Here is a 226,638-nt window from a genome sequence, read left to right as displayed (position 1 = left end):
AAATTACGAAAAAGAATATTTTTCGTTTTTGTTAAATAGTACTGCAGATTTTAAAAGTAGTGTACTATCGTATACTATGGCGTACTATAGTATACTAATATTGAAAATTATGAATGTTTTTTAAACAAAATCGGCCGTAGTCATCGATAGACACCTGTAGTAACCATAGTAATCCGTAGTCACGTACTCTTAAAACCCTAGCTCCCATTTTGAACCCTAACCGCTACCCATTCGTAGACACTCATAGTAATCCATAGACATTAGTAGTCATACGCACTCATCCAATATGAAACCCTAGATCCGCCACAACCTCCACCTATGAAAATGGATCTCCGAAATCTGCCCATAATCATCGAACATTTTTTCTCTTCTTCTATGTCTCACTTTTCATTATAATTAGCCTCCCTCTCCTCCAAACACAATATCAAATTACGACTACGTTGGAGTATTAAAGAATACACTAAAAAATCTAATTCTGACCTACACAAACTGACTAATGTGGAGAAAAACAATCTTGAAATCAAGAAATGATTAAGCTACATTTAAAAGTCCCAAAACAAAAAAAAAATAAAAAAAAATTCGTCGGCGTTGAAGAAAATCACCACCGACGTAAGCGTCCAAAACCGCCTCCGCCTCTAACGACCACAATCACCGCCGCTACCCGCGACTAAAAACTGCCGCCGTCCGCCGCCCCACATCGAGATCCGATCTGAATAACTTCTCCTATAACGAGTACCTCCAAGTCAGGCCACTACTCCAGAGAGAGAGAGAGAGAGAGGGGGTGTGGGGCCGATGAAACAGAGAAGAGGCCATGGTGGGATGAAAAAAAATTGAAAGAAAGAGAGAGAAGTTGATGGTGGGCGGCAGTTTAGAGAGAGAGAGAAATAGAAAATGACGGAAAAAATAAGGGTTTGTTTTTTATTAGGTATAAGGGTATTTTTGGGTTAAATAAAAATAAAAGGATGAGAGTCAAATTTTATTTTCACGTAAGGATTTAATTAAAATGTTTTATTTGAGGTTTTGCCCCACATCTAATTAGGTTTGGTTTGAGGGGTGTCTCCAATATTAACCATTGTTTTAACTATAAACTATCTATAATCACTAATGAATTAGTAATAAAGAAATAGATAAAACTTGCACTCGGGCGGGATGCGCTCCATTTAGTTCTTGAAATTCGAATCTTGTACCAAGTTTTCGAAAATTCGAAAATCAAAATTTCGTAAATTTGAAAAGAAAAATTGCTTCGAAATAATAAAATTTGTTTAATCTTGTCCGGATTTGAAATTTTATTTCTTATTCACATATAATATAAAAAATTAACATTATAAATATAGTTTTCACAAGAAAAAAAAAATTCAAAATTTTCAAAAGTTAAATTTCGAAATTTCCACAAGGCTAATAAAATAAATAAATAAAAGGTGTAAATTACGGCCACCCCTATTGTAAGATTAAATTATGAAAAAACCCTACATGCTTGAATAATTACAACCACCCCTCAGCTATGATTTTTCTTTCACATCCACCCTTGAGGTGTTAAATTTAGCCGAGTCTTCTAGATTATGCAGAATATTCTCAAGTTTGTACCTGTTTTACCTCATTTGAGCTCCACATTCTGAAACAAGACGATCATAAGACGTGTCTCTCTTGGTCTGTAAATATCAGATTATGGTGCATCAGAAACTGTATTTTTGCACAAAACGAATACAAACTAGAGAACGCTCCATAGAATTTAAAGATTCTATTGAATTTGACACCATAATCGTCGACATTTAAGAAGATTCATAGTTGATGGATAATTATAATTACCCAAATACGAGGTGGATTTTTGTAATTTGACCTTACCTCAGGGGGTCGGTCGTAATTTACCCTAAATAAAAAAGGCCCTCTCCACTAAAAAAAAAAGAAAAAAAGAAAGAAAAGAAATGTACAATCCTAGCGCGAAGAACATTTGTTCACTGGTACGTTTTACTTCACCGAAAATCAAACCCTCGTCTTCTTCCATCAAAATGCGAATAACCAGACTTTCATCGGCGGCCAAAAGGGAGGTAAAACCCTCCGTTCGATCGAAAAACCCAGGTCAGAAATTTACTGTAAATGCTTCTATTTTGTTTTGTTTATTGCAAAAGAGGGCCCCAATTTTTTTTATTTTTTTTCTACGATCAAATTTCAGGTTGCGAAGCTGCAAGTGATGAATCTGTACAAAAATCTGTTCGTGTATTTATTAGGAAAAAGAGATCCAATAAAACTGTTCAAGCCATAGTTGAAGAGATTAAGCCTGAAATTATTGATGAAAAGGTTTGTTTAATTTTTTTAGGGTAAAAATTATGGCCACCCAAGTAAGTTTAAATTGCAAATAACCCCCTCATGTTTTGGTAATTACAACCGGCCTCAACTATGAATCTTTTTACGCATCTACCATTGGTCCCTTAATGGGTTAAATTTAATGGAATCTTCTAAATTATGTGGAATATTCTCTAATTTGTACCCGTTTTACCCATTTGAGCTCCACATTTTGAAACAATATGATCATATATAAAAGATATGTCTCTTGGCTTGTAAATATCAGATTGTGTGGTGCATCAGAACCTGCATTTTTGCATAAAACGAGTACTAACTAGTGAACATTCCACGGAATCAAAAAGATTATAGTTGAGGGGTTGGTTGTAATTACCCAAATAAGAGGGCTTTTTTCGTAATTTAACCTTACCTCAGGGCTGGCCGTAATTTTCCCTTTTTTTTTAATATAAATGAAGAACAAGACAGCCTTTTATGGTATTTTTGTTTTCATAGAGGTGAAACCTATTTGTTTGGTGAATTCATTTTAGTTTCTTGATTAGTGTGCTGTTAATGGAGTGTTTGTTTTGTTGGTATTATTACGTAGGGCTCGCTTTCGGATTTTTATTGCTAAAATTTAGATTTTACGTGGGGGAATTTCGGTCAGTCATGCCCTATTGAAGTTGGGTAATTTTGTTCATTTGTGAAAAATGCTAAACGTTCGTCTTAAAATGTGGCGAAACGTACCAACTTGAAAATTTACCGACCGATATCGGTGGCTCGTTTAAGTTGATCCTAATGCGTATGTAATTTCTTTCTTAACGGGTTTGAATCATTTGTATGAGTTTATCATTTTTTATCTTGTGCTCGATGAAATAATTTATACAGCAGCTTTTGTCTAAATTGATGCAGCCATGCAGTTTACCCGAGATTGAAGATTTTGCATATGGAAATGGCAACAGTGTTTCCCGTTTGAGTACGTTATTTCTTGTGTATATTTAAATCAGAATTTACTGATCTTCTAATGTCGTAGATCCCTCTTCGTATTTTTGTTAAGAAATGGCCTCGTTGCATTTTGAGGATGCTTTTCTTCACTTTAGACACTCGTTTTTCGCAACCAAACCAAGTTCAAAGGTTTACGTATTCGAAGTTCGTTTTAAGGTTGTCTTAGATTAGTATATGAATGAAACTTTAAACCGTCACTATATTGTTGTCATTGAGTATTTGACGACAAAATTTGGCACACTCGTTGCAAATTGAGCTCTACCGCAGTCTATCATTTAGTTTAGGGCAAATTACTGTCACCCCCTGAGTTATGGTCAAATTACGAAAAACCCCCTCATGTTTGGGTAATTACAGCCATCCCCTCAACTATGTATTATCTTACGGAGGGGTAAATTTAGGAATGTTAATTCGTTAAAACACCGAATCGAAATTTCGGTACGGCAACATTTCATACTGTTTACCGAACTGAATATTCCGGTGAATAACCGAGTTACATAAATTTTATGTAAAAATATTTAAAAGGAGGGGGTGGCTGTTATTACCCAAACAAGAGGGGTTTTTCCGTAATTTGGACATACCTCAGAGGGTGGCCGTAATTTGCCCTTTAGTTTAAAATCGGCCAAATATTTAATTTTTTTTTTATTTTTTTTTTGTGATACAGCAAAGCTACCTGAGAACTGGGAAAAGGTTCTAGAAGGAATACGCACAATGCGGTCTTCGGAAGATGCTCCTGTAGACTCGATGGGTTGTGAAAAAGCCGGCAGCTCCCTTCCTCCTAAGGTAGTTTTCTTTAATTTAAATTTATTGTTTAAATTCTTAAATCGTGACGCATATATATACTTTGATATGCTTTCATGCTACAGTTAAACATCTATAAATTAATACAGTCGGGACTAGGGAAATTCTATTCATTTAGCGAATTATTAAATTGTTGAGTTAATAATTTAACACGTTTTCACCGAGTCGGGAGTCGGGACCGAGAGAAACTATTATTTAGTCGAGGTTATTAATTTATCGAGTATTAATTTATCGAGGTTCTACTGTACTATATTTCTCGTTACTATTGGATTTTCAGGAACGAAGGTTTGCGGTTTTGGTATCATCACTATTGTCAAGCCAAACAAAGGATCAAGTTACTCACGGCAAGTTCCGATTTATTCTAAATTTTACGGGAATTTAATTTGTGCTATTTTTCCATAATGAATTTGCTATGGTTGAGATTTTCTTACTTTGCGCCTCGTATTTTATTTTTCTTTCTATTTTACCGAGCTCTTTTTGTCTTGTAGGAGCTATTCAACGGCTTCTTGAAAAGGATTTGCTTACGGCGGAAGCCATTGACGGAGCGAATGAAGCTGCAATTAAGGAACTAATTTACCCTGTAAGCCTCTCTCTATCTATATTTTCCGATTTTGGAATAATATTTTCATTCCAATTTCTGATTATTTTTTCGGAATTTTTTTGGATCAGAATTTGATTATATACGAGACTCTGATGTCCGATCCAATTTTCATTTTACGAAATTAGTTCCAAAAAATTCAAATTTTTTTATTTTCATTTGTAATATTTCTGATTTTTAAGAAGATTTTTTAATTAGTTTTTCACTTCCGATTTTTTTTTTTTTTTTTGCGAATTTTCCGGAAATGCTAATTCCAGTCCGTCCGATTTCCACCTGTTTATTATATTTTTACAGGTGGGATTTTATTCAAGAAAAGCAAGTAACATGAAAAAGATTGCGAAAATTTGTCTAACAAAGTACGACGAAGATATTCCTAGTACACTGTCTGAATTGCTCGAGCTTCCTGGGATTGGTCCCAAAATGGCTCATTTGGTGAGATACGAAAGATACCGACTACGTAATTTTATCACCTCTCGATGCCATTTATAAAATAAATTGAAGATTATTTGCTCTTACATATAGGTAATGAATGTAGCGTGGAATAATGTTCAAGGAATATGTGTAGATACTCACGTGCACCGGATTTGTAATCGGCTTGGATGGGTTTCGCGGCCCGGCACTAAGCAGGTAACTAACTACGACGAATACGGACAAAAATAGAATATTTTCAATTTTATATTTTTTTTAATAATTTTCGGTTACTAAAAATAATTGTTTCTTTTGTTAGAGAACTTCGACTCCGGAGGAGACGAGAGAGTCCTTGCAACTATGGCTTCCTAAGGAAGAGTGGGTCCCCATCAATCCTCTCTTGGTATGCTTTTTTTCATTTTCGGCACATTTTTTGCATCATCGTAATTTTTCTCCATTACAAACTAAGCACAATCGTACACATATCCTTATGGATGTGTGTAAAATGTGTATGGTAGGATGTAGAGATGGAAATTGGACGGGTCGGATCGTGATTAGCCCATTTTTTTTCGGAAGTGAAAAACTAATCCCAATTCGGAATGAAAAAAAAAATCAGAATTTTCGAGAATTAAAATTGGATTAAAAATTATAATCTCATAGTACTCCAATTCGATACCAAAAACAAATCGGAAAAATCGAAAATTCAAATTTTTTGCAATTGGGAATGAAAAATGTTGTTCCAAAATTGGAGAATTTCGGATCGAATCGAAGGAAATCTAAAATTATGTTCCAATTTCCACCCCTAGTAGGATGTAACATCGTGAAGTTCATCTGGTGTAGCATAGAATAAACTCTATATATAAATAGATGTTGTTGAGTTTCAATTTATTATCTTAACATATCTTTTTTCTTCGTAACATAGGTCGGTTTCGGGCAAACTATATGCACTCCCCTTCGTCCTCGTTGTAGCATGTGTGCAATAAGTGGTTTTTGCCCATCGGCATTTAAAGAGAGCGCTAGCCCATCTCCCAAAAAACCGAAGAAGCGTTCATAGATTAGCTTCTCCAAGAATATATATAAATGTATATATGCTTCTTAGTTTTATGTTTGGAAGGTAGTGTAAAAAGTTTTTATTAATGGTGGCATGAAAATGGTAATTAAGTATTTTTTTGCATTAACTAGAGCTTATAAACTTAGCTAAACAGGCTCTTCAACATCAGTCGCAATCAAGTTTCAGGGCCCTATGTGAAATACAATTTTGGGGCCCCAATCATATTTATCAATTTTATAAAATGGTCAATTCAGTTAATTATTCGTGTGTTGTATTCCGCTGCGTAAACATATTTTTATCTGAAATGATTTACGCGACAGTAAAATTACGAATGTCGTTCACACTAGTCTTCTCTTTTTCTCTCTAAAAATCCTCAATTCCACCCAAACCCCAAAATCCCCAAAAGCCCCAAAATTCACAAAAACCCTCAACCTCTCTCACAAATCCTCCCAAATCCGAAAATTTCGTCAATTTGAAAGGTAATTAATCATCTAAAGTAGTTATATATATTGAATTTGTGGTTAATCATGTGAAAATCCCCTGAAAATCGCGATTTATGGCTATTTTTAGTGTTGGGTTTTCGAATTTTCCACGCCTGGTTTAGACGTGGAAACAGCTTTCCCACGCCCCATTTTGGGCGTGGAAAATTAATTCGGGCGTTCGGTCTTGACGTTGGTTCTGGACCGGTCGTCCGGTTCAATTTTTTTTTTTTGCCCAGTGTAACTGAAATGATTAATTATATTTAAATAAGTATTAGTTAACAAATATGCTGTAGCCTAATTGCCCGTGTTCGAGTCTTTGTAGCAACGCGTACTTATTAATTTTTTGCCCAGTATAATGAAATAAATAATTATATTTAAATAAGAACATGTTATCAAAATGGTAGTAGCCTACTTGGTTAGCCAAGCAGGCGTTTCCACTGAAACAACTCGTGTTCGATTCCTTGTTACAGCACATATATATTTGTTTTTTTTTTATTAAAACACAGTCAGCACGCGCGCCCAAATCGGGCGCGGGAAGTACTTTTCCGCGCCCAAACCGGGCGTGAATCGAGCTTTTTTGCGCCCAGTTTGAGCGTGAAACGTATTTTTTGGCGTCCAAATTGGTCGTGGGACGCGTTTTCGCGATTTAAAGAACAACAACGAACAAATTTAACCTCATTGGATTCCGTATCTCGATCCTCATTCGATGCACTCATTTTTTTTTTGCAAATGGCTACAATAACATGAGTTTTGGAATGATTTATAATATAAAAGCTAAAATTGTAGAGAGAGAAAGAAAGATAGAGAGTGGATTTTTTAAAACGACATTCGTAATTTTGCTACCGCGAATAGCACCTCCCTATTTTTATTAATTTTAGGGTAAATTACAACCACCCCCAGAGGTATGGTTAAATTACGAAAAACCCCTCATGTTTGGGAAATTACAACCCACCCACTTCAACTATAAATCTTTTGACACATCCGCCCTTGCGGTTTTCAATTTAGTGGAATTTTCGAGATTATATGCAATATTATCACTTTTGTACCCGTTTTATCTCATTCGAATTCTACATTTTGAAGCAAGATGATCAGAATATGTGTTTTTTGACTTTTATATATCAGATTGTGGTGCATCAGAAACTGTATTTTTACACAAAACAGAGTACCCACTAGAGCACATTTCACGAAATCTAGATGATTATATTGAATTTGACACCATAAGGGTGGAGATGTAAGAAAAAAAACACAGTTGAGGGGTAGATGTAATTATCCAAACAAGATGGATTTTTTCGTAAATTGATCATAGTTGCAATTTACCCTTAATTTTATATTAAAAATATATATATATGTATATTTTAATGAAGCAATTACATTTATAACAAGTGAGTATTATTTTGTAACAAATAAATGGACTTTGAAGAAATTGAATAAGCCACTTGTTTGATAAGATTAAGGATATCAATATTCTCGTCGATTAATTTCTCACTTCAAGGTAAATTACATTTGCATCCTTTGAGCAAAGACAAATAAAAAATAGTAAAATATTATATATATATAATATTGCTCCCTTTTAATATGAAATCTTACTGTTGTGGTCCATTAAGTTCGAATATTTATAATTTTAGTTATTCCCACGTGCATAAGTATGTAGATTTCAGAAGTATATGTAGTTTATTTAAAGTAAAAAATGGTTATAACTAGGGAGTATTTAGATTTTTATAGCTTTAGTGCCCACACAATTTGATTAGATTAGGGTAAATTGCGGAAAAACTCTTGAACTTAGACTAAATTATAAAAAAACACCCCTATCTAATCTTAATTACCAATCCCACGACGTTTGTTTCGTCTTACATTGACATCCTTATAGTGTGATTTTTCATATAATATCTTTGATTTGAGGGATTATTTTCGAAAAAAATGCTGATTCTACTCTTGCAGACGTGAGTTTCTTTATGCTACTTTTAAAGAAAAAAAATTAACCTTAGGAGTCCTTAACACAAAATATTTATTTTCTTTAAATAATATTTTCACGTCTGCGGGGGTAAAATTAACATTTTTTGCAAAATATCTAGTGGAATAAAAAACATTCCGCGAAAAGTCACCCACGCCGTAAGGAGGTCGAAGCAAGACAGAAACAAACCAACCCTCGTGAGGAGAGTTGGTACCTAGACTTACCAATAGGGTAAAGGTCTAGGGTTCGAGTCCGCCCTCCCCTACTACTTCCCCTTGTAATGGACTTAAATTTACTCAAAAAAAACAAGACATAAACAAACGTCAGGAAAACTTTGGTAATTACGGATAGATGGGGATGTTTTTCGTAATTTAGTCCTAGTGAGGGTTTTCATAATTTACCCATTAAATAAACATAAATTGCTAAAAAATGAAAAAAACATAAATATGGGCTTGAATAAAAATACGTAGGATCATCGATTATTCTGGAATTAGTTGTTTTCCGTTTCTGGCCGATTCTTTACACTCTAAAATATTTCCCCCAATTCATTCTTCCTTCCGCAATCGCAATCGCAATCGCCGATCGATTACTTTTCTCATTCTCATCTTTTTTTCCGATCACATATTCGCATTTTCACCACCGGTTCATCAAATCACCGCCGGTTCATCAAATCACCGCCGGTTCATCAAACACCAGGTACCGATTCATTTCGTATGTTCTTACGCATTGCATTACGGTTTAATTTTTTCCGATTTTTTCCATACTAATTACAATGTGTGTGTGTGTGTACGCGCGCGTGTGTGTGTGTGTGTGTGTTTGTGTGTGTGCAGGATGAGTGCAAAATCTGTTTTGTTCTTGTTCAAGTTCGAAGGATTGTTCTCGGTAAAACAATTCTGCAGCGGGACGAATTACCGCAGCCTGGTCGATTTCGTGTGCTCGAGGTATGACTCGCTAAATTCGGGTAATTTCTCGCTCACGTACAAATTACCTAATTACGGAGAGTGTTTTTTGGACGACGACGACGATCTCGGTGCAATGTTGGAATTAGTTAGGCAGTTATCGATGCAACGGCTCGAGATTACCGTTAGTCGAAAAGAATGCGATGCCCCGGAAACGAGCGATGTCGTGTCCTCCGTCGGAACGCATATCCCTAATTCGGTCGGTGAGAAGACGAAGAGGAAAATTAAATGCGGTAAATGTAACGAGATCGGCAATCACAATAGGAAAACCTGCACGAAATAATGTAAGCTCGCTCTCTTGTTTTGAAATTAGTTTTCGTAGGATTATCGAGACGTGCAATTTTTTTTTTTTTTAAGTTACGATTAGCAATAAAATTACGATATTAGTATTTTTGCTTCGTATCTTGGCGTTACGCGTTTAAATCCCCTTGGATTTGACGAAGACATCGAAAAGTGAATAGAGAAAAAGTACATTTGAGTAATTGTTTCTAGAAGATATATTTTAGCAAATCGATACACGAAGTTCGACATATTATAAGTTCAATTATGCAGATTCTGTTTTGCTTTTTTTTTTTTCTCCATATATTTGGAACTATAGTCATCTCGGAGTAATTCGAAGCTCGTGCTCGACAATTGCTTATTTTGTTTGTAATGTTCGTAGTTTGTCGCGGTGGATAGTTTCTATGTAATAATAGCGTAAATCGAATTTCTCGCAGTGAAAAATAAAAGTACTGAATGGAATTTTATCTGAGTGATTTATCAATTAGTTTAATGACTGTATTAGAAGTTGTTGTTGTGTTATTGTCTTACTAATCAATATACAGTTTGATACATACATACATACATACATACATCACTGCAGCAAGCTCAAATATGATTTTTTTTTTGTGTGTGTGTGTGTGTTTTCAGCTGCAGTTTTAGTTGTATGTGTTAAGGTAGGTGTAAAGTTTCTATGTAATTAATGGTGGCATGAGCTAATTTTGTTTTAACTGAATTATATTTGAAATATGAGAAAAAGGTTAATTGAAATATATATATATATATATATATATATATATATATATATATATATATATATATATATATATATATATATATATATATATATATATATATGTTTTTTGTAACTTGGTGAATTTTACATTGGATTCAATGTATAATGCCACCTACCTATAACTCAGTTGATACAATTGTTGTCAATATCAGATCAATAATCTATCTCATGATGGGGTAGGGATGGCTGTGGGCCCGGTTTTGCGATCCCCGTCTCTGTCCCGCTCTAGAATTCCCCATCCCATTCTCGAACGTTATGAACTGGGATTCCAAAACCCGTCACGTAAAATCTTCACGGGTACCTGGTCGAACTTTTTTGTCAATCCCGATCCCCCGCCCCATATTTTTTCGGGGCGGGTAATACCGGGGAATTTCGGATTGGAGCGGGGCGGAGCAAATTGTCATCCCTACGATGGGAGGGGCATTCTAGTCAATTCAAACTAGCCTATTGTTTTTGTTTTTATTTGTCTATATTTTTTCGTCCTTTTAATTTTTTTGATTAATTGATACGGTGAAAAACGAAAATAATATCTTACTTAATTAGGTCTGTTTAAATTCAATTTTTCTTATATAGTTAAATTGCTAAAAGTAATAGATACTAAACGAGTAAAAATATATGTTTATTGAAATTTATTGACAATATGGAGCAAAACAATATTGACCTTTTTGCTTTATTTTAACTACCATTTAAAAAAATAAAAATCGTCAGTTAATAAAATTTAGTACTTTTGGAAAAAAAAAATGACTATGTTCAGTTCAACTTAAATACTAACGCAGATTGAAATAATAAAATATATTTTCTCAGTTTTAATTTGAAATATTACCGTTGTGGTCGATTAAGTTCAAATATTTTATAATTTTAATTATTTACACACGTATAAGCATGTAAATTTAAAATAAAAATAATATGTATTTTTTTTTAGAAAAAAAGTATGTAATTAATTTAAATGAATCACAAAGAAAAGATGCTGGAATTGATTTACTAATTAAAATAAGGAACGGGAATAATATAGTTATCCGCTATTATATTACTAATATAACATTCAATATATTTTCCATATTTCCCCTCCTTTTTTTTAATAAATAAATGGTGAGATACAATAATACACTATTTTTTTATCATTCATATGCACACAAACACGCACATATCTATATTGATGTGTGTAGATCAACGTTAAAAATTTACCGAGTGTAATTTTTACGAGACAGTACCGAAATAACCTAGTCGTAGAAACAACACTGAAAATTTTGAACTTCACCGATTATGGTGCTGATATTTTTAATGTTTTAGACAATATTTTTCATTATGAATTAGGAACAAAATTGAAGTATATACATTATATTCTAATTTATATCCGGTTTTAATTTCCAAAGCTGAATTTTTTTCTTCTCAAAACATACAATTATAATAAAAATATTATAAAGTGTTTAATATTAAAGGTGACTGAAAAATAAACAATTCTACCTCTTCTAATCGCGATGTACGTATGACGAGTTCAACTTAAAAAGTGGAGAAAATTACGGTCACCCACTGAGTTTTGGTCAAATTACGAACCCCCCCTCATATTTGGGTAATTACGGTCACCTCGATCAACTATGTATTATCTTACGAAAATATCCTTCCAAAGGTAAATTTAGGGATGTTAATTCAGTAAAACCGAACAGAAATATCGGCACGCCAATATTTTATTATGTTTACCGAACTGAAAATACGATTTGGTTCGGTAAATAACCGAATTACATAAATTTTATGTAAAAATATTTAAAATGACGGGTGACTGTAATTATCCAAATAAATGGAGTTTTTTCGTAATTTGGCAGGCTACAAAGGGAGATGGAATTCCATTTTAAACATATAATCAAGTATGCAATAATTGATATACTTTCCCAAATTACCTCACATTTAATATCTCCCACATAACATAAAGAAATAAAAAAAAAGGAAAAAGAAAAGAAAAAAAAAAAAAAAAAGCTTATTAAAGATCTGAAGTTCATTTGAGCTATCTAGAGAGAGAAAGAGAGGAGAGAGAGAGAGAGAGAGAGAGAGAGATCTCAATAGTTGAGAAAAGCTACTCATCATATTTTTTCTTGCTGCTTTGCTTTGCTTTGCTTTTCTCCACTTACTAAAAAACTTTACTTCATTTATTCCTCGGACCAGTCTTCATCCCTTTTCCTTCTTTAGGGTTTTTCCAATCTTACTGTAAAATCTCGAAGATCTACTTCACTTTTTTTTACATTTTTCTTTTAATTTGCTTAAATACCCTTGTGGAGTTTTCTGTTTCGCAGTTTTGCTCCCATTTTGTTTGTTTTTACAAATTTCAACTTCAAAATAAGGAAAGAGTGCTTGCAGATTGATGGGTGTTTGTGAGTTAGGATGAACAAAGGTGGCACTTTTGGTGGTGGTTCTGGGTGGGGGGTGGGTGGGTGGGTGGGGTGGGGGGTGGGTGGGTTTAAATGGGTTTGTGTATTAGTCCTTTTTTGTTGAAACCCTTTTAATTTTAATTACAGTGTTGATTAATATCATAGTTTAAATTGAGAATTTAAGGGAAAAAAGAAAGAAATTGGGATTGTGTGGGAATATGATGTTGTCGTCTTCTTCCACTAGTAGTGGAGCTAATGCTCAGCAGGAAGAAGGTAATTTCTCCTTTTTTTTAATTTTTTTTTTACTTAATTTTTTGGGGTTTATTTTGTTAATGTGTTAGAAAATAAATTATTTGGGGTTTTTTTTTGCAGGGGAGAAGAAATGCTTGAATTCGGAGCTATGGCATGCTTGCGCGGGCCCGTTGGTCTCGCTTCCGTTGCTCGGGAGCCGGGTTGTGTACTTTCCTCAAGGACATAGTGAACAGGTTTGCAGATATTTTATATCTAATTTATTTTCTGGATTTTAAATTTGATGGAGTATTGGGAATTTCGGTTGGTGAAAATCGTGTTTTGTTAAGTGTTGTGAGATGAATATCTAGAGTATGTTAGTAGACGATTGCCCGTTCGGTTATTTTTCGGCGTTTTCGATTCCCTGAAACTAATTAGTACTGCATTTTTTTGTTAATATATGGGTTTGCAGATAATTTATTTCTAATTTAATTTTTGGATTCCAAATTCGATGGAGTATTGGAATTTCAGTTGGTGAAAATTGTGTTTTGTTTAATTCTCGTGAGATGAATATCAAGTAGTGTATGTTAGTAGACGATTGCCGGTTCGGTTATTTTTCGACGTTTTTCGATTATTTTTTGTTAATATATAGGTTGCTGCCTCGACCAACAAGGAAATAGATGCTGCTATACCTAACTACCCTGGCTTACAACCGCAGTTAATATGCCAACTTCACAATGTGACGATGCACGTAAGTTTTTGCAGTTCGTTTTATGATTTTATTTTTTCGTAATCGCTATGTTAATGGCCTAAATGTTTACAACGTTACAGGCAGATATCGAAACGGATGAAGTATATGCTCAGATGACTCTGCAGCCACTTACCCCGGTAATTCACTCGAAACATATTCCTATTTTGCGAATTTCGTGTTTTAATTCATTTTATTCATCATTAATTAATTAATTAATTAATTTCGTTTCTGTTTTGATTAGCAAGAGCAAAAGGATATATGCCTATTGCCAGCAGAACTCGGCTCCCCGAGCAAACAGCCGACGAATTATTTCTGTAAAACATTAACTGCTAGTGACACGAGTACACATGGCGGATTTTCTGTGCCTCGCCGAGCAGCTGAGAAAGTCTTTCCTCCTCTTGTAGGTCCCACATTATTATTTATTTTGTCCGACGTATGTATTTTTTCCCCCGTCTGTTTGGCAATATTTATATTTAATTTATATATATGTTGCCTGTTCAGGATTATTCTCAAACCCCTCCTTGCCAAGAACTAATTGCAAAGGATCTTCATGGCAACGAATGGAAGTTCAGGCACATCTTTCGAGGTGAGTTCACAAAAAAAAAACACAGTATGTTAGAGATTTCCTCGGGTAATTTTGAAATTAGTGGTCTTATGGTAGTGTGCTTTAAATGATTATTGATTACATGTGGATAGTTGGATGAGGAAATACGTTTCTTTGTCGATTCTTGAATGATCGAGTAGATATTGTCATCTCTTTTAATTATTTTATCGTTTTTATTTAATGATGAAATGCCGAAAGTTTCTGTCAAGTAATTTGTGATTCTGTTATACGATGTATGGGCTCCTCGTACATTATTGAAACCGTGCCTGCTTATCAAGTGATTGTAAACCGTCATATAAAACTGCACTATCGTTCGTAAGTTGCTAATGAAAGAACTATTTGTATTTGCATTTGTATCCAGGTCAGCCAAAGAGGCATCTCCTCACGACGGGATGGAGTGTGTTTGTGAGCGCAAAGAGATTAGTCGCTGGCGATTCCGTTATTTTCATCTGGTAACCAAATACGACACTCGATTTTTATTTCTCATTATCAACACCCATTAGTATTATTTATTACGATCCCGACGATGTTTATTTTGCGATATATTAGGAACGAAAACAATCAGTTGTTCTTAGGAATTCGACGTGCGAATCGACCACAAGCTGTTATGCCTTCGTCGGTGCTTTCGAGTGACAGCATGCACATTGGTCTTCTTGCTGCAGCTGCGCATGCAGCAGCCACAAACAGTCGTTTCACTATCTTCTTCAATCCTAGGTATTATAAGCTTCCGTTTATATTTTTACCGTTATTAATTATTAACTAACTCGCACCGTTTTTGCATTTTGCGTTGTTTTTTAATAACTAATTTCAGGGCGAGCCCGTCGGAGTTTGTGATACCTCTAGCAAAATACGCCAAATCAGCTTATCATACGAGGGTTTCTGTTGGTATGAGGTTCCGAATGCTCTTTGAAACTGAAGAATCGAGCGTTCGTAGGTAGGTTAATTATTATTATTTGTTTTCATAGGAATATTTCTTCCATTTGATATGTTTGTTTTACTTTTATTTGTTTGGTCTTAGGTATATGGGTACAATTACTGGCATCAGTGACTTGGATCCTGTTCGTTGGCCGAACTCGCATTGGCGTTCGGTGAAGGTAATATGTGTATTTATTATTTATATTTTATATTTCATGCATCTAATATAGTAAAGTACTTGTTTATATTATCTTTTATAGTTAAATATTAAAGACTGAAGTATAAAGCTAGCTATATTTCTATGAATGAATTCTAAAAAATATGTATATTTATTATTTTTATTTCATGCATATGATACATTTGAGTATTATCTATAATATCCTCTATTACATTTTATTATTTTTTAATTATTTAATTATAAATATAATATCTCACATACAAGAAATAGAAAAAGTAAATATGAATAGTGTTTTTTTGGCGAAAACGACTAACAAACTATAATCTCCATTGCTCAAGATCCTCTTAGTAGATAGCCTTAGAATCATAATCTAATGATGCATTAATTGTTAATGATGCATTAATTACCATTTTTTATAACAATTTTGCCCTAATTACTCTAATTAGTTGAAAAATAATTAATGAATATAATTAACGAAAAGGGTATTTTAGTCACACTGTATTCCCCCCCCCCCCCCCCCCCCCCCCCCCTAAAATCCACCAAACCAAAACAGAGTATAATCATAAATTCTGTCAATGTTTGCGTGAATTAGTATGTATACTTGGCATTGTCATGTGTAGTTTTCTCGAATTCCTCGTGCATTCGTTGATTAGGTTGCGTTTAATTTTTTTTTTCAGGTGGGGTGGGACGAATCGACTGCAGGTGAGAGGCAGCCAAGAGTTTCCTTATGGGAAATCGAACCTCTCACAACTTTCCCAATGTACCCTTCTCCATTCTCCCTCCGAATGAAACGACCCTGGCCATCTGGACTGCCCTCATTCCCTGGTCCGATTATCAACATTTATCCGAATAAACTTAATAAATTTTTTTTAGATTAATTCGTAATTAATTTTCCGATTATTATTTATTATTTAATTCAGGTCTTAAAGATGGTGGTGACATGAGCATGAATTCTCCAATCACGTGGCTTCGTGGGGGTATGGGAGATCAAGGAATGATGCAACAGCTAAATTTCCAAGGAATCGGCGGTGGGTCCCACTGGATGCAACCGAGGCTCGATCCTTCTATGTTCTGCATGCAACCCGATATTTACCAAGTCATGGCCCTACAGGAGGCAGGTTCGTTACTAGACCCCTCCAAAATTACCAATTCGCCCCTCATGCAGTTCCAGCAAAACCTCCCCAACGTCTCCGCCCCTTCGCTCATGCAAAATTACCAATCAGTCCCTCAACAGAGCTTCCTCCAGAACATTCCGGAAAACCAATACAACCAGTACAACCACCAACAGCAATTTCAAGATCAACAACAGAACAGAAAACCGATGGGGCCCACTTCTGATTCTCCTCAGTTCACAACACCTATACAGAACTTGACCGATTTCATGGGGAGCAATATTAATAATATTGCTTCTTCGAATAATAATTCGCTCCTAAATTCCCACATTATGAACTTGCACGGACCTAATTCCTCGTCTTCGAAACGAGTGGCTTTATTAGACCCTCAAATTCCGTCGAAGGTTTCTTCTACTTCTCACTTTGGAGTGCCGCATCTGGAAGAACTGGTGACACCTCATTCGAAAGGCTCGGAACTTTCCGCTGTGCTGCCGCCGTTTCTTGGTAGAGATTTTTCGGATTTCCAAAGTGTGACGAATCATTCCCATAATAATAATAATAATAATAATAGTAACAATAATAATAATAATAATAATAATAATAATAATAACGATAATAGTGGTTTGTACTCATCGGGTAATGTGATGAATAATATTAATAATAATAACAATAATAACAATAATAATAATAATAATAATAATAATGGGAATGGGAGCGAACAGTTGTCGATGGCGTACGCAACGTCTGCATTTGTGAATGGTGCGGGGGGCGATTTCCCTATAAATTCGGACATGACTAGTTCGAGTTGTGTGGATGAATCGGGTTACTTGCAATCATCGGAAAATGTGGACCCTACCTCGAGGGCCTTTGTGAAGGTGAAGTAAGCATGTTCTTTTTTATTTATTTATAAATTATCTGGTAGCACATATTTGTTTCGAGTTTATTGCATTTAGTACCCCGTGTTATATTAAATCGCTAAAACAATTTTTTTATGGTGTTTTCTGACCTAGTTGTAAAATAAATTACGGGGAAAAAAGAAGAAGTAAAGAACCCTCTTTTCCGACATGATTTGACTTATATGGTATAAGTAAGAATTTGTCTTCACTAAAGTAAATATATTAATTTTGATACAGGTTCATAAGTCGGGGTCGTTTGGTAGATCGCTCGATATCTCCAAATTTAGCAGTTACGACGAACTTCGAGGAGAGCTTTCTCGTATGTTTGGACTTGAAGGCTTTTTGGAGGACTCTCAGAGATCAGGCTGGCAGCTTGTATTTGTTGACCGGGAGAATGACATTCTTCTCCTCGGCGACGATCCGTGGCAGTTAAGTACCCCCTTTTTCCACTTTCACTATTTTCATTTTTTTTCTTCATATTTTTAAATCTAGTATACATATTTTATAAAAAAAAAGTTACAAATATACCCCTGAAGTATGTTTTTGTGATCACAGGGAATTCGTAAACAGTGTGTGGTATATCAAGATTCTATCTCCTCTTGAAGTGCAGCAGATGGGCAAAGAGGAGGGCCGTGATTTTTCGTAATCTCGGAAAGATTCTAGAAGCTACGTGAACGGTATTATGGAATCAGTTGAATACTGATAACTGGGCACTAATATATCTGAAGTGAAAAAAAAATGGTAGACGACACCTTTGTATGAGTGAGTACTAATTCCCGTTTTTTAGGACACAATGGTATGTAATATTTATTTCTTCTATGTCTTGTCTTCGCTAGGGACTTTGTATGCTAGACATGTATACGATGTATATTTATGGTGTATCCGTATCTTTATTAGAACTACTACTACTACTGTTGTAGCTATGAAACGACTATGGCGATTTGTAATCAAGAACCTTTATTTTTATGCCTATTTCTCCCTATTGTTACATTAGCAATTGAATTTTTTTTGTTAGCTAATGAAAGTTACTCCCTATAGCTTAAGAGGGGTATAAATGAGACGAGTTCGATTTATTTGGAGGGCTTGAGTTACTCCCTATATTCTGGTCGATCACACGAACGTCTTACGGCAAATTTTCAACCTTCTTGCGTGTGGCGTCGAAACAATCACAACCTCTCTGTGGATACCAATTGATACGATTTCTTGGAAAATCCCGATATTTCCTAAAAGAGCGTATAGGTTGTATAGAATGATAAACTTTCCGCTTCCCAAAGTTGTAACAGAAGATTGTTATTTCACTACACAAAAATATATTTCAGGTGACAAAATTTAGCTAGGAGGCTCCACTCTGAAGTGCACACTATATGCCTTGTATATTAGTAGTTGCAATACAAATTCAAAATTTTCTAAAATTTCAAAAATCACAAAACTTCTACTAAATGTTCCTGATTATGATCGCCGCTGCTAATACTTACCGACCAACTGTTTGTATCTTCCGACACACTGCTCTCATCCTCATCATCATCCTCGTCATCATCCTCGTCATCATCCACGTCATCATCCTCGTCGTCATCATCATCGACATCATCAACATTATCAGCTTCAACATTATTCAAAAGCCGATCCACATATTGACTTTCTACGACTTTTTTAGCCAAAGACGAAGGAATATTCTTTGCCTTCTGATCGGCAGAAACCCCGCTGACATCATCATCATCATCGTCGTCATCATCATCAATGACATCATCATCTTCAACATTGTTCAAAATCCGATCCAAAGATAGACTTTCCACAATTTGTTTGGCTTCCATTTGTTCTTCCGCCGTTTTTGCCAAAGACAAGAGAATATTCTTGGCTTTCTGATCGGGAGATACCCCACTAGATACCATCTCGTTGAACCAAATCACAGCACTGCCAAAATCTTTGTTCTTCCCAAAAGCATCCATAATCGTCGTGAATATAGTCGGATTAGGTTTGATACCATCCACACGCATGCTCTCGTATTTCTCCAACATTTTCTCGAGATCGTTTGCTTTGGCGTAGCCTTTGATAAGAGTGCCGTGAGTAACAACATTTGGTTCGAATCCATCTGTTTTTATCCTCTTGAAGAACTTCTCTGCCCCATCCATGTCAGATGCATTCACATAGGCTGATAACATAGTAGTGTACGAGAAAAGATCGGGGGTACATCTGCAAATAGAAGAAATGATAATTGTTACATACTTAATGAATTTGTATTGTAGGCTAATCGGTGTTATCTTCCCTAATTAGCTTAGATGAATTTTTAACTCTTCACAATAATCATAATCGATCTTTTTGAAAAGTGACGTCAAATATCTTTGTTAAATGCAGGTTCAACGAGCTCGATATCTTAATATGATTGGAAAATACATGACCGATGATTCCTAAACTTCAAAGCGATCAACCGAAAAATTCACCATGAAATTTTTTGCAGTATGTAAGAGTTGATTCCCATAATAATATTATATAATATCTGACATATTAAGCAAAAAATTATTCCGTAAATTTGAAATTCTATAGTTTAAAAATGAACTTTTTTTAACCTGTCTCTTCTCATGCTCTTGAAGACAATTCGTGCTTGCTCCACCATTCCAGAAATTGCAAATGCGTCAAGCAATATATTATATGCTTTTTGCGTCGGCCTGAAATAAAAAATGCATTTGAGGGCCATTTAAGCCGAGAAATAGACCTAAAATACGCAAAATTAAAATAAAATAAAATAAATTCCCTATTTTTATTTTTGCTTTTGGAAATCACACCTTACACCAGCATCAAGCATTTCCTCAAACACAGCTAAAGCTTCTTCTTCTCTTCTAGCTTTTCCATACGCATTAATTAGCAGAGCGTAGCTCACGACATCAGGTCGAATATCCGCTCGTTGCATCTAAAATTTACAAATTTAATTATAAAATTTAATAACTTCATTGTATGCATTATAAGGGCTAAATTTGTTTTTTTCTAAAGGTTTTTATAATTTTTAAATATACCTGGTCGTAGATATTTGCGACCTCCTTATAGCTAGTTTCGAACGACATCAAGCTATTATAAGTAACTGTAGTTTGCGGAGCACCTCTCTCAGGCATCATTGAAAATATTTTACGAGCTTTTTCGTAATTACCTGCCTTCTTGTACATATAAATCATCATGTGAAACATTTTCTGGTCCGGTTTTAGAGGTGATTTCTCTTTATCCAGCAAGGTATCGAATATTTCTTCAGCTTCTTTAAATTTGTCTCCCTGAAATAGCCCCAAGCGCAGAAAAAACTTCAATAATGGCACTAATAAATAACAGATAATTACATAAGCTAATGTTTTATAGGTTGCAATGATCTCAAACTAATTTATAATTTTGAAGGAAAATCAAAGTACCACCTGCGCGAGTTAACTTAACTCGTACAAATTTCAATGAACAGAAATATTTAATCGGTATTTTTACTGAAACTTTTGATGTAATGCTCTGAAAACGTTGTGATGCAACAGCTCTTCCGAAGCATTAATGACTTCAAAAAAGATATATACATTTATATATATAACTTAATAAAAAAATTGTTGGCTAACAAGGCTCACAAGTCACAACTATGAAAGTCAACTATTATATGATACTTGAGCTGATCGAAAGAAAAACACATTCTTTTAAGAACCATCTGCCTCTTTGAGCAAAACCAGCAAATAGGTAAAATCCTATAAATCGAAAGAATATGTCGATACCTAAAGAATTTTATACTGTTCTTACCAAACACAATTGAATATTATGAAAAATTAGATGAAATAATCAGAAAATAACCTCGACAAACGATTTAAGAATGATCTGATACGTCACAGCAGATGGTTCAGGGCCTGAAGATTGCATTCTACGAAATATGGCTTCGGCTTTATTGAATTGGCCACCTCTTCCATAAGCTTCCATAAGACCAGTATATGATACAACGTGTGGTGGATAGCCTTTTCTGTGCATGTAACCTAAAACCCTTTCTGCTTTGTTGAACTGCCCTAGTTTTCCGTACGCTGTAATAAGCATCAGCAAATCCATTTCCTTAAAATCCCACCAATGCTGTGTCCTTAGCCATTCAAGAACCTATAAAACAAATTGAAATCAAAAAAATGGCATAAGGTAATGTTATTCATAGTATAGTTTCAATAATCCAAGATTAGGCAGTCATTGGTGTACACGAGCTTCGAAATTAAACACAATTTAAAATGAACAACATGCTTCAGCTCTATATCATAAGGCCTCGTTTGGTTGGTAAGATAAACCATGTTTAACTAGGCTGCGTTTGGATTGATGGATTTGAAATGAATGGTTTTAAGGATTTGAAATGACTCCAAATTGGAAGGAATTTGAAATCCCCCACAATTTCTCAAGAAACAACTGAAAATGGGAGCTATGGATTTGAAATTCCTAGACAAATTACTCCATCCAAAGAACACAAATGGACTTGTTATGGATTTGAAACCGTCCCTCAAATCCTTCCATCCAAACCAAATCCTTAAATAATTAGGCCTTATTTGATATTTGGTTAGTGCATTACGGAAAAACGAACTCTTATCTTGGCTTTTTGAGGGATTGTGTAGAGTGCATAATCTTATCTTGGAAACCAAACGGGGCCCGAGTACCATGATATGTTAATGATCGAGTTATTATTAGTCTCTGCAAACAGTAACTCACAACACTAACATTCTTGTTTCTTGAAGACATCGAAAAAAACCCGCAAAAAAAAATGATAAAAAAAGACATCAATTGCAAAGTCAAGAAAGAAAAAAAATGAAGGGGTGAGGCTTCGATAAATATATATGTACCTCACTAACGAGATTCCATTTTTTGAGCTGCTTAAATCTAATTAGAGTCCCGACGATCATGTCTTTGGGCAGAGGCTGGTTTTTCACCCTCCTGGTTTTGAGAACTTCAGTGGCGGAATCGGATTCCTCGATTTCGAGCATCAATTTCCTCCAATTTTTCTGATCAGCTTCGTCGGCTGCATCCTTAAAAACCTCGATTTTTTTCCTTCTTTGCATGAACTTTCTAGGTGCTAGCATTCCAAGACATACTACCTCTGCTCTTTTACATATTCTAACATTCGCATCAGCCGAATTTTCGCAACTGTATGATTTTCTGGAATCAGCAAAACATGTTTATGAACAAAATCAAATTACAAAAAAAAAACCTCTTCACACACACACACACTCACTCAGAGAGAAAAACACACACATATCACACAATTTGATGCATATATCTACCTATTATCAAATTCAATTCAACAAACATTTACGCCTCTTCACACACACACACACACACACACACACACTAGGAGAGAAAAACACATACGTAGCAGACAGTATGATGTAGATAACAACCAATTTCGTAATTGTTCAAAACGAAACTACTATCACATTCAATTCAGCAAACATTTACGATTAACAAAGTGGTGAATCCCGCACATGACGACGAAACGAAATTTGTAAAAGAGTGAGTTATCACACAACTTCCCTTGAGCACAAAGTTTGCCCAATAAGCTTCTCTTTCACACTCACACAGACAATTTTATGTCGATTATCTACCTACCTATTTCATATTGTGAACAACCAAACTATTATCAAAATTCAATTCAATAAACATTTACAATTAGCAAGTGTGACCTAGATATTTATCCTCTTCAGTCTTCACACACACACACACACACACACACACACACACACACACACACACACACACACACACACACACACACACACACACACACACACACACTGAGAGTGAAAATTAAACACACACACATCAGACAATTTGATGCAGAGTGAGTTCACACACACACACACACACTGAGTGAAAAATTAAACAAACACACACACAGTGAGTGGAAAATTAAACACACACACATATCAGACAATTTGATGCAGAGTGAGTTCACACACACACACACACACACACACACACACAGTGAGTGAAAATTAAACACACACACACACACATATCAGACAATTTGATGCAGAGTGAGTTCACACACAACTGCACAATAAGCTTCCTTCTCCAAACATGGTGATTTTAGGGCAAAATTAAAAATTAAAAAAGAAAAAAACGAAACTAAATGCGGAAAAGGAGAGTATGAAGAAACCTCCAAAGAGCAGTGGATGGAGCAGAAATGAAGGGTTTGAGAAACATTGTCGAAGTTTGAGGCATTTTAATTTAATCTTCTTCAAATTCCCATAGCACCTTCACCTCAATTTCTTTCCTCAGCCGGAAAACGCACACACACACACACACAGAGAAAGAGCACTGCAGTCGGCTTCGCAAGCGGGACTCTGCTCTGAGAAGAAGATTTGATTTTCTTTTTTTTAGATATTTGTTTTTTGTGGATAATTACTTTTGTTAGAAAGGTTTATGCAGTTTGCCTTTTTTTTCTATATTGCTTTTTGGACCCTGAACTTGTTAAAAATTGTAAAGTAGTATGTGAAGTTGAGCAACGTATTAATTCATTTAAGTGTAATACTTATATGGGGAAATTTGCTAGACACCCCTTATTTTGGACTTATATAGCTAGAGATCCTAGTTGTTAGATGAATATAGGCATAGGTCCTTTGACCCAATAAATTAATATAAATAAATTAAAATAATTAGTATATAGACCATAAGACCCTCAATTAATAAGAAAACAAATCTTATATATCATCTCTCTCCAATCTCACGATACTCTCCCCCTATATTTAATTCCTCGTCTCTCTCATTCTGCATCTCAATTCTCACGCCTATCTCTCTCTCTCGTGCTTCTCTCTTTTTTTTCTTTTTCTTTTTCTTTTTTTTAATGAAGAAATATTATAGAGAAGGAAAAAAAAACAAGGATCTTTTTAGATTATGAGAGGATTTCTTTGTGAAAGAATTAAAGAAGACGACAAACATCCCCTCCCAAAAAAACTCAGAAATCCAAAATCCTAGCCAAATTCGTATTGTGTTTTCCGTATGTAGAACCTCCCATCGTTTGCTGTTAGCAATTTCCGTTTGCAGTTGGTTTAATTTCGTTTGTTGTTTGAAGAATTGCGTTTGATGTTGAGATTCGATTCCTCTGGTTTACAATTTGCAAGGTATGTCTTAGTTACATTTTACAAACATTTTGTTTAATATTTTTGTTGTTTGCATATTGTTCTATACACAATTTTTTGGTTGATGTTTTTAATGATGCTGATTTTTTTTAAATTTTTTCAGTTTTCTGTTTGCATTTGGCCAAGTCATAGGTAGTTTATTGCTTGCAATTCAATAATGCAAGTTTTGCTGAATGTTTTTCTTCAGGTTGCTGTTTGCATTTGGCGAAGTCATAGGTAATTTTTTGTTTGTAATTTAGTAATACAAATTATGGATTTTGTTTTTTCAGTTTGCTGTTTGCATTTGGCGAAATCATAGGTATTTTGTTGTTTGCAATTCAATAATATAAAATCTAATTTTCAGTTTGCTATTTGCAGTTCGCTGAGTCATAGACGTCGCAGTTTCCGGATCATAGGCGGTGGTGGGCTGCGGTGACGTTTTTAGAGTATGAGTTTGTAAAATAAATTGTATATTTTTGTTATGAATTAATTTATTTGTTTTAGTTAATATTTGGAAGAGAGATGTTTGGGAATTTGTTTTGATAGAGATCTTTTGGGATTTGACTTGATTTAATTAAGGGTATTTTTGCCATAATAAATATTATTAATTTATTAAAACATTAAATTTTGACTTGGATTTACACACATAAATTATAATATAGAGGGACCTATAGCAAATTGCCCCTACTTATGAGTTAATACAAAAATATGTGAGTTACTAAAAACTAATATCAACATTTTTTAGCGGTTTGTAACCAAACAATCGAGGATTTACGATTTTGTAGATGTTACACCCGATGAAGTACACAGGTAATCCTGCATCATTGATTTTCATGTTACATGACACACACTTGTGTGTATGCTTAGTGAGTGGTTATTTTTGTTTACTATTGTTTTTTTTTTTTCTAAAAATAATATATTTATGTCGTATAATAATTTGCAAAACATACGAGAAATGTAAATCACACTAGGCTGGCAATGTGTGACAAACTCAACCTAACGACCATTGGTAAGAGAATTTAAACTTGACTCAATTAACACAAATTCTCTTGCTCCAACTGCTAAGTCGTCTTTTATGGGACTCTAATAGTAATATTTCAATTCTTCAATTAAAAAAAGGGGTAAATTCCACTTCCCCTTTGTACTTTGACTCGACATCACTTTACATTCTTTTACTCTTGATTGCATCGATTTGCCCCCATGTACTTGAAAAATTGTCTCAATGGCCCTCATTGTTAGTTTTCAAACATTTGACCTTAACAACGTTTGATCTAAGTTTGAAAATTACAAAAAAAACCACTCCTCACAGTTTAAATAATTATTAAAAAAATTAAAAATAAATTGTAGCTGCCGTCGTGGACTATGTTTTCTCGTTTTCTTGAATTCTTTTAAATTGTTTTATTGTTTTTTTAATAATTATTTAAATTGGGAGAGGTGGCGTTTTTGTAATTTTAGATCTTAGATAACGGTGTTAATGTCAAATGTCTGACAACTAGCAGCGATGGCCACATTGAGACAAATTTTCAAGTACATATGGGGCAAATCGATGCAATCGAGAGTATAAGGGAATTAAGTAATACCGAACAAAAGTACATGGTGGAAAGTGCAATTTACCCTAAAAATAAATATAGTTTTCCCACTAGGTTTTTATGGGCTTTGAAATGTCATAAAATACACATTGGGCATAGCCCATAGTTTCCTCGCCTATTGTTTTGGCCCAATCAAGCGGAGAGATCTAAATAACTAATAAGTAACAATAAAGCCCATCTAATTATTTTGTGGTACGTTAATTTTTTTACGCTTATTATGTGAGATCTTTGAAATTCGCCTATGCACACTAATTGACTTGAGCGTTAAAGGGGCTTCTGCTGGATCAATCTCCCGGCTTAATGTACGAGTATTCATCACATAGCCTTAGGATTCTAGGAAGAACCTTTTGGTACGTCGTCTCTCGAACGAATAATCTTTGTGGTACTTTGTATGCCTAGTCGAGTTACATTTATGACTTCAGATAGAAGGCATCGATCACTTCTCAGCAACTCTCCACTTGACAACCGTTCAAGGTCACCTGCGCGTGTATCTTGATCGACGATACACATTCCGTGTGAAATACTGCTACAAATTTGTCGTAATTGATTTGTTTAATAGTGTTTAAGTTTAATTATGACACTAAGTAGAAGATTATTATTAATTTTAATTAGTAGAAAAGTATTGTTGAATAAGCCTTACGTTTTCGTAAGAATGACTGGGATTGACAAGAGATCGTAACAAATATCGAATTTGACTATACATAAATGTATCGAACTATCTATATATCCATATCAAGGCTTTTTTCGTGTGGAATTGGAGTTGCTCATACGTCGATTTGTGGACCTAAATATAATTTCTATTTTGTCAACACTACTAGAAAGATCGGCTTTCATGACGCCCTAAAGCGTCACTACATCGAGATATTGTGACGCTTTGACTTTTGTGACGCTACACAAAAGCGTCACATAGGTGGCCGTCATAATAGATTTTTGTGACGCTAATCGTCGTCTCCAAAGCTACACTATTATGACGCCTTATACGTCCCAAATACATAGCTTTTACGATGCTAAGCGCGTCACATTATGAATTATTTTGTGACACTGATAGGCGTCACATTATATGAATATAATGACGCTTTTGAGTGTCTCTAGAAGTTTAACACGTGTCTTAATAACTATTTGTTGCGACGTTTTATGTGCCATTAAGAACTATTTGTTGCGATGATTTATGTGCCATTAGAAGAGTAGTGGTGAAGCCTTAATTCGTCTCATAATATTGTTAGAAGATTTTATTCTCGTTTTGTTAGAAGCCTTAGTACAGTAACACTTCAATCATTCAACATAATCCATACATAAACAATCATAAACCATTTACACATCACTTGCATAGTAAAACTTGTTCTTAAAATGAATTCATTCATTTCAATGGTTCAAAATTACAAAAAAAAAATATTAACAAGCATCCCAATATCTAGAGAATAAAACATCTCCACTTAATATTCTCATGTAAAACTAACACACCTGTACTTTTTCAATTCTTGTAAAAAGAAACTTCTAAGATTTAATTCATGATAATCTACACTGGAAAACAATCTTCAAATATGCATACCAATGTAGGACTTGCCCATAAAACTGCTTGCAAAATTTTCTTCGGTATTGTTTATGGATCCATAGTAACCTATTAAAATAATCAGATATCAGTGGAATTCAAATAAATAAAAAATCAAAATGTTGGAGCGTTTAATAAGAGATCAATACCAAGTAATACGGCCAAGTAACTTCAATCGTATAACCGACTATCTTTTGCGCTTCCCATTACTGCAAAATAATTATCACATTATAAATGAATAAAGTAACCACTATTTCACATCTGTAATCGAGAACATACTAAAACTTAAGATTAAAAGCACATAAATTAAATAACTTACAAAATAAACCCGAAGAGGTTGTGTAATAGGACCTCTCAGATATTTTTATAAAATCTCATTTTTATAAGGTTAATATGAGTAACATCCAATAAACAGGTACCCAACCTTTAGGTCAAGACGCACGATGGATACATTTATTTGATTAGAAAGATCGAACATATTCAACTGGTCAGTAGATAGCAAATGAATAAGTTCATGGATAACTCTAATCTTTACAGAGAGATTGGTTAACTCATCTTCTTCGGGTCAAAAGAATAAAAATTAAAAGCAATTAAGGTCCTGCAAATTTCATATGTGTTTAATTTTCCCATTTATATAGCTTGTAATGATAACTTACAAAATTATATAACAAAAAATGGTAGATTATATAAAACATAAAGTCTACATCATACCTCGAAAGTTGTCAATCATGAAATTCATAATCTCTTGACCTCGAAAACTTTCTTCTATGATTACCTATTAGGAGAATCAAATAAATTAAGGAAAAATGAATAGTCATATTAAAAATAGATCTCTTTTAATAATCGAACTTCAATTATAATAAAATGAGAAGATGAACTTCAATTCATACCATCAATTAGACATCAAGGTACATTTCCGCATTCTCTTGCTGAACAAAGTTTGCTTTCTTGAATAGATATATATCATCACAAATTAAATGACCCAAGCAAATCTCAGGTCACATAATTTTTTTTATTTAAAATCAACTATTATAAACCAAAAATATCACCGTCTCAGTGTCTTTACTGTAAATAACCTGCATAAAGCACATAAAACTAATACACGATTTTTCTTAACCACCATTGCACCAAATCAGTTCATTTTATACCAAAACCTATAAAAGAAACCAATATTGTTCATGCATACAAACACATACATACACAAACACAAAATCATATCTTCAGATTTTCAACATGAACAAATTTTACCTCATCAATCTTAACAACATTAGCCAGCTCTAGCCGCAGTCCTGCCCCCCTATTAACAAAGAAACAAACAAACAGCAGGGGCATGGATTATTCCACAATATTACAAATTATAGCTAGTATTAAAAGACAAAATATTCTTATTCTATCAAATATAGAAGTTAATTATTTGAAGAAATAAAAAAGTGCTGAAGCCACATACACATCGCACCTTACACAAATTGAGAGATTCCACACTAGGGCATCGTGAGAAAAATAAGATCACAGTTAAAATCATTTTTGTAATTCGTAAACACCAAAGACATGTATAAATACCTAATTTTGAGTCCCACGAATCATATGAGCACTACTCAATTTCAATTATAGAAAAATAGGGTTTTCTTTTTCTTTTCTTCCATCTCAAAAGATTGAAATCAACCTCTGGTATCTCAGCTTTCACCGGGCCAAAATTAAAACCCTAGCAAAAAAACAAAATCATAACAATAACAATTTAGTTGTACCTCGATGGGGTTACTAAGTAAAAACTCGCGTACGTGTCATCTTCGTCGGATTAGAGAGCGCAATTGTGCAAAAGATTGAGAATAGGGCATCCATTTGCAGCGGCGTTATGAGAAAACTAAATTGGCAGAAGAGGAGAGAAATGGGATAGAAGGGTTTAGGAGAAAATTGAGGGAATTGAAGGGTTACGATAATTTTTGGTGAATATAATGTTCGGTGAAAATGAATCTGAATTATTTTGGTGAACACTGAGCGCTAATTCTACGTTTTTCCTTTTTTTTCTGTTTTTTTTTATTGAAAAAGAATTATATAATTAATATAACCATGTTATGACGCCCTACAATAAGTGTCGCTATAGTGCCGTTATTTTATGGCACCTTTAGTTGAAAGCGTCACAAAATATAAATTTTGATAAATAAAGAAAAGGAATAATAAATTCACGGGACCAAAGTACCGCTTATCTAGTTTAAGGCGTCATAATTGTATAGCTATTGATACGCCTTTCTAATACCGTCATATTAAGCCGTTATTAGAGCGTCACAAAAGACTATTTTTCTAGTAGTGCAAAATATGACCGACATGATTAATGGTTTGAAATGATAATTCATAAATTATTTTTTAAATAAAATATATATTAAACAATAGTAATCTTTCGATCCACATAATATGGACGTGACATAGAGAAGGTGATTGATTGATAAAGAATAATAATAATAATAATAATAATAATAATAATAATAATAATAATAATAATAATAATAATAATAATAATAATAATAATAATAATAATAATTAATAAATTATCATATTAAACTTAATTCGATTTCTATATATTAAGATTTCTATATATCATTTAATATTTATTGAAAATACCACAATCACATATTTAAAATATTACGTACTTTCACTCTTGAGATTATGATTATTTAGACACGTAAATAAGACAATATGGACTTAGACCCTTAATTCAATTAATTAGTTCAAAATTGATCCAAGTGGACTAAAATTATTTAAATTTTGGGCTTTATGAATATTTATTTTCAAAGTATAATTCAAGATTATTTATTATTAATGTTAGGCCAAGGCCCATTACTACCACAAAATTCTCCTCCTTAATTATCCCTAAAATTCCCCGAATCGGAAACCCAATTGCAGATTCCGATGGTGGAGATCGACGACAATTGGCGATCACGATGACAACTGCCGGTGAGCAGTTGATGGCTCAACGAATTTTAGATATTAAGACACTATTATTAATTAATATTTGGATGTATAATTTTCTAAAAAAAATTAAATCCAACACGCCTCCATGAATTATAATTTTATAAAAAATATAAATTTTATTGAATGATAAAGAAGGTGAGATGGATTTATCAATCTCAATCTAATTCTAATTCTAATAGGGAAGTTATAGAAGAAAACAAGAAAGAAAAAGTTAAAAAACAAGAATCGTGTACGTATATGTTGGAACTTTAGTTGCACTTTGACAGTTGATTATAAAATTAGGAAGTTGAGGCTCGGGCTTCATTTACTCTCAGATTTTATCGTTGACAATCAACTGCTGTAAAAACTCGATATTATGAAGATAGGCAATGTGAGGTGGGAACCAGGTCGTTCTTTTAAGACGAATTTCACGATCCCTTTCACAAACGATGTGAAGAAAAGTTCCAACCGTGTCGCCTATAGAATACAACAACCCAACCTATCTCTCTGTTGTATAAGTTTCACTGAAACTGCACGTTCAAGTGAAGCAGAAACTTACGCACAATACACAACAACAAGAGAGCTCAAAGTATACGTATATAAAAATATATTATTTTTCTCTTCTTACATACATCTTACAAAATCACAAAGTCCCATTTTATAGTATAAAACATGAACACCATAAAAACTCTATTTCAATATAGTAGTCTGAATGACCTTATAAAAATGGTCAAAGACTTTTATATATATGATATTTCATAATAAAAAAAAATTGTTTTTTTCAATTAAAATACTCCAACAATATATAATAACGATGGTTTATTTGATGTTACATTTGATGTATTTCACCCTTCACGTGATTCACATAACTATGAATTTTACAAATACATATTTTTGGTAAATTATATATATATATATAAATTGACACAATTCCATATTCATTTAATTTGGAATTTAATGGGATTAATAATAAATAATAGATGAAAGAAGCTTATGGAACGTGTAACATGAAACAAAATGCATCACATGCATATGGTTGGTTGATTAAAACCCATACGTGACGTGACGACAACTTAATTTCGTCTTCTTTCACAAACATTGAAAATGACACCTTTTGCTAAGTGGTCCCAACTTCACATAGTCGGTCTCCAATTTTGACTTTTTCTGTTTTGGTAATTACGGCCACTCATTCAACTATGTATAATCTTACATAAATACTCCTCAAGAGATAAATCTAGGATATTAAATTGGTAAAAACGAACCGAAATTTCGGTACGCCAACATTTTATACCGTTTACCGAACTAAATATACGATTTGGTTCGGTAAATAACCGAATTACATAAATTTTATGTAAAAATATTTAAAAGGAGGAGTGGCGATAATTACCCGAATAAGATGAGTTTTTTTAGTTTTTTTTTTTTTCTTTTTTGTAATTTGCCGTTTACATATATATAATTTTGAATTTCTAAAGTTTAATTGTAATTTTCAAAATCTCGACTTCCATTTTTTCCATTTGTTTTACGTAGTTGGGATTAGTTTTTCACCTCCCAGAAAAAATAAATTATTTTTCAAAAGTGTGTCAAATTTGATTAAAGTCTCGAGAGAATTGGAGTAGTGAAAATCACGTACACCTTGTAAAAAACGAGGTAGATGAATTATTTATAATTAAATTAGCAGCCTTCTTATTTGACGGTGCGAGATTTGCACTTTCAAGACCTCCTTCCAAATTTAACTCCTTCGTTCATTGGAGAGTACGTCCGGTGCTGGTATTTGACCGCCGAAGACGAACTAGTCGATCGAAAAAAGGTAAAAATAAGAGAGAGAATTCAGTAAATGAGTGGTTAATGTTAAATCGTTGGGATTTTGTCTCTAATAGTGTTTGCTACATTCGCTTATATAAAGAATTTTGTATGGCTATTTTCTATCTCATAATTTCTATATTAGTCGAGATTTACATTGATTTCTTAATTACTAATTTCAATTTATATACTCCTTATCTATTTGGGTAAAATATCTTCAAATCTTCTTCTTCCACCTACTCTACCTATCCCCTCCATCGTCTCTTGCATGTTCATATGAGATCGGCGAGTTCGCTACCCTCATATTCCAGGGTATCGTTTAACGAGCTTAGCTCTAACAAACTTTCTTCGGACAAACTTCTAAAGAGACTTCAATTTTTCCGTATATTAGATCGGTGGGTCGAATAAATCTCTTTCAGGATTTTGTCCTTATACTATATAATAAGTCCACTATAATTGGTTTGGCCCAACTTTACCAACACGGACCCCATAACTATTATTACACAATAATGTTAATTTCGATTAACCACTCATCACATATTCACATGTGTAATATAATTTTATTATATAAAATTCAAACGAGTGTATGACCTCATCACAGTCAATGCCGATTTACCAACTTAACCAAGTTCCAGCCCAATAGACCCATATTTACTGGGCTACATGCCCAATTTAATATCTATTTCTACGGAAGTCCAATCACATCAGAATAAGGTTGAGCCCGATAAATTGATCTCGGCCCAATCAATAGAGTATAAATACAACTTAAGTTCGTTTAATGAGGGTACGCTATTATTGTTCAATCAATTCTTCTATTCGAATTCTCTCTACAATTACCGACTATCCGCACGTCTGACTTGAACGTCGGAGGGGTTTCCGCCGGATCAACCCGGGCTTAGTTCACGTGTTCTTTGTTCGCAGGTATCTCAGGGCCATCTAGCACCACTGCTCTCCCAGCGCTCCCTTGATCTCAACTACTTAAAGTGATCTATTTTTAGCATCATCATATATCAATCATAAATATTGCAATAAAATACTTTCCCATTTAATTTTTAATCAAAGTCCATATATAGTTAAAAAAAAAATATATCAAATCCATGTTATAGTTAGTAAAAAATATACACAAAATATGGCAACTATTTATCTACACAACATCAATACAAGAATTATACAAACACGGTTATTGAGACGCTACACCTAGTGAAAATACACCAGATGATTATTAACTCTTAACATGGTAAAATAACTTTCCACTAGTATATCTAATTATATGCAAATCAACGATCAATAATCACTCGATGTATACCGAGATTATAATGCAAGTGACTGCACTGCGGGATAAATAAAATAAATAAAAATAGAATAAATAAAATTAAATAAAAATTAAAGTATGTGACCTAATAAAACTTTATTTCATGTGACATATGAGTTGGCTCCCACAGTCTATAAATAAAAGCGGAACTCCTCCGCCATTGCCTCAAACTCCCCTCCGAAACAGGATTCCATCTTTTTTATTCTTCTTCCACTTTCTCTCTCTAGAAACCAGTTATCCCTCTTTAATTTCTACCCTGTTTTTTGGGGAAAACAATTCCCAATAAAAATTCCTTCTTCATCAGTAGAAATTAACGGGGGATTTATTTATTGCTGAATTATTCAGGGATTTTTAGCAAATTCCTCAAAAAATTGGAATCGTGATTTCGCTCGGTTTGGTATTTATCTCTCTTCTGTTTCGATTTAGGGTTTCATTTGATCGATCTGAAGGTGGGTAGGTTTTGGGTAGAGACGCATGAGCCGTTTGGTAAATCTGGGTATTTCGTCTTCGAATTCTAACTATTTCACCTATTCCATTCTCCAATTTACGGAAACCAATACCTTTTTGTTGTTCCTCTTGTTGTTGAGATTATCTAAGCTGTTATCGAGGTTAAGATCGGTTGATTCGTCGAGTAATTTTAGTTTTAGTAGTAATTGTTTCTGTATTGCCCATTGCCGCCGCCGATCTTCACTGAGATATGGATTCCAGGGACAGCAAGAGTAATACCCAGCTGCAAACTGGTGTGTGCCCTAATAAATCTTTTGTTTTTTTTTCGTGCTTTTTCAGCTGCCTTGTTTGTTTGATCTTTTCCTTTGATTGATCACTGTTGTATTTTTTTTTGTTTGTTCATCTTTTATATATGCTGATGGGGTTGAATTATTACGAATGCAGTTAAATCGATTGGCTTCGGGTTCTTATGTTTAGCAAATATGTTTATGATAAAGTTAGCTAAACTTGTATCGTAAACAAGCGAACTACTTGTTTGTAGTAGACAAGTCATGGGTATATTTTGAGAAAGTTTTTTTTTTTTTTTTTTTTTTTTTTTTTTTTTTTTTTAGCTGTTCGTTATTCGACCTTGGAGAGGAGATCGCCTGCCTCACCATCGGTTATCGTCATAGGTGCTGGTTTTGCTGGCATTGCAGCTGCGAGAGCTCTACATGATGCCTCGTTTCAGGTCAATATTTAGATGTAAAATTATCTTCTATGACATGTATGATTAAGAAAAATAGTCCTGAAGAAACTATATTATTTTTGGCAGGTTATCTTATTGGAATCACGGGATAGAATTGGTGGACGAGTACATACTAATTATTCATTTGGTTTCCCTGTTGATTTGGGTGCATCGTGGTAAGTTATATTTGCTCTGCGTAGAAATATACACTGTTGGAGTCGTAATATGCTATTTTGGTAGTCCAGCTACTCGTTATCTGCAGTATCTTGATAATATTCATGCTAATTATTCTCGGATATTGCTTGTCAGGTTACATGGTGTTTCCAAGGAGAACCCATTGGCTTCAATTATTGGAAGACTGGGACTACCACTTTATCGAACTAGTGGAGACAACTCAGTTCTGTATGACCACGATTTAGAAAGGTTCTTCTTTTTGCCCTTTTAACTTCTCGGGTGCTCACTCTCAAGAGGATATGTTCGTTCTTGTATTGGATCTATATTGTTAAACACTTAATAGCATTGAATTCACGAGATGAATTCTTGAATCTGGGAATAAACAATACTATCCTCACGATTTAAGTGCTTAGTTCATTCACTTCTCAAAATTTGTCACTCGATTCAGTAAAATCCTAGCTAGATTCCACTGGTATTACATATATTTTGTGCTTTTATATATTTTGCTTTACTATGAAGACATTCAAATTTCTTGGCTCTGAAAGAATTGATTTTTATGTTTTCATCAACTGTATTGCAGCTATTAATGGTGACTAATATATATTTTTTCCTTTCAGTTATGCCCTTTTTGATATGGAGGGAAATCAAGTTCCTCAAGATTTAGTCTCAAAGGTTGGCGTAACATTTGAGAGCATCTTGAAAGAGGTATTCCAATTATGTTAGAAAAAGATTGTAGTGTTAATTGATTTGTCTTGTGATTGATCTTTTCTGCATTTCCCTAGTACTTGGTTATATTTACTATCTCTCCTTTGGCTTACAATATTGTCTGCAGACTGATCTTGTTAGACAAGAATCGAGCGAGGACATGTCCATACAACGTGCCATTTCAACTGTTTTTGAGAGAAGACCAGATTTAAGGTTTTACCTGCACATTTTTTTTCCTAACATTATCAGATCTATCAAACCTATCTAAATTCTAACATTAAATGAGAGGACTTTAACCCATTTTGTAGGTTGGATGGGCTTGAGCATAAAGTGTTGCAGTGGTACCTATGCAGAATGGAAGGTTGGTTTGCTGCAGATGCTGATACGATATCACTCAAAGGCTGGGACCAGGTTACTCCCTCTTGTTAAAATTTTACGAAAATCTTTTCATCCTTCAAATTCTTTTTCCTTCCCTGCATCTGTGAGACTGTGACTCGATTGATTAACCTTTTACAAATAGTGAAATTGTGTTCTATATTGTTTGACATTTCTTATGTTTTCTTTATAGGAAGAGTTGCTTCCTGGTGGGCATGGGCTCATGGTCCGAGGATACCTTCCTGTCATTAATACTCTTGCAAAAGGCCTCGACATTCGCTTGGGCCAAAGGTTAGTGAGAATTTAGTTAGTTATTTCCTCCGGATTAATTCTCTCTAGGTTTTGTTTCGGAATAAGGGTAGGACTTGATAGATAGTATAATCAAATTTTTTTTGGGTCGAATGTTTGGGATTTAGGTTTCAAGCCCATGATAAAAGAACGTCACAGTGTATAATCGCAAATGATAAAACGAGACAATTAATCACAACCAATTCAATCTGTCTTATCAATCCCATCAACACTCCCAAAAGAGGCCCTAATATACAATTCCACTCTGACCTTGCTTTCTTGCTTTTGTATTTACTTTCAGAGTGACAAAAGTAGTTAGGCGATATAATGGCGTAAAGGTAATTGTAGAAGACGGAAGAACATTTATAGCAGATGCTGCTGTTATTGCTGTCCCACTTGGTGTACTGAAATCAAACACCATTGAATTTGAGCCAAGATTACCCGAGTGGAAAGAAGAAGCAATCAACGACCTTGGAGTTGGGATTGAGAACAAGATAATTTTGCACTTCGACAACGTTTTCTGGCCTAATGTAGAGTTCTTGGGAGTTGTAGCAGAAACTTCGTACGGGTGCAGCTATTTTCTCAATTTGCACAAGGCCACAAGCCATCAAGTACTTGTTTACATGCCTTCGGGCCAACTTGCCCGTGATATTGAGAAAATGTCCGACGAGGCTGCTGCTAATTTTGCTTTTATACAACTTAAAAGAATCCTTCCAAATGCTTCTGAGCCGGTAATTTTACTTATCTTTTTAAATATTACAAAGATTTTATGAGTTAATTGCATCTAGTACACAAATGTTATATTAAATTGCTAAAAACCCGTGCCATTAATATTATCAAAAACCCCCCAATGTTGCATTCTATTGCACACAACCCCACCCCCTAAATGGTTATTTTTTAGGGGTAGTTTGCCAAAAATAAAATGAATCATAGGGTTTTTTAATCAAATTGCTATAAAACTCTCAAATTTATTGAATTTAGCAAATACCCCTGATTTCGCATTAGCACACAACCCATGGTGAGTTTTTGGGGTAGTCGGCTAAAAAAATGAACTATAGGGGGTTTTAATCGAATTGCTAAAAGACTGATGCAGTTATTGATATTAGCAAAAATCTCCCAACGGTGCACTTTCTTTTAGCACACAACCCCCTAAATGGTGAGTTTTAAGGGTAGTTTGCTAAAAAGAAAATGAACCCTGTGGACCGTTTATGCTAATATTACTAACTGAGAGTGTTTTTAGCAATTCAGTATAACATAGATACTAAATCCAATAAGCCCTAATTGGTTCATAATCTTCTAAAATAAATAAATCATAATTACTCTTTGTGAATGATATATGCAGATCCAATACCTCGTTTCGCATTGGGGCTCGGATAAAAACTCGTTGGGTTCTTACAGCTACGACAGAGTTGGAAAATCCCATGATTTGTACGAGAGATTAAGGATTCCAGTGGATAATTTATTTTTTGCCGGGGAAGCTACGAGTATTGATTATCCAGGATCGGTGCATGGTGCATACTCCACTGGATTAATGGCTGCCGAGGATTGTAGAATGCGAGTTTTGGAGCGGTATGGAGAATTGGATCTTTTCCAGCCAGTAATGGGTGAGGATGTTCCGATCTTTGTTCCACCGTTGATTTCTCGTATGTAATTTTCTTATCCGTCGACTATATATTATTACAAACAGGATTGTAGTGATTTGATGATAAAATGGTGTTGTACTTAACTGATTGCTCTGTGAGAAATTGTGGAAATCAAAAGATTTCTCGATTGGATGATCTCAGAGCATCGGTCTTTATGTAATCATCTTCGGTTTGCTGTGTCGCGAAGAAAATAAACGCTCTTTTTTTGGCTTTTGTTGCTTAAAGGAGAGTGATGTATTCTTGGGAGGAACTGCCTATTCGTGTGCTGTTAAATGTATTGTTGGACTCTTTTGGTTGATTATTTTCTCCTGCAAATTGGTGTTTTATTTATTTATTTTATTGAAATTTTAACATTCAATATTAGAATCATCTGCGGCGGCATTGCGGAACACAAACCTATCCTTGTTACCACGACTTGAAAACTGGCTCCGAGTCATTCGAAACAGAACTTTTGAGCCGAAGAAGTTGTTTGCCAATCATGCGATAAAACGAGTAAAAAATATTCAATTTCGTTTGTTCAGTGTGTTATGGCAATCCCCATAAGGTAAGGTTAAATTACGAAAAAATTCTTCTTGTTTGCGTATTTACAAATACCCCCTCAACTATGAATTTTCTTACATGTTCACCCTTGTGGTGTCAAATTTAGTGGAATCTTCTAGATGATACGGAATATTCTCCAATTTATATCCGTCTTACCCCCATTCGAGCTCCATATTTTGAAACAAGATGATCATAACACGTGTTTCTAGGTTTGTAAATATTAGATCGTGGTGCATCAGAAACTGCATAAAACGAGTACAAACTAGAGAACATTCCACATAATCTAGAAGATTATGTTGAATTTGATACCATAATGATGAATATGTAAGAAGGTTCATAGTTGACTGGTAATTGTAATTATCCAAAACAAAATGGAGTTTTCGTAATTTAACCTTACATCAGGGTGAGGTTGACCGTATTTTAACCATACCAGATTCACAACTTATTAGACCCTTAAATCATTTCCCACATCAACATCAAATGAAATTATTTGATAATAAAATCAGTCATTAAAACCACATAATTGGCCTTTTCTGCAGCCATAGATTAAATCTAAACCAATCTTCAAATTGAAAAAATAAATAATAATAATAATAATAATAATTCTAGTTTTCTCCCCTACCTATTTGTCTCTATCTTCTAGAGAAACACCAAGTAAAACCAAGGCAGAGTAAGGCCAAATGTAACTTCAACTTCCCTAAAATGTATCCATATTCTCAAATTCTTCCAAAAAAACAACTTTATTATTACTTCATAAACAATTATATTATCACTATCAACGTACGCATGTAACCGATATTTTGATTCCATGTCTTGTTCAACGAGATTACCGATTTTCCACCGCCTATAAAAACTACGGCAACAATCGAGAAAGCGAAGCAAAAAACGAGAAAAAGGCTAAATAATCTTCAAGACAATGGCAGCATCCTTAGTTGCATTAATTCTACTTTTGCTTATTGCATTTGCATCCGGTGGAAGAACGAAGCTCGATTGGCGCGCGGAATACGGCGATTCTCCAGACGGTATCTGTAATTTAATGGTGGTGACACAAGGCTATACGTGTGAAGAGCATCGAGTATATATATACGAACACGATTTCGAGATCAATCTATCGTTTTTTTTTCTTTCCTTTGTTTTTTTGGAGTTTATTTGATGTAAAAAATATGTATTTAATAATCAGGTGACGACAAAAGACGGTTATATTCTGAGCATGCAGAGGATCCCGACCGGACGAACCGGCGGTGGAAATAATGGCGGAGCTAAGCCGCCGGTTCTTCTCCAGCACGGACTCATGAGTGTAACTACTCACAACCTCGACTTTTTTTTTTTTTTACATTACAGTAGAACCTCGATAAATTAATAACCTCGATTAAATAATAGTTTCTCCCGGTCCCGACTCGGTGAAAACGTGTTAAATTATTAACTCGATAATTTAATAAATTCGGTAAATTAATAGAATTTCCCTGATCCCGACTCTATTAATTTATAGAGGTATAACTGTATTTAATAAAAAAATATTAATGATCAGGATGCTATGACATGGCTATCGAATTCGCCCGACGAATCATTGGGATTTATATTAGCGGACAACGGGTTCGACGTTTGGTTGGCTAGTGTGCGCGGGACCACTTACAGCACCGGACACACGTCTCTCACTCCTGACGATCCGGTAATAATAAATAATAATATATATATTTTTTATGTTTTGTTCGGTACGTCGAATCGAGTTTCTTACGACATGGTTTCGTAAATTTCGGACAACAGGAATATTGGAACTGGTCATGGGATGAATTAGTAGCATATGATCTTCCATCTACATTCCAATATGTTTATAACCAAACAGGGCACAAGTTGCACTATGTTGGCCATTCCTTGGTAAAAAATTAAATCACATAAATACTATAAATTATATTCCCTAAAATGAATTTATAATTGTGGATTTAAAAAAGAAAACGAAAAAAAAAACAGGGTACGTTGATGGCGTTCGGCGCATTTTCAAGAAACGAGGTGTCGGATATCGTAAGATCAGCTGCTCTACTTAGCCCCATAGCTTACATGGGACAAATGCCGTCTCCACTAGCCCGAGCTGCTGCCGATTCATTCATAGCCGAAGTAAATAACTCGACTTATTTTTTTTTTTACTATGCGAAAATCGAAAGATCTTCAAGTAATTCGACATTAGTTCTTATGTCGAAAAAACTTACGTGTGGTAATGAATTATATTAAACAGGACTTGTACTGGTTGGGACTGAACGAGTTCGACCCCGGAGGGTAAGATTATGAATCTCCGTATATACAGCATAGGGCCAAGGGGGGCCATGGCCCCCTCTATCGAAAAAAACACGATTAACGGTTATTTGTTGGCTTTTTAACAGGGGAGCTGCTTCCAAACTTGTGGCTGAAGTCTGCACCAAAATCAACTGTACCGACTTGGAGAGTGTAATTACCGGTATTTTCTCGCGTTTTTATTTTATTTTTAAATATGTTCGTCGTAACTACTAATATCCGAAATTTCATTTTTGCTATATACAGTTAAACCTCTATAAATTAATACAGTCGGATCAGGAAATTCTATTAATCTATTAATTAATCGAGGTTATTAATTTATGGAGGTTCTACTGTAATATAGGTCCGAATTGTTGCATGAACACATCAAAGTCGAATCTCGACCACCAACAACCAACTGCCACAAAGAACATGGTCCATCTTGCACAGAGTAAGTCTCGAATTTTTTCTTTTTCTTTTTTTAAATGCGAAAATTTCGATCGATTAAAGACAAGAAAGAAAAAAACGACAGTGATCAGACGAGGGACGATAGCAATGTACGACTACGACGACGAAGGCGAGAACAAAAAGCACTACGGGCAATCGAGCCCTCCGGAGTACAACATTACGAGCATACCGAACAACCTCCCGATTTTCCTTGGCTACGGCGGGAAAGATTTGCTGTCCGATGTAAACGACGTGCAAACGTTGATCGATACATTATCGGACCACGATCCCGATAAGATCGTGTTGCAGTATACGGAAGAATATGCTCATTTGGACTTTGTTTATGGGATTAATGCTAAGGAAGTTGTCTACAATCCTCTCATTGCCTTTTTCAACCTTAATTAAAAACAATTATCCCTTTTTTTTTTCTTTTTTTAATTTAAAAAAAAAATCAAATTGGATTATTTCATGTATGATATTATGTAAATATTGTTATTGAAAAGTATTTTGTTTTTGGTATATTATTGTTCGGACTTTGTGAAATGACCACTTCATCTGAAGACTTAAATTTCGAACATATTCATGTACCGATAAATTAATTACATTTTTGATACCTTTCACAAAATAATTAGTAAAACAAAATTATTTTAGTTTACGGGAAGTCGAATGGTTCGTCTATTATCAGCCGTTTATGATTCAAATAGCTTCGTTGCCATTGGCCGGTGGTGCCGATACTTGATTCTGTTGTGCCGAATGGAAACCGAAGTTGAACATGTTCATCGGCTGCAAAATGCAGTAGCAAAACGATTAGCCCGAATATATTACATATATATATAATCATAGTACTTTTATGCACTACTGCCTCGTTTGGTTCCTAAGATAAAACAATCAAGATAAGATTGATTAATTAATGAAAATTATTGGGTTTACCAAACATCAACCATAGTCCAATTATTTAATTAATCATGGCTAATCTGTGCGAGAAGGAACAAACCTGTGACGCATTAGGTGTCGAATGAAAGCCCATGTAATTAGCATATTGCTCGTGAAAACCCGAATTCTGCATATGATTCGGGTAATTAACCGGGCCCGCGACGTGACTGGGTCCCATCGGGCCTTGATTTTGGTTCGAGGCAATATTCATTGCTTGATGAACGAGCGGCGATCTCGATAGACGGACCAGATTTTGAACCGCCACATGAGCTGGATACATTTGCGGGCCCACTCCCATCCCGGCCCGCGACATGTACTGCTGCAGGCCCGGAAGCATCATCTGCCCCATTCCACTCCCCATCCACATCAACTGATATATGCATATACATATATGTATGTATACACGTAATTTATTGAAACACCAAAAAAAAGGTGACACGTAATATGAGAAAATATACATAGCCAATGCGACAGTTAATATGAAACGGAGGTAGTTATTATATATTACCTGAAGTTGTAATTGCAAGGACTTCATGTACTCAATTGCCTCGTCGAGCATAGATGCTTTATCCGACTTAAAACCGAAAAAACTCGAGTTAAAAAAAAATAATAATAAAAAATAAAAAAATTAAACACGAGTTGTTATTACGAACGAAATACGTAGTTTTACAAAAATGTTCTCAAGGACTAGCAATTTTGAGCAAATAATTCAAGGGTAAATTACAAGTAAACCGCCCTTGAGATATGCCTAAATTACGAAAATGCCCTTAATCGAGGTTTCAATCGAGACAAAGAAAACACAACTTGTTAAAAAAAAAACACGGCTTGTTATTACGAACGAAATACGCAGTTTTACAAAAATGTTCTCTAAGACTAGCAATTTTGTGCAAATAATTCAAGGGTAAATTACGAGTAAACCGCCCCTGAGATATGCCTAAATTACGAAAATACCCTTAATCGAGGGTTCAATCGAGACAAAGAAGTTTCACCTTGTTAGAGTGAGGGATAAGCTCCTGCAATGCCTTCATCTTCTCGTTAATCCTGTCCCGTCGTCTCTGCGATAAAAAAACGCAGAATAACTAAACGATCAATACCAAAATTTAAAAAAAAAATCGAACTATGATGCGGAATTTAAAAAAAAAAAATCGTAGTATCTAACCCTTTCGGACAAGTTATGCACTTCAGCTACACGAGTCCTACGATTCGTTCGAGACTTATTTCCCGAACCCGACTCCAATTCAGTTGCCTGCACAAAATAAAGACTCCCCAAACTCAAAAAATCATATCTTTTTATGTCCGGAAAAAAAAAACGAAAAAAAATTAAAAAATAAGCATACATCACTTCGACACTCCGATTCTTCGACATCCCTACTCTTCCTTTTATGACCATTAGTAGTATCGTTCGAACACGGACTGCTCGTCTTCCAAAAACTACTATTACCAGATCCACCCGAGCAAGAAGCGATCGCTTGTCCGATCGTCTCTCTCTCCATACTCTCGCTGCTTTTTACTTTATCCACTACCTGATTACTCGCACAGTGGCTCGATCCGAAAGTCCTTCCGGAACATTCCGGGACCCCACCGTTTTCCGCCCGTCTTTTTTGTACATGCATCTCCTGATTATTACAATTACTATTATTATTACTATTACTATTATTAAATGACTCGAATCTTGGCGGCGGTGAAAACAGCACGTTTTCGCACTGGAGAGGAATTCCGTCGGACAAAAAATTGGCGCAGAACTCCTTCTCGAAAGATTCGTCGATCGGGCAATCGATCCACGACGACGTCTCGTCGTCTTGGATGAAAGTGTTGGATATTTCGGTGGCGCCACTTGTCGATACTCGGTTATTCGTATTGTGGGATTGCTTCGATTTATACGAGGGATCGTCGTTGATTATTTTCCTGTGGTTTGTTTGGCTGTGCAGAACTAGCTCCCCATTTTGCCATAAGAGCTCCATTAGATCACTGTCTATTCTGTAGTATGTATGCATGACAAATAAAAAATTAATCTTTATTTATTTATTAATGAAATTAATTTTTTATTTGAATAAAATTGTAAGAATTTTAATTTGAAGAAAACTTACCCTAGAGATTTTCTTTGAATGGAGGTTGGGAATTCAACTCCAACTTCAGTATTCCAATCAGGAATAAGGCAAGACTCCATACCTTAATTTCTGCTAAAAAAAAAATAGATTTTTTCATTAATCATTGCCAAACTAATTTAATGTTTTTTATACTAAATTACCACTAATAGTTTAACTATGGATCAATCAATCATTCAATCAATCAATCAATTTCTCTCTCTCTCTCTAAGAGACGCAAAATGGATCAATAATTGCAAAATGTGACATCAATTGCAAAATTGAATCATCAAATATAAGTGCAAAATTCAAACAAAAAATCCCACCATAAAGAAATCAATCCCTTCAAATTATACATTCATTCACCCAAAAAAAAAATTCATAAATAAATATCTCATTTTAGCACTATATATACATATATATATATAAAAAAAAAAAAAAAAAACTGACCTCAGAAAACACTGCAGAAAGAAACTGAACAAGCAATTATTTATGTATACATACATATATATATATATATATATATATATATATATATTCAGTCAATATTGATTCATGAAAGAAAGCAGAAGCATCAAATGAAATAGACATGCACAGAGAGACAAAGAGTGGGTGTTGGGTGATTGCATACAGTTGGTAGTTCCCTACAGTTCTATCAAGTTAAACAGCGGTGGTCAGAATAAGATCCCCCACGTGTCGGTAGATTAGTGGTGGGATTGGATTGCTTGGGGCCCACATGGTCGAATCGGACAGCTGTATAGAAAATCTATATCTTCTCCCTCGGTAAAGCCGTATACAATGACCCGACCCACCCAACTTGCCACGTTGCTTGTTTCCCTTTCCCTTATTGCTTCACAGAATCGCTGTAAAGGTGGGCCCTCTTTTTTTTTTTTTTTTTTTTTATTATTATTCTATTCTTCACCTTATCTCTTTCTATTTTTTTTTTTTTTTATTTTAAATAAATAAAATTAATATTTATAAGGGATCAGATTAGAGGTATCAACAATCGAGCTTGCCTGTTTTGGCAGGCTCGAGCTCGTCGTGTTTCTTTTTTCATTTTAGCTTTAGCTCGAGCTCGACAAAATAGACTCGAGCTCGAGCTTGAGCCCAAACTCGTTTTGGGATTTTTTTGTTTTTTTAATTATAATTATTATTAATAATTATTTAGATTATAATAAAAAAAAATTAGAAAATAAAACAATAAAATGTAATCATAAATATATATATATATATATATATATATATATATATATATATATATATATTTTTTTTTTTTTTTTAATATTTATATCTTCTTTTTATATTAGTTCTATAATATTTAAATAAAAATAATATATTAAAAATATAATAATAAGCCTCGCCAACCGAGTCGTGAGCACACAAACAATTAAAAAAAGCTCGAGTTCGACTCGTCAGAAAACTCAAGCTCGAAAAATTCGAGTTCGAATCAGCTCATCGAGCTCACAAGTCGGCTTATCTTGTTTACCAACCCTAGATTAGACATGTCTACGGTCACTGTCCGATTCGAACTTGAGAGTATGTGGTCAATGAATTGATTAATTAGGCCAATGACTCGGAACCGTGATCGTTCCCTTCCACATTAACAAGAGCGGATTAAGAATTGGATATGTTGTGAATCGACAATTAAAGGACGGTCTAGCGAACTCACTTGGTACCAGGCGAGTTCAAACAATTTTTTTTTTCCGCAGAATTTAAAGGAAAAAAGATAGAAAAACTAAATGAGCTTGCCGTGTAGACCGAGTACACTACACTATACTCGCTCGGTACAAGGCGAGTTCATCTCGTTTCCAAAATTTTAACTTTTGTTTGAGAATCGTAACCTATGCAATATAATGAACGTTAAAATAATTTAATTTACATAAGATCTGTCGACGTACGTGTCTGGTAAAAGTGAGTGTATATCAAAATTCGTATCTACTTGCTAACTGTCGCTATGTGGAACTTGTTACACATGGTTAGTCTAGTGTAATTTATGTCTATTGTATAATTTGCAAACTATTATACGAGAGTGTAGACTTATCCAGTACACTTATACAGTGGACTGCATGTTCTTTCATTACAAAAAAAAATTAATAAAGTATTGGGATCAATCAAAATCATTGGCTAATATTTAAAAAAAAATATATTAATAATCAAGTGCAACCATGTAAATTGGCATTCAAACTATTAAATCGGAGTAATTATATCCAATGCAACATACCCCTTTCCAAAAGAAAAGGTCCCATTTGATTTGACACAAAATTATTATTTATAAATAATAATTTAAAATCTAACTACTTTTTCTATATTCATTGCTATCTTTACATCTATTATTGGAAGCAAGTGGTTGGTTGGATAGATTATTTCAATTGATATGTAAGCTTGTAGAAAAAAAATCTAGGTACTTTCTAGAAAAAATGAAATTAAATAATTAAAGTATACATATCTATAATTAACAAATATTTTAGTTAATTTATTTAATCAAAAAAAAATTGTAAAAAAGTTAAATAAGATAAAAAAAAAACTTTAAACATTATGTGCTTATAAATTTGTGGGTTAAAGTAAAAAAATTAGTTGCAAATTCACTAAAATTCTCTAATATATAGAAGTTTTTTCGTAATTTGATCTGGACCGTAATTTACCTAGTTCTTATTTATAATAACAATAGTGAAAAAATAAGTTATAGGAGCCGCTCATTTTATTTATTTTATTTTTTTGTAATTTTTATTTTAGCCGTTCATTGGGACTTGATAGAATGTTCCAACTGCACATTCTTTACCACTTGTTTTTTGTAAAGATTCTGAAAATCATAGATGCAGCACCAATTACCAAACCACTTTTATTTATTTATTTATTTATTTATTTATTATTGGATAATATTATTCTTGATAATGACTCATTCTCTGTTTTTCATCTTCTATCTTTTTCTCTTAAATTAAATATTAAAAATAGTGTTTGCAATCAAGAAAAATATAACTTTAGAAACTACTATTTTACGAAATATTAATTTATATTAATATAAAATGAATCATTTATTTTGTGGATACGACTTGAATTGAAAAAAATGTTGAAATAATAATATTATGTCATCTACATATATTCTCTCTATAAAAGAATTTATTTATATTTTTTATGACCTCATTTTAATATTTAAAAAACTAATTGAATTATATATGTTTTTCTTTACTAATTTTTTTTATAGTTTATCACAAAAAAAATTATAAGAATATTTACATTCAATAAATAAAAGATTTCGTTAAAGTTAACTAAATTATATACCAAAGGACAATATGAGGGACTAAAGTGAAACTAAAAATTAAAATGAGGGACTATTAGCGAGATTTGACTGATTAATTATATATTTAATGATTTTCTTTATATATATATATATATATATATATATATATATATATATATATATATATATATATATATATATATATAACAAAAAGAAATAAAGAAATTAAAAAACCAGCACGTTTAACACAAAAATATTATTGAAATAATCAAGATTCACACTATACAGTATACTAACATATACCTTAGTTGTATATAATTCATACTATAATATAAGGCTTTGTATAAACTTTATAACTTCTCAACTGGAAAACCAACGACTGGTTTTACTTGTGATGCCATTGATCTCAGCTCTTCGACTTCGTCGTTGCTAAGTGTCCATCCCACCGCACCGGCGAATTCTTGTGCTTGTTCCGCATTGCGGGCCCCCGGGATCGGGACCACGTTTTCTTGAGCAACGAGCCAGTTTAAGACAACCTATTCATGTCAAAAAAAATAAAATAAAAAAATAAATAAATCATTGAATGTTTTTAATGTCCAACAATTGGCATTTATGATTAACATATGGATTCCAATTAAGACAGTTAGGACTTTGTCGTGCGTATAGGCAGTGACACAACCAGCATAGGGCTAAGGGGGCCATGGCCCCCCTCCACTTTGTCGAAAGTTTACTGTTCGATATAGAAATTTGTTTTGTTTCTTCCTACTAGTGTAGATATTATCACCCCGACTAGAAAATTTTGGCTCAGCCAAGGTGTAGATGTAACAAATTCAATTATAGAGTTAATTGCATTAGTACTCCTCTAAAATACTAATTAACACACTACCCCCTAAAATGGTGGGTTCTTATAGCGTAGTTTGCTAATAAAATTGAATCATAGTGGGTTTTTGACAACTAGAGTAAACATGGGGGTGGTAAATGCAATAAAACCCTCGAATACAACGACGAATTTGCAGAGATATTAGCCGACTAGAAGTATTTCTTGCAATATACATTGAAAGAAACAAATACTATGAAGCAACTTAAACTGAAAAATAAGGTAGTGTTTCGAAAGAACGAACCTGAGTTGGGGTTTTGCCGTAGCCTTCGCCAATCTCCTTTATCCGGTTTATTAGAGGTTGTAGCTGCCAAAATAAAATAAAATAAAATAAAATATAATTCGGTGGTAAACTCGTAAGTAGAATTAGTTCTCTTTTCACTAAAAGCACTTACTTTAGTCATGAATTCGGGGGTGTAAATACTTCTTCTAGGACCGGTCGGAGTGTTATTTGGAGTATACTTCCCCGTAAGTGCACCTGAATAATACCAGAATTAATCTAAATTGTCTCGAGTATATTCATTAGACATTTTTAAAAGGAATTAAAAAAATAAATAAATAAAGAGCTAGGATTTTCACCTTGAGCAAGTGGCGAATATGCAATTAAGGTGATACCGAGTTCATCACAGGTCAATTTGACACCGTTTTCCTCGGGGAGTCGATATATCAGACTGTAGTTTACTTGGTTTGAAGCCAAAGGTATACCTCTCTTTTTCAGTTGATTGTATGCTTCACGGAGACGCTTCTCTAAATAACCATAAATCATTTCAAATTTACGAAATCTCTTCTTTTTTTTTAATATATTTTAAAATAGAGAATTATTTATTAAGTGCATATATCTTCATTTAAAGAAAAATGGCAAGAAATTTACCGCTGTAGTTTGATACTCCAACAGCTTTCACGAGACCTTGCTCCACAGCATCTGCTAGACCGTCGATGTATCCTGGAATAAAACAAATGATCCCAGATTTTGCTAACCCCCTCTTCAAATTTAAATAAGCATATATATATATATATATGAACAAGATGAAAATTGAAATACTTATCGACAACCTTCGTTTCCCCATATTCCTGGCCTGAAAGATTTACGTAATGACAAATCGATCAATATGAATTTTGGGATTAAATTATGTACAAAAAAGAAATTGATAGTCTCACATACCAATGGAGCTGATATAAGTCAACACAAGATAATTCGAGACGAGATAAAGAATCTTTGAGAGCAGAAATAACACTCTCTCGACCGATTCTCCATGGTAAAGCTGCATATTTGGTAGCTACAGCTACCTCAAAATCGGGATCCCTTTCTTTCCTTTCTTTGATGAATCTAATTATTTACGATAGCTTTTAATTAAAATTAATAAAAAAAAGTAAGGAAAAGTGCGCTTTACGAATATGGTCAATGATTACCTTCCAAGTAGTGTTTCGGAACTGATAGCACCGAACGACATCTGCAAGAATATGATATGATTTTTACTTTTTTTCATACAATATTTAATATTATTGTTGATTAAAATGTATTGAAGCAAAATAAATTAAAAAAAAAAAATTCCTACCCGTGAGCCATAAACCTCTGCAGTATCGAAGAATGTTATACCACCGTCGATGCTGGCATCGAAAGCTGACTTTGCAGCCTTCAATTTCCTGTCTGAAATCGAACATAATTCAAGAAAATCGATTATTTTTTTTATTTTTTATGTTGGCAATCTAATTACCCGAATCATGACGGCATTAATCACGAGTGAATTTATATATATAATAAATTAAAACACCCTAGACAAACATGTAACATTAATGATTCTTTCAACACTTCATCGGAAAATCGAAAAAAACAAAAACAAACAAACAAGCCTTGTAATAGCAACATCAATGTGTTTTCATTCCATTACCAGCTCTTCTCTAGCAAATTAAACTATAATTAATTCAATTGCCATGCTTTCACACACACACACACACACAGAAATAAAAAATTGAAACACTGAAAAGAAAATTGGAGTGGGGAGAAATGTAATTTACCATCCCAATTGAAATTATTCCAATAGCTGGTGTCGCCCCACGACCAAGCTCCAAGCCCTAGCTTCGTCACCTTCAACTCCGAACCGCCCAATTTCACCTTCCCCTCATCGGTTGTCTTCACGGAAACGCCGCCCTGCTCAGAAGCAACTGCTCTAACTGCACGAACTTTACTCCCGCTAAAAGCAGAGAAGCAAGCGCTGCTCAAATGCAAAGCCATTGATTTTTCCCCCAAATTTACCCGATATTAATTTCTGCAAAAATTCCTGTATATATATATATATGGAGGGAAATTGAAGCAACGAGTTCTCGATTCATGTGCGTAAGTGCTGCTGAAATATGGTCCATCCATGGAAGCGAACTGATAATTGATAGTGATGGAGATATGGTTCTGGTTTTGAACACGTATGCTTTGGTTTCTGATTATAGCTAATGGAAGACATTACCTTTTTCAAGCTTTAATTCTAACTTAACTCAAAATGGATTTTCTCTTCTTTATTTAATGTTTGTGTTTTATATATATTATATTTCGAATACGTTTTGTGTCTGACGCTCGAGGACACCTCACGGATAAAAAAAGAAAATGGGACCGTTTTGCAATTTTTGAAAAGTTAGAAATATATATGTGTAGCAAATTTTCAAATATTTTTGTTGATTCCCTGACTATTTACACAATTGAAAGTTAGATGTTACATCTGATTATTTATATCGAGTGAATTTAAATCGTATGTTTGATTAAATAATTAACCACTGAGTACACATACACATAGGTGTGTGTGTGTCATTATGTTCAGATGCACGATTCAAATTTATCCAATATAAATAACCAGGTGTAGCTTCTAATTTCTCGTCCACTATTTGATAATTAAGAATAACTCTCTCTCTCTCTCTGTATGTTTTTTTGCAACATTCTAGACTACCTTGTATTTTTCACGAAATTCTGAATTAAACTGAATGGAAATCGACTACGCTGTTTGTGTAGTTGATTAAAATATTAAAATGTATTCGGACTTAAAAACAATAAATCGACTTTAAAAGAAGCATAGTTGATTTATTAATCGACCATTGTCGATTACACAAACTGTTGCATATCAATACTAAACTCGATGGCTGAAAAACCATAATGTATTGGATGGGATGGGAGAAGCTCTGCCGCATAATGCGTTGGTCGGGTAGGCAGATGAGGAACTTGCATTTTTACGAGAGGAGGGCTATTTCAATTCCGGGTGTATGGTGGAGGTGTTTGATATCCAGACGGTGGTGCTTCGGCGGCGCTGGATATGTTTTGATATTCTTAAAAGTTAAAAAGTAAAACTTATGAAGACAATAGGAATATGCTATAATAACAGCATGAACAAAGCCATTTGCAAGTGTATGTAACTCTGCTACCAAACTTGAATTAAATTTGTCCTTCTATTTGCAAAAAACACCAACTCCCTTCAGAACAATTAATTCTTATGTTTTTATCAAAAAAAAAAAAGCTATCTGATTTGTGAAAATAATAATAATTATAAAAAAAAAAAAAAAAAAAAAAAAAGTAAATTAATTTTCATAACCATTTATATGTGCCTTTTGCCATCTCCAAGCAACAGCCAAACTCTCTTGAAGATTAGTATATTTAGCTTTCCAATTGAGTTCATTAAATATCTTCGAAGGATCACTGTAAACTTCGGCATAGTCGCCGGCGCGTCGGTCTAGGTAATCCACCTTTATGTTCACACCCGTCGCCTTTTTACACGCCTCCACAAATTCTTTCACCGAACTACCTGCACATTCAAACGTTGATCAAAACACTCGTTAACACAATCATGTAACGAATTGTGTATTAGGCTTCCTCTAGTCCAATTACACAATTGACTCCTCATCTAATTCTGGCAACCAAACGAGGTCTAAGTATATTTTTCAATTTAAAAAATAAAAGTTGAATCGCCCTCGAATAACTAATAACCAATCCGTTGATTGTGGATCGGGCCCAGATCGTCAGATTTGGCCCGAAAGAAAATCCGACAACATAGTTGTCACGTTTAAAAACAATTTTGATGGTGTCTTTATATTTAAGAAAAAAATATTTAAAAAAAAAAACGGACCTTTTCCGGTGCCAACGTTGTAAATGCCGACTTTTCCGGGCTTGGCATGGGCCAAAGCTTTGACATGTGCATCTATTAGATCAGTTACATCAATGTAGTCTCTTACACAAGTTCCATCTTTAGTGCCATAATCAGTTCCTCTAACCTGCAAACCACAATTATACATACATATATATATATATATATACAGTTAAACATCTATAAATTAATACGGTCGGGATTAGGGAAATTCTATTAATTTTTAACAAATTATTAAATCATCCAATTAATAATAATTTAACACGTTTTCACCGAGTCGGGACCGGGAGAAACTATTATTTAATCGATGTTATTAATTTATCGAGATTCTAATGTATATATATTTGAAATCATGAATCTTTTATGTAAATAATTTCATTAAATAATAATAACACAATAGAAAAAAAAATGTACCTTTAGTCCAGGAATAATTCCTCTGGCTGCATCAAAACAAGCACCGGATATTCGTCCTTGTTCCCGAAGCTCGGGCCGTGGAGCTTCTCCTAACCGTCCATCGGGATCCGATCCAATCACGTTGAAGTACCTAAATTTTAATTATTTTAATTATATATTTAGACACGGTTATTTAACGCACACATACATGTGGATGTGTGTGTGTGTTTAATTTAAAAAAAAATAAAAAAAGGTGAAATTTAGTAACCTTAAAATCATGACAGCCATGTTTGATGTCTTTGAGTAGTCAATTATGATATCCTCTGCCATTTTCTTGGCTTTGCCATATGGATTTATTGGTAGCTAAACTTTGCAAAATAAATTAAATTAAATTAATTAATAAATAAGTAAATATATCAAAATTATATATATTTCATATTCCCTAAATTTGCTTCAAAAAAAAAAAGGATTACTTGTGTAGTGTTTTCTACGATCGGCATTGTTTTCGGTTCTCCGTAAGTGGCGCAAGTGCTCGAATATATCAAAGTTTTTACGCCATGCGCCGCCATTGCCTTCACGATTATCAACGTGTTTGAAGTAATGTTGTGATAATACCTGCATATATATTTATTAATTGAATCAACGAAGATGCTCGATAAAATAATTTATTTATTTCGCAAATAAATTGCAATTTAATTTTCCTCGTTTCAAAATTCTTGATCCGAAATGACAGAGTAAGCGTACCTTAGAGGTTCAGCTGTGCTTTCGCCAACGTACGCAACAGCGGCGAAATGCATAACGGCATCAAATGCGTTCTCCGAAAATATTTTGTTTACCTTAAATTAAAAGGCTAAGAAAAAATCCTCTGTTTTTCTTTTTTTTTTTATAAAAAAAAAATAATAATAAAATAAAATTAAATAAATAAAAAAGGATACAGATGCAGCATCTCCTAAATCAGCATATATAAACTGAAGTCTTCCTGCCTCTGGAAAATTTTCTTGCAAGATTTTAACCGCTCCCATATTCCCTCGTGAAAGATTGTCCTGTCGATAAATACGCAATTGCAAAAATTCTGAATACGATAAATTAATAACCTCGCTTAAATAATAGTTTATTCCGGTCCCAATTCGGTAAAAGCCTACTAAGTTATTAGTTCGATAATTTAATTTTCACTAAATTAATATAATTCTGCTAGTCCTGGTTGTATTAATTTATAGAGGTTTAACAGTATACGAAAAAATAAATTGTTTTTTACATATGTATGTATTTATATATATGTGTAACAAAAAAATGACGTACCACGATAGTAACACGATATTTGTCTTTAAGAAGTCGAAGAACTGCATGAGAACCGATGTAGCCTGCGCCTCCCGTCACTAAGACGTGTCTTACCCCTTCCTCGTGCTCGGAAAACTTGACACGCGTAAAAATTAAAATTGATTAAAATGTTTCTTATTTTCTTTTTTTTTCAAGAAAAATGCATCGAGGGGTCTCGTTTTTTTCTCTTTTTTTTTGTTCTTGCCTTGGCTACTAATAGAAATCGACATATATTTTATTACACAATGTGAAGACGAAAAAACGAAGAACATAATATATATATATATATATACCTTGGTAGAAACATAAGTAGAAGGTGACCTCTTAATCATGAAAATTAAGAGTGCACTAAGTGCAGCTGCTAATACGATTTTCTTCGTCAAATTGCTCCGCCTCTTCGTCTCCATGTAATCCATATATATAACCCTGTAATCGAACCGTACCAAACATCGAATAAAAATTCAATTGTTTTAATTAATTAATCATCGATGTATCGGACCAACCAAACGAGACCTTACCGTTTCTTGAACGAAAAAATGGACTAATTTGTAGCAAGTTTCTTGGTGTGATTAATTAATCAATCAGTATTCTGCCCAATGTAAATAAATAAATTAAATTAAATTAAAAAAATATTCTATAAATATTGTCATATAATCCGATTCAAATTCATCCCGAAAAAGAAAAAAATTGAAAGTAAAATCGATTAATCAAATATTTCTATAATAAATTAAAGTAATTCATGATTGACAGCACAGAAGATACATGTAATAATAAAAACAGAATCGAATTTCGCAAATTCAGCAGTTTTGTAATAAATCAAAAAATACTAATTATATACATATACAAAATAAACTGATGATCAAGAAAACCACTAAGAACAGAAGATCCAACCAAAACAAAATAATTTTTTTTTAATAAATTGTTCTAGAAATCATCGTACAAAACAAAAACCCAGATCACAGCTGATTAAGAAATTTGTCAATTGATGAATCAAAAGAAAAAAATTTACTTGTGTCGAGATTTGCATGAAATGGTCATAAGAAAAGGCAGGAAAATATTATATTATTATATATGAAGAGAGAGAGAGAGAGAGAGAGAGAGAGAGAGAGAGAGAGAGAGAGAGAGAAGTTATTACCCAATAAAGAAGAAGAACAAATGGTGAGGAGTACCTGCAGTTCTGGTGGTGGATATATATAATGAAGACCAAAAGACAGACAAGAATTAATATTAATTAATTAATATTCAACACTTTTATTGTCAAACGCCTGTAATAAAACGGATTCTCTCTCTCTCTCTCTCTCTCTCTCTCTCTCTCTCTCTCTCTCTCTCTCTTTGTTTCTCTCTCTAAATAAATATATATGTTGACAAATGTAAATTGTGGAGAAGGTGTGAAGGGGAAAGAGTGTGAATTGTGAAAGATTTAAGAATATATATATATATATGTGTGTGTGTGTGTGTGTGTGTGTGTGTTGAGAATTGTGAAGGAAGTAAAGTGGGAGGATTAATGAAAGGCATGAAATTAGGAGATTATAACATGAAATTACTAATCTTAACACGCAAATATTGCCATGCATTCTTCTTTCTTGCTTCTTCACTGTGTGTTTTTAGTGTGTGTGAGAGAGAGAGAGTTGGAAAAGGTCTAACTATTAACTAATATTGTAAATCTCCAAATTCAATGCACTTTCTTTTTGGATTTTTCTCTTCTCTCTCTAGGATTTTTTTTTTTTTTTTTAAATTCGGATTTTCGATTTGGAAGGGACATGAATTGATGTTTTACGTGTTACATATTAGAGGTGGAAATCGGGTTAATCGAAATTAGAATTTTTGGGATAAAAAAAAATTTGCGTTTTTTTGGAAGTGAAAAACTAATTTCAGCCTCGTTACAAAAAGATTAAAGAAAATCAGAAATCAAAAAATTGCCGGAATTGGAGTGATGAAAAAATGTCCATAATTGGAAATTTTCAAATCGAAATCAGATATTTAATTTATAATACATAGTAATATAGAATTTAGAAATTAAAATTTGCCAATTGGATATTTTGGAAATTTAGAATTTTATTGAGAGATTAGTCGAAGTCGTCAAACTAAGATATTTGACCATAAGCATCTACACATACTGAAATGAAAATGTGTGTTTTTTCATGTAAATCAATATCTTAAATACCATGAGATTATTATAAATATATTAATTTGTTTTAATACTAATAATTGTGACGTAATAATAGAAAAGGTTGACTTAGCCTACTAAATAAATAAATATGTATGTTTATTTGCTTGAAGATGACATAACGTGGAAACGTGCAACTTCCCTTGTCGGCTTATTCTCACATTACTTTATTTCAATTTTGGTTTACTAATTATTATTTATTTAATTTTATCTTTTATTTGTTATTAATCGTTGTTTTTTATAAAAAGTCAAACATTTCATTGCCTTCGTAAGGCTGTCAGTCAACGCAGACGGTTCCTTCCATTTTTTTTGTTCAAATCTTTTTTTTCTATGGTATACATTTTACTCTTTTAAAATAATAATTAGTAAACCAAATATATTAATTAATAATTTCATTTAAAAATTATTAATTAAAGTGGATGCTCTTGCATGCTTATTTATAGTTTCATTTAGAAATTAATAATCTTCAATGTTGTACAAAAACAGGTTAATTGTCATCATTCATTGTTATGTTATTTAGGGTAAATTACGACAACCGCTGAGATACAGTTAATTTATTTAAAAAAAATCCTCTTATTTGGATAATTACATCTACTCCAACTATGATTTTTTCTTACACCTCCCTCCTTATAAGGAATCAAATTCAATATAATCTAGATTTCGTGGAATGTGCTCAAGTTTGTACTCATTTTGTATAAAAATACAGTTTCTGATGCACCACAATCATATATATACAAGCCAAAAAACACATATTATAATCATCTTGGTTGAAAATGTGGAGTTCGAATGGAATAACATAGGTACAAAAGTGATAATATTCCATATAATCTCGAAGATTCCACTAAATTGAAACAGCAAGGATGGACATTTAAAAAAAATTATAGTTGAAGGGGGTAGTTATAATTACCCAAACATGAGGAGGGTTTTTGTAATTTGACCATACCTCAGTGGTGGTTGTAATTTACCCTATTATTTATTAACTCTTGAATTTAAATAAAATAAATTAATAAATAAAGTTGATCCATAGCTACTAAAAATAATTAAAAAAGAAAACAGAGCTCAACATAATAACAGAACAAAGACCAAAAAATTGCAAGAAACCAGTCACAGTGAAACACAGCTCCAAAATCTGCAGGACTAAAAAAATACACTTAGGAACACTAAATGCTACAACGAAAACCGCAGCTGAAAAGACGAACAAGAGCATAGGGTTCGTCTTCAAAACCCGTTTCCAACAAAACCTAAACAAAATAATCCTCTCTATAGACGAACAAGTTTTCGACTTTTTTTCTACAGACACTAAACACAGTAAGCCAAATTCGAGAGCGTAAACACCATAAAAAAACGTCAGCATTCTCAACGGCTTACCTGTACATTTTTCCACCCCCTTACAGTTAAAAACGTTCAACCCCGAGCGTTTACATCGAAATAAAATAAAATAAAAGCTCTCATGATATTAAAAAAAAAAACATATAAGAGCTTCCGACATAGTAATAACATAAAGACAGTTAAAATAAAAACAAACCCTTCCACAAACAACGAAAAGGGATGAGAGAACTGGTGGAAAGAGAGAGAAGGAAACCTTAGTCGGCGTTAAAATTCCGCCCTAAAGATACACACCTCGGTGTCTGTGCTTCAATCTTTGTGCTGTGACATACAATAAAGCTTCTACGGATCAACCTTTTTTTTTCAGCCTCGTACAGACTCGGGATTTATTTGTCCACTACTTCCACCATGAGCATTAAATCCAGTAACAGGCATCGATCTTTGAGCAAAATTCAGCAACAATTTCTTCTGGCTCTCGTCAGTGTGTGGCAGACTAGCACGTAGAAGCTCAACTGGCATTTCCCTACTCACAGCTCTAGCCGCCTCCGAATCAATCGACTCTGCATTCGGTGCATTCTGAGCAATTATAGACTGCACTATACTATCATATTTGCTCACGCAGTACTTTGTCAAAAGACCGAAAAATGCATCAAACGAAGCCTGCCAAAGAGCAGGATTAGGAATGCTGAAGTTGCTGCCAAACGGAGGATCTCTCAATAGGACAGTTGCTCTTTCCAGAACGGATTTTAAGATGACCGAGGCACCATCTCCGGCGGGGCTACCCACCGGACGAAGCGGCGGTTGTTCGGAGGAACACACCACAGCGGCAAGACAAGCACTGAGCGAATTGAGATCCATTCCACTAACACATAGAGAGACCGTTTTAGCAAGGCTGTTAATGGTGGTTGCTGCTTCTGGGTCGGAAGGTAGGCCCCCAAACAGAAACCTTAAATGGCGAAATATAGCCATGCAAACTATCCGAGTTAGCTCGCTGCCAGGTAGAAGAAGCTGAAGAAACTTCGAGATCAGTTTCCGGCCTTTGGAAAGGGAAACTATACGTAAAAAGACTATATCGTCCTTCGGTGACAGCCCGACAGAGTTTCCACTTTTGCCGAGGGGGTCCACCAGCTGTAGAGAAGCGGCTAAGCCTTCTAAGAGAAGATGACGTTTGCGTCTGAGCTGGCTTCCACCGTCTTGGGGTTGAGTGAACTGTAAGAGGCGATCAATGTCATCCACATCGAGAAGAAGACAAAGCCCATCTTCCACTGTTATCCTTGCTGCAAGCATTGGTTCCTTTTCCAAAGGCCTCTCAGATGACTTCGGATCAGAGTTTCCATCTCCACAAGCGGATGGAGGAGGATTAACTTCAAGAAGTGTGTGGGGCCTACGTATCGAGGAAAAACAAACCCTTCCAAGAGAATCCACATGGAGATGGGGCTGCGATTCAGTACTGTTACGCGATCGGGAAGATTGTTCCTTCTGGTGGGATGGGCAAAACCGATACCTTGACCTTGTTTCAGCAGACTTCTTAGCAAGACTGGCTTGGTGGTAATAATCGTCCACGTAAGGGTCATTGCCGTGGTTTGAAGCATGCTGCATTTTCAGAATACTCTCGATTTCTTCAGCAGTCATGTACTTTGATCTGAATTGCGGCAGATTACTGTCGCTCCTCTGGCTGCTAGCATCGGAACTTTGGTTGGAAAACCGCACAGAGTGTCTACCTTTCTGCGCTGATTTAGGTTTCGGTTCTCTCTTATCGGTTAATCCATATTTATTGAAATGTGAAGGTGAAGGAAAGGTATTAAATATCTGAGATTGCATTGCTGAAAAATGGGCTAATGACGGGTTAAATGAAATGTGCCCTCTCTGTTGTTGTTGCGACAGCAGCTGCTGCGATGGCAATAACCCATTTTGATACTGGTGCTGCAATACATTGTTCAAGAGAAGAGTATGATCCCCATGGAGAACACCAGCATGGCTGCTCCATTGATTTTGAAGTCGATTGTGGTGAGAGATATTAGGCGAGGTTAGACGTGACATGTTTGTATTGTAATGGTACCCACGAGGCAAGCCAGACAAATTGAGAGTAGAGTTAGTTAACGAAGGGTTATTTGGTGCAGAGAAAGGCGACTGGGGTCCACCAGAAAGGGTTGACAAATTAAGATGATGAGAATTATTCGGTGAAGCTTGTTGGGAACCTGGTGGAGGAAAGGAAGTGAAAGATGACTTTGGCACTAAAATAGGCTCACTATTGAAGTGTTGTAGCTGCGGTTGCTGCTCAGGGTACGATGATGTTCTGTATAACGGTTTTGATTCTTGAAGATACATTTGAGAGAGATGGGGCTGTGATGACCATCTCTTATTTTCCTCATAGCATTCCGAATCAGACATGTGGTGCTCATGCCAATCAGGACAATCTGCCTCTCGTGCCCATTCTGTAGCCGATGAACCTGAATTGAATTCATGTTAATCATAGTGCCACCAAGTAAATCATAAAGGAAAAGGACAAAGAGGAAAATGAGTTGAAAATTATCTGAAAATCAAAGCATATGGCACACAGGTAAAGCATTCCAGTTTAAATTTCTAAACGCCATGAACTTGAAGATTACCATATAAAATATTATGGGATTTGATGGCCATTAAAATAGAATGCAATCAAGTGAATGAACAGTGAAATGCATGTTACTAAGGCTTGCAAAGGTGATTGTAAATCGAATTTCACGACAAGATAATATCTAATGCTTTGCCACCTCAAGTTACCACCTTCAGTCTTTCACCTTCTAAACATCTACATTAAGATATTTAGGTTCTTTCTAGAACACTCCAAGTGAAACAGTACGCAACTGAAGCAAATGGAAATGAAAATCTGTTTGCAAATAAAACACATGGGCATAGTGCCTTTGAGTATTTATATTTAACTTGTTGGATATCACGGATAACAAGGATATTGAGCACCTTATGACAGTTGAAATTCATTCAGAGCACAATCACTATCATTTCATTAAACTGCACACATGAGCAGTTGCAAGTGCATTCCGAAAATAGGGTTACAATTGAGGTTTTGCATACAGTGTTTCATTTGAGAAACGAAATATTTTGTAGCTAATACTAGTGCATACGCTGCAAATGGGACGAGTTCTCAGTAACAGAAGGAAATACACAGGTGGACATCTAGGTGAACACGGGAGGGTGGTCCATTCTAGATTCTTGGGTAAAGACATATTGTTCTAAAACCGCAAGAGAAAAAAATTCCCATTATATATAAAACATTTAAACCACATTCTCCTCATGGGAAAGAAGGATCATGGTCCTCATTGAACTTCCCTTATATCATGAATACACTGCAGAGGTCATAGGGCAGGAAATAACTTAAGACTTTTAGTAAACCGAACGACAAGTGAGGTGCCAAGGGCTTTGGTTTTTGGCAAATGATACAATTCACAATCAAACCGGTTTTTAAACTCTCTATAATGAAAAACAAAAGGACTTACAATGACTTTAAACATAAATAGCAAGAGAGCACATAAAATAAATTTAAAAAAAAAATTATGATCCACAATTAGGAAAATCTTAAGAACTCACTTTCTCTAGAGAAAGATCCAGATCCTCGATCACCAATAACTCCAGGATGTCTGGGTCCAGTAACGACTTTGTTCAACTGCAGAAAACAAATCGATGAAAATAACTGAAAGAAAGACACCAGCAATAAAGTGATAATGACTAAACTAACGGAAAATCGGACAGACTAGTGCCCTGGAGCTCCAAGGCAGGCTCTCATTTTGTTTAAGTAGCTTTCATTTTGCTTCATTTTAGCAAAATAAAAAATACAAATTGGAAACGAGGTTAGATGCAACTCACCTTTGCAAATGTAGTAGCTAGATCATCTATATCAGATAACGATCCTAATCCTGACCCCTGAAAATAAGAACAGAAGAATAGCAGTCAATAGCAAAGAACTCCATGCTCATATTTATTAGATGAAAATTAACCTAACAAACAACTACAAATTCATTCATTTTTGTTTATTATTATAGAACAATGCACAGGCTGTAATTAAAAGCAAGCAATTTCTCCACTGTGTGAAATAACTACAAATTAGATTGAGTGCATCTTCAGAACTTCAATAATGCAACTTCTGTCTATGAAGAAACAACATACAACATTATGCTCCTGTTTGAAAAATCATGTCAGCTCACTCATAACGAAAATTTCACAAGTTATATTGGTTTAGAAGCGAAAATATGTTACGAAGCAACTGCGCGATTAAATTTCTGAACTCCCTAAATGAATCAATTGGGATAATTCTATACTGTTGTCAGCTCATATTTATCAACCGAATGATACCCATGCAACGATTAGTCAACACCCATTCCACATCCGAATAGTTTTCAAAAAGGCTGGAATCTGAAAACCCGACTTTACACCTCACATACATAGAAATGCTCTACATGTATATAAATTACGACACTTCACTTCAATAGTTTACCTCATCTTTGTCAAACAAATGATACTCATTTAACTCATCTTCCCCACTAAATCTGCCTGCATTTACGGGTACACCCTCGTCTTCATCTTCCAAACCGCCCAGTTCTACTTCATCCACCATACCTTTCCCGAAAAAGGTATACTGAGACGCATCAAACAGCACGCTATCTGCATCAATAAATCCCCCAAAAAAATTAAAAAATAAATAAATAACCTCAATTCAAACCTACATAAGGTAACCGTGGCAGAACATCATCCTCACAATAAATCAAACTAGCGCACCGCCCCAATTTATTGAACAAAAACCAAACAAAAAAAATCATGAATCTTAAGCAGAGATCGCAAATAGAAATTAAAAATAAAAAATAAACGAAACAAAAATCAGCAGCGTAAATTGATTAAGCTTGGATTTCGAGCTGCGAACCTGAAACAGAGCTGCTGGATGGGTCGAGAAATTCATTGAAATCATTTCCATCAGATCTCTCCATAATTACGAAAACAACCGCAGAAAAATGCAATTACAGCGAGATGAATTTCCCCAACCCCAACCAATCAACCCACCCACCCACCCACCCCTCCTCTTTCTAAATAGGGTTTTGAACCACCCACTGTTACACACACAGAGAGTTCAGAGAGTAAGGGAATATTTGTGCGTTTGAAGAGTTAGAGAGAGAAAGAAGAGAGAGAGAGAAGGGGGAGGGGAGGGCGGAATGAAGAGGGAATCTGTGTGTATATAAATTGTATATGATGAGAGAAAATAGGGTGGATTGCTTCCCGGAATGTGTAAGTGTGTGAGATTAGAGATAGAAAACACTGTGTGTGTGTTTTTGTGTGTGTGAGAGAAAGATAAGAGAGAGAGATTAGATTAGATTAGTACTTATTAATTAATTAATTTGTTTGGCTTTTTCTAATTTTTTTTTATTATTTATTTATTAACTGGCAGACGTAATACGGAAGAATTAACATTGACTTTTTTGATCCATGTTAGTGGTGTTGTAAATGTTGCACCCCCCACATAATTTATCAATTTTGATTTAAGCATATTCATACATTAGAAACTCGATAAACTAATAACCCTACTCAAGTAATAATTTATTCGGATCTCGACTCTGTAAAAATGTACTAAATCAATATTTTGATGAATTAATAGACTTTTGTGAGTTTCGGCTGTATTAATTTATAAAAGTTTTATTGGACATATATACGTTCGTGATATATAAATACCTACAAAATTGATCACATATGATAAGGTAAATTATTAATTTCATTGTAATGGTGGACTTCATTTTTTTATCGTGGACCTGAAATAATTTGATTTTTTGTAATGAATTATTTTACTAACTCCTACTATTATTTCCTTAACGAAGTTTGACAGGAACAACTGACATTAACACAAGGACTTAAATTATAATTTAGAATTTAGAAATTAAACAACTTTTTTGTTTAATTTGTAATATTTTTTCCATATTTATAGTAAACATTGAGAGTCCATAAGTTTGAAGATAAAAAAAAAATAATAAGTTTATAAATTAATATGATCTTATTCAATTCATGTAACCGAACAATCTCTAAATACTATAAGGTAGTAATATTGGATTTACTAAGTTGGATTTATTATAAGGTAGTAATATTGGGTTACATGGATTTAATTAAGTTGGATCGTATTGGATTATGTTAATTATCCACTAATTATTTAATTGGTTAATTAGCAAGATGATAGGTTCCTTACATTATCTAGTGTTAAATTATAATTATCAAAATTTGGTACTAAATATAATTTCTCAATTACTTTCCTAATTTAAGAATAATCAAATCCGATTTCATAGTATTTTATGAATAAAATTGTTTGGCCTTGTTCTTTTTAGTCACTAACTACAAAATGAGTTATACGAAGAGGAAGTTAATAAAATATTATTAATATTATTTGATTTTTAAAACTAGATATAAAATATTCAACCATATATTTAACTAATTAAATAATTAATTAATCAATTAGTACCAAATTAATTTAATACATGCAACTGAATAATAAATAATTTGATTCCAGTTTTTTTAATCATTAGGAAGTTTACTTTAAATATTTGTCACGAATTCAAAATTTACTACCTAATCCATTTCTTTTTAATGCTAATCTAATCCAATTACCTAACGATAGAGATTTGGTCTAATTTTTATTAAATTGATAAAACGACCAAAGCAACTAAATATTTGAAATAAATTTACTATTTATTGACTTAATCACAAAGTTTAAAATTTCTAATTAAGTACGTATTTTAAATTATTGTCCAATTTTTAGTGCGTTACGTTGAAATTCTTAGTATAATTCGGAGATAATTCAGCATACACGCAATTAAAGAAATACGACGTAATAATGTATAAATATTTAATTGATTCGTTTAATAACGAGACCACAAAGTTTTTATCGAGACCCTTTCGGTTATAATGCAATAAAGATTTATCTTTTCGGCCAAAAAAAAAGTATTACTTAATAAAAATCATTAATTTAAGCGTTTATTTTATAAATTTACAAAAAAATATTACTTTTTAGAAGTAAATATGGATTTCCTTAGAATTTTAAAAACTCCGTTACAGTGTAAGAACATAAGAAGTAATTATAATTTCTTAAATACATTAATACCCGATAAATTAATAACCTCGCTTAAGTAATAAATTTTTCCGGTCCCGACTCGGGGACAACGTGCTAAATTAATAATTCGCTAAATTTATAAGATAATACACATTCGAAAATTTTAAGAAGCCCCATATAATATATAAATTAATAATGTATAAAAATATTTTTTAAATTACATGGTACAATACATATTTTATAAATCTATGAAGGCTTAATACAATAAAATTTAATTGTCGCTTGTTTTTTGTTGAAGTTCACATTACCATCAATCTCGTCCCTCACTTTTCTTAAAATGGATAGAACTTTCGGTATAGTTTTCTCATAGCTCAACATAAAATCGTTCTATACCATTGCTGCTTTAAGAGCTTCCGTATGTAAAATGGGCTCTACAGTGCATTGAACTAATGGTACAATGAATAATATACACGTAAAAAATTTAAAAAAACTGTATTTATTGAAAATAATAATAAAAGTAATTTCATAAATTAATAAGTTATTAATTAATGTATAAATTAATAATTATTAATTTATCGATAAGTTAATATTTCGCTAAATTAATGAAATTTTGATGGTCCCAACTGTATTAATTTATAGAGATTTAACTGTAAGACGAAATTTGTTTGTAATTACATTAAACCTTAGGGATGTAATCATAATTTACCAATAGATGTCGGTTGATTGATAATTCAGAATTTAAATATTACAACAAGTGAGAATAATTAAATAAATTAATAAATAATGAAAAGACAAGTCAAGTCACCAAAGACACATGAAAACATCTCGTGTTTCATATGGTGTCAAATAAGACAAAAAATCATAACTAAATATTAAACTTTTTTATTTAAGCAAATGTGAAATGACAAATATTTATTTGTTTTATTTTTTAATATATCCAAAATGTGATACTTATTTAATTTAGGACCACATTAGTTGTTCTTCCCTATCCAAAAAGGCCTTTGTTCTTTGATTGACAGAGACAACAATAAAAATAAATAAAATAATAATAATAAGTAAATAAATAAAAAGGGAATATAAATTAAAATAATAAATAAAAATTACTACAAATTTGCTCAGTGTATATATACATACATATCTCACAAGTACAGTATAATTTAGCATATAATATGCAGATTTCAGACAGACAACAAACAGAAGAAATGAAGATGTACTATGTGTGGTATATAGTTACAAGGTACATACATATATATAGATATAAACTCCGCTGAATATTTAAAAAAAAAAAAAACGAGTTTCCGAACTTTTTAGAAAAGCCAATGCTTCTTCCTGTGTTTTCTTGTAGGAACCTCTGGCGAAAATCGAACAAAACAATTTACGTATATTAGCCACCGTTTCGAAATATTATGTGCGTGATATATTGTAATAAAACGAGCATTTGTTTACCTCCGGCTTGATACAAGGAATTATAGTGAACTTCACTCCAAAAGCTCAGCCACAATTCTTCAAGAAAAAAACGGAATTTAAATTAAAAAAAGAAAAAAAAAATCAAGAAAACGAAATCTTATTATCGAATGTAAAGCAAGACGATTAGAGTACCTCGGACCGGACTTCTGTCCTTCGGAAGAATCTCAATATACGAGTTGTCCCGGAAAGAGGTGACGAGACATATTTTTGCTTCAAACTACATAATGTCCAAGAAATGAAATATTATTAAATATTATAAACATAAAACCAATATACGAAGATAGAAAACATTTGAATAAATTAACGACAAATAATGCCTAATACAGTAAAACCTCGATAAATTAATACTTGATAAATTAATAACCTCGCTTAAATAATAGTTTCTTTCGGTCCCGACTCGGTGAGAATGTGTTAAATTATTAACTCAATAATTTAATAATTCGCTGTTATTAATAGAATTTTTATCGTCCCGACTGTATTAATTTATAGAGGTTTAACTGTAACTTAATTAACGATGGCTTATGTTAGCAGCCAAACGAGGCCTTAAGACCATTAAGTAATCAATGAATGAAATACAACTTACTAGGTCGGCAGCTGCTTGTAGAGTGACGTGATCTCCCCATTCACCCAACCTAAATTTAATAATTAAATAATGTTAAGACAAACACGATTGTAATCCTATAATACCGGGAAAAAAGAATTAATAAAATCCACATCTCGACCTTTTCATCTTCTTTACATAGCTTCGGTACTTCATAGGTACGTAACTTTCATATAGATGCCTATGGCGTTTAAGCTGAAAAACAAGAAAATGATTTAAGAAAAATAAACGACAATTTCCGAAAAGATGCATAATGTAATTTTAATGTTAGATCCAGGACATCCCCTGAGGTAAGGTCAAATTACGAAAATACCCCTTATGTTTGGATAATTACAACCACCCCCCTTCAACTATATATTGTCTTACGAAACCCCCCCTCCTTCAATAGGTAAATTTAAAACCGTAAGGGTGGACGTGTAAGACAATACATAGTTGAGGGGGGTGGTTGTAATTATCCAAACATGAGGGGGTTTTTCGTAATTTGACCTTACTTCAGGGGATGGCCGTAATTTGCCCTTCATTTAATACTTCACATATGAAAATTAATGTTTAAAATTACCAAAAAATAAGTCCGCGTATTAAAAAGTTTCAAGAATAAGATTGTGTCACGAATGTATGCACAAGATACTATATATATAAATAAACTAATTTAAGGCGGTTAATTCGCAAAACACGATTAAACACAAAGTTACTTTGTCCGTGTGTATATATATATATATATATATATATATACACACATAAACCGAACTGCACCTGTTTAACGACGTGCTTTCTTACATACTTGTGGTGATCTGAATTTTGAAATAATTGGTCCGCAAGGGCTCGAAACTGTAAAATAGCAGCCAATTAGAGATAAAATCCAACATAAGCAAGTCGAATAAAATAGGAAATTACTAAAATACCCTTTCGTTTAAACATTTTATTATACAACAAGAAGCTCAATCAAGTTAACAAATTTAGAAGAGTCGAGACAGTAATTGAAAAACGAACCTGGCAATTTCCATCTCCCTCCATTTGCATTTCAGCTAAGCCATATGTCGTCATCCTGCGATAATAGCCTACTCGTATGAATAACATGTACATATATATATATATATATATATATATATATATATATATATATATATATATATATATATATATATATATATATATATAACCATAACCAACCACGAATAATAATAATACATATGGCATTTTACGAATAAAAATAGAACCTTTGAGCTAGTGTGTTGTGGTCTAAGGTGGCATCATTTGGGTCGGGTATAGCACTAATGACTCGGGGAGTATGCTGCAAATACGATGAACTTTGTCGGTGTACATAATCGAAATCGTAAGAGACTAAAAAAATAATTATTCCCACGAGTTCTTTTCAATTTTAATCACTAAACACGAATATTAATCTCAAGAAACAATTCAATGCATAAGCAAACATTTTTCCCTCGTTTGGTTTCTAAGATAAGATCAAATAATCTAACGAAAACCTAATAAATAATCTCTCTAAAAGGTAAGATAGGCCGATAAAATAACATTTCCGGGTCGACCAGGAAAATTATTGGGTCTACCAAACATCCCGACAGAGTTCAATTATTTAATTAATCATGGCTAATCGCCCCAACCAGACGAGGCATAAATCAAGAATGTATCGCTCAAACTAATAAATAAATAAATAAACCGAAAAAAGAGAAACTTCCATTCATGGGTGAAGAATGATAATACGAACCGGGATGGAGTCCAAATGAGAAAGCCTCTTGCCGAGTTTGCCGTCGTATCTTGATTTCTCGTCTTCGGCTAACATGGCGGCAATCGTATGATCATCCTCTGTATCGTGTGAACTACTATTCAAACTCGAGCTCGAGCTCGCACTTGTATTACCGTATCCGTAATATTCATTCATAGTACTCTTATCTCACTTCACCTTAATCTTCCCAAACAACCTAGTACATACATCAAGAAAAAAAAAAAAAAAAAAAAAAAGACACTAATTAATCAGAAACAAATTAGCCATAAAATCACAATTCACCATACATACATAATTATTCATCATGCTTTCGAGACAAAATCAAACCCGAAAAAGGGGGAATCTTTTAATTTGACCAAAAAAACAAAAAAAAAAAAAAAAAATTAATCTAAATCCCAGATAAAAAAAATCTTGAAGTGAAGAATTAGTGATAGCCCAATACAAAATTGAGCTGGGAAGCAACAAAAGGAGTGGACTTTGATTCCAAGTAAAGAAACCAAACAAAAATAAAATGACATAAATTAGCATATTTTGATAAACAATTAAACAATCATAACCCACAAAAACAAAATTAAAAATAAAAAAAATAAACAAGATTGATAGAGAAGGGCATACCTAGAAACAGTGGCAATGAAATTACGAATTTATTAAAAAAAAAGAAAGAGCAGAGATTAGAGCAGCGAAGGGAAAAGGAGACAAGTGAAGGGATTTTGTTTGAAGAATGGGTTTTTGGATGACGTCATTCGTTTGTTTATGTCGACAAGCAATCCAATCCGGACACGCGTTTTTGGTAAACAAACAAGTTCTTCATAAAGCGTGTTTCTAAATTGAGCTGCTTTACAATAATAATAATATACGTGTCAATTATAATTTTTTAATTAGTAGAGGGTCATACTAATTGCTACTACTGCTACATGAGAAATGGATTCGTTTTCACATGTAATAATTTGGTAGATAGGTGGGGGATGATTTCATAAATTTTATTTTTATTTTTTAATAATTGAAATGTGTCGTACTTATTTCAATATTATAGTGTAGGAATCGTTTGTGTTTCATATATACAAACGTATTGTCCCACGCCCAAAGGCCTACATCGATAAGCTCATAGAGGCACGTAAATTTAAGTCCAAATTGACTAAAGATAATAAATAATACAAGAACTAGTCGGGCCATATTAATTGGCTTAGGCCCATGAGAATATATGTCTCCATATAAATACCCGAAAACCTCAATCAAGGTGTTTACAATTCATAACTTCTGACCAGTCTCTTGAATTCTTATATCATACAAAGCTGACTTGAGCTTCGTCGGTGGGCTTTCGTTGGGACCAATCCCAACATTCTAATGACTTTTTGTAATGCAGGTAGTGCGCACGCGAAAAATTGCAAAACGTGACGTAGAATCGTACCACGATAGACCATTTTCCAGTTTGATTTCGCCAAAGTTCAAAGCACAGAAACTGTAGTATTTTGAGTTGGCTTTCGAATCCAACTTGAATATATTAGATTGCTTAAAGGAGAACAAAATCTTCTAGATGGATACCCATACGAATCTACAAGAGGGGCGGCCACAATTTTTTTCATTGAATTGATTACTAATTATTATTATTATTATACATATAAAATAATATTAAAAAAATCTTGTAACTTGTAGAGTTTGTAGTATCTTCAATTAAGGTCGTGTTTGGCGGGTGGACGGTGGACTATAGTCTTAATTCTTAAAATGTTAAACTATACCCCCACCACCACCACACAAGCACAAAAATGGTGAGCAAATTAACCAACATGTAACTAAATATTCAACTAATCACACTATAATACAATCATAAAATTACATTAACAAACAGCCAATCAAAATAAAATTACAAAAATATATAATTTAATTAGTTAGTAATTTTATTCACCAAGATCTTCCATGAACAAAGATAAATTAGCCATTGCTTTTGAACTCTCTTCCTTGCCAAACAACCTCTCATTTAATCTCTCAATTCTCCACCTCATTTTTTCATCCTCCACAACTTCCCTAATCCCATTCTCAACTTCCTCAACTCCAAACCCTTCAATCTTCACTCCAATCCTCCACGCGTCGACAATATACGCGCAGTTCAAGAACTGATCGCCCGCGATTGGGTAGCACAACAAAGGTTTCCTACACTGCACGGCCTCCACGGTCGAATTCCACCCACAGTGCGTGAGGTAGCACCCCACCGCGGGGTGCTTCAGCACCTCGACCTGTGGGGCCCACGGGACTATCCTCCCGTGGGCCGCCACCCGGTCAGCGTACCCGTATGGTAGCCCGCGACGCCACGCATGCCCTAACACCCAGACGAACGGCCTCCCCAGAGCCTCGAGCGTCAGTGCCAAACCCTCCACCTTCCCCTCGCCTATAGGACTAACCCAACTCCCGAACGACACGTACAAAACGGACCCCGCCTCCTGCTCGTCTAGCCAGTCCACACAACTTTTATCCTCTTCCCAAAAGCTAGCTATGCTTATTGTATCGGCTTGCATGATTAGAGGCCCGATTTCGAGAACTTGAGGAAACATGTTCGGTTTTTGAGTTTTCGAGTCGAGCTCGTTTGGGAAGGTGTTCGTTAGGAGGTATCGGAGGGTTTTAGCTCTTTCTAGGGTTCGGGTCCAAAACTTGAATCTCGAAACCCTAGCCGAAGAAGAGCCGATAAGCCATGGGAGTTCATTTGCAGCTAAAGTAGGCTCGTTGGGAGACAAGCATATACGAGATTTCGGATTTGTCGGACAACCTGCAACCAATGAACCCTAATCAAATTTTTTTCTCTCCAAAAATAGCAATCAATAATTAACCTGATTAATTCATTAATTAAATAAACAATCAACACATTTTTATTGTTTAATAAATTAAAGATTTTGTGGAATCTAAAGATCTTAGTGCTTACGAGTAACATTTTGCATCACATAAGTTGAGTTGACCGTCCAATTATTAATTATACACATATCTATACAACACATTTATATATGTATATGAATTATTAATTAGATTTTAAATTTTCTTATTTAAAGATATCAAAGATTCTAAATATAGTAAGGTATCTTTTTTAGTCAATCGCTTAAACGCATGCAAAAGTAATAGGGTTTTATAGATGCTACACTCGTTGAAATAAATTCAGTATTCTTGAATCATTGATTTACACATTATAACACATACACTAATGTATATGTGTGCTTAGTGGATATTTATTATACAGATTTACAGTTCAAAACAACCTGGTGTGTTACGTTACACCAAATGTAGCATCTCATAGACCAAATAATAATGTGTCTGAACGCATATTTTCGCATGTAATTTTGGTAGCAATTATCATTTTTTTTCCTTTTTTGTATGTACTACAATTAGGTGTGACCTAATAAGTTTATGGATCTTTTCAAAAAAAAAAAAATTTGGGTTTATGGATGTAGTAAATAAAATTATGTTAGTTAATTATATAAGTAAATGCATGTGAAGCATAAACATGTGCAATTAATTCTTAGAGATATGCATATTGGGTGTTTATTTTCTAACAAATTCATTTAATAATTACTTTAATACATTTAGAGTAGATTTAAAATACTTAATACATTATGATAATTTGATAGTACATCACTTGATAATTTTGGTATTACAGTTAAACCTCTTTCAATTTATGCAGTCAGGACTAACTAAATTCAAATTAATTTAGCGAAATATTAAATTATAGAGCCAATAATTTACTATGTTTTTACCGAGTTGCGACCGGAAAAAGATATTATTTAAGCGAGTTTATTAATTTATCGATGTTCTACTGTATATGTTCGGTAATAAATAATGAAAGTTTGTCTTACCATTTTCGGAGATAACCCCAGTACGGATCAAGTCGGGAATGGCGGCAACGAGGCGGTAAGTTGCGTGCATGGCCGGCCAGAACCCCACCGCCTCCACGCCGCACTGCCGGGCGACGCCGACGGCCCACGACGCCAGCAAATCGACCACCAAACAAGCAACCCCACCACCTCCGTCGATCATAATTCCTCGAACAATATCTTCGAGATTCGAAGGCATGGTTTCCTCCATGGCCCGCTGGATGGAGAAGAAATCCCGAGGCTCGGCGGGGTCCAATCCGTCGGAGATGGGAACGCAGAGAATCCCGTCTCCGGGATTGATCTGCGGGGAGATGCGGCGGTGGATGAACTCCGGCGTGACGACGACGGGGCGGAAGCCGAGGTTGGAGAGGAGGGAGGCGAGCTTCAACATGGGAGTGACGTGGCCTTGTGCTGGATATGGGATAAGGATTATTATCTTCTTCTTCATCTTCATTTCTCTATAATGGTGTTTTGTTTTAATTAATTCTGTGAATTAAATTAAATTGGTTTTTATGTCTGCAAATTTTGGCTATGGTGGGGTGGGAGTTAGGCTGAAATTTAGGCAGTTCTTGGGACATACTTATATATATATATATATATATATATATATATATATATATATATATATATATATATATATATATATATATATATATATATATATATATATATATATATATATATATACACACACTCACGCATAGCAGTTTGTTGTGTTTGTCCACTAATTGAATTATGACTACTATGTTTACCTATATCACATGAGTTTGGATTAAATGAGATTGGATTAATTATGTACTGACTAGCTAAATTACAACTACCTCTGAGATATGATCAAATTACGAAAAAATTATGTATGTTTGGTAATTACAACTATTCCCTCAACTATGAATCTTTGTACACGTCTATTTTTGCGATATCAAATTTAGTGGAAACTTCTAGATTATATGGAATATTCTCAATTTTGTACCCGTTTTATCTTATTCAGGCTCCACATTTTGAAGCAGGATGCATGATCATAAGATGTGGTTTTTGGGCTTGTATATTTCAGATTGTGCTGCATCATAATCTGCATTTTTGCACAAAACGAGTACTAACTAGAGAACGTTCCACGAAATCTAGAAGATTATATTGAATTTAATTTGACACCATAAGGGTGGACGTGTATGAAGATTCATAGTTGAGGGGCAGTTGTAATTATTTATTTTTTTAAACAAATTGTGAATATCTACTTTTACGCCATTACAAGAAATAATATTTTGAGCGACAACTTAAATTTTTACATAATTAGACAAAAAATATTATTAGTATACATGTTGCTAATAACGTATTACTAATGCTATTTAGTGACAATAAAAAGTGTTCGTCGCATTTTTATAGTAACAAAAAAAAATGAGCTATTCGTGACAATATAAAAAATGCGGCCAGAATATCGATATGCCATTTTTTCTTGTAGTGCGAAAAAGACATAAATACATGTATTTGGGATGGGAATGGAGTGATTAGGCACAATACCAACCAAGTAAAGTTAGATAGAAAATTGACCCCATCTTATTATGTAAAGGATTTAATTAATTCAATAAAAGATAATAATTTGATGGAGACATGTCTTAGAGGTTTGTTAAACGTGACACATTGCAATTCCAACATTTTTTTTATTATATAGTTTTGTTGTTGTGCCTCCTTAAATGGCTGCTGAGATACAGTTCACATTGTCACATTTTAATATAAAGTTTTTAATTTAATGATGTCAAGCTTGGTCTTATCACACCATTTTCTAGTTTGATTGAAGTATTGGATATACTTTTTTTTTTTTTTTTGAATGGAGTATTGGATATACTCGAAAAATAGATTTAATGAATTGATCTTTTAAATATTTAAACAAGGTGTAGACAGGTGGGATAAATAAAATAAATAAATAAATAAATAAATATGAATTAATAAAAGATGTACGTGGTGGGTCTGATTTAATTTATTTTTTGGATTATTTTTGGAACAACTTGTGTTGATGGTTATGTTAGACTATTCATTAAAAAAAACAAGATAATTGTGTGTTACATGTGATTTTGGACATATTTCAACTTACTATGGTTATTTGTCACATTCATCTTTAAATGAATACTTCGTTCGATTTATAAGATAATACAAATTTGAATTTATCACATCCATTTATACATAAAAGGGGATGGTTTATTTTTTCTATTTTTGGTAATTTTCAAGAGAAATGTCACATCAACTCATAGTTTTATATATATTATCTAAGTTTATGATAATAAAAAAAAATTTAAAAATTGATCACGAACAATTAAAGGTGGCTCATGAACACCTATGGACTCGAGCTCAAACTTTTATCAATCCGATACATAAGGGTTCACGAGCCGGATTCATTTACATGCTTCTTCTAATTTAGTGAAATTTTGATTTATTATTTCGCGAGTAGTAGAAAATATATGTCTAAATCTAAAAAATGAAAAAAAAAAAAAAAAAAAAACAAAGTATTAAGTTGAAGAATTTGAGATTCAACAATGAATTTTTAATTCTTGAATCTCAAATTGTACCATTCTTTGAATTGTTATGATAAAAAATAAAAAATCACTCGTCATTAAATTATTTGTCTTGGGATCCTTCTTTTAAATTGATGGGCTCTCTAATTCAATAATTATAGGGATAATTAGTGAAAACCCCCCAATTCATTTACTTATATAAGGGTGGATATAACCTCTTTTTCATTATTAGTGAGAACCCCCTACTTTATATTAAATAATTTATTTTTTAATTAATATTATATTTAACATTACTAGTATACCTAATTTGTCCTTCTATGTTATATTTAAAATAACCAAACCTATTTTACGTTATATCTATTTCTCTTATTTCTCTCTCCCTTTTCTCTCTATAAACCGCCGCCTCCAACCCTCCCCATCTATGCGTTGCCGATGCCGCCATCTCCAACCATCTTCCGTCTTTGTGTCGTCGTCTACTCTCTTCTATCGGCGTTCCTCCCTCCACCGCCGCGAAAAGAAGGCGGTCTCCATCCCTGAAATTCTCTCGTCATGGACGGTATTAGGGTTTTCGGTAGGGAGAATGACGAGACTACGCAGCGGCGCTAGGGTTGATATTGCGTTTGAGATTTCAATAGAGACCACCGCCAATATTATTTTGATTGTTGTGGTTCTTCTTCTTCTCTGATTTTTTTAACCCAATTCTCGAATCTCAATTTTCTTAGTTGGAGATTTTGGTTGAATTCTTATATTGAAGACTAATTTATGTTCAATCAATAGTATATTGGATGTTTGTTTTTTGTTGAAATTGTGTTGGTGTTATTTACAGACATATAGTTGTTTTCGTACAGTAATATAGTTGTTTTCGTACAGTAATATAGTTGTTTTCGTACAGTAATATAGTTGTTTTCGTACAACAATATAGTTGTTTTCGTACAGTAATATAGTTGTTTTCGTACAACAATATAGTTGTTTTTACTACCTTTTAGTTGATGTTAATAAATAGTTGATTTAACAAATAGAATAGTTGATTTTGATAAATGAGAGTTGTTGGAGATATATAGTTGTTTTAATAACAGTTGTTTTTAACATTAGTTGTTTTAATAATAGTTGTTTTATTGAAATATAGTTGTTTTAGCTGAAGATAAAAAAAATACTAAAAAAATATTTTTAAAAAATATAATAGAAAGTTATAAAAAATATTTGTTTTTAAATATAATTTTTTAAATAAGAAATAAATAAATAAACGAAAATTAAAATTAAAATATAAAAATAAAAAGTGCATCTAAGTATGGTATAATATGTAGTGAATAGAGGAAGGGTAAATTTGAGAATAAAAAAAAGATGGGTCTCTCACTAATAAAGGAAAAGGAGCTGGACTCATGCTTATTAAAATAATGTTAGAGGGGGTTCTCACTAATAGTCCCATAATTATAAGCCATGCTAAAAATGTAATAATTAATAATTATGGGTATAAAACCTCGCTTAAGTTAATTGGGCCTATGAAAGCCCAAATTCATATACTCCGGCCCGAATTTAGCTCAATTAAATTAAGTATGAGTTTAATGAAGAACCAAAGCCCACATTTATCTCTAATGTAATCTTGATTGCATCACAAATCCTAATCATTTTAATTAATTAAATGCAAATATAATTTGTCAATTTTTCATATTGTTTATTGTTGGGTGCTAAATACCTAACACGCAAGTGCACGTATCGCAAACAAGTAGTAAAAGTGGACTCGTGAGAGTTGGATGTCGATCCCAGGGAATACTCAAATTATCTAATTCTAAGTACCAAATTCTAACGACTATGATTTTTATCCAGCCTACGCAAGTTTGTCGAATTAAATCAATTAAACAATTAAACTAATTAAGAAAGCAAATAAACACGAGAAAATATCAATAAAAACGGACCTAGGATTTTATCTTCCCCCTATGCAAGAATTGTTCACCCAAAGCCCTTCAATTATGACATATATGATTCATGATTATTAACCCGAGACACTAATTTACTCATAACCCGCTGTCGCGTGTATTATGAGTCTATTATTCATAAACGGTTCACTATATGTCTATGCAAACAAATTATGAATAAAGCATTAACTAACAAGTCTCGTAAATGGCTACCTAAGGTGATATCTGTATGTCTACGACACCACATGCAATTGACACACTCATCCGGTGAAAACTACTCGAAGGTTCTTATACTTACCGTCTAATTATCAAAATAGCTCTGTCGAGTCAATCCCAATAATCACAGATAAAACACATAAATTGATCAAGTTCATGCACTAACAATCATAACAAGTATAAGAAATAATCATAAAATCATAATTGCATAATCTCAAGAAAACGGGTTCACCATCCCCACATAGGGTTCCAACAAAATCCTAGATTAAAAACTTAGCTACTCGTAATTCTTATGATAAGCAAAATAGAATAAATAAAATAAATAAGAAAAACTATGCTTAAGTCTTCGTTGATCTTCGTTCTTCGTGTTTTGTGGTGTAAAATTTTGTGCTTATGGTGTAGAGACTTGTTGCTTTTATAGGCTTTTCTTGATAAGGAAGTAGTGGAAACCTAATAGGAATCAATTTCCGTCACTTTCCCCCATCAGGATTTGTTCGTCGATTTGTGTCATGTTGGAGTCCGAATTTTGGAATGTTGTGTAAATAAGAATTGTAGCCCTTGAAATTAGCTTTCCAATGCCGTCAAAATCATCTAATTCGGAGTTCGTATGAGAGAGATATCCTCGAAATAGTGGACACTGTCCAAGATGTGGCGAGATTCCTTCTTCCAATTTGATTTGTTTCCTTATTTACAACTTTTTTCTTTCTTTTTGATTTTTTTTCCTTCATGGACACCTAATTCTCGTTTTTCACCTATAAAACACAAAATCAATCAATTAAAGCACAAATATAATTAAATTTAAACAAAAGATCAACGTAAAGTAAACGTATTGAGTGTAATATCTACACTCAACATTTATCTTGCTCATGTAAACGTACGTGTGCTACTCACTAGTGGTTGCGTGCTACATTTTGGACACGTATGAATTTCTCAAGTCATTTTCAATTGACCAAAATTTATTTAATATTATTGGAGATACTATATTATCATTTCTTGGACGTAATGAATATCAATTATAAAATGATTGCCTACCCAAAAATGACCTCTTTTCCTCCTCATAAAGAGAAAAAAAAAAAAAAAAAAACGACCTCTTTTTGTTCATGAAACACGTAATCAAGTATGCTGACCGCATGAGTATAGCTCAACTGACAGTTATATATGTGAGAATTTCAACATCAATAAAAATTGATTCCTTGTGAACAGCAGATCCAGATCTGATGATTTTTTATTTATTTAATTAATCCAACAAATTAATCCAACAATTTTATAGTTGACAATTGAAAAAAGACAAAACGATTGAGTTCCTATCTTAGTTTATTGGAGAATTAATTGTGTATTGGGCCACCTAATTGTCCAATTTTACATTTTCTATTTGAAAAACACTATATAATTTTATTTTTTTGAAATTTTTCTAACAAAATAAAGTGTTGCATATTTTATATTTATTAACATGTCTAAAGTTTAAACTTAGTAAAAGCAAAATGGAGTGGAACAACGAATGCCATAATTATTGTTTGAATAAAGTTAGCAAATACAAGGAATTATTGAATGTCATTATTAATACTAATACCTCATTTGTTCATTTTTGCATTGCATGCATGAAAATATTCTCAATCAATTCCACACAAAAATAAATAAAATAAAAATAAAAATAAAAATAAATTAATAATGATTATTTAAATATTATGGGAGTGGTTGGGAATTATTTCGCATGTTACCATTCTCCTCAACAAGGGCCCATTACGAGAGGCACCCACTCCACCAATTTTAGAAAATACACAATTATTTATTTATTTTTTATTTTTCGGAAATAAATGATTAAATGTTTCACATGAATTTAGATATTTTCATTATTTTAAGTAACTCTCTTAAATATCTTAGATATTTTATGAGAGGGTTTAATATAACCCCACCTTGCATCCTTGAAATATTACATTTTAACACTTTGCACCCTTAAAAAAATTTAATTACACTTTGTATCATCAACACACAATAAATCATGGACAATGCACCCTAAATAATTTTTTTAGATTACCAAAGGTAATTTAATATTTTTAATGGTATTCTTTATGTTCGAATAATGCCTGGCGTTTGCATAAAAATAACTCGGATTTCCATAAGGTGGCGTCATATAATTTTTTTTTAAATATAAATGTATGATTACATATCTGAGTGATTTTCATAGAATGTATCCCCTAAACCACATTAAAAATATCCATAGTTATTTATTAAAACTAGGGTAAATAACACTTATCTCCTGTAATTTAAATTTTGTGCACATGACTTTTTGTACTTTTAATATAAACAAATAACCCCTTATATTTTCAAAAATTTCATCATAATGAACATGACTATTTACAACTGTTTAATAAAAAGTACAAAAGAATTATATACACAAAATTCAAACTACGCAAAGATCATCTGCTTATATTGAAAATACAGGGACTCATGCGCACAAAACTCAAACTATAGAGGATTAATTGCTAATTACTCTTATAACTAATTTAAGAAAAAAAAACTCACACATAATTTCACGAGCACCAACCACTACACTAAAACAACTTGCCATTTATCAAAATAATGATAAAAAAAAATGAAATATAGGCATGTAGTCATAAATTCAAAAGAACAAACAAAACAATATTTTTCATGTATTATTTCTCAATAAGTTCTAGATTGATTTTGTCATATATGACTTATGATTAACGTAACTTACAATTTCTTTATTTTCAAACTATTGTATAATTAGAAAATATTATCCAAAACCCAAAAAAAAAAAAAAAAACCGAAAAATAATAAGAGAGTCAAGAAATTGGTCCAACATCCAGTCATCAAATCCACGCGTAAAGAATATGATGCTGTCCCATTAAATATTGGGTAAATTACGAAACACCCCCTGTACTTAAGATAAATTAAAAAACACACCTCCACCTATCAGTAGTTACTAAAAACCCCATAATATTTGTTTATGTCTTACTTTGACCCCCTATTGTGCTTTTTTTTACTGAATTTTTTTGATGTTAGGAAATATTTCCCGAAAAGTACCGATCTTACTCCTATTGAAGTGGCATTTCTTTCTGCTATTTTTTGAAGACAAAAAATATTATCAAATGGGTAGTGGTAATACGAAAAACTGCGAAAGTGTTATTTAAGAAGAATAAAGATTCCGTGTAAAGGTCACCTGATTGTAATTTTTGACTTTAAAAAGTATCATAAATGATTATAAAATTGGTTTATGTGAAATATTCCAAGGAAACAAAAAAATTCCATGAAAAATAACACCAGAAGGGGGTCGGTCATCGGTGTAAGTTAGAAACAAACGTCGAGGCAATTTTTGCAAATTATGGATAAGTTGGGGTATTTTTCGTAATTTAACCTAAGTTGAGGGGTTTTCGTAATATACCCTTGAATATTAAATGTTTTCCTTTTGGACTTTCCCCCACCCATCTCCGCCTTTATACGCGGTGTCGCCGCCCTATCGGATTCTTTCCTTAGTTCCTTCACCTACGTACCCCACCTCCCTCAACCACCCCCCCACCCCCACCCCCACCTGTCTATATATACACACTCACATATACATATACATATACATACACTTCCTCTCCATCTCTCAACTGATCATATACATATTTTGCCTTTGATTTTACTTTCTCTCTCTACATCTCTCTCTCTCTAGATCAACATGAGTAATCAAGGTAAGTAATAGTTTCTAGAAGAAGTTGCAACTCTTAATATCATAAAAATATATATAGGTGGATTATATTTAATCATCATCAACTCTTTGTTTTGCAGCAGCATATCCGCCTCCAGCCACCGCATACCCGGCGGAGCCGCAGGGTGGTTACATGGCTGCGCCGCCGCCGGCCGGTTATCCGATGAAAGATGGTCATGATCAACAAGGCCAGGCCCCACCAGTTACCACACAATCAAAAGGCGACGGCTTCTTGAAAGGATGGTAATTAATATTTTTATTTTTACCAATTTATCCTTTTCTTTTTTTTTTTTTTTTATAAAACTAATTGGATTATATTAATTATTTTTTTAAATTATTTATGAATATATATTTAAAATAAATATTAATTTGTATTTGCAGTTGTGCCGCCCTTTGTTGTTGCTGTGTATTGGACGCTTGTTTCTGAGGATTTTGACAAGATTTGTGTTTATTTTATATTTATATTCAACTTTTTTTTTAATGTATAAGTTTGGAATTTGGATTTAATTATTTCGTATATTTATGATTCTTGTTATGTGTGATATATGAGACAGTCTTGTTTATGAATTGTTTTGAAGTTTAATTTTCCCTATTAATTTAATTATTGTTATTTATTTAAAATAGTCGTTTGTGCCACAAAATATTTCCAAGCTTATTCAATTTTTCTTTCTTTAACACCAACATGATAAAGTGATAGCTTTATTATCTTATAATAAAGCCATTCAATAAAGTAGATAAAAGTTTGTATTAAACCAAAGTTAGAACATATACATTATCATTTATGAGATATGAAATCGGTTTGAAATATGTAAGCTAAGCTTTCTTCCTTTCGACATTACATTCAAGGCAAGAGTGAGTTAGTTAAGCGGTTTGAAACCTCTCAACTGAGATTTCTTCATCTCGCCTTTGGCTTCGAGCTAAGAGTGGGTTAGTCGGTCGAGTAGCCTTGAGACTAAGTGCATTTCATCTTTCATAACTAGTCGGTCGAGTAGCCTTGAAACATGCGAGCAATGCTAAGCTTTCTTCTCTCGGTATTAGTTTTGAACTAGGATTTCTGTCTCTACTAATGGCATTATTTTCGGGGGCTCAAACTCTAACCAAATAGAACCCAAACGGTTTAAAACTTCTTTTCTTCATCAGTTCTCTACATTCCTTCATTTCTTTGGGGCTATTAGTGCCTACTTTCATCGATCATTTCCTTCTTAGTTAATTAAGTGAAATAGTTGGTTGAGGCGGCATTAGTTTCGAGTTAAACTTTCTTCCTCTCGACATTAGCTTATAACTAAGCTTTCTTCCTCTCGTCATTAGTTTCGAGCTAATCTTTTTTCCTATTCTAATTCATTTCTTCATTCCTTGGTGCCATTAATGCCCTAATTTCTTAGCTCATCAAGTAGCCTTAAGACTATAACAACATTGTCATTTCTTCTTGTGTAACTATATCAAGTCAGGCAGTGATGCTAAGTTTTCTTCCTCTTTAACATTAGGTTCGAGCTAAGAAGGAATTAGTCGGTGGTGTATTTTCATTATCTTTCCTATCAATATCAAATCAAACGGTTTGAATCCTATGAGCTAATAAGCTAATTTTTATTTCCCTCATAATGCATTTGTTAATTCCTTAGTGTTATAATTAGTGCACTACTTTTTTAACTCATTTTCTTGTTGGTTGATTGAGTAAGTTATTATCATTGAAATTCTTGTTACAAGTATATATATATCATTAATTCAGCATTAAACTAAGAATAATAAAATCAAATGCTGAAACTAACGAAGAAATGGCAGCAAATCGCCTGCGGATGTGGATTGCGACGACTACTCTCTTCCCAATCACGATGATTCCCATCCGAGTTCATCATCTCTGTGATTTTTTTTTCAATTATTCATTAAATTACTAAGTGTGAGATCGAATAATTAGAAAATTATTTGAAGTTGCTTATATGCAACGCAAGAGGAATCGGTTCGATTCTTGGAGAATAGTTGATTTGTAATCGCTGACTGCTTATCTCGAATTCGAGCCCGATTAGAAAGTGTAATATATTAACGAACCAAACTTAACATAGATTTCCGTTCGATAAGATATAAAGCTCGACTTGAACAAGGGTTTTAAGTCTACCACATCCGAATCAGGAATCGTTAAGAACAAACAATAAATTACACTATTCCAATTTGTACATATAAGTCTAAATTTGGACTAATGATCTAATCTAAGACGAGAAAATAGTTGAATTAAAACCCATTGGGCCAAACGTTGGGCTTAGATATTTTCCTCAATCCACTAATGGGTAATGCAAGGAATTTTTTTTTTAATTGAATAAATGCAAGGGAAAGTCAAGATAATTGATTTAAGGGTAAATTACAAACACCCCCTGATGTATGGTCAAATTACAAAACCCCCCCTCTTGTTTGGATAATTACCACCACCCCCTCAAATCCTCAAATTTAGTGGAATCTTCGAGATTATATGGAATATTATCACCTTTGTACCCGTTTTATCCCTTTCGAACTCTACATTTTAAAGCAAGATGATCATAATATGTGTTTTTTGGCCTTTATATATCAGATTGTGGTGCATCAGAAACTGTATTTTTACACAAAACGAGTACAAACTAGAGCACATTCCACGAAATCTAGATGATTATGTTGAATTTGACACCATAAGGGTGGAGATGTGAGAAAAAAACATAGTTGAGGGGGTAGAAGTAATTATCCAAACAAGAGAATTTTTTTTGTAAATTGACCATTCCTGAGGAGTGTTTGTAATTTACCCTTGATTTAACAATCAATATTTTATAGGTCGGGTTTATCATATATAATTTATACAGTACGATTTACACTTCTTATGCGGTTGCGAACTATTTTATAGCATTGTAAAGGTTCCTTGATATATTTGTTCGATGTTGTAATTTGCACCCGCTCGATGGCTATTTGTATAATAAAATAAATCCCCAAATGAATATTCATATTACATCCAAAATATAAAAATAAACAAATTCTTAATGAAAACAAAGCTTGGACATTTTTTTTTTATTTTTTTTTATTTTATTTTGTAGTGTGACGGGTTGTCTTTATTGAAGTAAAAAGACAAATTAGTTGAGATAATCGCCAATTAGTTTGAGAAATACGAGAGGTTCTTATTTTACTATTTAACAATATCTAATTATAATTATATTTAATCCTAATAATATGGTGCAATACATGTCATCTCAAATTAAATTAAAGTTGTTGGATCTAAATATTTTTAAATCCTCAAACTACATCTACAAGACAAATCGGCACTTTTAAGCAATTTAGTTTACTTCTTCAAATAGTTTATTAGAAAAAAAAAAGATTAAAAAAAAAATAATAAAGAACCCTTTTTTTTTAAATATGAATAAATGCTAATGATTCCAAGTAGTAGTTGGATAATCATCTCATCATTTTAGGAAAGGTATCCCAATTGTACAAAACCAGCAACCATATGTACAACTACACATACATTGTATTTTTTATTAATTTGAAACTTTGAAGAACAAGTATTGCCAAATCATTGACCAAATAAAATAGACTTTTGGTCACGAAAATGAAAATTTATATTAAAATTTGGATTAATCATATTTGTTTGGGCCAACCCTAGAGATGCCGTACCTAAGGCGGCAAAAAATATCACTACTTTAAAAATTGGGATTTTTTTTTTTTTTAATAAGAAAAAATGTGTTGAACGATCACCTCAACCAAACCTCCACAAAACACAAAATTAATTATGAACCGTGTAGTAATATCAATTAGCATAGAGCTAATAAAGTGTCAGAAAATTGAATCTTTGGTAACTTTGGAGGTAAAAAACCACACGAACGAGACCTCAAAGATTGAATATTTGGTCTTTACTTCACAAAGATTAAATCAAACATAACAAAAAGATAGTCGAGTCTCGCAAGGGATTGTCCAGCGGTTGGAGTAAAGTGAGCTTTAGTCAATTGACCGAAGTTCGAATCTAGTTACAGCCTAGCATAATTTACATCTCTCGTATGATTTGTAAGTCATTATACAAGAGTGTAGATATCACGTAACAATAAATTCATAGATTGATATCACTTTGTCACATGTCCAAACACACCCCTTACAAAATCTTTAATTTTTATTAAATTTTAATTTAGGTAAAGAATAACCAATAATACAAAATCACAAGAGCATAATATAGTTTCTTGCTTTTACCACATGCACTCAACACTAGAAACAAGTCTCTCTTGCTATCTCCTTCAATACCTCCAAAACCCCACCACCCCCTTATCAATCTTATTTCAATCCTAAAATTCCATTCTTTTTTCTTTATATATAAATATTTTCTATGTATTATTTATTTATTAATTAATAAAAAAAAATCTGGAAGAAACTACACCCCCAACCCCCCTATCATTGTTAATTTCATCATCAAGAATTTGATAAATTAAAGCAGCAGAAAAAAATTCAGAAAAAGAGAGAGAAAGTTTCACCGCCACAATCATTTGTGTGTTTCTGAACTCTTTTTTGTCAAGTTGTTAATTGAACACTTTCTCTCAAAAGTTCACCTCCTTTTGATTCCCTTTCTTTCTCTCTCTTGTGTGTGTGTATGTATGTATGTAATCTCTACAATTATGCTCCATACTCTACTCCTCAATCCCACCACCGCCACCGATAATTCCTCCGCCTCCATGGCCTCCGCCGGCAAACGCCCCGTTGACCTTCCCAATCCCAACTCAGACCCCATCAAGCGCCGCCGCTCCGATGAAGATCCGCAACAATCCGATGATCCAGAGCATCACCAGCAACAGCAGCAGCAGCAGCAACAGCTCTACTCCACCGCCGTCGATGAGGAAAACTCCAACTCCGACTCCGATTCCACCGGCCTCCGCCTCCTCGGCCTCCTCCTCCGCTGCGCCGAGTGCGTGGCGGTCGACAACCTCGACGACGCCGGCCAGCTCCTCCCAGAAATAGCGGAGCTCTCCACCCCCTTCGGCTCCTCCGCCCAACGCGTCGGCGCGTACTTCGCAGACGCCCTCTCCACGCGTATAATCAGCTCCTACCTCGGAACCTACTCCCCGCTCCTCCCCAACCCCCACCACCACAAACTCCTCACCGCACTCCAAACCTACAACTCCGTCACACCACTCATAAAATTCTCCCACTTCACCGCCAACCAAGCCATCCAACACGCCGTCGACGGCGCCGATCACGTCCACGTCATCGACCTAGACATAATGCAGGGCCTCCAATGGCCCGGACTCTTCCACATCCTAGCCTCCAAACCCCGCCGCATCAAGTCCTTCCGAATCACCGGCCTCGGCCCCTCCGCCGACCTCCTCGCCTCCACCGGCCGCCGCCTCGCCGAATTCGCCGCCGCCTTAAACATCCCCTTCCAATTCCACCAAATCGAGGGCAAAATCGGCAACATAAATAACCTAAATCAACTCGACATCAAATCATTCGAAACCCTAGTCGTCCACTCCATGCACCACTGCCTCTACGACATCACCGGCAGCGATCTAGGAGCTCTCCGGCTGCTCTCCCTCCTCCGCCCCAAACTAATCACCGTCGTCGAGCAGGATCTGAGCCACGGCGGCAGTTTCCTCGGCAGATTCGTCGAAGCGCTGCATTACTACTCCGCCCTATTTGATGCCCTGGGGGATGGATTGGGTGCGGAGAGTGCAGAGAGGCATACGGTGGAGCAGCAGCTGTTCGGGTGTGAGATAAGGAATATTGTGGCGGTTGGTGGGCCGAAAAGGACGGGTGAGGTGAAGGTGGAGAGATGGGGGGATGAACTGGGTCGGGTCGGGTTCCGACCCGTTTCACTAGCGGGTAACCCGGCCGCGCAAGCGAGTTTGTTGCTTGGGATGTTTCCTTGGCAAGGGTATACTTTGGTTGAGGATAATGGTTGCTTGAAATTAGGGTGGAAGGATTTGTCTTTGCTTACTGCTTCCGCTTGGCAGCCGTTGGATTAATTTTTTTTTGATTGTGATTATGAATTGTGATTAATGACATGGATTAGTGAATTAATCACATTGAGATTGTGGATATTGTTACATGGTGGAATAAAGAAAAAAAGGGATTTTGTAAATTCATTATTTGTTGTTCTTTGTTTAGTGAAGTTTTGCTGGTGGTATGGTATATGTTGATTTATTGGATGTTGTAGTGATGTTTAATCATGTGTGTATGATTAGAGAACTAAATGCACAAAGAATGTTAGGTTGTTTAGCTTCTTTTGGGGGCACGTACAACAAAATTACGTGTGAATCGTGTTCACGTGATTTTTTTGGGACTTGCTATTTACGGTTTGAAAATTGCTATTTGCGGTTTATAACAAAAAAAAAACTTTATTTCTCTAAAACCCTAAAACTTCCCAAAAAAATCTCACTCCCCCCCAAAACACGTAAAAGCCCAACTTGGGCGCCCATTCATGCAGCGCACGCCCAAGTTGGGCGTGCAAGCTGCATTTGGGCGCCCGAGTTGGGCGTCCAGTGGAATTTTTTTTTTTTTTCTTTTTTTAATTGAACGCCCAAGATGGGCGCCCAAGGCGTGTACGAACGCCCGGAACGGGCGTTCGTTCGTACACGCCTTGGGCGCCCATCTTGGGCGTTCCAACATGTTTTTGCGAAAAAAAAAGCCCTATAAATCGATTTGTAGGGTTTTTTAACATGAATTTGGTTCCGTAATCGACCTACTCAATGCATATTACACATAAAAAAGTCGAAATTACATCAAAAAATCGAAGCACAACCCTTCTTCAAGCTTGATTTCGAATTTTCGAATTTTTTTTTTGCTATTTGCAGTTTGGGGGGTTTTTGGATTTTTTTGAAAAGTTTTGGGGTTTTAGAGAGATAAAGTGTTTTTTGTTATAAACCGCAAATAGCAATTTTCTAACCGTAAATAGCATTTTATTTTTTTTGGGTTAAATTACGGCCATCTCCTGATCTAAAATGTTAAATTACGAAAAAGATCCGCAGGTTCGGGTAATTACGACCACCCTTTTATTTTGAATTTTCTTACACGTCCATTTTTATAGTGTTAAATTCAATATAATCTTTTAGATTTCGTGAAATATTCTCTAACTTGTACTCGTTTCATGCAAATATGCAGTTCTTGATGCACTACAATTTGATATTTACAAACCAAGAAACACATCTGTCATCTTATGATTATCTTGTTTCAAAATATGGAACTCAAATGAAGTAAAACAAGTACAAACGAGAGAATATTCTACGTAATCAAGAAGATTCCACAAACTTTGATATCGCAAAAAATGATCGTGTACGAAGATTCATAGCTAATGGGTGGTTGTAATCACTAATTTTTTCATAATTTGATCAAGGGTCGCTGTAATTTACCCATTAATTTTTTATTTTATCTTTTTGCCAAAAAATGGGAATTTGGCGGAGCTGCTAACAGTTGTGCAGCGGACACGTGGAGGAATGGTAATTGGAAAAAACGTAAGTAGGCTATAAATACAAACTTTATTACAGCAAAGAACACAACATCTCCTTGTTTTTCCTTCAATGCTATAAATACAGATCAGGTTTCAAATAAAAAACCAAATTTCCTGACCAGAAGATCAAAAACCAAATAAAATCCAATACAAATAAAGCTTCTACTAAGACCAAACTAAAATAAAAGGGTAAAAATTGAATCAAATAGAAAGAAACCAAAAAGAAAAAAAAGAAACAAAAAAAAAAGGAAAAAAGAATCAATTCTGAAGCATAATAAATCGAAACACGAACACACCACACACACCTTAGTATCTTTTCCCAAGAACAATGCCAAGGATAATTGAGACAAGAGCCACACCTAAGACGAGCGTGATGTTCATGGCCGGAGATGCCGCGGCAGCATGTGCTTGCGTATCTGAGGGCGATGCTCCAGTTGAAGTTGCCTCCGGTTTTTTCTTACTCTTTCGCTTGGAAGGAGTTGAAGATGGAGACTCAAATTCAATCTCCCTCGATTTTACGGTTTCGTCCTTGTGTTCCGAGATGGCATCCTGCATGCATGATAGTTTGGATATAAGATATTGTATTTGTATCTTTCATAAGAGGGCTCTAAATCTTATATAGACCGTACTTTTAGCTTTTAAGATGTACTCTTTTTGAAAGGAATCGAGCTTTTTTTTTTCATTTATTAAGTGTTTTTGTACTCCTATGTGTTTTTGAGTCAACGGAAGGAATAAAGCTAACCTTTTCTTTCGATTTAGCATCAGCTAGCTGCAAGCTCTGCTCAAGATCTTTCACTTTGTTTTCTAGAAGAATAACTTCTTTTTTCTTGGATTCAACTTCTTCACACGATTGCTTCAAAGCGGCTTCTCGCTCCAGGTCCTTTTGGGAGATCGACTTTTTCTGTTTGCATGCAATGAAAACACAAGAAGTTAATGATTCGGTATTTATCTTCAAAATCTTTGGAATGAAAGATGTTTTTCTTACATGTTCAAGTTTGTCAAGTCAAATTATCCAGATAAATACATTACAAAAAAACGGTAGATTTCTATGGCAAAAAGGCTTTTCAACTCTGATTGTATGAAGATTTGAAATAGTATGAATTACCTCTTCTTCAAATCGAGCTTCCGCGGTTGCTAACTTTTCTTCAAGCTCCTTCAAATGATTTTGCAACTCAACTTTCTGAACAACTTCTTTGTCGAGGATTTCCAACTTGGATTTCAAGGCATCTTCATTTGATTTTTGTTCTTTCAACTGCTCTTCAAGTTGTACTATCATTGTCTGTAGATCCTTCTTGGAACTTTGAAATGTCTCGTTAATCAAATTATTCTCTTCCATAACCGAAAATATCTGAAAGAAGCAGATGATCGATATAAAACTCTTAAAAAAATAGATCATAAGTCGGCAAAATTAAATGTCGTATACTAACCTGAGATTGTAGCTTTTCGCCTTCGGAAACAAGCCTCTCTCTCAGCTCCTCGACTTCTTTCTTTGCAGTATTTAACTCTTCAACTGTGCAATCCTTCTCTGACGAAACACTGGACAATTTCGTCTGTAAATCACTTAGCTCAGATTTGTACAAAGCCAGATCCTGAGTGAGTTTCGAGTTAGCTTCAATCAATGCTTCAGTCTCCTTGTTAAACTGACCAGATTTCTTCTCCAATTCACTCTCCAGATCCTTAGATTTAAACAAAGTTTGTTCCAGTTCTAATTCACGACTCTTCACAAGTGAAGATGCTTGCTCAGCCCGTTCTTCATGTGTCTTCACATGCACTTCAAGAGCTTTTAGCTTCTCGTGCAAGTCCTTCGCTTCTGAATCTTTTGAACTATGTGCGTTTATAGCTTCTTCCAGCTTTGCTTTTGCCTCTGAAAAGCGAGCTTCAGCAGCCAAATGAAGCTCCGATACTTTAGAATGCTTTTCCGTCAGTTCGGTTATGGTGTTCATGTGAGAAGCAAGTTGCTGTGCAGAGATTTCCTTCTCGGAAACCGTAGTAGTTAGCTTTTCTTCAAGACCTTTAACTTTCTCACTGAGCTGAGCAATATTCTCAGACAAGACCGCATTTTCAGACAGATACGAGTCAGCTTTAACTTCTGCTTCCGAAATTTTTGCTTTCAGTTCTTCATTGATGCCCTCAGAAGAAGCCAGCTTCGCCAATATCTGATCAAGATCTTTGTTGGCAGTTTCGTATCGTTCAGTAGCTTCTACAAGCTGCACTTGATAACTTTTGACTTGACTTTCGAGAGCCTGTAATTTTTCATGCAAATCTTTCGCCTCGGAATCTCTGGTGGTGAAATTCGAAACCGCCTCCTGGAGTTTCAGGTCCGTTTCCCTTGATAGTGTCTCGTGTGACGACACAAGTTCTGACCTATGTGCAGTCACTTCCTCCAAGGCTTTGCTCTGTTGTTCTAGCTTCTCCTCAGCTAACTTAAGTTTGTCGATGACTTCAGTTTCCCTTATTACAGTCGCTTTAAGGTCGTTTTCAATGCTCGCCAACTTCTCCTGTGAGATGGTTAGTTCATTCTGCAAGATGGTAAGTAGGTTTTCTGTCTCGGAAAGCTTCTCATTTAAGGTTTTCGACGAATCTTTTAAGTGCCCATTCTCTTCGGTTTTCGAATTCAAGATTTCAGACAATTCCTTTTCCTTGTCTGTGGATGCTTGCAATGCAGCCTCTAGACTCGATGCTTTTAACTGCGCCACCTCAAGCTCTGCTCCAAGTTCAGACACTTGTTTACCGCTTTTTAAGGATTCTGCTTCCACATTCTCACATTTCTTCTCTAACAAGCTTATTTGATCTTCGAGCTCCTTAATCCTATTTTTTTCTGTCTCGAGAAGTAATTCCAACTCGCCCACCTTTTTTACAGCATCCCCCGCTTTGGAATCCGATGTCTGTATCAAACTCTCGAGTTCAAGGCTACGCTCATGAACAGTATTCGCCCGTCCCTCGTGCTCCGATGCTTTTTCCATCACATTCTTTAATTCAATCTCGAGCTCAGAATTACGGGATGTTGACTTGGTCAACTCAGACTCCATCTCAGCTACTTTGGCCTGGAATTCTTGCAACTTGGTTTCCAGTTGTTGCTTAACTTCCACCTCCTTCGTAAGATCACCATTCAGTTCGGATAGTTTCTGAGATAACTCTCTCAATTCCTTTTGATAATCATGGCTTTTGAGTTCTTCCAAATTCAGTAGCTGCTCTAGCTCAACAGTCTTCTGCTCGGCTGCAATACAACGGGTTTCAAATTCTTTCAGCTGCAATTTTGATTCTTCTGTCGCCACATTCAACGCTTGCTGTGTGCCCTCAAGCTCCCGATTTTTGTGGCTGTGAAGCTCTTCAATGGCTTTCAATTTCTCTTCAAGTTCTTTGCTGTTAGCAACTGCTTCCGATAAAAGGGTATCAGCCTTGAAGAAATTCTCGTCGGATTGCTGCAGCTTCGCCTCAAGGTCATTGCACAGCTCCTTCATCTGGACCATATTATTGGTCAGATCAGACACAGCATCTTCTAGCGCTTGTTTCTCTTTAGCCACTTTCTCTAAATCCTCCTGCGCGATTTTCGCCTTCGTTTCATGGCTTTTCAAGAACTCTTCGACCCCTTCCTTTGCAGCAACTTCCTCCTTCAGCTTCGATTTCACATCTTCAAGCTGCGAGACGTTTTCGTGAAGGCTTTCCTTAGTTGCAGCGAGCATATTCTCAAGCGAGGCAATATCTTCTTTCGTCTTGGATTCAGCAGCTTTTGCAACTTCTAATTCTTGGGCCAATTCGCTGATAAGAGTTTCTTTTGAAGCTAGCCTCTGCTCCACATCTTTTACCTGTGATTTCGAAAGCTCCAATTCTCCATTAACAGTGGCGAGCTCAGCAGTGGTGATCTTCAGCGCCTCTTCAACTTTCTCACTCTCGGAGATCTTTTCGGACAAGCTTTTTAGCTCGTCCTGTAATAAAGCTGTTTGATCTTCCATAGCTTTAGCACTTGATTTCGCCAGCTCAAGGAGCTTTTCGAGTTCCAAGGCTTTCTTAGTCTCTGACTCTACATGCAAGCCGCTTTGCTTGTGCAACTCCTCGAACTTCTGGGCTTCTTCAGCCGATTCTTGCAACTTTAATTCAAGCTCTTTCATCTGCTTGCTTGAGATCTCTAGCTCAACACTGAGACGATCGAATGCTTCCTTTGTATTTGTCAACTCCGTGTGCTTCTCTTCTTGAGCTTTTAATGCCTCCTGCAAAGCTTTAAGTTGCTCACTATATTTGTCCTCTGCTTCTGAGCTTTTTTCGAGCAGCTTCTTGTTGTTGAGTACGAGCTCTTCATGCTTCTTCGTGCTTTCTTCGAGCTTTTCTTTTGTCAGCAAGATTTCGTTCTTCAGGTGAGTGTTCTCAGATTCAGCTTCCTTTGCTACCCCGGATATTTTTTCCAGTTCATTTTCGAGCTCCTTGATTTTTTCTTGTGACTCGAGCAGCTCTCGAGTTGCCTCTGGACTGCTTACTGCACGCTCGATGACAGACGGTTTTTCCTCCTTTTCCACCTTTACGAATTCTCCTTCGAGGGCCGTTTCTTCTTCTTTCTTTGCTTCCTCTGCTATTATCTGAAATGAAGTGAGAAGAAAATTATGGATCTCAACTCGTATGACAGTGCTAGCAGCTACGATCGATGCATAAAAAGTAAAGATTTTTACCTTAATGGGGACGCCATTGCTCTCAGCCTCGTTGGCCAACTTTGCTGCTGGTATTTCATGACTTATAACTGTTTCTTCTGCCATGGCTTAATGTATCGACTTGTGAGAGGATCTGTATGCTAAATAAGATAAAATGACAAGAATTAACGCTAATTGCAGATATCTAAATTTAAACACACTTTCCAATACGAAAAATTACAGGGACAGGAGAAAGTAAACAAGTGAATCCTCTACATCATCTCAAACATATAGCAAGGCAAATAAAATGGAAAAAAAAAATTATTTTTCCAAAAAAAAAAATTAAAACACTGTTCGTTTACTTAAAATAAATTGTATATTTTAATAATTCAAATCGAAAGGTAGGCTATGATGGAGAACTAATGATACCAGTCAACACCAGTAAACTATAGGATGAAATAATACAAGTGGTTCTTTGTTGACTACAGATAAGATATTAAATACATGCAAGTATGCAACTACTTAGTTTAAGAGTGTTTAAATTCACTGCAAGTAAGATTTGAATAATAATAATAATAAATGAATTGTTAAGTACCACGTCCATGTAAAATATTTGAATTATAAATTTGTGAACTGGTGATTTCTTGGAAAGTGCAAATTTATTTTACATCAGTTTTGTTTTATATTATCGCTAATTTATATATAAAAAAAATAGAACATAAGGATTCATTTAGATCAAAAGATTTGAAATGACTCCAAACAAGAAAAAAATGAAACAATTGCTCAAAAAGTTCTTAAAATGAGAGCTAAATATTTCAAATTCATTGTCGAATCAATGAATTTGTTATTATAGATTTCAAATCCATGCTACACTCGATCAAATGTAGATCGAAAATAACATGAGAGTTATGATTCATATCTAATGTATTTTATTTGGTGTAGCATGAAATAAATGAAGAGAAATAATCAATGTAAGATCAGCAAAAAAAGGAGGTGCCAACTGCACACCTAAGCTGCTAAGCACCAACCTTTGAAAAGATTCCAGTTTTAAATTAGATTAATCTATTTATATTTCCAAATACAACCAAGGAAAAAGAATTCTATGAGTAAAAGCAAGCAGTCAATAATAGAAAATAGTTATCAAAATAAAGCTGATGGCCCCCACAAAAGTAAGGCTCTTCAGTCTTCACCCTTTACCTAACGATATATATTTCCTTTTTTCTCTTTTAATTTATTTTCGTCAAAATTAAAAATATTAAATAAATTTGAAAAAATCAAATTAAACAGCACTGATCCTAGTGATCAAACTTGAATTAATTCGATATTAATTATAAAATAAAATATAATCTCATATGACACAGGATGAAAACAATAAAATCCAAAAGTAATTAAATCTCGGGATCTTTAACGAGTCAAATGGAGCTGAATATTAGCATTTCTAACCTATTTATATTTTTTTGAAGCTCGATTTAATTTAAATAAATAAACAAGAAATTAATTTTGTACAGTTCAAAAGTACGATCAATCAGCAAAAAATATAGTAAACGACAAGATCAAATCGCCTTTTCAATTTATTTTTAAAATCAAAACAGCATCTTCGCCAATTCCGCTACATCATTTGTTGTAAGATGTACCAGCCTGACGTTACGCCCCAGCTGGATATTTTAATTTATTTTCTCAATAAAAATAAAATTCTATTAAACTTTTCAAAACTCATAGTTCATCATATTTTTCAGCATAAAAAATCGGGATAAATTATAAATAAATAAAAAATAAAAACAATTCCGATCATCGTGAAAATTAAGTAACTCAGCAGAAAAATAGAAAACACCGATCTTACAATCGGTTACCGGAATCGAGATGATTACCGGTGCGCAATAGCTGATCGACGGCGAAAAAATAAAAGTTCCGACTACAAACAGATCAGAATACCAACAATCAAAATCATCAACATCAGCATAAATCAAAACAGAGCAGCAGGCAGAAATATTAATATACAGTCATAAATTAAAAATTAAAATATGAACACGGATCAAGTGAAATAGAAAAGAGGCTTACCTGCGCTTAACTGATGAGCAGATTTTGATGATTTTTCTCTCTAGAGAGAGAGAGCGGGGGGATTGGTTCTAGAGAGAGAGAGAGAGGAGTATTGGTGGAGTGGAGAGAGAGAATGTGATTGAAAATTTGGAATTAATAGTGAAAATGGCGGAGGAGCTAGGAGCAGTGGGCTGTGTGGCGGGGCCCTTATTTGCAAATTGTTTTATATATATATATGAATCAGAGTTTTCAAATGGTTTTTCTCATACCGCTGCTTTTTCCACACCGCTTTACCACTTTTGCCACGCTGCAATGCCGTCGGCTTCTATTATTTCTGTGTATTTCTATATTTCATTTTATTTATTTATTTATTTAATTTATATATATTGTGTGTGTGAATATATATATAAAAAAATATTAAAGTTTTTTTTTTTTTTGAGAAATAGTTAAAGAAGTAAAAGATTAGAAGAATAATGGTTGAGGATTATATGTATTGTAAATGTTAATCTTTTTTTTTTTCTTTTGACTTTTATATATATTATGTATACATGATTAATACACTTTAATTAGATTTTCTTTTTTTATATATATAATAAGAAAAACACTTAATAAGATTTCATTTTATAGTAAAAAATATTATTACTTTGATGGTCAAGTTATAATGGTTGGCAAATTATTGTTCTTTCTTTTAGGCAAATTACGACCATCCTTGGGGTAAAATTAAATTGCGAAAACGTCCCTCTTATCGGTCAAATTTAATTTTTAGATTACAGATAGATTGGAATAATTCTAGTACAATGAAAAAACATAATTTAGGTTATTAAAACACTCAATAATGAGTTGACTTGGTGTGATTGTATTTGACTGGAAGTTCAATGTATATATACTATATAATATAATTGTTAAAACGATCTTAATTAGTATGGCCAAAAATCAATATCAAGTAACTCAATAGTAATTTCAACAATCATTTTTAATAAAATTAAATTGTCAAGATGTGGTGGCTTGTTCTTTAGTATTATTTAATTTTCAGAATTGGCGTGCGAATAAGCCTGATTTCAATTGAGTTTAAGTTGTCAAAATATGTTTGCATTAAATTATGAAGAGAAAATATGAAAAATAAATTAAGAATAATAATAATAAATAAATAAAAATTTAGACAAGAATGAGAGATGAGTTGACCATGTAGTCACCTCGATGCTATGCATAGTTGTTAAAATCTCGTGATTTACTATTCGATTTGATTTATATACTTATTGATTAAAATCTCATAATAAAATCTTAAATATCAATAATCTCAACTGAATATGTTAAAATTTACGAGTTGATTAAAATATAAATGTTATTGCACTTTTGATTTTGATGGTGCTAGAGATATATCACATTAAATAGTCGAAGTAGGATGAGCTGGAAGAGCAAAGTGGATCATTGACTCAAGAGCTTGATGACCTTGAGATATCTGCGATCAGAGAACACGTAAACTAAGCCGGGAGGTTGATACGGCAGAAACTCCTCCGACACTCAAGTCAGGCATGTGGGTAGCAAAAGTCATAGAATAGGAGCAGTTGTATTGCTCGAATATTGAACGTACCTTCCTTTACAAATGAGTTAGAACATATATTTATACCTCATTGATTGGGCTGAAGTTAAGTTAATTGAGATTGTCGGGCCACAAAACCTTATCCAAATGTGATTAGACCTTCATTGTAGTGGACTTCAAGTTTGGACTCGTGGCCCAATAGATTAAGAAATTATAGGCCCATTGAATTGGCCAAATTACACATATCAACTTTCAAACTTAGAGGGTGTTTGGCTAAGCTTATAAGAAGTTAAAATGAGCTTATAAGATGTTTTAGAGCTTATAAGCTCTTCCAAAGTGTTTGGTAAATTTTTAAAAAAAGATCTTAATTTTTTTTAAAATAAGCTGTTGGAGACCAAATAAGATCTTTTTAAATAAGTACTTCTACCCACCTTTTTATTTAAGATCTTATAATGAGTAAAAATAGGAAATAAGCTCATTATCCAAACACTCTAAAAATTAATCATAAAAATAAGATGTAACAGTTTATCAGCTCTAAAAACATCTTATCAAGAGTTTATCAGCTGTTTAAAATAAGCTTAGCCAAACACCCTCTTAATAAGTTGATTTATGACTTAAAACTCATCAATTATAAATTAATTATCAATCAATAATAATTTAAATATCAACCAATTATACGACATAAATCCATTTATTAAATATAACATATACTTTTCTTTTACGGTATCTATTTTCGAAACCTAATGGTGTCGATAATAGATTTAGATGAACCAGATAGCTATCGGTAACCAGCGATCACGTCCTTCTACATTCGTATTTAGAAATGATTAAAACTTAATGATGTTGTGTCATACTATTTTAATTAAGATAATGATTTCAAAGAAAAAAATAAAAATAACTATATTATATTTGAAACAAAATAATTTATTGGAAAAAAATAAAATGATTAATGTAGAAAAACCTTTTGTTTTGGTGAAGAGTTTTAATTGGTTGAAAATTAAAAAGGTAATGGAGGTGGGGGCCCACAGGCGACCGACCAAACCGTCCCAGCTCTCTATAGGTGCAAGGGATGAGAGATGAGTTTGTCCAATTTGATAAAGACATAATAAAACACTTCTTTTTTTATTATGTTTATTTATTATTTGTTTTCCTAATCAATAATTCAATTTTGCTTTTTTTTTTTTTTTCCTCAATTCTTTTGGTTTGTCAATCATGGCTAGGGGTGAAGATCGGACGTTTAAGATCGTAATTAGACCTTTTGGTAAAAAAATCGAGTTTTTTCGTAAGTGAAGAAACTAGTTCCAATCTTGTTCTAGAAAAAACATCGAAAAACTCGGGATCCGAAATTTCAGGAATTGGAATAAAAAAACTTGTTCAAAATCAGCAAAATTTCGAATCAGAATCGACGGCATTCGGAATTTTCCGATTTTGTGTCACCTAAAATATAAAATGCATAATAATATTGGTGTTTTAAGTGTAACATTCAGAAAACTATCAGAATTTCGGGAATTATTTTCGGAACTTAAAATCGGATCAAAAAATTGGAATCTCATACATGTTTCAATTCCGATCCAAATAATTAAAAAAAAAAAATCAGAAGTAACAAATCCCGGAACCCGAATTGAAAAAATATTATTCCAAAATCGAAAAAGAATGGATCAAAATCGGAAATTACGTTCCGATTTTCACCCCTGGTCACGGTCTATTTTCCAGATTGAGATCGAAAAAATTCAGAAATTCTATTTCAATTTTCATCACTAGTCACGGTCAGATTTGTCGACCTGTTTAGTCGAATTTTGTTATATAGTTTTTAAAGTGTCTATGTTTTATAAATATTCAAAAGAACATAGTATTCCTAATTAAAAATAAATAAATAAATCATTTATAAGAAAATGTAATTGAATTAAATAAATAAATATAGTGGGGGGGTGGGGTTTAGTTGCAAGGACTTGGCCAACTATGAGTAAACATAGCCGGCTAGATTTGTGGTTTACATTAATTCAAAGTTGAAACCTTCTTTTCTTCTCTAATTGGTCAATTAATAAATATATTTGTCGCCCTAAATTGACTTCATATCATAAGAATATTCATTCCATGACTATGATTTAATTTTTTTTTTGAATTACTTAGCTAATCATGATTAATCTTCCCAGCCAAACGAGGCCTTAAAATGTCAATCGATTGAGTTTTAGCAAATGAAAAGGCTTAAATTGAGACATAAAATGAACGTGTAATTATTGTCCGTACGGGGTTGAATACTCAATACTTCCTCTGACTTGTTTTGTATGTCAGTTTTGACTGTTGCGTACGTATTAAGAAAATCAATAAATGTGCATAGATTATAGCAAAAAAATATAGAAAATTACGAAAATATCCTTACGAATAATTACTGCTCAATTAATTAATTAAGAGTGATAAATGTTAGAAAATGAAGAAGAAGACAACATAACAAAGAGAACATAAGAGAGTAAATAGAGAGAATGCAATATGTATTTCTCTTCTTCTTCTTGTATCTCAAATACATTTACATTGTGTTGTATATATAGTACAAGAAAGACCTCTCAAAGGTCAAGAGTTACAACACTTTTAATGATGAATAATGGTGGAGATGATGGTGGGAGTTATGGTGGTGGTAGTGGGAGTAATGGTGGTGTAATGGTGGTCATCCACACCTTTAAGTTTCATAACACTCCCCCTTGGATGTCCACCATCTATGGAATATGCCTCGTTAAAAACCTTGTTAGGAAAACCCAGTGGGACAAAACCTAATCGAAGGAGAAAAGAGTACACATCCATTTAAAGCTTATGAGCGTCACACTGCCTCGTTAAAACCTTGCCAAGAAAAACCCATTGGGACAAAAACTTGGACGAAGGAAAAAGAGTACAATGTTGGAATTATTGATCACGCTCCCCCTGAATTCGACATGAGATTGAGTTTGATCATTTTCTCAATGATTCAATGATAGATCTCCGATATATAGTTAATGATGATTGCAAAAATCATCTTTCTTCTTTAACTCGCGAGTTTAGAAAACTTCAATATTTCGGCGGCCTCTTTTGATATATTCAAAGATCGGATAATCAGTGAATGAGGCTTATCACATAAAATGATGGAAACAAATTCCATAAAACAAATGTTAGATCTATAAAATTTATCCTTCAATTGATCTCAATCTCTTTCATCAAATATGCATATGTGAGCTCTTCAAGAGTCTCACAAGACTAAGTCATTCATATATACGATAAACGAATCATTTGATTATTCATTTCTCTAATATGGTATTCACTAAAGTGACTATACCAACATAATTATTAATTTGTGTATGGATCATCACAATGGTCTAACTCATGAGACCTTTTATTATATGCTACAAGCACTATATTTTCAAGAATTTACTTCATTGTTATTATTTGATGATCCATATAGATATAATCAAAATTTACTAATGCTCATAATTCAACAGCTTGCATTTCTCAGTCTGGTAATAATCAAAATTCATGGATAATCGATTCAGGTGCTTCCGATCATATTGCTGGTAATAATTCTTTGTTCTCTTCTATCTCTCAGCCTAAATTTCCTTATATTATTACTCTAGCAGACGGATCTAAAGTTATTGCCAAAGGAATTGGTCAAGCTTCACCCACTCCTTCTGTACCTCTAAAATCTGTGTTGTTTATTCCTGGTTGTCCATTTAATTTAATATCTCTTAGTCAACTCACTCGTTCTCTTAATTGTTCTGTTACCTTTGATGCTGATTCATTTGTTATACAGGAACGTGGTACGGGTCGGATGATTGGCGTAGGACATGAATCTCAAGGTCTTTACTACCTTCGATCAACTGGTTCGGTAACATGTGCTACAAAAACGTCTCCCAATCTTTTTCATGAACGTTTAGGTCATCCAAGCTTGTCAAAATTGAAGAAAATGATCCCAAATCTTCATAAATTAGAGTCTTTGTCTTGCGAGTCATGTCAGTTAGGGAAGCATAGTCGATCTTCTTTTTCAAAAAAGGTAAGAAGTCGTGTTGATTCTCCCTTTTCTATTATTCATTCCGATATATGGGGTCCAAGTCGCGTATCCACAACTCTTGGTTTCAAGTATTTTGTAACTTTTATTGACGAATTTTCAAGATGTACTTGGGTTTTTCTAATGAAACAACGTTCTGAAATATTTTCCATCTTTACTTCCTTCTATCACGAAATTGAAACCCAATTTAATAAAAAAATAAAAGTTTTTCGGAGTGATAATGCGAAAGAGTATTTTTCTTCAGCCTTCTCCTCTTTTTTGTCATCAAAAGGTGTCATCCATCAGTCAACATGTCCTCACACACCCCAACAAAATGGGATTGCAGAAAGGAAAAATAGGCATTTAGTTGAAACTGCACGAACATTATTACTTCATGCAAAAATGCCTGTTAATTTTTGGGGTGATGCCGTTTTAACTGCTTGTTTTTTAATAAATCGAATGCCTTCTTCATCCCTCGATCATAAGATTCCTTATTCTATTTTATTTCCTAACGAGCCATTGTTTCATATTGATCCTCGTATTTTTGGATGTACTTGTTTTGTCCATAATCTCTCTCCAGGCTTAGACAAACTCTCTGCCAAAGCTATCAAGTGTGTCTTTCTTGGATATTCCAGAGTACAAAAGGGGTATCGATGTTACTCTCCTGTAAATAAACGTTACTATATGTCTGCAGATGTTACATTTTTTGAGAATAATTTATTTTTCTCCTCCACCTTAGATGAATCTAATTCAATATTTGAAGTTCTTTACATTCCATACTCGAGCCCACCGGAACTAATTCCATCAACAGAGGTTCCTATTGAATGTCCTACAGTTGAGTCATCTCTACCGCTTATTACATACCAACGACACGCACAAGTTTCCGAACCAGTAGTAGAAGAGGTTGCACGACCAGATGATTCATGTCCTACTCCACCAACCGCCTCTACTACCGACCCCAGTAACAATGAGTTACCTATCGCTCTTAGAAAAGGTAATCGATCATCTCGTAATCCCCATCCTATTTATAATTTTCTAAGTTATCACCGTTTGTCTCCTTCCTATTTTGCCTTTGTATCATCTTTATCTTCTGTTTCCATTCCCAAAAATGTTCGAGAAGCACTTGACCATCCAGGATGGAGACAAGCCATGATTGAAGAAATGCAAGCTCTTGAACAAAATGAGACATGGGCGTTAGTCTCTCTTCCTCCGGGAAAAACCACTATTGGTTGCCGTTGGGTATATACTGTGAAAGTTGGCCCGAATGGACAAATTGATCGTCTAAAAGCTCGTCTTGTGGCGAAAGGATATACACAAATTTATGGTCTTGACTACGGGGATACTTTTTCTCCTGTGGCAAAAATCACCTCGGTTCGTTTATTTCTTGCCATGGCAGCAATTCGTCATTGGCCATTGTACCAGTTAGATATTAAAAATGCCTTTCTTCATGGGGAATTAGAAGAAGAAATTTATATGGAGCAACCGCCTGGCTTTGTTGCTCAGGGGGAGTCGGGATTAGTTTGCAAGCTTCAGCGATCTCTCTACGGGCTAAAACAATCCCCACGAGCATGGTTTGGAAAATTTACTTCAGTTTTGCAGAAATTCGGATTACGGCGCAGCGAAGCAGATCACTCGGTATTTTATTGCCATACTTCTCCTAATACATGTGTCTACCTTGTAGTGTATGTTGATGATATTGTCATTACTGGCAATGATCATGAGAAAATCTCCCAATTGAAAGAACATTTGTTTGGCCATTTTCAGACCAAGGATTTGGGAAAATTGAAATATTTCCTTGGAATAGAAGTGGCTCAATCAAGAAGTGGAATTGCTATATCACAAAGGAAGTACGCATTGGATATACTTAAAGAAACCGGCATGGAAAATTGTAAGCCAATCGACAGTCCTATGGATCCAAACCATAAATTTCTACCAAATCAGGGGGAGCCTTATTATGATCCCGAGAGGTACCGAAGATTGGTCGGAAAGCTTATCTATCTTACTATCACAAGACCGGATATTTCCTTTGCCGTTGGAGTTGTAAGTCAATTCATGCAAGCCCCATGTGAAGATCATTGGAATGCAGTAATAAGGATTTTGAGATATATCAAAAAGGCACCAGGACAAGGGTTACTTTTCGAAGATAAAGGGAATACTCTAATTACTGGATATTGCGATGCAGATTGGGCAGGTTCTCCTATTGATAGGCGTTCTACATCAGGATATTGTGTTTTTGTTGGTGGAAATCTCGTATCATGGAAAAGTAAAAAACAAAATGTTGTTGCAAGATCCAGCGCCGAAGCTGAATATAGAGCTATGGCCATAGTCACGTGTGAGTTAATCTGGATTAAACAGCTTCTTCAAGAATTAAAGTTTGGAGACACTCAAAAAATGAAGTTATGTTGCGATAACCAAGCGGCTCTTCATATCGCATCTAACCCCGTGTTTCATGAAAGAACCAAACACATTGAGATCGATTGTCACTTTGTTCGAGAGAAAATCATTTCTAAAGAAATTGTCACATAATTTGTCAGCTCAAATGATCAAGTAGCAGATATATTCACAAAACCCCTCAGGGGACATCGAGGTCATTATATTTGTTGCAAGCTTGGAGTATTTGACTTATATACTCCAGCTTGAGGGGGAGTGTTGGAAGATATATATTTATTAAGTTGTTGTTAGGTAGGAGATTAGTATAATTATGTGGTTAGTTGGTAGATGATTAGTTGAAGTGTAATTAATTATAATTTGTGTATAAATAGCTTGTAAGATGAGTTTAGTTTAACATAATATAATATTAAGAAAATTAGTTCTTAACACATATATACGATAAACGAATCATTTGATTATTCATTTCTCTAATATGGTATTCACTAAAGTGACTATACCAACATAATTATTAATTTGTGTATGGATCATCACAATGGTCTAACTCATGAGACCTTTTATTATATGCTACAAGCACTATATTTTCAAGAATTTACTTCATTGTTATTATTTGATGATCCATATAGATATGCGGTATTTGTATACACATGTTGTATGTCAAGTCATTTGAATACCGAAAATTGATTGCATCGTTCTCATAATAAAATATTTTCAAAAAGGTATTCAAATGTACGCGATAATACTACCCACTTTTGTACTAAAGGCTCCACAACTTCATATGTGTTGACTTCAAGTCAATGTGCAATTTATTATCTCATTTCTAATTTCAAATATTCATTGCCATATATGTTTTCAAACTATATGGCCAATTGGATGTCGACATGCATTTACATTTATGAGATACAAGTTCTTCACTGTTTAAAAATAATTGCACGCACATATATATCAATAATATCCTTCGTACTCCCCATTTTCTAGATAATCAAGCCATCGCTTGTTATTTCACTTTTCCGGTACCGGATTCTCCTCGGAGAATTATATTCATACAAATGGGGATAGTAGCCTCCGTGGGTACGATCTCTTCTAGAGATCTATATTTTTCATGTACCATGTATTTTTCTCTTGTAGAGAATTTTATATCTTGCACCAATAAAGTTTTCATAATACTTTATGTGCTTGAGCTCATTATTTCTTTCACTAAATGTCCGATAAGGACTTAAACGCGCGCTTTTAAGTTTCACAATATGGAGGGAGTAATAAGGGACTATAGGTCCACTATATTTTCAAAGTCAATATTAATAAAATCACTTTGGTACATGAAAATCAATTCAAAGATAATCTAATTCTTCAAAATGATAGATTGGTACAACAAATACTTGAGAACTACTAGTCTCAAATATCTCTCTATTTCATGTAAAGAGCAAGCTAACCATGATTTATTTGCCAAACTCTTTATTGGCACTTCGGTTCGATTGTAAATGATTTCGGTATCTACCGTATAATCATCAATGAATTTCTCATCCAAATATAAATTTGATTTATGCCACCGTAATTGGCAAATATTTTCAAATCATATTAATGGATATTAGTGTTGAGTCGTCCCCCAACATTGTCTGTAAGACGATTCCCTTCATCAAATGGGATAAATAATAGGATGAGATTACAATGCTACTAGCGCTAGCAGACTTTTAGTTAAACGATATTCACCCACTTCTTGAGGTGCTAATCATTCGAACCAACATAAATATCTCCCCCTCTTATATGCATAAATTATAATTGGTTAGCTAGTGTACCATATTCACCCTTCAAGGGACTTCTTGATGCAATCACAATTTACAACATGTCCTTCTCGGACATTCTCTTTTCACCCTTCTAGGGTATTCATTTGCAACACATTTTTCAATCAATGCATCTCGCATTTTACTTATAAGATTGTTGCAATGTATTCTTTTGTAATGTGTGTTAATTCTTTGATGCACAAACCAAGATGAGACATATTATATTATATAATTTCACGCCGTTCCATGTAAATAAACCGGCTTCTAATCTCCCCCTAACGGCGGGAAAATTGTCTCATATAAACACAATTGACAAAGTATGTCATATAATTATCTCCCATTAGGGATTATTTAATCGCATAAATAATCGACTGTATTCTACATGTAATAAAACATGCGATAGATATGCCATATCCAAAATGTGACACAATTTTTTGTTATTTTTTATATTGGTGCTTGATAAAACTTATCAAAATGTTTTATCATAAAATGAATTCATGACCAACATTTTTCATATTTCTCATCTCTCTTCCACTTCTAATGATGAGAGAGAAAATGTAATATAATAAGCACCAAAATATCTATTTGTCTCAAGGACATCTCTTCAAATATTGAATATTTGTTGTATCCACTTCATGGAATAACAAAACTTGAACGAGCTTTATAATATTTCAATTTTAGCTCACAACTCGTATTAAAATACGATATGCCCTCATATTCTCTCGATTCGCTACAATGAAAGCAACTTTAGTTCTCATGTTGCTATTTCATGAGCATAAAATATATCCAAAGTATGGATTTTGATGGAGTATTTCAAGTCATATATATTGGAGAATATTCTCTTATATCTCCATAAGTAACTATATTTATTTTACTTTTACTTGTTTGTGCAAGACACGTGCCACCAATTTTTATATGTATTTTCATGGCACAAAATACTTTGTTTGTGTCTTGTAGCCACATTTAAGTATGAAGTATGTGGCTTGTGACTTCAAAACATATATCACCCACATGAAATAGTTTATTTTTTCATGACACATAAATGGATCTTCAACTTAAATGATCCACATCTCATGTTTTTTTTTGTTGTTGAACATTCAAGATAATTTCAAACCTCGTGATATTTTTCATATTATTGAATCACCAACAAATAATCTTTTCGAGTACATATATGAGGTTTATAACTTGACTTTGTGTACTCAATGTAGGCCTCAAGCCTATATATATATGATTTAGATCATCATAGTACTTAACCATAGAATAATAGTACTATATATGAATGAGAAATACATATCAACTCAAATCTTAAGTTTGAGTATTATCGCATAAACTTTGAGTCTATCATATTCTATTGAGACTTATAGTCTCAAAATGTGATCTAGGCTTCAAGCCATAAATTGATTAGATCAATTATCAATTTTCTCATTTCAATATTTTGTGGACTTGAAAAATGTCCACAAACGACAAATTTGTCATGTCTGAGTAATTTGCTTGTATCTCTCTCATTCGAGACCCAATTTCAACGCTTCAAGATGTTGTGAACAGCCAACAGAAAGTTCTACAACTTTCGTATTTTACATTTTATCAAATTCGGAAAATATCAGGTCCGAAACGGGACTCAAAGTCTTGCAAAATGACCACAAATGACTGATCTGGCATGTCTGAGTATTTTAAGCATATATCTCTTGATCGAGATCCGATTTTGATGATTCAAAATGTTCCGAACAGCCAATAGAAAATGCTACAAGTTTCGTATTTCGCATTTTCTGAAATTTGGACATTATCAGGTCCAAAACAGACATCGAAGTACAAACTCGTGAATTGCACGAAAAATCACCTACAACAAAAGTAAGATGGTTAATATTTTATCAATTCAAAACAAGAATAAAATATTTAAAATCAACTCCCTTTCATCTTCAATGGCTAAGGAGTCATCTTCCTTGGACTATCTTTACTCGAAAATTTAGGTAGAACAATCGTGCTGATAACGTGTTAGAAAATGAAGAAGAAGACAACATAACAAAGAGAACATAAGAGAGTAAATAGAGAGAATGCAATATGTATTTCTCTTCTTCTTCTTGTATCTCAAATACATTTACATTGTGTTGTATATATAGTACAAGAAAGACCTCTCAAAGGTCAAGAGTTACAACACTTTTAATGATGAATAATGGTGGAGATGATGGTGGGAGTTATGGTGGTGGTAGTGGGAGTAATGGTGGTGTAATGGTGGTCATCCACACCTTTAAGTTTCATAACAATAAATAGTAATATTGAAAACAAAACGAATAATTTGGAGTAGTTAATGCTTGTATTAGCTAATTTTCCCAAAAATCAGTAAATAAACACTACAATTAATTACATTCCAGCCCAAGGGCCAAAGGATAAAAGGCTCCAATCATATTTTTATTTAATTTCCATTTTACCCTCCATCAAATTTCTTCAATATCCAAAGGGCTCAAAAGATTGCCCAATTTATTTCTGTGCGGCCCAACTTTTAACAAATGAAAACAATTTTGTGAGGGACTTTACCGAAAGAAAAAAAAAGTGCGTGGCTTTTTCGCAAAATTGTGGATACCTAGGGACTACTAGTTAATTTTCGCATTAACATTATCCATTTAAACAAAATCAGCCTTCAACAACTTCTGTTTATCGCCATTGAAATTAAAAAAAAAAAAAAAAAATGGAAATTAATGTACTACAGCAGATGGGTCTTCCGGTATTGGGAATCGTTGCAGTTGCAGCTCTTACTTTCTATGTTGTTAGCTTTTCTGAGCTCAGAGAGGTAAAATATCTCTCTCTCTCTCTCTCCTCTTTCTCTCTCTACAAATTAATAATATGTGACACAGAAATTATTATTGATGTAATATAAAAAATAAATGTGACACAGAAATCATTCAAGGATTTGGAAGAGAGAGAAGACTCAGTTGGTTTCAGGTCATCTTTGAGTTCTAGAGAGAGAAGGGCCAGGAGAAAGGCTGATAAGCAATCTAAATATTGAAATTTGAAACCATCATCAATATTTTCATTAACTTTCTGCCAAAATTTCTCATTACTATTATTATTATTTGTTTGGAGAATTTATTGCACTTCTTTTACTATGTTTTGTTGCTCAATCTCAAAATTTGGTGTGAAATTTCAATCTAAATATGTACCTAATATTATTACACCTATGAAATTTCATACAAACCAATATATTTTTTAGTTTTTTACTGACTATCTATGTAGAATATTCAATAGAAACCTTTCGGTATGATTGATTGTTAGTATAGTTCAATTTTCATGGTAAATTACGAAAAATCTTATGAACTTAGACTAAATTACGAAAAATTGCCCCAACCTATTCGTAGTCATCAAAACTTTCCTGACATTTGTTTCCACCTTACACCGACTCCCTTATAGAGTGATTTTTCGCAAAATCTTCTTGATTTTATGGAATATTTCACGAAAAATACCTATTCTATCCCTACACACTTGTATGCTACTTTCTTAAAGCAAAAGTTACCATTAAGGGGGGTCTTTGTACGAAATCTTTATTCTAATTAAATAACATTTTCACAACTTTTACCGTTACCCACCGTGAAAGTAATTTTTTTCTTTATAAAGTAGGATACAAAAATTTCACGTTTGCAGGGGTATAATTGGCATTTTCAGGAAAAAATACGTAGAAACAAAAAGATTCCGTGAAAAATAACACCGTGAGGAAGTAGTCTGTGTAAGACGGAAACAAACACGAGCAGAATTTCGGTAATTACGGATAGCTGGAGGCGTTTCTCGTAATTTAGCCTAAGTTCAGGGAGATTTTCGTAATTTACCCTTTTTTTTTATACCAAACATTTTTCATAAATGAAGTTCGTTAAATAGAAAAAAGACAATCTTAGATAAATAGAGAAAGATGAAATAAAAACAAAGGTTATTGTGCAATTATTATTGCAACAGAAAGGAAATGCAAGAAAAGAAAAGATCCGAGTGTTCTTTACAAATTTTTCACCATTACCAAAATATTACTTCTTCTGAGATTTGAGCTCGATCACTCTTTCTTCTGTCTTTTTCAATGCTTTCCCATATATTTCTATCAGCTGAAATATCAAACACACACACACACAAAAAAAAAAAAAGAAGAAAAAAAATCAGTCCTCCATCACATAATCATGCAAATAACAGCATTTGTTTTAAGTCAATAAACATATTCGTATTCAATAAAGATATGCTATTTGGAAAACGAAAGGTTTTGTTTCGAGCTCATCAAAACAAGCCTAACGGTTTTTTCACAAAACTTGAATAAAGAAAAAAGAAAAAAAAACATTTGCCTGTATATTATCTATTACCTCATCAACTTCTTCAAGAGTCATTATAAACGGAGGTGACATCATTATGTTGTCACCGGCAACACGTACTAACATCCCAAGCTTTTCGCACTGTGCTCCAAAATAAGCAGCCACTCCTGAAAAAAAAAATCGATAAATAGCATACAAGATTATTTTTGTAAAATTACAAAAAGTAAATTGGTTTATTAAAAATTTGATCGAAAAAAATGAGAGGCAAATAAATACCCCATTCAGGAGGAAAAGGATCATTTGGCGACTTGTTATCTACAAATTCTGTACCCAGAATCAAACCGGTTCCTCGTATCTACAAGATAAAGCAGTGTGCTTTGAGTTAAATTAACAATAAAAAAAAAAAAAAAGAGACAATTAAAATAAATTATTTATTTAGTAAACGGATAGAACGTTTAATCCTACCTCCCCAATGATGGGGCTTTTGGAGAATGCTTTCACACCTTCCTGAAATCTTGGAGCTATTTTATTTACTTGATCAAGAATATTTCTTTCCCTGCAGACGAGCAAGCATTTTAAAATTTGTTCCGATATAAATAAGCATTTACGAATTGTCCAACAGAACTACTGGATATTCAGTTTACATTTTTATTTTACTTCGATTTAGAGAGAGGTTCAAGAGAATCGAGCATCATATATCAAGATGGACAATGAATTCAATATCCAAGATTAGTATTAAAAAACCAAAAAAGCTGAATTCACAGGAAAAGATTCATAAAAACATACTTGTAAATCTTGAGTGTTTCGAGTGCAACAGCGCAGGATACAGGATGTCCGGAATAAGTGAATCCATGGGAGAAAGAACCTTCAACGGCCAAAAAGAAAAATTAATAATAATAGTGACCGTAAAAAAAAACCCATCATTATTAAATCAATTTATATTAAAGAATTTATCAGAGTCCGACAAAAAATGTTGGTACCAACCAAGCTTGTTGCTCTGAGAATATATAACGTCGTTGACTTTGGGGCTGATAAGAACAGCTCCAATTGGCATATATGCCGAAGAAAGAGCCTGTGTTTATCGATACAACAGAAACATTAAGCAATATGTGGAAAAGACAAATGGTTTTATTACATTTTTCGCTGACATTTGTTTTTTGTTTACCTTTGCTAAAGAGACGAGATCGGGTTTGATTCCATATTTATCACAGCCAAACATTGTTCCGAGCCTTCCAAAGGCACATATAACCTCATCAGCAATTAAAAGGATATCGTATTTTTTTATGACGGCTTGAATCTGCAAATATGTGTAAGAGTAATTGCATGATGATTGGAACACAAATTTATGTAGGAAATTGTAATTTTCTAAATGTGCATATTTTGGAGAGAAAACGATAGTTTAAAGTTTAAGCAAACTAAAGAATACAATATCACACGATCCTCCCCATGCAGAAGCTGTATTATTCCTTATGTAAATACAGGGTAATTACACAAGAAACTCACCTTCTCAAAGTAAGTTGCTGGTGGAGGTATCACACCACCTGCACCCATAACAGGTTCGGCTATAAAAGCAGCAATCTGAAATACACTACATTGTTAATTAGGAGAGAGAGAGAGAGAGAGAGAGAGAGAGAGAGAGAGAGAGAGAGAGAGAGAGAGAGAGAGAGAGAGAGAGAGAGAGAGAGAGAGAGAGAGAGAGAGAGAGAGAGAGAGAGAGAGAGAGAGAGAGAGAGAGAGAGAGAGAGAGAGAGAGAGAGAGAGAGAGAGAGAGAGAGAGAGAGAGAGAGAGAGAGAGAGAGAGAGAGAGAGAGAGAGAGAGAGAGAGAGAGAGAGAGAGAGAGAGAGAGAGAGAGAGAGAGAGAGAGAGACACACACAAATAGAGAGACACACACACACAAACAGAAAGAGAAAGAGAGATCCTTGTGTGTGTGTGTGTGTGAGAGAGAGAGATCACGAATATCAGTTACCGTCTCAGGTCCTTCTTTGAGGATAAGATTTTCTAAGTTATTGGCCAATCTGGTAGAGAACTCTTCTTCCGTTTCACCTGGACAAAAAAATAATTATTTCAAAAAGTTGATATGACCAAAGAAGAAATCGTGATATTTTACTTAAAAGGATATAAGGAAAACCTGGCAAATGATAGCGCCAATAATGAGGGCAGTCAGTATGTAATATGAATGGAGCCGGCAGATCAAAATTCTGGTGTAGTGCAGGCAAGCTGTTAAAAAACCGAATTATCATTTAATTACTAACTAATTTTCATTGCGTAAAAATTAACAGTTATGATTGTGAAGTTTTGAAGGCTGATAAAAATACCCTGAAAGACTGGCTGCTATAAGAGTTGAGCCGTGGTATCTGCAACAGCAAAAGGAAATTGAAAATGAGAAAAGAGGGTTTACTCAAAAACTAAACCAAAAAAAGAGTAATACAAAAAATATACATACGATTTTGCACGAGCAATGAACTTTTTCTTGTTTGGCCGTCCAAGAGCGTTATTGTAATACCAAACCAGCTTCACCTGCAATAAAAAGTTAAAAAAAAAAGAAAGAAAAAACTAATAGTTTATGCACAGTAGAATCTAGTTTTGAAGAATCAAGTATCTATCATAACACGTGCAATTCAGTGTATATTAAAGACGATCAAATAACCTGTGAATCATTGGCTTCTGATCCACTATTTGTGAAGAAGACCTTAGCCATTTTAGTTGCAGTAAACATCTCCAAAAGTTCCTTAGCAAGATCCTGAATATTCATACAGAAGTATTGATGATGAAATCCAAATTTCGGGATTCGCATCTTCAAATAATAATAAAAAAAACAAGTTGCTTTACCAAAGAGGGTTTTGTGGTTCGATTCCAAAAGGAGTGGTAAAATGGCAGCGTGTTTAGTTGTTTTATTGCAGCATCAACAAGACGAGGTTCACTCCCACCTGAAAATAACACAAGAATACATAAGCATAAGCAAAATAAGTAAACGATTGAGCGATCACTATTCTGATACATGTAAAAATGGATGATAGTTATTCTTTTACGTATATGCAAAAAGAACAACTTTAATGCTTATGATATTTTCTTTCGATAATTCCTCAAAGTGAAAAGGTATCACTTGGAGAAGATAACCAAGAAACAAAATTTCAATACATTCAGAGTAGTTATGTCCGTAGTTTCAAAAACTAATTTAGGATGCGTTTACTCGTTTCTTAAATCAATTTGTTAAATGCCGTATTTGATCATACTACATTAATAAGACATCTTTGCATAATATAGTTATACAGACCTATCATTTTCCATTAATACATAAACACTGTTAACAGCAAGAAAATATTTGGAAATATCGAGGATTGATATTGTGTATACCGAGAGCCGTGCACCATAAACCAGCAAGAGAATCAAGATACTTCTTCCCATTGGTATCGTAAACATATGATCCCTATAAAAAAAAAAAGGGGGGAATGTAACACTTCCAGTTTAGGAGGTGGAAATCTTTGTAAGAAACTTGAAATGTAAGAACCGACTACAGTACCTCTGACTTCTCGATTACTAGAGGATGCAAATCTGTAGTTTGCCATCCAGCTGTAAAAGGCGCCAGCATATCATGCCCCTTGAAGCTAAGTACGACAAAAGGAAATGGTGATAATCAGTACTTTGTGTTTATTGAATAATTTATAAAATCAATAGAAATAGAAACATTCTAACTGGAATCAAGATTCAAGAGCTGTATGCTGTTGTTATGGGGGGCAAAAAAAAAAAGACGTGCATACCCTTTATCATCTGTTGTTGGAGGATCCTTCTGCAAATATGCCTCTGTACTGTATGATTTTGCAAGTAGAGGAGGTTGAATTACATTTATCGGCAAATTTTTACCGGCTGAAATTTCCTTCACGCAGTAACCAGCCTGTAAAATTGCAGTGTCGAATGTGAGAAAACTAAGTTTAAAAGCCAGAAAAAAGCAGCACAAGAATGTATTCAGGATGTTAATGCACATGGTTAAAAATTCAGAAACTATAATATGAAATTAATGGAAAAACTGTCATAAAAAAAGGGTAAATTACAACCACCCCTGAGGTGTGGTCAAATTACGAAAACCCCCATCATGTTTGGGTAATTACAACCACCCCTCAACTATAAATCTTCTTACACGTCCACCATTGCAGTTTCAAATTTAGTGGAATCTTCGAGATTATATGGAATATTATCACTTTTGTACCCGTTTTATCTCATTCGAACTCCACATTTTGAAGCAAGATGATCATAATATGTGTTTTTTGGCTTGTATATATCAGATTGTGGTGCATCAGAAACTGTATTTTTACACAAAACAAGTACAAAGTAGAGCACATTGCACAAATTCATGATGATTATGTTAAATTTGACACCATAAGGGTGGAGGTGTAAGAAAAAATCATAGTTGAGGGGTAGATGTAATTATCCAAATAAGAGAGGTTTTTTCGTAAATTGACCCCAAAAAAAGGTTTAAATTGGGGAGAAAAATGGTGGCTGCAGCGTTAAGGTACTATCAAATAACCTAGCATACACAATTAATTCATATGCGTAAAAAGCCCAAATAAATTAATTTCATGGTGAAATCCATCGATACACTTCACTTATAATTGTACATTTTAGAAAGCAAAGAAAACCGAGTTCATATGCGTGTAAACATCGATCAACAATCAGCAACAAAATCTCTATAGCAGAAAAACAAACTACGAAAAAATGCAGGAAAAAAATTTAATTCATATTACACAGACAGATAGTAGAGAGATAGATAGATACACCTCTACTAGATACAATACGACGGCGTATCCACACACAGAAACATGAATATATATGTTGGGAAAATTAAGAGAGAGAGAGAGAGAGAAGTAGCGTTTGGAAACCTGGCTGGCGTTCCTGAGAGTCAATCGAAGAAGACGATGCATCGTCACTTTTTCCAATTGAAGATCTTCTGATGAACAATAATTGTACGATCGTGTCAATTACTGTGCGCGTTCAGTGTGTGTGAGAGAGTAGAGAGAGAGAGTAGAGAGAGATGATTGCAAGCACGACTCACACTCTCAGCAAAACGACGATTTTAAATAATGCAAATGGGGGTCTTAAATATGGACAAAGAAACGTTCGTGATTGACATATTCAGTCAAAACAGCCGTGACGTAATCTTCTTTGTGAAATGACGAAAAAGCCCCCACACAACAACTTCAAACTTAAATAACTCCTTATTTTTTGCAGAAAAATATTCGTTTACTTCATTTAAATATATTTTCCTTGATTTGATTGCTCATATATATTTCATATTTTTTTACTAAAATCCTAATTGCAGCAAAACTTCTATTTGTTGCCGACATGATTTTATTCATTATTTCACTATACTTTTAACAAATCGAACTGAAATTTTGAGACTGTGAAACTCGTATTGCAAATATTTTCGACGAAGAGCAACAACAATTGTAATGGCTGATTTGGATTACGATTACGAGGTCAAAATAAGTTGTTCGATGTTTTTTGTACAAAAACCTTCTTCAGAAGCTTCGTGTTCTACAACACGGAATTCTTCAAAAAAAAAATATATGCGGTAACAAAGTCCCTTTGCAAATAGCAACCTCCTTATCTGTCAATGGAAAATAGATGCGGTAACAAACATCAATGCCATGAAAATTAGAGAGGGGATTTTTTTTCCGAAGTCCCAAATTATAAATTGTATGGATCGCGTTACACTCTCGTTCGAGAGGTTAATCGTTCAGTGAGTACTTTTCAAAAATTAAAACCAATTCACAACAAAAATTAGAGATATAAATTGAAGCGATCCCAAAACGAAATAGCGATAGCCTCCAAAAATGCTTTCAACATAGCCAAAAAATTTACACCACAACCAAAAATATGTAAGAATAAGTGTTTTAAGTCATATATATGTATATATATATAAAAGAGAATCTTATTATAAATATAATGACAAAATTGTTTAAAAAAAAGAGAATAAATCAAGAAAATCCGGTTTAGTTAGAGGGTTTAGCAGCAGAAGATGGCTTCTTAGGATCTTGTTTCTTATCAGAATCTGCTGTCTTTCGTCTATCTTTTCTCTCCCTCTTCTTCAATGCAGTCATTCGGGTTTTCAGAATAGTTGCATAACTCGACTGAAATCGAGAATGATCTTTCTGACCAACCTGTCGTTCAGACAAAACCCACATGTTTTTTATCTACGAATATAAATGATATCAATTTTTAATTAATATTAAATAACAAAAAATCAAGCAAACTGTACAGCATTCCACGAAGAAAATTTTGTTGCGGGTTGCACTTAAATCAGAATAAAAACAAGAAACTGGTTTCTAAATCATATTACAAACAAAAAGAACTAGATGAACTCCTCGATTGATTGTGTAATGATAAACACCAGATAAACTTAAACTAACAAATTATTTATACTGAAACGAAAAAGAATTAAATGTTCAAGAACCGGAGAGATTGAGTAGTTAAAAACTATTTTTTGTAGGAAAACAGAGGCAACTGAATAAGTCACTGAATAATAGGGCAAATTACGGCCACCCCCCTAAGTTATGGTCAAATTACGAAAACCACCCTCATGTTTGGGTAATTACAGCCACCCCCTCAACTAGGGAAATACCCCTCCAGAGGTAAATTTAGGGATGTTTAATCGGTAAAACCGAACCGAACCGAAATTTCGGTTCGCCAACATTTCATACTACCGAACTGAATATACGATTTGGTCCGGTAAATAACCGAATTACATGAATTTAATGTGAAAATATTTAAAAGAGGGGGTGGCTGTAATTACCCAAACAAGAGGGGGGTTTTCGTAATTTGGCCATACCTCAGGGGGTGGCCGTAATTTGCCCTTGAATAATACGACAGGGAGTCGGGGATAAATCACACTCCCATGTAAATGGGTATTAAAATATAAAAAAACGTAAAAAGGGAGTGGTTATAGAATTTATACCATTGTCGAAATGGTCTTCTTGCCGTCAGTAGCTCGTACGAGGCACTTGTACTCGATCTTTTCTCCAGCTGTCTTCATCTTATTTATTTTAACCTTAGACTTGTCTGAAGCTGGAGAGCAAGCAAAGAAACAATCTAAGGTTGTCGATTTCAAACAGCACATTCTATTACAAGATTATTATCTGACAGAGAGGTGTATAAAAAAATGCAAGACGTTTATAACTTCCATCGCTTTAGCAGCCTTATACACTTATAAGCCTCGTTTGGGAATTAGGATAGGACTTGAAAAACGAGGGAGGATATTAATCAACTATGTTAAGGATGTTTAGTCCAATCTAAACTCAACCCGATTATCACACAATTCTATGAAGGACATTATTACGCGAGACAAGGATTATATTATCACAAATTTCAAATAAAGGATAATCTAACCAATTCAATCGATTTAATTAATATTATTCTGCATTTACAAACAAGGCCATAGGGAATGAAAACTCACAGTGCTTCAGAGTAACCCAAACAGAGCCTTTTTCAGTAGTTCGCTCAAACATGTTCGTAAGTTCATTGAGGAAGGGATCGGGCTGTAAACGTACCTACACAACAACATGAAAAATTAACAAAATTAGTATCTTATTCCACCGCGCACTTTTCGTCGCATATATTAGATTATAGTACACGAGCCCTAGTAAACATGCTGCAATAATTAATTAAGATTTTTTTTTTCTAAAAGAAAATTAATTAAGATTTTTTTTTTCTCTTTATGAAATTTCAGATATGAATATTCCTTGTTTCCGCCAAACCCTCACCCGCATGCATTGGCAATCGGCAAGGTTCGGATAATCGAAATAATACAAAATAATCGAAATAATTGAAACTTGTCATCTTAATATATATATATATATTGACAAATAAAATGTACTGTTCTAAAAGCCCTAAAACGAAGAAACCACATACAAAATTCACCGTAGAATTGAAGCATAGATCAATGCATAAAATCCGAAACTCGCACTTAATTCTCAACAACCCTAATTGATAATTCACACTCTCACAAACAAAAATCGGTAATCAAAGTTGCCAAATAAGTAATAAATTAGATAAATCATGGAGAATTGCAATAAAAAATGCATCATAACCCCCCAAATAATTCAAACCCAATTAAAAATAATTTTTTATTTTTTTTTTAAATATAGTTTTTGCGCAGAGAAGACAGATCAACACCAAAAACACGCACAAAAAACTGCCAATTAATTACAAAAAAAATACAGGGATTAATATATATAAAGATCATAGGGAGAAAATTACCATTTCAGTATATTGGGTGTGGGAGTTGAGGAGAGCTGATTGTTTGTGGAAGAAGAGTGCGGAATTTCCAAACCCCTCCTTTAATTTTATTTTCATTGAAATTTTTATTTGGAAAATTAATTTATATGTTATGCAATACTCTAAATCTAAAACTTTAATGGGCCTGTTTTCTTTCATTAAGGCCCAAAACATATGTTTCATCATAGGTCTTAAATTACTGGCTAAATTACAACTACCTCCCTGAGATAAAGTGTAATTACAAAAAACCCCTTTGTTTTTTTGGAAATTATATTCAAACTTCCGTAGTTTGAAAATTTCTTACATTCATCCTCCTATAAAATGTTGTTAATGTAAGAAATATACAAACTGCAGGGGTGGATCGTGGATGTAATAATGGAAAATGAGGTTTTTTTATTCATAAATAGACCTTACCTCAAGGGGTTGGTTGTAATTTACCGTAAATTACTTGTGCACCGGTTAACTAGGAGGAAGTACAGAAAGACCTTGTACACGCGTGCAATTGGACGATATTTGCCATTAGAAGCAAAAGTGAAAGATCGAGCGAATTTCAAATTTTCAAAAAATATTCTAATGTTCGAAAATAATTTAAATTTAAATATTTAAAATTTCAAAAGTCAAAATTCAGAAATGGAGCGTTAGAACTTATTCAACAATCAAATCGACAGAAAAAAAAAATCAATAAAAATCCATATACTATACAATATATATTCATATGTTTGTAATTTTCAAAAAAACAAAAATTAACATCGTAATACTTGAAATTCAGAATGAAAATATTATTTCAAACATTAAAAAAATTGGATCGAAATATGCTAAATCGAATATTATGTTCCAAATACACCTAAAATACATGGATAAATATGAACTTGATAAATAAGTGTGACTATTAGAAGTTGCATAAAATTTCATTTAAACCATTTTTCTGTAAATTTTCAGTGAGATTATTTTGTAGAATTTCACACCATTAACTATCAAGAACACGAGTCTATCAAATTTACGTCTATTGGAGACCTCGCGTCTTGTGGATTTCCAAATTAAACAAAATCCTCATTTTACTCTCATAATTATTACATTAAACAAAATCCCAATACTTTGATTATTTGTGATTTATATGTCATATTAAAATATATATCATATTAAAGGATATATCAAGTTACCAAAAAAAAAAGAAAAAAGAAAAAAGAAAAATAATAATAATAATAATAATAATAATAATAATAATAATAATAATAATTTCATATTCATTTATTTTTATCATTGAGGTTTGGCAGTGTTTAGTTCAAAATCTTTCTAGTATTTTAACTAGAATAATTATAATTTAATATTGTAATTATTTGAATGTTATAGTGAGACGAATTTTGTTTTTGAAAATTAAAATAAGACATTTGATAAATAAGGGGCTAAAATGTGAGAGAATTTTAAAATGTGGGGCTATTAATGAAATTTGGACTCATTACAAAATAAACGAAAAATGGGTGTGTGGAGCGAGGCAGTAGAAAAGCGAGTCACGCGCTAGAGAGAGGAAAAACTGGAAAAAGAGATTGCAGCGAGTGAGAGAGAGTGTTGAAGGAGAGCGAGTGGAGATCAATTCTCGGGAACCCTAATCTCCCAATTTGGGGGAAAAATTCGTCGACTCGCCCAAACCATCGCGTGGATTTGCAGCTCTGAAGATCCCAACTACAACAACAACACTATAAAAACTACTACAGGTAAAAACCCCTTCGTCTCCATTAACCCCCTTCCATCTTCTTCCTCCTCTTTCCTGCGTCAATTCAGTTTTCAGTACTTGTCTTTTTGTTAATTGATCGAGGAATAATTCAATTACTCCCTCCTGCAATTGAATCCTTCCTGCAATTGAATCACGCAGCTTTTCTGGATTTTTTTTTTGTTTCTCTCTCTTTAACCCTATGTGCATTGGGTCTGCCTGATCGTGGGGTTTTGAAGATTGTCTTTTTCTTAAGAACTTCTTCTCTTGCTGTAGCGGAAACTAAATTCATATTTTCTTATTTGTTTTACAGTAACATTTCTCCAATTTGTTTGTGTGGACTTTTGGTGAAAGGGTTTCTTGATTCTTTTGTTATTTGTTGCAGAAAGTTGTTTCCTGAATATATTTACGTTTGAATGCTCTTACCTTAGTTTGGAAATTTTGATTTTGAACATATTCCTACCTGTATAATAAATGTGCTACCATTAGGGCTTGGTTTTCCCCTACTCTAGAAAGAGGCGGTGGGGTGGGGTGGGGGGGGGGGGGGGGGGGGCAGAATTGAATGTATATACGGAGAAGCCGACTCCAACTAATTGTGGTTCATTATCTTTTGCGAACTTGGACACTTAATGAATTTAGTTGGTGTGTTCAGTGAGTTGTAGTTATATACGCAATTCATAACTTCAGATTCTTGGTGTCAAGTTGTTTGTTGCTGTTTGTCCTTTTGTAGTTATAATTCTTAAATGTCTTCATTTGTCCCCTTTTTGTCAATTCCTCGAGGAAATGAGAGAATCTGGACTTGTTTTGATATGGAGAGTTAGATGACTGGCATCCAAAACTTTGACTTTCGCGTTTACCCCTCTGCATGTATGTTTCGGTTTTGAAGTGTAACATGTAATTTTTGTATGGGTTATTTACATCGATTTACCCGTGATGCTTAGCTAAGCTTTTCAAATGAAAAGGATGGTTATACCCTCTTCTCCAATGTGCTTAACAAGAACCTTAAACAATTCAATGGCTGAAAGCAGAAAACTGCCACCACGGTCGTTTGAGCCACCACTTACATCACCATCTTTTGCCTTTCATTTCTTTTTCTCCCATCCCCATTTTTCTTGTAGTCTGATGTCTTCTTTCTTCCTTCTTGCTTTCTCCGTATATCATCACCACCAAAAGGAAAAGCAGTATGTAGATTATAAACAGGAAGACACTTATGACATCCCAAATACTCCTTCAATGGGCTAACTTACATATTTATGTACATTTGAATCAATTATATATCGTATTTAGATTTGGAAAGGGGAGACGAATACGAGGAGTGAGAAGAATGTGTGGATAAAGCTTCTTATATTAAAATTTGAAACGGTTTATATTTGGATTACCAATCCCCCTTCCTTGTTCTTTTAGAATCGGAACGTCCGTTTCAGGTTTGAATTTGTTCATTTGTAAACTTGGTCATCGGGCTTCATTTTTACATATGCTAATGATGGAGTGGTTAATGGTGGTCGTTAATTACTAATGTTGGTGAAATTTCGTGACACGTGAGGGTGAGAAGGAAAAAAAATGAGATAACTGAGAAGAAAGAGGGAAAATAAAAACAATGCGAAAAATGAAAGTGAAAAGATAACTGAAAAAAGGACAGAAAAGAAAATAAGAATACGATTTTAACTGAAATAAATAATTGTCCGAATAAATTCATAGTAATAATATAAGATGTGACTTCATATGGTTTTAGAATTAGTGCTAATTATTTATTATTTAATAACAACTAAATCTAAGGATCATGCAATAATTGGTAATTTCTTGTAATAGTCCAACTTTATATGTTATTACAACGCAGCCCTCTAAGCTTGTCATACTGAAAAGTATATATTGATCCATAAAAGATGAGCTTTTGGGCTGAGGCAATTTTTTTCTTTTAGAAGTTAGAATGACACTGAGAAAGGCTTGTACTGTAGGAATGTCTTTTAGTGTACTCCATATGTAGAATCATGAATGCTTCTTATGTATATTTTCGACATAGAAAGCATGTAATATAATGATTTGAAAAAGTTGGCCTTATCTGGATAGGAAAAAAGAGTTGCGGCTTTAGTTTTCCAAAATATCTTGTTTACGTGATATAAATAGATGTGGTTGTGAAGTTGCATATTTTGAGTGTATGATATATGATTGTTCCAACATTTTTGCAGTTGCGTGAAAAAATAACATGAAATATCTTTTTTTTAATGCTGTATAGGAGCTCAAACGGATGTTTGCTTTTCAGATAGCCTCACAACAGACTTAACTGTAAGAAAACAGGCTGCACTGTCATGGATATAGATCTTAGATTGCATTCTGGAGAACAAGATAAGGAAGTAGAAGAAACTAACGGGATTGTTGTCATGCTAGACGGGGAAGAAAAACCCCTCAATATAGAGGGAAGTGTGGAAGATATTGAGGAGAAGTTGCACATTGAAGACGAAGAGGAAGTTGGCTCTCCCCTAAATGACATAGATTTTAAAGACGTGACAATTCTTGAGCCACTTCCAGGTATGGAATTTGGATCGCACGGCGATGCATATGCTTTCTATCAGGAATATGCTCGATCTGTCGGATTTAGTACTGCAATCCAAAACAGCCGCAGATCGAAAACATCGAGAGAATTCATTGATGCGAAATTTGCATGCTCTAGATATGGCACAAAGCGTGAGTACGAGAAATCTTTAAACCGTCCACGTAGTAGGCAAGGAGCCAATCAGGATGCGGAGAATGCTACGGGGCGAAGAGCATGTGCCAAGACAGATTGCAAAGCAAGCATGCATGTTAAGAGAAGATCCGATGGGAAATGGATAATACATAGATTTGAGAAAGAGCATAACCATGAGTTATTACCTGCCCAAGCTGTAAGCGAACAGACAAGAAGGATGTACGCTGCAATGGCGAGACAGTTTGCTGAATATAAAAGTGCGGTTGGTCTTAAACACGACCCAAGAAGTCAATTTGAGAAGGCCAGGAATACGGCATTGGATGCTGGAGATGTGAATATTTTGCTCGAGTTTTTCGTCCAGATGCAGAGGCTGAACTCTAACTTCTTTTATGCAGTAGATGCCGGTGAAGACCAACGCCTGAAGAATTTTTTGTGGGTAGATGCTAAAAGCAGGCATGATTACGCCAGTTTTAGCGATGTTGTGTCTTTCGATACGAGCTATGTAAGAAACAAGTACAAAATGCCGTTAGCTCTCTTTGTTGGGGTCAATCAGCACTATCAGTTCATGTTGCTTGGATGTGCGTTGATATGTGACGAAAATGCAGGCACATATTCGTGGGTGATGCAGACATGGTTGAAAGCAATGGGCGGTCAAGCTCCGAAAATTATCATCACTGACCAAGACGAGGCTATGAAGTCTGTAATATCCGATGTTTTTCCGTCGGCTCTTCATTTTTTCTGTTTGTGGAACATCACGGGGAAAGTTTCAGAAACATTGAGCCATGTAATAAAGCAGAATGAGAAATTCATGTTGAAATTTGAAAAATGTGTTTACAGATCGTGGACCGATGATGAGTTTGAAAAGAGGTGGCATAAACTGGTGGAAAGATTTGAGCTACAAGAAAATGAGTTGATCCAGTCATTGTACGAAGATCGTGAAAAGTGGGTGCCTAACTTTATGAAAGATGGGTTCTTAGCTGGGATGTCTACAGGTGTACGATCGGAGAGTGTGAACTCTTTCTTCGACAAGTATGTACATAAAAAGACCACCGTGCAAGAGTTTTTAAAACAATACGAAACAATTTTGCAAGATAGGTATGAAGAGGAAGCGAAAGCATCTTCCGATACATGGAATAAACCACCCGTTTTGAAGTCTCCTTCGCCATTTGAGAAGCATGTGGCTGGGCTTTATACACATGCCGTTTTTCGGAAATTTCAAGTCGAGGTTTTGGGGGCGGTGGCTTGTATTCCTAAACGAGAGGAACAAGTTGATGCCACCGTTACTTTTAAAGTTCAAGATTTTGAGACGAGTCGAGAATTTGTTGTCACGTTGAACGAAATGAAATCTGAAATTTCCTGCATTTGCCGATTATTTGAGTTCAAAGGTTTTTTATGTAGGCATGCAATGATTGTTCTTCAAATCTGCGGTATTTCGACGATTCCTATGCAGTATATTTTGAAAAGATGGACCAAAGATGCTAAGAGTAGATACTCTATGGGAGAAGGGTCTGAAATGGCGCAGACGAGGCTGCAACGGTACAATGATCTTTGTCAAAAGGCGATAAAATTGGGTGAAGAAGGATCGTTATCGCAGGAGAGTTATAATATGACACTTCGCGCACTTGAGGATGCTTTTGAGAATTGTTTGAATGCTAACAACTGCAATAGGAATCTTCTAGAAGCTGGACCTTCAGCCTCGCCGGGTATTCTGTGTATCGAAGAAGATATTCAGAGTGGAAGTTTGAGCAAGACAAATAAGAAGAAGAATAATACTACGACTAAGAAAAGAAAGGTTTGTCTCGGCTCGAAGTGGCATATTCTGTTTTTTATGCTCTCCTTTCTTATAACTGATATGTTATCGGATCTTGCAGGTAAATATGGAGCAAGATGTTATAACAGTTGGTGCAACAGAAAGCATGCAACAAATGGTTTGTCCCTTCATCATCTCAGATGTATATATTTTATGTTTCAACCTAAAGGAGTATTAGCTGATATTAATCTGCTTTTTCAGAAAAAAAAAATGTTGGAGATATAAATATCAAATTATTCATCTCACTTGCAGCTTAAACTTTTGGTTGAGGTGGTCATTAACAAAAATACGTTAGTAGCAAATATTGTCTACATAAATAAGACTCCGTGTACTTGACCTGAAATTAGAAAACGCAGCATTTTGTCAGCTCATAGTATCTGCAAGATAGAAACAGTGTTTGTTTTTGCTAAATCAAATGATGTTTTGTAGGAGAAACTGAGCTCTTCTCGACCAGTCAATCTTGATGGATTTTTTGGTCCTCAACAAAGTGTCCAAGGAATGGTAAGAAATCTAGCCAAAGTCATGTACGATGATCGAGCTTTGAACTCCTCTCTATTCACAAATTGCGGTCTTGTGTTTTTTCTAAGGTACAACTTAACTTAATGGGTCCTGCACGCGATAATTACTATGGGAACCAGCAGACCATTCAGGGACTGGTATGTCATCTAATCATGACTATCAGTACAATTAATTACCGAGGCCTTGTTTGCGAATATTGATAGGATTGATTGCATTGAATGTGATTACATTGTCCATGGTAATGTGATACGCGATTATCTCATGTTTGTGATTTATGATATACAATCCTCGTATTGGGTAATAATAAGGGCGGATGTTGGACTAAATATCATTCATATGCATGATTTAATCTGGGCCCGTATTTAGTCATGGGCTGCAAACCTAAACCTCAACCATTTCACACACCTTGATTATATTGTCGACCAAGTTCTATCCTTATTCCGACAGAGGCCTAACTGTACTATAAGTACTTGTGTGATAATTTAATTCTCATGTTATATGATCTTCTGTAGGGCCAGTTGAACTCTATTGCACCCACCCACGACGGTTATTACGGCACTCAACCAGCCATACATGGACTGGTATTTGGTTTTTCGTTATCCTTTTGTTTGTTTTTCTATTTTTTTTCTTGACTATTCAATATAATTTTAATTTGTTAGCAAAAATGTCCACCGTTTTCATTCTTTAAGGGGCAAATGGATTTTTTCCGCACTCCAAGTTTCGGATACGGTATTCGGGTTAGTTTCCCATACGACAGAAGTTGATAATAATGTATTTTATTTCTTTTGCTAATTTGCAGCTTATTTATTTATTATTATTATTGCTCCGTTGGCAGGAGGATCCAAACGTGAGACCTGCACAGTTGCACGATGACGCAACAAGACATGCTTGAGAACTATCTTCCTCGACTATTAAGGTTTGACTCTATCTTGTTATGGTCCGAATGTTTTTGTTCAATTGTTGTCTATATATATATATATATATATATATATATATATATATATATATATAAAAACTGACATATTATTTACTTTGTTCTGCAGAAGAGTTGTGGAATAGAGTTATCGGTGACTTAATGTTAATACAAGATTAGTATATCCTGAGTGAAAAGAATTGCCAGAGAAGATTATTTATCTCTTCGTTCCGTTTGGTGGTAGTGAATGAATCATGTGTTATTGTGATTTAATGTTGTAGTTGATTTTAGCTGTGTATTACTAGTTAATTCATCATGGTAATTAGGAACCCGAAAATGAGAGAAAATTGTTTTGAAGTATAATTAAGAATGTGGTTGTTTGTTGTGAAAACTAGAAAGGTATATGCAAGAAATAGAAATAGAATGCTTTGTCCAAGTTCAGTGTTTTTGCTGTCTCATATTATTAGTCCCTACTTCATCATTTTAGGTAATTATTAATTACTAATTGTTCATTAATTTAATTGATTATAATTAGCGAAACAAAGAGGAATGGTATTACATCAATTATATTATACTTAATAATCATAAGTAATCAATATATTAAGTAGTATTTATTATATGAAAAATTACAAATACTAATCTGATGAAAAATTAATGACTGTCTGAGGGCCTTTTCCTTAGTTGGCACCATAACCCATTCTTGGTGTGAATGGTTGCTCCTGTAACCAGTTCCACAGAATCTGGAGATCCTCTTAGGTTTACATCAAATTTCTGTAATAACATTGCCAGCGCTACAGTCGATTCCATGAGGGCAAACTGGTCACCGACACATTTTCTCGGCCCTCCACCGAAAGGCAAGAAGGCAAAATCCGATATAACCTATAAATTACATCAACATAAGATGTCCAAAAACAAATTTCAATAGAGTTTTACTTAAGGGAGTTCAAACTTATCTCTTACATGCACAATACTTCAGCATTCTTATGTGGTTAGTGCGTGTACTAAACTTGGATCACAAAATCTTTTTATCTACTAAAAGTAAATTCATTAAAATTCAAGTAGTATAGTAATTACCTCGTTTGGGTACAATGCTCCTGGGCTGCGAGATGGATCGAAACCAGCCCAACCTTCAACCTCGCTCGATTTTTGCACTTGGAATCTCTCAGGCTCAAAGTCGTTGGGGTTGTCCCAAAAATACGGAGATCTATGGAGATTGTATACCTGATGCAATGAATTTAAGAATACTCGTTTTAATAGGTGTTTATATTTATTAAAAAATTGTAAGCATTTTAATGATGGCAGCACTCAACAAATATTTCACTGTAGCTTTATTGATGTTATAAGCACTTATTCACCAACTTGTATTTTATGCTTTTTTTTTTTTTGCCCTATATACGTATTGATGTATCTATATAATAGTTTTCAAAAGAAAGAAATGCATACAGAAATAAATATATCACTCCCAGCTGGGATCGAATATCCATCTTTGTCGCCATTGTAACCACCTGCAGTATGAGCAAAAATTAAAACTAATGCCAATCTAGAAATTCCGTTGACCAAATAAAATCGGATGGTAGTTACTTATCTTGATTTTTGTAGTAACAGATATAAGTACCTGGTAGTTTATCTGGTTTGAGAGATCGTCTAATGAGCAATGGAGGTTGTGGGAACAGACGGAGAGATTCCACAACAATAAGTCTCAAGTACCTGAAAACGGTCAACAAATTATGAATAACTCGTAATTATATTTCAACTACTTTTAATAATTAAATAATCTTTAATAAGTAGAAGAGAAAGCTCGTCTGTTGGAATGTTGGAATTTTATCAAGAGCTTTGTAATTTACTCTAGTTTCTTTATTGATTCAAATGTTGTTCTCCCCTGTCCGAGCACCGAATCAATCTCTGCCTGTGCTTTCTTCATCTTTGCCGGATTCTGCATTACATAAATTAATTTTGCTATATATATTACAACTCAGAATAATAATTGAAAGCAGGAACCTCGATTAATCCCTGTTTTCCAAGAACTAAATAAATCAGTATTTAGTAAAAATGAATTCTGGATGAAAAAATACCATACTTGTGCAAGAAGGAAAACAGCCCAGGTAAGAACAGCCGCTGTTGTTTCATGTCCGGCAATAAGCATCGTCATTAGGTCATCTCTTAGCTAAAAAAGACAGCATCTCACTATTAATAACCACAAACAACCTTGTCAAATATATTCTATACAATCTCAAATGGTAATATCTAAAAAATACATGGGCATGATCTCAAAATACGAAACGAAAACCTCCTTTTTTTCATAGAATTACATAGATGGATGGATATTGGATTCTTTACCTGACGATCATCAGCATCTACTCCTCTCATATCAACTAAAAAGCGCAAGAGACTTGCATCCTGCAAACTTTTCAGTTACACTGCCAAAACTCACTTCACTTGTCTTAAAAGAAAGTAAAAAAAGCAAAATTTATATTCTACTCTTTTGAATTGAAAAATAGTCGAAACTCTGTTGTCTTTGTAAGGCGCTAGATGTAGCATACCTTGATATTTAAGTAGTCCCTTTGTTGCAATTTCTCAACATCGGCTTCCTGCAAAAAAAAATTGTAAATAAAATAAGCACAAAAACTATGCACAAGCAGAAATATATTTAGCTTGTGATTCTATTATTTGCCATTTTAGCTGTATATTGTCTCACCTCTCTGGTCTCTTTTGCATTTTGTATCAGACCATCAAGACAATCATTGATGACTTTAAGGTCATTCTGGAACTTTCGCTGTCGAGGAACAAGCCAATTTGCTAAAGGGATTTTCCAGTAAGGAATATAGAATGTCGAACGATGCTCAGCTTCAAAAAGAGTACCATATACAGCCTGCATGTAAAATATAAAGCATCCAACAATCTAGTTAATAGTGCTCAAATTAACCAATAAAACTGAGATTCGTAAAAAGTTCATACTATAGAGTTCCGTATATAGTTAATGGTTCGTGTATCACAATACGACTGCCAACTTTAACGATTATAATTTGAAAGGGAACTGTCTAAGCGTACCTTAATAACTGGGGATTCTTTGGAGACAGAACCAAAGTCATAATTAAAGACGCCAAGTCCAATAATATCAAGAGCCAAACTAGAAAATTCGGCTTCTAGATCTAACTCTATTTTATTCTCTCCTTTTGAAGCCATTTCATCTAAAATGTTATCAAACTTCTTTGTCATTCTCACAGAGCAGTCAGTGAACACTTTAGCCATAGCTTCCAAGTAAAGCGAGTGGAATCCAGGAGCAATGACTGCAATTCGAATATGGTGAGATAAAATAAACGAATTAAAAGGGATTTACACATAAAAGTAAATGAATTGTTCAAGCAATAATAAAGTAGCTTGCCTCTTCTCCTCTGTTTCCAAGTGTCGAGGTCGGCAGGTATGAGTCCTTTTCCCATTATTGGTTCCAATATATCAGCAAGAACACCCTAAGATAATGTTTGTTGGGACTGCGGTCAGAATATACTTTCATGAAAAACAGATAACAGAAGTTATAATCTCGATCAAAAAAATCATTATCGTTAGTGAAATAAGCTTCTTGAAAAATGTTTTAGCGGGCATGTTTTCTTTGCTTCGGAATTTTTTGTGCTGTTACAGGCATGATAACCATATTCCAACATGCAGCCAATTCAAAGCAGTCAAGATTATATATTTGAATTCTCCATTTTTTTTTTCTGGAGTGTCAGTGTGACAACATTGACTAGGAATTCCAAATATGCGTTTTCTTTGTCACCCCTAAAAGACGGGATTACAAATTTACAATTGTAATCTTAAATTCATAAACTACAATCCAGAACAAAGTTGATTAGGGGTTATCGAAAACTCACATTCATTCCCTAAAATCTTTTCATCTTCTGCAAATGGTGAATATATTTTGCTTCTTCAGATATTGATATTCACTACTCTAATATAGAACAATTCCCTAGAAAGAGATTAACAGGATTTCAGACACAAACATACCTTGTCATAGGAAAATGCATTTTCACGAAGAATGTATCTTGCAACAATGGGATCTGAAACAACAATAAATGCTTTCGGTCCAAAAGCAAGTTTATATACTGACCCATGCTGCAAAGTCCAACCAAAATTAATTAACAGTGAATGACAAACAAAAGATACTAACAATGAAGCATAAATTGATCTGCGAGACTACAGAGTAATGAAAGCAAAATTAGGAGCTGCAGATATGGAAAATTAATCTTTCGTTTTAAGAGGCTAAATTTCGAAAATAGTCATTCAGTCAAATGATTGACCTTTGTTTTGCATTTGAACAGACAAAGAAATAAGTTAAGACATCTCCTAACATTGTATACCAAATTTTTATAACCAGCATAGCGAATAAAAAAAACACGAAATAGCGCATAAAGATGTACCTCTATAAACCAATCGTAAAGTGAGAAGAAAAGTGGCTTGCCGAAAAGATCCGAAACTGCACCTTCAGCAATTGGCATAGGTCCTATATTTCCTCCACTCAAGAAATTGGTAAGGAAATTGCTTGCATTGTCTAGTAAGGTCATTTTTTTAGCTGCTTTGGTTTCATCGGTACTCGTAGATGACTGGCACCTGCATTCAGTAAAAAAAATATCACTGCTAGACGAAAATCTCCAACGAGACCTTATCAAATTCTATCAAATTAATTATTAAATATTATCACTACATTCATTGCGCTTCTACCTCCAAATGCGCGTTCTTCGTTTACTATATATAAGTCGATTTTTCGCTATTTTTTTCCAGTGACGACTAAAAATTTTCGTCAATTTGTTTAAGTATTTGAACAGTATTCAACAACCAATAGGATCTGAAAGTCTTATGACATCGAAATTGTAAAATAATGAATATAAGAAACTCGTAAATCGACTATTCATTGTCAACTTCATAGAACAAGCTATACACAACAAGAAAAGGACAATTTAAACGGAGAGTACTACAAGTCTACAATGCTTTCTGATACAGCAAAGCCTCTAGCAAGAGAATCAAAGGTTTCAAACAACAATATAATTAGCCAAGACAATAGGATCCGCTCATTCGCCAAATAAACAAAAATCAATGCCGAACGAATGAACTCGGGAACAAAACGACTTAGGGATGAAAATGGAATCAGCATATCATAGTAATTAATATCTTCATCCGCAGAATTTAACAATTGGAATCAAAATTAGAATCAGAATCACTTCCAATTAAACTCAAAATAGCCGATTCACAAATGTAATTCTCTATTCCACCATCACCGTTTGAGAGGAGGGCAAAATACAAAATTATTCCCATTTTCGACACGAATCATCGCACCAAATTCAAATTTACCCAGAGAAAAATTAAAACATGAAAAAAAAAATTACCTGATTGAAGAAACTCTAGGGTTACAGCGCGCGGAAAATGGAGAAGCAGAAGGAGGAAGACGTGAGGAGGAAAAATCATTGGAAAATTTAACCGTAAGGCATGGATAACTACTAGAGCAGATATTCACAGCAGACGCCATAGCTCAACCAGCTTAGCTTCTTCTTCAAAACAATTAACGCAAAAAAAAAAAAAAAAAAAAAAAAATTGTTGTTCGTTGGGAATTGGTGAATGAAGAAGAAGAAATCCCACTCAGAAAAATAAATAAATAAATAAATAGAGATTGAATTTTTAATAAGGAGTGTTCATAAATTACGGAGTTTGCCACTCAGAGATGTCTGCTATCCATATAGAGTCAGATAATACTATAAACCATACTGTAACCGCTCACACTTTCGTCATGTCTCTTTATTTTTATATTATATAATATTGACTATTTGGTCCTCAATGAAAATTAAAATTACAAATTGAGGTCGGTAATTTTTAATAATTTTATTTTTTTGAATTTTTTTTTTTTAACTTTTTTTGGTTTTCCGCAAATGTTATTAAAATTAAACTTAAAACAGTTAATTTGTAAGATGATGTGTTTGCAAAACAACTTTAATTTTCAGTTTGTTCCGGTAAAAAGGCATCGAAATTTTGGGATAAATTACTAATTAATCGCCAATTTACTCAGTTATTAATTTGGTCACGAATCTACGTTCATAACATATTTGGGCTTCGTGAATGGATTATCTTTTAAATAAGTAATAAATTTTTATTTTATAGATTATTTAATTGGGCACAAATCTAGCCTAATAAATCAAATAGTGGGTATCCAAATCCACCGGCCCATGCAAATTTAGACTCACACAGACATATGTCGAGCTCTTAAGCTTAAGTCTCGAGTTTCCACCGCATATTAATAATATATATTAAAATTCAAGGTGTTTGTGACAGGAAATTATTCATTCAATTCAAGAACGAACTTTTAAGCTCTTGAATCGATTTACGAAGAATCAAAGATAAAACAGAGATTGTAATCCGTTTTCCTTTTAATTAATAAATTTTATTTGTTCCCATTTTTTTTTTTTTTGTCTCGTTTAATTTATTTTTACAGGCATTCAAAAAAATTACATACCCTTTCACATTTATTATGTGTAACAACATATATCTATTTATAGAGATACAAAAGTAACACACATTATAATGTGATGATGTACATCCACGTTTCAAGAGGGAAGTAGATAGCCATCCTTGATGTATATATCTACTAAAATAAATTTATTTAAATAATTATTTCAATTTTTATAAATAATGGCCAATGTTAAGTGGACTCAATTGAATGAAGAGCTAAGTGGACTCAATCAAACTTAACAAGTTAATATGTGCTCGTTCGGTTATCACTATTAAGTTCTATTACATAAGATATCAGACTAATAATTTTTAACACGACATTATTTTACGAATCAAATATTTTACAGAGTAATTAATTAATTAATTAGTTAGTATAAAATTAATTCAATAATCTAATATGATGATGTAAATAATCGAATGAGCCAAGAACTAAAGTTCCACTACAAGTCAAACTGAAATACTAAAACAATGACCACTAATTTTATCCTATAATATAATATTATGATCTTATATGTCATCCATTGATGGACTAAATTTGGAAAATAGGAAATGATATGGGCTCAATTGCACTAAAGCTCAATTCTTTTTAACATGAAGCCCAATAAGGTAATTCGGGCTCAATATTACTTTGTCCACTAACATTCAATAGAGCACATGACTAATTGGATGTAGACGTAGACAGTGAGTGACTACATTCCGTCTAATGTCAGAAATAAAGGCAGACTGCAACACAACAAGGACCATGGGGATGTCCACTTATGATATAACTAGGAGCGATCACTCCAGCGAGCTCTCTTCATTGATCTGACCTAGATCGCAGGGAGCGAGCAAGGTAGCTCGTGTTCAGCAGACAAGCACAACTCATAGTAGTCACACCACTCCCACATGTGATCTGACCAAAAGCATAATGGACGACCCGCCACCTCACCTCTACGATACGTATAAATACAATCTTGGAGCACAAGGAATGACGGCTCTTTTGGGTATACCTAAAACACACATTCTAATTATATTTCTCTAAATTGTTTCTCCACGACTCCGACTAATTTGACCATCGGAGTGCTAATGCCAGGAAAGCCCTCCACCGACACTTCTTTTTGCAGGTCTCTCGGAGCACATGAGCTTCTTCTTATTTGGACATTTCTCATTTCAGGTCACTCCACTTCTTCAATTCGTGATTGAACCATTTATGCTACATCATAAAATTTACCAAAACGCCCCAATTCAACAATCGATATCGAGTTACCGAACTAAGGCTAGGATTAGTTATTGATTCCCCAATTCCTCTTCTGATATCTCAAACCTATAACCAAATAAATTCTACGTGCAAGATACTTACCAACAAACTATCTTGTATTGACTTAATTTATTTACCGAACACCCAATTAGATCGAAGCAAATATTGTTCACCATGTCATTTCTTCATTAAATATTCACACCCACAAAGTAGTTAAAAATTACACATATCTTGACCAAATTGAATTAATGCATATTCTCAACGTGCTCAATAAGCTGTCTTTATTAATTATTATTCACGTTACGACCTGCCACGATGCTTCCTTTGTGACCATTTTATACATATATTTATTAAGATAATTTTCGGTGCCATTTTATTTGTTTTTTAGTCAATAAAAAAAATTTTAAAAAAAAAATCTTATTATTTTTTGATTTAATTAAAACTCCAATACATAATTAATTTTCTTTAATCATCAATTAGCAAGCTAGACAGAAGAATGTAGGAGTATATCATACTCATTTAATAATATGTGTAAACCATGAAGGAACATTTGGGTTTTTTTGTCAAAATAGAAGTTATTTCTTGAGTTTTTTAAATTATAGTCCAACATATGTTTTGTCTCACTTTAGTCCCTGTTCTTTTAAATGTACCATAATAGTCCCTTAAATATACTAATATTTTATTAGTAGTCCCTAGATTTCTAAGCATTTCCTTAATAACTACTGGGACCAAACCTCATTATAGTCCTCCAGTTTTAAAATTTATTCTACTTCAATCCATATTTCTCTTAGTCATCACCTTTGGAATAAAAAATTTCATTCTAATTTTTAAAATTTTGACGATCGGTTTTTTTCTGGGATAACATAATTGGAATTAGCTTTTCTCTTCCGATTTTTTTTTTTTAAAAAACCCCTAGCTCTAGTATATTTATTTATTTTGATTTATGTGTACGTTTTAGACATTATTAAGAAATAAATAAAAGAATAAATTACAACCACTCCTGAGGTAATGTCAAATTATGGAAAAAGTTCCTCGTATTTGGATCATTACAACCAACTCCTCAACTATGAATCTTCTTACATGTCTGCCCTTATGGTGTCAAATTCAACATAATCTTCTAGATTCTATGGAATCTTCAAAACGTGGAGCTCGAATGGAATAAGATGGGTACAAACTTGAAATATTCCATATAATCTAGAAGATTCCACTAACCGCAACAGTAGTAGACGTGTAAGAAAATTCATAGTTGAAGGTGGTTGTAATTACCCAAAAAATGAGGGGTTTTATAATAATTCGACCTTACATTATCGGATGGCGGTAATTTACTAATAAATAAATGATAAATATCAACCAATAGTCTCCCAAGTCAATGGTCTCCAAGAAGAAAAGTATAAGTGATGACGTGTCAATGACGTCATTGCTTGCATCGGCGGCGACTGGGGATGAGTTGCTTCCCGGAAGCAACACGGCCACCTTCCAGAAACCCTACCAAACATTTTACGAAGACCATCTATATATTTTTTAAATGTTTTTTTTATATATTATAAATTACTATTTTAGGAGTCTTTTATTTGACTAGCTAAGGTTACTTTTGTCTTTTACATGTATCATGCTATATAATTGAGGTCTTCATATATCCTAATTATTTTGTATTAATATATATATATATATATATATATATATATATATATATATATATATATATATATATATAATCTAGCTATAGTTTTGTAATATTGGTATTAATTTTAATGGTTGTGTGTATATGTGAGTTAAACCACTTGAATTAATTATATTCTTCAAGAAAATGCATAACTTACTTCACAATCAATGAAGAATGAAATTTAAAAAGGAAAAGGAACATGTCTATTTTTTTCGTGACAATAGGGGTAGCAAGAATCTTAATTAATATATTTAAATAATTATTGATAATTCCAAATAATTTTAGTTTAAACAAAACAACGTAATTAACATATATATATATATATATATATATATATATATATATATATATATATATATATATATATATAACAAGTCAAGAAACCTCAAATTTTATCCTCGTTTGAAAATTTTAGTGACATGACATCACTAATAACTATAGTGAGAGCTAGCATAATATCATGTTATTTATTAATTAAACTTATAACATTTCTAGGAATTTATTTATATAAGTTATTATTACTTTTGGATAAATGACACTTAACCTCTATAGTTACAAGCTTTTGTAGATGTCTCCCTTGTGTTTGTAATATCAGCTCATGATAACCTCGTTGTAGTTGATGGGCATGAATTCGGTTAGATTTTCTGTCAAACTTCATCCACAAAAATTAAAGGAAAATTGGGGGAAATTATAGTTTTCATCCCTCAAGTTTGCACAAATTTCATATTTGGTCCCCATGTTCACAAAAAATACTCATTTGGTCCCTCATGTTCCAATAATTCAATATTTTTTATCATTTCTGTCAATTTACAATTAGTCGTTAGTTTAGGTACACACTTGATTCCGTTAGTTTTAACGAAAAATTGACGGAAATGACTAAAAGTGTTGAATTTTTGAAACATAAGGGATCAAATGTGTTTTTTTATGAACATGGGGAACCAAATGTGAAATCGGTGCAAACTTAAGGGACAAAATATTTCGGAAAAATGTAAGCACAAGGGAGTCAAATGCAAAAAATGCAGCATTTTGATGTTTGTGATACAGACAATTAATTTGACAGAAAAACTAACAAACGCTAACTGCATAAGGATTATGTGCTAATATTACAAGCATAATAGGATCATTTGCAAAAACTTACAACCACAGGGGTTTAAGTGCTATTTACCCTATTCTTTTTCTTGACAAAGACCAAGGTTATATTACTATTAGTGAGTCCTCCACTATATAAATATCTCCAACCCTATGTCACTATACTTTTTATTTCTTTCCTTAGACAATTTACTAACCACACTACCAAAATAAATTTCATCAAAATTCACTTAATTTCTATATGGCCATTAGCCAAACCATGTCCAACCCTAGCGATAATTGGATGTTGCAATACCAAACCGAATTTTCCGGCATCACCCAAACCGAAGTCCCTCCTCCGGCCGCCGCCGCCGCCGCCGCGAGAGCCAACAACCTGAGCCCCGACCAAGGCCGCGTGGCGAAACCCATCCGGCGGCGTTCGAGGGCTTCCCGTCGAACCCCAACCACCCTCCTCAACACAGACGCGACCAACTTCAGGGCCATGGTCCAGCAGTTCACCGGAGGCCCCGCCGCCTCATTCGCCGCCAGGCCTCAGATCCCAAGCAACGGCGGCGCCGCCCTCAATTATATCGAGCATGCCAGTAATATGGATCCGGCACGTGGGTTTCGCGTGCAGTACCCGAATCCGAACCACCAGCAGCAGCAACACATGTTCTTGATGGATAGCATGCACGGTGGCGGTGGTTTACCGGCGGCGGCGCCGCCGGGGAATGCTTCTGAGAATGATCATCAGAACCGGAATTATCACAACTACATGCGATTTGATCAATGAGAATTAAAGAGAGTAAAAAAAATTCTCAATTAAAAAAATAAAAAAGAAAAAAGTTTGGTAAGGTGCTGACTTTTCGTTTTTTTTTTTTTTTTCCCCTATAGGGTTGTAAATTAATTTCTTCTTTTCACACGTGTGTACACGTGACACCCCATTTTCTGTTAATTAGCTAGTTAAAAAGACCATAGCTTCTTTGTTTGACCTGTTGGAATTATTTTCACTTTGTTTGGAATTTCGTCCTTGTAAGAAAAAATGAACAATTATATTATTATTGATGCTTTTAATTTACATATCTACTAAATTACGGCTACCCCTGAATTAAGGTGAAATTATGAAAAAAATCCTCACGTTCGGGTAATTACAACCATCACTCGAATATGAATCTTCTTACACGTCCATCATTTCGATGCCAAATTCAATGGAATTTTCTAGATTATGTGGAATATTGTCCAGTTTGTACCATTTTTACTTTATTTGAGCTCCACATTTAAAACAAGATGCGTGTCTTGGCTTGTAAGTATCAGATTAATTACGGTGCATCAGAAAATGCATTTTTTCACAAAACGAGTATAAACTAGATAACATTCCATAGAATCTAGAAGATTAAGTGTATAAACTAGATAACATTCCATAGAATCTAGAAGATTAAGTTGAATTTAATACTATAAGGGTAAACGTGTAAGAAAATTCATAGTTGAAGGGGATGATTGTAATTACCCAAATATAATGGATTTTTTCGTAATTTGACCTTACCTTTGGAGTGACCGTAATTTACTCTATTTTTTTTGGGAAATGTGGTAAGAGATTAATCATACCACACATTATTCGTTGTAAGTCAATTCATTGACTCTTCTATCTTATTCTTCTGGAAGAAAACACACATGAAGCCACATAAGCATGCAGACTAAGCCCAAGTTATAAGGTTGAATTATAGTTTTTTTTTTTTTTTTTTTTTTTTTAACTATAGGCTTATTGGGCTTTTTAGGTTTTAAATTTCATTTGGCCCACAAAATATAAGACAATGGACTTGTTCGATTATGGCATCACTAATATAAATAGTTTAAAGGGGCCTTAAGATATAAGTTCCTAGTGAGAAAACTTATTATAATTAAATGACAAGCTTAACTAAATCTTTGCTATACATCTTTGGTAAAATTCATTCAAAAAATGCCCCCCCACTAACAAATTCGAAATATGCATTAATTAAAATTTAAATTGCATTTATCATCTTTTAGCCTGTAATATTTTCATTTTTCCATCTAATATTTTAATTTTTTTTTTTAAATAACACATTTTTTTCTTTTTTTTGTTTTCTCTTTCTTCATTTAATCATTTTTTTACCCTATTATAGAACAAAACAAAATCTTTTTTTTCTTTATAATATAGAAATTACCAAAAAAAATATTTTTTTTAATTAAATTTACATATTTTTATTTTTATTTTTATATGTTGTTAATAATATTGTAGTAGACTTTGGTGTACTATGATACTAGTAACTCACCCGTGCGATGCACGGGAATCTATTTTAAGATTAAAATGTATTAATGACTCAAACACGTTGAGGATAAAACACATCGTGGATGTAAATCGAATACCTCTATGAATGAAAAGAGGGTGTGCTTATATGATTGATGGGGACAATTTAAAGAAATGAAAATATAATATATACCAAAAACTTAAAAAATAATATATGTTTCATTTGATTTAAGTATCGAGTTAAACAAAATAAATAATCAAATAAAATATAAAAAAATATAAAATTGTGATACAAAAAAAAAAAACATTATTTGACCCAAATGGTACAACTATCTCATCCAAGACGACACTTGAATTCTTAACATGAAACTTAATTATCAAAGTAGTGTTTTACAACACATGCATTGACATCGTCTATAACCCGTCTAATTCCTTGCGAATAACATGCACATTTTGTATTCTTCAAATACAATCAGTGATACACATTACTGAAACATGAATCACCTAAAAGTGTAAAAAATAAATACATGTTTTACTAAATGACCTTAATTAAAAAAATAAAATTTCATTGGAGTCGTAGTAAGATTAACATAAAGAATAGTAAATATTGACTGTATTTTTATGTACATTTAAGTACATTTCAACTATATTAAATCTAATATATTAATGTTTACAAACTTATATTCAAAATTAAGATCTAATCATGCACACTCTTAGAATTAAAATTAAAATTCAAAATGTTTGATAAAATGTAATATATGTGATATAAAAACTAAATTCTAATTCCCGAGAAAAAAAATATTATTTCCATCAATATATAAAAAAAACTTTATCAAAACAAAACCGATAAAAAATAAGTATGGTCAAAGTACAAAGTTTGGCATATATAGTATATTTTAATTGAAGTGTAAACATGATTTAATTAATTAGTTATATACTTATTTTGGAATATATAATGAAAATTAATATTAATATACATTTAATATTTTTTTTATTTAATGAGATTTTAGATCTTCCTCAAATTTCAATTTCCAATCTCAACAAATCCGTAATCGATACCTACTTCATAATAATCAATCTCGTAATATTGCACGTCGATTTCTTTTTATTTGAATATCAAACCATTTTGTTTTAGGGAAAGAGATAATTTCTCTAAAATATTTTTTACTGATCCAAAGAATAAACACACATAATGTATTCGTTGGATTGACAACATCCATTTTCACATATGTATATTTTCCTATACATTTCGCACATTATTTTTAATGTGTTTTTTCCTTCCCTGATCAATGTAGAATTTTTGCTATATAATTTATATATTTCTCTAGTATAGGTTTTTCTGCAAAAGCATTACTTATAAATTCTAATATGCTTGCAAATAATTATTCCTATTTCAAAACATACAAAATCAAACATTGTCACATATACATCTAGGCACAATGTTGCTAATATATCATAATAATGGAATTACAATGAATGAAGAAGGGTGAATCTAATGTCATGTACATAAAAATTCAAAAGATTAATAGCAAAATATTATTATGAACGTACAAACTAATAATATTTTACGTAAATATTAAAAAAAATGATAAAATAAAAGAATTGTTACGATACGTACAAATTAATATCGTAACATGAAAATATAAAAACTAAAGAAGTTTTATTTAAATATATTCAACAAATCATATAAGAATCTCTATTACAAATAACGAAATACATACGTGAGTTACTTTAGTATTTTTTTTATTACATTATCACCTTCATTAAACTCAACTTCTTCTTCATCGAAACTAAACTTACAATTATTGAATGTATAATCAAATATGGAAAATCAGAAGTAAAAGTTTTTAAAATCCATCCATATAATATACCTAAATCATATCTTTGCATTCTATACAACGCCACAATGCTCCTCTCTTACCGATGTCGCCGCATATAACACACACGATGTTATCCATGGATCTGAAAATTAAAAGGAAAGCAAAACAATGATTCGTTAGATTATTATACATACGCATACATAATAAACGGATAACGTAATAAACATTTGACGATAAATAAAATGCTTCAAAGTGAGCATGCACATCGCACAATACTGATCGCATTATGAAATTACAAAACATAAAGATGAAAAAAAAAAAGTTTTAAGGTGAGGACCTTGGTTTAGCACGGTCATAACAAAATGTGTTGATAAAGAATGAGATAAATGAGTTTGTGTTGATGGTATTTATACTTAATTTTCACATACTAAATAAATTAATAAAATAACCTTAAGGAAATAATATATTTTATTATTTTTTTTACTCGGTTAGAACAGATCAAACAAATTCAAACAATTAGAATTAATAATAATCCGAAATTATTGAGATGCATAAATAAATGCGATTGTTAGGGGTACTAAAAAATTATTCAAATCACATGTATTGATTTGATAATAAAATTAAATAGTAATGTATTAAACAAAATCAGAAATAACATAACCAAGGAAACATCACAAAAATAACCAAACAATCAAATCAATTAATCTACCTCGTAAAAATTGGCTAATGGATATAACAAAATCAAATTAAAGATATGAAAGCATGACTTTGAAAATATTACCACTTTTACGTGTTTATTAGGTACAAAATATTATGCTAATAGTTTATTTAGCATAATACACATATTGATTTGATACAGTAATAAATAGAAACGTAAATAATATCAATTTGTATATAACAAAGGCAGACATAACAAAAAGTAAATAAACAAATAAAATCAAGTGATCAATCATATCCTTAAAACTAATACTTTTAATAAGAATATCAAACAAATCAAATTAAGTCATTAATTATATCCTTAAAATCAATACTTTTCATAAGAATATCAAACAAATCAAATCAAATTATTATTTTATGTTAATGTAAGACATTATTTTTTTTTCCTCTAAAATATAAGTTGATATGCAAAATAATTATTACAAATACTTATGTTACAACATTATTGAAAATATAAAAAAACATCATAATGAAAGATGCGAGGAAAATTAAATAAATAAACTAATTTATATAATTAAAAATTATTAAAATAATTAATTCGTAAATAAATGTAATAAACAATAAAAATCTAGTTAATAATGCATTTTATTAACTAAATAATTCATTAAATACTTAATGGAATAATATTGAAATATATTACTTATATATATACTAAATATTAAATTATTTATGACAATTTAAATATATTTCATTCCATTAATTGACATCTTTCTATTCCATTAATATCTGTATAATTTCCTAAGATTGAGTATCTAAAAAGGACAACTCGATACTACATTTTATTCCATTAATTGACATATTACAAATCCATTAATATGATAATGCATTAATAAAATAAATTAATGTAAAATTATAAAACAATATAATTACTATAACGAATTAGTGATGATAAATTAGTACTCAACATTTCAATGTAGTTAAGTAAAACAAATCAAGAAAAAAAGACGAAAACAATAAGTTTCCAAAAAAAAAAAAAAAAAAAAAACGAACAGGTGATCCAACTTTACACAAATTAAAAAATGAAATATATAAAAATTTAAATAGCAAAATTGCAGATATAACCATATACTAAATGAACTTGATGAAACAATATTAAAAATAATTACAAACATATATAAAGAATAGAAAATTGTTAATTGCATATTATTTTTTTATATTTTATCACTTCCATGACAGTTTTTTTAAGGAATGAAAAAAATGAGTATTTTTCTCGCACAATTCATATGAGATTCACGAAATTTTTTCTACTACTTTGACGCAAGCGATGTCGTCACACAGCACATAGGTCGATGTTATCCATAATATCTACAAAAATAACATAAACAAACAACAAATAACATGTTAGACTAAGTACATGTATATGTGTAAATAACCATTAGACACATTCATTATATCAAAATAATGAATAAAGAAGGGACAAGTACAGATAAATCCCCAACTCAAAAACTAACATACGGGTCAGTCCCCAGTAATGTTTCACTAGCGGGTCAGTCCCTACAGCAAACATAAACATGCAGTTCAGTCCCTGACCCCACTTTTTTCCACTTTATACACTCTCTCTCCTCTCTCCTCTCTCCTCTTTCTTCTATTTCTTCTACACTCTCTCTCCTCTCTCCTCTTTCTTCTACACTCTCTCTCATCTCTCCTTTTTCTTCCATTTTTTCTCTTCTGCTTCTCTCTCCTCTTCGTTTCCTCATATTCTCTGTTACAACTTTTTGTTTTCCGACCGCGAAAAAAAACTGTAATTTCCCACAATGGCAGCAAATGGTGAATCAAACCCCATCGCCGCTGGTATTATTGGAAGTTGTCGGTACAATGATTCTCTGCACATCATTTCCATTAAGAATGATTCGACTTTAAAGGAGATCTATGAATCTATCTTAATGAAGTGGAACGATATACATCCCGACAAATTGGTGCTCCAATACTTGGCTCCCCGTGAAAGAATGTTCGTCACACTGACTTCTGACGAAGACGTGGTGAATATGGTTACATTGCATTTGGTAATGCACATGAGTGTGGTCGACATTATGGTGAGCCGCACTGATGAACTTGATGGGCGTAGAAGGAGGACCCCCAGCAACGGGTATGCATCCATTCTGTTTTGTATGCATTTGCAATTTGTTTATGTAATCATAGCATAGAATATAATACTACATAGTATCGTGTTACTATAGTGATAGTGTAGAATAACTAAGCTCGTAGTATCATATAAGGCTACTAATAGTATTGAATGATTGTATATCAAGTATCTTATAAATTGAGTTCTCGTATGCAAGCATTCCACTCAAAGTACTTATTTCAATTGTTACAATTTATTTGTAGTCCACTGTAATAATCCAATTTGTTTCATTGTTTTTGCATTTTCCAGTGAGTCTGTTAGTTCCAACAGTCCGTTGCAAATTGAGTACAATCCGGTTGGAGATTCAATTGATGCATGGAGACATTGCATACGCGGGGAGAATCAAATTTTCAAAGATGCTAATGATTTTAGGTTTATGTTAAAAAATTACTGCATTGCTAACAATCGAACCTTTAAGTACAAGAAAAATGATCAACAAAAGATCATAGCCGTATGCATTGTTGAAAATTGCAAATGGAGGGTTTATGCATCAGTTCATAAATCAGACAAGTTATTCGGCATTCGCAAATGTATTCTTGAGCACAGTTGTGGTGATGCTACTCTTCGTACAAGGGGTCATCCCAAAGCCGATGCTACGTGGATTTCGCAACTTATGAAACAAAAATTGAGAGATGAGCCAGGTTACAAACCAATTGCTATTTTGAATGAGGTCCAAAGAAAGTATGGTGTGGAGCTTAAGTACTATACGGCGTGGAGAGGTAAGGAAAAAGCAATGTATGACATTCATGGGGATGAGTCGAGCTGTTATGATAAACTGAGACGTTATTGTCGTGCACTAAAACAGAATAACCCTGGTAGTTGTGCCGATTATGAGATTGACCCTCAAACTCAAAAGTTTCTTCGGATCTTTATTAGTTTTGGAAATTCTATTTTGGGTTTCCACCGTGGGTGTAGGCAAATGATATGTTTGGATGGGACTCATATTAAAAATAAGTACAAAGGTTGTTTACTTTCTGCTGTGTCCAAAGATCCAAATGATGAGTTATACACATTGGCCTATGCAATTGTTGATGCCGAGAATGACAGGAATTGGGAGTGGTTTTGTAATAAGCTGAAAGAGATTCTTGTTTATCACAATGGGGGTTTATTGAAAAATTACACAATTTTCTCTGATCGTCATTCGGGGCTTATTAAAGCCATTCCACTGGTATTTCCTGGTAGCAACCATGCTTATTGTTTGCGACATTTGGAGGATAACTTTAGAACAAAGGTTCTAAGATCGTATCCATTGCACAACAAAGCATATTGGGTGAGTGTTCTACATAAGGCTGCAATTGCTCCTACTCGGCAAGAGTTTGAGGAACATGTATCTCATATAGTTCAATCAATGCCTCGTGCGGAATCATTTATCCGAGACTCTGATCCCAATCGTTGGGCCAATGCATACTTTTCTGGGGATAGATGGGGAATAATGAACAGTAACCAAGTTGAATGTTGGAATGGTTGGGTTAAAGATGAACGATCTTTGCCAGTTCCATCCATGATTGATATGATACGAATCAAAATAATGAAGATGATAGGTAATCGACGAGAAGATTCTTTAGTCATGACTGGTACAGTGTGTCCAAGAGTTGAAAAGAGATTATTAATCAACTATACGGCCTCTCGCTTATTAAAATATACCAGATCCAGTGGTACGCGTTATGAGGTGTATGAAGAGGATAAGTCGTATGGTGTTGATTTAGAGACTAGGACCTGTACTTGCAAATCTTGGCAGTTGGATAAACTTCCGTGCAAACATGCATGTGCAGGTATTGAGTCGAAAGGATATTCGGTATTTGAATTTGTTGATCCTTGCTTCCGGGTTGATTTGTACAAAGAAGTATACAAGTACACAATTAATCCAATTCCTTCTTTTGATGAGGACTTTGATTTGTACAATGCACAAACAAATCATGGCCCGGAAGATGTATTTATTAATCCACCTGCATCGAAAGCTCTACCAGGCCGTAGAAGGACGAAAAGAATTCCATCGCAAGTCGAAACCCGTGCTACGAAGTGTGCACGGTGTGGTAAACCTGGACATAATCGCCCTACGTGCAAACAACCAGTCCCGTAGCACTACTCTGTTTCTACTTTCTTTTTATGTTGTTTGTACTTTGTTGACGTGTACTTCGTACTATTTATCCATTTGTATGTACCGTGATATGACTGTTTTAGTTACAATAGAGCGCACTGTTTTGGTTATAATAGTATTGTTATTACGTTGATATGGTATAACGTACAACCTAATATGGTTCACAGAAGAATAATAAGTGAATCGATTTGAATTTTATGACCGTTACAATAATATAGCCGTTATTTTTGTCGTCAGAACTTATAAAAAGCACGTAATTATGTTCGTCTGCTTCTCATTCATGGCTTCTTCCAGTAGCAACTCTCAAAAGAGTAGCTTAAAATATAAAAAAGATAACTGCAAGCGTCGTGATTGTGGGAAAAAAACAATAATCATGGTTTCGGAGACAAGTTTGAATCCAGGGAGGCTATTTTATTGTTGCCCAGACCATGGCTATTCTCATTGGTGTGAGCCATTTGAAATTGGGCAAACTTTCCCCCACAACTATTCTCGATATGAAGAAAGTGAAGCTACGAGTGGATCGACGAACCAAGTTCATCGCGAAAGTAAAGTGAAGAATTCCAGAGATGAAGCTGGAGTAATTCAAAGTTTGATAGTGTTAAACCTAGTAATATTTGCAGTTTACATGATTTGTCAAACCTATGTATTGTTTCTTAACTAATCACCGTAACAATACGAGTTAAAAGTTAGTGTCGTGTATTGTAGCTCGTTAATCGTATTGTAATGTCAATGTGTAAGTACTTTGGGTACTTACAAATAAATTAACTCTATCGATGAATCAATTGTTGTTGTTCGTAATAAATGTACTCGTACAATATAGTGATAAATATTGTTCTACTACTGTTCTGTATATCACGTTCACAATTCACGCATGGATCGTACAATATCTACGTATTATAGTTCCTACAATATAGTACTTCTGTACTGTACTAATGGTACCCTTGTTATAGTACCATTTGGGGTCAACACGACCATATAAAACCATCTCATTCCTCATTTATTCATTTTGTGACTCATTTAAAAGAATTGAGACAACTTGGGAGTTGATAGTTGTTGAATATGGTCACTTGTGATGAAAACAATCACTTATACATAGAAGCCTTGCACATTAGTAGTGTATCTTGTAAGGAATTCGATACATTTGTTCCATTTTGAACCCCAAAGTTAAAACTAACATAAAAAAACCTTACAACCTTAATTGAAAACATATTTAATGTCTTTCCCACACTTATGGATCACAGATAAATAAAAAAAAAATCGAGCAATTCAAGTCATCACTATTATGGTATTGATTGGTCTAACGACTAGTATATTCGGTGGCGTGTATATGGATGGACGGAACCGTTGTTTGGTATCCGTGTCCCAACGGTAGAGTACTTATGTACTGTACTAATAGTACCCTTGTTATAGTATCATTTGGGGTCAATACAACCATAGAAAACCATCTCATCCCTCATTTATTCATTTTGTGACTCATTTACAAGAATTGAAACAACTTGGGAGTTGATAGTTGTTGAATATGGTCACTTGTGATGAAAACAATCACTTATACATAGAAGCCTTGCACATTAGTAGTGTATCTTGTAAGGAATTCGATACATTTGTTCCATTTTGAACCCCAAAGTTAAAACTAACATAAAAAAACCTTACAACCTTAATTTAAAACATATTTAATGTCTTTCCCAAACTTATGGATCACAAATGTGCAAAACAAATTTGAGCAATTCAAGTTATCAACATTATGGTATTCCTCATTTTAGGTAATGGTATAGATGGGGTAGGTTATACGCATCGACAAGAAACTAACATAGTATTAAAAACTAATTTGCAAAACACTTACACTGTTCAAAATAGGTGTCACAACACCACAAAAATGGGACAAGTTTTAAAACCATCATCGCACGAAAACACTAATCTAAAAGTACTTGTTCATGCAAAGACAGTCAAAAGCATATTGTTCGTGACAATCACAACCCAAAAACACCCATAAAACAGATTGTTCAAAAATAATTTTAAAAATTGTTCAAAATATGTTCAAAGCATCAGCATCTACTGCCTCTCTATCCACGCCCTGGTGCTTTAAGAAGACAAGTGCTAGTTTTGGACGGAGTTTTTTGATCAAGCAAGTTTTCGCCTTTTCCCAAGTCTCAGCGTCATCTCTAGCATGGCAATATGCCCACATGCAGACAAAAATCCCGCAATCATCATTCCCTTCCTGTTGTCTGCATCCTTCTACCCATTCGACATGTGAAGGTATATCCAACGCGGTTTTATTTTCAATCACCCTGCTATAATAACTCGCCTACAAAAATATACTATTATATTAGTATACATGTATTTTCATTACCATATTGCAGCACCGTTCAATCACAGTACCCAAACTATGGATTAATAAAACATATACCACATTCCCCAATATATAAATTAAAGAAGTAATAATCGATTTAAGGACTTACGATATAATCTGCAATTCCTGGGCTCGTCGGAGAATGGGCTAGGGAGTTCCAATGCCGAAAAACTTTTTCGTTTGGGTCCAACACAAGCAAGAACCAGTGATCTTTGGGATTATAGGTATCAGAACATATTTTTTGCTGTAGAGACGTGCTATTCCAAGCTTCTCAACTGCGGTAGATCCAAAATATGTTAAGCTCTTTAAAAAGGTATCCAACTCTGTATCACCCATCTTTCTGAAGTCCATTCGATCTCGTGCCAGTATCTCATACTACGAAACATAATAAAAAAAATATAAGATAAACCAGTATACACAGAATGCAACATCTTTGTTAAACCAATATATACCTGGGCAGGGGTCTCGAGATAATCAATCTCATGCCCATGTTCCTCCATGATCGCTTCGGAATTTAACAGGCTCATGTATATGTCGATGTGCTCCCCACTCAGATGCTGATCAAACAAAAGATCGCACATATGCTTTCCAGTCAATACGTTGGGGCCTCTTTCGATCACAGTTGCACTACAATAGAAATAAACATGCACTATTTGTTAAGTACGCCGATACTACATAAGAAGTTATTATATACCAAATGTTCAGTAAGTTAGTGATTTTACCTCAAATCAACATCAACGAGGTACCCATCAAGTACTGCCCTCTCTACATCAGTAAGCTCATCTCGGCATACATAGTCTGTTCTCCCCTGGTACGTAGAATTATCTACGACAACCTATATCCAAAAGAATCATTAGTGATAATAGTAATAACAATAATAATAATAATAATAATAATAATAGTTATTATTAAATTATAAGGAATAATTACTGTTGTGGGCAGTTTAGCAGAGACTACGCTGATTTCTTGTCCTCGACTCTTTCTTCTTCGATTGTCTTCTCTTGCCTTCGACCTTCTCTCCCTCTCCATGTTCAGTACTTTTATCAAGGTTTCTTCTTCATCTTCTTCTTGTTGTTCTCCTTCTTTCTCTTTTTTTTCCTCATCTCCAAGTTCTTCAACAGCATTAAAAAATTTATCTTCCTCCTCCACTTCTTTTTTCCCTTCATCTTGCTCCTCTTCCTCTTCCTCTTCCTCTTCAAAAATAAGAGCTCTTCTTCTCTTCTTCTTCCCCTCTGTCTCTTCCAATCTCACATTCTTCCTCTTCACTTGTTGTGCATTTCCAAAATGCTGCTGCAGTTCACATAAAATAAACAATGATTAGTGTAATACAACAACATCACGTTGGTTTACAAATGGGACATGTCCATCTCATTAATAGTACTCTTCACTTACACGCCTGACTTCGACTTTTCCACCGACCTCCACATGACCAGATAGTTCTTCCACAGGTGAAACCAAAAACTTTCTCTCTTCTTTGTGCACGGAGAATGATATCACCTAATAAACATATAGACAAATTGTGCATTAGTTTATTACGTAAGCAAATAACACAATGAAAATGCATAAATCAAAATTGTTACCTTGTCTGGTGTGAGTTCTCTAAAAAGATGTTTAGCCTGACGTTCGTCGGCTGGTATTTTAGAGTCGGACCATCGAAAAAATCTTGGGTATTCGAAAACGCTTGTTGCGAATCCCAGAGAAGTGATCCTTTCACTCACCCATGCCAACAACCCAATGGTGCAACCATCAAAATACCCTCCTGCCCCAGCCAAGTGTGCCTCAATATTTTCAATGAGCACATCATACACCAATTTTCCCCACGCAAAATCTCCTACGCGCTCTAATTTGTCAACATGTGGATAAACGTACCTCGGCAGTTGAAAGTTGCCCTTTGGCAATAAGAAAGTATTGCAAGCGAAAATAATGTACAACCTACAAAAATCCTCAATTGATTGTTGGTCGGTCCTAACAGCATACTCTTCCAATTTTTCAGCAATTTGATGACGCTTTACTTGGGTCAATTTACCCCCAAAAACACGTCTAATGAAAGGAGTTTCTATTTCCAGGTTTTTATCGATGGGTATCCCCTTAAACTGTAGTCCCATCATGATGCAGAACTCCCTAGGATCAAAGACGACAGGGATAGTTTTACCTCCAAACCAGAACGTACGTGTCTCCACGTTGTATGTCCTCTTCAACAGAACAGACACCTTTAAGAAACTATGGTATATCTTAGGCATGTTTAAGAAATGCCCGAAAGGATTTTCCTCCAATGCAGCATAGTGTCTGGCCGTCATCATAGGTTTAATTATGTCCATTTGTTCTTTGAAGGCGCTAGGAGAGCACCTGCATGCTTGTTGGGCGTCATCATCTGCAAGTGTATTACGATTATAAAGGAAAAACAATAATCAGAAAAAATACAATTGTAAAATAACAATGGTACTATGTAGGTATTGTAATTATACCGTCACTATATTGTATCAATACCATACACCTACAGTACTTATATTGTTGGGCAATACGACATATACTATTTAATTACATCAGAAGAACTGCCATTACCTTTTTTTATACCTTCTAACTACAATAGCACTACCGTTGTGTAGTAAGACTTATATTATTTAAACACATCTAATGCCCAAAATCAAACCCTTGTTATGACAAAAAGTGATTTGGGAAAATACTAATATTTCAGACGAATGATACCCAAGAGCGAAAGTGTTCAAAATCATGCAATTCCACAGAAAATGAACAATTTTTTGCAACCATAAACAAGAAAACAACATTTTATTGGAACCAGTTGTTCGATTTTTTTATTTCAGAAAACCCCAATCTCGCCGTTGGATACTACCCACTACTGGAAATGTTCAAAATCATTCAATATGAGAACATGCAGTTTGTTTTTTGCTAACAGCAACAAAAAACAACAACAAATTTCATTATCGATTCCTGAAAAAAAAAAAAAAAAACCTTGCTTCTCCTTCCCCTTGTTTGTCTTCACCATTCTTCTACTTCGAATATTATTACTTTAGTTTCCTGTCTACTTTCCGCCTTGTTTATACAAGCAAACAAAAACCGAAAAACCTGAAGAATCGCTGCACGAAGAAAAACTGCAAGAAACCGCTGAGGAAATGGTTCGAAAATTGAATGACAACGGATAGTTGAAAGGTATGGAGCGTGATTCTCAACCGGCGCGTGAAGTAGGTGAAAAGTTGTGTCAGAATTTGCAGTCAGAATTTGCAGGTAATTTCAAAATAAAGTGAAGGGTTTTTCGGTCTTTGCACACCAGTTAGGGAGTTAAGTGCATATTTATGTTTGATTTAGGGTCCAATATGCTTAAAAAATGTTGTTGGGGACTGACCCGCACTTTATGTTTGGGTTTAGGGATTTATCAGTATTTGCCCCAATAAAGAACATGTAAAACTATGAATATATGACCAACAAAAATTACAAAAAAATACAATATTTCCTCTTTGCAGCCATTTCGGGCATGATTTTTATTTTTTTATTTTTTATGTGAGTGTAAAATTCGGGTGGAGAGTATGAGTGAGTGAAATGGATTGGAATGAGGGGTATTTATACTTGTGTTTTATATAATAAAAAAGTAAATAGTAAGTTATTATGGAAATACACATTTAATGTTATAATCTTAACCAATTATTGTTGATTAGATATTTTCCATGAATTAACCATATGAATTAAAACCAATCAACTTAAATAGGCAAGAAATCAAATTATATGACATAAAATTGGGGTTGATTGACAATTTATAGTAAAAAAAAAACATTTGAAATTCAAAATTTGAAATCCGAAATTAAATTTCAAAATTTAAATGTTGTTTAGTTATCAATATTTATAAAATTAAATTAACACATATACATTAAGTTGGCCAAATATTTAAACAAAAAAAAATCCATGTATGGTGATTAATTAATTTATTGGTATATTCATTTGAATTATTAATGATTTGTAAAAATAATAATTATTAGTATTATTATTATTATTTTTGAATATTATTATTAAAAAAACTAAATTCGAAAATATATATTATAAAAAAATGACTGTTCTATTTAAAAAAAAAAGACATTCGAAAAATATATTTCGAAAAATTAAATTTAAACGTGAGATAAAAACAATTACTTAACCGTGTATAAATAAATAAATATAATTATGATTATTTCGCTATAAAAAAATAGTGTGTAAAATATGATATAAAAAATCGAATACTCGTTAACAAATTGAGTGTTCTGAATTTAAAAAAAAAACATGCGAAAAATATAGTTTAGAAAATTAAAATTATAAAAAATATATTATTTTTAGAAATGATATATAGGTTATTAAATTCTTGAAATATTATATTTAAATATGTGGTAATTATTAAATGATTGTGTAAATGTGAAATATGAAAGAACTTAAAAACATACCTAAATAAAAATGTCACATAATCAATTGAAGAATCCACCTCATCAATTGAACTCCAACTAAGCAATTTTGATAAATGACATCATCATTTGCCACATGTCAATCATTGAGGGCATAGATCCTCTTTTTATATTATATATAGATACTACGATGTACTATGGTTTACGGTGAACTATAGTTTACTACTGTGTACTATGATTTACTACGGACCTACGGTATACTATGGTTTACTACGGCGTAATATTCCAAACCCTAGCATCAAAACACAATCCCACCCATCGGCAAACCCTAGCAGCAAAGAAATCACAGCCGCCGCCAATTATTATTCACCAACCCTAGCCGTCAACCAAAATCCTAGTGCGGTCAAAAAACCCTAGATTGATGCAATCGCCTCCCACCGGCCACCATCGATCTAACCTCATACCACCATCCCCAAAGGCCACATCCACCATAACCATCACCCTTAGATCTGCCTCGCCAAATCGTAGATCTCCTCCACCAAACCCTAGATCTGTGACGCCGACATTACCACGCCGCTAAAGATGCCACGAAACTCCGGCCCACCCACGCTGCCATTACCCCCACAACGTCGAGCACCACCTACACCCTCCCCCGTCCTTGAGTGCCGCCCCCCGCCACCGCCCTCATGACCAACGCCGCTGCCCCCAGAGCCACCGTCGCCGCCGCCCTTAGAGCCGCCGTCGCCGCTGCCATCACCATCCCTCCCCCCGTGCCACCGCCTCCAACACCATGTCGATTCCATCATCACAACCACCATCCCCTCTCAAATCATGGAAAGGAGTGTGGCGAGAGAGATATCTTGAGATTGAGAGAAATAAAAGAGAAAGCGAGATAGAGAAAGCCAGAGAGAGAGAGAGCGAGACAGAAAGAACGAGAGAAAAGAAGAATAAAGAGGAAAAATAAATCTGAGAAGAAACGTGAATATGTGGGTTATAAGATTTAGGGTGTAAGGGTAAGATAGGAATTAAAAAAAATTAAGGATGTGGGTCATATATTATTTCAATCTAAGGATTTAATTAAAAAATTGGATTTAAATTTGTCATTTAGTTCAAATTAGGTTTCGTACGAGAGACTTCTAGCATATTACCCCTAGTTTAAATTATCATCACTTAATATTAAATTACGAAAAAAAACTTTTTGTTTGGGTAATTACAACCAGGGGTGGACCAATGATGTTTTGGGTTGGGGGCTAGAAATATTTTTATGTGATAAAAGTGTATAAAATTTTAACTTTGGGGCTAAAGTACATAAACTAATTGATCCCCCCAAAAAGACATAATGTGGGTACACTCCTAATTAGAATTACCCTTAGCTATAAATTTTCTTAAACGTCCACCCTTACGATGTCAAGTTCAACATAATATTCTAGATTATGTGGAATGTTCTTTAGTTTGTACTCGTTTTATGCAAAAATGCAGATTCAGATGCGCCGTAATCTAATATTTACAAGTCGAGAGACACATTTTTTGATCATTTTGTATCAAAATGGGGAGTTCGAATGTCGTTAAAGGGGTACAACTTGAAGAATATTCCACTAAATTTGATACCGTACGGGTGGACGTGTAAAAAGATTCATAGTTGAAGGGTAGTTGTAATACGCAAACACGGTGGATTGTTTTTCATAATTTAACCTTATCTCAGGGATTACCCATATAAATATGATATTAATTAATATATTTTGAATTTTTATTACATAATATAATTAGATGTACCACTATACACGTGCTTATTAGTTTTTTTCTTTAATAATTTTATTTTGATAATGAAGGAACTCGAACCAACCAACCATATAGATGCACTTGGTAAACCTATATAAATCTACAATTTCGTATAATAGTCTGGATAATCTATACTTTAGGACTATAGTTTGCAAACTATATGATATACGTAAATTATACTAGGTTAACGATGTGTGACGAGCTCCACTCAACGACCGTTAATAAGGGGATTCAGACTTAAATCAATTGACCCAAGCTCACTTACTCCAATCACTACGCAATCCTAGGGGTGTAAATGAGTCGAGCTGGCTCGCGAGCTTTCGGACTTGCTCGAAAAAAGCTCGTACTTGAGCTCGAAAAATCGAGCTCGAGCTCGAGCTAACGAGCCCGAGCTTTTGGACGAGCCGAGCTCGAGCTTCATTTCAGTTGTTCGACAGCTCGCGAGCTTTACCTTTTATTTTTATTTTTTTAATACATATTAATAATATATAATAATGGATATTAATAATAATAAAAAAAAAGAATAATGGTAATTTTCTAATTGAATGAAAATTTGGTTGTGCCGAGCTCGAGCTCCTTAGAAACACAATAAGCTCGAGCTTGAGCTGAAAATTATAGACTCGTCGAGTTCGAGCTCGAGCTCGTGCCTTACATAGTTGTAGCGAACTCGAGCTCGGCTCGTTTACACCCCTACGTAGTCCCTTGGAGGACTATGCTTTTGCTTTAATAATTTTGAGAATATATAGCATTGTTCTAATTTCATATTTATTTCATTCAAATTACATTCGAAACCAACAAAAAAAAAGAACATTAATTGATTGACTTTAGATAAAACAAAAACAATAAAAAATGAGCCACCACTAATTTAAAATTCGAACACAAATTACCTATTGCACACGGTCCGATGTCGGCTAGGCACACTAGTCCATAAAAAATCTAAATAATAGTGACAAATAATAAATACTATCATTAATTAAAAGACAAGGTTATATTAGTAATTGAACAATAACTGAAAATTATTAGTATCTTGGTAAAATAATCACCTTTTTTTTTAATTAGTAATTTCATTTGCTAATTTCTGAGAACTCTAAAAAAAGACCCCCCAAATCCGGACAGTGGATTAATTAATATTAATATTTTACTAAGTAAATAAATAAACAAAATCAATATTTGAATAAGTATTTGAGTGAATATTATTTATTAATACAACTCTTTCGTCATATATTAATTAGTTAATATTAAATAATAACAAGAAATAGGGAATATTCCGTTTTTCTTTTGTTATCAAAGCATAGAGAAAATAATTGCAGAAAACAAACAAAGAGAGAGAGCGAATGGCCATGGTAGCGATAGGCGAGAACGGTGGCGCGGCCACACCACCGCCGGATCACAGACAGACCTCCGCCGACGGCGGTAAAACCGACCTCGTTTGTAACTCCCGCGACAGTCCTTCCTCGTCCGACCGCCCGGTTCGTGTTTACGCCGATGGGATCTACGATCTCTTCCATTTCGGCCACGCTCGATCCCTCGAGCAAGCCAAAAAATCGTACGTTTCATGATCTGTTTTTCGGATTTTATTTTTCAATTTTTTTTTAATTTTAATTCGTGCTTGTTTTCTGTTTTTTCTTTTCCCTGCTATGAAATACGGCGTGCAATTGAAATTTTGTTTATTGTTTACGAGATGTTTGATTTTATGTTCCTGTGGTGTTACCCCTGTTTCTGAATCGAATATGTATCAATTTTTTTTTCGTTTTGTTGTATTTTCTGTCCTTGAGAATTGAGATCACCCTTGATAGGGGAGCTGAATTTTCGTTTTTATTTTGATTCTTCTGAATTTATTCCGTTTTGTTTCCACTTTCCTAGTGTAATAATTTCGTTCGCCGGGTGTTTTATATATGTTATTGTTTAGATTAGATTGTTATGGGAGTCTTAAATATCATGTTTCAGTTGGGCCTTTGATTTCATTCTTTTTCAGTAACAATGTAAATGAATTTGATTTTCCTATATGAAATTATGGGTTGATTTGAACCGGTTTGCAAATATCTCTGGATTCATGGGTTTATTTTGTTTTTTCGGAATTTGGAATCGTTTTCGTTCTCGGTGTTCTAATAGTAAATATTTGCTGATGTTGTGATACCTGATGCCGCATATCTATGTAGGTTCCCCAATACGTACTTGCTCGTCGGCTGCTGCAATGATGAGGTCACTCACAAGTTCAAGGGCAAGACCGTTATGACTGAATCGGAGCGTTATGAATCCCTTCGCCATTGCAAGTTTGTCTCCATTACTTATACTCTTTCTGTTTGCATTTTTCGTTTGTTTTGTTCGTTCATTGTAGGCAGATGCAGTTTAGCCACACTTTCTGCATGTTCATCTTTTCTTGATGTTGAATTAGATTAAGTTTACTGGGTTTTATATTATTTATGAAAATTTTGAAGTAATCTGATTTTCGTAAGAGGGGTGGATGGATTGAAGAACTTGACATCGAGCTTCTTTCCTTTGGCAGGTGGGTTGACGAGGTTATTCCTGATGCCCCATGGGTAATTAATCAAGAGTTCCTGGACACGCACCGGATAGATTTTGTTGCTCATGATTCGCTTCCGTAATATTTCTCTATCCATAAATATTTCTCTTACAACAATTTTTTTTGATTAGGTCCATGGAGGTGGTAAAAAGATAATAGAAGTTGTTATAGTGTTGACCTTTAAAATTGGAAAGATACTTGGCAGTTCCTGCACATAACAATTAGCATTTGAGCATTTTCCTAAGTTAGTATGACCATCCCAATGAAAAGAAGCGGAGTCTATTTATTAACCGTTAAAGCTGAAACATTTGAGCATTTTCCTATGTATATATGACCAGCCATAATGGACATCTTAGACTGCATATCCCGATTAGCATGGTTCTTTAGAAAGAAGAGAACGAGAATGCCATTTTTTTTAATTTCTGGCACTCTCTACCTCTCAAAATTTATCCGACAGAATTTTTGTAAGAGTTGTTGAATCATATTAACACAATGGAAAGTAGATCTTGGATTTGATCAACCCTGATTTATAGTAACCCGTTTCTGGATTACGTAACCATAAAAGAAAAAAAAGAAGTCAATAGACCCCACTTCTTTTCATTAATAGAATGATAGGTTTAACCTCTCAAAATCTTAGATTCACTAATTCATTAAGCGTATTAAGTGTCGATTATCAACATGGTGCTAATGATTTTTTTGGTTTAGAAATGTTAGAATAGCAATGTAATTGTCGATCCACAAAAGAAAACTGAAACAGATTATTAGTAACCCGGAAGCCAAATTAGGTTTGAAGATGTAAAGGGATGGCCTTGTATCCCCTTGTTTTGGTGTTTTGTGGACCGAGCAAGTAGTCTTAAATATAAAAATATGCTGTTTAAATTCCCAAAACTCTATATTTTACACCCTTACCGGGGGCACATAAACCTTATATTGCAGTTATGCTGATACAAGTGGAGCTGGAAACGATGTTTATGAATTTGTAAGCCTAGGATTCTATCTTAAAATCTCTTTCTGATAATTTTCTTTTATGTCTTTTGTCCTGTTAGTCTGGGCCCTTTCGTCTCGTACGTTTGTGGCACTTCAAATTGATTATTATAGGTTACCAACTTTTAATCCAGGTCAAAGCTGTGGGAAGATTTAAAGAGACTAAGAGGACTGATGGAATTTCAACGTCTGACATCATCATGAGGATAGTAAAGGACTATAACCAATACGTAATGCGTAATTTGGATCGTGGATATTCAAGAAAGGAGCTTAACCTTAGCTATGTTAAGGTATGATTTTCAAAAAAACAAAATTTGCTCTTTCATGAATTGGTTCCTTTGTATGTTACTTCGTCCGTTGTTTTGGGTATAGCAACTAGAACATTATAGAGAGTCTTATGTTCTTAGTAAGGTTGGTGATTTAATAATTGTTTTCACATCGTCAGGAAAAGCGCCTAAGGGTAAATATGAGACTGAAGAAGCTGCAAGAGAAAGTCAAGGAGCATCAAGAAAAGGTGGGGGAGAAGGTACAGTTTCTTGTGATGAAAATATGGACTTAACCCTTAAAAAAAAAAAATGAAAAATCAGTAATCCAATTTCGCTGCATGAATTTACTCTTAAATCCTTGTCTTCAGATACAAACTGTTGCAAAAACAGCTAGCATTCATCACAATATGTGGGTCGAAAATGCTGATCGCTGGGTTGCTGGATTTCTTGAGATGTTTGAAGAAGGTTGTCATAAAATGGTAAGCAGACTGTGGGCTTGGATATTTTTCGCCTTGTTGACTGTGTTAGACTTTTTAGGTTCATACCTTAGATTAGCCAATATAAGATTATACAATCTTACTAGAACCCAATTGTATAATTGGACTAGGGGATATCCAACATACAAACCAAGATAAGAGTTTGTTTTTTCATGATTGCGGGTCGGCCCGGGAAGTTATGCACTAACCAAACATCATATAAGACAGTTATTTAATTAATAAAGACCTTAAATTACTTAACTGAATAGACCATACTCCTCTTAAGACCCAAAATAAATAAATAAACAAAAAAATCTATACGAAATCCCAAGTTCCAGAATCACCCTCAATGAATGAAAAGGAAATCACCGTTTTCTTAGTTAATCAGTTACCATTTAAAATACGCATTTCCCTCATCGTCGCATCCATCACAATTGACCCTCAACTGCTGCCGCTGACCACCACCAGTAGCTGTATGCAAAGCTAAATCTCTTATGGGGATCTGTTTTGGTTTTGTGCAGCAATCCCTCTCTCATTCCTTCACTCTCTACTTGTACTCGTATAAATATAGCCCACAATTCATCTTGTATAAAATCATCGGAAAACAGATACACATACAAAAAGAAAAAGGGAAAGCACTGGATTAGTAGTATGCATTATGGAGTTACCGTCAATGGTTGTCCGATGATTTTTTTGTATGATTTCCGAATCAAAAGTGAAGTTTGTAACATATAAAACTGTGTTGGTATACCATTTTAGGTTGAAAACTCGGTTTCATATTTCAATTTTGCATTGAATTTTCAGTTGACTGATTTCTTGACAAACTTTTGTTGGATGTATATCGAACTCAATTGATAAAGTCGGGTTTCGTTCATCAAGAAAATAGACGTTGTTGGTTCTCTTGGATCTGGAAAAAGAAGTAACAGCCTTTGTATATTAATTGTTGTGTGTTTATTTTATTTTATATAATTAGAGACTATTATATTCCTCGAGTACTAAGGGTATTTTGATAAAGATAGTTATGGTTTTGTAAAGAGTAATTTATTGTCGGAAGCCCCGTTTCTTATTTTCCGTGTTTCTTTTTCATCAGGGGACAGCCATTAGGGATACAATTCAAGAGCGTTTAAGAGGACAACAGGGGAGAGACTTGCTGGGAAATGGCAATGACAGTGACGATGAAGAGTATTATTACGAAAGTGGGGATGAATACTACGATGACGATGAATACTACGACAGTGACGAGAAATAACTTTCCTGTCTATATATTAAGCCATTAACAGTTGTACTATGGCGGCTCGTGTTTCTACCCTCGGTTTGTGTACGAAAGGTATTGTAGAATAGCTAGTAAATTATTTTGTTTGTTTCGTGTTACTGTCCATCACTTGCTAAGCTTTGGTTTGGTGCTTTCGATTTCGTTGCTTCTTTTATTCTTCTTTTTTTTTTTTGGGTTTTTCGTTTGGTTTTAATTGTCGTCAAGTAGTTTTTACTGGCAGTTAGAGCAGCAATAGATGGACATGTATTGTTTAATTACAGCAAAAATCTATATATTTCATATTTGTGAGAAATAAAGACTTGCTTTATGGGGGACTCTTTGTGCTTGTTAGTCACGCCGAAATTTCTGAGGAAAAGGTTTCTTGTTTTCGTTACGTGCCGCAAACTTGATTATTCATCAAATTTGTTCTTATGCATAGGGGGGTAAAAGAATCTTGTTGAAGCCAACAAATGATTGTTTATGTGCTTGTTCGAACCTTTATCGACACTTGAAAATTGCAATTGAATTGAGCTCGAGCAAGGTTCAAACCAAAACGAATACCGGTTGCGCTCCAGCGACTATGATTTTTTTTTTGTTTTTTGTACATTCTTAATTGTATTTGAGTCGAGATCGAATTTGTATTAAATGGAATGAAGATGTCTATTCATCTTTGATCCATTAGCTAATGAATCGAGCTCAAACGAGCGTTGTCGTGATTTATCTCCAATCAAGTATGCACACATACGTAAAGGTACATAAAAGATTAGTCAAATACACGAAAGCCTCGTCTCGTTGAGGAGATTATCTAGCCATTATTGGTATCCCCAATAACTTGTTGGGTGTACCCGCAAATATTATGTTATTACGGCTTATTCAGCCTTGTAGCCATATTTTCGTTGGACAGTCCAAAGTCCAATAATACAATTGAGTTTCATTAAATAATTTAATTTTATGTTGATTAATCTTATCTTCTCAACCAAACACATAAAATAATGAGTCTATAAACAAGTACAGGACAAAAAACGGAGAATGTGTTCAAAGCATTGAGAATTGATGCCTTTCTCAATAAGCCAAGAGAAAAGCAAAAAGAAAGGAATTATTATTAGGTAAAAGTTGCTACCAATGATGAATGAACTATAATTAGGCAAAGCAAAAACCTTCAATTTATTGGCTAAATTACCCTCAATTTTTTTCTAACTCCCCAATCTTAAAAATATGAAACTCTACTACTCCCTTGCAAATTTCATGCATATTAGAGCTTTCTATATATAATCAGAGCTTTCTCGCATGAACTGCGATTACGCTAATTCAATTTACATTAACAGCAAACGATCTACAACTTTTATATTTTGTAACTTTCGAGAATATGATTCGATTACGGTCAAAGATCGATCATATTGAATAAATTTTCCAATTCGAGACAATAAGATTCATTAAAAAAAACTTTGATTCAGTTAAAACATTGTAAAACAATAATAATAAAATAAATTAATGTGAGATATAGTAATCATGTCACAAGTACCAAAGGAGTGGTGTGGGATTGGCCTATGGTCACATCAATAATTCCCAATTCAAAGTCTTTGAGAAGATTCGAATTCATTTTCTACGGTTTAGTGAACCCTTTGGTCCCATTTTTCTTTCTTTATTTTTATTTTTTATTTTTATTATTATTATTATTATTTTTTTGTTTTTGGCAAAAGAGACTTTTGCTGTTCCCCTTGTCATCTTTTTTAGCTACATATGTTGACTTTGACTCTAATATCAATCCTACCTTATTTCATTGGAACAAGAATTAAGGGAATCTTGCATTGTATTATAAAAGTCATGAAAAATACAGTTTTAATCCCTCACATTTGTATCGATTTCATATTTGGTCTCTAATTTAAAAAAAAATATTACGCTTTAGTTATTTCCATCAATTTTTCGCAGAAACAAACGGAATCAAATGTGTGACAATCACTGCCTTAACTGACAGACTAAATTTAAATTGATAACAACGGCTAAAAGTGTTAAATATTGAAACATGAGAGACCAAATGAGTTTTTTAAAAACTTGAGGAACCAAATGTAGAATTATTGCAAACTTTAGGGGTTAAAACTGTATTTTTCCCTGTAAAAGTAAGTTGATGCTCATGTTTATCTATCACAAAAAGTAGGCAAAATCTAAAGTTTTTCAAAAAAAATTTGACAACTTCTTTTTGATTTATTTTGTTATACTAAAAATCAACTTGATAAGCTTATTTTAAATAAATGATAAATTTTTATATCTGATAAGTTATTTTAAGATTGATAAACGGTTAAGTTTTATTCTTTTTACTGTTTTTTAAATCTTAAAAAAATATGGGGCATACGTATTAAAAAAAAAAAAGAATACTATAAGCTCTCCGTTAAATGATTTTTTGAGTTTTTAAATATTTTTTAAAAAATTACCAGACACATTAGAAAGATTTATAATCTCTTCTATATCTTATGAGATATTTTTAACAACTTATAAGTTCAGCTAAATAGCATCTATGACAAATTGACAATGACAAAGCAATTTCACTCGTCTATATCTTCTAATTTTATTTATTTATTTATTTTGATTTTTGCCACTTGTATATGGTCCCATGAGTAGTTAACATATTTAATTTAGTAAGGAAAATTTTCCCAATCAAGAGGAAATTTGTGACATTTAGTCCTAAGGTTGATTTAGGCCATAGAAAGAAAAAAAAAAAAAAAAAAACAAATATGCAAGACCTCTGACTTGTCAATTTCTGTATTTAATTGAATACATTTTCTTATTGGTAAATATAATTAAAGCACTCTGTTTGATAAACTGACTGAATTAGAATGAATTAATTGACATAAATGATGGAAAAAAGTTGGGTAGGCGAGTTGACGTGATTAAATATACATCAAATTTAATTACCTTTATAATTAAACTAGCATTTTTTTCAACCGCAATGCACGGGATATTATTCAAAAGTGAAAAAAAATAATCAATTTAATATACGATAAGAAAATAGAGTATACTAACATAGTAAAATTTAATAATGTAGTATAATTCATATTTTATATAATATTATTATTTTCTTAAAATCTGAAATATTAAGATTTATAACAAATATATAGATTAAAAATCGAATCGAATTTCTATCTTTAACTCTTAAGATTTGAAACATAGTGATGAAAAATAGGAAATTGATAATAGTTGAAAATTATAGTTAAAAAATTAGTAGACGAAAAATATTATAAATAAATAATTACAAAAGTACCATAGATGGGATTCTTCGGGATTTAGTTTCAATTTTGATAATTGTTAAAAATTATAGTTAGAAATTAGTAGAGAAAAAAAAAATTTAATTACAGAAATATCATTAGAGTTTTTAGGGTTGCCCAACGTTTCTTTCTTTTATATATAAGATTAATTTCAATTGTAATGTAAATTTAAGTCTTTTGAGAACATATATTTGTTTGATTGATCTCATTCTATAGTATTGGACCACAAACCCATTAATCGGACCCATCCAAATGAAATGCTTAATTTGTGTTGTTTTAGCTGAAATATTAAATGTCGTTTTAATTTTATCAACATTGTTTTGAACTCGAGCGTGATTTAATTTATTAGTTTGATTTTGGTTAAATTCAAAATATAAAAACTGTAGTCTTTTGAGTTAGCTATTTAATCCAATTTAAATCAGATATATTGGATGTGGAGTGATAAAGTTATATGCGTGAATGAGTTATATTTTGAATTTTTCATAACTTAAAACATCAAAATTGTGTTCACTGATTCATCGATATCTTCCTCACCCGACATCGAATCTTGATGATTCAAGTGAGATTAAGAAACTAACTCAAAGAACTACAAATTCCATGCTTTAGGTTTCGTCAAATCAAAATAAATAAAAATAGTCAAAATCACGTTTACAGTCGAAACAGAGAAATAGGGATACGATCAAATTGAGGATTGTGAATGCTGAAATCCAAATTGTTAAAATGCAAAATTGGATTACTCGTTTCAATTACAACATATGACCGTACCGTACAAACACCTATATAATTAACTGCAGATTCCTTAGTATGAAAAAAAAAAATCAAAAAATAAATAAATTAATGTTACCTAATATGCCAAAAGTGCAATTATTTATTTACATAAAAAACAAACGTGTACTAAAAAACAATTCCCCCCCTTGGAAACAGCGTCACGCGCTTTAGCAGAATGAAGACCAAGCACGTGATATCGACATTATTATATTTGACATTTTGACTTACCTCTCAACAAAAATAATTAAAAATAATTTAATTCAAATTCGTACTATAAATTAATTAATAAATTAATTTCGTCCAGAACTGAAAGTCTACTAGTAAGTACATATGTCGACATTCTTCAAACACTTAATTTTAATTATTTGACTTAATTAATAATTACCGTAATCTCTTCTTCACTAATGTTGTCATTAAGTTTCTCCCCGATCCGTATAAATAGCTACTCACACTTACCCAAATATCCAAAATCAAAACAAATTAAACATTTTTTTTTTAATTCAAATTTTATTATTTAATTTTGTATTAGTCGATTGATCGATCACTGGAAATGTCATTTCCGATTAAGAATCTGTTAATTTGGGCCGCCGCCGTGGTTCTTCTCCCGGCGGCGGTGCTCGGAGACTGCACGTGCGAGGCGGAGGAGGACGGCGGCGAGAGCAAGAGCCTGGCGCTCAAGTACAAGGTGGGGGCGATCGCCGCCATCCTGGTGGCGAGCGCCGTCGGGGTGATGCTGCCGGTGGTCGGGAGGAGGGTTCCGGCGCTGAGTCCGGAGAGGAATTTCTTCTTCGTGATAAAGGCGTTCGCCGCCGGCGTGATTCTGTCGACGGGGTTCATACACGTGTTGCCGGATGCATTCGAGAGTTTGACTTCGCCGTGTATTCCGGCGAGCCCGTGGGGGGATTTTCCGTTCACCGGGTTTATCGCCATGGTCTCCGCTATTGGGACGCTGATGGTTGACACGTACGCAACATCGTACTACCGGCGGCGGTCGGGGGTGAAGGCGGTGGAGGGCGGCGGAGCCAGAGATGAAGAGGGAGGGGCGGCGGTTGTTCCGGTGCACACGCATGCCACTCATGGGCATGCACACGGGTCGGTTTCTTTGCAATCGGATTCCGGCGAGACTGAACTCCTTCGCCACCGTGTCATTTCTCAGGTAATTATTATTATTTATTTATTTATTTATTATGCTTGTGTATTTAAGAGTTTTATTATTATTAATATTATTATTATTAAGGACAAATTATTAAGGACAAATTACAGTCACCCCTTGACTTAAAGTTAAATTATGAAAAAAAACATTTCTTGTTTGCGTAATTACAGTTATCCTTCAATTATGTATTTTTTTACACGTTCATAGGGGTGTGAACGAGCCGAGCTCGCCTTTTTTGGCTGGCTCGAGCTCGAGCTCGAGTTTATTTTGTCGAGCTCGAGCTCGTCGAGTTCTTCTTTTTCTGGCTCGAGCTCGAGCTCGTGTTAATTTTGTCGAGCTCGAGCTCGAGCCCAATCCCTTTTTTTTTTTTTTTTTTTTTCTTTTTTTAAATATTATTTTATTATTATTTTATTATTGTTTATTATTATTTTATTATTAAAAAATATTTTAAAAAATTACAAAATAAACACAAAATTGTGATTATATATTTTTTAATATTTGTATTTATTTCTATTATACATTTTTAAATAAAAATAACATATAAAAAATAAAAAAAATAAAAAAAATAAAAAAATATTAATAAATCCGGCTCGCGAGCTGATGAACAACTAAAATCGGGCTCGAGCTCGGCTCGTCAGAAAGCTCGAGCTCGCGAGCTCGAGCTCGAGCTCGAAAACCTCGAGTCCGAGTTCGAGCTTTTTACGAGCCGGTTCGTCGAGCTCACGAGCCGGCTCGGCTCGTTTACCACCCCTACACGTTCACCATTATACTGTCAGATTTACATTGGGTATTCATCCGGTTGGTAAACCGACCGAATCGAACCTAAGGACAATTTACCAGCTTAAAGGGTTTTTTCGTAGGACAGTAAATACCGGAGGGGTGACTGTAATTATACAAACAAGAAGGATTTTTTTCGTAATTTCACCTTATATATAATTTATCCTTATTATTAAAGTATTTTTAATTTAGTGATAGGTTGAAGGTCTCCATTATTTTAGCCATTGTTAAACTAATTATTGTTTATTTATTTATTTTTTTTGAAAAAAAAAATTAAGAAGTCAATAAAGAAGATGTTGACTTTGAATAAATTATTTTTTTTCAAAACTGAAGAACGCTGTCGTTTAATTTAATATCTAATTCCAACACAATCTTGAATCTTATTAAGATAATCAATTTTTTTCTCTAGAGTCAATTGTAATTTTGTCGCTTCCTGTTTTTGTGTATCAAAAATAAAATACAATGTTAATTGAAGATTAATTAAGTAATTATTTAATATTATTAATAATATTTATTTATTCAGGTGTTGGAATTGGGAATCATAGTACATTCTGTAATAATTGGAATTGCATTAGGAGCTTCACAAAGCCCTAAAACAATAAGACCACTAATTGCAGCTTTGTCCTTTCATCAATTCTTTGAAGGCATTGGTCTTGGTGGCTGCATTACTCAGGTTTTTTTATTAAATTTATTTTATTAATACTAATTAATTAATCTATTAATTAGCACTAATTACATTCTTACCCTTGTTACAGGCAAGGTTTAAAGTAAGGGCAGTAACAATAATGGCAGTATTCTTCTCCATAACAACCCCTGTTGGAATCGCAATCGGAATCGGAATTACAAACATCTACAGCGAGACGAGCTCAACGGCTCTGATTGTACAAGGAGTTTTCAATGCAGCATCTGCCGGAATATTGATCTATATGGCGCTCGTCGATCTTCTTTCTGCCGATTTTATGAGCCCGAAAATGCAAAGTAATGGAAAATTACAATTAGGGGCAAATTTGTCACTTCTAATTGGTGCTGGTTGTATGTCTCTCATAGCCAAGTGGGCTTGACTTCCTCTATATATAAAGTCTTTTCCACATTATATTTTGAAAAGTAAAACAAATTATGTCTTAATTTATTCTTGTGAAATATTAATTAATAACAAATTTGTTGAGTTTAATTAATTGTTGCAGCCTCGGATCTCTGTGGTCTTGCTAATTAAGATTTGAGAATGGAGTGAAATGACAAATGTTTTGTTTCGGGGGATTCGAGAGACATTTTTTTTGTTATCGGTTTCGATTTTTTCGATTTTTTCTACGGTGATTTATTTTGTTCAAGAATTTTATGATCTACTATCAGTTATGATGTTTAATTTATACTTTTTTTTCCTTGTCATTTTCTGTATAGCAAGATCAAGTTATCTTTCTTTTGTTGTAATCAAGAATGGGAATTAATTGTAAATTAAACAAACAATTAATATTTCTTGTTGAGTTGTTAGAACAATAGGAAACTATATTAACTATATTTCCCTAATAAGCTTTGGCATATGACTACCAAAACATAGAAAAACGAAATCAAGAAAAAAAAGTAAAAACAATATAATTGATGTGTGGAATTGGATTTTTGATCGGTAAAGATCCAAATCAACTTAATTAATAATAAATGTCTCATTATCATTTGTTACTAATTACTTAACATTTATTGTCTGAGATTGGTTTTCAACAAAAAGTGTACACATATCTGTAGAAATGATGAAACACATAATGAAGAAGATGAATTGTGTCTTGTACATTTATATACACACATGAGAGAAACAATAAAAGGAAGAAACTATTTACACCTAATTAAATTCCTAATCAAATCACTAATTAAAACTTGATTGAATCTAATCAAATCACTAATTAAGACTTGATTGAATCTAATCAAATCACCTAATTAAGGCTAAATTAAATAAAAAATGAATATATATTATATTCCTCTAACAATACCCTCTCTCGCCTATAAAATATAAGTGAGGCAAATTAATTAATTAATTTGTTTATATTTTTATAGTTTTCTGACTTCAGATTGGAGGATAGTCGTCGGGCCACCCCAGACATATTACTGAGTGTTTTCATTTTTTTTGTAAGTAAACGAGCGGATCTCCGTTCTTGTGGATTCAAATTCTCTTGGGTCGCCCAATCGAAATTTGAGCAGCAATGAGTGAATTCATCCTCTCGACTCCCTCAGGCGACATGTAGTAGTAATCTTCAACAATCTTTACTCTTGCGGGCTCAATGACTCTTAGATTGCCCAATCAACATTTGAGCATTGACTCTATCTCAAACACGTGGCGGTAACTCTAAGCATTCTACACTTTGATGGGCTAAAATACTTTTGGATTGCCCAATCGACATTTAAGCGACATTATATTGACGTTGTCTGTGGGAATGCATATACTCAATCGCGTGACATGAAAGAAGGTGGGTGATGGGCGACCCATCACCTCAAGTACCTTTGGGTTCCCAAATCCGCCTCGAAGGGCAAGAATGAGGGCGGCGAACTGTTAAGTGTATATTTTTACACTTTATCGTATCTTTTTATTTGAGCTTTTGGTGTGTTTTAATGATAATTGGTGCTTAAAAAGTTGATTTATTGTATTTTAGGTACAAATTGAAGAATTGGAAAAATATGGGGTCAAAACTGCAATTTTGGAGAAAATATGGACCAAAAGTGAAAAAATCAAAATTCTGAAGATGTAAAGCTCGGACCCCCGTCCCAGTTTTAGTGCAAATCGTGGGACCCCCGTCCGAGAATCCGAAGTTGCGCAGTAAAGGAATTTTAATTGCACAAGGAAACTGCCTTCTTCCCCAAGTTCTTCACCCTATATAAGACCAAGCCAAGCACACAATTGGGGATTTTTTTTACGCAATTTGGAGAGCAACAAAGCAATAACGAAGACGAAGAATTCGAAGACTCTAAGCATAGATTTATCGTTTATGACTTATTTTATTTGCGTTTTTGCTTTAATCATGAGTAGCTAATTTTCTTATTTCTAGGATTTTATTTGGAACCCTATGTGGGATTTATGAACCCAATTCTATGATTTTATGCAAGTTTTAATTCCAGATTATTTCTTCTTCTTGTTTTATTAAGTTCATGAAACTGGCCGCTTTATGCGCTTTTATGTTATTGTTAATCGCATGAATCGGAAGATCGGGTTAATAATTAGAATTGTGGTAGAAGAGCCTTTGTGGTATTAACATAGGAATATAGTTAATCTCTTAGGTAGCCATTATTGAGATTTGTGCTTAATGTTGTGTTCTAGAATTAATTGCATAGGAATATAGTAATTGAATCTAGAGTATTAGAATCGTAATACACGCGGAAGCGGGTTATGATTATTTTAGCATCTCAGGTTAATAATCCGGGTTAATTGCTTGCATAATTGAAGGAATTGGGGGAGTAATAATCACATAGGGGGAAGAATAAAATCCTAGGCTCGTTTACTCTGATAAATCTTCGTGTTTAATTTGCTTTTTTGCTTTGTCGTTTTAATTTGCTTTTTAATTTATTTTAGTTAATTCTCTCTAAAGTCGACTGTGTAGGGTGGGCTTGATAATAATTGGTAGAATTTAGCGTCTAGGATTAGATAATTAAATATTCCCTGTGGGTTCGATATCCGGACTTAATTGTCCACTATATTACTTGTACGATACGTGCACTTGCGTGTAGGTTTTCGACCAACAATTTTCACGATTCACCCAAATTAATTTTTTTTTTAATATTTTTTTTTCTCTTTTCTTTGGTTACATGTCAGGTTATAATTTTCGCGAAACTCAAACGGGATATGAATGGCTTCCGTCTGGCGAATACCTCCAAAATACCTATAATATGCCGTTACTTTGTTCAAGATGTGGTGGAGATCATTACACTAACCAATGTTGGTATGCACCGAAAGCGAATAATTTCATAGATAACACCAACGGCGGTTATTGGAACACATACACCAACTCGCCACGAGAGCCCACTGTTCAGGAGTGTTATTTGAATTCCGTCCTTGAAGAATTTATGAAATCCACTCAAGCATCTATCCGGAGACTGGAGTTACAGTTGGAAGAATTCAAGCGCCAAAGGTCTCTTGAAAATATTTCAGACAATATCGAGAATGGTTGCAACAAAGAAAATTCGTCTACAACTTGTAGTGAGAAAAATCCTTTAGACCTAGAAAATATTGTCGATGAGAAGGAAAAGGAACTTACGAAGACGCTTAAGGAGGATGAATATGAGAATGCAATCGAGCTCAATTCCAAAGATGTCTCGGAACAAGAGAAGAAGGGGATGGATGTGGTTAGTGCAAATATTCAAATTGATGATCTTATTGTTATTCCTGGCGTGGCTTTGAAGGCATCAATAGAGGTTGATGAGAAGACGAATGTGTTTGAAGTGGAGGTTATACGCGGACGTGAGGTTTTTGTGTACCGATTTGAGGGAGCGGGTGATGAAGATCCCATCTTGGCTTCGTACCGATTGATTACAACTAAGAAAGACTACAAGCTAAGGTGGACCCTGACATATTGCAATCCTATCCTTGTATCGGTTGCAATTGAAGTGAAAAAGCTCATGGATGGATGCACAATCTACAAGGCTTTGGATTGGACATAACAATTTCAAGAAGCAACGTCCGGCTGAAGACTTTAAACTTAGCGCTTCTCGGGAGGCAACCCGAGCTTTATGTTTTCGTAGTTTTCTTTAATTTTTCGTTTCGTTTTTATCGTCATAGGCATGCATTCTAATTAGTTTATTTGAATTTTAATTTTCAGGGTCGAAAACATAGTCAGGAGCTCCAGACGGCCGTCCGAAATCGCAGGCAAAATCCCAGACGGCCGTCCGGGAAACAGAATGCACAATTGAGCATCACAGCATGTGGGACGGCCGTCCCAAAACATGCCTAATTTGTGGGACGGCCGTCCCAAAACCAGTAACGAGAGAAACATCTCGGACGGCCGTCCGAAAATCAGCACAAACCCGGGACGGCCGTCCGACTATTTTTGGGGCGTTTAAACTTTAAAAAATTCGATATTTCCCCCATTATTTCCTAAACCCTCCTATTTCCTTCTCTCAAACTCTCACACACAAAAGGAAGCTAGAGAATCAAACAAAATTCTCCAAAATCTACTCTTTCAAGGCGCGCCCACAAGGTGTTCGACAATTTGCTCCAACCAAATTTTGAGTTCGGTTGTCAACCAATTCTCACCGAATCTATTCCAACCTCTCTCCCAACTTTCGCATCCAACAAAAGAAGCCGCACGAGTGAAGCTTCATCTTCTAAAGGCAAAGGAAAAGGAAAGAAAAGTGCCACCAAACGACGATTCTTCTTCCAAAGCCGCTCCTCAAGCCCGAGACGACCCCGAAGCCTCAAGCTCCCGTGCCGATCGACGATTCCCAAAGAAGATGGAGCGAGAGAGCTTTCCGATGATGAGGAGCGTGAGAGAGATAGGGAGGAGCACCCCGATCACATCGACTCCGACTAAATCAAGTGTTTTATATCCTTAAACTTTGTGCTAATTTCGTTGAGGCCAACGAAAATTTTAAGTTTGGGGGTGAAAAAACATGTTTTTGTGCTTATTTGTTTTAGTTTGCATGCATTAGGTTTTATTTGTTTTTATTGCTTTAATCGTTTTTTCCGGAATATAAAAAAAAAAAAAATTGCTTGAGTCGAATGCACCGATGATTTATGATGATGAGAGATGATCAATGTTTGATGATGAGATTGCTTGTTTTGTGTGATAAGGATTAAATGTTTGTTTAGCTTTCGATTCAACAGGATTTAGAAGCGAATTATTGCTAGGAATCACATTTTGTGCATTGCTTTGGTTGAATGTTTTGTATTTTAAATTTGGAATTAATTTGTGCTAGATCATGCTATGTTCGGTTTTAAGACTCACCTTAGGAAATTTATGATACGAAGTATTGAGTAGTGAGTGATTTGGGATATGATTTGGGCCTTCTTTGAACCGTTTGAGCCTTTCAAGCCGACCTTTTTATCGAAATTCCTTAGAACCTTGATTTGAGCCTCGCAGAAAAGGTGTTCTTTCTTTTAGCCATGTGTATAAGGTAGAAAAGTGGAGACTCTTGAAAAAAATTACCCCTTGGAGTTCGGTCGAAAATTTTATAAGGTCCTTCTTCTTCGGAAAAAAAAAGAAAAAAAAAAGAAAAGAAAAAGAAAAGAGATAAATATATATGCTTCTATATATATATATATATATATATATATATATATATATATATATATATATATATATATATATATATATATATATATATATATATATTATTAAAAAAAAAAAAAAAAAAAGAGAAGAAGAAGAGACTAGAAGGGAGAAATAAGGACTAGTTGTTGAATTGTTTTGAAGGCTCGATCCATTGTCTTCAGAGCAAAAGTGGAGACTTTTGAACTCTTAAGAATCGAGTTTATTAAAGTCCGTAGAGGTGAATTCATTGTTTCAAACGCCTATCTTTCAAATTTTGGCGTAATCACCTAAATTCAAGAAAAATAGCCACATATACCCATATTTCCTACCTCGATCCAAAGAGCCTAACAATTGAAAGCCACAAAGCCCCAATGATCCCAATAGCTTAATGTTCGATATTAATAGAGTAGAATAATTTGGTGAGTATTTGGAGTCAAGCATATGCATGTAAGTATAAATTCTTTCTATCTTTAATTTGCAAATATTGGATGCTTGAAGCAATTGTATGAATTGTGGTTTTTGGTAATGGTGAGTGACTAAGTGTTGTTGAATTTTGAGCTTGCGAATGCCTAAGAATTGTCATTATAATTACAAGTTCTGAAAACGTGAAGTTGACCATTGATCTATGTGATGAGATGTTATCGTTGAGTTATTTGCTTATTGATAGATTTTGTTTGAGGACAAGCAAAAGTTCAAGTTTGGGGGTGTGTTAAGTGTATATTTTTACACTTTATCGTATCTTTTTATTTGAGCTTTTGGTGTGTTTTAATGATAATTGGTGCTTAAAAAGTTGATTTATTGTATTTTAGGTACAAATTGAAGAATTGGAAAAGTATGGGGTCAAAACTGCAATTTTGGAGAAAATATGGGCCAAAAGTGAAAAAATCAAAATTCTGAAGATGTAAAGCTCGGACCCCCGTCCCAGTTTTAGTGCAAATCGTGGGACCCCCGTCCGAGAATCCGAAATTGCGCAGTAAAGGAATTTTAATTGCACAAGGAAACTGCCTTCTTCCCCAAGTTCTTCACCCTATATAAGACCAAACCAAGCACACAATTGGGGATTTTTTTTACGCAATTTGGAGAGCAACAAAGCAATAACGAAGACGAAGAATTCGAAGACTCTAAGCATAGATTTATCGTTTATGACTTATTTTATTTGCGTTTTTGCTTTAATCATGAGTAGCTAATTTTCTTATTTCTAGGATTTTATTTGGAACCCTATGTGGGATTTATGAACCCAATTCTATGATTTTATGCAAGTTTTAATCCCGGATTATTTCTTCTTCTTGTTTTATTAAGTTCATGAAACTGGCCACTTTATGCGCTTTTATGTTATTGTTAATCGCATGAATCGGAAGATCGGGTTAATAATTAGAACTGTGGTAGAAGAGCCTTTGTGGTATTAACATAGGAATATAGTTAATCTCTTAGGTAGCCATTATTGAGATTTGTGCTTAATGTTGTGTTCTAGAATTAATTGCATAGGAATATAGTAATTAAATCTAGAGTATTAGAATCGTAATACACGCGGAAGCGGGTTATGATTATTTTAGCATCTCAGGTTAATAATCCGGGTTAATTGCTTGCATAATTGAAGGAATTGGGGGAGTAATAATCACATAGGGGAAGAATAAAATCCTAGGCTCGTTTACTCTGATAAATCTTCGTGTTTAATTTGCTTTCTTGCTTTGTCGTTTTAATTTGCTTTTTAATTTATTTTAGTTAATTCTCTCTAAAGTCGACTGTGTAGGGTGGGCTTGATAATAATTGGTAGAATTTAGCGTCTAGGATTAGATAATTAAATATTCCCTGTGGGTTCGATATCCGGACTTAATTGTCCACTATATTACTTGTACGATACGTGCACTTGCGTGTAGGTTTTCGACCAACACGAACCGCTACCTCGTGTCACCTGTGGTATCCCAAATATGCATATACGGACCAGAATGAGGGCGATAACTCTCGACCTCAAGGTACCTTTGGTATTCCAAATCCACCTCGAAGGGCAAGAAGGGGGGCGACCCTCCACCTCAAGGTACCTCTATTATCTTAAATCCGGATAGAAGGGCAAGAAGGAGGGCGCGCGGCGACCCGCCACCTCATCTAAGCACCCTAACAAATTTGTTAGACTTCTTTCGTCGAGCACATCTTGACTTGACTAGCCAAACTGCGTCTTTCGCGAAGACAAAGACGCCTTGCCTTCAACGAGACGGGCAATTGATGTACGTGAAGAGGGGACAAGCTAAGCCTTCACGTACTTCAATGAATTGAAGCTCGATGGTCGCATGCATTTGGGGTATAAGCATTGTGACACGAAGTCGCTTGACGAACATGGTCACCATCCACACTTTCGAGCATTGGAAAATGCAGACGAGCATCGAACTTCGCCTTCAAGGATTTATTTGTTTGAATTGTCCATAATATATAGTATAAGGTAGGGGAAATCAACCTCATTTCTTTTGTATCAATTTCATCACATTTATATATACGGACATATATATATATATATATATATATATATATATATATATATATATATATATATATATATATATATATATATAAATCAATATAAAAATACAATTGATATTACTTACCTAATAATAAAAGAAAATCAAATCTAATTATAAAATAAATTAAATGTTACGTAAGATGCCACAAGTACATTCTAGCTAAAACAATTCCCATTGTGATGATACTAAAGTTTAGACCACCTAGGGCAGTATAGAAAACGAGCTGAGAGAGCAAAGCTGATCAGTAGCTTGATAACTCGATGATCTTGAGGTCCCTGCGAAATGAGCACACGTGAACTAAGCCGGGGGTTGATCCGGCAGAAACCCCTCCGACGCTCAAGTCAGATGTACGGATCGTAGAGATAGTAGAGAGAATAAAACTCTAGATAGTTCGTGAATAATCAAAACGTACCTTTACAATTGAGTAAAACCTCTATTTATACGTTGTTGATTGGGTTGGGCTTACTTTGTTGGGCCCAAGCCTTACTTTGAAGGTGTTTGGGCTTTCGTGTAGTGGGCCCAATTGTAAGTGATTGGGCTTTCGTGTATCAGGCCTAGTTATTAGATAAATTAGGGCCCATTGGGTCGGCCCAATTAGGTATATCATTAAGCCCCCAACTCTCGAGTCGAGATGGGAGACATGTTTAGGGGGAATCCGGCTCGTGTCGAGAGTTAATAGTGTCGTGGCTTGAATATTTTTCGTTGGTGTTGAATTAATCTCCTTAATTTAAATAAGGGATAATTGTATTTATTTGGCAGCGAGGTATATATTTAAGGGTTTTAAATAATATACCAGGGCCAGATAAATAGACTCCTTTTCCGGTGGAAAGAATTAAACTTCATCTCCTGCGTAATAAATATGGGTATGTACTTTTAATTTTAGGTATTCTTCTGTGTTCTCTTCTTTTATTCTATAGCGGTAGAATAGAAATTTTTTGTTTCTTGATTGTTTCTTCGAAGAAATATATTGTCATGTCGGATCCGAGTAAATCGAAATCCTTGCGAATTAAAATTCGAGATCCGGTAGAAGGGGGCAAGAAATTTTTTGGCACCGTAGGTTTGGAACGCGAGAAGGTAGTAGTATCGGGTCCGAAAATCGGATCTTCCTCATCTAGTGCACGGATCGAAGGGAGAAGTATGGTGGAGACCCATGGCTCAACAGAGGATGGCTTAGGGCAAGCCGTTTCCACTGGTGGCTTAGCTTGTGTCTTGGTGGGAGTTTCGAAGCAGGCCGTGGAGGAGAGAGGAAGAAGACGGCTCGCGTTTCTTCCGAGGGGAGCCGTGGTTCGGCTTTTACACGTGGGGAGGTTCCCGCGCGCGCGTCAGGCACGGATGCCGAAGGACGCGCGTGTCAGGCACGGATGCCGAGGGACGCGCGCGCGCGTCGGCTGGTGGGGGGTTGGGGCTGCCACGTGCGTTGCGCACGGGACTCGAGGCACGTGCGCGCGTGGCTGAAGCTGGGCAGGAGGTAGGGGCGCGCGCGTCGCAGACACCGCCCAATGATGCGGCGTGTCTGGGACGATGCGCGCGCGCGTCTGGAGAGAGAGGGTGCGTTTGCAGCGTGTGGTGGGGTTTTTCGGGGCGCGTGCGAGCGCGTGTAGGCAGCTGGAGGTGCCGGTCGAGGATGTTGTCGATGATCAGCCATTGGAACTTGGTTTTAGCGAGACGCTACGTGCTTGGAGTGATGATTTGGTGCCCAATGTTAATATTTGCTCCGCCACTGATGAAGTTGGTTCTAGTAGACGTCGTTATGGGCCTCGAGTTGTGGATTTTGGGAGTGATAGCGATGATTCTAGTGAATCGCATTCGTCGAGTGAGCATGGGGTACCGAGTAGTGAAGTTGAGCCAATGGTCGAAGAGGAGGAGGAAGATGATATTCCGCCGTATGATGTTGAGATTGATACGATGAGGCAAAAGAAAATTAAGCCAATTAATTTGGACTTTAATTAATTTTGATAGTGTATTGACGGAAGAGCATTTGCAGTCTATTCGTCGATTGGTTGGAGCGCCAAGAAATATCGAGTTGTTTTTGCCTTAGAAGGGCGACCGTTTGTATTCGCCACCCGATGGGTTTCATACGGTTTTCTTGGCGTACGTGACATGTACATCTCAGATTATTCCGCATCCGACCTTGTTGAAGATTTGCGAGGAATTAAATATAGGGTATAGTCAGCTAACCCCGACTGCGGTTCTTATGTTCGAGGCGTTTCACCATAGAGTGTCTCGAGTAGGTTTGCCTGTTACTGTGGGTCTGTTCAAGGCGTTATTTACGTTACATCGGCCCCATAAGCTGCCTTTCTTTTGTGTTCATCCTCGCGTTCCCTACCAATTTTTGAAGAGTGTGAAGTTATCCTTGGGGAATGGAAGTCGCGTTTCTTTTATGTGAGGGCTCCCTCTTTCGACGTCCCTCTCTTATGGAAACCTACGTGCGAGAGTTTCAAGATTACCGCGAATATGGCGAAGAGGATTGAAGAGTCTAGGTTGTGTGATGTGGAGTTTGACCCGAGGTGTTTGATACCGAAGGCGAAGAGTTAGCACCGTATATCCTTTTGTTGCTTTGACTTGGGGCTTTTTTTTTTTTTTTTTTTTTAGTTCTTTGGTTGTATATATCTCATGTCTCTTATGTGGTTGTTTTCTTTTGTAGATGGGGGTATTATCTTTGCGGCACTTCGAGCTAAGGCGAATGGGACGTCGAAGAAGGCATCGAAGAAGGTTTCCTCTACGTTGGGAGGTTCTTCAGGTTGTTTGCCTCGAGAGACGGCACATATAGAGACTCCTCGAGTGATCGAAGACGACCGTAGTTGTGCTGGTGAAGTGGAGGAGCGTCCACTTACAAGAGACCGTGGCAAGGGAAAGAGGGTAGATACTGAGTACGTGGCTGTGCCAAAGCGTCCACGGGTAGACCCAGAGGAGACCTATGTTTTCCATGGTGGGGCAGGGAAACAGTTGTTTACCTTTGGCGTGAACCGTGAAGGGAAGGAGTCGTATTGGGATGTGTCGGACCATGATTTGCCGATGTTGAGTACCGAGGGATTCGTTCGGGAGTACGATTGTGCTCGGATGTCTGGTAAGGGCCCTTCTCACATGTTGGAGTTGGCTGGTGGGGACATATGTCGGGTGAGTCCTTGTTTATTTAAAACAAGATTATATGTTACTTCATCTCTTCCTTGTGTAAGATATTATTTATTTATTTATTTTTTTCAGTTGGTAGCGACATGGAGATATCTCATGGAGCAAGGTAGGAATGTGGAGGCTAGGAAGGAAGAGGAGCGGGCTCGAAGTCAGGTGCGTGACGACGAACTTCTAAGTCAGTTGGAAATAGCGCGGTCTGATCTTACTCAACGGACAAAGGAGCTTGCTCAGTGGACAGAGGAGCTCGATGTTATCCGAGGTGATGCGAAGGCGTATAAGGATGATGTCAGAAGTTGAACGAGTGCTATGACCAGCTCAAAGAGAAATATGAAGTTCAGAAGGCGACGGGGAAGAGGTTCCTCGCTACGTCAGGTAGTGCTGCTTATAAGGAGTCCATCGTGGAGGAAACCAAGCTTAGCTTTCGTGGTAGTGCTGAGTGTGCTACTATGATTGAGGAGCATGCTTTGTCTGTGGTCTATAAGCCATTAGTTCATGCCTGTCGCAAATACCTTCGTGAGGCGGGTGGTATTAGTGAGAAGGTTATTCGTAAGATGGAAGGGGGCATATCCGATGGAGAGGAGGTCGAGGTAGATGTCAATGAGACGGGCACAAAGCTCGTGGATGACATGGTTGCTGATGACCCCACTGTGGGGGCGTCTTCCGCCCGTGGTGGAGGAGTTTAAATTTATTTGCTAGGATAGTTAAATTCCTTTTTTTTTTTATTATTTGTTATGGATTTCTTACTTTATTTTTATCGCCGATGTAGATGGGTATGTCCACTACTATTTCGTTTGAATTTCTTCCGTGTTTGACATTTGAAGAAGTTTGATATTTCGATTTACTTATTTTGAAATTGTCAAGATTTTTATGCGTTGCTTATGTGTATTAACATTTAGCGTTGTACGCGATGTACTTGAGGAGGGGATCAATCTCCCAAGGTTTTTGTTAAGGGTCGTGCCCATTGTTTGGACCGCTTGGGTCTTAAATATCTTTGTCCGTGGCCACGTTTTAAAAGTAACACCTCGTGAAACAAATAAAGGGACTTAGACAATCCAGCTGGCCAAGCTATATGGATTATCTAAATCTCTCTAAGTGTTTGTAGGGTTGTATTGAATTGAACTCATGGTAAGAGGTAACTTGTATTGACGTAATTACACATAGAGTAAAGCAAAAATTTTAATTTATTCAATGATAGCAAAGAAGAATTGTTACAAGCCTATGTGAGGCGAATGAAAATAAATTGCTAATGTCATAGGCCTACGTGAGGCGAAGGTAAATAACTACTGCTAAAGCAAATAAATTGACACGATATATTTTTTTCTAAGTGATTGTACTACACTAGTTCTTCTTCCACGTCTTCCTTGTACTCGTTCGTTTCGCTGTGCTGATGGTAGATTTAATTTCTTTGGCGTCTCTATGTCTGCAAAGTATTGTTGAGAAAAACATTGTTTAAACACTTGTACGGAAGACTTAGTAATTGAAGCTGGTGTGGTGTTTACTGCAATGTCAAGGACCCTATTACGGGGATTGCTTTTCTTCCTCGCACTCCGAGATATGAAATCAACTCGTGAGTTGTTGTGAGTTGCTATGTGATCATGCCTGTTAGTGAAATTATTTTATCACGTTAGTAAGAGTAAACAAGAGCATGCGTATGTTATATTCTAGTGGAAGTATTGTTACCCTTGGCGATGTGGTATGGAGTGTCTTCGCTCTTTGGGCCATTGATTGAGTAATATACATCCCCTTGTAATAGGTTCTCAATCGGTAAGAAGATTATGAGATGTGATTATGAATTGATGATGTAAGTAAAATTACTAGCCCCCCAGTTTAGGTGAGACGTTTACGCACCTCGTTATGGAGTAGGAAGTTTCCAAGCATGTAGAGACGGTTTTGTGAGACGAGTGACGTGGAAGGTCGCGGAGCCTGCAGGGGTAACAATTTCTAAGTAATTTTCATATATGAGAGGTATGGGTGGTGACTTCAACGGATCTTAAGTAAGGTAGATGTATACCTTAAGCGTAGAACCGTTTGAGGTTCCCTATATTCCATGTTCTGGGTATAGGGTGTCCGTCCGTGTTCTCGAGGCGATATGCTCCAGTGTTGACCACTTTTGTAATTTTATATGGTCCATCCCACTTTGGATCGAGCTTACCAATGGGGTGGGAGGCTTCAGCTCTTCGGAGGACTAAATCTCCAACTTGAAAGGAGCGAGGGCGGACCTTTGAGTTATAGGCCTTGGCCATGCGTGATTTGTACATGTCTTGCCGGATGCATGCGATCTCTCGTAGCTCATCTACGAGGTCTAGGCTTCCCCGCATAGCTTCTTCATTAGCTGCTGGATCATAGTTAGTGATTCTCCAAGATGGTTCACCGATTTCAACGGGTGCTATAGCTTATGTGCCGAAAGCTAGATTAAAAGACGACTCTCCAGTTGCTGCTCGTGGGGTTGTGCGATAAGCCCATAGGGCGTTAGACAATTCTTCCACCCATCTCCCTTTGGCACTTCCAAGCCTTGTTTTAAGGTGTTAGACTATGGTGCGATTCGTGACCTCCGTCTGGCCGTTAGCCTGTGGATTGGCTACGGATGTAAAGAACTGTTTGATGTCCAAGCCGAGGCACCAATTCTTTACTTTGTCGTCGCAAAACTGGGTTCCATTATCTGAGATAATGGAACGTGGGATCCCAAAGCGACACACGATGTTCTTCCATAGGAATTGGATGACTTCTTCTTCTCGGATGTGTGCTAAGGGTTCAGCTTCCGCCCATTTGGTGAAGTAATCCACTACTACAATGACGAATTTGCGCCCTCCCGTGGCGCGTAGGAATGGTCCAACTAAACCCATTCCCCATTGGGCGAAAGGGATAGGGCTGTCAATTGGTTGGATTAATGCGGCTGGCAGGTGAGGGATATTGGCATGCTCTTGGCAGGGCTTACACCTCCGAACTAATTTCTTTGCGTCTTCATGCATCGTTGGCCAGTAGTAACCTTGCCTTAGTAGTTTGAGAGCTAAGGTTCTCCCGCTCAAGTGATTTCCGCAGATACCTTCATGTACTTCTCGAAGTACGTAATTTGCTGTGGTCGGGTCGAGGAACTTGAGATAGGGGAATGAGAACCCTTGTTTGTATAATTCTTCTCCCACTATGACGAAGCGAGCGGCTCTCGTTTCTAACTTCCGTGCTTCAGTGAGATCAGTTGGGAGTTATCCCTTCTTGAGAGATACTTCATGATTGGAGTGAACCAACATGGTTCATCCTCCTCGGTGTACTGTATTTCACTAGGTGAAGTTATCTCCGGTTGAGGTGAGGTGAGAAGCGTCACCTTCCGACTTCCAATGCTTGCCATGAAGTTTCAAAGCCTAGCTAATTTGTCAGCATGGATGTTACTAGAATGAGGTACTTGTTTAATTTCGTAGCTCTCGAACTTGGATAATAGAGAGTGTGTGTGTGAGAGCTAAGTATTTGGCCATGTATCTTCTTTGGCCTCGTAAACTCCGAGTACTTGGTTAACGACGAGCTGAGAGTCGCTTTGGATTAGGAGCTTACGTGCTCCGGCTGCTATGGCGAGGTGGATTCCTGCTATCAGTGTTTCGTACTCAGCGACGTTGTTTGAGGCTGTGAATTCAAATCGTTGAGCATATTCGAATTCCTCTCCGTCAGGGTTCGTTAGGACGATACCCTCTCCATCTCCAGTGGCTGTGGAAGATCCATCGACGCTGACAGACCAAGTAGGTAGAGAGGTGCTCTCTTGTACTGAGCTCATTTCGACTAGAAAGTCAGCCAATACTTGTGCCTTGATGGCGGGGCGGGGTTTGAATTCTATTCCGTACTCACTCTGCTTTATCGCCCATTTGGCTAGTCGCCTGGATGTCTCGGGACTCCTTAATATCTGTTTCAAGGGGTAATTGGTGAGAACCACCACTTGATGTGACTAGAAGTAAGGTCTAAGCTTCCGAGCTGCGTTGATGAGGGCGAGAGTGAGCTTCTCCATATTGGTATAGCGTTGCTCGGCTCCTTGGAGGGCACGACTTATGTAGTATATGGGTTGGTGACCTTTTTCTCCATCTCGGATGAGGACTGCGCTGATGGCATCAGCCGAGGTAGCTAAGTACAGCAGAAGGGTGTCTCCCGGCTGAGGTTTTGTAAGTAGGGGTGGTGATGCAAGATATGATTTCATCTCGATGAATGCCTTTTGACATGTTTCATCCCATTCAAACTTTTTTCCTTCCCTTAAAATCTTAAAGAAGGGGAGAGCCTTGTCCGCTGATCTTGAAATGAACCTGTTCAGAGATGCCAAACAGTCGTTAAGTTGTTGGACTTTCTTGATCGATGTTGGTGGAGCCATGGAGGTGATTGCTTCGATTTTCGCGGGATTAGCTTCGATTCCTCGCTGCGAAATCATATAACCCAAAAATTTGCCTCCCCGAACTCCGAATGAACATTTGAGGGGGTTGAGCTTCATCTTATATTTTCGCGGGGTGGCGAAACAGTGATCCAGATCAGTTAAGTGGTCTGAGACCTTGACACTTTTGACGAGCATGTCGTCGATCTACACCTCCATATTCTTACCGATCTGATCTGCGAACATTGCGTTCACTAGACGTTGGTAAGTTGCTCCCGCATTTTTTAATCCAAAAGGCATGACTTGATAGCAGTAGATGCCTTGGTCTGTGACAAAGTTGGCCCTCTCTTGATCTTCTGGGGCGAGTAAGATCTGGTTGTACCCTTGATATGCATCGAGGATGCTGAGGAGCACGCATCCCGAGGTTGAATTGATGAGTTGGTCGATTCTAGGTAGAGGAAATGGGTCCTAGGACAAGCTTTGTTGAGGTCAGTGAAGTCCACGCATAACCTCCACTTGCCACCGGGGTTAGGAACGAGTACTACGTTCGACAACCATTCAGGGTACTAAACTGGTCGTATATGACCTGCCTCTAGAAGTTTCGCTACTTCCGCCTTGATGTGTTTGTTGCGTTCGGGACCGAATGTCCGCTTCCTTTGTTTGACCGGCTTCAATCTTTTGTCCACGTTGAGTCGATGCAGCGCTATCTGAGGGGGAATGCCTGACAAATCTTGAGCTTTCCAAGCGAACATGTCTCCATTGCATCGCATGAAATGGATTAGTTGTTTCTCCATCTCTGGATCTAAGTCAGATCCGATGCGTAAGAGTTTGGAATCATCTCCAGGTGTGAGCTCTATGAGCTTAAACTCTTCGACGGCCGCTAGCTTGATGCTATCGTCAGGTACACTGATGAGGATTTCTCTATCGTCCTCAATGATCGCGTTTACCCATTTCCGTTTGTCGGGTTTTTGGGTGTCGTCTCCCCTTCCGGACGGTTTAGGCTTCTTTGAAGGTTCTCGTAGGGCTCTTGCATAGCACTCTCGGGCGAGACGTCTATCTCCAAGTACTTCCCTCATTCTATAGGGAGTAGGGAATTTCCACTTCTGATGGTAGGAGGAGGGTACTGACTTGAATGTATGGATTGTTGGCCTCCCTAGGATGATGTTGTAGGGGGACGGCTTGTCGATGATGAGGAATTTGATTATCTTGGTGATTCGACAAGGGTTTTCCCATAAAGAGATGGGCAGCTCCACTTCTCCCATGGACAAAATGCCATCTCCCGTGAATCCTTTTAGGGGCGTGGAGATCGGGCTAAACCGGGCATTATCTATGCCCAGCTGCTTGAAAGCGTGGAGGTACATGATGTCGGCTGAGCTTCCTCAATCCACTAATATCTTCTTAACCAAGTAGTTGGCCACCGACGCTGTGATTACTAATGCGTCGACATGATCTTCATCGGGACCTTCAAGGTCCGAAGAGGTGAAGACTATGTTATTATCGGGTCTCCGTATCTAGTAGATAGATGCGGATGAAGAGGCATGCTCTTGATTCATACGTGCTGACCGAGCAAGGTTGCGTCTTGCATTTTGTGAATCGCCACCCGCCGGTCCTCCAGAGATAAAGACAATGATTCCCCGGGTGGGTTGATTATCATTGTTATCTTGTTCTCGCCGATGACCTCCCTCCTCTCTTTGTTGTGGTTGATCTCGATTGTTATCTCGGCGTGGGAGGTCATCACGGCGCTTGTTTCGAGTCTTATCGATGTACTCGCCTAAGTGGCCCTGCTTGATCAATCTTTCAATGGCTACCTTGAGTTGCGCACATTCCTCGATAGTATGTCCTCTATCCTTATGGAATCGACAGTAGCGATCCGACTTTTCTCGTTTCGCATTTGGCTGCATAGGGCGTGGAGGTTCTGCTAAACCTGTTTGTTTAGCGGAGTGAACCTATTGTAGGAGGAAGATGCTTGACTTTGAGATGGAAGTGGTGGGCGTCGATCATCCCGTCTCCTAATGTCCTAACGGTCATCTTCCCTCTTCCTTTAAGGCGGAGCATGGGTAGAGGCCTCCTCTATTCGCACGTATTTCTCAGCTCGGTTTAGCAACTCCTCTAGGTTGCATGGAGGTCTTCCGGCGATAGATTCTTTGAATCTACCCGGCTTCAAGTTTTGTTGCATAATCCCCGAGAGCATGTCTTGCCCTACACTGGGGACTTCATGGACGGCTTCTACAAAACGCTTGATGTAGTTGCGGAGCGTTTCGTTATCTCTCTGTACTACAGAGAAATTGTGGGCTAGGGTCTTGGCATATTGCTTGTTGATGGCGAATTGGTTGGTAGACCGGGTTGACAGCCGAGCGAAGGTGTCAATCGATCCTATGGGTAGAGAGTTGAACCAATTCATTGCTCTCTTGTAGAGAGTGGTGCGGAACATTTTGCCCATCGCAACATCCGTCGGGCCATATAAATCCGCCATGGCGTTGAATTTCTCTATATGCTCCTGTGGATCGGTGGTCCCTTCAAACTGAGATAACCCCGAGATCTTCACTCGTTGAGGATGTCTATGGTGAAAGGACTGCGTCTTATTGGGACGGGCATTCTTTCCCCCATTGGATTATTCTGTTGGGGGAAAGAAATTTGGGGAGACATTCTGCTGTTTACCTCGCCTTCTCCCTCATTAAAGAGAGGGACTCTCTGTGGAGACGCATTCCCCCGTGGGGGTGAGCGCTGACGTTGCTGTCTGGGCTCTGCCCCTCTGTGATTGGTAGATAGCTGCACTCGGGACCGTGGGTCTGAGGTGGAGGAGGAGACACTTATTTGGTTCTGCACTGGCGGTGGTGCCATAGGTTGCACCACAGGTAGAGCTGGCGCTGGTATCGCATTAGGAGCGTTTGCTCCCATCGTGGCGATATATTGAGTCACGGCTTCGGTGGCGGCGCGAGTTGAGGCTTTTGATATCATGCGTTGGAGCGCATCCTCCGTTATTTGAACCGTTCGAGGAGCAGAGAGTGTTGGATCGGCGAGTGGTGGGTCCCGAGGGGGGATCACCTGAACCTCGCGAGGTGGATCCGCAGCACGTGGAGGAGGTGGGAAGCTAGTTCCTCCACGGACTGGGAGGTTGTTAGCTGTGTCATTTTCTCTCCGAGCAGACGCCTCAGGAGGATCTTGTTGGCTACGTGATCTGGTTTGCATCGTTCCCACAGACGGCTCCAAATTGATGATACTAAAGTTTAGATCACCTAGGGTAGTGTAGAAAACGAGTTGGGAGAGCAAAGCTGATCAGTAGCTTGATAACTCGATGATCCTAAGGTCCCTGCGAAATGAGCACACGTGAACTAAGCCGGGGGTTGATCCGGCGGAAACCCCTCCGATGCTCAAGTCAGATGTACGGATCGTAGAGATAGTAGAGAGAATAAAACTCTAGATAGTTCATGAATAATCAAAACGTACATTTACAAATGAGTAAAACCTCTATTTATATGTCGTTGATTGGGTTGGGCTTACTTTGTTGGGCTCAAGCCTTACTTTAAAGGTGTTTGGGCTTTCGTGTAGTGGGCCCAATTGTAAGTGATTGAGCTTTCGTGTATCAGGCCTAGTTATTAGATAAATTAGGGCCCATTGAGTCGGCCCAGTTAGGTATATCACATTGTATGTCGACATTTTTTTTAAATATAATTTAATTTATTATTGAAAAACACAAAATACACAAAATAAATGATAATAATAATAATACACAATTTAATTTATAAACTAATTTAAAAGTCCACAGTGTTGACATTCTTCAACACCACTGTAACACTGCAATTATATATAAATACCGACTACGTGAAACCCTAATTAATTCTTCATTCAGATGACAGAAAAAACAAATTATTAAACCTATAAAAAACACGGCATTAAGTAATATGTACAATAAAACCAATAGATTAAACGGAGACTTTTAAACAAACCCATCAAAAACGGGAAAATCAAACAACGATATATAAAGCGTATGCTGAACAACTGCATTCCAAAAAAATCCCAAAAGCAATATGCATAAAAAAAAATAAAAAATAAAAACCAAAATAATACCCATTTTCGCTCCCTACGTCGACTGTATTCTTATTTTTTCCCCATTCCAGTACCGTCTCGACGATCTCTTTTCTCATGTTTGGAATATCCTTCACGCCTTGTGTTTTTGTAATAATATTATTTTCAAATATTGCCTCACAATGTAGCACACAACGACCCCGCAGTCGACATTGTCACTCTTCTGTTGCGGAGCATCATTCATTAAAACCACTTCTTCGTTATACGGGAGATCAAATTTGTGATATCTCCCCGTCTTATCCACCGCGTCTTTCTGAAGAAAAAATAAATAAACCACACAACATTTGTATAAATGGCACTTAATTCATAACCACATGACATTTTTATAAACAACATAATTGAAAACCACATAATTAAATTAGGCACAAATCACAACAACATACTTGAAGACCCAAAAGAGATACAACACAGACCATTAAGTGGTTTCAAATAACAACACAAACAAAATAATTTTGGTTATAATATGTGCATACTTTAGAGATATGTAATTCAGAACCACATACAACTTTTTTTTTCGGTTTCACAAAGTCAGCACCCACATAACCTACTTAGCACAATAACAATAATGAAAACCACTTAAGATAATAGTCAAGACATGTACATAATTAACACCTCGTAAACAAAACTACATACCTTTTGTGTGGTTTAAAAACCAACCCATAAAACCAGCGGAAAAATTAGCATGTAAAGATCATGAATGAAAACCACTTAAACAAGATCATGGTTGGCATATGTTCACAATTCAAATTCCCATAAATAAGACTGCATATCTTTGAGTGGTTACAACGGAACCCAAAAAAACTAATTAAAATGATAACATGTTTACAAAAATCAAAAACCGTATTCACTTAAATATGTTTTTTTACACTGAAACAACAATTTACAAAACCAAACAAATTTACCTAAACAAAATACACAATTACATTTTTTTTTGGTTTTCACAAAAAAAAAATGTTGAAAAACACATTACCTATGTAGCACATGAACATAGGAAAAAACCACTTAATACAGAACCACCGAATATGTTCCCAACTCAAAACCGCTTAAACAAAACCACATATCAAAACCTAGGGGTGAGCAAAAAAACCGAAAAACCGAAAAATCGAACCAAAAAACCGAAAAACCGAGTCGTTTTAAACCGTACCGAATAGCAAACCGCATGTACGGTTTTTTATTTTTGAAATACCGAATTATTCGGTTCGGTATGGTGGGAAGGTAAATAACCGAACCGAAAAACCGAACCGAACCGAAACTATAAAATGACTTCATTTTATATAATATATGTATTATTTTACCCTAATATTTATTTTCTATCTTTCAATTACTTGTCTCATTCTAAGCATTTGTTCATAAATTGAGACATTGTATTTTATTTATTTAGTAAGTAAAAATTTACTTGAGTTCATGGTTTTAATAATGTGGTAGATGAAAGTAGGAAAAAAAGAATGAAGCATAATACATCATCTAAATTACGTAAGTCCTATGAAATTAAAGATTTTATATTTTCATTGCATTAGTAAGTTGTGAAAGTAATTGTAATTGTATTTTTTTGTTTGTACAACAACTTGAATATATATTGACACTTGAACCGAAAAATAACCGAAACCGAACCGAAAAAAAACCGAAACCGAATCGAAACCGAAAGAAACCGAACCGATAAAAAACCGACATACACGGTTTTTAATTTTACAAAAACCGATATATTCGGTTCGGTTCGATTTTTGGCTAAAACCGAACCGAACCGACCCGTGCACACCCCTATCAAAACCGCTTAAACAAAACCACATATCTTTTGTGTGGTTTAAAAAGCAACCTATAATACCACAGGAAAATTTTTTTTGACTAGGTAACTAAATTCTACCTGATCTAGGTAACTCATTTTTTACTAGGTAACTAAATTCTACCTAATCTAAGTAACTCAAGCATACTAGAATTTTTTTTTGACTAGGTAACTAAATTCTACCTGATCTAAGTAACTCATGCATTCTAGAATCCTAATATTATAAGAGTTATTATAATATAATATATTCTAATACAGTGTAACACTGCAATTATATATAAATACTGACTACATAAATCTGAGATGAAGAATCTGTTCATCTGGGCCGCCGCCGTGGTTCTTCTCCCGGCGGCGGTGCTCGCCAACTGCACGTGCGAGGCGGAGGAGGATGGCGACCGGAGCAGGAGCCTGGCCCTCAAGTACAAGTTGGCTGCCATCGCCACCATTCTGGTGGCGAGCGCCGTCGGGGTGTGTCTTCCGGTGGTCGGGAGGAGGGTTCTGGCGCTGAGTCCGGAGAGGAATTTCTTCTTCGTGATAAAAGCGTTCGCCGCCGGCGTGATTCTGTCGACGGGGTTCATCCACGTGTTGCCGGATGCATTCGAGAGTCTGACGTCGCCGTGTATTCCGGCGAGCCTGTGGGGAGATTTTCCGTTCACCGGGTTTATCGCCATGGTCTCCGCTATTGGGACTCTGATGGTCGATACGTACGCCACCTCGTACTACCGGCGCCGGTCGAAGGACAAGGCGGCGGAGGGAGTCGGCGGCGCCGGAGAAGGGATTCTTCCTGTTCACACCCACGCCACTCACGGCCATGCACATGGGTCGGTTTCAATGGAAGCGGATTCCGGCGAAAGTGACGTGCTTCGCCACCGTGTGATTTCACAGGTGTATATAATTTCTTTAATTTAGTTATTATTATATCACTAAAATATGATAATTTAATTTATATTAATGCTACCAAATTATTTGGAGTTGAGAAACTATTTTTTTCATAATTGGGTAGATTAATTAAATGATACAAATTCGATGCGTTAAATAATTAATTAAATTTTATATTATACAGTCTACAAAATTGATTAAATATTATATTATCCGGCGCCGCCGACTCCCTCCGCCGCCTTGTCCTTCGACCGGCGCCGGTAGTACGAGGTGGCGTACGTATCGACCATCATAGTCCCAATAGCGGAGACCATGGCGATAAACCCGGTGAACGGAAAATCCCCCCACGGGCTCGCCGGAATACACGGCGACGTCAGACTCTCGAATGCATCCGGCAACACGTGGATGAACCCCGTCGACAGAATCACGCCGGCGGCGAACGCTTTTATCACGAAGAAGAAATTCCTCTCCGGACTCAGCGCCGAAACCCTCCTCCCGACCACCGGAAGACACACCCCGACGGCGCTCGCCACCAGAATAGCGGCGATGGCAGCCAACTTGTACTTGAGGGCCAGGCTCCTGCTCCGGTCGCCATCCTCCTCCGCCTCGCACGTACAGTCGGCGAGCACCGCCGCCGTGGCCGGGAGAAGAACCACGGCGGCGGCCCAGATGAACAGATTCTTCATCTCAGATTTATAGATCTTTTTCAAACCAACAGTTTTCCGATGCTGAATTCTTGATTTTTCAAACTCATTTGCAATATTTTTTCTTGGATCATACTCAGCGTGTCTTCTTTCCCGATTTCTGTGAAAGGTATGATGGATCTTCCGCTGTGTTTTTTCTGTGTTTAAGAATTTCGTGTGGCGTTTATGCATTTGTGATGATGATTTCTCTATTTTATTTTTGTGGGTTTCAGTAATATAACGATGCTCTGTTTGTAGGTTTCAAAAATATATTTACATTTGATTCTTTAGTTATCAATGCGATTTTTATGTTCTTATGTTTTTTGTTTTGTTGGTTGAGTAATTTCATGGAAGTTCCAGTTGATGTTATTACATCTAATTCGTTCTCTTGGTTATCCAATTATTTATTTATTTTTTAAATTTTTCCAATTCTGATTTTCCCTGTTCTTTTGGCAGAACTTGTTGAGAAGTGCTTCAAGTGAGGGGTAAACATGTCCAAATAAATGCAAATAATAGTTTAAGATGTGAAAAAGAAAAGGTCAACCCGCCACATCAACAACAACTAACGGAATGGAAACGAAGGGGTCATTTTGTTACGTTTTGTAGTTTAAGGAGGTGTTTGCGACCAACCCTATAGTTCAGGGGTGCAAACTGTACTTTCCCCTTTCAATTATGTTGTTTATAAAAATGTCATGTGGTTATGAATTAAGTGCAGTTGATACAAATGTTGTGTGGTTTTCTTTTTTTTCTTCAGAAAGACGCGGTGGATAAGACGGGGAGATATAACAAACTTGATCTCCCGTATGACGAAGAAGTGGTTTTAATGAATGATGCTCCGCAACAGAAGAGTGACAATGTCGACTGCGGGGTCGTTGTGTGCTACATTGTGAGACAATATTTTGAAAATAAAATTATTACCTAAGCACAAGCGTGAAGGATAATATTCCAAACATGAGAAAAGAGATCGCTGAGACGGTACTGAAATGGGGAAAAAATAAAGAATACAGTCGACGTAGGGGGCGGAAATGGGTATTCTTTTGGTTTTTTTTTTTTTTTTTTTTTATGCATATTGTTTTTGGGATTTTTTGTGGAATGCAGTTGTTCAGCATACGCTTTATATATCGTTTAGACGTGTGACATATGATCATGGTGGTTAGTTAATGTATTGTTTGATTTTCCTGTTTTTGATGGGTTTGTTTAAAAATCTCCGGTTGATCTATTGGTTTTATCTTACATATTACTTAATGTCGTTTGTTTAAAAGTCTCCGTCATAGGTAAGTATGAACTTTGATTTTATGTATTCATAATTGCGTTATGACTGTACTACTATAAAATAAATTTTACTGTTAACTTTGATGAACAATATTGATGTCAAATCATTATCGCTCGCAAGGATGCAGTCGTCGTACACGTCAAACTTATTAGTCAAAGAGAAGTTACATTCATTGATCGCGTCCCACTTCGACCAAATATATTTTATTAATGAATCAAAATTCATGCAATCAGACCATCGCTTTATTGCAACAATCCCTCGAAACCTCAACACAAATGTCACGTTGGAATCCATGAAACTGCACAAAATAATTACATGATAAATTTTGAAGAAAAAAAAACATGCTATTAAAAAGGGAAAAAAAATACTACCACGATTAAGAACATACATTATAAATCTGACACGTACAATGATAATAATTTTAAAACGGACATGTAACTTTTTAATCCGGCAATATATCAAAACCACTCTGACATTTTAAAGTATCGATCGAATATATGCTACAACAGCATAACAATGTTGGAGAAAACTCATGTGCATTCATATTAAAATTAATTCGAAAAGTGCTAAACCCATGACTATTACGCAATATCATGGTTTGCGGAAAAGCACGCAAACCACTATGTATTCTATTGAGACGATTGTACTGCATATTAGACTCTATATTTTCTTGACACGAAAATCACTCTGTATTTTGTTGAAAACCACTGAATGTTGCTACATAAATGGGAAATTCTGAAAATCACTTTGTATTTTATTGAAAACCACTTTTATTTTGCTACGTAACTGCATTCATATAAACATAATTTTGAACCCAGAAAAAACCATGACTATTATGGATATCGGCTATTATGTGTGAAAACCACTCTGTATTTTCGAAAGGTTCGATCGGCTATATGCTAAAAACCACATAACAATGTCGGGGAAAAACAGTTGCATTCATATTAACATAATTTTGCACAAAATAAAAAAACCATGAATATTATGGGTGGTGTCGGCTATTATTTGTGAACAGGGGCGGAACCAGGATTAGAAAGTAGGGGGGGTGAACTAAAAAAATAGGTTTATACTGCGAATTTTTAATTAAAATGATATATATATATATATATATATATATATATATATATATAATTTTATCATATTTCAAGTATGACAAAAAAATCTAAATTATTCTAATAATATATTGCACTTAATGGGATTTATGGCACGTCTCGTATTATTTTTTAGAGACATTGATATAAAAAATTAAAGATCGATAAGTAAATATTCATAAATTTTATTTAAAATAGTACAAGTTTTAACCATTTTATTTTATATTTTTATATTAATCTATAATTTATATAAAATTGTGGAGAATAAAAAAAAAATTAAGGGTTAAAATGCATATTTACAAAACCTTTGGGGGGGCCAAAAGTAATATTAAAAAAATATTATGCCAAAACAGCAAAAAAAAATTGTTTTTTTTTTCTTGGGGGGTCAACTGCCCCCCCCCCCCCCCCCCCCCCCCCCCTCCCGCGCCCCTATGTAGTACCGCCCCTGTTTGTGAACACCACTCTGTATTTTGAAAGGTTCGTTCGGCTATATGCTAACAACCACATAATAATGGCCGGGAAAAAAACAGTTGCATTCATGTTAACATAATTTCGAACACAAAAAAAAAAATTATGTATTTTGTTAAGACGAAACGTTCTGCTCCTGCAATCGAATCGGTAGAGGATGTGTGGAAATAATACAGATTGCTTTGAAACGGTTTCTCTGTAATTAAGGGGCGCAATCGTGGGATTATATATGAGGATGTGTCGTTACGATAAAATAGAAAGAGATGTTACAAATCTTTTTAATTTTTTTTATTTCCAATCATAAAACATACGTTACTTTTAAGTTAGGGGTAGAATAGTGATAATTTATTATTTTTTACTATTTAATACTGAAATGGATTTATCTCAAAAAGTTCTAAAAAAATTGGATCTACTGTAATTAGACTTGTGTAATGGGGGGCTTTTGACAAATAATCCATTTATTATTAGGTAACTAATATCAATTGTATTTTTATTTTGATTTTTGAATATATATATATATATATATATATATATATATATATATATATATATATATATATATATATATATATATATATATATATATATATATATATATATATATATATATATACACGTATATATAGATGTGATGAAATTGATACAAAAGAAATGAGGCTGATTTCCCCTACCTTATACTATATATTATGGACAATTCAAAGAAATAAATCCTTGAAGGCGAAGTTCGATGCCCGTCTGCATTTTCCAATGCTCGAAAGTGTGGATGGTGACCAAGTTCGTCAAGCGACTTCGTGTCACAATGCTTATATCCCAAATGCATGCGACCATCGAGCTTCAATTCATTGAAGTATGTGAAGGCTTGGCCCCTCTTCACATACATCAATTGCCCGTCTCTTTGAAGGCAAGGCGTCTTCGTCTTCGCGAAAGACGCAGTATGGCTAGTCATGTCAAGATGTGCTCGACGAAAGAAGTATAACAAATTTGTTAGGGTGCTTAGATGAGGTGGCGGGTGGTCGTGCGCCCTCCTTGCCCTTCTATGCGGATTTTAGATAATAGAGGTACCTTGAGGTGGAGAGTCGCCCCCCTTCTTTCCCTTCGAGGTGGATTTGGAATACCAAAGGTACCTTGAGGTCGAGAGTTGTCGCCCTCATTCTGGTCCGTATATGCATATTTGGGATACCACAGGTTCCACGAGGTAGCGGTTCGCCGCCCTCATTCTTGCCCTCTGAGGCGAATTTGGGAACCCAAAGGTACTTGAGGTGACGGGTCGCCCATCACCCACCTTCTTTCATGACACGTGATTGAGTATATGCATTCCCACAGACGACGTCAAATAATGTTGCTCAAATTTTGATTGGGCAACCCAAGAGTTTTTGAGCCCATTAAAGTAGAGAATACCTAGAGGTACTTCTACGTTCTGAGATACTCAATGCTCAAATGTTGATTGGGCAACCCAAGAGTCATTGAGTGGGCCCACAAGAGTAGAGATTGTCGAAGATTACTACTACATGAGTCAAGAGTACAAATACACTCATTGCTACTCAAATGTCGATTCGGGAACCCAAGAGAATTTGAATCTGTAAGAATAGAGATCCACTAGTTAACTTACAAAACAAATAAAAACTCTAGGTAACATGTCTAGGCTGGCCCGACGACTATTCTCCAATGGTGAAGTAGAAAAACTATCACAATATAAACAAATAGTTTAATTAACTATTTGCCTCACTTATTTATAGGTGAGAGAGGGAATATTAGACTTTTTTAGGGGTGAGAACAAAAAACCGAGGAACCGAAGAATCGAACCGAAAACCGAAAAAATCGAACCGAATTGCACCGAACCGAAGTATACACCGCAAACTTGGTTTTCAATTTATTGTGAACCGACAATTTCGGTTCGTACTCGGTTTTTCAAGTAGTAAACCGAACCGAAATATATATATATATATATATATATATATATATATATATATATATATATATATATATATATATATATATATATATATATATATATATATATATATATATATATATATATATATATATATATATATATATATGTGTATTTTTTTTTTACTTGAATAAATTTCAATTGATTTTTGGGCCTACGTTTGGGCTGGTTTTTGGGCTGACTTTCGGGCCAAAATGAGCCCAAAACCGAACCGAAAACCGAACCATTATTGAAACCGAACCCATAATTTTATGAACCGAAAATGAACGAAACCGAATCGAAACCGAGAAGGAACCGAACCGCAAGAAACCGATCAGTTTGGTTTTTGGTTCCTTAGGAACCGGACACTTCGATTCCGATTCCAGTTTGTGGCTAAAACCGAACCGAACCGTTCTCACCCCTAGACTTTTTGTTGAAAACCAATGTCAGACAATAAATGTTATTTAACTAGTAATAAATGATAATTAGACATTATTATTAATTAAGTTGATTTGGATCTTTACCGATCAAAATCCCAATTCGACACATCAATTATATATTTTTTTAATTTTTTTTTCTTTATTTCGTTTTTCTATGTTTTGTTAGTCATATGTCAAAGCTTATTAGGAAAATATAATTTTTTTTCTTTAAGAAAAAACTAGGAGAGTTCATTAATGTAATAATTTAGAGCTTAAATATCTTGAATATAGCTAGACAAAACGTTTGAAGTAAAGGACTTCATTGAAGACAACCAGCAATTTCGTGACCTGCTTGATTGTTTTCCCTCATGACATGACAAACTTTGAAAGTTTCGAAACCTAGCGTCAATCTCTTAATATCATCGATAATATTACTGTTAACCGTAAATTTTCACATCTGCAAAATATAATAAAAACACATGACAAGAAAATAGGGAACAAATAATTTATTAATCAAAACGATGTGGATTACAATCTCCGTAATTCCCCTGATTCTTCTCTCGTATTCTAATTTTGATTCAAGGGCTTAAAAGCTTGTTCTTGAATCGAACATATGATTTCCTATCACGAACACCTCGAATTTAAATATGTTATAAATTCGAGGAATCAAACATATGATTTCCTATCACGAACACCTCGAATTCAAATATGTTATGAATTCGAGTCGGAGGCTCGAGACGTGAGCTTGAGAGCTCGATATGTGTCTGTGTGAGTCTGATTTTTGCATGGACCGAATGGCTCTTTTTATAGGCACGAGATAGGGTTTTGACTTGTAGCATGGGCCGATGGAGTTGGATACTGTCATTTGGTTCATTGGGCTAGATTTGTGCCCAATTAGATAATCCGTAAAATAAGAATTTATTACTTATTTAAGGATTAATCTATTTGTAAAGCCCAAATATGTTATGAACTTAGATTTGAGACCCAATTAATAACCGATTTATTTGGCCATTAATTGGTGATTTTTTTCGAAATTTCGGTGTCAACAATTACCATAGAATGTCCGAGAATCCTCCTCTCCGTTAATAGCTGCAATAATTGTGCTGCAATCGCCTTCCAAAAATACTCTATTCCACTGGTGACCACGGGCAAATTCTAAGGCTTAAAGAGCAGACATTGCCTCGGCTGAAGTAGAGTCGAGGAGAGATCGATGAGCTCCAAGTAGAAAACCAACCTAGGCAACTTCCATCAGCTGACCTCGCCAAACCACCCAAACCGCAGCCGTGGTCAGCCAAAGTTAGAGAAGCATCAAAATTAATTTTAACTTCATCTATTGGACGTGAAGCACCTCTGCAGCAGCAGACCCATGCACATCTGCAAGGAATTTCTTTGCCAACACGATAACGTCAAGAGCCGATCGACAAACACATCTTCAAAAAACCTCTTGTTCCTTGCATACCATGTAGTCCAACAAATAACTATACAATATTCAAAATCGGATTTGTCGATTTTATCCTTCATATCCATAATCCAATCGACAAAAGAGAAATCATTCGGCCAATCGACCATGCCACTCCACTAAGCACCCAAACTTGTCTAGCGCACGTACATAAAGATAGACTGTAAAAGGCATCTTCTTCACCTTCACCACGTATTTCGCTTTAATTGTTGTTTAATTTGCAATTAATTCCCATTCTTGATTACAACAAAAGAAAGATGATGACTTGATCTTGCTATACAGAAAATGACAAGGAAAAGAGTATAAATTAAACATCATATATAATTGATAGTAGATAATAAAATTCTTGAACAAAATAAATCATCGTAGACAAAATCGAAAAAATTGAAACCGATAACAAAAAAAAATGTCTCTCGAATCCTCCGAAACAAAACATTTGTCATTTCGCTCCATTCGCAAATCTTAATTAGCACACCAAAACAAGCAACAATCAAGACCACACAGATCTGAGGCTGCAATAAATAATTTAACTCAACAAATTTGTTATTAATTAATATTTCAGAAGAATAAATTAAGATACAATTTGTTTTAGTTTTCAAAATATAATGTGAAAAGACTTTATATATATAGGAAGTCAAGCTATGAGAGACATACAACCAGCACCAATAAGAAGTGACAAATTTGCCCCTAATTGTAATTTTCCATTACTTTGCATTTTCGGGCTCATAAAATCGGCAGAAAGAAGATCGACGAGCGCCATGTAGATCAATATTCCGGCCGATGCTGCGTTGAAAACACCTTGTACAATTAGAGCCGTTGAGCTCGTTTCGCTGTAGATGTTTGTAATTCCGATTCCGATTCCGATTCCAACTGGGGTTGTTATGGAGAAGAATATTGTCATTATTGTTACTGCCCTTACTTTAAACCTTGCCTAAAAAAATAAAAAATAAAAAAATAAAATTAAAATGTAATTAGTAATAATTCATAGATTAATTAAATAATTAATTATGTATTAATAAAATTAATTAAATAAAAAAACCTGAGTAATGCAACCACCAAGACCAATGCTTCAAAGAATTGATCTTGCTAGAGAACCGTTTGATCCCGAAATCGAACGTACTTTTCGAGCCGCTAGGAGACTTCAACGCGAAAACAATATAATGGAGGACGAAGAACGTAGGGCAGCGGGCAATTTACTCAGTGCCAACGGAAACCAAATCCAAGACCCACCCCCTCAACTCCCATTACAACCAGCAACTAGGCCACGGGCACTTCAGGACTACATAATCCCGACTCATGACGGATTCCGCCCGAGCATCCAATATCCACCCATTGAGGCGCACAATTTTGAGATCAAGCAAGGCCTCTTGACGATGCTCCAAAATAACGGACTATTTAGTGGATTTGCGGGTGAAGATCCCCATCTTCACATTGTCAATTTTCTAGATACCTGTAATTCCCACCGTCAGAACGGCGTTTCCCAAGAGGCGCTTCAATTAATTCTCTTCAAGCATTCCTTACAATGAAGAGCTCGCCAGTGGTTGATGTCCCAAGCCCCCCACTCTATCTCGTCGTGGCCTCAACTCCTCAACCTTTTCATGAAAGTTTATAGCTCACCTGAGAAGGACGAGAGAATCCGACGAGAAATTCATAATTTCTTCCAAGAGCAAGGCGAGCAATTATACGAGGCATGGGAGAGATTTAAAACTCTTTTGCGGCAGTGTCCGACACATGGAGTCGAGCAATGGCGGCAAATCCACATCTTCTACCAAAGGATTAACTAGAATGCACGAACCGTCTTAGATGCATCAACTGGGGGCAACTTCATGAGTCAATCAATACCGGATGCATTTATTATGTTGGATCAAATTGCACACAATCGGTTTGCCAAGTCAAGCGGGAGGACGGTTAGTGGAGCCAAGAAAATTCCCGGAGTGTTGGAGTTAGATGCAATTACGGCCCTTCAAGCTCAAGTGACCCAAATTGCTCAACAAAATCAACTAGCTCCTTCTGCAGCACATCAAAGCAAGTCTACCATAACAAGTCCAAGCAATCGATTCTCCATGTTGTGAAATTTGCGGTGGAAATCATTACACACTCCAATGCCAACAAGATGTGGAGTCGCTCAACTACGTCAACAATGCGCCTCGCCAATTCCAAAATCAAGGGTGGAGATCACAAGGGCAATATGGAGGAAATCAACAAGGACAAGGATATCAAAGACCTCAAGGTCAATCCCAAAATCAAGCCCCTCCTCAACAAAGCTATCAAGGCAACAATCCACCGGCCCAAAAATCAAACACGGATGAGATATTGGCCTAATTCATTACCGCTACCCAAGCCTCGCTGCGGAATTTGGAGAATCAATTCGCTCAATTCTTTGTGAATCAAGAGAAACGTCTGGCGGGAGCATTGCCATCGAATACGGAAGATCCTCGAAAGCAAAAGTTTGAGACGTGCAAAGCTATCGATGTCAAGATCGAAAGAATGGAAGAAATTCAAGTCAATGTAGCTGAATGGGTGGAACCAATCCCATATCCACAACGATTGCTAACGAAAAAGATCGAGGTCGAGACGTGCCTAGCAGTCACCTTGAAGAACAATAAGCAATTGGAGGAAGCCCCACGAAAAGAGAAGAGAAACACGGTAATCGAGAAGCCGAAAGTGAATGAGGAAAAAGAATCAACTCATGAAGAGCCACCATCAATGGTGCCTTCACAAGTCCCTCCAATTCCTTATCCTCAAAAGTTTATAAAGAAAAAGCTCGATGCCGAATATCAAAGATTTTTAAACAAGTTGAAGGAAATTCGCATAAATATTCCTTTCATTGAAGCACTTCAAAAGATGCCAAAGTGGGTGAAGTTCCTCAAGGACCTCGTGAAGAAAAGTAAGAAATTGCAAGGGAACGAGATGATCCAACTCACGGAGCAAATTAGTGCAATTCTTACTCGGCCTCTTCCACAAAAACTCGGCGATCCAGGTAAGTTTACTATTCCTTGTACTATAGGAGGTAAAAATTTTAGATCGCTCATTGATATGAGGTAAGTTTTATTATGTGCATGAATTTGATCACCTTATGTGCTTTAATGTTATTGTTAATCGCATGAATCGGAAGATCGGGTTAATAATTAGAACTGTGGTAGAAGAGCATTTGTGGTATTAACATAGGAATATAGTTAATCTCTTAGGTAGTCATTATTGAGATTTGTGCTTAATGTTTTGTTCTAGAATTAATTGTGTAGGAATACAGTAATTGAATCTAGAGTATTACAATCGTAATACACGCGGAAGCGGGTTATGATTAATTTAGCATCTCAGGTTAATAATCCGCGTTAATTACTTGCATAATTGAATGAGTTAATATGAATGCAACTATTTTTTCATGGTTTTTTATTTTGTGCAAAATTATGTTAATATGAATGCAACTGTTTTTTCCCCGACATTGTTATGTGGTTATTAGCATATAGTCGATCGAACCTTTTGAAAATACAGAGTGGTTTTCACACATAATAGCCGATACCCATAATAGTCATGGTTTTTTCTGGGTTCGAAATTATGTTTATATGAATGCAGTTACGTAGCAAAATAACAGTGGTTTTCAATAAAATACAGAGTGATTTTCAGAATTTTCCCATATATGGGTACAATTGTCCATTTACGTAGCAAAATTCAGTAGTTTTCAACAAAATATAGAGTGGTTTTCGTGTCAAGAAAATATAGAGTCTAATTATGCAGTACAATCGTCTCAATAGAATACATAGTGGTTTGCGTGCTTTTCCGCAAACCATGATAGTGCGTAATAGTCATGGGTTAAGCACTTTTCGAATTAATTTTAATATGAATGCACATGAGTTTTCTCCAACATTGTTATGTTGTTGTAGCATATATTCGATCGATACTTTAAAATGTCAGAGTGGTTTTGATATATTGCCGGATTAAAAAGTTACAAGTCCGTTTTAAAATTATTATCATTGTACGTGTCAGATTTATAATGTATGTTCTTAATCGTGGTAGTATTTTTTTTCCTTTTTAATAGCATGTTTTTTTTTCTTCATAATTTACCATGTAATTATTTTGTGCAGTTTCATGGATTCCAACGTGACATTTGTGTTGAGGTTTCGAGGGATTGTTGCAATAAAGCGATGGTCTGATTGCATGAATTTTGATTCATTGATAAATTATGTTTGGTCGAAGTGGGATGCGATCAATGGATGTAACTCACTTTAACTTATAATTTTGACGTGTACGACGACTGCATCCTTGCGAGCGATGATGATTTGACATCAATGTTGTTCATCAAAGTTAACAGTAAAATTTGTTTAATAGTAGTACAGTCATAAAGCAATTATGAATACATAAAATCAAAGTTCATACTTACCTATGACGGAGTTTTTTAAACAAACGGCTTTAAGAAATATGTACAATAAAACCAATAGATCAAACGGAGACTTTTAAACAAACCCATCAAAAACGGGAAAATCAAACAATACATTAACTAACCACTATGACCATATGTCACACGTCTAAACGATATATAAAGTGTATGCTGAACATCTGCATTCCAAAAAAAAATCCCAAAAGCAATATGCATAAAAAAAAAAAAAAAAAAAAAAACCAAAATAATACCCATTTTCGCCCCCTATGTCGACTGTATTCTTTATTTTTTCCCCATTCCAGTACCGTCTCGACGATCTCTTTTCTCATGTTTGGAATATCCTTCACGCCTTGTGCTTTTGTAATAATTTTATTTTCAAAATATTGCCTCACAATGTAGCACACAACGACCCCGCAGTCGACATTGTCACTCTTCTATTGCAGAGCATCATTCATTAAAACCACTTCTTCGTCATACGGGAGATCAAGTTTGTGATATCTCCCCGTCTTATCCACCGCGTCTTTCTGAAGAAAAAAAAATAAACCACACAACATTTGTATCAACTGCACTTAATTCATAACCACATGACATTTTTATAAACAACATAATTGAAAACCCCATAATTAAATTAGGCACAAATCACAACAACATACTTGAAGACCCAAAAGAGATCCAACACAGACCATTAAGTGCTTTCAAATAACAACACAAACAAAATAATTTGGTTATAATATGTGCATACTTTAGAGATATGTAATTCAGAACCACCTACAACTTTTTTTTTTTCGGTTTCACAAAGCCAGCACCCACATAACCTATTTAGCACAGTAACAATAATGAAAATCACTTAAGATAATACCATTGAACATAGTCAAGACATGTACATAATTAACACCTCGTAAACAAAACCACATACCTTTTGTGTGGTTTAAAAACCAATCCATAAAACCAGCGGAAAAATTAGCATGTAAAGATCATGAATGAAAACCACTTAAACAAGATCATAGTTGGCATATGTTCACAATTCAAATTCCCATAAACAATACTGCATATATTTGAGTGGTTACAACGGAACCCAAAAAAACTAATTAAAATGATAACACGTTTACAAAAATTAAAAACTGTATTCACTTAAACATGTTTTTTACACTGAAACAACAATTTACAAAACCAAACAAATTTACCTAAAAAAAATACACAATTACATTTTTTTTTGTTTTCACAAAAAAAAATGTTGAAAAACACATTACCTATGTAGCACATGAGCATAGGAAAAAACCACTTAATACAGAACCACCGAATATGTTCCCAACTCAAAACCGCTTAAACAAAACCACATGTCTTTTGTGTGGTTTAAAAACCAACCCATAAAACCAGAGGAAAAATTAGCATGTAAAGATCGTAGATGAAAACCACTTAATTCACTATCACTGCATATCTTTGAGTGGTTAAAAGACTGCATATCTTTGAGTGGTTTTCAAATTCTCATAAACAAGACCGCACATCTTTGAGTGGTTACAGTGGAACCCAAAAAAACTAATTAAAATGATAACACGTTTACAAAAATAAAAAACCACAGTCACTTAAAGATGTTTTTATATTGAAAAAACAATTTACAAAAACAACCAAGTTTATCTAAAAAAAATACATATTTACAAATTTTTTGGGTTTCACAAAAAAAAAGGTCAAAAACCACATTACCTATGTAGCACATAAACATAGGAAAAAACCACTTAATTCACCCCTGAATATGTCCCCAACTCAAAACCGCTTAAACAAATGAACGTATATCTTTTGGTCGTTACAAGAGAACCCAAGAAAAACCACACTAAAACTTAAATCATTAAACAGACACATACCAGGATATGCAAACCATAAGATATAAAATGCAAAAAAACACGCAAAATCGAACTTTCTGGTATGCGGTTTTACTTATTGTCACATACAACACAAAACATCTAATCAACAGACTGCTACTTCCAACATTTTTTGGACCCCAAAAAATTGTTTCCAAATTAAGCATGCAATTCGTAACTATAATCGGACAAACACCCATCACAACAAACAACAAAAAATCAACGCATTTTTCACCATTTACGGATTTAGAAACTCACCAGCATCTAACTGCATAATGTCGGGACCGGTTTTGGATTTCCTCTTCCCTGTAAAAAATTACCCATTACGGTAAGCACATGCACAAAACAATAAGAACACCCATTTCAATTAATTGTGGTTTTCCACTAATTGAAGGGAATCAACATCTGGAGACACCGATTAATTACTTTTCGCTGTTGATTTATGTATCATCTTGCCGCTGTACAAAATACGACGAAATTTTGCTTCCTCTAGCGGTTTTCGCTCTGATTTCATGATAAATCACGAACATCTTCTACCGTGCTTTGGGGCATTTCGGAAAACGAGGGATAATTGGCTTAGCCGGAGTGGTTTTTTCTACCGTGATTTGGGGGAAGAGATATTTGGGCGAATTATACGATAACGTGATTTTGGGAGGGATTTGGAATTGATTTATTTTTCGGAGGGATTTTGTATTAATTTACCGTAATATTTAGTTTAATAATTATATTAATAAGTGGGGGCATATATGAGTTTTCAAGCCCATTGGATTTATCTCAAATACCATTAATAAATGGGCAAATGACAAATAGGCCCATGACAAGGGCACTTAATTAAAAGAGGGACTTCCAACTTTTTTGTCTTTCAAATAAATCCATCTCATTCAAACTTATTTGCAAATGAGGAAAATCCTTTTATAAATACCAAAATTACCCTTAATTCATTGAAACCCAATTCAATTCCAATTGCGTGATTTACACCGCAATTTAGCCCAATTTCATCAATTAACCAATTTTAACCATAATTTCAATTTTGACCCCAATTTTGACCCGCCACCACCGGAGACCGGCGACCGCCGCCGTGAACCGGCGGTGTTGACCGCCGGAGACCGGCATTGACTTTTTTTTTTTTTTGAAAAACTTCTTTTCCCAATTTTTTTTTTCCGGCCGGTCAACTGCCGTTGACTTTTTGTTTTTTTTTTTATAATTTTGTTTTTTCTTAAAAAAATATTTTAATTAATATTACTGTTTTGGCTGCTAAATTACTGTATCCGGCAGTTATTTAACTGTCGGAGACAGTAATTTAACTGTAAATTGACTTTTTTTTTCTTCAAAAATATTTTAATTAATATTACTGTTTTTGTTACTAAATTACTGTCTCCAGCAGTTATTTAACTGTTGGAGATAGTAATTTACCTGTTAATTGAATTTTTTTAAAATATTTTAATTAATATTACTGTATTCGTTGTTAAATTACTGTCTCCGGCAATTATTTAACTGTCGGAGACAGTAATTTAACTGTTAATTGACTTTTTTATTCTTAAAGAAAGTATTCTTAATTAATATTACTGTATTCGTTGCTAAATTACTGTCTCCTGCAGTTATTTAACCGTCGAAGACAGTAATTTAACTGTTAATTGACTTTTTTTCTCTCAACAAAAAATATTTTAATTAATATTACTGCATTGGCTATTAAATTACTCTCTCCAACAGTAATTTAACCGTCTTAGACAATAATATTATTATTCGGAAAAATAATATTCATAATATTGCTGTCCCAAACATTAATATTACTGTCTGAGTCAGTAATTTAGTAGTCAAGACAGTAATATTAATTAAAAATATTTTTTTCTAAGAAAAAAAAAATCAACGCCGGAGACCGGCGGCTGGAAAATAATTTCAGGAAAAAAAAATTAAAAAAAAATATTAAGTCAACGCCGGAGACCGGCGGTCAACACCGGAATTTTTCCGGAAAAAAATTTATTTTCTGAAAAAAAAAATATTTTGGGAGTTAATGTGATATTTTTGTTTAAATCCGGGGTCAATGTGTAATATTAAGGAAGCTAGAGCATAATGGATGAACTTGATAAGAATTATATTATGAAGGGTATTTTTGACTAAAGACATGGGATGAGTTTAATTGAGAAACTGTTTTTTTTGTGAACCAAAATGTATTTAAGTCCCATGTAATGGGCATTTTTGTCATTCACCCTTAATAAATTAAGAATTTATCAAGAATAAAAAATCCAATAAAGAATTTATCAAGAATAAAAAACCCAATGAGAGTGTTTGACATACTGCCCCAATAATAAAAGAAAACCAAATCTAATTATAAAATAAATGAAATGTTACGTAAGATGCCACAAGTAGCTAAAACAATTCCCATTGTATGTCGACATTTTTTGATTTAATTTATTATTGAAAAACACCAAATACACTAAATAAATAATAATAATAATACACAATTTAATTTATAAATTAATTTAAAAGTCCACAGTGTTGACATTCTTCAACACCACTGTAACACTGCAATTATATATAAACTACGTGAAACCCTAATTAATTCTTCATTCAGATCAAAAAAAAAAAACAAATTATTAAACCTATAAACAAAGATTTATAAATCTGAGATGAAGAATCTGTTCATCTGGGCCGCCGCCGTGGTTCTTCTCCCGGCGGCGGTGCTCGCCGACTGCACGTGCGAGGCGGAGGAGGATGGCGGCGAGAGCAGGAGCCTGGCCCTCAAGTACAAGTTGGCTGCCATCGCCGCTATTCTGGTGGCGAGCGCCGTCGGGGTTTGTCTTCCGGTGGTTGGGAGGAGGGTTCCGGCGCTGAGTCCGGAGAGGAATTTCTTCTTCGTGATAAAAGCCTTCGCCGCCGGCGTGATTCTGTCGACGGGGTTCATCCACGTGTTGCCGGACGCCTTCGAGAGTTTGACGTCGCCGTGTATTCCGGCGAGCCCGTGGGGGGATTTTCCGTTCACCGGATTTATCGCCATGGTCTCCGCTATTGGGACTCTGATGGTTGACACGTACGCCACCTCGTACTACCGGCGGCGGTCGGGGGTGAAGGCGGCGGAAGGAGTCGGCGGCGGCTGTGCCGCCGTCGGAGAAGGGATTCTTCCTGTTCACACCCACGCCACTCACGGCCATGCACATGGGTCGGTTTCAATGGAAGCGGATTCCGGCGAAAGTGACGTGCTTCGCCACCGTGTGATTTCACAGGTGTATATAATTTCTTTTCGAATATTGTTAATTTAATTTGGAATTCCAACAATTTAATTATACATATTAAACTCTTTATATTAATTATTATTATATCACTAAAATAAGATAATTCAATTTATAAAATACTAACAATTTATTTGGAGTTGAGATTTTTTTTAATTTTTTTTCATAATTGGGCAAATTGATTAATTAAATGATACAAATTCAATGTGTTGAATAATTAAATAAATTTGATATTATATAATCTACAAAATTGATTAAATTTTATTTAATTTTTTAAATGTTTATTCAGGTGTTGGAATTGGGAATCATAGTACATTCTGTAATAATTGGGATTGCATTAGGAGCTTCACAAAGCCCTAAAACAATAAGACCACTAATTGCAGCTTTGTCCTTTCATCAATTCTTTGAAGGCATTGGTCTTGGTGGCTGCATTACTCAGGTTTTTTTATTTAATTTATTTTATTATTTCTAACTAATTTATCTATTAATTAGCACTAATTACATTTTTACCCTTGTTACAGGCAAAGTTTAAAGCAAGGGCAGTAACAATAATGGCAATATTCTTCTCCCTAACAACCCCAGTTGGAATCGCAATCGGAATCGGAATAACAAACATCTACAGCGAAACGAGCCCCACGGCTCTGATTGTACAAGGAGTTTTCAATGCAGCATCGGCCGGAATATTAATCTACATGGCGCTCGTCGATCTTCTTTCTGCCGATTTTATGAGCCCGAAAATGCAAAGTAATGGAAAACTTCAACTAGGGGCAAATTTGTCACTTTTAATTGGTGCTGGTTGCATGTCTCTCATAGCCAAGTGGGCTTGACCATGCATGCATGCCCTATAATTGTCTTTTCACATTATTCCAGAAACCAATTTTTTTTTTCTTTTGATATATTAATTTAATAAAAATTTACTGAGTTAATTTTTTTTGCAACCTCACAATATTGTGGTCTTGATTATTGTTTGTTTGGTATGTGACTTGTGCATATATTATAATTTATATACTATATTGTATGTAATTGCAAATGACAATTAATATTTCTTGTTAAAATGATCAACAAATAGGAAATTATAATAATGATTTTTTTCTTAATAAACTTGATAATTAACTCCTATATATACAAGCTAAGCCAAAGTAAAAAAAATCACACCACAACAAATAACAAAAATCAAGATTAAAAAAATGAATATGTTTACTACATTCTCCCATGTATTCATCCTCGTATCGATCATCTTCATATCATCGACAACATGCACTAAAATCACCGACGAAGAGATAAAACAACTATGCTCGAAAACAAGCAATCTTAACCGTTGCTACAAGCTCTTAAAATCCGACCATCGCATTACAAACGTAGACGCAAAAGGCCTTGCTGAAATTTCGATCGACTTAGCTTCTAAAAATGCGAATGAAATCCATTCCATGCTCGACGCTTTGGCTAAGGGTACGCGTAGTTCTCAATTAAGAGAAATGTACAACCATTGCGCGAAGAATTATGACAATATTATTCGCGACCTCGAAGAGGCTAAGAAAAACCCTAATATGGGAGCTGCACAGGTGGCGGTCGCATCGGAGGAGATTAAAAGCTGTAAGATAGTGTTTGCTGTGGATCATTCACACGTGAGCAAGAAAAGCGAGGATTTCAGTTTCGTTCTTAGCGTGGTTAGGGTTACGGTAGATAACTTGGACTAGAAGTAATTAGACTCCGTGTTTTGGCTATAGCGAAAAAGTCGTGATCCGTTTTCGATCATGCATGTAATCGAATAAGTCTAGCTAGATAGCTACTTTTATGTTAAAATAATCGAGTGAATTGCGAAAATCCGCTATTTGTGATATTTGGAATAAGTATATTTATATATATATATATTTTGTGGATTTAATTAGCCAGTTATATCAAATTGGTAAAACAGTCCTCGTGTTATAAATATTTGTCGAAATCCCCATATAATGCATTTTTTTTAGTACATAACCCCCATAAATGGTGAGTTTTTAGGGGGTTGTTTTCTAAAAAGTTGTATCATATGGGGATTTTTTTACTAATAAACAAGATTCAACGGGCTTCCGACCTAGGGTTTTAGAACTTCAACGGGCCGGGCTTGTTCGAACTAATGGTTTGAATAGTTGATCATCAACACTCAATAAAATTGGACAAGTTGAGGTCTATTGATATATCAAGCATAAAAAAATAAAAATAAAAATAAAAATAAAATAGGAAAACCAAACTTGAACCATTAATCGGCCCGGCCTGGCCCGTATTTATGTTCGTAGCATTGTTTAATTTTTAGTTACTCGTTCGAGCAAACTAATGAAAAATTTAATTCAATTCATAGTCTTGACTAGTAGTAACTTGTAAGTAGTAACGCAAGCGTATGTGTATACGTAGACGTATACGTACACGTATACATTTAACGCCAAATACGTACAGTACGATCGTCACTTCCAGAAGCCACCAGTAGAGGATGAGCTGGATTCCAGGTCACAGAGTTCACCGTGTCAGAATGACCATGAACCGTACCGAGCAGCTCCCCGGAACCCCTATGCCATACGTATACCTATATATATATATATATATAAAACCGGTCGAATCGGTCACTCATTCCGTATGATAAAAATACGAAACTTTTGAAAAGAATAATTAATTTACTCAGGAGTCCTCGCTTCCACTGGCAATAAACCGTCCGAAAAAGCAAGCCCTCACAACGTATTTTTTACATTTATGCCCCTTGTAAACCATCACAATCTCGGGATCTTCAAGCCCTATATTCCATAAATGAATTTCTTCGTTCGACAAGCTAACAAGCAAAAAAATACCGTCTCCCGACAATGTAAAAGAAACTATATCTCCGTCTTCGTAGATGAATCTCTTCGACTCGGTTTCCCATTCGAACAAAAGTATCGTATTGCGTTCACAAGCAGTTACGACAACCTCCCTCCCCCCGTCGTCAAGAGTGACCGCCAGGTCAGCAATAATCCTCGTAATTCCCAATATGCCATCCCAAGATCGAAGCTCCTCTCCTTGTAGACTCCACACGACAATACTGCCGTCATTGAGGCCAGCGAATATAGTCTCCCCATGTGGGCCCCACGCGCACGAGACTGTGCCGAGATTCTCTTTTCCCTCGTACGTGTGGAGACACGAGGAGATCAAGTGATGATCATATCCTCCTGTGGGAGGAATGTTCCACCGCTTCACGGTCTCTCCTACACCACAGCTCAGTAATTCAACGTCGTCGTGTCTCCATGTAATATACGAGACCGGTTTGGTGTGGCCCACTAATTTTGTCGTCATAGGCCCAAACCACAGATCCTCGAAAATCTACCAAAAACTTTGAAGTCAATCTTAAATAACATTTAACAAATTAGTTTGAAAAAAAAAAAACCCGCGACGCGACGCATTAATTACCGGCCACAAGATCACATCAGCACCACCGGTGGCGGCCAAGTATTTCCCGGAGTGAGAAAATTGCACGAACCAAACTTCACCCGCTCCGTCACCCTTTAATAACTATAATAAAGGAACGATCAATACATAAACATCGATCAATATATACGTATTAAAAAAAAGGGAAAAAAAATGTCACCTGTTTAATTCGATAAGGAGCTGCTTTTCCATGTTGAGGATAACCGAAGTATTTTTTTCTCGGGGGAAACAAATTTCGCAAATCTTCTAATACTCTCTTACGAGAGCTGATCGTAAGTCCTGATTGATCTTGACCACAGAAGTTGTGCTGCGATGGAGATGGAGACACGATCAAAGCAGGGAGCAGCTTACGAGTTATTTTATTACCGTTATCGAGTGGAGCGATCTCGTGCTTGAGCATCAGATAAGCATCAACAGCTTTGTCGTCTCGAGATAAATGTTCGTGAAATTTGTTCTTCAATATAACAAACGTAATCTTGTCAACATACTTATCAATGTCACGCAGTGTGGATCGACTTTCGTCCCATTTACCATCGATTATTTGCTCCATGAACAAATCTACTCGTTCTTTATGCAACTCGATTCCGGGCCCTTTGTCGAGTGAATATAACAACTTGGTTATATCTCGAACGAGTTTAGTTTTCTTAAGAACCCTCTTTGAAAAAAAAACTGATGCATCACCAGATGATGATGCAGATGGCAAACCCATGAAGTACTAACTGAATCTTGAAAAAAAAAAAGAAAAAAAAAAGGAATCTTTATGGAACAAAAATGCACAAATTGATTTATTAGGGCAAATAATTAATTATTGCCAATCAAGAAATAGCCAAAATTGCAAACATTTTTGAAAACCCTAGTTTCTAATTAATCATACAACACAATTGTCCATGTGTAACAAACCTGCCAATTCTTTTGGCTATTTCTTTGTCTCTGTTAGTGGCTAGGTCAAATTGGCTGCGGCCAATCAAAGGAGGACACGTGGTCGTCTTCTTCAGCTGGATATCAGCTCTTCTCATTTTCATTTTTTATTTTTCTTTTGGGAGGGTGGGGTTTTTTTTTAAACGAAATTTTCGAGTTTCATCAATTCCGATCCAAAGATTTTCGATTATGCAAGTAGTTTTTCACTCTGAATCTGAAATTCGAAAGTTTCTTTGAACAAATTGGAGACTATATTAGATTCCAATTTCCAATTATTGCACAATTCACATTATAGGTGACTAGAATTCGGAAATTGCGAATTTCGCCTATTTCGATCCGAAAATTTCCAATTTTGAAACCAAGTGTTTTTTTATTCCAATTCCCAATTTTTTTGGATTTGTTTGGAACATAATTAGTTTTTTAATTCCAAAAAAAATTACAAATTTTTTGTTACTAATGGTTTGGATAGAGGTCTTCCAAACATCAAAAAAAAAGTACAAAAATAGAAAAACCAAAACTCAACCCTTAATCGGTACGCACCCGGTTCTAGGTCAACGGCTCGTTTCGACTCAACGTTGAATCTTCGAGTAGTCAAGAATTTTACAAACTTTATAGAACCAAATTAGTTTCACACATTCCTCTAAAAAAAAAACTGTACATATGAAACAACTGCAAAAGAGTATAGTTTCTTGTCTTTCCTCATCAAGTCTTTACCTTTTTTTCTACAATTGGCTGATCCATTCATTCATCCATTGACTGAATCGCGTCAGCCTGTCGATTTAAGTCAAGGGAAAATTTCAAAGAGATTTCATCAATATAATAAATTGCGTCGAAAGAACAGATTAATTACTAGTACTCACTGGTAATTAAGTTCTCCTGTCAAAACATTCTCACACTCGTCGGGATCAAAATTCCATGCTTGTACGATACGATCGTCACCTCCAGAAACCAGCATAAGAAGACGAACTTCATTCCAGCTCACACAGTTCACAGTGTCCGAATGACCACCACACACACCAATCAGCCTTCCCGTTCCCCTATGCCACACGTATACCTATACATACATATAAAACCCGTACATATAAAAACCGGTAACTCATTCTGTGTATAAAAAAAAAAATTACAGAAACTTTTAATGAATGAATAATATACATACCTTGGAGTCCTCGCTTCCACTGGCAATAAACTGTCCACAAAAACAAGCCCTCACAACGTATCTTTTACGTTTATGCCCCTCGTAAGTCCTCACCCACCGGGGATTTTCATGTCGTATGTTCCACAGATTAATTCTTTCATCGGCCAAGCAAACAAGCAAATAACAACCATCTTCCGACATTGAAAACGAAACTATATCGCCATCTTCGTAGAGGAATCTCTCGCCCTCGTCTTCCCATCGGAAGAAAAGTATCGTATTGTAATCACGGGTAGTTATGAGCTCCCTCCCGTCAAGAGTGATCGCCAGGTCAGCAATCCTCGTGGTCCTAGCATCCCATAATCCAACCTCTTCTCCTTGCAGATTCCACTTGATAATACTGCCGTTATCAAGACCTGCGTATATACTCTCCCCATTTCGGGCCCACACGCACGAGACTGTACCGAGATTCTCTTTTCGGTACGTGTGCAGACAGGAGACGTCTCCTATGGGAGAAATTTTCCACCGCTTCACGTTCTCCTCTACACCACAGGTCAGAAGTTGAAGATCATTGGGTTTTCTCCATGTAATATACGAGACAGGTTGGACGTGGCCCACTAATGGATTCAGACGCATAATCCCACCAGACTCCCGAAACTACACACACACACACACACGCAAAAACAAACAACAAAAGGGAAGACGGTTAAGTAAAGCTCCGTATAACAGAGCATAACGATTTCAAACAATATGAGTTGAAAAACGGTACACAGTAGAAAAGTTAAATATGAAATATATGAAATATGATGTAAACACTAAACACAGTAAATACAAATATCTTTCATTTGGACACGAAGACCAACGATAGTAGCATACATAAATTTGAAGACGAGTACATATTACTTGTACACTCCATGTAAATAACATTAAACAGATAAGTTTGAAAAAAGAAGCCGCGTTACCTTCCATATATTTACATCATTGCCACTGGTGGCAGCCAAGTATCTCCCACAGTGAGAAAATTGCGCGAACCACACTTCACCCGGCCCGTGACTCATAAATGTCTATAATACCAAAAAAAACCAAAAGACGGGAAAAATAAAACCCAAAAGAGAGATCAATACATAAGTGACGGGATAATATCTTTCTACCGAAAAAGATAACTAAGTAAAATCACCTGTATAGTTGTATGCGGAACCTTGTCTTTTCCATGTTGATGACTAGGCTTCAATGATTTTCTAGGGAGAAGCAGATTTCCCAAATCCTCTAATACTCTCTTACGGGGCCTGATTCCCGATTCTTGACCACATAAATTCCGGGATGAAGATATAATCAGAGAAGAGAGCTCACGAGTTATTTCATCAGTGTCATCAAGTGGAGCGATCTCGAGCCTGAGAGTCTTACAAGCTTCTATGACTTTGTCATCAATTAAAAGTTCGTAAAATTTCTTCTCCAATGCAAGAAAGGATTTCTTGTCAACATGTTTGCCGATTTCACGCAGTGTAGATAGACTTTCATCCCACTGACCATCAATTATTTGCTCGATAAACAAATCTACTCGTTCTTCATGCAACTCTATTCCGGCCTCTTTCTCTAGACTCTTTCCTTCCCTATCATAGCAGAGCGAATATAACACCTTGGTTATACCTCGAACGAATTTACTTTTCTTAAGAATCGTGTTCGAACGAACAACTGCGTTTTCACCCCCTTGAGATGATGAAGAGGGCATATCCATGGAGCAACAATCACCTGCCATGAAGTACACCTCGATTAAAGGGCTGAATCTTTCTTGAAAAAAAAGTCTTTGAGAAATGAAGATACAGTTTCGTACAGAGTAATGAACAAAAATGCACAAATTGATTTATTAGGGCAAATCCACGAAAACAGTTCTTCCCCAAATCTGAAATACCCAAAATCGCAAACATTTTTGGAACACATGCTACTCAATTAAGCTTCGATGGAATCAAATTCAGAAATCAAAATCGCAAACAAACTAAAACACAATAAACTATAAACCAAACGACGCCGTAAAGAAAGAAGATTAAGAGAATCAATTTCTGACCTGCGTATTTAGAGCTTCAACCGGCTGATAATTCCAGAATTTTCCAAAATCTTCAGAGAACTGCGATTGTGTGTGCGATTCTTGAATCAAATCGATAGCGAATTTGAAGAAATTAGTGGAGAAAAAAGAAAATGAAATTGCGATTCAAAAAGTAGAATTATATAAAGCTGTTTTTGAGTTTGAAGCAGAAACTGTATTTTCCCTCCAAAAGGAAAAATATGAGCGTCTACTGAGTACTGAGTCCTCACTACTGTACTACATTTATATCAAGAAAAAAAAGGCTAAATTGTAATTTGGACCCTAAACTATGACCGTGTTTGCATTGTCCACCCTTAACAATAAACAACGACATCTTGACCCTGAAATTAATATTAATTAGACAAGTTGCGTCCCAAGGTTAAAAAACATCTATTTTTCACCATTTTCTAAGGCTAATATAGTCCTTTTCCATTTTTTTAGCCCAACACATGGAGATCTATGATTATTCCTCTAAGCTCATTTGCCAAACCTTGGTCAATTTTATTTATTTATTTTATAAATTATTTTATTTTTCCAAATTTATATCCATTTTTAAGTTCCATGCATAAATAAAAATATTAGATATATTAAATTTAGGTGACTAACTACAAATTAAAAATAAATAAAATAAAAATAAGCAAATATAAAAATAAATCTAGACCTTTAAAATTTCAACAAGCCTACATTGGCAAAACTCATTTGCTGTCAAGAACAATCATATATTCACAGAGATAATAGCTATTGCAAATTTGCATATGCAGCACAAGAAAAAACCTATACATGTACTTCCAACATATACGTATTCGTATACGTATATGTATGCGTATGCACGTTTAACCCCATATGGCAATAGTACAATCGTCACTTCCAGAAGCCAGCATATTAGTACGAACCGGATTCGAGGCAACACAATTCACAACATCCGAATGTCCTTCCAATGTACACATCAGCACCCCCGTCTCCCGATTCCATATGTATACCTATACACACACACGTACGTATACCGTATATTAATCTATAAAATACGAGCGTACGTGTTTCGAAGAATATGTTTGTAAGCGTACCTTGGAGTCCTCGCTTCCACTGGCAATCAGCGTTTGATCGATTCCGCAAAAACAAGACCTCACAACAAAACGCTGACGTGTAATCCCGTCGTACGTCAACAACATCACGGGACCATCAAGTCCTATGTCCCACACATGAAGTTCTCTGTTTGACATGCTGACGAGCAAGAAATCGCCGTCTTCCGAACGCGAAAACGAGACTATGTTTTCGTCCTCGTGTATGAAGCTCTCGTTCCCAGTTTCCCAATCGAAGAGAAGTATCGTATCGTACTCGCTAATAGATATCAGCTCGGTCCCTTCACGAGTGACCGCCAGGTCAGCAATCCTCGTGGTTTTCGAGTCATCCCAAAATCGAATCTCTTCTCCTCGTAGATTCCACATGCTGATACTGCCGTCGTTGAGCCCAGTGAATATGCTCACCCCATCTGGGGCCCACGCACACGAGACTGTACCGAGATTCTCTTTTCCGTACGTGCGGACACACGAGAAGTCCCCCGTGGGAGGAATGTTCCACCGCTTCACGGTCTCCTCTACACCACAGGTCAGCAGTTCAAGATCATTGGCTCTCCATGTAAGATACGAGACTGGCTCGAGGTGACCCTCTAATTTACTCGGAACCGAAAACCCGCCACACTCTAGAACCTACAAAAACGAGAAAAAAAATATAAAAAAATAATAAATAAATAGACGAAAAAATTATTGATCGATCAATCGTAAATTGCATTACCTCCCATACATACACGGCCCTATTACTGGTTGATGCAGCCAAGTATTTCCCATTGTGTGAAAATTTCAAGAACCACACTTCACCCATATCTCCCCTTAATTTCTATTATAGTGTTTATAATTAAAATAAAATTAATTAAATAAAAAAAATTATACGAGTTGAAAGTCGTGTATGTAAAACCACCTGTATAATTCTGTAAGGAGCCTCTTCGCCGCCACGTTGATGATTAGTGACCAATGTTATATCCCTGGCCATGTACATTCTGCACACTTCTATAAGCAAATCTCGCATTTTGTCTAATACTTTCCTGCGAGGCCCGAATATCGATTGTTGACTACAAAAATTCTGCGATGGGGATACAGTCAAAATAGAGAGCTTACGAACTATTTCTGCGATCTCGAGCCCGAGAGCCGTACAAGCTTCTTTGACTTTCTCGTAAAATTTGTGCTCCAATATAAGCAATGATTTCTCGTCGACATGTTTACAAATATCAAGCAGTGTAGATAGACTTTCATCGCATTTACCATCGATTATTTGCTCGATAAACAAATCTATTCCGGGCCCTTTCTCGAGACTCTTCCCTTTACTATCGTAGACGAGTGAATATAACAGACTCTTTATACCTCGAACGAGTTTAGTTTTCTTAAGATCCGTGTTCGAACGAACAACTTCATTACCACCACCTTGAGATGATGTAGAGGGCAAATCCATGGAGCAACTGATTCTCGTGCAATCCAGCTGCCGCGGAAAAAGTACAGAATAAGATACAGCTCCGTACAGAATAATGAACAAAAATGCACAAATTGATTTATACGATCGAGAGATAACAAGTAATTGCAAATCCACGAAAAACATTTCATCCCCAAATCTGAAATACCTAAAATCACTAACATTTTGGAACTCAATTTTTCTAAACCCAGCTACTCAATCAAAAAAATCAAAATCAAAATCCTGTAGAAATTACAACAAAATAAAAGTAGAAATCAAACAACCTCATGATACGATATATTATTTAATATATCGTTTAATTATTAGTTAGTTAGTATTTTATTATTAATTAATTAGATTAGTATATTTATGATATATATATATATGCCGTGAGTTTAATATTTAGGATATATATTAAGTATTTTATTAGTCTAGGTAATTATCTTTCCTAGTTAGATTAGGATTCTAGGGTTTTATTCTCTTTAAATAGTCGTATTGTGCTAGGGTTTTGATAATGAAGAGAAATAATAAAGAAGAGTTTTCTTACGTTCAGTAAAGAAATCTTATGATACACAAGAGATCGCATCACCTCATAAGAAGAATCAATTTCCGATCTGTGGGCGGTGGTGTATTTAGATCTCCGTTAGTTATTTCTAAATCTTTCTTCGGGTTTTTGATCAAGGAGAACAAAATTGCCCACTCATAACAGATATTTGCAGTTTAAGAAACGGAGATTTTCGATTGTTTGTTTGAAGAAATGAACGGAAAATAAAAAAAAAATGGATCTGCGATTCAATTACTGGAATTTTTGTTATAATGTGGGTTTTCAGTTTGAACCAGAAACCCGTTATTTTCCCGCCAAATATTTATTTTATTTATTTGTTTGTTTATTTTATATTTGTATCCTTTTTTAAATAACAAAATATAGAACAACTTATTAACTATAAATTGCTTGAAATTTAGTCACCTTTTTGTTGTTGCAATTGGAGTATTGAAATAACTAACAAAACTTGCAATAAAAAAAAATAAAAAAACAAATCCAAGAAATTTCTCTAAAATTCAATTAATAGAAAATCAATGACAAAATATGAACAGACCCATCGTTTAATATGGACCGTTGATCGTCAATCATCGATCATCAGCAGATCTAAACCTTTAAAATCAACAAAGAAATGAAATATGCTAGAGTAACTATCTTCGCTCGTAACATATACGTAGATGTATACGTATCTTCACTAGTAACATATATGTATACGTATACGTATTTAACCCCATATACGTATAGTACCGTCGTCACTTGCACTAGCCAGCATACTAGGATTAGTCGGATTCCAGCTCACACAGGTGACAGTTTTAGAATGGCCCTCCAACTTGCGTATAATATCCCCCGAAGCCTTATCCCATATGTATACCTATAAACACACCGTATATAAAAAAACTCGATTATTCAATAATTATAAAAAAAAAAAAAAAAAAAAAAAAAAAAAAAAAAAAATCGAAGATTATAAATTTCAAAATCGAACAAACAAATAACCTGCGTGTCCTCACTCCCACTAGCTACAAACCCTTGTCCCTTTCCACCGAAACATGTCCTCACAATAAATTTTTGACGTTTATGCCCCTCGAACGTCTTCACAATTACGGGTTCTTCGAGCCCTATGTTCCACAGCTGGATCTCTTCATGCAACAAACTGACGAGCAGAAAATCGCCGTCTTCCGATAAACAAAATGTGAGCACCTCTCCATCTTCAACCTCTAGCAATTTCCTCTTCCCGTGCCCGAGCAGAAGTATCGAATCCAGATCGAAAGCGGTTATGATCACTCCATTCGATGCGATCGCCAGGTCAGACGTCCACGACGACACTTGCGGCTCCTCGAGGCGGTGCATCTCTTTGCCCTCGAGGCTCCACACGACGATGGTGTGATCGGCAAGTCCGGCTAATATGCAGTCGCCTTTCGGGGTCCACGTGCATGAGAATGTGCCGGTGCCCCAGATGAAATATTCCCGGAGAAGCTCGCCGGAGAGAATATTCCACCGCCGGACCCTTTCGTTTTGGCCGCAGGTGAGGAGCTGCGTGTCGTCGGGGCTCCATGACATGTACGAGACGGCTTTTGAGTGGCCGCGTAGAACGCGCATCAAACTGACTTCGTGCGTTGCCTCGTTTACCTACCGAAATAATTTTAATCGAAGTTCGATTTTTTATCAAAAAAAAATCAAAAGAATTAAGCAACACTTTTAATTAGTTACCTCCCATATAACAACACGATAGTCTCTAGACGATGAAGCCAAGTATTTCCCATTGTGAGAAAATTGCACGAACCACACTTCATCGAAGTGTCCTTTTAATATCTGCAATGTTTTACAAAAAAATATAAAAATAAAACGAAATATAATATCGAATATATTAGTTTTCTAATAATAAAATATACAGAATATTACAATACCAAGATTCTACGGGAAAAAAAAAAAATTCACCTGTAAAGTTTTCGATGGAATATGTGTATACTTCTCATCAAGAAGAGCCCGATCGACAAGATTAGCCAATCTTCTCTCGGGAATCAGCTGCCTCGGGAGAATATTCCGAAGATTCGGCATTATTTCCCCGAGAGATTCTTTACTATGAGACCTGTTTAGTAAGTAACGAGCCATCAAATGTTTATCGTTCTTACAAAGTGGAGCAATCTGATTCTTTAGAGTATTCAAAACTTCGACGAAGTTTTTCTCGATACAAGCTTCGGAAAGTTTGTGCTGCAGTATTGCGACGGAAGCCGACTCGACGGACTTTTCGTCGATCGATTCGATACTGGGCAGTGTTGATAGGCTTTCGTCCCATTCGCCCTTGATTATTTGTTCCATGAACAATTTTACTCGTTGGGAGTGCAAATGTATGCCCGATTCTCTCTCTAGACATATCGCTGTTTCTTTATAGTCGAACGAATTTAGGGCTTCGATCATAAATCGAACAAGTTCGACTTTCTTGATTAGGGTTTGCGAACCGGCGATTACCTGAGATTCTCGAGGCTGAATACCCATTGAAACTGCAATTAAAAACAGGCTTCGGTTGAAACGAGTAATTGACGAAAGTGGTACGAACTGATTAATCCAAGAAAACCGACACTCTTGCTCAGAAACGATAATTCGTCGAATAATCAGAAAACGAGAACGATAAACAAACACCACAGATAAACCCCAGAAGACCAATTAAAAATTTAAAAATAATCACAAAAAAACGAATTTTTCAGTGTTCTAAGAGAATCAGTGTCGAACCTGTGTCGTTTTTCGGAAATTATGCAGATGATGATCGGCGAAATCTTCGGGGGTGAACGAGTTTCGTTCGCTTGCACCGAAGAACAGAGATTCTTGAAGAAGAGATTGCTTTGATTCTTGAAAGAAATGGGTGGGTTGCTCAAGCAGAAGTAAATGAAAGAAGAAAATGGCGAAGTCTGTTATATATATGATGTGGGTTTTGAAGCGAGGCAGTTATTTTTTTCCCCCCAACGGAAAACGGTTGGCGCTAATATTATTTAATTATTATTTTTTTGGAGTGGGGTGGGGGGTAGGGTGGGGTGGTTACTGATATCTCGAGATATGTTTACTTAAAAGGGTAGAGATCATAAACAATTTTGTCGAAATATACAAGGATATTTTTGTAATTTACTATTTAAAAGTTTATATGTATACTTACTTCAAAAAAAGAAAATACAATTCATAATATTTTGTAACTAACACTTAAATTCAATATTAACTAAATTGCAACAATATGCGTGTCAATATCCAACACATTTTACACACTTATATATGTACATGTGTGTGATTGCACGTGTACATCTATGATAATAATAACAATGTATTATCATATATATTTCACTATTTGTAGCATCTATAATAAATAAATAAAAAAAAATTAATTAATGTACTTTCAAGAATCTTAAGAATGATCAATAGTGTAATCAAGGCGACTTAAGAGGAAGATTAGTGTAATAAACCTAAAAACATATACATCCAGCCAACTAAGCAATATTAATTCGTTAAAAGTATTCAATTCTATAGAGAAAATTAATATTAGAACGTATAGCGAAACGATCGTAATTAAATTCCGACTATTTTTCATGCCACGAAAATCTTTCACTACTTCCTCTGCATCTTAAACCTTGAAACGGGCTTTGAGCTACGAGCGCCAATCTGTTGCTCTGGCATATTCGTTCGGAGGTCATGAGCACGCTCTACAATCGAACCTGTAAAAGCCTGTTCCGTGGTAAAATTGACATTCATCAGTAAAATAGTAACACTACAAAGCAAGAGCACCAAAGAAAGTGTATTCCGATTTATTTAGTAAACAATCGTGCAATAAACGAACTTTCATATCTTCGCTTACTGTTGTTTGTAGGAATATATGCCTTCGATTTATTGCACTGAACTGATATGTAATCAAAAATGTAATTTTGCTCAATCTGTTTGGGTTTTTCCATGCTTAGACAGAATTCAAAGTTGGCTTAAATCGATGTTCGAAATATTATTAGGAAGTGCAAAAGTACACAATAACATTCGGGATTTCAATCGAAGAAACGTGTACTTAAAATAGGAATTTTATACGGCAAATTTTGATGAAAAGATAAATAGTTTACCGTCTTGTTGGCTGTAGGCGGAGTTTGAACTTCCTTCTTTTCTCGAGGTTGCGATAAAGACATATTCATCATACTGTTGTTGAGCGCTGGATAATCCCCGTGCGATGACACCTCTACATTAACATCGTTTAGAGAAAATACTAAATTTCATAGAATTATAATATACACAAACAATGAGGTTTGTATATGTAAAATCAAATAGAACAAACGAACGAATTTAGAAATGTAAACGTATTAAAGCAAATGAAGTTACCACTCGGCATGAATATACCTTTTGATACTGCTGGCATTTCTGAAGCTTCAACCTGAATGAATCATCGAAGCCAAAAATAGTATGAACTAAAATTATACAATCTGATAAAAGTGATTCAGCAAAGTAAGTTATGGAAGTTGCAAGGAAGGATTTGGTACCGATAAACTTCCGACTTCTTCGTCAGTGGTAATTTGACTGCTTGTGCTATTTGTCTCGTTTTGTATCTGCTCATTCTCATTAGATACATCCCCTTTTGCAGCTTCTTCTTCTTCTTTTTCGAGTTCAGCCATCCGTGCAAGTAAGCGTGTGTATTCTTCATCTTCATCTGCACCTTCTTTATCACCGACCTCGGCAGGAGTATTCTCAGATTTTTTATGTCCTGCAACCAATAATTAACGTCCTCGTTTATCACTTTGTCAACGTTGTCAAGTATAAGCTAAAATCAATACCCTAATGAAAGTATGGGAATGCTGATTCTTCAGTTGATACGTAAATTTTCTCAAATGACAAACTAAATATCCCCGCCGATCATATTTTCAGTCTGAACTAATAGCCTTCCCATTTCCACTTCAAAGTCTGTACTTTGTTGCATTTTCCAGTGGTCAAAACCACTTTCCCGGAAGAATTTGTTCTTTAGTGGGATACAATCTTTAAATATACGAAATCTAGCAAAATTTTAGAAAACATACATGCTGCATTTTTTTATAAAATATCGATTACCTAAGCATCCATACCGAGTTAGAGTGACCTTAATATTTGGGATGAATCAAATACTATAAATCAGTAGTCATTACAAATTCAGATACATGCATGCAATCCTCCGTTCCATACCACCTTTGTGTTAACTAAAAACACATTTAGGTGCCAATTGATAGAAAACATTCTCCTACGGCATTTTCACATTCAATTGAAAGGGACTTCCTTCTACTATATAATGCGACACTCAGTCATACTTCTCCTTTTTATAGTTGAAATTTGTAGTGCGGGATAAATATAGAATTAAGTTAAAAACCAACCTGCTGCGGGTAATGTCCCAGAAGCTTCCTCAACATAATCTTCCCTGATCTCTACGAGACCCTCCTGTGAATCAAACAGTGTCAACTATATAAGACAGGTACACAGAAAACTAACTCGAATTCATAAATCATCAGCTTTATCGTATCTACAAATGGCAAGAATAATTATTTAGGTAAAAGATGACTATGAGGAAGCTTCGTAACATGCATAATTTCTTGAGTAAAACCAATAACAGTTTTTTTTTTTTTCTGGAGACTCGATAGAGACTGTACCCATAGAGACAACTTTTTAGGACCATTAAAGAAACCATTGCATGGTAAATCATGAAAGTCAATGACAGCAAAAAAATGAATTAAAGAACGCCCATTTCAGTCAATTTTAAAGATGAGAAAATTCCAGCTCTCGTCTATAGATAAATATGAATTAAAGAACGCCCAATAATCACAGTGCAAGTCACCGGAAAAAAAAAAAGGAAATGAATTTCTCACAAAATCAACAAGCTTACCGCTGACTCTTCGGCAGTAACGTCAAAGAATGAAGCCTCAGCCTTTAAGTCCTGCATTATAGCCTTCAAAGATTCAACTTGGGCCTCTAAAGCCTTGCCTCTTCTTTTCAAAATCTCAGCTGTTTGCTTTGATGTTCTTTCAGCATAGTAGCCTTCTCCTAAAAGAACCTACAGTTAAACTTGAATATCTAAAAATCAAACTAGATAATTATTAATTGTGAAAAACCATCAAGTGAACGAATTTTAAGGAGTTTAGAAGTGTCTCGATTACTTCTACTATGACGAATTTCTGATACTTTGGTAATTCGGTTAAATATTTGGTTTGCTGGCATTCATTCGCCAAAGAAAAATGACATTTATGAAGTGACGTCATTGGATTAAATCAAATGACCACATAGAAACTAACTTCACAGGAAAAACGGACCCATAAGATATAAATATACATATCAAACTAGGTTGCACAACTTTTAGACATAAGATCACCAAATACAGAGACCAATTCAATAATGGTGGAGTGAGATTAGAAAAATTGAGACACTATTTTAATAGTGAAATGATTATCTGAAAAACCAATCTCGCATCATAGAGAACAAACAAATAAAAGGCCTTCTTAAGTACGATCATTGCATGCAAAGAAATGTACTTGTACTTTTTACTTTTAGGCAATTAATCACTCAAGCAAAGACAAACGAGACTAATCAAACACTCTCTTGATCCACCATTATATCATCTACTCAAAATAGTGAGACGAGTTTAAATAAGAATTTGCCCCTATTCCGCACTTTTTCAATCATGTAATTTACATTAACGGGATAGATAGGGTAAATTTATCTCCAGATATACCACAAAGTAAAGAGGCGTCTTCAATGCCTAATTAAAAGAGTTGTTTATCTCCAACTATTTTCAAGAAAAATGAAAGCTCAATTCTCTTTAAAATGGTGTGAGAGTAACTAGCAATATATAAACCTGACCATTAAGAACAACCATATATATACATGATGTTACCATCGTTTATGCAGTATGAATCATCTATTGAAATGAATGCACCAGAGAAAGTTAAACTTCAACAAACGTTCAAATCATAAATGTTATACACAACCAACAAGAACAAAAACAACGATCAATGGATCGAGAAACTATATCCCCAATTAGAAGAGGTTACCGTAAGTTCATTGGTGTGAATCAACCGACCAGGAAAAAATGCCGCATTCCCAAACGGAACCTATCAATCAACAGAAAAACAAAATAACCTCACTTTAGGTTTACACAAAGGGGCACGTAATTTGATATGAATACAAAAAAAAATACGGAATTCAAACCATGATATTGTGGTGAGTTTCATCGGGGAGTTTCTGAACGAGGTTCATAATGCTAGTATTGTCATCAATAAAGGCCTTGAGTTGGTTGAGCTGCTGTTCGCGCTCGGCGATTGCGTCCTGCACGCGCCTCGAAGCTTTCTGGGTTTCCTCTGCCGGATAAATCGAGGATAGTTGCGTCACTGTGCCCTTCTTCTCCATCGTATTCTTTTTTAATTACTAAAATTAATAACGGTTACAAAAATCCATTATCTATCACAGAATTCAGTTTCTTCAAAGTTTTAACAACTACGAAAATTAAAATGAAGAGGACTGATAAATATCTGAACCCTAGACGGAAAAAACTACAATTCAGAGAACTAATTGAAACTCGTAATTTACTTCAAACAAGTAACCACAATCAGTTCCTTATAACCTCTAAAATTCACAGCTATAATCTAATGCAAAACTTGCGAAATTTAATTACATATATATTTCTTAAGAAAATAATTGATGAAAAATGAATTCGATGAGCTACCTGATTAATTTGGCTAGGGTTGTCGAATTTCATGACCCACGGAGGTTCTGGTGGAGGCGACGACGGCGTAGGCGGCGGAGAGTTAGGAGAGAAGGTGATCGGAGAATTGGGAATTGATGAAGTTCACTACGACATCGTTTTGGGTATTTGAGTGCTGCAATAATGATTGGGCCAACTACTGGAAAAAGCCCAATCGAATTAAATAAATTAAGCCCAATTTTTGTTTAGAATAAAAGAAATATTTTAATTTTGAGATTAAATTTCAAAAATTTTATTGCTTCAATTGAAATAGGTATGATGAAAAAAAAAACAATTGAAATAGGTAAATACTTGTTCAATTTTTTTATTATTAACAATGAGTATTTATTAATAAATATCTATTTATATTATATCGTTATTTATTTTACTATTACAAAAAACAGACAATTGAGGGCGCTATTTCTGAATCCCTGTATTTATTTCAAAGTACAATTAATAATATACACACACTCCGAAGATTCCGGACAACCTTAACCGATATAGAGTTATCGTAATCCGTGGCTCGTAAAGTGTAAGCCCTACTTAGGCGATGTTTATTACAAGGTAATTATTTATGTAATTACTTGATTAGTGTAATATAGAATAAACATTAATCGTTATTGCAATATATTTATTCGTAAATGAGCTACAAAAAGTTAAAAAACTTAAAAGTATATACTTATAAATCTTGTAGAATATTTATGTATGGTTAGCAACACAATTATTCAAATAATTATGGATTATTGGTAAGAATAATTTAGGTTGTTGCTTATTTGTCACGTTATTAGTATCCTTTGTCATTCATTTTGTCACTTGGGAAGAAGATGATGAAGAATCAATATAATTTGTATATTAGTAGACTAATAATATCAATTGTACCAAATATTCCACTCAGCCAAACAAGGTGTTAATCCACAAGTTTTCCGAGTATGCAAAATATAAATACGAGACAGGAAAATAGCTAATAAATAAGTTCATATATTAAACGAAATATGGATTGAAATCTACGAGAATTCTTCAGATTCTTCTCTGCTATTCTAAAATCGATTCCCTCTGATTTAAATATGTTGTGAATTCAAGACCGAGACTCGAGACTTGAGCTTGAGAGCTCGATATGTGTCTGTGTGAGTCTGGATTTGCATGAACCGTAAGTCTCCTTTTACAAACACGAGCTAGAATTTCTTGTCTAGCATGAGCCTGTGTACTTTGATACATATCATTTGATTTATTTGAGCTAAATATAGGCTCAACTAGCTAATTCAAACATTTATTACTATTTATTTTTTTATTAACCCGTTTAACGCATTTGTAAAGCCCAAACATGTTATGGATTAGATTTGGGACCTAAATTATAACCGGTTTATTTGACTATTAATTAGTAATTTATCCCGAAATTTTAGTTTCAACACAAGGCATTATATATCGAATTACGTAAAGTATTATATAAAAATATTAAAATAAATCACAAAACGAGCTTCAATTCGACCTCCAAAAAATAAAAAATCCCGGTCTCATCGAATCTGACAGGCTCGACTCGAGATCATTAAACATCTTAGAAATAGAACTAAAACTCAATAATCTATATAAAAAAAATAATTAATATTTTAAACACTGAGTTGCCGAGTTAACTCGTCAAGTTTGAGTACCACCGACAGTAGTCATCATAAATTAATCATATCATAAACCATAAAACGACCGTTGCAATAAAATTCAGAGCGTACCACTTAAAATAAGCTGATATTAAAACCAAGGATCTATAATCCAAGTTTATATATAGATTATGGGTAAATTACATTCAACACCCTAAAGTAAGGTAAAATTACAAAAAAACCTTCATGTTTCGTTAATTGCAACCACTCCCCTCAACTATGAGCCGTCATAGGTGTCCACCCTTATGGTGTCAAATTCAACATAATCTTTTAGATTCCGTGGAATATTCTCTAGCATGTACTCGTTTGTGTGAAAAATATGCAGTTCCTAATGCACCACAATTTGATATATACTAGCCAAAAAACATATCTTATGATCATCTTGTTTCAAAATGTGGAGCTCGAATGAGTAAAATGGGTACAAATTGGAGAATATTCCATATAATCTAGAATATTGCACAAAATTTAACAACGACGATTCATACTTGTGGGGCCATTGTAATTACCCAAATAAAAGGGGTATTTTTGTAATTTGATTGTACCAGAGCGGTGGTCGTAATTTACCTATATTATATATATTTATATTATATATATTATATATATACAGACACAAAAACGTTGAGCAAGCACTCTCATATCAGAAACACACACTACACACACTATCCCCACACACACTTTAGTGGACACAATGCAGCTAAGAATCATGATTTTCCGGTGCCTCCTCCTCCTCATCGCCGCCGCGGCCGCCGCCAATGCACACAACGTCACCCACATGCTGGCCAAGCACCCCGACTTCTCCACCTTCAACCACTACCTCACAACCACCCACCTCGCCGACGAGATCAACCGCCGCCGCACCATCACCGTGTGCGCCGTCGACAACGCCGCCATGAACGAGCTCCTCTCCAAGCACTACTCCCTCTACACCCTCAAGAACATCCTCTCCCTCCACGTCTTCGCCGACTACTTCGGCGCCAAGAAGCTCCACCAGATCACCAAGAGCTCCACCACCACCTCCTCCCTCTTCCAGGCCACCGGCGAAGCCGACGGAACCTCCGGCTACGTCAACATCACCGACATGAAGGGCGGCAGGGTCGGCTTCACCCCCGTCGACAGCGACGCCGACCAGCCAATGGCCACATTCGTCAAGTCCATCGAGGAGCTTCCGTACGACATCGCCGTAATCCAAATCAGCCACATCCTCTCCTCGCCGGAGGCCGAGGCCCCCACCGCCGGCCCCGGCGATACTAATCTCACCGTCCTAATGGCGAGGCAAGGCTGCAAGGCCTTCTCCGACCTAATTACGGCGGACGGCGCCGCCGACACATTCGCCCAAAGCGTCGAAGGCGGTCTAACAATCTTCTGCCCCTCCGACGAGGCGCTGGCCGCCTTCGCGCCGACGTACAAAAACCTAACCGCCGACGGAAAAACCTCGATCCTCCTCTACCACGGCGTTCCGATCTACTATTCCCTCGGGATGCTCAGATCTAGCAACGGATTGATGAACACGCTCGCCACGGAGGGGGCGAAGAAGTACGATTTCACCGTACAGAACGACGACAACGAAGTCAAGCTGAAGACCAAAATCGTGACGGCGACGATCAAGGGGACTCTAATCAATGAAGATCCGCTGGCGGTGTACAAAATCGACAAGGTTTTGCTGCCCAAGGAGCTCTTCAAGGCGGCGCCGCCGGCGCCGGCGCCTAAGCCTGCTAAATCGGCTAAAGCCAAGGCGGCGAAGGGCGGTGACGATGCCGACAGTCCGGGACCCGCCGCCGATGATGAGGCCGCCGCCGATGAGGAGTCGAGTAACGACGGCGGAGGTAGATTTGCTGGGAGCGGAGGGTTTGTTACAGTGTGTTTCTGTTTGTTGTTTGGAATTTTGACCCTTTAATTATTTCTTTTATTTCTTTTTTTTTACCCTTTTTTATTTTTTTTTTATAATTATATTGTGGTGTGAATTTTGATTATTTTGAAGAAAATGATTTTTTTCTTATGTTGTTTTTATTTTGTATGAATATGAGATATGTTGTGCAAATTGGAATAAACTTATAAACAAATTATTTTTTGTTACATAATTTTGGAATAATTTTTTTGTTAATTTGTTATTGTTTAATACTAGAAATGCAGTGTAATTTATTTAAGTTTCACATAGTTGAATGTCCAAATTGAACTTATTTATATGAATAATCAACATGAAAGTATTTTTATATTATATGGTCACTTACAGTGAAGTAAGAAAATGTGGATTATGTTAGCTCGGGTTCGGCAGCAATTGTCCACGTGAGAAAATTCAGATATATGCAGCTCTCAATCGAATGTCGTGGGCGTTTGTATATATTGAGTTCGGTATAACTGAAAATTAAATCAAAAAAAAAATAATGAAGCTCAAAATTGTGGGGTTTAATAAAGTTTTTGATTTTGTTTAAAAAAGAAAAAGAAAATACTAAAAAAAAAAAAGTGGGGCCCGA

The 226,638-nt window shown here is 34.9% G+C and overlaps 33 protein-coding genes, 3 long non-coding RNA genes and 1 pseudogene across 57 annotated transcripts; 17 read left to right on the top strand and 20 right to left on the bottom strand.

The window, feature by feature from the left end:
- Window positions 1–1,891: 1,891 nt before the first annotated feature.
- Window positions 1,892–6,261, top strand: LOC105951846 (endonuclease III homolog 1, chloroplastic). Its single transcript, XM_088811640.1, has 10 exons — window positions 1,892–2,076; window positions 2,171–2,295; window positions 3,187–3,250; window positions 3,941–4,059; window positions 4,355–4,421; window positions 4,566–4,657; window positions 4,970–5,107; window positions 5,198–5,302; window positions 5,403–5,486; window positions 6,006–6,261. Exons 1-10 carry the CDS (start codon window positions 1,923–1,925, stop codon window positions 6,135–6,137), a joined length of 1,080 nt encoding a protein of 359 aa, XP_088667766.1. The 5' UTR covers window positions 1,892–1,922; the 3' UTR covers window positions 6,138–6,261.
- Window positions 6,262–9,124: 2,863 nt separating this feature from the next.
- LOC148765560 (uncharacterized) lies at window positions 9,125–9,915 on the top strand. The gene is made up of 2 exons (XR_016029034.1): window positions 9,125–9,263; window positions 9,398–9,915. It is a non-coding gene; the product is annotated as an uncharacterized LOC148765560 (long non-coding RNA).
- A 3,111-nt stretch (window positions 9,916–13,026) lies between these two features.
- Window positions 13,027–18,596, top strand: LOC105951965 (auxin response factor 6). The gene is made up of 14 exons (XM_012975455.2): window positions 13,027–13,213; window positions 13,313–13,425; window positions 13,821–13,919; window positions 14,000–14,056; window positions 14,161–14,319; window positions 14,421–14,505; window positions 14,885–14,975; window positions 15,073–15,237; window positions 15,335–15,457; window positions 15,542–15,617; window positions 16,294–16,441; window positions 16,537–17,603; window positions 17,862–18,052; window positions 18,180–18,596. Exons 1-14 carry the CDS (start codon window positions 13,159–13,161, stop codon window positions 18,268–18,270), a joined length of 2,520 nt encoding a protein of 839 aa, XP_012830909.2. The 5' UTR covers window positions 13,027–13,158; the 3' UTR covers window positions 18,271–18,596.
- A 302-nt stretch (window positions 18,597–18,898) lies between these two features.
- LOC105951964 (Tetratricopeptide repeat (TPR)-like superfamily protein) lies at window positions 18,899–23,993 on the bottom strand. The gene is made up of 7 exons (XM_088811636.1): window positions 23,755–23,993; window positions 22,442–22,754; window positions 21,429–21,719; window positions 20,633–20,881; window positions 20,405–20,529; window positions 20,189–20,287; window positions 18,899–19,814 (listed from the first exon to the last, which is right to left on the bottom strand). The coding sequence occupies exons 1-7, from the start codon at window positions 23,817–23,819 to the stop codon at window positions 19,046–19,048; spliced, it is 1,911 nt and encodes a 636-aa protein (XP_088667762.1). The 5' UTR covers window positions 23,820–23,993; the 3' UTR covers window positions 18,899–19,045.
- Window positions 23,994–27,640: 3,647 nt separating this feature from the next.
- Window positions 27,641–29,839, bottom strand: LOC148765559 (uncharacterized). Its single transcript, XR_016029157.1, has 6 exons — window positions 29,599–29,839; window positions 29,102–29,150; window positions 28,744–28,929; window positions 28,565–28,628; window positions 28,003–28,062; window positions 27,641–27,922 (listed from the first exon to the last, which is right to left on the bottom strand). It is a non-coding gene; the product is annotated as an uncharacterized LOC148765559 (long non-coding RNA).
- A 4,179-nt stretch (window positions 29,840–34,018) lies between these two features.
- On the top strand, window positions 34,019–38,582 carry LOC105951963 (polyamine oxidase 2). Its single transcript, XM_012975452.2, has 10 exons — window positions 34,019–34,651; window positions 34,970–35,085; window positions 35,170–35,258; window positions 35,392–35,505; window positions 35,874–35,961; window positions 36,089–36,174; window positions 36,270–36,372; window positions 36,530–36,627; window positions 36,926–37,355; window positions 37,967–38,582. Exons 1-10 carry the CDS (start codon window positions 34,609–34,611, stop codon window positions 38,273–38,275), a joined length of 1,476 nt encoding a protein of 491 aa, XP_012830906.2. The 5' UTR covers window positions 34,019–34,608; the 3' UTR covers window positions 38,276–38,582.
- Window positions 38,583–39,633: 1,051 nt separating this feature from the next.
- On the top strand, window positions 39,634–42,144 carry LOC105951962 (triacylglycerol lipase 2). The gene is made up of 9 exons (XM_012975451.2): window positions 39,634–39,882; window positions 39,988–40,104; window positions 40,336–40,476; window positions 40,572–40,682; window positions 40,776–40,919; window positions 41,038–41,078; window positions 41,183–41,256; window positions 41,437–41,523; window positions 41,605–42,144. Exons 1-9 carry the CDS (start codon window positions 39,724–39,726, stop codon window positions 41,922–41,924), a joined length of 1,194 nt encoding a protein of 397 aa, XP_012830905.2. The 5' UTR covers window positions 39,634–39,723; the 3' UTR covers window positions 41,925–42,144.
- Window positions 42,076–45,121, bottom strand: LOC105951961 (transcription factor PIF4). 4 transcript variants are annotated; one of them, XM_012975450.2, is made up of 8 exons: window positions 44,987–45,121; window positions 44,540–44,629; window positions 43,790–44,429; window positions 43,612–43,698; window positions 43,442–43,507; window positions 42,961–43,026; window positions 42,514–42,822; window positions 42,076–42,302 (listed from the first exon to the last, which is right to left on the bottom strand). In XM_012975450.2, the coding sequence occupies exons 2-8, from the start codon at window positions 44,617–44,619 to the stop codon at window positions 42,216–42,218; spliced, it is 1,335 nt and encodes a 444-aa protein (XP_012830904.2). In that variant the 5' UTR covers window positions 44,620–44,629; window positions 44,987–45,121; the 3' UTR covers window positions 42,076–42,215. The 4 variants fall into 4 exon arrangements, with proteins under 4 accessions (XP_012830904.2, XP_088667758.1, XP_088667759.1 ...); XM_088811632.1 differs by having other exon boundaries at window positions 44,540–44,632; window positions 44,987–45,042; XM_088811633.1 differs by lacking the exon at window positions 44,987–45,121 and adding an exon at window positions 44,863–44,932.
- Window positions 45,122–48,015: 2,894 nt separating this feature from the next.
- LOC105951959 (NAD(P)-linked oxidoreductase superfamily protein) lies at window positions 48,016–52,073 on the bottom strand. The gene is made up of 10 exons (XM_088811635.1): window positions 50,668–52,073; window positions 50,208–50,299; window positions 50,062–50,102; window positions 49,814–49,978; window positions 49,705–49,727; window positions 49,523–49,594; window positions 49,231–49,398; window positions 49,047–49,129; window positions 48,896–48,958; window positions 48,016–48,310 (listed from the first exon to the last, which is right to left on the bottom strand). The coding sequence occupies exons 1-10, from the start codon at window positions 50,882–50,884 to the stop codon at window positions 48,125–48,127; spliced, it is 1,110 nt and encodes a 369-aa protein (XP_088667761.1). The 5' UTR covers window positions 50,885–52,073; the 3' UTR covers window positions 48,016–48,124.
- Window positions 52,059–55,122, bottom strand: LOC105951958 (UDP-arabinose 4-epimerase 1). Its single transcript, XM_012975448.2, has 10 exons — window positions 54,998–55,122; window positions 54,773–54,905; window positions 54,462–54,575; window positions 54,098–54,205; window positions 53,907–53,998; window positions 53,636–53,777; window positions 53,431–53,525; window positions 53,184–53,313; window positions 52,752–52,896; window positions 52,059–52,430 (listed from the first exon to the last, which is right to left on the bottom strand). Exons 2-10 carry the CDS (start codon window positions 54,893–54,895, stop codon window positions 52,207–52,209), a joined length of 1,173 nt encoding a protein of 390 aa, XP_012830902.2. The 5' UTR covers window positions 54,896–54,905; window positions 54,998–55,122; the 3' UTR covers window positions 52,059–52,206.
- Window positions 55,123–57,736: 2,614 nt separating this feature from the next.
- Window positions 57,737–63,360, bottom strand: LOC105951957 (Topoisomerase II-associated protein PAT1). Its single transcript, XM_012975447.2, has 5 exons — window positions 62,882–63,360; window positions 62,459–62,625; window positions 61,831–61,887; window positions 61,555–61,630; window positions 57,737–60,422 (listed from the first exon to the last, which is right to left on the bottom strand). The coding sequence occupies exons 1-5, from the start codon at window positions 62,943–62,945 to the stop codon at window positions 58,336–58,338; spliced, it is 2,451 nt and encodes an 816-aa protein (XP_012830901.1). The 5' UTR covers window positions 62,946–63,360; the 3' UTR covers window positions 57,737–58,335.
- A 2,768-nt stretch (window positions 63,361–66,128) lies between these two features.
- Window positions 66,129–69,715, bottom strand: LOC105951956 (Cysteine proteinases superfamily protein). Its single transcript, XM_088811664.1, has 10 exons — window positions 69,469–69,715; window positions 68,836–69,049; window positions 68,330–68,403; window positions 68,103–68,157; window positions 67,866–67,940; window positions 67,234–67,307; window positions 67,095–67,143; window positions 66,644–66,728; window positions 66,491–66,547; window positions 66,129–66,395 (listed from the first exon to the last, which is right to left on the bottom strand). Exons 2-10 carry the CDS (start codon window positions 69,007–69,009, stop codon window positions 66,352–66,354), a joined length of 687 nt encoding a protein of 228 aa, XP_088667790.1. The 5' UTR covers window positions 69,010–69,049; window positions 69,469–69,715; the 3' UTR covers window positions 66,129–66,351.
- A 913-nt stretch (window positions 69,716–70,628) lies between these two features.
- LOC148765558 (UDP-Glycosyltransferase superfamily protein) lies at window positions 70,629–73,274 on the bottom strand. The gene is made up of 2 exons (XM_088812018.1): window positions 72,687–73,274; window positions 70,629–71,611 (listed from the first exon to the last, which is right to left on the bottom strand). Exons 1-2 carry the CDS (start codon window positions 73,156–73,158, stop codon window positions 70,749–70,751), a joined length of 1,335 nt encoding a protein of 444 aa, XP_088668144.1. The 5' UTR covers window positions 73,159–73,274; the 3' UTR covers window positions 70,629–70,748.
- Window positions 73,275–80,766: 7,492 nt separating this feature from the next.
- Window positions 80,767–81,645, top strand: LOC148765557 (protein CYSTEINE-RICH TRANSMEMBRANE MODULE 9-like). 2 transcript variants are annotated; one of them, XM_088811744.1, is made up of 3 exons: window positions 80,767–81,032; window positions 81,133–81,292; window positions 81,431–81,645. In XM_088811744.1, exons 1-3 carry the CDS (start codon window positions 81,020–81,022, stop codon window positions 81,474–81,476), a joined length of 219 nt encoding a protein of 72 aa, XP_088667870.1. In that variant the 5' UTR covers window positions 80,767–81,019; the 3' UTR covers window positions 81,477–81,645. The 2 variants fall into 2 exon arrangements, with proteins under 2 accessions (XP_088667870.1, XP_088667869.1); XM_088811743.1 differs by having other exon boundaries at window positions 80,779–81,032; window positions 81,130–81,292.
- A 3,613-nt stretch (window positions 81,646–85,258) lies between these two features.
- On the top strand, window positions 85,259–87,116 carry LOC148765556 (GRAS family transcription factor). The gene has a single exon (XM_088811742.1). The coding sequence runs from the start codon at window positions 85,636–85,638 to the stop codon at window positions 86,998–87,000; it is 1,365 nt and encodes a 454-aa protein (XP_088667868.1). The 5' UTR covers window positions 85,259–85,635; the 3' UTR covers window positions 87,001–87,116.
- Window positions 87,117–88,490: 1,374 nt separating this feature from the next.
- On the bottom strand, window positions 88,491–95,499 carry LOC105951955 (early endosome antigen). Of its 4 annotated transcripts, none has more exons than XM_088811740.1 (7): window positions 95,159–95,277; window positions 94,941–95,012; window positions 93,143–93,261; window positions 89,909–93,052; window positions 89,587–89,829; window positions 89,224–89,382; window positions 88,491–89,030 (listed from the first exon to the last, which is right to left on the bottom strand). In XM_088811740.1, the coding sequence occupies exons 3-7, from the start codon at window positions 93,224–93,226 to the stop codon at window positions 88,788–88,790; spliced, it is 3,873 nt and encodes a 1,290-aa protein (XP_088667866.1). In that variant the 5' UTR covers window positions 93,227–93,261; window positions 94,941–95,012; window positions 95,159–95,277; the 3' UTR covers window positions 88,491–88,787. The 4 variants fall into 4 exon arrangements, with proteins under 4 accessions (XP_088667866.1, XP_088667867.1, XP_012830898.2 ...); XM_088811741.1 differs by having other exon boundaries at window positions 94,969–95,012; XM_012975444.2 differs by lacking the exon at window positions 94,941–95,012 and having other exon boundaries at window positions 95,159–95,499.
- Window positions 95,500–107,464: 11,965 nt separating this feature from the next.
- LOC105951863 (uncharacterized) lies at window positions 107,465–108,018 on the top strand. The gene is made up of 2 exons (XM_012975321.2): window positions 107,465–107,634; window positions 107,740–108,018. Exons 1-2 carry the CDS (start codon window positions 107,533–107,535, stop codon window positions 107,848–107,850), a joined length of 213 nt encoding a protein of 70 aa, XP_012830775.1. The 5' UTR covers window positions 107,465–107,532; the 3' UTR covers window positions 107,851–108,018.
- A 611-nt stretch (window positions 108,019–108,629) lies between these two features.
- POP2 (Pyridoxal phosphate (PLP)-dependent transferases superfamily protein) lies at window positions 108,630–114,230 on the bottom strand. The gene is made up of 18 exons (XM_012975443.2): window positions 114,003–114,230; window positions 112,887–113,020; window positions 112,649–112,733; window positions 112,483–112,555; window positions 111,958–112,055; window positions 111,776–111,868; window positions 111,572–111,645; window positions 111,444–111,482; window positions 111,257–111,345; window positions 111,095–111,171; window positions 110,630–110,704; window positions 110,292–110,423; window positions 110,111–110,198; window positions 109,913–109,991; window positions 109,592–109,682; window positions 109,403–109,481; window positions 109,178–109,293; window positions 108,630–108,928 (listed from the first exon to the last, which is right to left on the bottom strand). Exons 1-18 carry the CDS (start codon window positions 114,042–114,044, stop codon window positions 108,854–108,856), a joined length of 1,539 nt encoding a protein of 512 aa, XP_012830897.1. The 5' UTR covers window positions 114,045–114,230; the 3' UTR covers window positions 108,630–108,853.
- A 686-nt stretch (window positions 114,231–114,916) lies between these two features.
- LOC105951862 (signal recognition particle 14 kDa protein) lies at window positions 114,917–117,511 on the bottom strand. The gene is made up of 4 exons (XM_012975320.2): window positions 117,379–117,511; window positions 116,576–116,669; window positions 116,078–116,187; window positions 114,917–115,283 (listed from the first exon to the last, which is right to left on the bottom strand). The coding sequence occupies exons 1-4, from the start codon at window positions 117,472–117,474 to the stop codon at window positions 115,116–115,118; spliced, it is 468 nt and encodes a 155-aa protein (XP_012830774.2). The 5' UTR covers window positions 117,475–117,511; the 3' UTR covers window positions 114,917–115,115.
- Window positions 117,512–118,851: 1,340 nt separating this feature from the next.
- On the top strand, window positions 118,852–125,465 carry FHY3 (far-red elongated hypocotyls 3). Of its 8 annotated transcripts, none has more exons than XM_012975440.2 (9): window positions 118,852–119,108; window positions 121,338–123,579; window positions 123,659–123,715; window positions 124,027–124,098; window positions 124,185–124,253; window positions 124,629–124,697; window positions 124,806–124,853; window positions 124,952–125,032; window positions 125,160–125,465. In XM_012975440.2, the coding sequence occupies exons 2-8, from the start codon at window positions 121,411–121,413 to the stop codon at window positions 125,006–125,008; spliced, it is 2,541 nt and encodes an 846-aa protein (XP_012830894.1). In that variant the 5' UTR covers window positions 118,852–119,108; window positions 121,338–121,410; the 3' UTR covers window positions 125,009–125,032; window positions 125,160–125,465. The 8 variants fall into 8 exon arrangements, with proteins under 8 accessions (XP_012830894.1, XP_012830893.1, XP_088667756.1 ...); XM_012975439.2 differs by having other exon boundaries at window positions 124,776–124,853; XM_088811630.1 differs by having other exon boundaries at window positions 118,930–119,108; window positions 121,365–123,579.
- Window positions 125,466–125,579: 114 nt separating this feature from the next.
- On the bottom strand, window positions 125,580–130,795 carry CYP97B3 (cytochrome P450, family 97, subfamily B, polypeptide 3). The gene is made up of 14 exons (XM_088811631.1): window positions 130,405–130,795; window positions 129,442–129,631; window positions 129,029–129,136; window positions 128,412–128,496; window positions 128,078–128,316; window positions 127,725–127,898; window positions 127,570–127,617; window positions 127,367–127,426; window positions 127,107–127,193; window positions 126,874–126,962; window positions 126,645–126,736; window positions 126,473–126,534; window positions 126,104–126,250; window positions 125,580–125,908 (listed from the first exon to the last, which is right to left on the bottom strand). The coding sequence occupies exons 1-14, from the start codon at window positions 130,542–130,544 to the stop codon at window positions 125,681–125,683; spliced, it is 1,749 nt and encodes a 582-aa protein (XP_088667757.1). The 5' UTR covers window positions 130,545–130,795; the 3' UTR covers window positions 125,580–125,680.
- Window positions 130,796–135,748: 4,953 nt separating this feature from the next.
- LOC105951950 (VQ motif-containing protein) lies at window positions 135,749–136,279 on the top strand. Its single transcript, XM_012975437.2, has one exon. It carries the CDS (start codon window positions 135,749–135,751, stop codon window positions 136,277–136,279), a length of 531 nt encoding a protein of 176 aa, XP_012830891.2.
- Window positions 136,280–141,724: 5,445 nt separating this feature from the next.
- On the top strand, window positions 141,725–144,491 carry LOC105961609 (uncharacterized). Its single transcript, XM_088811773.1, has 2 exons — window positions 141,725–142,375; window positions 142,661–144,491. Exons 1-2 carry the CDS (start codon window positions 142,044–142,046, stop codon window positions 144,489–144,491), a joined length of 2,163 nt encoding a protein of 720 aa, XP_088667899.1. The 5' UTR covers window positions 141,725–142,043.
- A 3,356-nt stretch (window positions 144,492–147,847) lies between these two features.
- Window positions 147,848–149,278, bottom strand: LOC148765555 (uncharacterized). Its single transcript, XM_088811624.1, has 2 exons — window positions 148,249–149,278; window positions 147,848–148,146 (listed from the first exon to the last, which is right to left on the bottom strand). Exon 1 carries the CDS (start codon window positions 149,151–149,153, stop codon window positions 148,389–148,391), a length of 765 nt encoding a protein of 254 aa, XP_088667750.1. The 5' UTR covers window positions 149,154–149,278; the 3' UTR covers window positions 147,848–148,146; window positions 148,249–148,388.
- Window positions 149,279–154,197: 4,919 nt separating this feature from the next.
- Window positions 154,198–158,854, top strand: CCT2 (phosphorylcholine cytidylyltransferase2). Of its 2 annotated transcripts, none has more exons than XM_012975435.2 (8): window positions 154,198–154,563; window positions 155,177–155,290; window positions 155,524–155,619; window positions 156,478–156,520; window positions 156,660–156,815; window positions 156,971–157,051; window positions 157,160–157,270; window positions 158,358–158,854. In XM_012975435.2, the coding sequence occupies exons 1-8, from the start codon at window positions 154,352–154,354 to the stop codon at window positions 158,514–158,516; spliced, it is 972 nt and encodes a 323-aa protein (XP_012830889.2). In that variant the 5' UTR covers window positions 154,198–154,351; the 3' UTR covers window positions 158,517–158,854. The 2 variants fall into 2 exon arrangements, with proteins under 2 accessions (XP_012830889.2, XP_012830890.2); XM_012975436.2 differs by having other exon boundaries at window positions 154,252–154,563; window positions 156,971–157,039.
- Window positions 158,855–162,815: 3,961 nt separating this feature from the next.
- Window positions 162,816–165,863, top strand: LOC105951948 (zinc transporter 8). Of its 2 annotated transcripts, XM_088811623.1 has the most exons (4): window positions 162,922–163,703; window positions 165,001–165,150; window positions 165,233–165,562; window positions 165,721–165,863. In XM_088811623.1, exons 1-3 carry the CDS (start codon window positions 163,098–163,100, stop codon window positions 165,536–165,538), a joined length of 1,062 nt encoding a protein of 353 aa, XP_088667749.1. In that variant the 5' UTR covers window positions 162,922–163,097; the 3' UTR covers window positions 165,539–165,562; window positions 165,721–165,863. The 2 variants fall into 2 exon arrangements, with proteins under 2 accessions (XP_012830888.1, XP_088667749.1); XM_012975434.2 differs by lacking the exon at window positions 165,721–165,863 and having other exon boundaries at window positions 162,816–163,703; window positions 165,233–165,648.
- A 13,015-nt stretch (window positions 165,864–178,878) lies between these two features.
- LOC105951845 (zinc transporter 5) lies at window positions 178,879–187,460 on the top strand. Its single transcript, XM_088811771.1, has 2 exons — window positions 178,879–178,890; window positions 186,861–187,460. Exons 1-2 carry the CDS (start codon window positions 178,879–178,881, stop codon window positions 187,458–187,460), a joined length of 612 nt encoding a protein of 203 aa, XP_088667897.1.
- Window positions 187,461–187,639: 179 nt separating this feature from the next.
- Window positions 187,640–188,116, bottom strand: LOC148765554 (zinc transporter 1 pseudogene; annotated as a pseudogene).
- An 11,043-nt stretch (window positions 188,117–199,159) lies between these two features.
- Window positions 199,160–200,387, bottom strand: LOC105951861 (uncharacterized). Its single transcript, XR_016029335.1, has 2 exons — window positions 200,313–200,387; window positions 199,160–199,652 (listed from the first exon to the last, which is right to left on the bottom strand). It is a non-coding gene; the product is annotated as an uncharacterized LOC105951861 (long non-coding RNA).
- Window positions 200,388–203,598: 3,211 nt separating this feature from the next.
- LOC105951860 (zinc transporter 8) lies at window positions 203,599–205,070 on the top strand. The gene is made up of 3 exons (XM_012975319.2): window positions 203,599–204,205; window positions 204,501–204,650; window positions 204,733–205,070. The coding sequence occupies exons 1-3, from the start codon at window positions 203,612–203,614 to the stop codon at window positions 205,036–205,038; spliced, it is 1,050 nt and encodes a 349-aa protein (XP_012830773.2). The 5' UTR covers window positions 203,599–203,611; the 3' UTR covers window positions 205,039–205,070.
- A 328-nt stretch (window positions 205,071–205,398) lies between these two features.
- On the top strand, window positions 205,399–205,908 carry LOC105951844 (pectinesterase inhibitor-like). The gene has a single exon (XM_012975303.2). The coding sequence runs from the start codon at window positions 205,399–205,401 to the stop codon at window positions 205,906–205,908; it is 510 nt and encodes a 169-aa protein (XP_012830757.1).
- A 591-nt stretch (window positions 205,909–206,499) lies between these two features.
- Window positions 206,500–208,460, bottom strand: LOC105951841 (WD repeat-containing protein 26 homolog). Of its 2 annotated transcripts, XM_088811935.1 has the most exons (4): window positions 207,798–208,459; window positions 207,620–207,721; window positions 206,861–207,532; window positions 206,500–206,768 (listed from the first exon to the last, which is right to left on the bottom strand). In XM_088811935.1, the coding sequence occupies exons 1-3, from the start codon at window positions 208,344–208,346 to the stop codon at window positions 206,861–206,863; spliced, it is 1,323 nt and encodes a 440-aa protein (XP_088668061.1). In that variant the 5' UTR covers window positions 208,347–208,459; the 3' UTR covers window positions 206,500–206,768. The 2 variants fall into 2 exon arrangements, with proteins under 2 accessions (XP_088668061.1, XP_012830755.2); XM_012975301.2 differs by lacking the exon at window positions 206,500–206,768 and having other exon boundaries at window positions 206,837–207,532; window positions 207,798–208,460.
- A 598-nt stretch (window positions 208,461–209,058) lies between these two features.
- On the bottom strand, window positions 209,059–211,980 carry LOC105951946 (WD repeat-containing protein 26 homolog). The gene is made up of 6 exons (XM_012975432.2): window positions 211,750–211,980; window positions 210,865–211,436; window positions 210,650–210,751; window positions 209,712–210,344; window positions 209,416–209,609; window positions 209,059–209,326 (listed from the first exon to the last, which is right to left on the bottom strand). Exons 2-6 carry the CDS (start codon window positions 211,420–211,422, stop codon window positions 209,278–209,280), a joined length of 1,536 nt encoding a protein of 511 aa, XP_012830886.2. The 5' UTR covers window positions 211,423–211,436; window positions 211,750–211,980; the 3' UTR covers window positions 209,059–209,277.
- Window positions 211,981–212,600: 620 nt separating this feature from the next.
- Window positions 212,601–214,269, bottom strand: LOC105951947 (WD repeat-containing protein 26 homolog). Its single transcript, XM_088811770.1, has 4 exons — window positions 213,742–214,269; window positions 213,559–213,660; window positions 212,832–213,473; window positions 212,601–212,747 (listed from the first exon to the last, which is right to left on the bottom strand). Exons 1-4 carry the CDS (start codon window positions 214,267–214,269, stop codon window positions 212,601–212,603), a joined length of 1,419 nt encoding a protein of 472 aa, XP_088667896.1.
- A 1,035-nt stretch (window positions 214,270–215,304) lies between these two features.
- On the bottom strand, window positions 215,305–218,111 carry LOC105951945 (WD repeat-containing protein 26 homolog). Its single transcript, XM_012975430.2, has 5 exons — window positions 217,535–218,111; window positions 216,743–217,305; window positions 216,515–216,616; window positions 215,801–216,433; window positions 215,305–215,678 (listed from the first exon to the last, which is right to left on the bottom strand). The coding sequence occupies exons 2-5, from the start codon at window positions 217,298–217,300 to the stop codon at window positions 215,532–215,534; spliced, it is 1,440 nt and encodes a 479-aa protein (XP_012830884.2). The 5' UTR covers window positions 217,301–217,305; window positions 217,535–218,111; the 3' UTR covers window positions 215,305–215,531.
- A 42-nt stretch (window positions 218,112–218,153) lies between these two features.
- LOC105951859 (Prefoldin chaperone subunit family protein) lies at window positions 218,154–222,641 on the bottom strand. Of its 5 annotated transcripts, none has more exons than XM_088811678.1 (9): window positions 222,501–222,641; window positions 221,987–222,190; window positions 221,830–221,889; window positions 220,668–220,835; window positions 220,162–220,225; window positions 219,294–219,524; window positions 219,165–219,190; window positions 218,893–219,018; window positions 218,154–218,512 (listed from the first exon to the last, which is right to left on the bottom strand). In XM_088811678.1, the coding sequence occupies exons 1-9, from the start codon at window positions 222,531–222,533 to the stop codon at window positions 218,396–218,398; spliced, it is 1,029 nt and encodes a 342-aa protein (XP_088667804.1). In that variant the 5' UTR covers window positions 222,534–222,641; the 3' UTR covers window positions 218,154–218,395. The 5 variants fall into 5 exon arrangements, with proteins under 5 accessions (XP_088667804.1, XP_088667805.1, XP_088667806.1 ...); XM_088811679.1 differs by having other exon boundaries at window positions 218,893–219,005; window positions 219,164–219,190; window positions 222,501–222,640; XM_088811680.1 differs by having other exon boundaries at window positions 218,893–219,005; window positions 219,164–219,197; window positions 219,304–219,524; window positions 222,501–222,639.
- Window positions 222,642–224,728: 2,087 nt separating this feature from the next.
- Window positions 224,729–226,245, top strand: LOC105951944 (fasciclin-like arabinogalactan protein 2). The gene has a single exon (XM_012975427.2). It carries the CDS (start codon window positions 224,856–224,858, stop codon window positions 226,059–226,061), a length of 1,206 nt encoding a protein of 401 aa, XP_012830881.2. The 5' UTR covers window positions 224,729–224,855; the 3' UTR covers window positions 226,062–226,245.
- Window positions 226,246–226,638: the final 393 nt, after the last annotated feature.

Source organism: Erythranthe guttata, chromosome 13, assembly GCF_056151865.1.
Source record: "Erythranthe guttata isolate IM_541 chromosome 13, IM_541, whole genome shotgun sequence".
In the NCBI taxonomy this organism is placed as follows: domain Eukaryota; kingdom Viridiplantae; phylum Streptophyta; class Magnoliopsida; order Lamiales; family Phrymaceae; genus Erythranthe; species Erythranthe guttata.
This window is presented reverse-complemented; position numbering and strand designations above follow the sequence as displayed.

Excerpts from the sequence above, each read along its gene's own strand:
- LOC148765555 (XM_088811624.1), bottom strand. The coding sequence starts at position 149,153 with ATGACGGCCAGACACTATGCTGCATTGGAGGAAAATCCTTTCGGGCAT.
- LOC105951846 (XM_088811640.1), top strand. The coding sequence starts at position 1,923 with ATGTACAATCCTAGCGCGAAGAACATTTGTTCACTGGTACGTTTTACT. Across the intron at positions 3,251-3,940 it reads CAACAGTGTTTCCCGTTTGA|CAAAGCTACCTGAGAACTGG; the intron begins GTACGTTATTTC and ends TTTGTGATACAG. Across the intron at positions 5,108-5,197 it reads GTCCCAAAATGGCTCATTTG|GTAATGAATGTAGCGTGGAA; the intron begins GTGAGATACGAA and ends TCTTACATATAG.
- LOC105951962 (XM_012975451.2), top strand. The coding sequence starts at position 39,724 with ATGGCAGCATCCTTAGTTGCATTAATTCTACTTTTGCTTATTGCATTT. Across the intron at positions 39,883-39,987 it reads ATACGTGTGAAGAGCATCGA|GTGACGACAAAAGACGGTTA; the intron begins GTATATATATAC and ends TTTAATAATCAG. Across the intron at positions 41,524-41,604 it reads CATGGTCCATCTTGCACAGA|TGATCAGACGAGGGACGATA; the intron begins GTAAGTCTCGAA and ends AAAAAACGACAG.
- LOC105951964 (XM_088811636.1), bottom strand. The coding sequence starts at position 23,819 with ATGCCTCAAACTTCGACAATGTTTCTCAAACCCTTCATTTCTGCTCCA. Across the intron at positions 20,288-20,404 it reads ATGCTTGATGCTGGTGTAAG|GCCGACGCAAAAAGCATATA; the intron begins GTGTGATTTCCA and ends TTTTTATTTCAG. Across the intron at positions 19,815-20,188 it reads AAGAGCATGAGAAGAGACAG|ATGTACCCCCGATCTTTTCT; the intron begins GTTAAAAAAAGT and ends TTCTATTTGCAG.
- FHY3 (XM_012975439.2), top strand. The coding sequence starts at position 121,411 with ATGGATATAGATCTTAGATTGCATTCTGGAGAACAAGATAAGGAAGTA. Across the intron at positions 123,716-124,026 it reads CAGAAAGCATGCAACAAATG|GAGAAACTGAGCTCTTCTCG; the intron begins GTTTGTCCCTTC and ends GATGTTTTGTAG. Across the intron at positions 124,254-124,628 it reads AGCAGACCATTCAGGGACTG|GGCCAGTTGAACTCTATTGC; the intron begins GTATGTCATCTA and ends GATCTTCTGTAG.
- LOC105951957 (XM_012975447.2), bottom strand. The coding sequence starts at position 62,945 with ATGGAGAGATCTGATGGAAATGATTTCAATGAATTTCTCGACCCATCC. Across the intron at positions 61,631-61,830 it reads TAGCTACTACATTTGCAAAG|TTGAACAAAGTCGTTACTGG; the intron begins GTGAGTTGCATC and ends TGTTTTCTGCAG. Across the intron at positions 60,423-61,554 it reads TGGATCTTTCTCTAGAGAAA|GTTCATCGGCTACAGAATGG; the intron begins GTGAGTTCTTAA and ends AATTCAATTCAG.
- LOC105951841 (XM_012975301.2), bottom strand. The coding sequence starts at position 208,346 with ATGGGTTTGCCATCTGCATCATCATCTGGTGATGCATCAGTTTTTTTT. Across the intron at positions 207,722-207,797 it reads CTCCTTATCGAATTAAACAG|TTATTAAAGGGTGACGGAGC; the intron begins GTGACATTTTTT and ends CCTTTATTATAG. Across the intron at positions 207,533-207,619 it reads CTGATGTGATCTTGTGGCCG|ATTTTCGAGGATCTGTGGTT; the intron begins GTAATTAATGCG and ends AGTTTTTGGTAG.
- LOC105951860 (XM_012975319.2), top strand. The coding sequence starts at position 203,612 with ATGAAGAATCTGTTCATCTGGGCCGCCGCCGTGGTTCTTCTCCCGGCG. Across the intron at positions 204,206-204,500 it reads GCCACCGTGTGATTTCACAG|GTGTTGGAATTGGGAATCAT; the intron begins GTGTATATAATT and ends ATGTTTATTCAG. Across the intron at positions 204,651-204,732 it reads TTGGTGGCTGCATTACTCAG|GCAAAGTTTAAAGCAAGGGC; the intron begins GTTTTTTTATTT and ends CCCTTGTTACAG.
- LOC105951862 (XM_012975320.2), bottom strand. The coding sequence starts at position 117,474 with ATGAAAATAAAATTAAAGGAGGGGTTTGGAAATTCCGCACTCTTCTTC. Across the intron at positions 116,670-117,378 it reads ACACCCAATATACTGAAATG|GTACGTTTACAGCCCGATCC; the intron begins GTAATTTTCTCC and ends GTTGTTGTGTAG. Across the intron at positions 116,188-116,575 it reads TTGGGTTACTCTGAAGCACT|CTTCAGACAAGTCTAAGGTT; the intron begins GTGAGTTTTCAT and ends CTTGCTCTCCAG.
- LOC105951963 (XM_012975452.2), top strand. The coding sequence starts at position 34,609 with ATGGATTCCAGGGACAGCAAGAGTAATACCCAGCTGCAAACTG. Across the intron at positions 35,259-35,391 it reads GTTGATTTGGGTGCATCGTG|GTTACATGGTGTTTCCAAGG; the intron begins GTAAGTTATATT and ends ATTGCTTGTCAG. Across the intron at positions 36,628-36,925 it reads GACATTCGCTTGGGCCAAAG|AGTGACAAAAGTAGTTAGGC; the intron begins GTTAGTGAGAAT and ends ATTTACTTTCAG.
- LOC105951859 (XM_088811678.1), bottom strand. The coding sequence starts at position 222,533 with ATGAAATTCGACAACCCTAGCCAAATTAATCAG. Across the intron at positions 220,836-221,829 it reads TTCACACCAATGAACTTACG|GTTCTTTTAGGAGAAGGCTA; the intron begins GTAACCTCTTCT and ends GTTTAACTGTAG. Across the intron at positions 218,513-218,892 it reads CGCCTACAGCCAACAAGACG|GCTTTTACAGGTTCGATTGT; the intron begins GTAAACTATTTA and ends ACCACGGAACAG.
- LOC105951956 (XM_088811664.1), bottom strand. The coding sequence starts at position 69,009 with ATGAATGAATATTACGGATACGGTAATACAAGTGCGAGCTCGAGCTCG. Across the intron at positions 67,941-68,102 it reads AGGGAGATGGAAATTGCCAG|TTTCGAGCCCTTGCGGACCA; the intron begins GTTCGTTTTTCA and ends GCTATTTTACAG. Across the intron at positions 66,729-67,094 it reads TACAAGCAGCTGCCGACCTA|TTTGAAGCAAAAATATGTCT; the intron begins GTAAGTTGTATT and ends GACATTATGTAG.
- LOC105951947 (XM_088811770.1), bottom strand. The coding sequence starts at position 214,269 with ATGGATTTGCCCTCTACATCATCTCAAGGTGGTGGTAATGAAGTTGTT. Across the intron at positions 213,661-213,741 it reads CTCCTTACAGAATTATACAG|AAATTAAGGGGAGATATGGG; the intron begins GTGGTTTTACAT and ends ACACTATAATAG. Across the intron at positions 212,748-212,831 it reads GTGGAAGCGAGGACTCCAAG|GTATACATATGGAATCGGGA; the intron begins GTACGCTTACAA and ends GTGTGTGTATAG.
- LOC105951948 (XM_088811623.1), top strand. The coding sequence starts at position 163,098 with ATGTCATTTCCGATTAAGAATCTGTTAATTTGGGCCGCCGCCGTGGTT. Across the intron at positions 163,704-165,000 it reads GCCACCGTGTCATTTCTCAG|GTGTTGGAATTGGGAATCAT; the intron begins GTAATTATTATT and ends TTATTTATTCAG. Across the intron at positions 165,151-165,232 it reads TTGGTGGCTGCATTACTCAG|GCAAGGTTTAAAGTAAGGGC; the intron begins GTTTTTTTATTA and ends CCCTTGTTACAG.
- LOC105951950 (XM_012975437.2), top strand. The coding sequence starts at position 135,749 with ATGGCCATTAGCCAAACCATGTCCAACCCTAGCGATAATTGGATGTTG.
- LOC148765557 (XM_088811743.1), top strand. Across the intron at positions 81,293-81,430 it reads GACGGCTTCTTGAAAGGATG|TTGTGCCGCCCTTTGTTGTT; the intron begins GTAATTAATATT and ends TTGTATTTGCAG.
- LOC105951844 (XM_012975303.2), top strand. The coding sequence starts at position 205,399 with ATGAATATGTTTACTACATTCTCCCATGTATTCATCCTCGTATCGATC.
- LOC105951959 (XM_088811635.1), bottom strand. The coding sequence starts at position 50,884 with ATGGCTTTGCATTTGAGCAGCGCTTGCTTCTCTGCTTTTAGCGGGAGT. Across the intron at positions 49,399-49,522 it reads TGGAGTATCAAACTACAGCG|AGAAGCGTCTCCGTGAAGCA; the intron begins GTAAATTTCTTG and ends ATGGTTATTTAG. Across the intron at positions 49,130-49,230 it reads ATATTCGCCACTTGCTCAAG|GTGCACTTACGGGGAAGTAT; the intron begins GTGAAAATCCTA and ends GGTATTATTCAG.
- LOC148765556 (XM_088811742.1), top strand. The coding sequence starts at position 85,636 with ATGTATGTAATCTCTACAATTATGCTCCATACTCTACTCCTCAATCCC.
- CYP97B3 (XM_088811631.1), bottom strand. The coding sequence starts at position 130,544 with ATGGCGTCTGCTGTGAATATCTGCTCTAGTAGTTATCCATGCCTTACG. Across the intron at positions 126,963-127,106 it reads CTGTTTTCCTTCTTGCACAA|AATCCGGCAAAGATGAAGAA; the intron begins GTATGGTATTTT and ends TATGTAATGCAG. Across the intron at positions 126,251-126,472 it reads GGAGTGATATATTTATTTCT|GTATACAATCTCCATAGATC; the intron begins GTATGCATTTCT and ends TCATTGCATCAG.
- LOC105951958 (XM_012975448.2), bottom strand. The coding sequence starts at position 54,895 with ATGGATTACATGGAGACGAAGAGGCGGAGCAATTTGACGAAGAAAATC. Across the intron at positions 53,999-54,097 it reads ATTTAGGAGATGCTGCATCT|GTAAACAAAATATTTTCGGA; the intron begins GTATCCTTTTTT and ends TTTTAATTTAAG. Across the intron at positions 52,431-52,751 it reads CAACGTTGGCACCGGAAAAG|GTAGTTCGGTGAAAGAATTT; the intron begins GTCCGTTTTTTT and ends TTGAATGTGCAG.
- LOC105951945 (XM_012975430.2), bottom strand. The coding sequence starts at position 217,300 with ATGGGTATTCAGCCTCGAGAATCTCAGGTAATCGCCGGTTCGCAAACC. Across the intron at positions 216,434-216,514 it reads ATCGTGTTGTTATATGGGAG|GTAAACGAGGCAACGCACGA; the intron begins GTAACTAATTAA and ends TTATTTCGGTAG. Across the intron at positions 215,679-215,800 it reads GTGGGAGTGAGGACACGCAG|GTATACATATGGGATAAGGC; the intron begins GTTATTTGTTTG and ends GTGTGTTTATAG.
- LOC105951863 (XM_012975321.2), top strand. The coding sequence starts at position 107,533 with ATGGAAATTAATGTACTACAGCAGATGGGTCTTCCGGTATTGGGAATC. Across the intron at positions 107,635-107,739 it reads GCTTTTCTGAGCTCAGAGAG|AAATCATTCAAGGATTTGGA; the intron begins GTAAAATATCTC and ends AATGTGACACAG.
- LOC105951944 (XM_012975427.2), top strand. The coding sequence starts at position 224,856 with ATGCAGCTAAGAATCATGATTTTCCGGTGCCTCCTCCTCCTCATCGCC.
- LOC105951965 (XM_012975455.2), top strand. The coding sequence starts at position 13,159 with ATGATGTTGTCGTCTTCTTCCACTAGTAGTGGAGCTAATGCTCAGCAG. Across the intron at positions 14,320-14,420 it reads AGAAAGTCTTTCCTCCTCTT|GATTATTCTCAAACCCCTCC; the intron begins GTAGGTCCCACA and ends TTGCCTGTTCAG. Across the intron at positions 14,976-15,072 it reads GATTCCGTTATTTTCATCTG|GAACGAAAACAATCAGTTGT; the intron begins GTAACCAAATAC and ends GCGATATATTAG.
- LOC105951946 (XM_012975432.2), bottom strand. The coding sequence starts at position 211,422 with ATGGATATGCCCTCTTCATCATCTCAAGGGGGTGAAAACGCAGTTGTT. Across the intron at positions 209,610-209,711 it reads GTGGAAGCGAGGACTCCAAG|GTATACGTGTGGCATAGGGG; the intron begins GTATGTATATTA and ends ATGTATGTATAG. Across the intron at positions 209,327-209,415 it reads ACAGGAGAACTTAATTACCA|GCTGACGCGATTCAGTCAAT; the intron begins GTGAGTACTAGT and ends TTAAATCGACAG.
- POP2 (XM_012975443.2), bottom strand. The coding sequence starts at position 114,044 with ATGCATCGTCTTCTTCGATTGACTCTCAGGAACGCCAGCCAG. Across the intron at positions 111,346-111,443 it reads ATAGCAGCCAGTCTTTCAGG|CTTGCCTGCACTACACCAGA; the intron begins GTATTTTTATCA and ends GTTTTTTAACAG. Across the intron at positions 110,424-110,629 it reads CAGCAACTTACTTTGAGAAG|ATTCAAGCCGTCATAAAAAA; the intron begins GTGAGTTTCTTG and ends ACATATTTGCAG.
- LOC105951955 (XM_012975444.2), bottom strand. The coding sequence starts at position 93,226 with ATGGCAGAAGAAACAGTTATAAGTCATGAAATACCAGCAGCAAAGTTG. Across the intron at positions 89,383-89,586 it reads AAGCTCGATTTGAAGAAGAG|AAAAAGTCGATCTCCCAAAA; the intron begins GTAATTCATACT and ends GCATGCAAACAG. Across the intron at positions 89,031-89,223 it reads ATGCTAAATCGAAAGAAAAG|GATGCCATCTCGGAACACAA; the intron begins GTTAGCTTTATT and ends TCATGCATGCAG.
- LOC105951961 (XM_012975450.2), bottom strand. The coding sequence starts at position 44,619 with ATGGAGTCTTGCCTTATTCCTGATTGGAATACTGAAGTTGGAGTTGAA. Across the intron at positions 44,430-44,539 it reads ATTCAAAGAAAATCTCTAGG|AATAGACAGTGATCTAATGG; the intron begins GTAAGTTTTCTT and ends TACATACTACAG. Across the intron at positions 43,508-43,611 it reads TGCATAACTTGTCCGAAAGG|AGACGACGGGACAGGATTAA; the intron begins GTTAGATACTAC and ends TTTTTATCGCAG.
- CCT2 (XM_012975435.2), top strand. The coding sequence starts at position 154,352 with ATGGCCATGGTAGCGATAGGCGAGAACGGTGGCGCGGCCACACCACCG. Across the intron at positions 156,521-156,659 it reads GAAACGATGTTTATGAATTT|GTCAAAGCTGTGGGAAGATT; the intron begins GTAAGCCTAGGA and ends CTTTTAATCCAG. Across the intron at positions 157,271-158,357 it reads AAGAAGGTTGTCATAAAATG|GGGACAGCCATTAGGGATAC; the intron begins GTAAGCAGACTG and ends CTTTTTCATCAG.
- LOC148765558 (XM_088812018.1), bottom strand. The coding sequence starts at position 73,158 with ATGAAGATGAAGAAGAAGATAATAATCCTTATCCCATATCCAGCACAA. Across the intron at positions 71,612-72,686 it reads TGGGGTTATCTCCGAAAATG|GTTGTCCGACAAATCCGAAA; the intron begins GTAAGACAAACT and ends CATTGGTTGCAG.
- LOC105961609 (XM_088811773.1), top strand. The coding sequence starts at position 142,044 with ATGGCAGCAAATGGTGAATCAAACCCCATCGCCGCTGGTATTATTGGA. Across the intron at positions 142,376-142,660 it reads AGGAGGACCCCCAGCAACGG|TGAGTCTGTTAGTTCCAACA; the intron begins GTATGCATCCAT and ends TGCATTTTCCAG.